Here is a 211423-nt window from a genome sequence, read left to right on the forward strand (position 1 = left end):
CTAACTATTCCTTAATCATTATTGATGTGTTCTCTTTATCATAGGGCAGTGATCTGTGTTGCCAAGCAGTTGGTGAGGGCCGAGTTTTAATCTAATTCTAGCACGAACCATTCTTCAACTGACAGTATCTTTAGCCTTCATGTCCCAGAAATGCAAGTAAATGAGAAAATGGCCAGTGCTCTGTTAAGATGTGGTGATATCCTGTATCATAGGCTAGGCAGGTTTGCAACTGTTAAAGAAGCCATGGACAGTTTGTGGGATTGGGAATACGTAGAAATCTGTTCTTTGTTCTGGTCAATTACACTGAGCCTGTGCTGAGGATGCGTCCTGGGCACGTGTGAGAAAATAATTGCTTATCGGTGCTCTCCACCTGGATGTGGCTCTTCTTTTGCTCACTTTATTGCTGCTTCTCTGTAGATGAAAATCAGACCGCAGATGATTGTACATGAAAAACTTCTATGGCTGTTTCAGGGCACGACATCTCCCTTCACATTTGGACTGCTAAAAGGAAGACATGCAGAAAGTTTCCACTCCTACATTGCCTTCTTATCACAAAAGACAAATATAGCCTGGGGAAAGCATTCCGAGACAGGCTACTTACAACCACAAGAAAGAATTGGGAATGATTTCAAATAGGAAGGGAAACTTGATTCTGGGAATTGTGCCCTGTGTAGATGGTCATGACATGCTTGTAAGTGATATCAAGTAGGAAGGCAAAGCATTTGTGCCCACATGCAGCTGACCAGGTGCCTACTGGGGAGCCATGGACTCGGCTGAGAGGTACCTGGCACTGTATGAGTATCATAGAATGGCCTGGGTTGGAAAGGATCTTAATAGATCACCTAGTTTCAACCCCCCTGCTCTGGGCAGGGTTACCAACCACTACAGCAGGCTGCCCAGAGCCACATCCAGCCTGGCTTCGAATGCCTCAAGGGATGAGGCATGCACAGCCTCTGGGCAACCTGTTCCGGTGCCTCACCACCCTCTGAGTGAAAAACTTCCTCCTAATTTCTAACCTAAATCTCCCCTGTCTTACTTGAAAACCCTTCCCCTTTGGCCTATCGCTACCAACACATGTAAACAGGCATTCCCCCTCCAGTCTATACACTCTCTTCAAGTATTGGAAGGCCGCAATGAGGTCTCCCCGGAGTCTTCTCCAAGCCAAAAATGCCCAGTTCCTTCCACCTTTCTTCATAGGAGTCACAGAATCACAGAATTATAGGGGTTGGAAGGGACCTCAAGAGATGATCAGATCCAGCCCCACTGCCACAGCAGGTTCCCTAGAGCAGGTTGCCCAGACAGGAGAAGGTAGGTGTCCAGGCGTCCAGAGAAGGAGACTCCACAGCCTCCCTGGGCAGCTTGTCCCAGTGCTCCATCACTCTCACCACGAAGAAGTTCTTTCTCAAGTTGGTGCGGAACTTCCTGGGCTCCATCTTGTGGCCATTTCCCCTTGTCCTGTCCCCGCAAACCACTGAAAAGAGGTTGGCCAAACCCCTCTGTCTCCCATACCTCATGTATTATTTATTCACATTGATGAGATCCCCTCTCAGTCTTCTCTTCTCCAGGCTGCACAGCCCCAGGTCTCTCAGCCTTTCCTCACAGGGAAGATGCTCCAGGCCCCGTATCAGCTTTGTGGCCCTCTGCTGGACTCTTTCCAGGAGATCCCTGTCTTTCTTGTACCGGGGAGCCCAGAACTGGACACAGGACTCCAGGTGAGGCCCTACCAGGGCAGAGTAGAGGGAGAGGATCACCTCCCTTGACCTGCTGGCCACACTCCTTTTAATGTATGCCAGGATCCCACTGGCCCTCTTGGCCATCAGGGCATACTGCTGGCTCATGGCCAACCCATTGTCCACGAGAACCCCCAGGTCCTTCTCCTCAGAGCTCCTCTCCAGCAGGTCATCCCCCAGCCTGAGGGTGGACACTATTCCCTCATCAAGGTCGTCAATGAAGATGTTGAACAAGACCAGACCCAGCACCGACCCCTGGGGAACACTGCCAGTCACAGGCCTCCAGCCAGACTCTGCTCTTCTGATCACCACCCTCTGAGCTCGGCCAGTCAGCCAGTTCCCAGCCCACCTCACTGTCCACTCCTCTTTTCCACACTTTCTCAGCTTTGCTAGCAGCATGTCAAGGGAGACAGCACCAAAAACCTTGCTGAAGTCAAGGCAGATGACATCCACTGCTCTCCCCCCATCTACCCAGCTGGTGATGCCATCACAGAAGGCATCAAGGTTGGTCGAGCCCAACTTCCCCTTGGTGAATCCATGCTGACCACTCCTCATAACCTTCTTCTCTCCCAATTGCTTGGAGACGGCATCCAGAACAAGCTGCTCCAACACCTTTCCAGGGACAGAGGTGAGACTGACTGGCCTGTAGTTTCCCGGATCCTCCTTCTTGCCCTTTTTGAAGACGGGAGTGACATTGACTATCCTGCAGTCCTCAGGCACCTCTCCTGTTCTCCAGGACCTTTCAAAGATGATAGAGAAAGGTTTGGCTATCACCTCTGCCAGCTCCCTCAGCACATGTGGATGCATCCCCTCAGGGCCAATGGATCTGTGTGCATTGACCCCACTCAGATTCTCCCAAACCACTCCCTCGTCAAGCAGGGGGGAGCCCTCCATTTCCCAGACTCTTTCTCTTCCCTCCAGGGTCCAGGAGTCCTGGGAGGTAGTCTCTGAAGCAAAGACTGAAGCAAAGAAAGCATTCGATATCTCCACCTTCTCAGCATCCCCCGTTACCAGGACACCCCCCTCATTCAGCAGGGGACCCACATTATCCCTAGTCTTCCTTTTACTGTTTGCATACTTAAAACTTTATTATCCTTTATCTCCTTTGTCAGCTTCATCTCCAGGTGGGCTTTCCTTGTCACATCCCTGCAGACCCTAACAACGCTCCTATACTCCTCCCAAGGGGACAGGCCCTTTTTCCACATTTCATAGACCTTCTTCTTCCTTTTGATCTTCTCGATGAGCTCCTTGCTCATCCACGCAGGTCTCCTGCCCTCCTTCCCCAATTTCCTACTCTGAGGGATGCACCGACCCTGAGCATGGAAGAAGGGTTGTTTAAATGTAGCCCAGCTCTCACAAGCACCCTTGCCTTCTAGCAGTCTAGCCCATGAGATACCCCCAAGTAGGTCCTGGAAGAGGTCAAAGTTGGCTCTCTGAAAGCCCAGGGTAGCAATCCTACTTTTTGCCTTACTCTTCCACCAAATTCCATCTTGAACTCCACCATCTCATGGTCGCTGCATCCCAAGCTGCCCCCAACCTTCACACCCTAAGAAGCCCATCCCTGTTGGTAACAACAAGGTCCAGAAGCACCCCCCACCTCGTTGGCTCCTCCACCACTTGTGTCAGAAAATTATCTTCAATGCATTGTAGGAACTGTTAGGAGAGGTGCTGCAGCCCTCTGATCATCCTCTGGACCTGTTCCAAGAGTTTCCAGAATTACAGCACAGAGTTTTGTTGCAGACCCCATCATTAGTTAGAAGCTCCAAAATTAAAATTTTCAAGGAGCAACCCTGTGAGGAGTCAGTTGTTTGCTGTATGGAGATACCTATATTGTTGCTTTAATTTCTTGTTGACTCCTATTAAGCATCCTGCCATTTTTCTTTCCCTGTGGTCCTCACACGGTTCCCATTTTTGGGCATGTTGAGCTGCTTTTTTCTAGTGGTTTGTGGGTTTTTTTTGGTGCAGTTCAAGTGGAGCTCTGCTGCAATGTTGGTGTTTAATTCTCGAATGAACTAATCGTCTTCTCAGGAACTCTAGGGGGCCACTGAACATGTCTGTCAGATGGCAGTTCATTTTCCTGCCACACAAGGACAAATCCTAGGTGTTGACTACTTTTTTTTTTTCTAGTTCAGTGGCTGGACTGCTTAACGGAGTCAGTGGGAGTTAATGTGAAAAGAAAATGTTCGTTTTTCCATAGAAAAATGTCAAATCCCAGGTGGGGAGGGAAATGTTACTGAATGAAAAAATTCATTTATTTCATTCCCTCAAAAACAAATCAAAACAGAGCACTCTATATTTAGATTCTTTTCCTCTTTGTTTTGGCAAAAAAAAAAAAAAATAGTGATTGAATGTGACCCGAATATACAAATAGTTTTAGCTCCCTTGATGCTGCATGTTTTTTGCCCAATTTTAGTATTGTTAGCGTACACTGATTTAAGGGTTTGATATTCAGGTTTTTTATAAATTTGTGGGCAGGATCTATAGACATTTAATGGCAAAAATTATTTTTTTCCTGCTGTTGAGGGCAGAAAGTAGTACAAAGTTTCATTAACAGAGGAAAGTTTTGAAGCTATCATTTTTTCAAAGTTATCTTTTTTTCTTTGCCAAAAAAACACTTGATCCTCTCAAAAGAGTGAGAGCATGAAGATTCCCTACCCAGAGCACAGACCTCTGGCTTTGATCTAGCATCTGGGTTTGATGGCTGAGCCTGTGGAACCATTTGGCATAAGTGAGGACACCCAGGACTTTGCTGCCCCATAACACTGACACAGAGCACAGTTAATTCCATGCAAAGCCTTCAAACCTATGGGTGTAGGTACAGTGCTTTGCTATGTGTAATCAAAATGTATTGCTCCAAGAAATAATGAGCTTTGGTTTAAAATCATAGAATGATAAAGGTTGTAAAAGACCTTCAGGATCATCTGGTCCAACCATCACCCTACTACCAATGTCAACCACTAAACCATGGTCCTAAGAAATACGTCCAACCTTGCCTTGAATACCTCCAGGGACGGTGATGCCACCACCTCACTGGGCAACCCGTCCCGATGCCCGACCGCTCTTTCTAAGATATGTCTCCTAATTTCCAACCTAAACCACCCTTGGCAGAACTTGAGGCCGTTCCCTCTTGTCTTGTCAATAGTTATCTGTGAGAAGAGGCCAACCCCCAGCTCCCCACACCTTCCTTTCAGGCAGTTGTAGAGAGCAATAAGGACTGCCCTGAGCCTCCTCTTCTCCAGACTAAAAAAAAAACAGCTCCCTCAGCTGCTCCTCATAGGACTTGTGTTCCAAGGGCCCTTCACCAGCTTCGTAGCCCTTCTCTGGGCACACAAAATCTTCATGGAAAAAATGCAAAACAATAGGAAAGATTCTTATTAGCTTGGGAGTTAAATTACTAACTAAAAAGTAATTTTTTTTTTTTTTTTTTTTGTATTGTTCAACTCCCTCGAGCCTCTTAAAATACAAAATGTAGTCTGCATGTGTGCTGAACTGAAGAGGAAGGCTTTCTGAAATGTGACTTGTAGGCCCTTGGCAATTAATTAGCGGTATGATAAAACACAGCGGGGAATAAAGTCTTGGCTTTACAGGATCAAGCTTTTCTGTGCATACTTGTGATTTATTTAAACAAATCCACAGCGGGATTTGTTGCTGTTTTAAGAGCTAGAATAAATGCCGTATTGCAGCATATTCAAAAGGAACGGTGCAAAACCTCATTAAACTGCAATGCAACCCTTTTTCTTTTCATTATTTTCTCATACATTTGTCAAATAGCCGCACAAGAGCAATTCCAAACCCAAGTCTGAATCAATAGGTCTAAGTTTTTCTCTGATCGTTGTGTCAGTTTGACTGGATAAATCTAGGATAACCTGGGCCAGTTCCCAGGTGGTAGATAAACAAAACTACTAACTACAACTTGAGTGTGCGTAACAAAAAAAAAAAAATGTTTTCTAGTCTAAAAAGTAAAGAGGGGAACTTCATTTTGTTTTCTAAAATCTTTAAGAAACAATTTAAAATTTCAGAGTAGTTTCTGGGTTTGGAAGATTAACACCGCTTATGTATTTATTTGTCACTGCATGTGATTCTTGTCGTATAAGCAGGCAAAAAAAAAATCTTTTATATACAAGCATCACAAAGGTGCTTAACTAAATCAGTAACTAAAATAACATTTACTAAAGAATACCACATCAGAGCCAATACGTGAGTTGTTTATTGGCATGAGATACTTCACAGCACTAAACTTATTCTCCTGAGGAAAACACAACACTTGTATTACAAGCACAATACGGGGACAACTAAAAATATTAACTGCTCAAACGCTGGAAAATAAGTTACAATGTGATCAATGAGACCATGTGGAAATTCTACACTTACATCAGATTCAGTATTTTTCAGCTCAACTTAAAATATTTTCAAGTGTTGAGCACCAACCAAGCTAACTGAAGCTGAGGTACTTGGTTACCCTCCAAAAAAAGTACAGGAAGAATCAGAGCTGTAGGTGGAGTAACGAAGTGGGCAGGTAAAAGGAAAAGCAAACCTTTTATTGAAAATGTTGGCTTTATTTTTGGAATGAGAAGTGGATGACCGTGGTAGAGAAAAAATATGTGTAGCTACAGCTACAAGATGCTGGAAGAGTATCGAAGATCTTGTGTATGTTGTATTGCAATAATAGAGTATGGGTTCCTAAATAATTGGTAAAGAAAATGGCATCCTGTGAAGATCAGATGGAGAGAAGTAGCGTTAACTGTCCTTACCATGTAGAAGATTGGAAACAAAATGAATGTTTGAGTCAGTAATATGCACACCACTGGTTTTGGTGATGTAACAAGTGGGCGCAGGAGAGTACCCATTCAGTAATTTAAATGGAACTTCATGGCATACGCGTAAAAATAAGCTGTTATAAAACACGTAGCTGAGTATTTCCCTAACGTCTGAAGCTCGTTGTCCAAAAACGCTTATGTTTTGTTTTCATTCTGAGATAGATCTGCTTACTCATACATTCTTTCTTCATTTTTAATGACGGCCAGCAATTAAAAATTAATAAGGTTTATTTAGGGAAAAACAACTGTTTCTGTGAACTTCTGCACTATTACTATTATGCCAATACACTATTTTTAATAGCAGTACCTTAGACAATTTTTACAATTTCATTTGCTTTGTTAAATGGTGTCTTCTATGAAATAATAGAATGGAGTTCTTTGTTCCACAAGAATAACATAACAGTTTTCTCTGAAGGCAATTTTTTCTATTTTTTTCCCCCTCTTAACCTTTCCAAATGCCTTTGTGAAAGGGATTATTAGTTTCATCCTATCCATGTAAATCATTTTTCTTCTCTATTTCTAAGAGCATAATTTAATAGCAAACAGAAGTCATAGATCAGTACATCTTGCTTAGCAGATTCTGAATTGACAATAAGGACCTTCTGTAATTAGTTTTTTCTGAGTAAGATTTCCTCTTGATACTTGGTCCCATTTAGGCCTTTGAAACACACAGGAAACTAAAACTTTGCCGCCTGATGCTGAACTTCTATGCCTAACTAACTAATTTCAAATATGGACTCAGAACTTTCAAAAGTTGTTTTGTTTTGTTTTGTGTGTGTGTGTGTATCTGTTTCTAGATGCAAACAAAAGCAAAAGACTGCACAATGTTCTGAAATTGTAAAGCACAATTTTTAGGGATAGACCACTTCTGCTACATAGCACTGTTGACAAAGAGAGGTCATTGCAAACCAGCTGAATAAGAGAAGCAAAAAACAAATGACAAAGGTAGGAAAGAAAAAGGAAAACTTTCTCTCCAATGAGTATTCTCATTTGATAAAAACAAGTATCAATTTAATGGTTGAAAACTATTAACTTATAAATTCTAAAGTGTCGATAATTAGCTGGAAAAAAAAAAAAAAAAAAAAAAAAAAAAAAAAAAAAAAACAATACCTGTCTGCATCTTGCACACAAATTCAAATTCCAGGGCAAGCATAAAACCATATTTTTCCTTTAATTGAAAATATTGCCGTGTCTGTCTGGAATTCAAATAATCAAGGTGTTTCCAAAGTATTTCCAGACACCTACTGAATATGCTGGTTGCTGCCAAGATCTAACTTGATTTCTCATTTCTAATAGATGTGTTGAAACCATGAAGTAGAAAACTGACTTATTGTAGTGTTGTAATAGGCAGAAATGCGGGGAAAGGTCTAATGGGATTTTTTAGAAAAATAAGGTTGCATTTGCAATGTGCATGGCAACACTGTAGGCCTATGGTCTAGGTTTGGATTTCTCATAAATACAGTTGTCTACCTCTGGGTCTCTTGTTCCTTTGCCTTTTCTGTCCTTGGAGAAATACTTCTGCTCACACTGAGCTTCATAAAATTGCAACTTTAAGAAGCAACCCATTGCTTTGTAACCTGCTCCAAGGCTCAATGGACATGGGACTGAGAAAGATACTTGGGCTAAGTAGATTCAGTCACAGAATCATAGAATAGCCTGGGTTGGAAAGGACCTTAAAGATCATCTAGTTTCAACCCCCCTGCTCTGGGCAGGGTTACCAACCACTACAGCAGGCTGCCCAGAGCCACATCCAGCCTGGCCTCGAATTGCCTCCAGGGACAGGGCATGCACAGCCTCTCTGGGCAATCTGTTTGCCTCACCACCCTCTGAGTGAAAACTTCCTCCTAATTTCTAACCTAAATCTCCCCTGTCTTACTTGAAAACCCTTCCCCCTTGTCCTATCACTACCAAAACACGTAAACAGGCATTCCCCCTCCAGTTTATACGCTCCCTTCAAGTACTGGGAGGCCACAATGAGGTCTCCCCGAAGCTTTCTCTTCTTCAGCTAAACAAGCCCAGTTCCCTCTACCTTTCTTATAGGAGAGGTGCTCCAGCCCTCTGATCATCTTAGTGGCCCTCCTCTGGACCTGTTTCAAGAGCTCCACATCCTTCTTGTGCTGGGGTCCCCAGGCCTGCACACAGTATTCCAGACGGGGTCTCACAAGAGCAGAGTAGAGGAGGACAATCCCCTCCCTCTGCCTGCTGGCCACCCCTTCTTAAATGCACCCAGGACATAGGTGGCCTTCCAGGCTGCAAGTCCTTCTCCACAGGGCTGCTCTTAAGTTCCTCTCCCAGTCTATATAAATACCTGGGATTGCCCCAGCTCAAGTGCAACACTTTGCACTTGGCCTTGCTGAACCTCATGAGGTTCTCATGGGCCCACTCCTCCAGCCTGTCCAGGTCCCTCTGGATGGTGTCCCTTCCCTCTATTGTATTGACTGCACCTCCCAGCTTGGTGCCATCTGCAAACTTGCAGAGAGTGCATTCAATTCCGTTGTCTGTGTCATTGATAAAGATGTTGAAGAGCACCAGTCCCAAGAGCGAGCCCTGAGGGACACCACTTGTGACAGGCTTCCACCCAGACATAGAACCGTTGACCACAACACTTTCCGACCAATTCTTTATCCAACCAATTCTTTATCCACCTAACAGTCTGAATCCATACCTTTCCATACCAAAATATACCAAATCCATACCAAAACAGTTCAAATCCATACCTTTCCAATGCATAGAGAAGAATTCAGCGAGGGACTATATCAAAGGCTTTGCTCAAGTCCAGGTAAATGATACCCATCACCCTTCTTTTGTTCAATGATGCCATCACTCCATCATAGGAGGCCAACAGATTGGTTAGGCAAGATCTGCCTTTGGTGAAGCCGTGCTGGTTGTCTCGGATCACCTCTTTATCTCATGCATGTCTTAATATGTCTTCCGGGAGGACGTACTCCATGATCTTCCTATGCACAGAGGTGAGGCTCATTGGCCTGTAGTTCCCCTTTCTCCCCTTCTTAAAAATGGGAGTGATGTTTCCCTTTTTCCAGTCACTGGGGACTTCACCTGACAGCCATGATTTTTCAAATATGATGGAGAGTGGCTCAGCAACCACATCAGCCATCTCGCTCAGCACCCCAGGATGCATATACCATGTTGCCTCATGGACTTATACACATCCAGTTTCCTTAGGCAGTCCCAGACTTGTTCCACTGTCACAGTGGGATGGAATCCACTCCTCTCACCCTGTCCTCAAGGTTCAGGGTCCTGCCAGACATAGGAAACTTGACCACCAGTGAAGACTGAGGCAAAGCATTTACTGAGTACCTCAGCTTTTTCCATGTCTGAGGAAGCCAATTCTCCCTCTGTTTAAGCTGCAGGTCCTTGCTCAGCCATGCCTGTCGCCTGCCTCCTCTGCTTGATTTCTTCTGCTGGAGGATGGAGAGCTCTTCTGCTTTCAGAAGGGCTGCCAGCTCTCTTCCATTCCTATGCCCTTAAGGACAGGTTCCCAGTCCATTGACACCACAGGCAATCATATATAAACTTTTCAAAAAAAAAAAAAAAAAAAAAAAAACTCTTAGAAGTAATTTCTGAAGTCAGTGAATTGTTCTTTCACTATTTGTGAGTCCAAAAGTAATTGGCACTTGATGCTATAGTGAGCAAAAACAGTATTAGTCCAAATTCACCGTTCTTAGATTTCACTGTTGTTAGAGCAGGCAAAAAATGGAGGTACTCCTTTTGTGTTTTGTTTGTTTGTTTGCTTTTTTTTTTTTTTTTTATGTGTGCACATCAGTGTTTGTTGCTAAAAATTTTCAGTTTACCAATTTCAGTTTACCAAAAGTTTTGATTTTTGTCACTGTTGTTGTTGTGGTTTTTTGTTTGTTTGTTTGTTTGTTTTTGTTTGTTTGTTTTTGTTTTTTTTTTTTGTTTTGTTTTTCCCAGTATTTCATAATACTTAACTGTAATCCAAGACTCTTCCCCATTTCATCGATCACCTGTCTGCTCAGGTTGCCAACACATTTCTGATGCCGTTAGTTCTTCAGTTGGTGCGCGTCTGTTGTAGGACCTGGATTTGAGACCATTAAATACTTAACTACCATACTAATTACTTAATCTATGCTGCATTTGAAATCCATTTCAAATTCCAAGCTATAGAGTCTCCTCGTGGTTTGTTGTTCAAGAAATACGTTTTTAAAATATTGTTACTGACACCTTGCAGTAAAGGAAGATGACCTCAAGGTTCAGACAGAGTGCAGAGGCTATGGATCTGAGTTCTGTTCCTGCATTCCTTTGGAGACTTTGGCAAACCATTCTGTTTCTGTGTTTAGCTCTCCAGCCCCAAGTAAAGGTGATGATGAGTCGTCCCCCCAGATCTAACCCCATTATTTCAGCCTAGAGTGTAAACTGTCAAGAGAAACTATTTGTTTCTCTGTAATACAGAGCCCTTGCATTGCTTAGGGCCTTAGGAAATACTAAAATACACATAATTTAAAAACTATCTGCACGTAAACTGCACATGCTGTTTCATTTATTAAATAACTGTTAGTATAACAGAGATAAGCTTCACCAGAAGCTGAGATATAGAATGGGTTTCATCCAAAACTTAAAATAATTATAGTCTTTCCAGTGTGGGTGCAACTTTGTTTGAAATGATTTAAAAATACATGTACACATTATTTGGCTTGGGATTTGGCTTTTAATTATTATTCTTAATCAAAATGCTGTAGCCCAAAAAGACCCTATATGCTGCATGCAGACAATTATTTTTTCTTCCCTTTTGTCTGACAGCAAGATCAATAAAACCAACATGATGAAAATACAGTAATTTTTAGGTCTATTAATGGAGCTGTCTGTCTTAGACATCAGATGGTCTATCTTTTCTGTTGAGCATTCACAGCTAGATCATTAAAAGAAAGACAAGGAAACTGTATGTTCCCTAAAGGAAAATGTTTACATTTATGGGGTCATTTCCCTAAGAGCATAATGTTGATGTTGAGCCAACATGTAGCTTTTGCATTCTGAAGAATTAGGCCTGGATATATGGGCATTTATCTACCCGAGGGTGTTGAGGGAGCTGGTGGATGTGATTGATGAGCAGCTTTCTGTCATCTATCAGCAGTCATGGTCATCTGGAGAGGTCCCAGATGACTGGAGACTTGCCAATGTAATGCCCATCTATAAGAAGGGTCGTAAGGAGGACCTGGGGAACTACAGGCCTATCAGCGTGACCTCAGTGCCAGGAAAGGTGATGGAACAGGTCATCTTCAATGCAATCACACAGCATGTGAGGGACAACCTGGGGGTCAGGGCCAGTCAGCATGGGTTCATAAAAGGCAAGTCCTGCCTGATCAACCTCATCTCCTTCTACGACCAGGTGACCCCCCGGTGGATGAGGGAAAGGCTGTTGATGTAGTCTACCTAGAATTCAGCAAGGCCTTTGACATGGTCTCTCACAGTATTCTCCTGGGGAAGCTGCAGGCCCATGGCTTGGACAGTTACGCTCTTTGCTGGGTTTAAAACTCTCTGGCAGCCAGGCTCAGAGAGGCCAAGTGCCGGGTCCTGCACCTGGGGTGCAATAACCCCAAGCAGAGCTACAGGCTGGGAGATGAGTGGTTGGAGAGCTGCCAGGCAGAGAAGGACCTGGGAGTGATGGTGGATAGTCGGCTGAATATGAGCCAGCAGTGTGCTCAGGTGGCCAAGAAGGCCAACAGCATCCTGGCTTGCATAAGAAACAGTGTGGCCAGCAGGGCTAGGGAGGTGATCGTCCCCCTGTACTCGGCTCTGGTGAGGCCGCACCTCAAGTACTGTGTTCAGTTTTGGGCCCCTCGCTACAAGAAGGACATGGAGGTGCTTGAGCGGGTGCAGAGAAGGGCGACGAAGCTGGTGAGGGGCCTGGAGAACAAGTCCTACGAGGAGCGGCTGAGGGAGCTGGGCTTGTTCAGCCTGAAGAAGAGGAGGCTCAGGGGCGACCTTATTGCTCTCTATGGGTACCTCAAGGGAGGCTGTAGCGAGGTGGGGGTTGGTTTGTTCTCCCACGTGCCTGGTGACAGGACGAGGGGGAATGGGCTTAAGTTGTGCCAGGGGAGTTTTAGATTAAATCTTAGGAAGAACTTCTTTACCAAAAGGGTTGTTAGACATTGGAACAGGCTGCCCAGGGAAGTGGTGGAGTCACCATCCCTGGAAGTCTTTAAAAGACGTTTAGATGTAGAGCTTAGGGATATGGTTTAGTGGGGACTGCTAGCGTTAGGTCAGAGTTTGGACTCGATGATCTTGAGGTCTCTTCCAACCTAGAAATTCTGTGGTTCTGTGATTCTGTAACAGAGTGAAATCCAGCCGGTGACCAGTCACCAGTGGTGTTCCCCAGGGGTCGGTGTTGGGGCCCACCCTCTGTAATATCTTTACTGATGATTTTGATGAGGGAATTGAGTGCACCTTCAGTAAATTTGCAGACGACACCAAGTTGAGGGGAAGTGTCAATCTGCTGGAGGGTAGGAAGGCCCTGCAGAGGGACCTGGCCAGGTTGGATCGATGGGCACAGGCCAACTGGATGAGGTTCAACATGGCTAAGTGCCAGGTCCTGTACTCTGGTCACAACAACCCCATGTAACGTGACAGGCTCGGAGCAGAGTGGCTCAAAAGCTGTGCAGTAGAAAAGGATCTGGGGGTGTTGGTCAATGGCCACCTGAACCTGAGCTGTCAGCATGTCCTGGTGCCCAAGAAGGCCAACAGCATCCTGGCTTGTGTCAGGAATAATGTAGCCAGCAGGACCAGGGAGGTGATCGTCCCCCTGTACTCTGCTTTGGTGTGAGGCCACACCTCGAGTACTGTGTTCAGCTTTGGGCCCCTCACTATAAGGACATCGAGGCCCTGGATTGTGTCCAGAGAAGGGCTGTGAAGCTGGTGAAGGGCCTGGAGCACAAGTCCTGTGAGGGGAGGCTGAGGGAGCTGGGGGTGTTCAGCCTGGAGATCTCAGATCTCGGCGTCCTCCGAGCCCTCCCAGGCGAGGAGGGGCGATGGCGGCGGGGCGGGGCCGGGGCGGGCCGGGCCGTGAGGGCAGGGCCGGGCTGGGGCCGCTCGGCGGCCGCCGCCAGGTGCGGGCAGAGCCGCGGCCGGGCAGCCCCCGCCGGCCCCGGCTGGATGTGCGCGGAGGCGGCGCTGGGCTGCGCGCAGGGTCCCGCCATGGCCCTGGCTTTCTGCGGCGACGAGGGCAACTCCACCGCCTACAACGTGGACCACGGCGTGCTCAACAACGGCTGCTTCGTGGACGCGCTCAACGTGGTGCCGCACGTCTTCCTGCTCTTCATCACCTTCCCCATCCTCTTCATCGGTGAGTGCTGAAACGGCGCAGGGTGAATCTTCAGCAGGGGCCGGGGGAGAGCGAGGAGATGCTCGGCAAATCCCCGCTGCGGCTCCCGGGGAGGAGGAGGAGCGGGGCTGAGGGAGGCTGCCCGGCTGCTGGGGCTCGCTGCCTGCAGTGGGTTCGGCTTGGGAGCCCGAAACTGGGGCTGCCGGTAGGTGGCCCCGTGGTTTAATGCATCCTTCAGCTGCCTGTGGGCTTCGCCCAGCCCGTGCCACAGCTTAACGGGGGGTGGAGGAATTTAAGGTTGTCCCCTGGTTCGTTGGCTTTGCTCCGTGTGGCAGCGAAGCAGCAGGGACACGGCTCTGAAAGGATGTAACAGCGCAGTCCTGTCAGCTGCAGCACGCTACTTTGTGTCAATTGTGTTGTAAGGACAGCTCTCGCTAATTTTCTTTTCCCTTTTAGGATGGGGAAGTCAGAGTTCCAAGGTGCACATCCATCACAGCACGTGGCTGCATTTCCCCGGCCACAACCTCCGCTGGATACTAACTTTTATCCTCTTGTTTGTGCTGGTGTGTGAGATCGCAGAGGGCATAGTGTCTGATGGGTGAGTGCATGTCTGCTTCCCAATATTACTGAGCGTTTCAAAATGATTTCAGTCTGGGTATTGTTTCCTTGTTTAAATTGCCATCTAGACTATATTCCTTGTGGCTATAAACATGTATTCTGTATTTCTGGTGATTAACCTACTGACCTTGTATCAAAAATTCCACAGACCTTGCCAAGTACGCACAATTGACCTTAATCATTTTTAGTTCAGCTTAATGACAATATCTTTCCAAAGAGTAATCAGAGTTAAATCCTAACAACTCAAGCAGATGGTGACATTTTCATGATACGTTTCATGTCCAAGGACCCAGTCCCACAGTCCTTACTCAGGCAGAACTCCCACGTGCACAGTAGGTCATGACATTTCCCTGCAAGTTCAGCTCTGCCCCTCTTACAAAAAGGAGTAGATTTGATGGGTATCATCGTCTCACCTGATAGTTTCATCTGAGGTACCATTGATGTTTGTGCAGTACACCTAGTCTGTAATTTCAAGCCGGGCAGCTCACAGTTTTGATGGAAAAGATTTGGCTACCCAAGAATTAAAATGTGTTAGAGCCTTCAATGGATCTGGTCAGTACTGATGGTGGCTTGATTTGAGTTATAAAGTTGAAGCTTTTCATTATATAGAACAAAATCTCTCTGTTAAGCCACCTATATTACAAGTATCCACCAACCAGTGTGAGAGGCACTGCAGAATTCTGTCGTAGAGCCTGATATCATTATTATAACTTATCTTAAATATATATAAATAGAATGTTTCTCAGTGCCAGGTTTTTAAGAGTTTTTCTCATGCTTATTTGGGATTATCAGGGTGTGGGAGGCTCAAAGCAGCATCTCCTGCCTTGAGTTTTCTGTTTTATTTTGTTCTTTAGCAAACTCTCACATTGTGTTTATTTGCTATTTAAATTGGCTCAGAACACTGCTGTTAAGTGTCACCTGACAAGAATCAAAGCTCCTAGCTATACAGGGGGAGTGCCAACCCACAATTGTGCCTCCTGAGCACTCAGCAGGCTAGCAAGTGCAGCAGTGGATAAAAACAGGTTTTGAGACTCGCCAGCTTTCTAAGACCAAAATGTGTCATGTTGGTAAGACCTTTTGACAGTGACTGGTTGTCAAAGTCTTTTGCACCTCTGCAAAAGTCTTTTTGCAGGAATACATGCAGTCTGCTGCAGATAAGCTCATACAGGGGAACTCTAGCAACTTAATTCTTGTCTGTGAAATAAATTTAAAACTAAACCAAAACAACAACAGCAAAACACCTCCCACTCCTGCAGTGTTACCTTCTGAAGCCTAGGGTGTCTGAGCTGTTCTTGTTACTTGTTTTTGCCTGCCAAAAATTCAACCCTGTTGTACAAAAAAAAAAAAAACAGTCATTACTAGGAATTCAGAGACTGGAGAGTCTTTTCTCATTTTTCTGTATCCTCGTTGAGTCAATCCTTACTGTTAATAAGAGGAGTTAAGTGTTTATGCCACAGGTTGTCAGCATGGCTCCAGCCAACTGTGTGGAATTCACTCTAGTGTTCACGTGAGGAAGGTCTTCCCTTTCCTAGGTACAGACACAGGAGGTGGCCCTTCTGAGCTCCAGTGGATTTGATGTTTGGGATATTCAGCTGTAAGTCAGGTGAAGTGCTGTGATGGTCTCCAGCTCCCTGACTGCACAGCCCATTTTATCTTTACAGGCTACACAGAAGCAGCTTTTGCTGCAGCACGAGCTTAGCCAGGGATGCTAATTTATTTTCCATCAGGCTCAGAGGACAAGGTGTGAATTTCCCCAGGTGTTTGTGCCCTACAGACTTCCTCTTGGTGCTTCTTCTCACTGAGATGGATGGGAGATGGAAGAAATTTTACCTCTTGACAGCACAAGACACTCTCTTAATTTTGTGAAAGGTGGAAAATGGGAGGAGGGAAGAGGAAGAAAGCATGATTTTTATCCCCCAAACTTTATTTCTTGCCTAATCCAACAACACTGGCAAAGAGTACCCCCAAAGGGCTTAGTTGGAAAGGTCCCATCTATTGCTTCCTGGAAAAAAATGTCAGAGGTTTTGCTTTATAGGATAAAACTTCAAGGTATATGATTTTTGTTGTAGGTTTTATTTGTTGGCTAGTAGTTACTGAAAACAGAACTCACTGTAAGTTCCTTGCTGTTGTGCTGTTTTTTCCCTAAACTGGAAAAAGAAAAACATTTTCACCAAATGTTTCTATAGAAAATCTTGAGCTCTGCTGTTGGTTGTGTTATCTATGTGTTTTGATGGACAGCTCCCAAACTAGTTTAGCTGAAATTAACTTTCCTCATTTTGGAGCTGAGCTGCTTATTCTAATTTAAACAATGTTCCAGTTGATTTCAGTAGGAAATAAGAGTATACACTTTTCATTTTTAGCACAGGGAAAGAATTCAATATTTAAGGAGGTGATTTAAGAGCTTAAATCCCATTGAAAATTGGAGAACTTTACTTCCCTAAAACATTTTAGAAAATCCGATCTCAGTGCTGCATACAGCAAAAAAAATCATAAATTAAAAGGGAGACATTTAAGTAGCAAATACTTGCTTTCAATTGATGTTAACTTTTTTTTCTTCTTTAAGGGTTTCGGAATCCCGTCATTTACACCTGTACATGCCAGCTGGGATGGCATTCTTGGCAGCCATCACATCTGTTGTCTATTACCACAATATCGAAACATCCAATTTCCCAAAGTTATTGATTGGTACGTTTTGCAACTTACTAGACGTGGAAGTGTGACTGTGGTGGTGTTGTGCGTGTCTTCGTTCTGTGACAGCTCACTGCGGTCTCGGCACTAACTTGTATGGGGAAAAGCTACATCTGTGTGTTGGCCTGCTAGTTGCCGTGACCAGACTCAGTTCTGAATAATAATGGAGATTTCCTGAAGCCGCTCATTATTTACAGTGCTTCTAGCTTCTTATAGAGTGGTCTGATTTTGTTGATAACGAATAACACAGCTACAAGAAAAACAGATTTCTATGCAGGTGTAGCAACTTCTGTGGTTTCTCATTGGAGACTTTTTTTCCTTGCACTTTTCTCTTAAGTAGCATCCTTTTTGTCTTTTATGACCAAGTGGGGTTATACAGTCGCGTTTTGATTAGTCAGCAGAGCCCATTTAATGCCTTATCAAAGCTTTAGATGTTACATTTCAGGGAAGCCTTGCTAGCATGTTACAGTTAAGTACAGAAAACAAGCAGGGTTTGCTGTTGTGTTTTGTGGTGTTTTTTTGTTTGTTTGTTTCAGATGTATAATGCAGTGTTTAATAATTTAGTGTCGCATTCCTGCTGTTAGATCACTGCGAAGAGTAGCACAAATGTAGAGTTGGTAGTTGATTACCCCTTTTTACATAATCTCTTCCCTTTGGAGATCTCTCTTGTGATAATTCTGTTCTTTGTTTAGAGTGCTGATGCTGGATGAGCTCTGGACAAGGTTGGAATAATAATCAGATATACCAATGAATACTAACACTCAGGTGTTATTGGTGCTATGTAACTATGGTACGAAAGTTAATCGTTAGGAATTTTCATTTTGCAAGAATTTCCAAGGAATAGACTCCTTTAGAAAATCTAATCTTAGTAGTTTACTCTTAGGCAAAAAAAAAAATCTAACTACACTATTTACTATTTAGTTAATCTGATTTGAAATTTAATCCAGGGTCCTCATAAAATGAGGGTCTTTTTTTTTTTTTTGCTTTTCTTTTCACTGTCATTTGTTTGTGAGAATACTGAACAAGCATATTTTTAAGTCTCCATTGTCTTTTCTGGACTGTACAAATTTTTGTTATGTAACCCTGAGGATCACCATCTTTCAGTGTTAATTGCAACTACTTTGTGTTGACAGTTGAGACCAGGCAATGACAACTTTATATAAATTAGTTCAGAATGAGATAGTTTCAATTATACTCGGCTATTAACTGACTCAAGCGCAGCTTAGCCCTGAAGTAGCTTTCTCATAGAGCCTAATATGAATAAAGTAAATGGAAATCATGAGGAAAAGTTTAAGGAAACTGAAAGAGGTTTCTTCCTTGGTAAAATGTTGCAGAGATCTAATATTCCACACCCACACAGAAAATGACCTGGTGTGGCATCTGCTGCTGCTTCAAGCATTAGTGAAGTTCCACCTAATTGCAGGGCATCATGTGCCTCAGCTGGAGGACTGATGCCTACAGCTGCAGATGGTAGCAGTATAAAGCAGCAGGCTCGCTGGAAGCGGCATAAAACCAAGGCTCTTTGACAAACAAGCCTCATCCAAAAATTACTAAATTCAGTGGAGAAACTCTTCATTGATGCAGTGCAGAAGGTCCTCAAAGGTCTGTTCAGTAACTTTAGCCAGTATAAAGTTTCTGATCCCGTGAAACTTTTGTATTTTTTGTTTGGTTTTGAAGTCTTTTTCACTCTCTGTCTTAAAGAAATCAAGACCATTTGTAACTCTTCATAAACAAGCAAGGGACAGATACCATAACAACTTTGGGGATTAGAACGTTCCTTTGGGGTATGTGCGAAAAGGGCGCGAAGTTCCTATGCTGATCCCACCTTGCAACTTTATGCCCAGGCTGTTGGCTATATTGAAGTAGTCATTCTCGTTATCTCATATCAGAAAACTTGTCAAGGTTTAGAGTTATGCTTTGAAGTGAATGATTGAGTCCAGGATCCCAACTGAGTGTCCATTCCAACTACTGGAACACTGTTGATATGATCTGAGTCAGGTTTTCTCTGTATGGTTTTGAACTATGAAATAACAACGGGACTGAGTTTTTAAGCTGACAGGGATAGTAGTGTGGGAACACTACTTTTTTTTTTCTTTTTTTTTTTTTTTACCAATTTTAATTAGAGCACTGACTCAACATTCATGACGGTAATCTAGTTTTCTAATTTAAATGCAACTTAGTATTATAGTGAATTCCTTTGGAATCTGTTTAAAGTGGAACTTTATGTTATAACGGTCAGTGCACAAAATTTTTCTCTGAACATACACAAAGATTAGTTAGCAAATCCCATGTGTGATTTTCCACATCTTGGGCTTAATCCAATAAAGATATAAAACAGTGAGTTCTACATTGCCAGATTTTCGGCAATCTGGCCCCCGGGTGAGAACCTTCAAACGGGTGATGTGGGTTGAGGTCACTTACAGAGTCCAAGAAAAAGCAAGGTCCTTTAGGCTGCAGACATCTCTAATAGATCCAACTTGATGAAATAAACTGAAGTATACCCCGTGTGCTGATCTCTAGGTAGCGTGGGTCAGTGGAAGTTGTCAGTGACAATTTTTAGGAACTCTCAGCCCATACGCATGCATCAGTGAGATGATAAAAACCCAGCTTAAAAGAAAGTGGTGCCATACGTATATTTTTGGAGGAACCTTATCTTGAAGAGCCTGTGAACATTCACCACGTTGGGTTGTATGTACCTACAGTTGAAACAGAGAAGGTAGGTAGGGCCAAATGCTTTTAGGAGGTAGGACAGTGGGAGATCTGTTGTCACCCAAGGATGTTGCATTTGGCACCTTCCAACACTGATTAGACAAGTAGTCATTTCTAAATGAATTCTCTAATCAAAACCCTTGGTCATACAGACGCTTATTTAAATTCCAAATAGGGGAATGGATCTGCTAGTTCTTACTTCTTCATCCAAGAGCTCTACGTTGGAATCACTTGGCCTGATTGGTTTTTAGGTATCCTCTGCTGGTGCAAATTTTTAGCATTTGTACAAGTAATACCCAACAGGAACTCCAGTACTGTTCCTTTTACTGTCCTCATTTAAGTGAGAGTTTTGCAACAGATTTCCATAGAAACAGAATTAGAAGACCCCCCGCAACCCAAATCCCATGAGGACTGTCCATGCTGAATTTGGTTTGGCTTGGAAAGGGTAGCCCTGCTCTACATCCCCACAGGGCTTTCTAGGGTACCTTAGAGTAGCTGGAACACCACACATCATTTGAGGCTGTGCAGGCTGTTGACAGTTATCCAAATTTGTAATCCAGACTTGTAAATGCTAGTGTCTTGGCTGAAGACTTTCCCTGGTGTTGCAGCAAGACACTGAGAAAGCATATCGATGTTTTTCTTGGCAGCTGGAGCACATTCCAGCTGTAGCGCCATGGCAAATACAGCAGCAACAAAAAATTCATGTGAAAGAGCATAACCCTATAAGCTATTTCCTTAAGAACTGGGAACGTGAGGTGGCTTACAGTGTGGTGGATGACATGGAATGCGTTCCCAATCACCAGAGCTTGCTGCAGGGATAATTTATCTATAACTGACAGTAGCACGAGCACTTCTAGGCCTCTACTGAACTTCTTGTCTAAGAGTACTGCATTCAGCTCTAGGACCTCGAACATAAGGAGAACATGGACCTGTTGGACCTCGTGGACCAGAGGAGGGCCACGAGGATGATCAGAGGGCTGGAGCACCTCTCCTGTGATGACAGGCTGGCAGAGTTAATGTTCAGCCTGGAGAAGAGAAGACTGCAGGGAGACCTATTGCAATCATAAATAAAGGGGACCTTCAAGAAATCTGGGGAGGGACTCTTTGTCACGGGGTGTAGTGACAGGAGAAGGGGTAGATGGCTTTAAACTAAAAGGGTATATTTAGAGTACTTATAAGGAAAAAAATTCTTCACTCAGAGGGTGGTGAGGCCCTGGAAGAGCCTGCCCAGAGAAGCTGTGGATGCCCCATCCTCAGAAGTGCTCAAGGCCAGGCTGGATGGGGCTTTGCGCAGCCTGGTCTGGTTGAAGTTGTTCCTGGCCATGGCAGGGGGGTTGGAAGTAGATGGTCTTTAAGATTCCTTCCAACCCAAACCACTCTAGGAGGAACTATAAAAAGGTAGAATTTTAAGAACGTGACTTCTTCCTTTTGCTTTTGTATCTGCATTATAAATTGCATATATGGAGGTTTTGTGGTACAATAGAAATGAAGAGCAGCAGTAGTTTGGAGAAGATATTTGTATGTCTGTTCCTGCATACACACCAGAGGTCTGTAGGGGGAATAAGGTCGATTTTCCCTCAAGCCAAATTTGCAGCGATCTTGTAGTGTTAACCCAGTTTGAATCGAAGAACATCATTCAGACCCACCTTCCCTTGCGAGACAGCTCCCTCCCATGAACTCATCATGTGGATGCGTGTTTACAGCAGATGGAAATTTCCTTCAGCAGACAGCACTTTGTGAAACTTACCAAAGATCACCGAATCTAATGGGAAAGGAATTTGGAACAAACATTGTCTTAATGTTTTTGTGTCGGCAGAATTGAATTAGGCTTCTGTTTTGACAAGAGAAAGGCCACTCTAGTTCTATATATTCATGTTGCATTCTTTTTGAATGACTATTTAATAAATATCACTATTGTATATTTGTGCAACTGTGGAGCTGATTGACTTTTTTTTTTTTTTCCCCCTCCTTACAGCATTGTTATTCTACTGGACTTTAGCTTTCATAACTAAAACCATCAAATTTGTAAAGTTCTGTGATAATGGGGTTGGATTTTCTCAGCTTCGATTTTGCCTCACGGGACTCCTGGTTGTTCTATACGGAATGCTACTAGCTGTAGAAATAAATGTCATCAGAGTGAGGGTAAGTTAGTACTGTAAGTCCCTGTCCTTTTTTTCATCTTACTGGGTACTTAGTATGAAATTCATCTCTAAAGGAGAGGGAGAAAATCCAACTAGAAATATATTTGAGAATTAAAGATTAACCCAATTTTCTTAGGTCATAACTTAAGAATGTCAGACTCCACTGTAGGTAAATTAAGATGAATTACATGTGTTTTTAAATGTCTGTTATGATTCACAGTTTCAGTCATCAGAAATTAGTGTTTCTGAAGCAAGGAAAGACTGGGTGAAAGTAATCATCTGCTCAAAGAGAGAGTCTTAGACACAAATAGCATCTCTCATTTTCCAGGAGACAATCACAGTAACTGATTTACTGGAGCAAATAGGATTGCTCTCTAGCCTCCCAGCTATGTACAATTCTGCCTCTACAGTGCCTTTAGTCATAATCCAGACTGAGAGGTGGCTTTGGAACCTGCTGGATGGATAATTGTCCAAGTTCTTGCCTTCACCTGTCCCTTGCTTAATTGTGTGTGTAAATTAAACTTAGTCTCAGGAGGGAAAGAATTTTTTCCATGTAAACCTTATTGCTCCTTTCTTGATAGTTTTTGTGATTTTTGTGTGTGTTTGTGCCAGTATGTTTATTTGGTAACTTAGGACAAAAATAGGGCTAATAGCAGCTTTTTTTTTTTTTTTTTTTTTTTTTTTTTTGCTATAATACTTTTGAAATAAGTGCAGTAAAAGCCTCAGTGCTGGAAGTTCAGTATTTGTCTCATAAATGAAGAACAGTGGATTGTCTTGTGGGAAAAGTGAAACAAATACAGCATCCCAGAGAACTGCTCATAAACCTCCTTGTAATAAAACTGCAAAATTAAATGAGGTTAGACCATTGTGGAGTTATAAGCCACAAAGAAGAATAAAAAAGCTCAGTGCCTACTGTCATCTTTCTTATTTTCTCTTTGTTTGGATTTAATTCTTCAAGGATGTCTTTGGTGCATAAAATAAAATAGCCAGAAGTATGGATTTTTTTCCTGCATCTTGTGTCTGTGCCAGACTTAGGAGACACAGGCTTGTTGCTTCAGCTGCTGCTGTAAGGGACTGGGATGAGTGGAGAGCTGGCCACTGCTGTGACAGGTGGGAGAAGAGGCAGAGTTGGGGGAAAAAGTAAAAGAAAATAAAGGGGAAGGCCTCTATGCAGCAGAAATGGAAGACATTGGCCTCAGCTTTTTTTTCATAAATCAGACTGATTTATGTGACTCTGAGTACCAGCTCTGCTTTCTCCTTTCCGTCCGTTGTTCCTCTAAATGTTTGTTCCCAAACACATCACTGTTTTTCCTAGGATATGAGAACTATTTCTCCAGTTATGGCTGGAGGGAAGATAGCATTGAAGTATATCCAGAAATCTTACTAATATCAGTATGGTTTAGGTACAGTCATGAGTAGACATTGAGTGAAGTATGTGACTGAGCCTCACCTCTGTGCCCAGCAAGATCAGGGAATAGATTGTGGATGAGGCATTGAGCAACCTGGTCTAGTAGGTGGTGCCCTTGCAGTGGGGTTGGAACTATAGGTGATCTTTAAGCCCCTTTCCAACCCAAACTGGTCTCTGATTTTATGTCCTGTGTCGTGCTGTCTGGCACAGAACAGAACAAGAGGCAGGGTCAGTACTATGCAACACGTAAGGTGATTTATTTTTTTTTCCTGAAGTATAAAAGTTTGTGCCCTTATACAAAATGATATTAAACGTTTAGGATTATGTATTTTTATGCTGGATGCTTCTTATGCCCCAGTACCTCAGGAAACTGGATTGCTGTATTAGTCAAATTTGAATGCTGAAATTCCTTGAGTACTTCTGAGAAAGCAGTTCTCAATTCATTGATTATCTGCTGTGTCCTTATCTCTTATCTATACTTTGCGGACTTATTTTCTACATGTTTAGTGTGATTCTTTTGGGGGATTTTTCTGAATTTCAGAGATATGTTTTCTTCAAAAGTCCTAAAGAAGTTAAACCTCCTGAGGATCTCCAGGACCTTGGTGTTCGATTCCTACAGCCGTTTGTGAACCTGTTGTCCAAAGGAACATATTGGTGGATGAATACATTCATCAAGACTGCCCATAAAAAACCAATAGACTTGAAAACCATAGGCAAGCTTCCCATTGCCATGAGAGCTCTGACCAATTATATTCGCCTTAATGAGGCTTTTGAAGCACAGAAGGTATGCAAAGCATGGAATTGTGTCACTCTGATTTCTCACTATTTACATTTTTCATTGCTTCTTTACGCTATGAGCATGATATAAAATTGAGCAAGCAGATATGTGAACCAAGTAACCAGTAACAGAGTTTTCCACAAAGAGACCAAACCATTTTACAAATAATGAATTTTCTCTAAGCATGCAGATCAAACACATTACTAGTTAAAGGCATGTAAAATCCATATGGTCTCTATTATGATGTGGAAAGTAATTACGGACTGTACTCACTAAACACCATTATCATTCTTCCTAATAAGACCCTGGAACCATTCAATTACGGAGTCAATATTAATGAGGTCTCGCAGGACTATTTTTCAATGTTATTTCAGTTACAGTTTGTCCGTAAGAGTATTCAAGGTCTGAAACTACTTCAGCTCAGATTCTGCTTAGTTTTCAGGTGGGAAGTTAGTGAGAAGCCTTTTGCAGCCTATCTAAAAGAGTATAACTTTTCAGTCTCCGTGTTCAAAAGAAAACAAAATCCGTCAGTTCCCTTCCTTTTTTTTTTTTCTTGTTCCCCCAGCAAACCACCAACAACACAGGTAACTTGATCCCTACTAAGGATAGGAAAGAAGTAACAGTTTCTTCTTGTGAAATGGAGGAGAGTACAAACTAATGCTTTGTTCTGACTCTATAAAAACAAATGGAAGAAAAATTGTAGTTCCTGAGTTCTAGCTCAAAGATTGCAATTACTGTCAATGAACTAAAGCAAGGGAAAAATAATTTCTCATACCTGCAGTTTATACATAATATAATCCTTTTACTGTATCTGCTTTTTGTATTTTGGACAGAACAAAAGGTCACCATCTCCACAAGGATCCAGATCAATTTGGCGTGCTCTTTGCTGTGCTTTTGGAAGACCCTTACTTCTCAGCAGCACGTTCCGTATTCTTGCTGACTTGCTTGGATTTGCTGGTCCCCTCTGCATCTCTGGGATTGTTCACAATGTTAGGAAAGGAAATAACACCATCCGCCCACAGGTACTGTCTGTACTGGGTCTGGCTGAGACAGAGTTAACTTTCCCCACAGCAGCTCCTATAGTGCTGTGCTTGGCACTTGTAGCTAGAACAGCATTGATATCACACTAATAATAGACATTGAGCAGTGCTGCCATAGTGGCAAGATTAACTGTTTTCTCCTCTTGCTTCCACATGCCCTTATCTCAACCCATGAGCCTTTTTTCATCATTTTTTCCCCTCTGTTCTTTTGAGGAGGGGGAGTGAGAATGATCTGGTAGAGCTTAGTTGTCTGTATGAAACCACCACACTGTCAAAATGCTGTTACAAAAGGAGTCAAAAGAAGCAGTACTAAAACTATGTATTATCTTTCCTCAGTAAAGAAAGCAACTGCAATGTATTTTTGAATGCTGGAAGAGATAGCACGTGTGTCACCTACTGCTGACAGTCATACCTGGGTGATGAACAAAATGTGTTACCTACACATCTGGTCAGGCTTGCGGTTATTCAGGAATATAACCTTGTTCAAGGTAGTGGTGAAACATGTTCAGGATCTTACTGGTATCATAAGTAGTTTAGGTACAGCTGTGACTAGAGATTTAATCAAGTATGTGAGTAAGTGCTTTTCAAAAAAGGAAAAGTGTATTTTTAAGAGGCTTGGCTTTTCATTTCCAGAAATGAGGGATGTCCAAGAGGATTAAAGCAGGCTTTTATTATCATGATACTGATTTAGCCTGGACAAAGAATTTCCACTTGTGTCTCTGGGCAGATTGATTTCAAAAGATCAACTGAAACAATTATTATAAAAGTGCTATTTAATTGAAGGCTCCACAAGAAACTTCTTGATTAATAACAAATTAAAAGCATTTTTAAAAAAAGTTCAGGAAGCCTCTTCTCAAAAGGTAAAGTCACTCAGGCCTCGTTTTTATGAGAATTATCACTTTATTTTTGCAACTCACTTATTGTTTGATGTAAGATTGATCTCTGAAGTCTGTTGACACTAGTGGAAAGATGCCCATTCACCCAGGTACACTTTGGATGAGGTCCATTGAAGTAAATATTGAAAGGTGTTGAATACATTGCAGAAAAATTAACAAAAGCTTCAAGCTGAAATGAATTATTTATACATTTTGCAATCTTTATCCTAATATTTGGAGACTTCAATATAGCAAGTAGATCTTATGGAAACTAGTTAAAGCAGGAAATTAAAAAAAAAAAAAAAAAAAAAAAGACTATGTAGGCTAGAGGCTACACTGTGGCAAAGTACTACGGAAACTTTTGAGCTGCTTCTTAATAATTTGTTTGGAGTGCTTATTGTTTCAAATGAATTTGTACCAAATCTCTACTAACAGATTACCCTGTTAAATTTTTCTGTTGAAGCATCAGCTAGTGTTCCCCTGTTAGAAATGCTCAGGGCTGGTCCAGATAGGCCCTGAAAGGAGTCTCATCCTGCCCTGACATTGCCACCATGTCTAGCTAAGTGGTAGCCTCATGGTTGTTGTAATTGATACCATTTGGGGATCGCTTAACAGTATTTGGTGGTGGTGACAGTCCCTGAGTGACAGTTAAGGGTGTATTTTCCTTTGGATAGGAGGACTCTGGAAAGGCATTTTCTTCTGTTTTGACCTGACTTACATACAACATTTTTCTGTTAAAAGGCTAATACAATTTTATACCTGAAAGGCTTTGTTGAATTAGATGAAATATCTTTCTGTAATTTGCAGAGGCTTTCTATTTGAACGGTTTGTAAATCAAGTGGAGAGAAGTCATAATGAATTTGTATCTCTCAAACAGAAATTCTGTCTATGAAACTGAAGGCAAAGAGATAAATCATAAGATATATTTGTTCTATTCTTCGGGTCCTTTGTGACAAATAAAAACTGTCATGGAGCTGGAACTCTGAGATCATGTGGGTGTCGCAGGCAGTATTAACTGCTTTAGTTAGTGCCACAATTAGTCAGAGCACGACAGCATCTTAAATTCTGTCACTCTCTTCATGTATATTTATAACTCCAGTATCAATATTTATGGCCACCCCTGGAACATTCCCATGGCATGAATTTCTCTGTGTCAACCACTTCACACCGAAGAAGAGACTGACAGAATGATTACATTTTGCTGGTAACATCTTCCATGTGTTAGGACTGGTCATTTTAGCATTAGGTATCTGCTGACATAACAGATTCAAATGATACAACAAACCTGCAGAATCATCTGAAAAGCTCTAGAAGGCATAGGTCCCAGTGTATCAACACTTTAGACTGTGGGAATGAAGTGTCTGTAAGTATTTATAATAGTGGCCTTCACTCAGCCGTTTACTGGCTAGAGCCTGCTGGTACTTTAAGAAGTGATATTGTCCTGAAGTCATCAGGAAGGTGGGATACTGAATGTCCCCAAAACCATTTTTTTGAAAACAAAATGTAGTTCCATCAACTTCTCATGTTTTTTATCTTCTGTTTGGAAGGTTCAGTAGATGTTCTGTTATCTCCTTATGTTTGCTGCAAGTGTGCTTAGCTTGTTCTTGTAGCCTAGTCACAAAATGTTCATTGATTTTGTAAACTATAATGGCCTAATACTGTGTGTGAAACTTTGTAGATGTCTTGGGGAAATGTGTCCCTGTCTGTGTGATGCTTATGTGTATATGTGCCAGTCGTCATTTTCTTTCAAGCTGTATACTAGGATAACAAGTTCGTTTCAATTTTCATCCCTGCTCCTCTATTGTGTAATGTTTTAGTGTGAATCAGCACTGCACCAAAATCTCACTGCTAGAAGAACATGTTTTGTCAAAATCTGATCATATAAAAAATGTTTTTTTTTAGTATACAGTAAAAAAAAAAAAAAAAAAAAGCAGTATTAGCTGAAGTAATTAGCAGTACTAGCTACATGTATATGTAGGACAGCATTAAAATTGTGCTGGGTTAGTCTCTGCCCTTGATACAATACTACGCTTACTACTACACTTACTAACATGACAGCAAAGAGAGAGGATATCTTTGACAGTCTTCCAGTGTTGCAGTGATATATGTTGTCCTTATGTTGTACGCCACTCTCCTCGATGAGCCTGTGTTGAATTATAAAGAAATCCCAGTGAAGGACAACTGAAATAATAGTTGGCCTGAGAAAGGGTGACTCAGAGGAGAGATTCTCACTGTTGAAAGTTAAGATATGATGTGGCCCCAGGCATAAATTTACATCATGAATGCAAATGATGTCGTGTTAATCCCTAATGTCCTTTTTTTTTTTTTCCCCAAAACTCTTGACTTTGCAGTTATATTTTATTTTGTCTTTCAGTATCTACATGCTGCACAAGAAACAACAGGTGGCTTTTGAAATTGTGCAGTATACAGCCATCAAGATGCCTCCTAATGTAAATAGGAAGCATTTGCATGAAGAAAGACAGAAATGCAGTCATAATTACTTGCTTTATTTTGTGTACAGCCTTGGTCTGAATCTCAGCAGTTTGTAACAAGTAGCACATAACCAGGAAAATAGATACTACACACATCTGTGCTGCGTAATAGAAGCCCTTTAATAACTTTTTAGTTTCTCCAGTGTTATAAGAGTTGACTGCAGTTCATTTTGAAGTGCCCAGATGTTTATGGAGAGGGACTGCTTGGTGTCCATGGATGATCTCCTGTGCACCTCAGCAGGCCGTTAAGGTGATGTGGAGACAGGTCAGAGTAGTTTCTTCTTATGAGAAGTGATATTCTTGTGTGAGGTGGGAGACACCATCAGGAAATGTGTGCTGATTGTGTTCTTTAAAGTGTGCACTCTTCTCGCAGAGGAAAAACAAGGGATCTTTCTAAAAACTGTTTTGTTTATTATCTCATTTACTTGTTGCAAAGGCAAGCATACATTTCTCTTCTTTTAAGACTGTCAATTACCGTACTGTTGTCAAGGGGATAGATAGTGTCCGTCTTGCAGCAATGGCAGCAGCCATCACGAATGTCAAAAGATGGAGTAAAAAGACATGGAAAAAGTACCCTAAAGCTCTGTCTTCTGAGGAAGATGAAGTGATCTGTTGTGTTACCACTGCAAAGAGAACTTGCCCTTCCTCCTTTCACGTTTGTCATTTGCCCTGCACCCATTCCCTCCTTTGATTTAGCTCTGGCACCCACCAGACACTTGTGGTCTGACTTGGCCCATTAAACTAAAAGCTAGCAGTGCATGCTTTTTTGTTGTGTTGTTTTGTTTTGTTTTTCTGGACTGATTTTCTTGTCAGTAATCTGAATTGGCTCTGGGATAGATCCAATAAGCTCCCAAGCTAGCAAACAGTAAGCAACAGAAGTATGCAGCCTGGAGCAACCCAGGTACAGTTAAGGGTAAGGAGAAGCCCATTTCTCTTTTAGCTGGCTCACCTCATCTTGCAAAACCACAACTTTAAAAACTAGGTTTAGCCTCTGTATTAATTTGTCATGTGGGATTTCTATAAAGAGTCGATAGCAAGGTCGGTTCTGATAAAATGTACAGGCAGTGAGTGTTTGTGAAATGTGATCTATTAAATGTTATAGCAGTCTTAAAACATTCAACAGCAAAGAAACTGTCTAGGCTAGAAGTGTGCTCAGCAAGAAAGTAAATTGCAAAGAATCCCTCTGAGGGGGAATAGAAAGAGATAGCTTACACCTTTTGCCTTTAATGGCAGCATAAGCAAACAAAGTTTTGAAGGAACCAAGTGGATAAAGGGGAAGGTAGAGACCTTTTTATTTCAGAAGGCTTCCCCAAGTGAGCCAGGCTCTGAACTAATTGTTGCACTGAAGGTGTCTGCTTGTTAAATATAACTTGGAATAAATGCATTGCTGTCCTAGGGAACTATTGACATGCTTCAAAATGCACTCCAGCAATCTCATGAACTTCCTAGGAGGTAAAGACCACAAATAAACCAATGCTGAACAAACCTGTTAGATGCTGCAAACCAAAATAATGTGTGTATTTCCAGAAGAATGGAAGGATGAGTTTTCCACCAAGCTGGGAAGGTCATTTTAGTGTTCTGTATCTTGAGATATAAAAATAAGGAGACAGATTTCCCTGAATGAATGTTAACTAGTCCTTTCTGACAACTGGCAGTGCATGTCATTAGCAAATGATGATACTGAGTTACTCAGTGACCTAGAATTTTGGAAGGATATCAAAAATCCTATAAATGTAATTTCGCATTTAAATGAAGCTTACCGAGTTGGCACATTATATGGCTGTCTCATTGAACTGATAAATGGTGAGGTTTCAGATCACGTTTGGGAGTGTTTTCAAAGTAATAAACTGTGGTTGTCGCTGTTTATTAATTATGCAAAACTGGTAATTAAATTACAATTGCACGTAATTCTAATTTTTCTCTCTCTCTTTTTTTTTTTTTTAGACTAAAATTCTTGGTGTTTTCTTTATTTCATCTCAAGAGTTCCTGTCTAATGCATATGTTTTGGCTGTACTCCTATTTTTTGCCCTTCTGTTGCAAAGGACATTTCTCCAAGCATCATACTATGTTGCTATTGAAACAGGAATCAACTTGAGAGGTGCAATACAGGTAGCCAATATATTAACTATCCAGTTTTTTTACACTCACACGTGTATTTGTGAATATATAACTGTAGTAGTTCAATTGTGTTACAGAAACTGAAAGAGTTCTCCTGAAATAAATTCAATGTAGACATTACCATTAAAGATTGCATTAATGTAGACCTAATTTCTCTTTCATATGAATCTTATTTGATGTTTTTGTAATTACTTACTAATATTTAACTGTACTTTGGACAAAGGATAGGTTGAATTTTGAGTGCCTGGAGTAGTGACTTGTTCTATGGGTCATGCCCTAGAATAACCAGGCACTGAAGAGTTTGTAATTACTGAATGTAAGATTGGTAAAAAGGAGCCTGTAATTCTTCCCCAACCACAAACAGATCAAAGTATGTAGTATACAAAGATCCGTGCCTGAAATAATAATAAATAAGAGAATTAGGTGTTAGGTTATAATGCAGTACTGACAAGTGCACTGGCTGAAATCTATCCTTTGACAGCTTGAAAGCTAGCCTTATGTTAACAGGGTTTACCCCCTGAACTGCATAAATCCTGTGAGAGTCTTGAGATGGCTGGATGCTTCCAACAGCATAATTATTTAATCATCTTTTGATCATACGCTTGGAAACAGTTGTCAGCTGCCAGACTTCTAAATTATGTCCGTTGGTTGACTCTAATAGAGTGAAGTACAAAATTTCTCAAGAAATAAGAATTTGACCTAAGATATACACAGCACAAAACATATCAAGCAGAAGTGCTGCAACTAACTGAAAAATACATGGACCACAGCAACTAGAAAATGGTAAAAGGGGAATTGCAAGAAAATGGTGTTACATTCCCATCAGTTTTGCTTAGGCGAAGCTGTGTGTTCTGTGCACTGTGTATTAGATAGAGGCTCAGTTGTACCATTCAAATCAGAAAATTTCTAGCCATCGTTCTAAGCAGAAGAATTAATGTTAATAGCAGTCTTATACCCAGCATTTGTAGGCAAATTCTTGTTTCCTATTTTTTTTTCAGTTTTCTTTAAACCTTTTACCTGTTTTACCCCCTTGTATACACCTGCACCTTTTCCATGTGCCCAATATGACTTTACGCATCGTGAGGGCTGGTTGATATTTACCAGAAGACCCTTAATCAGGGTGCCTCCTATCAGTTTTCTCATGACTGTAAAGCATTTCTGGGCAGCCTTTTCCCAAACAAGCTGGTAATAGCACCCCTTCATTATTGCATATTGTGTAATTAAGTTATTTTTTTTACATGGTGCCTGTTCTGTACTGAGGTAAGTAATTCAGTATAAAATCAGAGCTGTTAACGTTATTTGCCTGTGAACTAATATTTGCAATGGGACTGGGCTTTCTAGCCAAAATGTAACAACACTCAGCCAGGAATATGGTTTTGAAGTTGGATGAGGCCTAAATCAATTGCCAGAGAAAAATAAAAAGAATTATAATATATTGACTATTAAATATTGAATATAATTATATAATGTTATTTTATTAACACTAGTTACAGCAAGTGCACTCTGTGGCATAAGTTATGGGTATTGTTCTTGGGCCAATTGGGGAATAAAGGTCTCATTCTCTATACTAACAATTTTTGATCCATCTTCCAGACAAAAATATACAACAAAATTATGCAGCTTTCAACTTCAAACATGTCTATGGGGGAGATGACTGCAGGCCAGATCTGTAACCTGGTTGCCATAGACACCAACCAGCTGATGTGGTTCTTTTTCCTCTGCCCTAACCTTTGGGCTATGCCAGTACAGGTAAGGAGACTGAGCGGTGTACCATTTTGTTGTTAATGTGCATAAATCCATAGTGATGGTTTGCTTAAGAATTTTAGGAAAGTAAATATATCAAAGAACTTAAAGAACAGATATAAATATCTAGAAACACATGTAACAAACTTCACATTTTTGACAGAACTCTAGGTATTTAAGATTGTATTACAGTACTGATCTTGACTGCTGCCAAACATAGTTTGCATTTTTAACAGGAATTTGTAGTAGTTCATATTATTCCGGTTCGTTTTGCTTCATTTGCTCAGGGGAGTTAACTGGAATATATTACAATCGTTATCCCAGTAGAAGAGGTAACAGAAACAGTAGTAGATTTAAAGATGTGATCATTTAGAGATGGTCCTTTTGGACCAAGTGGAAGAAGAAAAAACAAAAAGAAAACCCACAACGCAACAACCTGTTTTAATTATTTTCCCTGGATTTGGCTTTTTCCTTAATGAGGAAAATGCAGGGTAAGTGGCAAAACAGGACCTTCTTCGTTGTCAGTGACTGAGTTTTTGAACATGTCATTTTCTTTTGTGTAGCTTCAATCTTTGGAGAGTATTCTCTGCAAAACCAGATAGCGTCCTCTTTTCACCTGGAAGTACTAGACAATGACTTCTTTTTAAACTGTGCTTTTTTAGCCTACAGTTTGCATTCACTCTACATGCGTGAGCTATATATCACTATACCCATTAGAGTAGAAGATTCAGAGATTACAGTCATATTTTTACAAGTCATAGTGTGCCTGCATTTATACAATAAATGCATGTATTTTTCTTCCTTGTGCAGTATTAACTGCATTGGGGCATAGACCACATTTCCTGGAGACACTCATATTTTTTTTTAATACAGCAGTTCAAAACATTTGACTTTCTAGAGCTGAAAGAGGCCGATGAGTATAGCAGTTACCAGCAGATATTTCTCAGAAAGAGATTTGACCTAGGTTTTTAGCAACAGGATGCTTTCCCTGAAATCATGAAGGGAAAAAAAATAAAAGGAACCAGTTTATTTTACAGTGGGGAAGTGGGTGAAAAAAGCAATATTCAAGTAACATATGCTAATATTAATTTCTAATTGCAAAAGAGAAGACAAGTATAATGAAAAGAAACTGATATGAAACGTGGCTACAAGCCGACAGCTTGTTAGTACTAATCTTGTTATCAGGCTATTTTTTGTCCCTTTACTATAAGTGCCATGCAGTAAGAAGTTGGTGAGTTACGTGTATATACTGAAAAAATGCTAGGAGGTATTTAGAGGAGTCCACCCCTTTAAAGGTAATATTTAGTGTCCAGTTATCCCCGGTGCTTTGTATCCCTTGTAAAGATGTTAATAAAACAACCTATATGGGAGGTACCAATGTCATATGGGCTTCTTCCAAGATCACTAGCAGTTCAGTGCAGGGAGAGCTTCAGTGTAACTGAGAATTAAGCCAGTTTCATTGCATATTCTCTAACAACATTTTGCTCTAATGTGCCAGAAGTCGCGGACTCATAAAGATTTCATGACAGTCTTGTGAAAATATGATTATATTCGCATTAAAATTCACCCTGCAATGCTCTTCAGTAGATCAAGACAATCAGTGTCAGAGTACGCTCCTGTTTTGCGGATGGCGTATGCATTGCAAGATACAAATCAATGAGTCATGTTGTTTGCAAAGTTTTCTCCCAAACACATTTCTGCAGCATTCATTCAGTACCCTGTTTCATGAGGCAGTGAAATTACTGGAATTACTGGATACTTCAGAGATGGTAAATAAGTTGAACAAGCTTCAGTATTATTTTAAACAGACTTACAATGGTTTTGTAGCTCATCACCTATTAGTATTTCATCATCTGGTGTGAATTTTGTATTTGTCCTTGACTAGAAGACTTAGTCATTGATCACATTTCTATGCAGTCCAGATAATTTGAATCCCATTTTTGCCGTGACTGGAGTCAATAGGAACTTGATCGTTGCCTTAAGTTACTGTTTGAAGGTTATTGAAATCAATGAAAAGGGGCCCGGGGATGCCTGTGAATTGAAAGATGTCCTTGTTAGGTTTGGCTCAAACCCTGAGAGCAAAATGAGGCACTGTAAAGGCTTTTCCCCTCTCCATTTTATAAACACTTGTGTTTGATTCCATTGTGATAATTTTTTAAAGGTCCGATGTTCTGATGTCTTGGGTTCATTGGCAGGGACAGTGCACAGTGGTAATGAAAGGACATCTGTCAAAACTGGCCGCAAAGCAGTTTGTCTGACAGTATTTGCCATCTTCAATTAAACAAAAAAAAATAAGTCACTAGACAGTAGATTTATTTTTAACAACAAACAGGTATCAGTGAGTTTCTTGTTCCAGATATATTTCTGGCAGATAAGAGCATTTGGGATTTTGATGAAAAGGAAGCAAAATGTTTAATTGCACAGTTGTTTAAAAATACAGTCATTACCTTCTCAGAAATATTAATCTAGAGCCTTCCCATCTGTCAGTTACTGTCCTCTAGCAGTTAGAATATTATCACTTACTGGTTATTCTTGACTGCTGTGTGCATCTGACAAATACGGAATCACTTGCAGAAATGTTTATAGGCTTTGGCAGTTTTCAGATATTTCTATCTGTGTACTTCTGTTGAGAATACATTTTTGTCCCACACATGATGAATGTATTACAAAGGCTTTCCCTTTTCACTATATGAAAGAAGATGCAAATGCGATCATTTATAAGCTATTGAGAACAGAATTTTTATTGCAAAGATTGATCCTTTCAATAGCCAGGATGGAGAAAACTAAAGCCAAGTGCTAGCAAGTCCCTCCAAATCCAGTTGCCAGAGTAGCTTTATCCTTGTTTTTGTGAGAAGCTGAGACAGTTGAAACAGCTAGTGTGTCCCATAATGACCTTGGCAATCAACCAGCAGTGGGGTAGCAGTAAAGCAGAGAGTCACTGTTTCATGTTGACTTTGTGTTTTTGAGCATCTGTTAGCTGCACACTGTTCAGTGCTTTCCTGAATTTTGAGTGCCTGAATTGTCTGCCTGTGGCAAAGCAGTTGGGAATGAATATCTTGATCTGTAAAGACAATTCCTGTTCTGGAGGGGAGCTCTGCCAGGGCTCTCTGGTGGAGGCCTTGCATGTGTTCATTGGCTTTACACATTCATGAATTTCCTAACTTCACATGGAAGCAGATTGCTCACTCACTCGTCACAAAGGGATCTTTAAATTACCATTTAACCTTTGCTCTTACTAGATCTGCGCTGTATGTACAATAGGACTTTGCTTTCATGATGCCGCATATTTCCTAAATAAATACTGTGACTCATTGTAAGAGTCACATTTCGGTTTAGTTCATCTGCAGATAGTCATCAAAAGATTGTTAAGAAAAAATAGCTTTCTCTGTTCTTCTTGAATTCACAAAAATGTTGACATAGAAGTGGGTAAACTATGGACTCTGGTTTTCTTCATGGAAGCATGCAGTTCCCATGAGCATCTGTGGGAATGGGTGACTGCTGAACTTGATGACGGAAGGTAGTGTTTCTGGGAGTGTTATGTGAGTATGCAAATGTAGCAAGAGTAGTAGATAATACTTTAAGGAAATTCTGTAACTTACGTTATTTTTAATTAACTTAAGGGAAAAAATATATGAAATTAGTTTTCTATTGCTGTATCTTGTCTAATTTATTAGCTTATACTATATTTTACATAATAGTGTCAATGCTTTAGGTCATTCAGGAGTCAGATGCTAGAATGGTTAATATCAGTAGTTTCTACATCTTGTTTGCTGCTTATATTCACTCTTTCCACCCAGGCTCTGACCTGCTGTCTAAATTACGTATTCAAAGTCAAAATTTTTTTCTTAAACTGCTTCTCTAGCCTTCATTGATTAACATTCATTGCCTGTCTGGTATTGTGTGTCCTTGAAACAGTTTCTTTCAAGTTTGTTGGTGTTTATTTGAAGTGGAGGTTCTTACTGATATAATTATGATGTTCCTTTTTTTTTCTCCTCCACAATAATGTCATGAAAGTTGAAGAAAGTTAACATTTACAAAATATCAGTTGCATTTCTAATGGTATTTCATATCAATTTTTGTAGTAAGCAAATCTGCGCTTACTACAGTTGGAAATCTGTGGAATTCCAGCGTGTTGTAGACAAGTGTGTTCTGATCAAACTGGGAGAGGTATTTGCTTGTCTTGGTGTAAAAATACTTAAATGTCAAAGAAGGGAATAAAACAAATCAAAGCAAATGCATGCGATGTCATCTGGTCAATGGGGAAGAATATTTAATAGCAGCTGTGGAAGGAGTAGCCCAATGGCTTACCTGGAAGCATCTTAAAAATAAATTTTATTTCGAGTTTTCTTATAAATATACTTCTTTTTAAAATAAAGTTACTTTACTTAGTTGTGGGAGTTGTTATTGAAGGTAAATAGAAGGGTGTATACAAATCTGTATACCCTTGTCTGCTATTCGTCGTCATGGGGACTCCATGAAACAGAAAATCCCAGCTAGCAGTTCTCTAAATCTCTTGCAGTGTGATTCAAGTCACAGAATCCACAAGATGAGGAGGAACACTCTAGGTGTATTTGATCCTTTGACAGAATATCCTGGCTGATCAAACCACACTGTGGCAGTGATGCGGAGCATATGAGGTTTTGGGGTAGGGTTGGCTGCAGTGGTTGTTCTTCAATGTGCTGCACAGTTACCCTGTGATTGCTTTTTGTGGTGCATACACAAAGTGAAGTCATCCCAAGTCTTCCTCTCACTTTTTCTTCCAACAGATAATTGTGGGAGTTCTTCTGCTCTACTATCTTCTAGGAATCAGTGCCTTAATTGGAGCAGCAGTAATCATAGTACTTGCACCTGTTCAGTACTTTGTAGCGACAAAACTCTCACAGGCCCAGAGAAGCACATTGGTAAGTGTCTTCACACTCACACATAATATTAACATCACCTCTGATATTTATGCATTGGCCTGTGTTTAGAATTGAAATGATATAAAAGCCAAATTACAAAGCCAAAAACTGATTCTCAAACGCTTGATGATGCTCAAGAATGTCAAATGAAAGAATGTGTAAACATGATAAGCTTAAGCAGTAAAGATCCAATTTGTCTTGGGGTTTATATTTTTCAGCCAGCTTGTGTTTCCTTAACAGGAAAAAACTTAAGATCTTTCTAACTTGCAAGTGTAAATGGTCAGTAATCATTGACTGAAATGGCCATGTGCAGCCAAATGATGCAGAAATAAATGAGTCATGCAGGGCAGTCTGTCCAAGTAAGTATGAAGTAGGAAAGCTGCATCTGACCTCAGATCGCAGATACGTCACAGATGTGGATATCTATGTAAGTGGCTCATTTAATAACTCTGGACAGTCCTAGCTCTCCCACAGCATGCTGGTGAACTTTGAGGTCCACTAAGTCATGAGCTGTTCCTTGATCCCTCACTTGACTTGTCTGTAACTTGTCAGAATTGCCTGTGGCAGTGCTGAGAAAGTTGCCTTGTCCAGCTGCTCCAAACCTTTTCCTCACGCTCAGCAATTGTTGCACTGCCCAGGAAGCTGTACAAACCTGTAATGATGCTGGACAACAGGATTTGCTTGCTGAAATCTCTTCTTAAATAGATCATGGGTGGCAATGTGAAATTTGTACACCATCCTGGGGGGAAAGTATTGCCTTCACATCAACAGTATACACCCTTCTAGACATTTAGACAGCATTCATCCTTGTAGCATCCAAGCAGACAGTCAGCATCACCTAGAAATTCCTGTAGATGGGAGCAGTGCATTTTGGTTGGACTGTCTCCGCTCTGCAGGAAAGCACAGCACAAAGATCATTGCATTAACCTGAAAACTGGAAGGAGGATCACTTCACCAGTGCTCTATAGTGTCAGAGCCAACTGACCCTGCGCAGTCGAGGCTCCTTATAGGATCCCAGTTTCTTGCTATTGCAGCCTTGCTGCTTTGGAGCCTGATACCATTGCTTCCACATCATCGTGACTGGGGTAGAGCAGTGTGTCCAGTTGTACCTTGTCTGCTTGTTCTGATCTCCTCTGTACATATTGAGTGTGCCTATTGAAAATCACTGTGCTGAGCAATAGAAGTCACGAGAGGCTTCTTTGCAAGTGATCAGAAAGCTGACAGGAATAAAATTTTCGGTATAAGGTACGTGATTTAGAAGGAGGTGATTACAGACCAACTGGCTTTTCACTCAGCCTCCTGCCTTTGCAAGGTGAGATTCACCAAAGAAGTCTAACCCTTGCAAAAAAACATCAAAGCATCTTGAATGGACAGAGCATCTCTCCATAGTAGAGAATACTTGACTGATTACAAAGGGCTGCATGCAATTTTTGTGCGATCCTTACGTTTAAGGGCCAGGTGCTCTTCAACTAAATGTGTATGTAAATGTTGCAGGAGTACTCCAATGAGAGACTGAAGAAAACAAATGAGATGCTCCGAGGCATTAAGCTCCTTAAACTCTATGCTTGGGAACACATCTTTCACAGCAGTGTAGAAGAAACCAGGCAAAAAGAAATGACTAGCCTAAAGTCGTTTGCCCTTTATACCTCCATATCCAGTAAGTCTCCTCCCTCATTCTAATCCACTGTTCAGCTGAAGTGCCACTGCATTATTAGGTGCTAATGAGTTTACCATTTCTCTGTTGCGATTGTTTCAGTTGCTCTAGGCTCTGATTCCATACTCCTCACTTTCCATTTAGTCAGACGCTCCATTTAATTCAGTAGAATTTTGCCTGTATAGGAAATATGCCTAAAAGAGAAGGTCAGATTAATGTTTCATAGTATTAGCTTTCTCAAGAGAAGCTTTTAAGTAACAAGTGTTTTACAGGCTAGCTCCACCCAGCAATCTTCTCCTCTATAACAAAGCACTCAGGAAGAAGCCTTTGCTGATATTTATCTTTTTACCCTCCTCCTGCATTTTGCACCATACTATATATCACAAAATCATGTGATAGAAAATGTCTTTGCGTTGAAGCTCCAACAGATGGTACTTACAACTTATTACTCAAAATTTGGATTTCTTATGAAAACAAGTGATTCTTAAGGCCATTACTATGTACTAGAAAGGAAAATATGACAGTGCTGGCAATTTCATCTTTCCCAAACTAGATTTCTTCCTTTGTCTAATTTCAAGCTGCTTCAAGGCATTTATCTTCCCTTTTAAAAACATCTAAGGCCAGCTGAACTCTGTAATTCAGCAGATCAAATGCAATACCTCTATAGTTTCTATTGTAGTACTTCAGAAATAATTAGTCAAGTCATACTGAAGAACGCTGTTGATATCTTCTACAAGTTACTAATGCACTGGAAACTTTAACAAGAAGTATCAAATGCTATAAGCTACCTGTACAAATACCTTCTAGACTAATAAAGGAGATTTTTCCTTAGAAAAGTAACTTCCAGTCTGGTTAGTACTATTTGATTACATTCACCCAAGAGGTGCGTAGTTGACTTCCTTTCCTGCCAAACAGTCACATGAGTAATGTACTCTGAGGGCAAGATCCTGTACCTGCTGAATTTGACTGAGATTAAGTTGAGGTTTTCATTGACTTCTGAGACCAGATTTTCTCTCTGGGGAACCTGAGCTTTCTGTGCTTGTAGAGTATTTCAGCATAAAAGAGAATTTAGCTGAAGTAGATTATACGTGTATGACAGTAAACTATGTTCTACACCCAGAGCAGGGTACACGGGCTCCTTTTGTTTGCAGGGCTTCACATTGCATTAAATCCTATTTATAGTCAAGGCCACAGGTTCAGCTGTAGGACCGAAGGAGCTGTACAGTCTTATTTGTTTTTTAAATCCTCAGAGTTTCATTTGTAAGAGCTAGGAAAAGGCATATTTATCCTAACTGTACTGAATATTCTGCAAAGAAATAGTGACATGATAAATAAGAAACTGTATTATTCCACACAATTCTGAATACATACTATTTGAAACTATTGAAACATTCAACGTTTACATTTGCATTTTTATTTGTAATATTTACATGTCTGCAAGACACCACAGATTAGTTTTTCAGCTGGGGTAAGCCAGTACTACTTTATCATATGCACATCATTTTGGCTTTTAAACGTTTTCTCTAATGTCAGCCTAGGAGTTCTTTGCACCCTTTTGTCTGTAGCAGAAGATTCACTGGTGCTTACAAACTTGCATGTTAGCAGTTTAGTGTAGAGTTTATAAATACAGGAGAATGTGCTGTTATTATTATCGTAAGGATAAATGGAATGATAGGCATAATCAGCACAATGTGTGCTTGTTGATATAATAGTAAATTTAAGATTTCTTTTTTGTGATTAAGATAATGCCAGAAGGTGACCAAGATTTTGCAGGAAGGCAGACGTCCTAGAAGAGTAAGAAAACAGGAGAACTTTATGTATTTTTAAGTGCCGTTTTGAATGGGCTCTGGAAATCTTTTTAAGTATATTTAGCTATTAGCATGAATGGAAGAATGTGGTTGGATCTGCTTCTATTCATGAGGAACAGATTTGCATTGGATTACAGAAAATATACCTACAAATTTCAGAGCAGTGTTGGCTAGACCACAAGAAAATTCCATTTCAAGACAGCATGAAATTTGGATCTCATGTGCCTCGCCCTTCTGCCTGGATATAGTTTGTAGGTGTATAAATTGTTCATATATACTAAAAGAGCTGTTATAGAAATTAGCCATCATTTTAATGAAATGTACCCATCGGAATCAAAACCGGATTACAAAGTTGATAGTGATAACCTCTTGAGTTTCAACAGCGTATTCTTTAACTGTGGCCAAGAAGACTTTCATTTTTTTTGCAGTTATTATTAAGATTATCTTATGTTCAGCTCTGTAGGTTTATGTGTAAGGGTATATATTCAGGAAAGGCAGAGAAAGCAAGGAATGGTTTTCCTATTTCTGTAAATTTTTGTCTAATCTGTCAGAAAGTAAGGAAATCCAGGCTTTCTCACAGGTTATTGACAGTAGTTACTGTTCTAAATGGTTCACATAGCTTATAGATTTTTTTCTAGTTTTCTATCTGCCTTTTCTAATAACAAAGTACTTTGGACAGAATCTAATTGGGGAAAAAAAAAATTTAGCTGCAAAATCAATCCATTTTAGAAATGATTTTATTATATTAGACATTTCCGTAATTGAAAACAAACAAACAAAAAACTAACTAATAAACCAGAAATTCCAGTGGCTCAGTCAGTGTTTGTTTACTTAAAATAAGATGTCCTTGGATGTGCCTGTGATCTCACATAACAGCAAGATTCAGATCAACTTCTGGGGAGCCACCAACTGACCCATGCTGTCATAACCACAGCAGTCTTTGCCAGCCCTACAGTATGTTTAATCCCTCCAACTTCATCTTTGGAAGGTATAATCTCATACTGCCAGCAGAAGAGCAGGGTCCTTCTCTTGACAAGTTTATCAGCTTTGGGGTTTTCTCTTATTTGATACACACATAAAAGAGAAATCATGTACTGCAGCAGCCTCAAAGGCAAACCACAAATGCAAGGATTTAGTAGAATTAAGAATTCCACAGGTACAGGCAGTGAGTTTTTATTTTCCAATCTTCCTATGCTGTAACTACTTAAAGTTTATATGACGTGCAACAACTCTGCAGGAGAAGCTGCTTTGTATTCCAACACAGAAAAGAACATTTCTCTCAGAAAATTATTAACATTTTTCTAAGGTGGGTAGTAAACTATGAATTTTTAGGCTTTAATACATGTTTGTCATTCATAGAATGGCTCAGGTTGGAAGGAACCTTAAAGGTCCTCTAACTCCAAGCCCCCTGCCATGGGTGGGGATGCCACCCACTAGTCAGGTTGGCCAAGGACCCACCCAGCCTGGGCTTGAACACCTCCAGGATGGGGCATCCACAGCTTCTCTGGGCAACCTGTTCCAGTGCCTCACTACTCTTACAGTGAAGAATTTCCTCCTAATGTCTACTCTAAATCTATCCTCTTTTAGTTTAAGATCATTCACCCTTGTCGTATCATTATATACCCGAGTAAAGAGTCATTCTACATCTTTTCTATAAGACCCCTTTAAGTATTGAAAGGTCACAATGGGGTCTCCTCAGAGCTTTCTCTTCTCCAGGCTGAACACCCCCAGATCTCCCAACCTTAAAAGTTTTCAAAAGGTAAGCTTTTACCTCAGGAACCTATGTATAAATACACCTGTGTTTTCAGTCCCATCCGTCAAGGAATTAGAGCTACACGAAATAACACACCTATTTTATTTATGCTTGAATTGAGCTTACAACTACGCTACAGGATTTATTAATAATAATCTAAATGTAGGAAGAAGGAGTCTCTGACAGTATGTTAAGTTATTTGTGGAGTTTGTGCCCAGAGAAGGATGGTCATACATTCCACTAGAAGTATTTGTGGGCCAAATGATGGCACTCCACTTCAGATGAAGAAACCAGTAAGTGCTTTTCCTGCCTGACCTTTGGCTATATCTGACAGCAAAAGAACAGGCAAAGGTGGTTTGTTTGTTTTAAAAAGTGACTAGTCCCTTTCTTTTCTGTTAAACATGTACTGATCTTTTAATTCTGTCTTATCTATATATTCCGTAGTCTTTCTCTGTATTGTTCACTTCATGGAATAAAATTGAGCAAAGGTCAAAATGAAAGGGTGGATGGTTAGATAATACTCTCACGATGTGACTGAGTGGACAGCGGTGTGGGACAAGACCATGATTCGGGTTCTGAGTCAGGCTTCTACAGGGGTGGCTGTTTATTATTGTATTGTCAGCCCATATTCCTGCCCCATCTCAAAGAGATCCCTGTACACAAATTTTATTTGCTTCCTTCTCCCCCCTCCATCTGTTTAATAAACTTGAAATGCAATAGTGTATGAAGAGCTATTGTAGTGAATCCAGGGCACCGTAACAAATGCTGTTCAAGGTCAGGGAGGAAACTGGCTCGTTGTCTGCATTTTAATAACACAAGGCCCAGCTAAAATCGAAATCAAAGCTCTGTCACACTTAGAGTTAGAACCTGTATCAGTCTCCTGAAGATATTAATAATCTAAGTAGCCAAGCCTGACAAAGCAAGTGTAATTATGCCTAACTAAATGGAATAAACCATCTAATTCAACTCTCTATAGCCTCAGTGTGTAGAAGCGCAAGGTCCTGCACAGGTTTCCAGCTTGAAGTGTGCTCGGAGTTTCAGCCTTCTGAGCTAACGTGCTCAGACTGATACCTAGTTAGCAGCTTGAATTAGCTACCTTAAAACCAGCCTAAATGTGGCTATTTCACAATCTGTTAGGTCCTTCTAACAAAATAAGTCACTTTTGCACAAGGTCAAAAAATAACTTGGTGGAGGCTGATGTGCAAGCCCCTGCAGCTTTGCCCTTACCACAAGCCCATCTTCTGTTCCTGAGCTGAACTGGACTCTAGCTCCATCTCTGTAGATGTGGATCCATTTTCTCTTCTGGAATAAGCAGTCCAAGTTGTCTGCCAGACCTCGTATCAGCTCAGCATTTTTGTCTGCTGTGAGACAGAGACTTGTGAGTGCCCCACGCCTGATCTCTATGTGAGCTGAGCACACTTTAAAATGCATAGGTTGGTCACCTCTTTTAGGGTGCATTGCTGGGTTCTGAGTAACTGAAGAGCAGTTGGGTTTTGAGGTAACTGGAGAATCAAACTGTAGGTATTTAAAAGAATGCTGTGTGTAAATAGTTGTGCATTTTTGCTATGTTAAGCATAGAAAATATCATTATAAGACAGTGTTAGTTAGTAGTATTTTAATCTTTATCTTGGCTGAATGGGAATTGTGTCTAAATGTTCCTACATGTTTTCCTTCACAGTCTTTATGAATGCAGCAATACCAATTGCAGCTGTACTTATAGTAAGTATGGACTTTTCTAAGTAACTTTAATTACAACTATGCTTCCAAGTGTAAGTGATGTGGAAATGAGGAAGAAGAAGGAAGGGATGCAAAGCTCCTGCACGTTTGCAATTCCTCTGGGAGAGAATGGAAAAAGCCTGTCTGCAACCAGTAACAGCAAGGAGTATGAAGCGCTTCTCCAGACTGTTGAGAGAACAAAAATTGCAGTTCTTAAATAAGAGGCATTAAATGAAATGCTTGTGAAATGCAAGGTCTTTATGCATTTTCTTTATGGCTAAATGCTGATGATAACGTCTGTATCTTTGTAGACATTTGTGGTCCACGCTCATCTGACAAGAGAGGCTGACTTCTCCCCATCTGTGGCATTTGCCTCCATCTCCCTGTTTCACATTCTTGTGTCTCCGTTGTTCCTGCTCTCCAGTGTGGTCAGATCCACTGTCAAAGCATTAGTAAGGTGAGAACTGTAAAATGAATGTCTTTGTTCCCATCTCTCTGACTTTTGAAGCTATGGCTATTGTTCCGTCATCCAATTAAAAATTTAGAAATAACATGGCACCTATTTATCAGTGGTTTTTGTAATTTGCTTCCCTAGCTTTTGCCATGTGCATTGCCCTTGGTTGTAGCATGCAGGCTGATTTCTTTGCTGGTGCAGTTGTCACAACCAATGTTTTATGGCCTATGGTTACTGCTTCGTTACGTGGAACAGGCTGAGATGTGCCGGTATCACATGCAATTCATACGTGGTAACAAAAAAGGAGGTGAAAGCTTACTGAAGGTTTCATTTTGTAACTTACCCAAATGTTTCTACCCACGTGAAGCATGTAGAAAGGAAAAAAGATGATCCTAGAAGAACCTGTATTTCAGTGTTCAGCAGTGCTCTCCCACCAACTGTCTATGTGAGAGATGACCTCTTGGTCGAGAGTTAGACTTAAAAAACAAAAACAAAACCAACAACAGAAGCCAAGCCACAATGCTGTAGACACAAAAATTGCAATGTTAAGTGTAGGAGTGAGCTGATGACTAAATGTCTCTTCCAGACTGGATGAATTTTGACTCTCTTATGAGCACATTAGCCTGCGCATTCAAAACCTGAAATAATAACCAGCACTTGAGTCTTTTTTTTGGTAGAACTCATGTTTCACTGGGAGTTTTTCTTTGAATATCAGCAAATCTATGTTTAAAAAAGAAAAAAAAAAAAATCCAATACTTTCCCTATTCAGTGTAACCCTACACAACTGATAAGGAATGAGGAGAGAGTATGGGCTTCTTACTTTATTATACCTCTTTGTGATCTCAAATATAGCTTGTCCAAAGTATGGGGCAGATAGCTGTATTAATTGCCTAGCTTAATTACGTTTGTGTCACTTTGGAGATGTAAAGGAGACTACAGCAGGAAGCTGATATTGCCCTCACTGTTTTAGAAATTCCCTGATGGTGCAGAGTCACAGCTGCATCCTCTCTCCTAACACGTGTGAAACCTGAGAGCATCAGTGGCTGGCAGGAAACGTTTTGCAGGCACCGTGGTGGTCCCTAGAGCCAAGGCAAATTGTCAGGCAAAGATCGCAGCCAGTAATGTGTCTGGGGGCCAATATTGGTAATGGGCATTTATTTTGGCTTGTGTAAGGATTTTTTTGTCAACCAGTTCTGTGCCTGTTAATGCCACAGTATCAATGCTAGAACAATTAGTATCAACCAAGTATTAATTGTTGCTAGCCATGAGTGATTCTGCACTTACTTCCTTGTAAGCAGGCTATTGCCCTGGCATTTGGAAGGCAGGCAGGAGCCCCCAGGTTGAATTTGTGTGACAAAGCTGACACGAGCCCTGTCTTCTCTTAGGAAGGCCAAAGCTCATCTGGAGCTCAATCTGGCTACTGCCGTTAAAGATAACAAAAAACGTTTTTATAAATACATCAACACAAAAAGGAGGACTAAGAAGAATCTCCATCCTTTACTGGATGCGGGGGGAAACTTATTTACAAGAGATGAGGAAAAGGCGGAGGTGCTTAATGCCTTCTTTGCCTCAGTCTTTAGCAGCAATACCGGTTGTTCTCTGGATACCCAGTACCCTGAGCTGGTGGAAGGGGATGGGGAGCAGGATGTGGCCCTCACTATCCACGAAGAACTGGTTGGTGACCTGGTACGGCACTTGGATGTGCACAAGTCGATGCGGCCGGATGGGATCCACCCAAGGGTACTGAGAGAACTGGCAGAGGAGCTGGCCAAGCTGCTTACCATCATTTATCAACAGTCCTGGCGATTGGGGGAGGTCCCAGTTGACTGGCGGCTAGCAAACGTGACGCCCATCTACAAGAAGGGCCGGAGGGCAGACCCGGGAAACTACAGGCCTGTCAGTTTGACCTCAGTGCCAGGGAAGCTCATGGAGCAGATCCTCCTGAGAGTCATCACGCAGCACTTGCAGGGCAAGCAGGCGATCAGGCCCAGTCAGCATGGGTTTATGAAAGGCAGGTCCTGCTTGACAAACCTGATCTCCTTCTATGACAAAGTGACGCGCTGGGTGGATGAGGGAAAGGCTGTGGATGTGGTCTACCTTGACTTCAGCAAGGCTTTTGACACCGTCTCCCACAGCATTCTCCTCAAGAAACTGGCTGCTCTTGGCTTGGACTGGCGCACGCTTCGTTGGGTTAGAAACTGGCTGGATAGCCGGGCCCAAAGAGTCGTGGTGAATGGAGCCAAGTCCAGTTGGAGGCCAGTCACTAGTGGCGTTCCCCAGGGCTCAGTGCTGGGGCCGGTCCGCTTTAATATCTTCATCGATGATCTGGACGAGGGCATCGAGTGCACCCTCAGTAAGTTTGCAGATGACACCAAGCTATGCACGTGTGTCAATCTACTTGAGGGTGGGAAGGCTCTGCAGGAGGATCTGGATAGGCTGCACCGATGGGCTGAGGTCAACTGCATGAAGTTCAACAAGGCCAAGTGCCGGGTCCTGCACCTGGGGCGCAATAACCCCAAGCAGAGCTACAGGCTGGGAGATGAGTGGTTGGAGAGCTGCCAGGCAGAGAAGGACCTGGGAGTGATGGTGGACAGTCGGCTGAATATGAGCCAGCAGTGTGCTCAGGTGGCCAAGAAGGCCAACAGCATCCTGGCTTGCATAAGAAACAGTGTGGCCAGCAGGGCTAGGGAGGTGATTGTCCCCCTGTACTCAGCTCTGGTGAGGCCGCACCTCGAGTACTGTGTTCAGTTTTGGGCCCCTTGCTACAAGAAGGACATCGAGGTGCTTGAGCGGGTGCAGAGAAGGGCGACGAAGCTGGTGAGGGGCCTGGAGAACAAGTCCTACGAGGAGTGGCTGAGGGAGCTGGGCTTGTTCAGCCTGAAGAAGAGGAGGCTCAGGGGCGACCTTATCGCTCTTTACGGATACCTTAAAGGAGGCTGTAGTGAGGTGGGGGTTGGTCTATTCTCCCACGTGCCTGGTGACAGGACGAGGGGGAATGGGCTTAAGTTGTGCCAGGGGAGTTTTAGGTTGGATGTTAGGAAGAACTTCTTTACCAAAAGGGTTGTGAGGCACTGGAACAGGCTGCCCAGGGAAGTGGTGGAGTCACCATCCCTGGAGGTCTTTAAAATACGTTTAGATGTAGAGCTTAGGGATATGGTTTAGTGGGGACTGTTAGCGTTAGGTCAGAGTTTGGACTCGATGATCTTGAGGTCTCTTCCAACCTAGAAATTCTGTGATTCTGTGATTCTTGGCTATCTGTACCTGAGTAGTTCACTTAGTGTTCCAGAGTGCATTGCTCCCAAGTGCTACTGGTGCTGCTCTGCATGGGTCTTCTGCATACCCCAACCTTCGGTGCAGTCCTTCGGAAGCACGCGTCAGATACTTTCAACCTGTGCAAACACGTGCTTGCTTAAATAGCTTGGGAAATGTGAAAAAGCAAACAGATACTAAAAAGCTGTGTTTGTGCTGGTTGAGTACAATTAACGTCATACCTGTTGTTACACCTTGCTGCTAATAACTAGCTGATCAATAGGATCAGATAAAGGTAATCTAACTTTACAAAGCCATAATTGAGCTTTTGTTAGGCTGAGATATTCTAATTGGTTTTAGCAATCGTTCAAGGCATCTTACCCTGTGCTGACAGAAAGGAAGCAGCAAAGTGAAGCAGGAGATGAACCAGAAGTGGAACCCGCATGTAAAAGGATGTTGAGAGTGTGTTACTGGCTTTGCATCTCAGGCACTTCACAATCACTGCTCTGTTAACGTTGGCCAGAATCTCTGATGCCAGCTGCTCATAAAGAGAAGAATCTCTACAAATAAACTTGTCAGTGTCTTTTTATCCATACATATGTGCCCAATTGAAAAGCATCATCATGGATTGCCACTGACACTATTGGAACAATGCTGGGATTCTTTCCAGTGATAGAAGAGACTTAAAGCTTATGTTCTACATAGGGTCACTACAAAATTTCCAAGTTATGTGGTTAGGGTGTTCACTTCTGTGGAGAGAGGGAACTGCTGAAAAGCCTTTATGAAGGTAAGAAATTCTGTTCTCTCTGAAAAGTACTTTTAATATATATTTGTGCTACTGAAAATTTCAGCAGCCAATTGATGTATTTCTTAAATGTGAGGTCTTCAAGGACAAAGACTACAGTGTACAATTTCCCATCAGCAAAGGTCAAGTAGCGAGAGTGGCATTATATATTTTACTGGCTTTAATATGAAACTGCTTTTTCAGTCAGCTGTGCAAATAACTGTGTTTTAATCAATACCTCTAGTGGATGAGTTAAAAATAAGTTCCTCAGTGGAGATATTGGAATTCTGGTGAAAGTGCTGCGTCAGCTAGAGTTCTGCAGAGAACATACTTGTTTTTTAATTATTATTCTGTAAGAGTGTAGAACGGTGTGACACCCTGAAGTGCGAGCTGATGCCTCTAACAAACAGTTCTCTCTCGCAGCTGTAAGTCACTGCATTCCTTCAGTGATAGCTACAGGAGCAGCAATATTGGATTTAAGCAGAGAATTAGGCAGAGTGCTTGCAGGGAAAAGTCTTGGCATTTAGAGTACAGCCACCTTGCTGCACAAATCAAACTATCCTGCGGCTTCATAAAGAGCTGGTCTTGTTTAGGTATGCATGGTGCAAGAATATGTTGGATGTCTTTTCTTCTTCCTTTTCTAGATCCTGGAGCAGATACAGAGAGGGCTTTTGTATCTGATCTTTACAACTTTAGAGCAATTATTCAAATGTCAATGTAGTTTGCCTGTAAAGAAAGTAGGTGCAGCTGCATCCCAATCCCGTGTAGGCAATAGCTAAACCATCATTTGGTCCGTTTAAAGACACTCAAAATGTTCTGTTAAATGTCTGGCTCATTGAACAAAGAAAGTCAAGATCATTCCTAGCCCCATGTTCTAGAGCTTTGTGCAAATAGGTAAGAGTATCTCTGAGGCTTCTCATTTCTTCTTTTAACAGACCTTAACATTAAGAATTTGTGGTCCAACATTGGGCCTGAATTACTTACTCCTCCTCTCATCCCATCCCCAATAGTTACTCCCCTTCTTTATTTGCTTAGATTGTAATTCATTCTCGGCAAATCCACCACCAGTGGATTGACAGAAAACCTGATGAACGAATTCTGCCCCAGGAAGGCCCTTGCTGCCCTCAGTCTCTGCTTACAGTGCTGTGGTCCAAGCACTGCTTTTGCACCAGCAGAGCATCCCGTGAGGCTCACAAAAGAAATTAAATCTCCTTCTGAAGAAGTAATCCCCAGTAGAGGAAAATAAATGCTGATTATTAACTCTTATTTTTTAACTTGCACACAGACAGGTAGGCAGATTGCACTGTGCTGCGGTGGCATAGACTGCCTGTTGCTCTCCAATTAGCCGAAGGCTAAATATTGAAATCAGTTATTTCAGTCATCCTCTATAAATTTATTCTTTAAACTTTTGGGCCTTCCATCACTTTATAGTTTTGAATACGGATAGTTAACTTACTTGCAGCTAATTGAGCCTCTTTGACACTAAGTTCAGTGTTCAATCCACTTTACAAATTTCGTTTGCTTGCCCTGTGAGTAGATTAGACATAAATTTTATAAAGTCCAGTAAAGAGATGAAAGTGATGTTATACTCTGTTAAATATAATAAAAAAGGCACATTATCTCTTAGTTAATTAAATGTTAAACAGCTTAGGAAGATTTTATACATTCTTCTTTGGGGCTGCTGTTAGCATTCCTTTTCTATCTCATGTGTTGAATACTCTTCTGTTAAGGTATGCTCCTTTTTCATGTTATCTCATACACTTCATATTCCTTGTAAAGGATTGATTTCAGCTCATGGCATACAGATTTCTTCAGACTCCTAGTGTTTGTTCAGAAGAAATGGCTGTGCAGTACTTTGGTAACGTAAATGACATTAATTCTACTTCTGCACATCCACTGCACTCCACTTCTTCAAAACCAGCTTTGGCTGGGGCTAGTCTTTGTCACACCAAATACCTGACAAAATCTTGTGTAATTTATCTGGTGGCATCAGAAGAGGAAAGACCTGAGAAGCACTTGCATAAACCATTGAAGAATCATAGTCCTTAGTAGGCAACAGAGCACATTTTGTCAACTTCCATGCAGTAACATCTCATGAAACATTTTCATAGACCTGTAACAAAATGGAAACAGATAAACCACACAGCAGACAATGGCTGAAGTACTTGAAGGGATTCTCTGTAATAAACATTAGAGTGAACAAAAGTTTTGCATTCTGGATTGAGCTGTAATTCTTTTTCCCTCTCAGTGTGCAGAAACTGAGTGAATTCCTGTCAAGTGAAGAGATTGGAGAAGAGCATGATAAATGTCCAGAGCTAAGAAGTGCAGATAATCACAGCAAATACCAGGCAGTGGTAAGTAATAATGTCTAATTGCAGGTGAAGTGGGTAGTCGTTTGTACCCAGAGTAGTTTTTCTGCTTTTCTACTTCCTTCTGATTATTTTATGCAATTGCAAAAACTCATTTCAGTACCCTGTACTACATAGGTGATAACATGATTGCTCATGTTTAGGGCACTTTGCTGGTACCGCCACCACTTACTGTGTATTTTTGTCTTTCTGGTTTTTCACAGCCACTCAAAGTTGTTAACCGCAAGAGGCCTGCCAGGGAGGACTGGAACAATTACAGCTCTCATACGAGAAGACCAATTAATATCACAGAAGCAGATGATTTTTGTGTAAAGGTGATATGAAGGTCACTCTAATAACAGTTACTATGGCTCATTAATAGTCACTTTTGTATTCTGATAGCCGAGTTTCAAATTCAAGAAGCAACTTCTGATGTGAAGCTGTCAGACGCTTGTACCAAAGATTAATCTCACCTTTCTTTCTATGCTTTCCATTCTCAGAACTGCCTGCTGGCCTTTATATTGTGATTAGTTATGTATATCCCTCTAGATTTCACTCAGCAAATTTACACTGGCAATGTTCATATTATTAGCCGTGTTTTCATGACAAGAATTTCCAGCTTATTTGAGGAAAAGTTAAAATTGTCCATGCCAGTTGGAAGGCTGATATTTTTGATTATCTGTAGAAATGGCCAGAAATAATAAAAATCCTGATGGCTGTTATACAGATGATGCTATTTATTTAGGAAGTCTACTATTACATTTGCATTTCTGGCACAAAAATAATTCAGTTTCGTGGGTCTAAGTGGGACAACTGGTTAGTGCTTCCAGGGTTCTTTGGAGGCTGTTGTCTAACATCCTGCTTTAATGCGGGAAAGTGTAAGGAATATTGATGTTGGGTGGGGAGGAGGAATAGACACGTAGATCAAAAGATCAGCCTGGAGTGATGACAAAGGAGGGCCAGAGCAGTAAGCTCTGAGAGGATGGTATTTTTAAGACCTTGAATATCTGAGGACCAGATATAATCTTTGGCTCCATCTGCTGACATCATTGTCACAGGCTGCACTTGGGGCCAGCAATTCTGCAGTTATTGGGTGCTGTCTGTTTGCAGCTTATTGCCCGTGAGGGGGCACTTTTTGAGAGGGGATTCTCTGGCTGGTTTTGTTGATCTAGAGGGAGCAGCGCAATATTTTGTTCTGCTTATTCTTTCAAGTTTGTTTGTTTGTTTGTTTCCAACATAAAGCCATTATTTTATTCTCCAGTGGAAGTTAGCTCCAGGGTAGGATAGAAGTGTCCCATTCCACTCTTTTCTCATGTCAAAAAATGTTGTACCTTATGTTGCTGGAAGGCTTTGAGAGCTTCAGTGCTTCTGAAAAAGTGAGAGAAGAGAATGCTGTATAAATACAGATCTGTAAAACTGTCTCCTCTCCCATTTTTCACAGTATCCAGTGGAAATCTCCAGTTAAAATCCTGAACAGACCTGTGTCTTGTTGGTAGTCTTTTTAAATAAAAAGATGGCTTATATCCAAAGAATACTACATCATCTGAGAATCATTTCAGAAATATAAAGGAAAATATTGTAATAGGCAACAACATGCAATTTTTGAGGACAATTCTGCAAATCAACTCAGAATGCAGACCATATAATTGTGTTATATGCTGCGACGTGTCTAGACTGACATTCAGTGCTTTGCAGAGTGCAAACCGTGGTCCTGTATGTAATTTAGTCATCATTTCACTTATTTTATGTGCCCACCTTATGAATGACAAAACAAACCCTAAAGAGCAACTTTTTCCCCCTTTTCCACGATTATCTTATTGCTATGTTTTCTTGAGTTCAGAGATTGTTGCACAGAATACAGACCTCTAGAAAATTAGTCACTTGAAAACCTGTTTTCTTCACTGAGTAAAGGCTAACTGTTCTGATGCTCACAATAGATGTGTCTTTATACCTTTACTAAAAGAAAAAGAAAGTCAGTCTAACGCTGGTTTTCTGTTTCTTATTTCTCTCCATCTTGGCATAGATCACAAATGGATTTTTCACTTGGACGCCTGAAGGTCCTCCAGCATTGTCCAACATTGATATCCGAATCCCTCAAGGTACAAAATGACATCAGATATAGAGTAAGATCCTTTTTCATGAGCATTTGGAAAATCTGAAGCTTATGTGTGTTCCCCTCTCTTGCAGGTCAGCTAACGATGATTGTAGGACAGGTTGGCTGTGGTAAGTCATCTCTCTTGCTAGCCATACTTGGTGAGATGCAGAAGATCTCTGGCAACATATTCTGGAGCAGGTAGTACTATTTAAAAATTCGAACTTGAGTTGAGTAGTAATGCACAAAAGACCAAAATTCTGTCCTGGGAACCTGGTTTGGGGATCCAGGATTTTATAGGTGCACAGGCAAGAGGAAAAAAACTTACCCTAATAGTAGGAGAGCACATCAGAAAGAACCCCCAGCCAGGCTCAAATGAGCCACCCATTCCTCTTGGTGGAATAGATGCGCATTCGGCACTCCAGCAACGTTACGTGCATGAAATCATGCTTCAGAAACAGAATTAAGTATCTGAAATGTTGTGCTGCTACAGGATGGCATTTCTACTTTAAGGCTTGAGCAGCAAGATTTTGAACAGCACTGTTAAGAGGCACCTCCTCACTAGGAAAGGTCCTTGGCTGTGCCTCTAGATGTGCGCTCCATCTCAGCACAAGTCTAATACGTGAGAAATGGAGAACGTTTTATAAGTGGCAGTGATCTCAGGATATACTCCCTCGGGATCATCCTGCTTTATTTGACAAGAGGGAGATGGTCACGTCCTTCTCTCCTTCCTCAAGGGGACACAGCAGCTGTGCTCCAACAGGCAGATATAGTCTGTACTTCTGTCTAACTTTTGTCCTGGCCATGAAGGGAGGAAAAATGCGACTAAACTCCAACAGCTGTGCTGCTAGGGCTTGCTCTTTTAACCCTTACACTAAATGGCAGATTGTATAATGTATTGCAACTCCTGTACGTATTTTCTGGTAATTGCTGCCATCTCTAGCCCATTGTCTGATCTTTACCTTTTGGGATACAATTATTTGTTGATAAAGCTTGACATAATCTGCTTGAATAATCTGAAATTTATGGGTAATCGGCAATTATTTGTTGGTAAAGCTTGACGAGGTGCAGAAGAATCTAGAAAAAGAATTTTATTTCCAAATGAATGGGAAAGAAGGAATGGCAACAATACAACCCATAGTTACTCTGATGGACAGAGGGGTATTGTCACCTAATGTTTTCTGCACTGATTTTGAAACAATTCTCAAAAAATTCCTTGAATGCTTGTAAAGATATTATTTATATTCAGCCTTCATGGCTAAGTCAGTCACCCAGCTCAGAACTACGCACAGTTTACTAGTACAAGGGAGGAGGGTCCCCCGTTTTATAGGTGGGGGAAATGAAATGTAGGAAGGTGACCCCTGTGGCTTGCGAGAGAGAGAAGAACAGATGCCAAAGTTCTGGAATAGGGAGATGTACCCATTAAAACAAACATCCCTAAACAGAAAATCAGAATATGGCTAGGAACAGTACAGAATCCCTGCAGCCTTATTAAGTGAAGTAATTTCATTTCAGCAAGGCTGCAATTTTTTATAGATGACATAACATGATTAAGAAGTGTAATTTGAATGTCTGATGCTAAACTAAAACAGATGACATGATAGTTCTGATCAGACTGTGTTTTTAAATAGCATTTGTTTAGAAGCATGTGTTTCACAACAGCGTAAAGGTCAGAATGGGTTTTCCTATCTTCTGTGTGTGCCAAAGTATCACAAGGTAAAATTCAGTTCTTATCACATTTGCTTTGCTATCTGTCAGATAAGTATAAAGGGGCTTGCAGCTGAAACAATCTTAGCACTGTAACTGCTAGCTGCTCTGGAACAGATTATTTTTGTCACTTTCCAGAGCTGCTATGATGTGTAGTGGTCTAATCAGAGTGATGGATGTATTCAGTGTAGGCTGCACACCTGTGTTATAAAGCTGCCAGATGAGAGCTCCCTAATTTGATAAGAAAATACTAATGCCTGACCAGGTACATGCAACATTATCCCAGATCCAAGGCAAGTGATTTTATCAAGTAGTGACCAAACCTTGTAGCCTTAGCTCATCCAGTAACATGTATCACCAAAATCAGTAAAATCCTTGTTATGTTTATTTCCTCAGGATGAGATAAATGCTTAGATGTTACAGAATAGTCCCAAATTATTTCATTTCACATTTCCTTCCCCTTCCTTTCCTCCAAGGTCACAGCAATGAATGTGAAGGGTATATCCTGCTGACATGTCACTCAGTGCTCAGGAAATCTGGGTTCTATTCCTGGCCCTTCCCTTGGTCTAATGGATAACCTTGGACAAGTCATTTCCCGCCTCTGTGCTTCCATGCTCTATCAATAAAATAGGATTAGCTGTATATCATCTTTATTTGCTTCCTGTAAAATGGTTTCTTTCAAAACCTTTAAAAATTACAGTAATAATTTGTTACTGGACTAGGAATTGGCTAATTAAAAGTTAGCAGTGGCTCGTTTTTTATTGTATTTAGTTATTTGTATTGTAGTGTGTGCCTAGAAGATCCAACTCAGATTACTGCCCACTTTCCAAAGCAGGCTGAGAGCATCTGTGGCATAAATATTTTATAATACTGCTAGAGATTATAAAAATAGAGAAATCATTATTTACATTCTGAACACATAGTAAATAGTATCGATTTGACTGGTTACTGAGTAAATAGTAGTGTACCCCATGCTGATTTCTTCTGGGTAGTATCACACTTTAAACAGTGCTAGTTCGAGTAGTATAAGATACCAGTCTTTTTGGAGTAAATAGTATCAGAAGGTGGACCTAAGGGAGAAATATTTTGCTCAACGTTATGTCATTTGTTTCTAAACCAAACATATGCACTCAAGTGAATCTGGAGTCCTTATAATGTGAAGGAAGTAGTAGATTCATTAAGGTTGTTCACAGTAGATTTTCTTCCTTCTGTACTCAATGTGGAGTTGACTGTTTCCATCAAATGACAACATATTCAAGTGATCTTGATGCCTAAAAAGTACATAGATTTTTATAAAGATGCATCTGTTGGCGTTTTCAAAAACTTAATTTGATTTTATTTAAATTAATAGCTTTGTTCAGTACTCTAACCTTCAGAGTAAAGGTACTAGTGTGAGCTGGCTCTCATATTCTACAGCGGATTGAATTTAGATACAGTCATTGCTTTACTATGCATTAACTTTTTGGAAGTGTCTCAAGCTGACCTTTTAAACTGTGGGTATAGTTCTCCTGCCTGGGGATTTATGAGCAAGTAGTGCTAGCATAAAGTTAATGAGACTGTTCCCTTTAAAGCATGTGCTCCTCCTCGTTTTGTTTATATCATTCAAGACAGATTTTTCATTCTTTTTCAATGGAAGCGATTTTAGCTTCAGTAATAAGGATGGTCAGTCATCCTGTCAAACAGCTCCGTCTGTGAGCATCTTGGCACATGCTGAAAAGCAGCAAAACCAAAAACTGTTCATCCCTCAGACCTGCCCACGCTTCCTCACACAGACGCAGCTCCAAAGACTAGCGCTGCTACAGCATGCAGCATGCTGAAGTCATCTGATTTGGGTTTCAAACTAACCTGTTATAGGAACAGCAAAGGTGCAGCTACTGTCATGGAAAAAAACAGTATCACACATTATCTGTTGGTTTTACTTGAAAATGTCGTCTTTTTTAATGGAACTCCATTCTTATCACGTTTGAATTTTTCAGGTCTGTTAGCACTTCTAGGAAAGAGTAGAGGTGATTTTATTTGTTGAGTCAAGTTAACAAGTTTATAAGGAAAAAAATCTGCCAAGTTTTTGACTGCTAAAATCAAGGCAATTTCTGAAAAAGGAACAGATGCTGCGCTGCAGCTCTGTGATAAATACTGTTTGCAGTCCGTGCACTAAGTGGAATATAATAGTTTTTCTTTCAGGGGCAGATTGCTTTTGCTTACTTAAGTAAACAATCTTTGCTTTCTGTTTGTGATGCAGCTGTACTTCTGACAGCGAGACGGGGGAAGATGTCAGGTATGGTATTATATGCAATTATTGGGCTTTCTACTAAGTCAATCACAGTAGAATCACAGAATGGTTTGGGTTGGAAGGGACCTTAAAACTCATCCATTTCCAACCCCCTGCCATGGGAAGGGATGCCTTCCATTAGATCACATTGCTCAAAGTCCCATCCAACCTGGCCTTGAACATCTTCAGTGATGGGGCATCCACAGCAACTTTGTGCAAACTGTGCCAGTGCCTCAGATTAAAGACTTTCCTCTTAACATCTAATCTCAGCCTCCCCTCTTTTAGTTTCAAACCATTCCCCCTACTGAAATCAGCAGAGGAAAAAATGTCATCTGGTGGCCTTTTTATTAACTTGATGCTAAAGTGCATGTCTTCTACTGGCCAGAATATTTTCTTGTGAAGCACCAACTATTTTACTGCTTTTTCTTTGGATTTATCATCTCTTCTGTCCTGCTTAGCATGCTTTTCAGATTTGTTACCTGGCTGTCAGACTGAGTCCTGCAAAATTTATGTTCCCATCTGCCTGTAGACAGAGGGACTTTCGTATGCCTAACAGCTAAATCTCATGGTAAAGGGTTCTTGGAAATCTCATAGTTCTTCCTGCATAAGAGAGACTACAGTTCATGGGCTGAGTAAAAGTGAAACTGTTTGAACCCATTAAGGTACAAAAGGAATATGATCAGAATTAGACATTCTCATGAAACTGTTATGAGGATATACAGCAAACAGTAAGATAACATAGAAAAGAGCGTGGTAATCATATTAAAAAAAGAAAGGAAATATCAGACTATATGAAACAATTGCTTGCGTTATCATAGATTCTGGGAGTCCTAGTCATGTTTGTTATATGCACTAGGATAGTGGTTTTGTTGCACTAGCATCCTATAGAATATTTTTGGTGTCCTCAGAATAGAGTATTTTGAGCCAAAATGTTGTGAGGTCTGGAGCATTTTCTCATAGGTGTTGAATACTTGCTGCAGTATTGTTTAAAACACTTGTCAAAACTGGAGCCTTAACTATGCTGGTTTTAGATCAATATCACGTAGTACAGAGCTTCAGCATACTTAGCAGAGCTTTATTTTTGTTACGCAGTTATATTGTTGTATTTTTACTTACAGCAATAATAACCTGTGTTTGTCTTCTGTAGCCCAGAGAAAGAATCTCCTGTTGAGATGGAATTCAGGTATAACTCTTTAAAAACTAGTGTGAATGGTCTTCAAAAGTGCCTGCTTGTAATGAGTTGCTCCTCTTTAGAAGCCAAATGGTTTGTCTCTGTGTACGCAGCTGCCATGAGATCTGGGAGAAGTAAAAACACGCAGGTGACCCTTGCCATTTAATACTGGCAAAAACATATGCTCCTCAATAGTCAGGCATGCCAACATAAGAATGCGTCATTACCTACCATCAGGCTGAAAATAATGGAATCATGTTTTTTGGTTTATGTAGATGCAATAGTAGTATAGGACATGTTTCTCTTGTGTTTGGAGAAAGTCGATTTTGAGTCCTTGTTTGATACTAGAAATTCATGAACTGTGCAAAATAATCATGATAAAACTGTAGTCATCAATCCAGCACACAAAGGAATGGCTTTGCAGTGTACTATTTCCTCCATCATTATAACTTCATTGAAGTGTGTCTGTTTTCCTTTAGAAATTACCAACATTTCAGCCTCGTTGCTAGGTTTATTAAGGCACCAAGATACACACCAGAATGTCCAATTACTAGTCTTTTCTCAATGATCTTGAATACATACTGAGCCTCCTGGACTTACAAAGTGAAATGTGAAGATAGATCAGGAGCTTCAAACAAGCAACCTTAACAATGTTGTCTCTGGTTCTAAATTAATGAACTGGGTTGATCCCATCAAAACACTAATTCTCCAGGGAGCTCAGGGAAGGTTTCCTTGCTTATTCTAAGGTTGGATTTTGCCATCCGTCTCTTTGTGATAATTAAGAGGCTATGGTCATTTTATCATTTGTTATCAAAGGAGAACAATTACAGTCCACTGATAAAAATATGTTTGTTTATGCAGTCCAGAGGTAAGAGACAATTACTTCCACCCGCATAATTAATTCCTTGTAAGTCTTTGTCTGCTAAGCCATTTATTTGCATGACGTCTTCTGAGCGCAAAATCTTAGGTAGATTCATGGCAGGCTTTCAGAGAAAGTGTTGCACGCTCCATTTCAGAATGTTTTGTTCTCTGGACGTTTGACACTGTTTATCGTACTGTTTCAGCAGAAATATTGTTTGGCTGCCTGTTTACTGTACGAAGCACTGTAGATGTGCTGTGTATTTTCCTTATACAATCAAGCACTTGCAAGCTCCCTATTTATGCCAAAATATGACCTGTCTTGATCATCCAATTTGCACCTAAGATTATGCTAGATGGGGTTTACTAAATTCTAAATTTTTAAACAAATTTTGGCAAGTTCATTGCTTGTTCCCAAATTCCTAACAGTAATTAATTCTCACTGATGGCCTAAAAGCAGAATTTTAGCCAAAGTGTGAATGGTGTTCCCAGCCATTGTGCTGGTTCTCAGCAGGGAGTGCATCTTACAGGTAGTACCTGTGTCTTTGCTGAAAGGAAGAACACATTTTACAAACATTTTTAAAACTTTTTCCTCAAAACTTTGCTAATATTTTTCGAAAAAATAAATTAGATGTAACTTTTCAATCACTTTGAGATTTAATAGTAGCAAAAGCACAGTTTCAAGCAATAAAAAAAGACAAGGGAATACATGTTCGTCTTGGAATGCTCAAAGCAATTTTTTCTCAATCACTGAGATGAGAATTTCATACTAATTGAAAAAATGCTTTCCCCCTGGGGCAGAAATGAATGCTCTTTGAATTAGATTTTGAGACTACAGGCTGGGCTGCATAGGGGATTTTTTGTTTGTTTGTTTGTGTTTCGTTCTCCAGTAAGAGAATTTATAAAGCATAATTAAATTCTAATGAGCGATCAGATATTTGAACTTGGAAGCACGCTACCAGGATAGCATAACTGTGTTCTTTCAGGTCATCAAAGAAAATTGGATCCTATAATGGTTTCTAAGCAAACTTGGTGAAAACCTGAAAAAATGAGCAGGGCAAGTGACCTTAACTCCTGATTTAAAAAAAAAAAAAAAAAAAAAAAAAAAAAAAAAAGATAAATAAAGCACCCAGTTTGTTTTGTCAGCTCCTTGTTTGAATTGCATTCTGGTCCAACTAGACAGAGGCTGCTGTAATTAATGGCTGTCTAGCAGACAAAGGCTATGTTTGGGTGAGAGGTCATATCTTTTATTGGATTAGCTGATATAGCTGGAAAGAAACGGGATACACTTTAAGGCATATGATCCCTCTTTTGGCCCGTTTATTTGAGAAACAGTGATATGCCAATGGGTTTGTCCATTTTGCCCAACAGTATCAGTTGCTCTAATTAAAAAATCATGCCTTTCTCCCAGCTCTGCCGTTAGAGGTCCTTGGTAGCAGTGCTTTTGTGGCTATCTATGCTACCTCAGGAGTAGGCAGATACTTCCTAAGTAGCAATAAGAATAATACATATGAAATAAAACATGCATGGGGAGATCCTGTTGGCCATTCTCTGGTAAGCTGTTCCTTTTCATGGTACATGATTGGGGCAATTCCACAAGGGTAAATAGCAAATATTTTTTCCTGTGTTCTGTTTACTTGTCTTCACATAGACATAGAAAAGTATTGTGCATGGAATCCTTCTGACTCAAGTTCTCCTTGTAGTGGGGAAAAGAAATGTGTTTTGGGGGAGACTTGCCTTTGCGTATGTGTGGAGTTGTTATATTTTTTTAAATACCTTAAAATATCTTTTTTAAACACTTCTCCTGAAAGGTGTTGCCTAAGCAGTGATTTTTATTAGTCTATCCAAAAAGAGCTGGGGTTTATTGTTTTCGTCCTGCCATCTGCATTGCTCAAGAAGCAGGTTTATGGAGCTAGCCTCTGCAAAACCCACTTCACAGCAGAAAATGGGGGAACAAACTGAAATTCAAAAGAACCAACTCTTGAGATAGGTGAACAATTGCAGTATTCTGTTCGAAATTGTCCTAAAGAACAGATCAGAAAGGCAGCATTTTTAAAGATTTAGTACAAATTTCTTCCTTTACAAGAAGAATGGTTTCCAATTACCCCTACTGCACTGTTAAGCTGGGAACTCCTGGTTTGTTTGTTTTTCCAGGAAACGAGGATCGGTAGCATATGCATCACAGAAGCCTTGGTTGCTCAACGCAACAGTGGAAGAGAATATCACATTTGAAAGCTCCTTTAACAAACAGAGGTAACAGGTTTCAGCACTGTTATGTGCTTTTCTTTTAGCTAAATAATGGTGTTGCATCCTCCTCCATTCACACGTGGGTCTCCATCTCACTCCGGCATCAAACATAATCCACCTGCTGGAACACAACAGAAGACCCTGACGCCTGGGTGGTCCCCCTTTGACTGTGCTTTTCTTCAAGGACACAAGAGAGAGGGTTGAGACTCACTTGACCTTAAGTGTGGAAGTGTTTTCATTTCCATGTTTGTGCAGCATGCAGTATTTTCTTTTTATCCCAAACTGACAAATTTTAACTTAGAAGAATATTAACGGTGTGAGAGTGGGAATATTGTTCCTTAAGACTTCCACATCTGGTGTATCACGAAGGACTGATGGGTTATCTTTTTATTTGTAATTGACCAAAACCATTCTAAAGGATTCAAAAGTTCTTGCTGGTGTTCCATTCCGTGTCCCCACCCACCACCCTAGAAAGAAGTTGGTTACTGTGTATTCACATCCTACACACATTTTTGTTTGTTTCTGTCGTCCTTGGACATAGAAGCAAGAAAGGCTCTGGGCAGAAAGAAAGTTAAATGCTAAACAATAAAAATTCACTATGGGAGAAGTTGTTCTTGTTTTGCCTGGGTTTAGCTATTAAATGTATTCAGCTGGGAAGCTGACCTAAGATGCTTTTTCTTAGCCGAAATGGTATTTACTTGCCTGCGATTGAAAGAGATCCCATTAGAACAATTAGTGGCTAACAAATACGTTTTCCACTGTGTGATTTTTCCAGCTGGTTAATTTTTGTTCCTTTGCAGGTAGGAAATGTGCTTCTTTAGCAGTATCTGTGTGGATTTTGTGTTACCTTTTTTGTTTCCGCAGGTACAAAGCAGTAATTGATGCTTGTTCCCTCCAGCCTGATATTGACATTCTCCCTCACGGAGACCAAACCCAGATTGGAGAGAGGGTCAGTAAACAACTACGGGCTTCTATTTTTGTTTTAAATATGTAGAGTTTTTTTATTATTTTGTCATGTTCTTAAAATCTTACCGGTTATTTGGCAACAAAGGTAATCTTTTAGCTAAGTGTACGTTTGGGTCATTAGTCTGAAAGCTTGTTGCTTGGTAAACATAGAAACACTGTCATTTATGTGAGATGCCATGATTTAAATGTGCTGCTATCAGAATGTTTGACTAATTCTGCAGACAGTGCATATTTTGGTTTCTTTGTGAATAACCTAAAAATAAATAATTCATCGATTTTTTAGAGCACCTTCATTTTAAAAGTGGCAAATTGTTTAATAAAGAGCAAACCAAGCCTTATCGCGTTGGGGAAACTAGAGCGTGACGAGAAGGGAACCAGAAGTCACAATTCCATAAGCAATGTGCTCTAACACCTGCACACACACACAACCAAACCAAACCAACAGCAACCACCAAGGACACGTTTCCATGAGTAATCTCCACACTGGCTACCATGTTGATTTGCCTTAGTTCTAACAAATTAATTGTGTAGCTAAACAAATGTGGGTTTTGGCAAAAAGGGTAAAGTAGAGGGGTGAGAAAAAGAGGCAGGGAGCAGGGGTGGCAGCCTCTTTAGCAACAGTATTTGCTTATGAGAGCTTAAGGTGCTTGTGAAGCTGCGCCCGGATCATAGGAAGGATGAGTAACTTTTAGCAGGGTGGTAGCAGGACTAAGGGCACAAAACAAGTGCAGTAGCAAGCACATAATGTTCATCTCAGCGTGGCCTGATCTCACAGCTCACAATGACTGGCTATAGTAGCTGTGGTACACATACAGTATACAATGGAACTAATACAGTGTGGTGAAATAGAAGCATAAAATAAAAATAGGTTAGTCAGACTTCAGACTGGAACTTTTGAGTAAAAGGTTAGTTTAGACTGCCTACAGAACATCTATGCTGCCTACACCATTGTGTCACCACAAGCCATTACACATTTCCCACCCCCTGTGATGTATGGAGCTCACAGTCCTCTGGCTTCTCTAACAATTAGTATACTGTGCTCCTAGCTGAATTGCAGGCCTACATTTCTGAAAAAAAAATCTTTTTTTTTTTCCCTAGATAATTCAATCAGAATATGAAAATTTTGTTGATGTTTTTATAATTGATTGATTGTGTGTTTTTTTTCTTGCTTATCTCCAGGGAATTAATCTGTCTGGAGGGCAGCGCCAACGTATCAGTGTAGCAAGAGCACTTTACCAGCAGACAAATGTTGTGTTCTTGGTGAGTAGGTGCCAGTATGCTTATGCTGCAAACAGAAGCACAAGATGTAAGCATTTAGAGTATTTCGTGGGTAACACACACTGAACCTTGTGCTTCACTGAGCTGCGCTAAATGCCCCCTGTTTATTTTATAGCCGTTATTAGCTAGACTGCAGGTAAGAAGAATTCTGCAAATGCTGCAGACAGGTGGATATTATCATATAAATTGAAATGTTGATGCTTTCCCTCTCAGTTTGTTGAAGTTTCTTTTTGAGTCTTGTACTTATTTTTGTTACCAAAAATTAAATGGTCTCAGCAGTATTTATAAAATTCCTAAACTGTCTCAGGCGTAAATTAATGTTGGCCTGTGTCAAAGGTGTTTCCGTTCTGCAACAAACTAAGCTTCCTTCCCACCCTGAACTGCTCTTTGTATATCCTGCCCAAACTTCAATAGAAGTACTAGGGAAAAAGGAATGAGAGCAGTCTCTGAAAGCCTAGTAGGTAGGAAAACAGATGCATCCTACGCAGTCTCTACTAGTGAGCTTGCTGGCTTTCCAATTAGGACTTCCTTCTTAAACCCTGTTTTCAAGGAGCTTTGAATCCAGCTTTTATGACAACCAGACATGAGAGTTACATGGGATTAGTTAGCTGTGCATATTTGAAGTCATACCTAAAAGTCTGGGAGGTTACTTAGATAGAGCTTTCCCTGTAATTGGGCTGATCGTGATGTGATGCTTCACAGGCAGGGCATTTCAGGCAGTGATGAGAACGCAGAGGCAGAGAGCAGCTGGGTGCTGCAAGGGCCAGCATTGGACCCTAACTTGTTTTTTTCCACTGTTACTTTACAACAGAACTTCTGTACAGGACACTCAATAATATCATAGTAGCAGACTCTCTGATGGTTTGACAATACAAAAGCATTTACAAATAAGCTTATTTTTCCAGTTAATCATTCAAAAATAATCAGGAATCCTGTATATTAGTACTTGAAAACATCTAGTTATTTTAAGTCATCATCATTTTGATGATTTCAGTCAAAGAAAGAAGAATTTACCCAAATTCAACTCTACATTTTCAGCAAATACCTGGACAAAAGAAAACAAAAAATGATTTTTAATAAATTCTAGTATTAGCATAACATAACATGAAATACTAATAATAAGTAAATCCTACAGCCATTATCAGTAGTGCAAGCAGAAATTATGTCTTTATAATTTCATATAAATAGGATTAAGTAAAAAAAAAAAAAGAAGTTTCACAAAATGTAGTACAGATTTGTTTATTCCTAAATTAATTGCATATTCATTGCTTTAATAAGATGAGGGTAATATAGGCATAAATGAAGTATCTGAGCAGGATCATCAGAGACCAAGCTTTTTCCTTTTGCGATGCTTTGTTAATAGATTTCAATTATATGGATTAAAAATAATAGTAATAATAAAAAGTAATCAGAAGGAAATATGTATAAAGAAAATAAAAATCTGCTGTTTGTCACTATCCCTGAAGCAGTTTGGGTAATATCAGGGCATGTTGCTCCATTGTCTTCAGTCTAACAGAAATCACATGCTGCAGTTACGTGGGCATTTGAGAGGAGCAGTTCCCAGAAAGGTTCAGGAAATCATGGCATTTACACAGCTAACGTTACTGTATGTCATTGTGCAGTACTTGCTGTGAAAAGGACAGCTCAAGGTCTGTTGATAGGTATCTTAAGAAAACTGCTCCAAAGAACAGTTTTGATCTTTTGATAACCTCTCAAAATTTTCTATATTGATCTAACTGGTTTTACTGGTATTAAAAGCCATAAGATTTCTTAAATCCTATAAATGTTGACTCCAAAAGCTGGCCTGTTTTCCTCATGACAGGATGATCCATTTTCTGCACTGGATATCCACCTGAGTGACCATCTCATGCAAGAAGGGATCCTGAAAATGCTAAGGGAAGACAAGCGCACTGTCGTGCTAGTAACTCACAAGCTGCAGTACTTGCCCCACGCTGACTGGGTAAGAATGCTCTTCCCTTTTTTTTTTTTTTAGGAGGCAGGAGAGTGTCACAAATATGTCTTCTGCTACACACAAGGCTCTCACTTCATCTTTCTACCAAGTGGTAGTTTAGTGAGAAGATGTCTTGGCATAACCCAGGTCTTTTGAAAGTTAGCCAGGAGGGTTGGGGTGCCATAATTTTGGAATTGCCATTTTACAGAACACCTAAACAGGTCTGATTTTCCTCGAACTGATACTTAATAATCTGATGAAAATGGGCCACATTTAAAATACATCAAGTATCCAAAAGCAATTCTTATATTGGAAAACTTTTCATCTCAAAATGGTGAAATGTTGGAGTAACATAACAAACTGCCTCTGGCTGCGATGTTACTATGAAGTTGTCTGCGGTGTCACAGAAAAAGGTGCTCTGATGGTCAGTGAGCTGTTAGGGAAATTCAAGGAAAAAGAGTACTTCCATGCATTTGGTAGCAGTAGATATCAGTAACGACTATTTTCCTTTTTGCATGTTGACAAACTTTTAAGAAATGGTTATTTCTCAGGTGTTTTGTTAGGTTTCTTTGTTGTATGTTGTAGTTTACAGAAAAAAATGAGGGTATGCTTTCTTAACACTTTGCTGTTGCAAATGTCTAAGATGAAGTAAATCAGATAGTATAAGGCTGTTTGGTTTGTTGGATTTATTTTTTTTTAGTTCTTTGGTTCACACTGGCCTTGTACTTACTTCCCCTACAGTTATCTAGCCCATATCAGAGGTTTTCTTGCCCACAAGGATTGATTACTGCAGTTATGCCTCCTAGCAGGGATTCTCTGTCATTTGCAGCTTGCACAGACTATAGCAGCAGTTATTCTGTCTCAAGCAATAACCATATTTCAGCTGCTTTCTGTTCTTCATATTGGCTTGCTGTAAAGTTGCAGATAGACATTAATCTTGCTCTCGTCGTGTTTTTGGTGGGAAGCATTTATCCTTTATGGTGTCTTCTGTGACCTTGTCCCTCAGTTGTACACCTACCTGTAAGAATTACTGCTGTTCTCAACACAGTTCTGCTTTTGCTGTTAGCATCTCTCAGAATAAAGGAATTTTCTGTCTTCTTCCCCTGCATTTCAGGTTCTGGCTCAGCTTCCTCTTTTTTAATTGTCAGCATTCTTTTTTTCAATATGCACAACTGTGGTATTGTGTCAGCATAATCTTTCTCATTTTCTTTTCCAAATGTCAGATTTATTTCTAGGTGCTCTTGTTATGTGAGATACTCAATGGAGAATGTTTGTATCTTCTAACTGGGTTTCAGTAATGTGTTATGAAATAAACTGTTCCAAACAGCTTGTAGGATAGGAAAGGTTTGCATTAATTAAGTTTATAATTAATAATTGCTTATTAAGAGAGAGTTCGGTGTTGTTTTTTTTTTCCAAAGCAAAGGTCTCATTAAGTCTGAGAAAGTTTTACGCAATGTGGTACAGCAGGAATAATTTATTCTGTTTTACTTTAAGGAATTCTAAACAAAAATATAATCTGAAGTATGTGTGACAGCCTTTCTAAAGCTTCATAGAAAAATCCTCAGAAGAATTTAGGGTCCTATTCAATCGGGGGGTTCCTGAATAAACAGACCACAAAAAGATCCATTTGCTTTTCTTCCTTTCCTCTGGTGCAAATTCTCAGCAATAAATGGAATATATTCCTTTTTTTTTTTTTTTTCTTCCATTGAAATTTCTGAGTTTCCAGGGAGAGAGAAAAATAAACACTGTATTAAACATTTTCTAATGATGTCACATGAGTTTACAATCCACACGCCTCATTTTCCAATTCTCCTTGTCAGATCTAAAGTTAAGTTAGTTACATTACGTGTATAATGTGGTTGCACTGATATAAACCTGGAAACCACACCCTTCAGACCTTGTCTTGCATATATAATTATTTTTTTTCAGACTGTGTCTACCATTTATGCTTTTAAAAGCTTTAGGGATTCAAAATCCCTAGCTTTTCCTTATCAAGTCCATGATATCAAACAGACGGTGGAGCCAGCATGCTCATTTCTAATTGCCTGAACAAGGGCAGAATTTATTGCACACAGTGTGTTGCTAAAAGCCTTTTCCTTTTAGGAGGTAAGAGAACTCTAAAATCTTATCTTGCTAATGACTTGTATTTAGAAAGACTAATGCATTCTCCTGTCTGCTGAAGAGGACACCGTTCTTCTTTTTTTTTTTACTTAAAAGCAACCTTCCTTTCAGAAAGTCTGGAGCGCAGGAAGCTTCTGGTTTTGCAGCACCTTAAGTAAAAGGGATAAAGTTGAAAGATAACTATCTGTTTTTAAAAGACTAATTTGTTCGTAGAAGTATTCTTATAAAAGAGAAACTCTGCCCACGCACAACATATCCTTAAAAGAAATAGAGATATATGTGACTCCACAACTTCTGTTTTTAACTTTTTAGATAATTGCAATGAAGGATGGCAACATCCAGAGAGAAGGAACGCTCAAGGACATTCAGAAATCTGAGACTGAGCTTTTTGAGCACTGGAAGACACTAATGAATCGGCAAGACCAAGAGCTGGAGAAGGTTTTTGATGAGCTAGGCAATTAACATTTGTGAAAAAATGTGACAGGTTTTTTTTTAGGTTGAAAACATTAGTCAGGATTGACATTCTGTGTGTGATTTCTAACTTAGTATGAATGTACTATTACTGTTACCATTTTCTTTATCTTTTATTTAGTAAGATAAAATTCCTGCATCTGGACTTCTCACACTTCCTTGATATTTTTGACTCTGGCCTATTCTTATAGTGAAGTCCTATCAAAATATTCCTGTCTAAGGAATATTAAATTGGGCTATTTTAGGGGAAAAGCATTGGTAATGTGTGATAATGACAACTGTTTCTATAAAATACACTTGAATTTATGTTATTAGGTGAAATTTTTCCAGATGTGCTTGTAATAGGCCCTCCAAATCCCAAATCTCTTTAATACTACAACACAAAATTAATTAGATGTTCATCTTAGTTCTTGTAATGCAGGGATATCTGTCCAAGTTAGGAACCCAAGACTCTGAGAGTGCTGGGACTGACAATGTGAAATTAATGTCAGTTATATAATTTACGCCCTTTGGTTTTACATAGAGGTGGGATACCAGTCACTTATGACTGCCCTCTGTAAGATTCTCACTACTTTTAACTGATGTTCTGATTGAAAAGCTTTTTTTACAGTTAGTAATTTTTTGATTAATTCTCTGGTTGAAAGCACACTAGCCCTTCCTTTTTAGGAGACTATAATTGAAAGCAAAACTGTTCTGGAAAGAACGAATCTCCGGAGGACTATGTATTCCCGGGAAGCTCTGCTGAAAGACGATGAAGAAGATGAAGGTAAAAGGCCATTTAGGCCCAGTACCAATTCGTTACTGTTTTATAGTTAAATTATATTAGAATGAATTAACAACTTGTAAACTGGCAAGAGAATTGTTTTTTAGGTGGGCCATGAGTTTACGTCTAGACTACAATGTTTTGAGCATTCAGAAATTGTAGCTTCTGTCAAACTTCTGAGGGTTTTTTATTGTACTTGAACACAATTTGGTAAAAAGAGATGAATTAACATTGAATAATTTATGTTGGTATGTTGGGTGAGCATCAAACCTATCAGTAGCTGAGCACACTTGTTTAAGGTTTTACCTAGAAAAAAAAATGCATTTCTTTAATCAAGTTAACAGTTTTAAACTGAAAAAACATTTTTTTGTGTCTTGTTACCATGTATTACTACTAACTTTAGCAAAATCATATGTGTTTGCCTGAGTAAATAATTTCATTTTAAGCCATTCTTTATCTTTTATTATAACTCATCTTCTGTGGCTGCCACTTGCCAGTTCCAATGAAAAGTCTGTGAGAGTAAATCAGTGAGGTTGTACTTTTTTTTCCGGCATGTTGCAGAAGAAGTAACAGAAAGTGATGATGAAGACAACCTGTCCTCTGTGCTTCATCAGAGAGCAAAGATGCCCTGGAGAGCCTGTGGAAAATACCTCAGTGCAGCAGGAATCCTCCTTCTGCCACTGCTGGTTCTGTCCCAGCTGCTGAAGCACACGGTGATGGTGGCCATTGACTACTGCCTGGCACGATGGACCTCAGACGCCATTTCTGAGGAAAGGGACCCAGAGATGAAAAACTGCTCTCAGTGTGAGGTATGTCAAGTCTCGTTCACCTTTCTTCTGTGACTTAACCAGTGGTGATCTCCCACTGCCAGAATCTACTCCAAGGTTTGTATGCAACACGCTATATTCCACACTGGAGTGGCTTTATTGCTCAAAATCATTTTGAAGGTTAATGCATGTTTGGGAACACAGTGCAATAAAGCTAACAATTAAGTTTTCTTCATTGTTGTTCTTCTGTTCTCCTACGTTTTCATCATTTGACTGATATGCCTAGACCTTGGACTCTAAAGTGATTTTGATATTGCAGCTCTTTTGTCTTTCTCCTGTACTGCAGCATTCTCCCTGCTATTCGAGTTTTGGAATATATGGTAAACCAGATTTTTATGATGAGCACACTATTTTGGTTGTTCTTTGTGTGAATTTCACATGGAACTGATTCTGGTGTTACCTAGCAGGGTACTCTGTATTTACAAAGTAATAGCAGAGGGTTTTTATTAGAACTGGGATTGCTTTGTTTACAGGAAATTAGTGCCTCCAGTAATCTCGCATGAATGTTTGGAGGTTTTTGTTTGATTTCACTGGAATCATTCTTTTCATCTCTAAAAGATGTTTTATTGATGCTGGGTTTGAATATGAAATTAATATTTCAAAATAAAACCTATTGTATTCTATTCTCTTTCAAAGATGAGACCCAACCCCCAAGCTGTAATAAATGCTTCAAAGATGTGTTTTGTTCCTTCAGATGAAATTACCAAAAAAAATCTCAATCTTTTTATAGTATTCTGTGATTTTAAATTTCTAATTTCTCTCATTTTTCATTCAAGCGCTCCCCTCTCTGAAGGATTAACAAATTGTGGTTTAACATGGGTGAAAATCATTGGCAACTTAATTTAGGGAGGATTTGGGGAAGGAAGAAGGATTTACTGCTTGCATTATTTTTCAGTTCTGCATTTGTGTTTTTACAGTAATTTTAAAGCATAATTTACGTTGAATAATTGGTAGTTCTTTCTTTGTTTTTTAGATTTTCAACCATTCTCCTTATTCAAAAATTTTCAGCATTCTCTGTTGTCTTGGAATTGTACTGTGTCTTGTCACATCCATAGCAGTGGAGTGGACCGGCTTGAAAGTCACCAAAAAGCTGCACTCTTCTTTACTAAATAAGATCATTTTGGCACCAATGAGGTACTCCTCTGATTATAATACAAACTGTATTGTAGACATTCTGTATTCCTTAGTTCAAGGCAGTCTTTCTAAGCACCATTTGTAGTATGAAGCGACTCTGAATCACATGTTATAATGCATCACTGATAATCACCAGGTACCAAACTACGGAGCAGTTTTGGAAAATGGTTCCCAGGCTGCTCAAGTTCCTGGACAATAAGTCAAGTGCCCCTCCTGTCTGACTGTGACTTCAGATATTAACTTCCTAGCATCTTTCATTTCTCTTTGCTGTTTTTAATTAAGGAGAAAACACAATTATTGATAAATATGTTGTACAGTTCATATGGAGTGTGCGTCATAATCTTAATCACTGGAAATATTTACTGCCAGGCAATGATTGTGCAAGCCCGTGAAAGATAATGAGCTAGACAAGTGTCATCACAGGCATCAGTAGTGTACGCTGGGATTGCACAGATAGCAGTAAAGGCCTTTGTTGTCCTGCATAAGTTTTATTTCTAATGTTGTCACATTAAAGTTTTAGCTTGATTCAAACTTGCAACTGTTACTGAACATTAGGAAAAAGACCTTCTTATTTTTAAGCTACCAATATTTGACCCAGAATTCCTGAAGGAAGTATAAATATGGAGAATTTTATTGCTTTTTTAAAAACCTTTCTTTTTTTTTTTTTTTTTCAAACTTCAGATTCAGCATAAGCTATTGGACAGTTAACTATAGAGCAATAATGAAGTTTGTATTTTGCATATGCAAATGTAAAGGAAAGGCCTTTTAATGTATTATGCCAGGAGTTGTTCTTATGCATTTCTGTTCCCAGAAAAATGCAGGACTTGCAAATGAATTTTGCTTGTGCTTTTCATGAACTGAAGAGTGTTCAGATTGCAAATCTGAAAGTATTCTGTTCTACGCAAATCACACGATTACAGCTCTTAGGCAGTAAAGGGAGCTGAGGAGATGTTTGCTGTCGTTGGGGTACAGTAAAGACTGCCATTTTATTGGAAACCCATGGTTAACACCGAAAAATAAGTAACTTCACTGATTGATTGATTGTGTCTGTGGCACAGTGCACAGCTTAAAAGAGAGAAAAAGAATATTTTCATGTCAGTATTGTAACCTTTCCCATTCATTGTCTCATTTCAGGTTTTTTGAAACAACACCTCTGGGAAGTATACTGAACAGATTTTCAGCTGATTGTAACACCATTGACCAGGTACTGAATAAACAAATTCAAGCTCCCAAGCTATCTTATTTTTCTCAGTTTGAAAGATTGGATTTTCATTTCTTACACCGTTATTTAAGTGAAGTTTACTGATGATCTGTAATTTTTAATATTATATCAGTTTGCATCACAACTTTCTAGGTTCAGGATGAATTCCTCATCTTTAAATGCACATAATAAGTGGAAAAAACACTTATTTGATTAAGATACCCTGCAGGGGCCTTGCTTAATTTTTTTCAATCTCAGTGAAAAGGGAAGAGAAAGTAGATCAATATTAATATCCCCAAATTAAGAGCATCTACTTTTTTAATGAGTGGGTAAACATATTAATTTGAGACATATGAGAAAATGAAATGAGAAAAAGGTCTGAAATATTAATGAGTAAAATTCTAATTGCCCATATTTACCGCAGACTGCACTGCTTTCCCAAAGCCAGCAGTCAATTCAGAAGCAGACCTGTATGTTTAGTGTTTCAGATCCTTTTTTTTTCCTTGTGTTATTAGGAGACCAGTACATGAAATAACGTTAGTTGATATCTTGATATGTTATGCGTTTATTTCTCTGTGTGCTTCTTTATCTATCTAGCATATCCCTGCTACCCTGGAGTGCTTGAGTCGCTCCACCTTGCTGTGTGTATCTGCTCTTGCTGTAATTTCATACGTCACACCGATGTTTCTCATTGCCCTGGTTCCCCTTGCAATCATGTGTTACTTCATCCAGAAGTACTTCCGAGTCGCATCACGGTAAGGGCACAGACCATTGTCCTTCTGGGAACTGAAACGTCTGCAATGCACAGTTGCAGAATTGCAGTGCTAAGGAACTTTACGTGTATTTTTACATTTGGTCCTGTCAAAGACATGGCCCTGTCTGAATGCAAGCCAAATCCACTGTAGTGAAAACGTGTCATTGTACAAGTGCCTTCTGTCTGCAGCTCTTCAAGCAAACTTTCTGGTAGGCAGGGGCAGGGTCTTCGTCCATGATCAAAGTTTCTTAGATTTCATGGAACACAAAACAAAAAATAACGAAACAAAAAATACAACGTATTCTGTCCTCCCCAAGGGCTGCATGATGGACACATCCAAGGAAATGTGGTGACAGAGCAGAGAACATGGTGTTCCACCTGCCCATCCAGGTGGAAACGGAGGTCTGTAGCGCCAGGGAGAGAGGCTGGAGAATGGAGCATTACCTTACCCTGCTAGCAGTACTGCCCATGGTTCCCAGTGGCTCCTGCATGTAGGAACATCCTCACTTGTTCTTGGAGTCTTTGAGTTTTTAACAAGTTGAAAATTTTCTGACATATCTGTGAGTTTCTCCTCCTATGGTTGTGCTACTCCCCACATGGTAGTGCTCAACATGCCTTTGCAGCAACACTGCATTTTTTCCTTCATCTCTGCATTGATCAAGAGGGAGTCTTTGCAACCAATTCTACTTGCTGCTAGAAGGACTTGAGACCAAACAGAATTTCGCCCAACACGTGCTTCCAGTGATTTGATGGAAAAACATGAAATTGAGAAGCAAGATCAGTGCAGGTTCTTATTTACTGAGTGTGCAAATTCTGTTGTTAGCTCAGTGTGAAGTTGTGCTGTCATTTGAGGACAGAGAAGGAACAGCGAGGAATTTGCATTCTGCCTTCTTCTTAACTGGAGCTGTCCCATTAAATTCATATTCAGCGTAGAACCAGAATCGTGTTTAAATGAATAAAAAACCGAATGTAAGACATAGTAATATAGGAGAAATGAGGGAAGGCGGTGAAGGAAGAGACCTGTTCAGAACTCCAGGGTCATGTGCACTAAAATTTAAACAGAAAAGTCCTCCTGGGGACTTCATTTCCTGCTGAGACCTATAGCACTTTCTTTCAAGGCATCTGAGTGTTACATATATAATTATTGTGCTGATGTTGTTCCCTTTCACTTTCTGAAACTGCTCCAGGAGAATAACTGCACAACAAGACTGATTTTTACAAAATTATTTTCATAACCCTTTCCAGGGATCTGCAGCAGCTGGATGACAGCACTCAGCTACCATTACTCTCCCATTTCTCAGAGACTGTTGAAGGCCTGACCACCATCCGAGCCTTCAGGTATAGTTGTATAAGAAAACATCTATCACCTCACTTTTGAATATCCATCTCTGATGCTGTTCTGCGAGTGTGTAGCTACAAGAATCTGTCATTTGGATCATCTGGAAATCCACAGTCCCAAAAGCACTAGTAATGGAAACTGTGAAACGCCAAGGACCTTTAACACTAAGCATTTTGCATGTAAAGGAGTTACTGTAGAAAAACAAACTGACATGTGTCAGCTGCCCTGCAGTAAATCTCCACACAGTCGCACGCAGCCTGAAAAAAACTTTGTGGGCAAATGTGATTTAAGAAGCTAAATTGGCTTGCAATTACCGCAGCATGCGGTGTGGCAGACCTTGTGTTTGGACAGTTTCCATGGAACAACTAATATGCAGTAACGTGTTATGCCAGAATAATTTGTGTATGGGTCGATGTCCTGGTAAGATAAACTGTGCAGGCTAGCAACTTCAGAAGCTACAGGCACACCTTAAGTTATTTTCCAGGTTGCTAGCTGAAAATGTGGTTGTTTATATCGGTTTTGAAAATATGTGACTCGGAGACACAGTCTTTTATCACCCGTTTTGATTCATTTTTCTGTCTACGTAAGATCACAGGAGCAGCCTACGAATACCCGATGACATGCCTGGGTTGTGGATCTGAGTTACAGAAACGGCAGTCACACTGACACCAGTGGAGTTACCACTGCTGAGCTAACCAGATGCTTTCTTTGCACTAGTGCTATTCTTGTCTTTTCCAGTTGACTCAAATGCAGTCAACTGTCTTCCACACCCATCTCATCTAGATGTCTACACATTCTGCCAGTTAATACTGTTCTCTCTGTGAAACAGGAATGTTTGTTCTTCTTAACCTATAGATCTTATTTTATAATAGAAGTCATGCACAAAGTTATACTATTCTTAAACAATTCTAACTGGGATATCAGGAGCTCAATAAAAGAATAACCAGTGTAAAATCTTGTTTCTTTTTGGCTGAAGATAGCTGCCTAAAGAGTGGTAGAACAGCAAAATTCCAATTTTAATTGCTGTTATTATACATTTAACTTAAGTGCCAACATTATTCTCTAGTTTGTAGCTATGCCTGTGTTCACCTTTAAAGATACTTAATTTATATTTTAATTGTTGCTTTTCTCATTTACCCATATAAGCTTTTACTTTATCAAAAGGATCTTTAGGGTATTACGGCTGTATATTTTCAATTTTTAATATAAGTTATATTTAATGCTATCTAGCTAATATTTTCAGCCATTTGGACCTCTTGATTCTTCCTGTCAGCTTCAGATGAATTCCTCTGTCAAAGAACTGTATTCAGTGCCTCTTTTTTTCTTAAACCCTGCACTAAGCCATGCGTCTGACCCAAACAGCTACGTGCTTTCAGTAGGTTCTGTATTCCATCTGCCTGCCAGCCTCCTGCATCAGCTGGTAACCCAGCTATTTTTAGGACTGTGAAGCTTTTGAGCTGCCTAACATATTAGCAGGAGTGGAGTTCAGACTTGCTAGCTTGAGCATCCCTAAAAATAACACTAATTCAGGAATCTAGTCGTACAGTTAGGAGGTGCCAGTTGTTCCTGAAGTGTCCTTACTCTTGGCAATTCTCCATCCTGCACTTACTCAGAATGCATAAGGGAAGAAATGTACCAAAAAATCCAGAGGGAGATCAGAAAGACAGCTACTGCTGCAGCTATAAATACACCTCACGCAGATGCCCAGGCCTGATTTATAGTTTGCAGGTGCTCTGTGGCACTTCAGAAAGTACTGGTTGGTGCCAAGTAATTGATAAATGTAGATGTGCAAGTTTCTGCACAGACTGGGTTGTATTTGGAGAGACTGGTAATCTGGGGACATTTTCTGAAGAGAAACGCTGATATTTCTGCAGTGCCCCCCCAGCAGTGGTAACTCTGTCTGCACTGCCTTTCCATGTGCATGCTCATGCCTGACTCATAACGCATACCTCGCATCCTTTAGGGCATACCTACATCACGTCACGTCTCATGGTGTGGAGATACCAAAGTTAAACGTGACCGAATGGGTTCTGGAAGCAGTACAGCCATTTCTACATGGTAATTAGTCCTGAGGAAAGGCAGGGATCACTAGCTCTGCACTGGGTGATGCTAGTGCATCACTTTCAGGAGCAACCATTCTACGCTGTGCAAAGACACCAGCACGGTCGGAGCCAGCCCTGGCTTCCCAGAGCCATTTTCTATTGCATACAGCAGACATGTCTGTTCCGTCTTGGCACATAACTGAGTTGTCAACAGCTAAATTATTTCCACAAACTTGCACTTCCTCTTCTGAAAAGGATAAATGATTTATGTCAGAACTTTATTATACTGGACTCAAAAGAAGGATTAAGATACTTTGTAGTGGACAAATCGGAAAGCATCTCTAAGCCGCGTAGTTCATATGAAAACATTGTCACATCTTTCTTTCATACCGGTATACAGGGAGCTGAGTTCATAAATAAGTACTGCTTGCTGCAAGCACAATATCAAAGGATGTAAGTAGGGCAAAGTTTATAGAGAGGTTAGCAAGTTCTTTTAAATTTTCTAATGTAATAGAAGGGGGAAAGGGCAAGCTTCTGGGTGCATAAATTAGGTCTTCAGGCCTTCAAGCTTCTGTTACTACCCTGAAAAAGGTTTATGTGCCGCCCTTCTCCTTTATTATTAGGCATAATTATTGCCACACTTTATTAACATCACATTAATTCACACCTGTACAAATAAATAGGCTCAGCTAAAGGAGTGACTGGTTGACTTGTATGCCTGCCAAGATCTCAGTCTAAATACATGGAGCTGGGAATCACTTTCCTTATCTGTTATGTTCAAGGCAGAATTCATTCATGCAGTTTTTATCATAAGTGGGTGCAGATCCTCTATAATAAACTGTAAACAGAACTTTTTGCCATTAATCTTATGTTGTGTTTTGTGGCTAGCTCATTTGTGAAGAAAAAAAAAAAATGGTTCTTTCCACTCTGTTACTTTTTGTTGCACCGTATGCTTGGCCTTTTGTTTTGCAAAGGGCTCCAGTCATTAGTAAGAAGGACAAACATGTAATTAACACTAGGGCTGCCATTACCAGAGGTACTCTGAGTTTATGCTTTTAAAGTGGTTACAATTTCTAGGCACTACAGTAGTATACGTTTTAAAACCTTAGCTTATATGATAAACTGAGAAGAGGAACTACATTCTGCACGTGCTAATACTTTTCACAAGTACACGCGTGTGTTGCTTCTCTTGTTTTTTGGTTTGATTTTGTTTTATTTGTCTTTCTTACAGTTAGCACGTAGTAAAAGGCAGTTAGAAACTGCCCCCTGTGAATCAGAAGTCCTACACAGAGTTTCATCAGCACAATAACCTCCTTTTACTCCTGAGGGCACTTTACATGTGTCTAATACAAATCTATGAGCAATGTCACTCCGAACTCCTGACAGGCTGACTTAAACCTGTGTCAAACTCCCCAAGAACACGGGCCCCCCAGAATTAAATATTATTTTTCCAATATTCTAAGGCCTGACTATTTTCTGTTGTTTTTGTTTGTTTGTTTTTCTTCTTTCAGGTATGAAGCTAAATTTCGACAAAAGCTTCTTGAATACACAGATTCCAACAACATTGCTTCCCTTTTCCTTACAGCTGCTAATCGATGGCTAGAAGTTCGCATGGCAAGTACTTTTTTTTTTTTGTATACACCGTGAATTGATTTAACTTCATTCCAAGCAATCTGATGAATTTACCCATAGTTATCCAGCCTCATCTGTGTTCTGAGGCTCTACCTTTGCCATAGATAGATGGATATCTGTACTGATCATGTGCCCAAACCATCCAGAAAACTGAATGGAGTATGAATTTTTCCTGTAGCCTGCAGCTGTTCCTCCAAGACAGGAATAATTATTAAAGGTCATATTTCTTCCTTTGTGCATGGAAGAGTGATCAGAGAGTTGCTCTGGCTGTGTTGCCAGCCAGAATGCATTTGTGAGACTGTTAGCCACTGCAGGCCGTTGTGTTGTCAGCCCCCCAGGAACATTTCAACATCGCAGAAGCTCTCTTAATAAGCAGAGGATACAGACAGGTTTTTGCCTGTTTTGGGTCATCTGAAGGATGCTAAACATACTCAGTTGCTCATTTCCTCAGAATGCTTAGAAAAGTGGACTGGCATAAAAAAAATATTTATTAAATATAATTATTTGAAATTCAGTCGAAGAGTTTTATCTTGTAGATGATGACATTTGTACCAGGCTTTGATAGCTACAGGTGCAGTACTGCTGCTAATGGTAATGTGGGCTCTTTTTATGTGCGCTCAGAGTAAGTCACAGTTTGTGTTACTCCACCTCATTTTGGGCTCCATGTTAGCTGATGTCTTTTGCTACTTGAATTCTGCTAGTGAGTATACTCAGATTTTACTAGTCTTACATGTTCAGTCACAGATGATCTGAAGTCTCAAATTCTGTCTCTAATACCTGTGTCACGAAACAGTACAAACATAGAAGAATAACAACTTCCCTCCAACAAAGTTTATTTTCTAGTTTGTTACGTAATTTTACTCAAAGTCTTGTCTATGAGAAGTCAAATCACTAAAGATTTTAATTAAAGTGACAAAAGTCCATCCTTAGCAGACACAATCCAACTAATAGTTACGTGCTGTGCAAGAGCAGCTTGTCTGAATAAATGTGATGGTAGCCACCCAGAAGCAACTGCCGTGCCTCCCAGCAGTTTGTCCTCAGCCACGGAGAGGCTGTGCTCGCAGAGGATCATGTGAGCATTTCTCTCATCTACCACAGGTAACAACAGCAGCATCGTTTCAGCCTTCTCCATGACATACTTAAGATGCCTGTGTTGACTTTGCCAGAAGATTAGGAGTGCTGGTGCAGCTCCTGTGTACAAAAGCATCTCCAAACAGCACAGCTATGTTAAAGGCAATGCAAGTGGATTCACAGGCAGGGTCAGAGGAGTTATGTGGTGTCTTCTGCCTCTGTTTTCAAACTGTGCAATGGGTTGGGGTTTTGGTATGCAAAGTTATGAGAACATTTTGATCATTTGTAGACTTACAGTGATGGAGCTTGTTCATATTCCTTCAGGAGTACATTGGAGCATGTGTGGTACTCATAGCAGCTGTCACTTCTATTACCAGTTGCCTGTATAGAAAACTCTCTTCAGGACTTGTAGGCTTGGGACTAACCTATGCTCTTATGGTAAGAATCTCAGGACCCTTCTTGTTTCTCCCAAACGTTTTTTTGTAATTCTTCAGGGCGCAAAGATGAACAAGAAGATCGAAGGTGTCTGTATATCTATCCATGGGTACTGTAACATCACTGAAACCAAGTGTTAACTTCAATTTCCATTCAGTGGTTGACGTATTTGAGAGTACTCTTTTTCATTTTCTAGATAAAGTATTCACAGAAGCAGTAGTTCAACTATGTCGTCCAAATATTGCCAAGATGCATCATATTTTTATAATGTCTTCCATTGTGAATAACAATATTGTTTCAGTGCATCAGTCGTAATTATGACCAAATACATCATTCCAGACTGTCAAACCTTTTTAGTTACCAAATGATGTCTTTCTGCTTGTCTTTACTGTTTTCTTTCCTCTTTGCTGTTGGTAGGTCTCCATAGTATCAATCTCTCTGTGCTTTGCAGTCAGGAAATGTAACCTGAAGTCATTGCTGTCACCCTGTTGATGTGTACCACGCAGTTCATTCACAACTTCAGCTTACTAAGGCTGAACAAGTGTTCAGGAATATAAGGTGCATGCTGGTCGAATGATGCAAACTGCTAAAAACCTGGAATTTAGGAGTATTTGTTTGCTTTACATCAGGTGTCTAACTATCTGAATTGGATGGTTCGTAACCTGGCTGATATGGAGATCCAGCTGGGTGCAGTGAAAAGAATCCATGGCCTTCTCAAAACAGAAGCTGAAAATTATGAAGGGCTCCTTTGTAAGTGCAGTTTTGTGCAGCATGCAGAGAGCTTGCTGAAATACTAATGATTTTGCAGTCTATTACCATGAATAACTCGGTAAATTACTTAATGAGATGATTCATCATGAGAGGGTGGTTGTGTTTGTTCCCCTGTGCTCCTGGTACAGCTTCCTCACAGATTCCCCAGAACTGGCCGGACAGAGGCGAGATCCAAATCCAGAACCTGAGTGTCCGATATGACAGCAACTTAAAGCCAGTGCTGAAGCATGTCAATGCCCACATTTCGCCAGGACAAAAGGTAAATAACTGAATTGATTTTGAAAAGCTTTATAGACTAGCTTATCATAGAAACCACAGACTTGGGGAAAAAAAAAATAATTAAAAAAAAAAAACAACAACTATGTTTTAATGACTGAATTACAGATTTTTTTTCTCTAAAAGAATGTAGTGCAGTGGAAAGGGATCTGTGGGTTTTTCAGTTTGTTGTGCTTAGGAGTCTGTTACAATGTGAAGTTAGAACTGCACACCACTTCCTAGTATCCCAGCACACTGCTGTCAGCACACAGTGATGAAAGAATTGACAATGACCCCTTATCGTGTTAGATCTACTTTCCATCATTCCCATGTGGCTCCCCTGTAGTTATTCCCATCTTTGCTCTTCTGCCTGGTTGTGTCTCTGTTCTATCAGTTGTTTTCCTCCTCCCTAATCCTGTTTGCCTGTGTCCTTCCTGCTCAGCAAGGCCAACTCCAGATCCTAAGCTTTGCTGGCAGCACTGGCCAGCCCTCCTGCTCCTCTATGTCACTCTCTGCTTGTTTCTGTACATAGGACTGGCCTTGATTTATCCCTAAATGCTCAGACCATTAAAGACAAAGACTGTAATTCGGGATGCTGTTACGGCCAGTACAGTTTGACCGAACTGTCAGGAGTGCGGGATGACCACGTAGATTTGAATAGTGTCTCCATCCTAAATGTCGAATACAAACACTGTCCATTTCCACTCACTTGACGTTCATCTTCTTTCTGTGTCACAGATTGGGATCTGCGGCCGAACAGGCAGTGGAAAATCCTCCTTCTCTCTTGCATTTTTCAGAATGGTTGACACTTTTGAGGGTAAGATTACACTTTTTTGTGTGTGTCAAGCTTAGTTTCTGAAGGTGCGTTGATATTCCTTTCCTGAAGAGCAGCAGCTTTGAAGTGCACTTCTTGAATCGGAGAGATGCTCTCCGGCCTTGTTTAAGTACGGTGTCATCTGTCATCTAACAGCTGTGCTGGATCAATAAAAATTCTCACTCTACATAACAGAAGCAAGAGTTCAGGAGTGACAGGAGACAGCCTTTTGTGCTGCTAAATCACAGCAGTAGGAGCAAAGTACAAAAGGAGAAAAGCGTTCAGGGATAAGCAAGGATCTGCACACAAGGCATAGAGAGGATTCACTGGGTCTGGAAGACTCCTCCACTGGGGATTACAAAGCCAGACAGTTGTACTTGAAGATAAACTTTCAAAGTGCCCAATAGTAATTTGGCTTTCTGAAATGACCGTTTCCCTCAGCAACAAGTCCTTAATCAAAGTAACCTCTTACCTTGTTGTTTGCTACATTTTTATTAATGGTCAAGCAGATAAGTCGTGTGTCCAACCATTCCTTAACATAGTACAGGTCTACCTCACATTCTTCACAGCTGAGTCTTAGTCTTTGGAGAATTGTGCATGCTGCTTAACCAAAGCTTGTTTCATTAGCGAATAAAGGATTTGCAATTCAAGGCCTGTTCCTGCTGTAATGTATTGCAAGCTGAAAGTGAGCCATGTCTTTGCCAGCAGCTGTGTGGCGTGATAAACAGTCCAGCAGACTCTCTATTTTCTTTTGAATAGGAAGAATTATCATTGACGGTATAGATATCGCCAAGCTCCCCTTACAGACGTTGAGATCCAGGCTGTCAATCATTCTCCAAGATCCTATTTTATTCAGCGGAACAATCCGGTAAGCACTGAGCCCTAGCAATAGACAAATAATGACTATCTGCGTCGTCCCATGTCATGACTTTTACAAAACTGCTGATGCAGTTTTGATGATGTTTTATCTTGGAGCCTCTATCCTCTGTTGCTTTTCTAGTCTTTGAGATATTCTTTCATCTATGAGATCAAACGCCTTGTTTATGCTTTACTTTCTTTTTCCACCTCTTCCTTCTTCTTTGAGAAGATGATGCAGTAAAACCCATGGAAAAAAGCTCCATGGTTTCCAATAAATGTCACTCCCTATCTCAGTGTCACTTACCTTAGAAAGGAACAGTACATGTATAATCCTCAGTACAGAGCCGCATCACCTGCAGTTATAGTTTCTATAAGAAAAGTCATTAGAGTTCACTGAAAATGATAGAGGTTTCTGCAGTTTGCTGACTTGAAACTAATACAGATCCCAAGATTATCTCCTGAACTTCCCTGAGTAAAGCATGATTCATTTGTCAGATGACAAGGTGACTGTGTACCTTTGTTTTAATAATTTTCCTATTCAAAAATTTATTTCAGGGCCATCACTGGTTACTCAGAGCACATACAGTAGCAGTAAGCATTAAAAACAGCGTCCCATACCACTGAATCTTTTATTTCTGATTATCATTCTGTATATTAATATGATATGAGATTTACATTCATTGCTATCAATGTGGGGCCCCAGCAAGCACAAATAACATTCATCTGTTCATAAATCCAAGATCTGTTCAGTTGTAGTGAAGACTTGAGTTTCATAAATCATTATGAAGCTTGACTGTTCTGTTTAGCACTTCCTTGTCACTAAGGGGCAAAGGGACACAGTGGATTTAAAAGGAGAGATGGCAGAATGAGAGATGTTAAACGCTGCCCAAGTCTGCTAAATTCAGTGGATTTATACCTGTAAGAGGTGGCACGTCATTAGTGTATGATTCCTGTTATTAGTGGGTTTGTTTCTGCGCACATCAAAAGAAGAAATACACTGCAGAGGTCGATACTAATTAATTTTCTTGAATTGCATCTAACTGTAGGTTTAACTTGGACCCGGAGAAGAAGTGCACTGACAGCATGCTGTGGGAAGCACTGGAAATAGCACAGCTCAAGCATGTGGTGAAAGCGCTACCTGGGGGCCTAGGTAATAAGACTTCCTTCTTGCGAAGATCGCATCTGCTGTTCACAACAGAACAGCGTTTCACACTGCCTAGTTATTAAAAAGGCAGCTGCTGAAGGGAAACCCTCTGAGGTTTATGGGAGGTGACAAAAAGTTCTTGCCTGCAGGCAAAGGCACTAGATCCTTCGAATTCCCTTACCAACTGCACCTGCAGGGCATAATCCTGTTTCTGTTTCAAATTAATGGTAAAATGGTTTTATTTCAGTATGTCTTTGCTATGATTTATTGTGGCTCATGAGTCTGGTGAACTCAGATAAGACGTCAGCAAGTCAGGTGTTATCTAGAATATGTTCTTCTGCATTTTACAATATTCCATTGCATTGAGAGAAATTCAAAGGGGGAACGAAAGTTTAAAGGTATGAATTATTTGGCTATGCAAAAGCAAGCAAAAACTTGCCAATGAAGATGCGCACGGACAAAACCGAAAACCACAGACCCTTAAAATGCTAAGTTAGAAAGCCTGAGAGTAAAGAAATGATGGCTGCCCCTTGGACGGTGATGCAGTGCCCTAGACTGCACGCATCTCAGAGACACTCGCTCTTAAACATCCTTAGCTACTTTGATGTCTAGTAGGTGTAAAGAACATAGAGAGACAGAAGTACTAGTTATTTTGAGCAGTAGATATAAGGAGACAAAACTCGGCCATCAGCAGCTTCAGAGGGTAGGAAATGTTACTTTGAAAATCTTTATGCTGAAGGCGAGAGACATGCTCTGCTCTGATCCATCCCTCTCATCCACACCTCACAAATGATGTTTTTGCTGTGTCCTTTCCAGACGCTATCGTCACAGAAGGGGGTGAAAATTTTAGCCAGGGCCAAAGGCAGCTCTTCTGCTTAGCAAGGGCTTTTGTGCGGAAGACCAGCATCTTCATCATGGACGAAGCCACAGCATCCATTGACATGGCAACGGTGAGTTTGGAATGTTTCCAATTTCTTTTTTTCTTTGAGGGGGAGACAAATGTTAATAGGAAAAGAAAAATGGAGAAGATGATCGTCTGTGCTGTAATACGCTTAGACAATATTTATTGTAGACTTGTTTATAAGTCCAAGTAGTTGTGCATCATTGCGAACTAGTCTAAAGTGCTCTTAAATTCCCAGAGGAAAAAAAAAATATATTTAAAAGTTATTACGGCATTGTTTGCTTTAGGAAAATGAAGCGTGTTATTTTCATTGGCAGTTTGATTTCCTAAAGTAAACAAAGCTTTGGAAGGTCAGCTGCAATGGTCACTGAAGGGTAAACTGGCAAGCAGACAAGTTTGCCCAGCATGGTGGACAGGACAAGTCAGGAAGCTGGAAGTCTTGAAAGCAGGGTCAAAGACATAAACAAAGACATACTGGTTTATTGCATTAATTGCCTGAAATTGCTAGACAGAGGTTAAACCACACAATAATAGCACACTGCCTGGATTTTAGCCAAACAGAACAGTACGTTCTTAGGATTTTTTACTTGGTTATGTTATGAGAAATGTTTCGGTGTTCTTCGTGATGACAGTAGCCTATGAGTGAATAATGTAATTGGAGGGCAGTTATTAAAACAGTTGTGATTTTTAATTCTGTAAAATGTTAGTGTGGTAAATGTCAGCACAGTTGGGAATTACACTGTACACAGCCCAGTTAAAACGTATTTTGAATTTTGATGTAGTAAGGATATGGTTCATCCCTTGGGATATGTGTCTAAAGAACAGATGATAGCAAACCAAGGTGTCTGTGCTAGTGGCGTGTAAGCAGTCTGGTACACAACATGTTTCCTAAACAGGAAGGGATGAGTACTGCTTGAGGGAGAACTACACGTTAAAACTATCATAAAACCTCCTTCGCTGTTAAATATGCCAGGATCAGCACACTCCCATGCTTATCCCTGCCACCCCATGGGATTAGAAGTCCCCAGTGTGCGGGGACACGCCTGGGCTGCCAGCAGAGCGAAGAATGTCCTGCAGAGGTGTCAGCAAGCATGCAGCCTGGCAGCTCCCTGAATTTGTCTTTAATTTCCTACACTGTAAAACTGAGATCAGGACAGTGGGGCTTTGGGAGCCAGAGTGCAGCTCATGACCACACAGCACAATGGCACAGAAGCCCAGAGGCAACGCAGGTGGCAGGAGCAAGCAGGGCTAACTGGAGACCACTGACTTAAGTTCTGACATGGGGTTAATTTGTCATTTCTGCAACAAAGGATGTAATAATCGGTGGTTATTTAAGCCTTCTTCAGAGTATCTGTGTGCCTACCGGGTAACTTCTGTTCTGTGAAAAGCAACAAATGGTTTCCTTTTCGTAGGAGAACATCCTCCAGAAGGTAGTCATGACGGCGTTTGCTGACCGTACTGTGGTTACAATAGCAGTAAGTACAGTCTCTACTGCTGTCCTAATCGAAACAAGACTCAGAAAGGCCCCGTTTGTTCATTCTTGTCAACCCTAACAACTTTGTGAATTTGGCCATTCATCTTTTTTTTTTTTTCATTGCAGTGTTTAAGCTTTCTTTCCCATTCTAAACTACTTTCTTATTTAAAGATACATAACAACAGCTTCCTAAATGTGTTGCTGGGTACTAATTCTGATTACCTGCAAAGGCATACGAGTTTGTGCTCTATTTTCATTTACCCATTTTAGGCTAATTTCTAATATAACGCAACTTTGACTATTGTGAAATACAAGTTTTCTCAAGCTAGATAGAGCAATTTTGTTTCAGTATTTAAACAAATGAAGGAGAATTTTACTGACTTCTAAAAACCACTCCATCCCTGTTGACAGTGACTGAATTTAGGTTTTCATGTTCCTGAAATGATAACACAAAGATCTCAAGTATTTATAAATAAAACTGTTTATTGACCTGAATCAAAGCAGTTGGCTTGACAGATATGTCAGAACTAATACATCTCTTTGTCCTCTATTTTGTAAAAATACACATCTCAGGGAGCTGAAACACAGTAATTTTGCTTCTTACTATTTAAAGATCAAGCATAATGCCAAAAATGTATGGTCAAGAATAGTACAGCATCTTTTCCTTTACACTTAGCAGCTGTCTAACAGAAAACCTGATTTACCTCATGGTATCCATTCATTGTGTCTTTGCAAGAAAAGCAAAGGAATAATAAGCACAACATTTCCTTGTTTCTCTGCATGAAAATACTGAGTTGCACTGCATTTTGCATTTGCGTATCTTTTTGTTTAGGGATGGGCTGAGGAAGTTTTGTTTATTAGCCTTTCATTCTCTTAGTTTTAAACCACACAATTCAAGCAAACAGCGTTTTGGAGCAAAGATGTACAACGTTTATATTTCTAATGGCAATGCAGAAGGTGGCTTTGTATTTGAAATGTTCTTCGGTAGAAACATAATGTGTTGTTTGTGCTTAGGAAGAAAAGTAGTATTGGGTCTATGTCACCATCTGTGTTACTTTACCAGGATGGCAGCACTGATTGTGCCCAGACAAGGGCAGTGAGTATAACAGGAACGTGACATTTCGGTCCCCTCCCCCTGCCTGTGGTCTGGATAAATGTCACGTAAAGACTGCAGCAGCCGTGTGACTTGTAGATGCCATCAGTGATTATTTTATAGAACACCTGGCTAGAAAGCCACAGAAGGAAATGGTAAAGACTTGTTTTGATCCTGGGAGTGCCCCAAATCAGATTGAGAACCTTATGGGTGAAGAGTTATTGTGTAACAGGCACCACAGTGTTCTGAGATTAAATATCCCTGCAGGAGTCATACAGACCAAGAAATGCAGTGCAGTTACACTCACCTTTAAAAAGTGGAATTCTGTAAAATGAGGAGGCTTGCTATAATTTATTTTAAAAAAAGAAAAAAAGGAAGCAAATGATATGATGGGGATCATGAGAATTACTGAAGGATTTTCTTCAAATCTCCTAGAGCCAATGCATGCTTTTTATTAGGAAAGGCTTGAGTAAGGGTAGAAAGAAGCAGATATGGCTAAACAAATAAAGAAGGCTATGAGAAACAAGGAGACATTCCTGTAAAACCTGAACTCCTAGCCAAATGAAGAAAACAGAAATTATCAAAAGCATATTACATAACAGATAACAGTACAGAGCAATTGCAATAAGGCAGGCCAACAAAAAAAAAAAAAAAAAAAGGGGGGGAAAGAAAAGCATATGGAAGCAACTTCCAGCAGGCATTAAAAATGATAGCAAATCCCTTAAGCACATCAGGAGCAAGAAACCCATTGGTTTATAGGGCCATTTGATGTTGGGTGCATGAAAGGAACACACAGGAAAGAGGAAGATATTGCAGAAAAACTAAATGAATTATTTGTAGTATTCACTGTGGAAGAAACTGGGGAGGTTTCTTCCCTATCAAGTAAGTTAATCAAATGGTAGGGCTTACTCGAAAAAGGGTAGAGAACATAAAAAAAAAAAAAAAAAAAAGGAAATGTGAGAGAGGCCTGCAAAACAGTGAGGCAGGAGGGGGCATGACTTTTTTCCAGGCTCTTTTCAGTGGTGCCCAGTGCCAGAACAAGAGGCAAAGGGCAGGAGAGGTTGTCTGCACATAGGAAGCTCCTCCTTACTATGGGGTGGCACGGCAGGGATGTGGATGGAAAATCTTTATGAAAATTCAAGGGGAAACATGGGCAAGGTCTTAGGAGAGACATCCCTTCAGCTTTCCAAATGGACAAACCACTCCAGGCTCAGGAAAACCCTTGATCTAGAAGCACTCTGGGACTGGGAGAGTACTTGAGAGCAGTAACCCATGTGCTTGCCCTGTTCCCACTCCTCCTGGCTGCCTTATATGTGTATTTGAATATCTACACGGATCTTGATCTTCGTATCTGGCTGCAATATTTGCATAGTAAATCAGGATGTTACGCAGGATAAAGTCATCTTAATCAAACTTGATGGGAAGATGAATTTCTGGAAGGCTGTCTTACCCTGAAATGTGCATGTGGTCGGTACACTGAACTGGCATTTTATTTGTTTTCAGCACCGCGTGCACACGATCCTGAATGCAGATTTGGTTATTGTCATGAAGAGAGGGGTTATTTTGGAATACGACAAGCCTGAGGTTCTGCTAGAACGAGAAGACAGTGTATTTGCTTCTTTTGTACAAGCAGATAAGTAGTAAAAATAAGCATTTTAAAGTAAAATTGTATTACCTATTTTCTAAAAGTGTAAAATACCTGTAAATAAATACTATTTCATAATAAAACGGAGGTTTTCCTTTTTTAATAAAATGAGCTGTTTCTCCATCTAAAGTATTAATGAATTATCCATGTACTCTCCTCTTTTGTATAGTACTATTCTTTTTTATTTTGCTGCCAAAGAATCCTGAAATACGGTTATCAGAACCTCACGGATGAAATACGAGAGGATGCACATCAAACAAAAACCTAGCCAGCATGGACTTTCTGTGTAACTCATAAATCTCCCTTGTCATTTTATTACCGTGTTATTTTTTACGCATCGTAGCCCTGCTGTGGATAATGCTTATTACTGACTAATGCAGAAAGAAATTATATACCAAAGGTATTTCTGGAAAGCCTGTATCTCTTTTAATCATATGACGATGTAAAGCTTTAATATCTCAATATAAAGTCTATAAAACTTTTTATTGCAGTTCATTGATACTGCTTGTGTCTCTTGGTCTCTTCTTTAACACCTTTAAGAAATTAATCGCACCCTAATTCCCTTAGTCTTTCTCAGGCTGCCTTGCCTCTCCCCCAGCTGAATCACGTATTGATTCCCAAGGGCCAGACTCCCTCCCACATCGTGAGGAAGGGAAGAGGCCGGAGGCTGTGATAAGGTATCAGCATTTAATGCACACTATTTCCAAAGCGCTGCAGACAACAACAATTCATCTAGAAATTATCCTTCCGAGTCTGGTAAACAAAAGGTATTAAACCTTGTCCTGTAGCTCAGAGCCACGGGGCCTCGACTCATTCTCTCCTAATTTCACGTAATTCACCCACTGGCACACTGTTTCTAGATTCACTGTGATCCTCACCCACATATACTCAAGATAACTTTTAAGCACTGAAATTATCCTAATTTAGCTGGACAACTACTTATTCCCGTCCAATCAATTAACTGTGGCAGTCGTTCTAGGAGTAATTAATGACTAAGCAATGAGAACGTCAGTGACCCAGTGGAAGATTAAAATCAATTTTTCACTGGTATTCTTTTTATAGCATTTTCTTTCACATCCCTTTTTGCCTTCCCCTATTTGAAGAACTCAAAGCATTTGGGGAAAGTACTTTGTGGTGTTGTTTTTTTTTTCTCCTCTCTTTAGCCAGCTAAATTAATTTGAAATCTATTTTTAAGAGTTTAGTTCCTAGAGGCAGACATCTCCATGTTCTCATGGGGTACCTGATATTTTTAATGCGTTACTTCTCTTCTAGCACTGCAGCAGAAAGCAGAGGAGAGAAGAACTGCTGCTGTTTCAGCAGTGTTACCACCTCCCCGGGGGAAACTGTTTAATGATGGGGCTGAGTAGGTCAGGTTGGGCTCGGTGACCTTGAAGGCCTTTTCCAACCCAGATGATTCTGTGATGCTGTCACTTGCACAACACCTAAGGGCATTAAACTCGGGCCAGAGAGCGTTTGACCACCAGGAGAGTGTAGCTCGTGCTACACTCCTGGTTAAAGTGCAGAGGGAGAATATGGTCACGCAGATAAAATGCATAAATGCTTGTCATGGCCAGCTAAAGAGAGGAAAGGGGTAGCTGGAGACATCTGGGAATTGTTTTGCTGAGAAGCTTTAAAGAAAAAAGAGCTGCCCCAGTATCGGTGTATGTTCACCCTGAGACACCAGGCATCTCGTGAAAGCTAGGAAAGGAGAAATTGGACACAGGTGACTGTATCCTTCCAGGGCAGCAGAAGGGCACAGTGAGCGCCAAACAGGTTCCTACTGCAGCCACTGCGTGTGCTGCCTCCTAGCTGCCCAGCCTCATGCAAGTACTCATCCCATAAAGACTCAGGAAATCACCACTCCGCAGGACTTCCCTGGAAAGGGAGCAAAAGACACAGCGCATCGTGATTTTTGGAAGACCATATTAGATCTTGAAGTTATAAAACATGATTGCAAAGCGCAAGTGACTTCGTAATTGGAGGTGGGTTTCCATCGTAAATGGGGCTTACGTTTCATAAGGCATCACTGCAGGACAGCAGGGTATGAGAGTTGGTTGGCAGCCAAAGATTATACATCTATTTCATGGCATCACGCTACCAGATAAATGTGTGAACATAGAGGCCTCTTAGCTGCCACTTGGACAGAAGACATTTTATGTTTCCTCGGTGTATTTTTATCTGTTTATATGGGGCCAAATCCCAGAGAGTTTGTGCTCCCTAACTCCAAAGGCTCAGCGTCTCAACAGTGAGCAGAAGCCAAAAAGATTATTCAGTGGTGGGAGCTGTAAAGTCAGAGAAGGTGGAAGGCTCGCTGCTGTTCCTGAGTCATTAAACCTGCTACTTCGTGTTGGCTGGTCCAGCAGTCCCTGTTGAATCAGGCTTCCACTACACAAACATCTTTTTGTCTTTATCCCCTTGTCTCTCCACAGCCACTTCATCCTGGTGCACTCATTTCTACGGGAGTGCTGTTTTCTTGGAAGGCCAGGAAGCACAGCGTGCCTGCTACGTCAGCCCTCTTCCAGCTCTGCTCATGCCTTCCCCTGCGATTCTGACTGGCCAGCTCTGATCCCTGCTCTGTTTCCCTGCTCGTACAGCGAGGGCATTTGAGAGGCTTAGCTCAGGTTAGGCTAGCACGACATAACCCTTGAAACAAAGGTCTACTTCCACAGGTGCCAAACAAATTTTAAGTTCATAGCTATAGTAATATCTTCTTGGTAGTCTTTAAATTAGGGAAAAGCAGAAGAAAAAAAAAAAGTTTTGAAATGTAAAAACTATTTCATGGGTGGACAAAATGTACCCCGCATGATTCCACACTACAGCCTTCAAGTGTGGGTTTGTTCCTGTGAGCCCAATTTGCTCAGCAGCTCTTAACACAAATATGTTGGCTCACACCAAAGATCTGTCACTTTTCTCCTTTAAGTATCTGTCACTTGATCCACAAAGACAGGGCTTCTTTCTGTTCTGCTTTAGAAATCCTCCAGCAGAAGCCACTTGCTTTACTGTTCTATCTAAGCTAACGACTGCTGAATAGGAAACGGCAAAGGAAAAAAAGGTAAGTGGAAGATGACAGCCCCAATAAAGAACAGAAAGGGAAACATGGAAACACCCTTCTAGCACTATAGAGTTCAGGATTCCTAAAACCAACAGGGTGAACATGTTCATGCAGCACTCCTTGCTGCAGTAGGCTGCACAGGTCATTCCTAGCACCAGCCTAGGAGGCAGTTCACCTTGCTGATACATGTGCTTTAAAACACACTGCCACCTTGATGCGTTTTTTTCATTCTACACTCACGTAGTTGCCGCCCTCTGGAGGAAGAGGTAAAGAATAAGACAACATTGAGAGAAAAGTAAGAAAAAATTTGCAGCAAAGGCATGTCTATTTCCATCTCTGCAATAGAATGACGTGCTGCCAGCAAGTAGTACTACCTGATGGTGCAGAGCCTCTTTCTGATCACTTCAGAAATGCTGGAAATAACTGTGAGCTGCCCTCAGGTGGAGAACTGCACTTTTCAGAAGTAACGTTTCAGATTTCTTTCTAAAAATCTGTGAAAAAAGAAAAAAAAAGCGAAGTACAAAAGATCATTTTAAAGTTAAATTGTATATACAAACCATGTACTTGGAGCATTTAAATTTTAGCCTTTTGTTTTGTTTGGTGCAGGTGGCATATTCACAGCAAGAACACACACAGTGTCTAGCAGAGAAGACAACACAGAGAAGTATCTTTGGGCAAGTTCAGCAGTCTGGCAGCCAGGTTCCAGGACACCTTGTTGTCATTTATCAAAGCAGCAAGAAAGGTGACCCAGAACAAGAGAAAAAGTGGAGTATTGGGAAATCAATCCTGTCAGAAAGAACGTTAGTGTCCAAGGACACGCAACGAGTCATAGCAAATAGTAGTAGTAGAAATAGCCTCAAATAACAGTGAGCAATTAATCATAAGCCCTACGATGCCCGCTTAGAGACCTCAGAATGATTATTTAGAAAATAGTAATTCTGATATCCTAGGCTACAGTTCGCAGCTGATGGTGGTGAAAGTTACTTACAACCTCCTCACCTGGCTGGCTCCAAGGGAAAGGCCACCAGCACACGCAGTTAGAAAGACACAGTATTAAATCCACTAGCACTTAAGAAAAAAAAAAAAAAAATCCAGAATATGCTAGGATGCTTTAGCAAATCTACAGCTTTGGTGCCTAGGCTGAAATAGAAAGAAAATACTTAAATTAGAGCAAGTAAACATGATGCAGAATATTGATATTTAAACAGCGTGACAACAACATCGGAGCGTTATTAGATAAACGATCTTGACCCAAAGATGTATCACGTCAGTCCATCAGCTCTTTGGTTCAGAAAAATCTTTCTTTAGTAGGGCTGACCAGCAGATTTCACGAGCGGGAACGAGCCCTTTAACCCCAGGTCCCTTTAACCATTACACCCCCAGCCTTGGCCCCTTCAGGCAAGTTTCTTCCCACTCCCTGCCTGAACCTCTCATTATCTAGAAGCACACCGCACAACGCATGGGCAAATCGCAGGAATTCCAGACCTTTTGTTTTGTTTTTTTGGTTTTTTTTTTTTTCCTTTCTGAGGCAGATTTCACCTCACAGACCCTCCCCCAACCCCCGTCCCCGCTCAGTTCCCGCTCCCGACCCGCCATCGATCGCAGCGCCCTGAGGCAAATACTGACAGAAACGGCTTTCGGGGGGGGGGGGGCACCGCCATTCCCTGAGGTAAACCTGAGGTAAAACCTTCATGGGGGCGCCCCCGAGGCCGCCACCGGCCGAGCCCGGCCCCACACGCCGAGGTCCCCTCGGCGTGTGGGGCCGGGCTCGGCCGGTGGCGGCCTCGGGGGCGCCGCCTGGCGGCCCCGGTGCCCTCCCCGCTGCGGCGGCGCCGTGCGAGCCCGTTCGTCCCCCGCCCCCGGCGGCTGCGGGAGCGGAGCCGGGACCGGGATCGGGACCGGGGAGGCTCCGAGCGGCGGCTGGGCTGCTGCGGGAGCCATGCTGTCGAGGAAGGGGATCATCCCCGAGGAGTACGTGCTGACCCGGCTGGCCGAGGATGTGCCGGAGCACGCCCGCTACCGAGCCCGGGAGAGGCGGGCGCGCTTCGTGGGGAAGAACGGAGCCTGCAACGTGGCCCACAAGAACATCCGCGAGCAGGGCAGGTTCCTGCAGGACGTCTTCACCACGCTGGTGGACCTCAAGTGGCCGCACACGCTGCTCATCTTCACCATGTCGTTCCTCTGCAGCTGGCTGCTCTTCGGCATGGTCTGGTGGCTCATCGCCTTCGCCCACGGCGACCTGGACCACAGCACCCGGCTGCAGCGGGAGCCGGCGGAGGGGGCGTCGGACGGCTTCGTGCCCTGCGTGACCAGCATCCACTCCTTCACCTCCGCCTTCCTCTTCTCCATCGAGGTGCAGGTGACCATCGGCTTCGGGGGCCGCATGGTGACGGAGGAGTGCCCGGCCGCCATCCTGGTGCTGATCGTGCAGAACATCGTGGGGCTGGTGATCAACGCCATCATGCTGGGCTGCATCTTCATGAAGACCTCGCAGGCGCACCGCCGCGCCGAGACCCTCATCTTCAGCAAGCACGCGGTCATCGCCCTGCGGGAGGGCAAGCTCTGCTTCATGCTGCGGGTGGGCGACCTCCGCAAGAGCATGATCATCAGCGCCACCATCCGCATGCAGGTGGTGAAGAAGACGGCCAGCCTGGAGGGGGAGGTGGTGCCCCTCAACCAGATCGACATCCAGATGGAGAACCCCGTGGGGGGCAACAGCATCTTCCTGGTCTCCCCACTCATCATCTACCACGTGATAGACAAGAACAGCCCCCTCTACGACATCTCCCCGGTGAACCTGCACCACCACGAGGATCTGGAGATCATCGTCATCTTGGAAGGGGTGGTGGAGACCACCGGCATCACCACGCAAGCCAGAACCTCCTACCTGGCAGACGAAATCCTCTGGGGCCAAAGGTTCGTGCCCATAGTGGCGGAGGAAGATGGGCGATACTCCGTGGACTACTCTAAATTTGGCAACACGGTGAAAGTGCCCACCCCTTCGTGCACGGCCAGGCAGCTGGAGGAGGACAGGAGCATTATGGACACCATGCCGTTATCCCCAAAAGGCACCATAAGGAAGAGGTCCGTCAAGCTAAAGCCCAAGTTCACCCTAACCGATGAGCCTTCCTGATGCCTCTTGTGACTGGGAAACTCTGTTAGGGCTTTGTGTCTGAAAGATCTCATAAACTCAAAACACTGAGGTGGCCTCTGTTGCTTTTTTTTAAAATTCAGGTTGGTAGAACAAGGTATGTTCTGGTGTTATTTATTGTGGGATAAATCTAAAGCTAATTATATTTTTTTAAAGGTGCAAGAAGATTTCAAGCAGCACTGTATGAGTAGGAAAATCATGATCTGCAGCTTTAAATTTCAGTTCAGACTGTCATTTTCAGTTGCACGATCATTTTGTATCGATTAATCTGCGGGTAATTACACATTTTCTCAAAAAATAAATGTATATTTATTCTCGGAGATTGCAGTACTTAGGGTCTTGCAGTGTATGTCCTACAGTCGGTAGATTTTAACTGTATTTTTCTAACTTGAACAATCAATATAGCAAAATAAAATAATTAATGAAGTCAGCTGAATTTAAATGACAACAAAAAGGTCAGGCAGTGCCATGTATGACATAAGACCAGATCTAGGAATGATCGTGCTATTACACTCTATGTCTTAAAGAAATTAAGTGCCGGATTTGCTTCATCCATATTGTATTGTATGGAGCCACTCCTCCCACATGCAATATGAAATGTATTTGAATATTTCATTTTGTTTATTTTAAAACCCTTTACACTTCCCGAATAAAACATTCAAGAATACCTTTCTGGACTGTATATTTCTGATAGTAAGCAATGAGTTGCCTTTAAAAAGAGCAGCAGAACTGAGATTAATTATAAATAGGAAAAAATCTGTATTGTAATTGTCTAAAGGGAGAGGAGGAATGTCCCCTCCTTCCACACACCGAGCCACACAGCAATAGGATACCCAGTAAAAAAATTAATCTCTGCTTTAGGTCAGAGTGAATTCTGTTAGATAATCAGGGAATATAAATAGATATTTTAGCTGAAAGGGCAGAGCTGTATGCTGGAATATAGCTGCATTCAGTAGCAAAACAGCTGTGTCCTTTCCCTTCTCTGAAAGAAGCAGAGGTTTTCTGCTTAGGGACAGGAGGGATGTGCAAGACAACGTGGTCACTTCAGGGATGCTGTGTCACAAAAAACTACTGCAGAGGAAATGGTTTCCTCGTTTAACATCCTGACCTCTACACAGCTGGTGCCTGCCGTTGTTTTTAGTTGAATTCAAGAGCAGGTGATCACTGGCAAAGGTAAAGGAGCCGTGTTCAGCCCGTCAGTTCCACTAGGGCAATAGGAGCGATTGCCCTTAACAAACTACAGCAAAAAAAATTAGGTTGGATATTAGGAAGAACTTCTTTACCAAAAGGGTTGTTAGGCATTGGAACGGGCTGCCCTGGGAAGTGGTGGAGTCACCATCCCTGCAGGACTTTAAAAGATGTTTAGATGTAGAGCTCAGTGATGTGGTTTAGTGGAGGACTGGTTAGTGTTAGGTCAGGGGTTGGACTCAGTTATCTTGGAGGCCTCTTCCAACCTAGAGGATTCTGTGATTCTGTGAAATCCTCTATCTGGGGATGTTTGTAACAGCAGCAATTTTATTTCTGTGTTATTAGGGGACAGCAGCAGCCTTAACTACAGTATGCTATTAACAGGGCAAGCTGCCACTCAGGTAAAGAAAGATACTGTCCAAATAAAACCTAAATAAGCTTTACAGACTGATCTAACACCTGGTTACACAAGTTGTGCAGAGATGGTCACCAAATCACCACTGAACTGCATTTATTTCAGTAGTTCCTAGTATCAAATTCTTGTGTGTTAAGCAGTTCATAACACACTCCTGGTTTGTAGGAGCAATAATAAGGATGCTTTTTTAATGCCTCATCAGTGTACAAATATGACAAACGTTCAAAAAAGTCACAAAAATCCTTTCTGACTATAGAATATTTACTGGCTTCTATAATAAAATTAATATTGGGGTAAAATCACAGATTTAAAATGATAAATCACAGTTTTAAAATGATAAAATAGCAGTTATATTGTCAATATTTACCTATTTCAGTTTTATGGAGGCCCGTGTCAGCATTATCGGGCTGCCAGTTAAGTGAAGAAATGTCTGTTTGGTTTCCAAATGCCCAACGTGCTATTCTGTGTACAGCTCTTAAAATGTGCTTTGTGTTTCACAGCAGAAGGGCACTGAAACTAGCATTAGCAAGTAGTTAGCAAGGAAAATGGGGAAAGGCATATTTTACAGTTGTAATAGTAAAAAATCCTTTTTTTAAAAAAAAAAAATAAGGAATTATGCAATGCCTTTGATTACTAAATTTCTTCTCTGAGTCCAACTGACGCATTATTCTCCAGCTTTCCCTTTTTCTGCCTCTGTTCCATCACCCACCCAAGGAGCACTTAAAGTAGAGCTAATTGCTTCTCCTAGACACCTTCGTTCCTCTGAAAGTTGGTTGTTCTTTATCAGCTGTCACAATACTACTGTTCTGTTCTTACAGTAATCATAGATTAAATTTCAGAGTTAGCTTTCCAAGGACTTGAAATCATTGGCTTCTCCTTAATCTCATTAGTGCCTTCTATCAGTGTGTAAGATATATTCGATGTTGTCACCTAAAACCTCTTCAGATCTGGTAGCATTTTAAAGCTCTCTTCAAGATTTGACCTATATGTGAAGCAATTTCAGCAGCACTGCCACGCGACTATTTTCAGGAACTGATGCAAGCCTCCTTTTCCCTGAGGGTGATCTGTGCTACGGAGAGGTAGACAATTTTTGTTCACTGTGAGATGGGAAGGGGAAAGATGGAAGGAAACAGCCTGTATTCGTTGGGCTGGTTTCAGGACTACCTTTTAAGTCACTTCTTTGACAAGAATCTGCCTAATTTTCTGAAGTCTTGCAATAAAAAGGCACCACAATATTATGAAGAAGGCAGGGTTTGTTCTGTTAGCATCACGGTAGCTAATTATCTCAGTCAGTTTGTTGGTGACTTTGAGTCTCAGGATTCTTGCCATTTTAAATTGACAAAAAATTCAGTTCCTTCATCATTTCAATATTCAAAAGTATTTCAGGGGCAGAACAAAGAAGAAAAGGGAATGGCACTTCTTCGTACCCTTCGTTTTGCCATTTACAAAGCATTTGGGAATCTGAACATTTTCTTAAAGTTGCATTTATGCTGACCACCCACAAGCTCTGTAGGAAGTGTTCTGAAGAACACGCTAGCTTTTGACGTGGAAAAACCCTCATTCTTAGCCATGAGTGAATGCTTCATTTTCTGTAGGTGAAGTTCAAAGTGAGTGCTTGTGAATTCACTCTCCTAGACTCACTGGTCCCTTATTTAGGGTTTGGTGAAGCCAACTGTGTCCATAAAAATTGCTTTTCATGTGCTCTGCAGTCTGGAGACTGTTATCAGTTTATACTCACAGTTCACACTGTTTGGTGCATTCAGATTGGAGGCTGATAAGGTGTTTGGATGGACAAAAGGATCACAGCGCTTGTTAATGAGAAATAGAGGCTGAAGAACACTGATGTTATTTTTCGTAGTTTTAACATACTTGCAGTGACTTCTGGTGAGAACATAGCCACTGAGCTTATCAGTTCCATGTTGCATTTCCTAATGAAATGAAGCAACATACGTGTAGGAAATTAGAGGATAACATGGGCTGATTTGCGCTCTTTATCCCCCAAGGCGTGTGATAAATACAGTATCACAGCAGTGCATGTCAGCAGGAAAGCCTCGCTGTAAAACAGATGAAAACCAGAAGCGAACTCAGCAGGCTGCAAACTGAGGCGAAGGAGGGTCAGGGACACAAAGTAAATACACCTGAAATCCAGCAGTGATGTGGTGGGAAGACGGCAGAGACTTAAAAAGTAGATGTGGGAGGCTCATAGAAAGTGTTTAACAAGACCAGGGCTTCCATACCAGGCAACAGGGTCAATGTCAAAATTCAGGCCGGGCACGATGGGCATTGCTCAAGCTGGTGGGTAAATATTGCTGTGTGTCGGGCAAGGTACCAGCCATGCCACAGCCCTTCTGGGAGCAGTGTCAGGAGGGCTTTCTGGTGCCCGATCCTTGTGGTTAGTTACTTATTAACAGTTAATAATATCAAACGAATGAGTAATTAATTGTCCTCTGAAAGTTCAGTTTGTTTCCTCATGTTTTCCTTCCTCTTCCACTCTTCACGTCAGTCACCCCTACTTGATAACGCTTGCAGGCCAGCTGGCACCAATGGCTTTTGAGAAGAAGGTTCAGAAATCTTGCAATCAAAAAGATTGAAGAGAAGAAGATTCAGAAATGCTGCATTTTAGGCTTCCTGGTGACTATTGGCACACACCTTTCCCTCTTCCCGCCCTCAGGATCACACTGGTGTTGCCACTGAAAGGGGAAGAAGGATCAATGCTCTTTGTAGTTCACGTTTCTGTGCTGCCCTGCGTTCATCCAGGGCCAGTGTCTCCAACTCAACAGCCCTGGCCCAAAGCTCCTGGCAGGTAATAGAAAAACAGCGGGTTTTTGGATCAAAGGCTGTCATCTGCTGACCTGCTAAAAGCACGTGCTGCAGCAGCAGGGTGGATTTAGTCAGCACTGCAGGCCTCACTCAAGCAAAGTTGCTGTAGAGGTGAGGAGACCCTTGTGTAAGGAGGCCTTGGGGAAGCTGCAGCAGAGCAGTTGGTGGGACGTGTGCTTGGCGTGGCTGGTGGCTTTCTAGCTGCCTGTAACAAATGACTCAGTGTACTATTTTTGATTCAGCAACAGGAGAAAGATACGTGATACAAACCTCCACACCCCCCCCCAAGAAGAACTATTAAAAGAGCAGAAGACATTCTTGAGAGGCTGAAGATACCGCTGCCTCCATCCTGCTCACAGCCCTGCTCTGTGCACGTGGGGGACAGGACGCTGCGTGTTTTTCTGACTTATGCTGCTATTTTGATGTATAATGTAACTTTAAACAATCAGCACAGGGGAGTGACTCAATTTAAAAGTTTTCTTCCAAATACTAAAACCCCTGCAGCTTAATGTCCCTGACTTACTGAGTTTAAATACTGATTGCAGCTCCATGAGAGGTTTGCTAATCAGCTCCTCTACTGTAGCAGCCCTAAACCAGCAACCCCATATGAACTGGAGTGGAGCCAGAGGCCTCAAAACAGTGGCCCTACAGCAGGAGATCTCCATTTTCCTGTAAGCTGGCAAAGAGAGGGTTGGCACAACTGGATCGCCATTTGCCGAGGCGATCGGCTCCGGGGCAGGCGCGTTCTGCAGCGGAGCGGGGGATCGGGCCAGGCAGGGCTAATTTTGTCCGGCATCGAGCCTACTAGAGGGAGCCGCCAGGACCCGGCAGCCCTCGTGAGGGAGGCTGACGAGGCGAAGGCGGAGCCAGCAGCGCCCCCTCCCCAGCCCTTCAAAAGCAGCCCCTAGGGAGCGCGAGCGACCAGGAGCGCGGCGAACAGGGCGGGCAAACAGGGCGTGGCGCGTCAGAGGGAGTGGCGCGGCAGTTCGCGCAGGCAGGGCGCGCAGGCAGGGCAGAGCGCTCCCCCTACACACAAACAACACCTCGTTAACAACAGCCTAACTAGGCGATAATGGTCGCCACCAGGCACGGCGCGCTCTCCAGAAAGTCGGTACACACCCAGACCGACTACCCGTTAAAAAATGCCGCAGTTCAGGTCACCGGATGCAAGGAGTGTCTGAGCCTGTTGCTGCCATCGGCGGGAGGCAGAGAAACTGCGTGCGTGAGGTGCGAGCAGGTGGATGACCTGGTCCGCATGGTGGCGGAGCTCAAGGAGGAGGTGGAGAGGTTGAGGGCCATCAGGGAGTGTGAGCGGGAGATAGACTTCTGGAGTAACTCCCTGCAGGGCCTCAAGGGGAGGTGCCGAGGTGAGACTCCCCAAATGGGGGCGGACCCCCTGCCCTGTCCCCGTCGGGCAGAGGGAGGGGATCTGGGAGCTGAGGAGGAATGGAAACAGGTCCCTGCTCGACATCGCAGGCGATGCTCTCCCCTTCCGGCCCCGCATTCCCAGGTGCCCTTACGCAACAGGTTTGAGGCCCTAGAGATTGAGAGGCCGGTGTGTGAGGAAGAGGTAGCAAATGTTCCCAGGAGGATGCCTGGAGCGAGGAGGCCGACTCCGCGCCTCAGGACTGCCTCCACCAAAAAAGACAGGAGGGTTATTGTTGTTGGTGACTCGATTCTTAGGGGAACAGAGGGCCCTATTTGTCGGCCGGACCCTACCCGTAGGGAAGTCTGCTGTCTCCCTGGGGCCAGGGTCAGGGACGTTGCCAGGAAGCTTCCTAACCTGGTACGCCCCTCTGACTATTACCCCCTTTTGATAGTCCAGGCGGGCAGTGATAACATCGAAGAGAGAAGCCTCAAGGCTATCAAAAGGGACTTTAGGGGGCTGGGTCGGTTAGTGGATGGAGCGGGAGTGCAGGTGGTGTTTTCGTCCATCCCTATGGTGGCAGGGAGGAGTTCAGAGAGGACACGGAAAGCCCACCTGTTAAACACATGGCTCCGGGGCTGGTGCCAACGCAGAAATCTTGGGTTTTTTGATCATGGGGCACTTTACTCAGCACCTGGCCTGATGGCCGCAGACGGGTCCCTATCTTTTAGAGGAAAAAGGATCCTGGGCCAGGAACTGGCAGGGCTCATTGAGAGGGCTTTAAACTAGGTAGGAAGGGGGATGGGGCTGAGGCTAGCATTGTTGGGGCTGTGCCAGGGGGAACAATGGCAAGGCCGGAGGATAAGGCAATGGCCCAGCTGAAGTGCATCTACACCAATGCACGCAGCATGGGTAACAAACAGGAGGAGCTGGAAGCCATCGTGCGGCAGGCAGGCTACGACTTGGTTGCCATCACGGAGACGTGGTGGGACCAGTCTCATGACTGGAGTGCTGCAATGCCTGGCTATAAGCTCTATAGAAGGGACAGGCAGCATAGAAGGGGTGGTGGTGTGGCTCTCTATATTAGAGAGTCTTTCGAGGCTGTAGAACTCGAGGTTGGGAATGACAAGGTTGAGTCCCTTTGGGTTAGGATCGGCAGGGACAACAAGGCTAGTGTCCTGGTCGGGGTCTGCTATAGACCGCCGAACCAGGATGAGGAGACGGATGAGGAATTCTACAGGCAGCTGACAGAGGTTGCAAAATCATCAGCTCTTGTACTCGTGGGGGACTTCAACTTCCCTGACATATCCTGGAAGCACAACACAGCCCTGAGAAAGCAGTCTAGGAGGTTTCTGGAGAGCGTGGAAGATAGCTTCCTGACGCAGCTGGTTAGTGAGCCTACCAGGGGAGGTGCCCCGCTAGACCTTCTCTTCACAAACAGAGAAGGACTGGTGGAGGACGTGATCGTCGGGAGCTGTCTAGGGCAGAGTGACCACGCAATGGTGGAGTTCACTATTCTTGGCGAGGCCAGGAAGGGGACCAGTAAAACCGCTGTATTGGACTTTCGGAGGGCTGACTTTGAGCTGCTCAGGACACTGGTTGGTGGAGTCCCTTGGGAGGCGGTTCTGAAGGGCAGAGGGGTCCAGGAAGGCTGGGCGCTCTTCAAGAGGGAAGTCTTAATGGCGCAGGAACGGTCTGTTCCCACGTGCCCAAAGACGAGCTGGCGGGGAAGAAGACCGGCCTGGCTCAACAGAGAATTGTGGCTTGATCTTAGGAGGAAAAAGAGGGTTTATAAGCTTTGGAAAAGTGGGCAGGCCACTAAGGAGGACTTTAAAGAAGTAGCGAGGCTGTGCAGGGACAAAATTAGGAAGGCCAAAGCTCATCTGGAGCTCAATCTGGCTACTGCCGTTAAAGATAACAAAAAACGTTTCTATAAATACATCAACACAAAAAGGAGGACTAAGGAGAATCTCCATCCTTTACTGGATGCGGGGGGAAACTTAGTTACAAGAGATGAGGAAAAGGCGGAGGTGCTCAATGCCTTCTTTGCCTCAGTCTTTAGCGGCAATACCGGTTGTTCTCTGGATACTCAGTACCCTGAGCTGGTGGAAGGGGATGGGGAGCAGGATGTGGCCCTCATTATCCATGAAGAACTGGTTGGTGACCTACTACGGCACTTAGATGTGCACAAGTCGATGGGGCCAGATGGGATCCACCCAAGGGTACTGAGGGAACTGGCAGAGGAGCTGGCCAAGCCACTGTCCATCATTTATCAACAGTCCTGGCTATCGGGGGTGGTCCCAATCGACTGGCGGCTAGCAAACGTGACGCCCATCTACAAGAAGGGCCGGAGGGCTGACCCAGGAAACTACAGGCCTGTCAGTTTGACCTCAGTGCCAGGAAAGCTCATGGAGCAGATCCTCCTGAGAGTCATCATGCAGCACTTGCAGGGCAAGCAGGCGATCAGGCCCAGTCAGCATGGCTTTATGAAAGGCAGGTCATGCCTGACGAACCTGATCTCCTTCTATGACAGAGTGACGCGCTGGGTGGATGAGGGAAAGGCTGTGGATGTGGTCTACCTTGACTTCAGCAAGGCTTTTGACACCGTCTCCCACAGCATTCTCCTCAAGAAACTGGCTGCTCTTGGCTTGGACTGGCGCACGCTTCGTTGGGTTAGAAACTGGCTGGATAGCCGGGCCCAAAGAGTCGTGGTGAATGGAGCCAAGTCCAGTTGGAGGCCAGTCACTAGTGGCGTCCCCCAGGGCTCGGTGCTGGGGCCGGTCCTCTTTAATATCTTCATCGATGATCTGGACGAGGGCATCGAGTGCACCCTCAGTAAGTTCGCAGATGACACCAAGTTAGGTGCGTGTGTCGATCTGCTTGAGGGTAGGAAAGCTCTGCAGGAGGATCTGGATAGGCTGGACCGATGGGCTGAGGTCAACTGCATGAAGTTTAACAAGGCCAAGTGCCGGGTCCTGCACCTGGGGCGCAATAACCCCAAGCAGAGCTACAGGCTGGGAGAGGAATGGTTGGGAAGCTGCCAGGCAGAGAAGGACCTGGGAGTGATGGTGGACAGTCGGCTGAATATGAGCCAGCAGTGTGCTCAGGTGGCCAAGAAGGCCAACGGCATCCTGGCTTGTATCAGGAACAGCGTGACCAGCAGGGCTAGGGAGGTGATCGTCCCCCTGTACTCAGCTCTGGTGAGGCCGCACCTCGAGTACTGTGTTCAGTTTTGGGCCCCTCGCTACAAGAAGGACATCGAGGTGCTTGAGCGGGTGCAGAGAAGGGCGACGAAGCTGGTGAGGGGCCTGGAGAACAAGTCCTACGAGGAGCGGCTGAGGGAGCTGGGCTTGTTCAGCCTGGAGAAGAGGAGGCTCAGGGGCGACCTTATCGCTCTTTTTAGGTACCTCAAGGGAGGCTGTAGCGAGGTGGGGGTTGGCCTGTTCTCCCACGTGCCTGGTGACAGGACAAGGGGGAATGGGTTTAAGTTGAGCCAGGGGAGTTTTAGGCTAGATGTTAGGAAGAACTTCTTCACTGAAAGGGTTGTGAGGCATTGGAACAGGCTGCCCAGGGAAGTGGTGGAGTCACCATCCTTGGAAGTCTTCAAAAGACGTTTAGATGTAGAGCTTAGGGATATGGTTTAGTGGAGGGCTGTTAGCGTTAGGTTGGAGGTTGGACTCGATGACCTTGAGGTCTCTTCCAACCTAGAAATTCTGTGATTCTGTGAAATGTTGCTATAATAACCAGTTATTGAGCAGAGCCGAGGCATAGAGAGGGCCACTGACTACCAGTGGTAGCAGTATGAGTCCTTGACTTGAGGAAGTCTCAAATCAGGCTCCCCTGTTACATCCTGAGCCTTTAAATCCAAAAGAGTTTGTCAGGGAGTTCATTAGCACCAGGATTTCCTTCTTGGTGTTGAGCACTATTAAATTGGTGGGAGTATGCAGCTGACCCAAACAGGCCTTGATGGTGTTTTTACTGCTACAGCTGTGCTGTTCCCCAGGGGCTGGGTTAAAAGTTTTCTTCCCATCCAGCAGCTCCTGAGATCTTCTTGCTGTGTCTTGTAAGTAAAAAAAAAAAAAAAAAAAAAAAAAAAAAAAAACTTTTTTTTAATTTATTTTTTTCTAATGTGAGCAAATATGGATATTATACCACTTGTATAAGTCTGTTTGTTGAGGTATTTGAATGCTCATGACCTGGTCTGAGATCTGTTTGTTGAGCTCCTGCCCTCTCCCAGAGAGGCTGGGTAATGGGAACAGTTTTTTCAACGCCTTGCTTTTTTCCTCTGATGTTCTTTTCAGCTGTTGGTAGCTCTATTTTAGCCTTAAAATTTGAGGGGAAAAACTGCCGCTAGGTTAATGCTTCTGTCATAGGATGGGTGGAAAAGACCTGTAAGATGAGTAGGAAGAGCGGTGTGTGAAAGGTGTGGGTTTTGTTAGAGCAGTGTGCCCTAAAAAGAGCTTCCTTTACATAAAATCCTGATAAACTTAGGCCCTAAGGAAATAAAGAAACTGCCCTCTGCAATTAATTCTAATGACGTTTTTGTAGAATGGCAAATGCTCTGCAGAGATACCACTTGCTGAGCACATCAGGGTGGCTTGATTTTGAAGAACCGATGGCTGGCTTCTCCAAGCATGGGGATAGCTCGTGTTTGTTGAGCATTTATCTGGAATTCCAGACAGCAAACAGATGTTTTTCTAAAGGCAATTTCTATCTTTATAAATGTCTCTGTAGCAAGTAGCCATTATTTTCTCCTGATTCTTTTCTGTCAAGTGCTGTCTGGACATCCATAGCTGAAATCTTTACATTGAGAATCTCCCTGCAATGCATCCTTGAACTGATGTATTCAACATGAATTTATATATATGTACAGATCTGTGTGAGCACAATCATGCAGCTTATAAGGCACGTTCTTGTTTTTTATTTATTATTATTCTTGATAAATTCTTATTCCTCGGTTTGATTTTTCTACTTATTTCGTTCATTACTGTATGGACCAACAAAGCATATCACTTCTGCTGTGTTCTTGAATAGCTTAATGGGGGGAAAAAACGAGTTTCAAGGCATGTCGTAGGCCTGTGAGCTGCAGTCAGAACTTGACCAATACGACCATTCAAGATATTTCTGTGGCTCCTTAAACCAGCTACCAAAACCCATGCTGTTTCTGTTCCTGCCAGATATGCAGCGCTGCGGTGTAACACACTCAGCAGCCTTTGGATGTGTAATGACATATGGTATCTCTGAAGTGGTAGATGCTTCTTGGCTAGAAGGACCGGAATTTATGTTTTTCTAATCCCTTTTTTAAGAAAGGGGGGAAGGAGAGGAATAAGAGAACTTGGCGGGGGGGGGGAAAGGCAATCAAGAAAAAAGGAATATGCTATCTTGTCTCTTGTGTCTCTGGTAGTATTTGCCTTGTGAGAAGAAAATCATGCTCTGGACTGATCTTATTGAAATGGCCTTTTTAAACTTTGCTCCATTTTAAAGCTAATACTTGTTCTTTACATGCTCTGTGTGACCCTGATTCGCAATCAGAGATAGTTTATTAGTAGCTTGTTAAGAACCTTTTAAGTGCTCGTACAAAGCAGGAGGAACTGTAATGATTTACAGTAGCAATAGTCTTTTACTGAGCTATCGTAAAGGGAGTTAACGTGTTCATAGAAAAATCTCCAATCACGCTTTAAAAAGTAGTGCCAAATTACCACCAGGCCACAAGATATTGAATAGTAAGTTCTCATTCCCCAGTTTTCAGTCATCACTGTTTTTCACATAGACTCACAGAGAAACTACGCTAAAGTATATTAAATTCAACAGATGTCTACTGACGAAAAACCTGGATGCAGTTCAGAGAATGCCTGCTTAAAGCGGTGTGCTGGCACTTGCAATTCATCCCCTTCCTGAAAGGGCTTAAGTAAAACCAATACCGATAGGCATTCATGGAGAGGTTTGATTTGATCCTTTATGAGCTATAGGGGAAAAGCTCCATCGGTTCATTCCTTGAAGTTTCAGGAGTGGCTCTAGATCATTTGGTACAAACTGTGAGATGGAAAGTTCAATGATTTCCACATTATTATGACATTATAGAAATACTTGAAAATGTGATCTTTTTTAAGGAAGACTCCGATACCTTTAATAACTCTGGGGAGCGCTTCATCCCCTTATCCAACTGCTTTAAAAGAAGTTTAAGGATTTGCAAACTAGAATCTAGATTTAAACCAACCTTTGAAAGATAGCAAATAATAAAACAGCTTACCTGCAAACTTGAGCTTCCTTTGTAGTATTATGTCACTGGATGAATAACCTCTCACCCTAATGTAACAGCTGGATGCCTTTGGAGGGGAGCTGTAGTTTCCTCATATTAAAAAATGCAATCCACTTTCTCTGGTGTAATATTTTGACTTGGTTGGCTTCAGGCAGCTCTGTCCAGTCTTTATATCATATAACTCCAATATTGTTCGGTACAAAATCTGATATGGAAACTTCAAGACAGTCTTATTAACTATGCTTTGTATCGGATTCTTTCTTATCTCTGAGACAACACGAGGCTGCTAAAGTGAGAGAGAGGCTTAGAATATTCCTGGGACACTAAACCAAGAGTGGGTCTTTACAAAAGAAAGAATTGCAAAAGAAAGGATTTTCCTGCTGCTCTTCGAGTCCTCAATACCTCACTGAGATGCTACACGTGCTAAAACTGAGAAATCTTGCCCCTTGTTAAAGGGTGGTTTCTTTTGGGGTGTGTGGGTGTGTCACTCCTCCACCTCAGCAGCAGGAGGAAGAGCAAAGGTATGAATCCTCTGGCAACACAAGCACTCATCTCGGGCAGGCTGTTTCCAGCCTATTGGCCATCACCTCCTCCAACTAAAATATTCTGTTACTTACCTTGCTGTGAAGTCACAGTTAGAGAGCGCCCTATCGTTTAGTGCCAGAGTAGCTGAGAAGTAACCCCAAGACAAGGGTATGGTGCTAACGCGTCTCAAGTATAAAATCTAAAACCAATATTATTTTCTCAATTCTAGAATATTACAGCAGGGTAAGCGTGAAATTAGGTCTTGGACTTGAGAGGGAAAACTGAAACTGTTTCTATGAGATGGGGTATCTCCCAGAAGGCCAACTGGTGGTGGAATGGCTGACTTAAAGATATCAGAACATCAATTTTTGGCTCTTTTACGTGTTTTTGTTTGTTTTTTAATCAGCCGCTTTACCCAAATTTAATAGTGGCAAGTAAACCACTTTGAAATATAGCAATTCCCAGAAATAAAAAAAAAATCCAAGCTTAAATTCAACCGTTGTTTATAGCTGTTCCTTGGAACTTCTGTGAAGTCTCAGTGGCAAAATAACACACCCAGAGAACAGGTCTGCTGGAGCTCGGTATGGACTAATTCAATAGCTACAGCTGAGGTCTTGAATCACGCTTGCACAGTGACTTGTAAGTTATATTCTCCTGTCCCAAATGGTTCTTTGCACCTGAAACAAAATTACTTCCCTTCAAGTTAAATCAAATATAATTCCTTTACAGGGAAAGGACCCAAAGATGTATTATACATACCTGGAAGTCTTAGCAATATCTTTGTGTGTGTGTGTGTGATGGTTTTTTTCAGGGTTTTATGCATTACTTGTACATGACTTTGAAAGCAACTGTTTTTGCCAAGCATAAAAGCTGTAGGAGCTATCTGAAGCACAGATTTTAAGTGGAAACAGCCATCTGAATTGCCTGGTAGCTCCTGGCTGATGTTATCCTTGATTATATCCTCCTCCAGTAACCGCTGGGTTTGAATCACTTCACAAAGACAGGTGTTTTTTGGACTCTGGCTCACTCAGCCTAAGAACAGTATCTGTGGCTTTTAGAAAACCTACATAATCAAAAGAACCAGATACAGTGTTTGCTAGTGCTAGATAAGCAGATAAGAATGTGAAAAGGAGGTCAAACTCATTTATCAAGCTCTTCACAGCCTGGGTGTTTATATATTTGAGTATTTATACAGGAAGCACGTTGCAGTCTCACTGAGGAATACAATAAGCATGAGATGTGATGTTCTTTAGACAGCTTAAATACTAATGGCTAGTCCTCTACATAAGAAAGTGTACGTATAATTCAGTAACTAAACAGCTGGAGGGCTTCTGTAACAAACTGTGTAATTACATGTTTTCCTTGGAAATTCATCTGACTTATGAAATTTGTCAGCTAGTCCTTCTCACGGTCCCCCAAGCAGCTACACCAGCACAACTTAAAAGGTGCTGAATTATGGAGCGTGAGCACTTTCCCTGCAAACAATCTACTTTCTGGTAAAGCATCAGTGTCACGCTATTCAAAATATCTCCTCAAGAAAATACTTCGTAAACTCCAAGAACTATGCCTTTCCCATATTTTGTAAGTTTCTTAAAAACTCTTAAATCCTTTCAAGTCTGGTGAAGGGATCTGGCTCCCTGATTTCAAGGGGAAATACAGATACTGCAGACACTTGAAATTCCCAAGCTAGCTCTAGTTCACAAACTCAATCTGGACCTCCAGCTAGATTTAAATATGCATCTGGATTTTATTTCTTTATTTTTGCATGCATTGGCTTGCAAGTGCAGAGCTGTGTAGGTGTTTCAAATCGGGAGAAAATGTGAATCAGACCTGGGTGGGATGACTTTTTATTTTTTAATGCTTAATTAAGATAGCTTGTGACAAAGCCTGTGAAACTTCACCAGGAGTAGCGCTTTTGCTCTTCCTTAGCATCAGCCATCTTAAAACTCTCTGCGCTTCTATGGATGTAAAGCTGGATGGCCAGGACATAGCCACCTTCTCTGGGGAAGTGGTTTCCAAATGTCTTAAAGAGCATCTACCCAAATGTTTTGCATCCTCTTAGTTTCTGAGGGCCTCTGAGGAAAATGACCAGCTGTTAGAGAATTGAGTGTGTGTGCTATGATGAGCAGGTAGAAAAATTCCTAGTGTTACTCGGAGCTATCCTGTGTGATCACACAGGTACAGTTGTGTATTCGTGTGAGGGTGTCTGAGGTAGAAGAAAGGATTGTCACAACTCTGGGCTGAAGAAGCACCCACCCTTGTCACAGCAAGATAAAAATTTAGGAGTCCTAAAGTGGACCATGGGGCAGGAAAAAAAATAATCTTGTTTTAACACAAGCTGTAGTCCTACCAATTTGTAAATCCAGACAGCTCCTGTCTTCCAGAAATTAAATGATCTCTTCCACATGTACCTGAAACTGAAGTACCTGTGGATCCTTCTGATCTTTTAGCAGAACTGCTGCTGCTCTTTTCAGCATTACATTGCGTGTTACTCAGAAAGAAACCCTGTGCCTTTCTCTCTCAGGAATAACTTTTCATAAAATGACTTACTTGTTTAGGATGAAAGCCCAAAATCTGGAAATTCAAAGCAGCTTCTTCCAAATGCTTCATTTCTACACTTCCTTTGAATGCTACTGTTTTTGGAGTAACTGTAAGGGGATTGAGGGGAAGAAGAAAGCCATTTATTACTAGATGCACATGCTATTACAATGAATAGCAAAGAGAAATAAAGGCTCGGTGTTGTCCCTCTCCACAGGAGCTACCTGCACTCTGCATGCTGCTGGCAGAGCTTGGGAACTGAAGCGAGGTCTAAATCAACAGAAATCTTAAATATCCATAAACACTGTGAAGACAACGTGGCTTATCGGTGAGGAAATGAAGTTGTTACAAGCCAAGGCAAAATCTTCCTAAAAGTTCTCTACTTGCTCAGCGTAATTTTTCTCACTTCGTAACCTGACTGTCCTTGGAAACCTGGAAACCTTAATCCCCCTGAAGTCAGGTGAACGTGGCTAGTAGCTCCTGACTTTGCGTGTCAAGGTCACCTTGCTGCTCTCTATTGTGGCTTCCTTGTTATGGCCGAGTTGCATGGAAATAAGAGTCAGGGAGCCTGTTCCTCTTCACGGGCAGCTGGTGTTTTTGTTGCATTAGTGGTCTGTAGATGTGTGCATATGCTAACTGAATCTTGGATTCATGCAATGATGACATAGGAGTTTTTACATTTAACACTTTCTTAGATGTGAGAACATAGCACAAAATACACGCTAAGACTATAAATAGCACGTGCAATTAAGTTCTTGATAATTTTGTAATGCTCGGTCAGTATGAATAAGTGAACACTTAGAGCAGGTTTTCCTTCTTCCTTGCTAAAAAATGCACAGAGTGCACTTAGATAAATGTAAAACAATTGTAGTTGAAAATGAGCTGCAGTCTTATGTGTACTAAGTAGCACAACACTAACCAGAGACGATTAAACTAGGGGAACAGGAAAACTGATCATAAACAAAAGGCAGGCTTTGATCACAACAGCCTACTCTTTTATCCCAGTTCTTATATTTAACATCATGATTTTACTGGTTGGCTTTGCTGCCCGTTGGTAACTGTTCTTCCATGGGAGCTTCAGAGCCTGAATGAACTAGCTGCCCTAAACTGGCTCTGATACATACAGTTCTGAAGTGCAGAATTCCTGAAGGGAAAAACAAAAGCCAATATGGAGAGGAAAAAAACAAACCTTACCAACTACCTCCAAAGCTGTTCCTTAAGCAGTGTCAGGAGCGACAACGACTTGGCATGTTTACTCCAGCTGTATTTTTGGCAGAAATAGTGCAGCATTGAGTGTTCTTTATATTGCGCTGTCTGATGTGTAGGCTTCTACTCTGGAAGGACTCTGGTTTTTAGCTGTAAATGTAAACAGTATCTTCTCCTGGCTGCTCTCTTGGGGTGTCTAAAACACTAAGTGACTCTCATATTGTTGATATCCAGCTATGGTGTACTGCACTTGGAGATCAAGCACAGCATGGAGATGTCTGTTTTCAGGAAGAACATCATCATCTCCGTGCTCATTCCCGCTTTCAGGGGCTCTTCATCAAGGAAATAGCATATTGTAAGAGATGCATCCTCAGAAAAGGGCAAAACCAAAAGCCCTTTAGAAACGCAGCAGTTCTTATTTGGCTCTTGAGGGATCATTCAGCTCTCAACACCCTATTTTATTATGCCACCAGCCTGCTTTACAGCTTGTTTTTAGGAGTGCTCAGTAATCCTTGTCTTAGACTCCCTCTAGTGAGGAAATGGCGTGCAACTGTAAGCACTGATCATGTGAGAAAGCGTTCTGCTTTCTGACAGATGTTGTGGCACTTCCCCCTGGCACTAAATGCACTGGCAAGGTCTGTGCAGTCTCTGGTATAGATGCAGGCTCAGGAGCTTCACTCATTGCTACTAAAGTACCTGGTGTCTCTGTGTGGCTGTGGAAATATCCATACGTACAGGTTTGCATAGAGTTCTATGCCATGGCTGAATAATTCATCCTCTCCTGCTAGATGGGGTCTGAATTCACACAGCAGGGTTTCCTGGTATGATGCACAGGGTGGAGGGCTGCCTGCATCTCCAGCCTACTTTTTCCAGTGTCATCAGTGTTATGGAGCACAGAAACTGAAGTCCTCCTCTCAATGCTCTGCTGACAACGGTTCTAGGCTAATGGGAAGGTGTGAAACGAGGTATTAGAGAGGAAAATCTTATACCCACTGTCACTTCCTATAACACAGAAATGGCTCACAGGAGTTATCTTCTAGGAATCTGCCTACGGAGCTATTGTGTGTTACAGGAATGCACACCTGAAGGAACAGAAGCTGTTTGAAACAGAGGCTGAACAGCAGGCACTGTGTAGGCATTCAGACTGACAGCCTCTTGAAATGATGGAGAAGGTGCAAAGAGTGGAGAGGTCAGCACTGTAGTGCTGCTCCCTCTCCATATTTGTCACTGAAAAATGTACTAGCTTTAGGAAACTGAGTATTTTTGTGGAGGGAAAAAAGTCCTTTTCGTCATTATTGTTTTACTTTACCACGCAAGCAAGCATGCAGGCTGTTGAACACAACATCAGATAGTGTAATTTCAAAAAGTTACTATTGAACACAAAGGGATTCTGACAAGTATCACTTTTAAGGCATTAAAAACATAGGGGTAACTGTAAATTGGTTTGGTAGTTGCTATCTGTGAATGCGTAAATTATGGGACTCAAGCTAGTTCCCCATTTTGTAGTTGTAGCAAGTTCATTTTTAGAAAACACTTATCATAATTTGGCGACTTACTCTATTTTCAGATGGGACTAACTTAACTGGTATGATACGACTGCCTCTTAATTTCACTAAGTAGCAGATATTGAAAATGCAAACAAAAACGTACCTCTAGGGCCAACCTTGATGATGGTTCCTGGTATCTGCTACCTACTTTTTCCATATATTACAAAAGGACAGTCCTTAGCTCAGAGCTTCACTTCCTTGCAGAATGCCACCCTGCTTTTTTTTAATTATTATTATTATTCAAAATACATTTACAGAATGGAAGTTTCATGTGGTTGCATGTAGCATTGTGTCCCAGGCCTCTCCCCAAAATACACATTGCTACAGCCATTCTGACATCCTGAAATGGCTGACACCTGGCTTTGAAAGCAAAATGTGACAGCAAAGAAAAAAAATCTACAACAAAATCTGCTCCTAAACATTTGAACTTCTCTGGGTTTTCTCTGCAACAAGTCAGATGTGTGAGGTGTTCATAGCTAGAGTTTCTCATGACGTTACAGTTTTACTTGTTGGTTTTGTTTGTATGAATATAGAAAATTGAGCATTTAAATACATAATCAGTGAGTGAATAGATATTGCAGTGACACAGCTGGGACCCGTAAGAACAAAAAGTACTTAACTTCTTTTTTACATCTTTCCAGAAAGGAAAATGTGGGACAAGCAGGAAAGGCAAGTTGTTCACACAGGCAAGATCTAAGCCACCAAAAGACTTTGTACCATTGCCCACAGACCAAAGCCTGCCCAGCCACAGCTGCCTGGCTGGATGTGCTCACCCCCTACACAAACCCTGTAACAGGAAAGGGAAACCATGCACAGTGTCAGCACCTTGAACCACCGCCTGTTTTCCCTTGGGAACAGCGTTGGGACTGTCTCAAGTCCTGCATTGGCAGACTTCCCCAAGCGGGCATGGGGCTGGCACAGCCCCTCCCTGGTCCCCAAACCCTCTTACCCCATAGGAGGAGGCAGGGCAGAGTGCTCCCTGTCCTGGTCACCACCTGCCCAGCAGCAGATGCCCATTTCTCACCCTTTGACAATAAAACATTAGACGTCTGTCACTGCGCTGAGTTTCAGTTTAATCCAGTTAAAAACTAATCAATACAAAGTATTGAGTGGGGCTTTTTTCTACATATATTGCACTGAAAAATATGAATTTGTACACCACTGACTAAATCTTACCCCTTCATCCTCCTAGTGAAATCCCAGCCAAGTACAAAACCAACTCTTTGCATCTTTGTCTTGGAACTGGTGCCTGTATGAAGTTACATTCAGTTTTCTTCTAATCACCTCCTAAATCAAAAGTAGAGTACAGGTGAAAGCGCTGGTGCCCAAGGTATTCCAGTCCCTTGTTTCCGTGATTATAGCTTTCTATTTCCTGACTTCACTGTATTATTTTTTTTAACTTTAAACAGCTCCTGAGAAATCAGTACCATGGCAGAAACATGCTTTAGGTGAATAATACAACACTTTTTAGTCTCTTTCATAAAAGAGAGAACCTAATTAAAAGAAGAAATCATCACTGAAAACAAGACATTTTAAAAAGCATCAAATCAGTTAAACATTTCATGTGTAGGTGTGACTTTAACACACTGCATAACCTCTATGGCAGATGTTCCTTACAGTGAGATAACTCTTAGTTAAACTGTATTTCAGAATGAATCCACAAAACTAGTTTGACTGTATTGTGCTCAACCAGAGACATATTTTAGCTTGGGCCTGAAGAATGATGTCCTTCCTTCACACAGGAGGACTAGATGGGCAGTATCAGGTCAAGCTTGGCTGCTGATAGAGCAGACCTGGTGGACCATCTTCTGAGAGGATGTCCACTCAGCTCTTGCTATCTATGCAGCCCTGTGGAAGAGGTAACAATGCATATGAAACTCTGAATTGGGCAAACAAACATGAAGCTGTAATTTGGGCTCTCATCTCAAAACCATCTAGGCAGCAAAATTAAAGTCTATTCAGTTAGGAGTTAAGTAACATAAGTGCTATTGAGGACTAAGGCGTTGACTTCCACATAATTTTAGGGCAAATAGTTGGAATAGAACTTTTGATTATTGTTAGAGATAAATCCAATCAAGAATTCTAAAGTTTAAAAAATGGACTGCTTCTACTTCTTAAAAAAAAACAAGGAGAAAGACTACATGTTTTGTTAAAATGCAAGCCTATTACTAAAATTAACACTGACAAGAACATTTCTGAACATTTAGGTACCAGACAGCAGTTGAAGGGAAGGTGAGCATTGCTTTATGCTGAATGCACCTCTGTGGTTAGTTGAAATGTAAAACCAGAAACTCACTAACTCATGAAATGACAAATGAAAGCTCTGGCTTTTCGTAAGCAGCTGCTTCAATCACCACCAACACAACACTGCAGCAAGCAGAAGATGAGTTCAGCACCCATGTTACAATGGTTCTGGGCAAAGCTCTCTGGATGTTTCAAAATAAACAGGGTAAGGGGGATATAATGCTCCTCTCCTGTATCAGGGAGAGTCAAGTTTTTAATGATAGAAATGTAACAGATACTATGCTGAAATTGAAGCCTGAGTTGTGGCAAGCACTTGAGAGCATATGCTGCATCACATATAGCCGCCTTCATTTATGAGGCAGTTGTAACATGAAGGAATAATTTGTATGGTAGAAATGTTCTCAGATCAAAGTTTTTAGTCCTTGATTCTCTACAAACGTCTGAGGCTGTATCACTCTTCCTTTGTGAACTTCCATGTGGGACAGGAAGAAAAAACTCCCTTCACCTTTTCCATGATGTTTGAATAACTCACCCTTTTTTTTTCCTTCCTTGCGCTGCTCCTGTCAGGTTACAACCCCAAAGCCAGGGCCCTGCACTGAGAAGCGCTGTAACTATATCTGGGCCTCTTAGCAAACAGATAAAGTTGTTGAAAGGTATTTCAGTCTCCTGGCAAAGACATAATTAAACTGGTATTAGAATTACATGGAAGTAACAAACTGTGGAGATGGTGTTTTGTTTGTTTTTTAAACTAAATTAAAATGTCAACTACTTGCAAATAGAACAACAGCAAAAAAAAAAAAAGGTAAAATCTAATTGCTTGAGTGGTATAAATAAAAGAAATGTGACATAACAATTAAGATGAAACAGATAAAGAAACCTAATCTATTCTAGCAGTGAGTTCTATTCCATTGTGTGAAAATCATGAATGTGCTCAATCCTGATGGAAGCATGAAATGTGTATGGAACATGACTAGCCTCTACCAGTCACAACTCTTCAGTGAAAAACTCCTCAAATGACAATACAAAATGTTAGTAATTGCTGCCCATCTCTTTTGAGTTTGCTTGAAATGTTTGAGTCTCATTCTGAAAGGAACATCTCGTCATAATGTTCATAACACAGGCTTGGCCTCTGCTTCTTTGCTCAAAACCCCAATGATCTCTTTGACCGACGCTTGCTGTTAACAGGAAGGCAATTCAAAGGACGCTTGCTTAAGTGTGTGTACATCAGTTCAAAGCCAGCGTTATACAATCAGAACAATTCACGTTTAAAAAAAGACAGGGTTTATACCTTAGGGTAGTCTCAACAGATAACAAATAAGGACAATCGCATAGCTTTTCAACATTATAGTAAAACCCCCAGGTAAATCAACTTTTACGGTGGTTTTGTAGTGGCATAATGTTTTTTTTGTTGTTTTTTTGTTGGTTTTTGAAAAATTCTGGCTTACAATATGAGGGAGCTATCCTGGTTCAATGCCAAAATCATACAATCTAGTAGCACCCTTGGTTCAGGACGTTTCATAAACTTACATCAGCTAACTGCTTAAAGACTAAGAAGCGTTAATAGTGAGACTCTTAACAAGTCAAAAATTCATGTCTGAGAAGAGCTTCTTGAAGCATATGGTGCATTCTGAAAAAATCTGGTATTATCATAGGAGGTAGGATAATCTGTACAGAAGAAGACAGTGAGTGGTCTTCTGTTTTGCACAATATTTCCATCAACATAAAAAGCTTATTTAATAGCATGCAAAATTTTGAAATCAGCTGGCACCTGATGAAAGAAACAGGGACAAAAGCACTGTCCCGAGAGCCAGTTCAGTATACAACTGCCACACAGAATTAATCTTAACAAGGACGGTTCAGACCAATACACCCAAAGTTGAGTATTTCTTTTGAAGGCTTACAGTGAAATTTTCAGGCTTCTGTAAACATGAAAAATATTCAGTATTCCATGCATTTTTGTGGTGGTTGGATTTTAGAAAGTGCAAGTTTTCTAAAGGTTAGGCGTAAGAAGTTTGATTTTTATTTGGTCTCAAGAAAGTGGTTGGTAGTACTGGAAATGGTAGACCTTCACCTATGGTCTCTGTTTCTCCCTACTTTGCTTCTCAGCATTTCTGGAAGGAGTTTCTACATAAAACAAGACTTAGCTTGATATTCAGCCCAGTTCTTGTTTCTTCTCTGAAAAGATTCTGATTTGTGTCTAAACACACAATGGCAGACATCTCCTTTTTTAAGATAAGAGTGCAACAGCTCTCTTGGCCACAAAAACCTTTAAAATTGTTTCCTCCTCCATTATATCCTCTGAAGGATCCCATTGTTGCCTTTCTCACTGATGGATCAGGAAGAAAATTAGTTTAATTTATGGTTCAAGTCTGATTGATATTTAACCTATAATATTCCTAATGACTTTATAATCTGGGGAAGAAAATGGAATTTGTTTCACTGGAGTTTGTTTCCCTCCCTCCCTACCTTTTACCCTCCCCCCAAAATAATAAAGATGCTATAAAGTTGAGGCACGAGTGGTTAAGGGTGAACTTGATCAGTTCTAGCAGCTGGTTCTTGAACATGTCCTGGTGGTAAAGGCTGATCATCTCCTGCAGGATGTTTTGGTGCATCTCCAACTTTGTGCTCCCCAGCTGTAAAACAAGAATAAAACTACTTACAACTCTTCAATTAAACTGGCCCCGTATGTTGAAAGTATCAAAGAAAATGTTTCTAGTATTGTAACAATCAAATAAAACCTTATTTTTTGTTTGTAAATGGAAGCCAGAATTTTGTATGTGACTTAAAACAAAATCAGATTGAGATCACACAATAGACTGCCAAATTACAATATTCAGTTTACTCTTAAATAGGTAGGTGTTTCTATTTTCTGTAAAGTGCTTATATTTGCATAATGCTTCGGCTTTTGGGAGATTAATTTGTTATTTCTAAAACGTTACATGTTTATGAAACCTTTATTCCCAACGTTGGAAGCTTGGGAAAAAATATAAATGACTTGTTCCTATATTTTACCCATCATGACACTGACAATCCTTACAATTTTCACCTTTTGCCCACCTTGGAATAAGGCTAACTTTCACAGTTTGGATTTCCTTAATTCAGTGAATGTGTACTGACTAGTTCTAAGTCAATGAAAGCTTAGGATACCTAACTAAATGTCTCTGCAAAAAGTTTTTACATAAAATAATACAGGTATTAAGAACAGTATCTGTTACAATACTGCCCTTTTTTTAAGCTTTATCACTATAGTAAGTCCCTGGGCATCTGCTATTACACAGTGAAATGTTAACAAAAGGGAGGCAAGGGGATGAGAGGCTCTCATAACTAAGGGTCATAAATTGAAATTAGCCACAGGCAGCTTTGAAACAAATCAAGATAAAATGGAATTGGTACTCAAGTTCAATTATTTCTTGCTCTGCTCACAAAACTGTGTAACTTAGGGGTAGAATTTCAGGGTATTCAGCCAAGTGAGCTGTAATCACTGAATTTAAGGTTTTAAGTCTCACTGTTGGCCCTGCAGGACCAGTTAAGACCATCCAGTATTCAAAAGGCTGTCTGGATATAACCCAAAGCCTTATGTTTGAGATGACTGTTAATTCCTTGAGCTGTACTTACAATATTAACATATGAACACGGAAGCCAAAAAAATGTTATTTTCAACCTTTCTCAAGGGGGAGGAAAAAGTTAAGGATGCGTACGAAAGCAGAGGATAAGAAGCGTTAAAATATACCTGACCACTTCTTTAGTCATCCATGATTGTATGCAATGATTTATGACTTTATCATCCTCTATAGGTGTTGAAGTAATTGGTTGCTCATGCTATCTAAAACTTGTCATGTCATATTGTGCCCAACTGCAGTTAAATCGACCACAGAAGACAGACAGATTGAAAGCATTTAAATGCTTTTTTTTTTTTTTTCCCTGCAGGCTTAGCCTGGGATTGCAATTCTGGATTACAATCTCAAATTTCAAGAGCTAGCAGAAGAGCAGGCAGCTTTCATCTGGCTGCCTAACCAGATAGCCATGAAATGATAGCTGCATCAACATCAGTTCTTGTGTAAACATCCAAGATCAACAGCAGGGTTGTACAATAGCAGTGGAACTTAAATCACTGTAACTTCCCATTCTTGCGTGCTGTAATATACTTCATTTGAGTGGCATACACAAGGCGAACTACCTTTAACACACCTATTTCTGCACTGGTAATGCAGCTATGGGATATCAGACAGACCTGGTCGTTTTTCGTGTCCCTATTCTCCTCTGCACACTCAAATCTTAGCCTAAAAATAACATTATCTAGGATAACTAACAGGCAAAACACTCCAGTGAACTGCAATCCTTCCTCTCTGTCCATTTTATGCTGTTAATTAAAACTGCTGCAAAGCAGTTTCCCCCTTAAAGACAGTTTAATGAATCTCCCGATGCAGATCATTAAAACTACAGTATACTAAGAGTTTCAACAGAAAATATATTTTCTTAATGACTCATATTGGAGATCTTAAATTTTGTGTGTCTGCATAGAAAGATACATACGGGAATGGAACTTCAGTTCTCCAGCTGGTCCTGCAGGTGGATTTCCTTGCTGTAGTTTCTTTTGTTCCATCTGCTTTACAACCTGGTGAAAAAATACAAAACAGAGTTAAAAACTTCACTCTGACATCATTTTCTCTGATGTGACATAAGTGATTTACACTTCAGAGAAATATGCACAGTCGTCATGTAAAATCTTGGTTAATGGGCAAACTACTGAGGTGCGACACTTGCACTGTTTCACAGAAGGGTTTGGATTAGAAGGGATCTTAAAGATCATCTAAATCCAACCCCTCTGCCATGGGCAGGGATGCCTTCCCCTAGACCAGGCTGCTCAAAGCACCATCCAGCCTGGCCTTAAACACAGGAATGGGGTATCCACAGCTTCTCTGGGTAACCTGTTTAAGGGCCCCACTGTCCTTGTATTAAAGAATTTCTTTGCAATATCTCATCTCAATCTACCCTTTTTTTTCAGTTTAAAACCATTACTCCTCATCCTATCGCTACATGCCCTGACAAAGAGTCCCTTTCCTGCTTTCTTGTGTGCCCCCTTTAGGTACTGGAAGGCCACACTGAGGTCTCCCTGGAGCCTTCTCTTCTCCAGGCTGAACAATCCCAACTCCCTCAGCCCATCTTCATAGCAGAAGCACTCCAGCCCTTTGATTACCTTTGTGGCTCTCCACTGCACTCGTTCTAATACATCCCTGTCCTTCTTGTGCTGGGGGCCTCAGAGCTGGATGCAGTACTACAGGTGGGGTCTCGCAAGAGCAGCTGAGGGGGAGAATCTCCTCCCTTGCCCTGCTGCCAGTGTTGCTTTTGATGCAGCCCAGGATGTGGTTGGCTTCCTGGGCTGCAAGCACACATTGCTGGCTCATGTCAAGCTTCTCCTCAACCAACGACCCCAGGTCCTCCTCCTCAGGGCTGTTCTCATTCCATTCTCTGCCCACAAAGTACTTGTGCTTTGGATTGTCCCAGCCCAGATCCAGGACCTTGCACCTGGCCTTGCTCAACTTCATGAGGCTTGGCACAGGTCTACCTCTCAAGCCTGTCAAGGTCCCCCTGGATAGCATCCTTTCCTTCCTGCCTGAGCAAGTGACTGTTTACCTTTACAGTTTGCTATAATTTGAAATAATAGACTATGATGTGCTGCAGTACCAGTGTTATTTAGAATTCAGCTGAGATTCATACGAGAAATCAATGTAAAGGATGCTCCAGAGCTGGGGATTGTCATTACCTGTTACAGTGTCCGTATAAGTATAAAGAAAAAGGAAAAAAAAAACTGTTCTCCTAAGTGTACCTGCTGAAGCTCTTGTTTCTGAGCCTGAAGCTGGTCATGTTGCCTCTGTAGCTCTTCCTTCTGTTTCTGAAGATCTTCTGCCTTCTTTCTAAGTTCATCTTCCTGCTGAGAAATGTGACTTTCAAATTCCTTCAGCTCATCCTCAGTGAAAAGCTGCTGTTGATCTAGTGTCTGCAAGGAAATACAAACGTGAATACCTAGGCAGGAATGCACATCTATTTTGATTACATTATCACTGAAATTATTAGCTGAGTTGTATAACTTACTGGATGTCACTAAATGACAATGCAAAGGGTTAGTATGCTTACTCAAACAGTAAAAAATTGTTATTTCTCAGCTATTTTCCTCACAAAACTCTACGACATATTTAGAGTTAGGAGAAAAAGATCTTGCTTCCAGCTGAGCTCTAATCCTCCCTCAGAATTGATTCATATCTTGAATGCCCATTTTATGTTTGAAAAAGCAAGTAGAAAATTTTTTAGACTCCACGAGGTGGCGCAAGACTTTCTCTTTGTATGTGAACCACAAAGATTACATCTGCGTTAAATTAGTGTGTTACATTCTGTACATTACATTTTGCTAAGGCATTTAACCACACACGCATACCAAAACAAGACTGAAAAAAGGCAAAGGTCACAGACGTGCCATCTGGTTTCCTGGTTAGAGTGATGGTAATAATGCAGCATGTTGCACTTGGAACACATTCTCATTACCTCCCAACTATCTGGCTCCAAGAATTCTTTCTTCTCTGTAGCTCGCAGGAACTCTTCCAAAGTCACTAGTCGGTCCTTGTTGATGTCAACCTATTAGAAGAAAAAAAAATCATGCTCAACCTAAAGGATGAGTTTTGCTGGAGACAATGCCTAAAATCATTATGTAAATATCTTCACGTTTAAAATCATTATGTAAATACCTTCAAGTACAACCATTTTATTTTTAAACTGTCCGATTTTCAAATGAATGCCTACAACAACTTCTAAAAACTTTCCTCACACTCGCACATGGTTAAAAAAAAAAATGGAAATAAGACTCTTATATTTCCAATCAATTTTGAAGTAAAATATGTGTGGTTGTAGCCCCAGAACTAATAGCAGGATGTCTGACTTTTTTGAGAAAACTGGTTTGTAGCTTTCTGGTAATAATTTTTTTGATTCTGAGTCAGAGTAATCTCCACTGTTGGACAGGATAAAAACAAAAATGTCAGAAACCTTTACGGGAGGAAATTACTCCCTTCACAAATAATAGGAGTCCAGGCTTGCTCCATTCCTCAGCCTTAAGGAATATGGTTGAATAGAGAAAACTACAAGTGGAAAAAATGGTAGATCAAAACATCCTTTTCCCTTTCCTCTGTTTCCTGAGCTTTAAAAAGAGAGAACCAACACTGGTATTCACTGCCATAAGTAATGCTTTTAGTGCTCTGGCCTCTTCTGAAGGGATGAAGGCCAGCCATGTGAAAGAAGATATTGCTTTACTTGTTTTTCCCACAAAATCTTACCCTATTGCTAGGTGTAAGAGCATGTTTAGAGTGTTTGCTGTTTGAGAAAATTCACAAGGAATTTCTATTCTAATTTATCTGCAAAAGATGGAAGCTACAGCACAGTTTTTCCTCTGGAACTTCTTAAATAAAAATAAATCTAATCTGCAAGCATTTACATCAACATCTAGGCACAGGACTTGAGAACTGTAGCTTTGTGAATCCTAGCAACAATAGTTTCATGTCCTTGCACTGTACTTAGACAACCTGTTACATCAGGAGTTCTATTCAGTGTAGCAGGAAAATATCAGATCTGTTAAGTGTTAGTTCATACCTCATTCATTACGTGTTCTCTCATTCTCAGCCTCTCTTCTTCCATTTCAACCATGTCATCCTCTTCATTTTTCGGGTCATAAACTTTTTCTAGCTGAAATTCAAATGTATCAAATATTACTTTGGAGAAAGGGCTGCTCATTCAAATCACTGAGCATGTTTGGAACAGTAGTACGAAACGCTGCTGAAAACATGAGTTCACCATTTTCCAAGTGTCTCTATGGGTATAAATCTCTTTTATGATAGTACTTAAGCAACAAGTAAGCCTGTCGTTATTGCTAAGGATCGAGTTTTCAGTTAATTCATGGGGTCTGTTGTAATTCAGTGCTTCAGACATCACGGTAAAATTGACCTCAGTATGCACAGACATCCTATATTTGACTCAAAGCAGGCAGAGTTTAGAGAACAGGGCAGAAACACTTTTTTTAATTGGAGAATGCCGCTCACACTGTAAGCATTCAGGATATCACAAGACATATTGAGTGCTTAGCTTAATATTCCATTTTTCTTTGTGCACGCTGTCCTTCTGGTGAGTTCATGCTTATTTGCTTCTACTTATTTCTTACCTTTCCTAGCCCTAAGTAGTAAGTCCCCAGACTACTTATTTTTAAATTACAACACTGTAAAATGCTGGGGCATACCGGTCAAAAAGACTGCCATATAGTAGTATTGAAAAGTATTATGGAAGTGTACTATTAGAAATCTGTATTTTCAAATATCACGTCTTCTACAATTTAGAGTAGGTTGAATTTATCACCTTGTATATACCGTGTATAGTATATTTACTCCCTGATTTGTGAAATCTAGAAAAAAATCTTTAGTTAGTTGCAGCTATAATCATGGATCTCTGAATGGGAAGTTGTGGATTTTTTATTTTTCCTGCTATAACATGACAGAACCTACTGAAAAAATTAAGCCAAGGACCTTTTTTCACGCATTGTTCCTGCAGCTCCCATCACTGTAGAATCTCAGTACGTTGCTGCTATGCTGGGAGGCAAAGTACCATTAATACTTGTATTTTTACAGAGAAGGAACCAAGGCCTAAAGACACTAACAGCTTGCCTACTTTATTAGGTGTCCATGTGCTCCAAACTAGCTAGACAGAAGTGAGGTGAAAACCCTGTATCCACTTCTGTAGTGCACAAGTGTCCTTCAATGGATGTATACATCTGATGAGGCAAATGAATTCATTTCAACATTGTCAAAAATTTCAGCCTAAGTATTTAAGTGTGTGACCCTCTTTCTCTCTACAGGCTTATGACTAGCACTGAGCATGCACAGCTACTCAGCTTCAGAACCTCTACCAGGCTACAGCTAGCCAAAGCACATGTGTAGTTCAGCACTGCAAACTCTACAGGTACAGCTGTTCTGCAGATTAATTATGAAATCTCATAATTAGCAGAGAAATACACGAGCAATACATCTCTGGTGTCAGAGTCCTTTCTTTGAACTACTTTATTTTCCCTGCTCATACATTTTTACAGTTGTGTAGAAACATGTAAGGTTCATACATTTCAACCTGAGTATTCTAATTTGTAGTCCAAAGCCCCTATATATACTTGGGGAAAATACAGACATTCTTGCAAGCATTTTTTGAAACAAGTAAAGTTCCTGTACTTTTTTTTTTTTTTTTTTACCTCTTTAGTAAACAGGGCTTCTAATTCTTGCTCATCCAGGAAGCCATCATTGTTGACATCTAAAATAAGAAGTGTTGAAAATACAAAATGAGTATGTACAGAAAGTAATATATCTAATAGTTCTCCGTGGATTTGAATATGTATCACCATACACATCCCATACAGATTAAAAATCACATTTAACAAGATGCTGTTTTCATATGTCAGTTTTTCTCTTCAGGTTTTTATCAGACACTGGCTGAACTGTATTGCTGGTTTTGGATACCTGACTGTTAACCATTGGTTAAATACTGGCACATTCTCCCTAGTTGTTAGATTAGCAAACTGAAATAGGTCACAACAGGACTGCAACCAGTGTAATTGCCAGAAAATATTGCGGAGAACAACTTGTCCCAATTTAACAACTACAACTACAATGGTAAACAGATCCAGGAATAACATAAGTCAGTAGATAAACACTGTTAACCAGCAGGAGGACTCTCAAATGTTGTGCAAAATTTATATAAAGGTGCAGTGCTTAAGAAAAGATCACTAAAGTTTGTTTTGATGAACAATCCAAGAGGAGAATACTTGGCAACAATCCACCTTGTATGCTATGTTCTACTCTGAATAGCTGTATTGTTACTGCTATCTGAAATTGAAAGGGAATGTCTATTTCAAGTAAGGGCTATTATGCAATATTTTTGTTCAATTGCTTCAAAGTTTTTGATACACTCAGCTTTAAGGCAAAAGGTTATTTTACCTACTGCTGTTTTATTAAGACTTGCATAAAAGAGCAAAATTTTTCAAAAAACTACATTTCAAGATCTTTCTAGAAAGAAGGAATAAGGTTTAATATCTAAATATAATAAATATATAAATAAAACAAGATAAAAGGTTAGACTCAAGCTAGACCATTCCTTCAATTAATTTCTCATTGGCATTAGTCGAATTCTTTGTACTGTACCCTTCAGAGTCCAGTGCCAGGCAGGTTCTGCTTAAGGATACTTTATTATGAAGCATTTAACAAGGTCAGAATATAAAGTTACAATTTATATAACCATATTTAAAACAAAACGCCTATTGAGATGCATACTTTTCCCTCCTATTATTTCATTGTTCTAATAGCAGACTGCTCAGAAACGCAGAGCAAGTATCAGGGAACATTTGGAGTTGTGCTTTTTAGGGAAGTCTTGAAACTACTTAAGAGGTTTGGCGCTTCTATGACCATTCCAAAGATAAGGGGTGTCTGGCACTCATCTGCTGAGGTGTTGAGAAAGCAGGTTTTCCCAAACACACCTTTGTGTTTGGGAAAGACTTATTCCTAGAGCACAGTGTGTGAACGTTTTAGTTATTGAGAGATCTGTGAGTACCCAGAATTCCCTGAGCAATTACTTCTGGTTATTTGCTCTCTGCTTTTATGAGTACTTCAAGATTTCATTTTCAGCATTTAGACCCCACAGTAAACTTTCACACAATAACATAGCTATCTTCTCTACACATTTTGGATTCATTCAAATTGCTTGAGTTTTAAGACTTCTTATAATAATACAAACATGCCGGATAAATATCTTCAGCAGAATATAACTGTGACAACATTTGCTAATTAAATTAAACTAAACTTCTTACCATGTAATTTGAAGAATGTTTTGGGGTCGAATTCATTAGGATCTAGTCCATCTGCTTCTTCCCATACCTCTTTCAGTTGATCTTTGCTTCCCTGTGGATTGGTTACAAAGAAAACTATTCAAAAGATGATTAAGTGTAATTTTACTGCCTTAGCTTTGCAATACAGTTTCTCTGAAAGGCTCTTTTTTTTCCCTGACTAGTCATGGTCCAAATAGAATTAATGGAACTTACTTCAATTTCCTTTTTACACAGGTCACATACTTCCTTTAGACAGAAAGGCCCAGGGAAGTGGCAAGAAAGTGCATATTCTGGGGAAAGGAATGCTTGTATAATTAGCCATGGCCACACTGACTTATCTGCAAGCAACAGCTCAAGGGGGCTCAATCGGTTTGCCATTTCTAGAGAAAATGATGCTCTGAGTTAGTTCCTTGCAGGCCAAGTATATCATGAAGGCATTCCTACTGTTTTGAATACCCTTCTTGCCTCTTCCTTGTACATTTTATCTTCTTTGTAAATAATAATTCTGCCAGCAAATAGACTACCTATATAGGGGAAAAAAAAAAAAAAGCAAGTACACATAGTGGGGTTTTGTAATGTTCTCGGTGCTCTTCCCACACTCTGCTCCCACATCAATAAGAAAAAAATCCTGCGAATAAAGAGGATTTCTCCTGTTATTTGCTTCCTGTTATTAGCTTTTTCTTACTGGAAAGGAAAGCTTCCTTACAAATATGTAAGGACAGACTGTAGCCTTACGGGATGGTGAACTTTAGGGTGATCTCCATGTTTTTTTTTCATCTCTTCAAATTTGGATTCTTCTCGCTGCCTCTTTTCTTCATCCAGTGTTTTTAAATACTCTCTCCTCTCGTGTTCTTTCATCATCTCATATTTCTTGAATTCTTCATGGCGGGTTTTATCATAATTCTCCAGGTCACTTGTAGCCTAAAAATATAGATATGTACGCATGATTACGCCACATAATTACATTAACACATTATATAAGATTATGTAAAAACCCTGCATTGTTCAGGTCTAGGGACACAGCTGGTAATATTGCCATTTCCCTATTAAACACAAGGTAGACTAGTCTGTGGTCCCCTTTCACACAACAGTGAAACATAAACATCTCTCTTCACTCCCTCTATTACTTTCACAGCATTTAATTTGCAAAGGTTCAATTGCTTAGACAACTTTTGCATCAAGGTATCCTTTCTCAATTAATAATAAATTAACTCAAGTTAAGTATGTGCTAATTAAGTACAGCTTCAAATAGTATCATTAAGTCCTTGTTTACTGCAGCATAACAACATTCATAGCTTCCCCTAGAACTTAACGAGAGCAGTGCCTCCATTAATAACGGGAGTTACTCTGCAGTAGTTTATTACAGATTAAATCAACAAAGCCATTTATATAGAGAGAAAGGAGTGAGGGGAGAACTTCTGACAAGTACTTGTATGGGATTTAGAGTTGCACTATTTTCAGATAGGTCAAGGTACTAAAGGATGCAAAATTTAGGCTCTTTCTAGTGTAATGTACACTGACAATAGTTTTCAAGTGTGCAATGGAGACAACTGACTTTTCTCTGAAACTGAAAACTGCATATCACCTTTACAAAAAAAAAAAAAAAAAAGTAGTAAAGAAGAAGAAACAATACCAATAAAAAACAGCCCAGAGTAGTTGATGTCTAGCACTTACTGCTTTGATCAGCATATCTAAGTCTTTAGGTTCAAATGTGTCGGGATTCTGATGGTTCAGGTGCTCAAATTGTTTAAGGAGAGCCTGATGGTCTATGCCAGTGTCTGAAAGAACAAGGTACAAATGTAAAACATTAAAATAAGGTTGAAAGCAAACAAGATCAGGAAGTTAAATACATTCACACAGGAGCTTGTGCTTTGTAAGTACCTCAGGCTCCTTGAGGACTGAATAATTTTTTCATTATAAAAGTGTGGCTGCTACCAAGGTTTTTAACTGGTAAAGCTAGATAATAATGCTATCTTAAACAGCGTATATTTTGGTATGTTCTGGGCAACAATGTTGGCAAGCTTTTGCCAGATGTCTTAGTAAAGAATATGTTTTTTTAAAAAATGGAAAATATCATTTTGAACTTGTTATCCCTTGGTAAACTGTTTCTCTCACACTCAGTGCTGTATTTGTATTATCATAAAACAGTACACACTGTCTGGGGCATATTTCAAACATCATTCCTCCCTGGTGAGATCATGTTTTTTCTGAAATATATGCAACTTAGCCTGTTTATGAAACACTTTCTGGAAGTGTAATTTTAAGCTTTTTTTTTTTTTTTTCATTAAAAAAAAAAGCCCCAAAACCTGTTTTCCTTCATTCCTTATAAAGACAGAGAAACAACTCATTCTGTTTGACAGCATTTACTTGCCACAGTACTGTAATATCTAAGAGTTGTCCTTGAATAAAGTCACCCAACCCCTAACGTTCTTGCATCCTGTACTGGTCAGTTCAGCAGATTCTTGGTGCAAATGTTTTAAAATACATCTGGATCAAGACACAACATAGACAGGGCATATGTTCAAGTCTTGTGATTTTTTTTTTTTTTAAACCTGATCCATCTGAGAAGAAAGTTTTTTGTATTTTAACAGATAGAAGGCTAAGATATTACATGGTATTACATGGAGAAGATTTTTGCATAGGTGTGCAGATACTTTTATAAATATTTTATAAATAATCTGAGCATACAGTTATACATGATGTGAAGTAGTCACTGACAGGGCCCACTACAAACTTCATGATATATTTTCCCACTCTTGTTCTTTCACATTAGTAGTCATCTGAGTATTTTGAACTGGTATAATCTGTTCTTGTTCCTTCTAAATGTAAGCTCTGTCATGGCAACAGAATGTATTTATATGCTTGATCTGCTGTAGGAAAAAACTATTTTTCTAAAGCATGCTCTGTTAGTTACTCTTGATTTATGGAAATAGGGCTAGAACTACTTAGTTGATTAAATCACTAAAAAAATAAAGTATACAGTTACTACCAATATAACTAGGTATCATGAGCTGCTGTCAACTAGCTCACCGTGTCAACATGATGTTGCTGGACTGCTTGCTTGCAATAGGAGCACGAGACCAAGCTCTCAGCAGCTAAAAGACCTCCTGAGAATGACAAAGCATGGGGGCTGACAGGTACGTGAGGCAATGCACTGACTCCTGTGGAGGTCTGGTCTGCACTGTCTAGCTACTGGTGGACTGCACTCTCTGCACTAGAACTTCCAGGAAGAGAAAACAAAGGACAGAAAGGTTATCTTGAAGCTCTCAAGTAACTCTGTATCATTATTCATTAATTGTACTACAGCTGCACCAAAAAAAAAAAAAAAAAAAAAAAAACACCACACTGGAAAGGTAGTAGTATTCTAAAAATACCTTCTTTCCCAAATTAATCACACTTTTTTCCTGACATCCCCATAGACACAAATTTGTATACACATACTTTTTTGGCCTATTTACCATCTCTAAATTTGACTCAATGGAATTAGCCTAGAAGACAGATCCTTTTTCTTACAGTAGTTTAGATTGACATATTACCTATTCCATTCAGTGGGATCCCTTCCTCCTACTTGACAGCATTTTTTATGAGCAAGAAAATAATCTGCACAGACAAATTAAGTCCTATTTATTCAAGCTTCATTGTGAAAAACAGTTTTGGATACAAGATCATGCAATCCAGTATGATCTTTATTTAAGGGCAACCAATTATCTTCAAAAAGTAATACCCAATAAGAATCTTAGATTTAGTTCTAGATGAAAACTTTAAAAATTCTTCAGCAATGAAAACAGATAGCGCCTTTTCCCAAACAAACATATATCGATCAGATTCTTGAGAAACCTGTATACTTTATTCTTTAAAAGACATTGCATATGTTCAAGCAATTTCATTAGCAAGTAAAAAAAAAAATAATGTTTTTTCAACCCAAATGTTCTTCTTTCATCCAAAACCTTAAAAAAAATCCTCAAAAACAAGAAAAATCATCTTCTGAATTTAAATGTTTAATGTCTGTTATAAACCTGTAATATAGTTCTTATTGGTGGAAAAAGGATTTAAAAAGAGAAAATGGAAACTTAACGTTAACTGACTACAAAAAAAAAATCATTTTCCACCTTGCAAAAACATTAAACATTCTGTCTTGTATTCTGAAACAGCCTAGCTAGTATATGTTGCTAGTTCTCGGTGAGTGATCTATAAATTGATGTGCTATAAAAAAAAAAAAAAAAAAAAGACTGAGAAAGGATTAGAAGTATCTGAAAAATCCACTGCCAAAATCAAGTTGTTATTTATAAAATAGATGTTTTTTTCTCCAGTTTCCTATCAAGATTTATATTTACTGTCCCCTGGCCTGGTCAGAAAGGACACTCTTACTTTCAGATTATGTTTGTTATGTTGTCAACAAAGAAAGCATAGCTGTTACATTTTGGATACCTGTCCAATGCAACCTCATCTGTTAACCCACCTAGTTAAATTTTGTATTCTTACCTTGAACAGAATCCATTTTAGCTTTAATTAACATTCTTAATCTTGCCACCTCTTGTCGTTTAAGTTCATCCAGCCGTGTTCTCACGTGGTGGCTAACTAAGTCAAGTTCTCTGCTTAGTTTTCCACTCTGTCAAAAAAAAAGTTATCAGTTATCGATAAAAACTAGAAGTAGCCTTCACAATTCCCATTAGAGATAATCAGCAAGACAGCAGACTACTGTCAGTCTTTGCCAATACTGTAGCCCATGCTATTAGAATCTCAAATTCTTTTCAAAGAGCATATTCAATTTTTTTAAGCTTATGGTTGTAGAAAAAGAGAATCCCAGAAGCTTTCTGAGAAGAGAATTTCTAAACATCTTGCTCCCCTAAAGAGCAGAAGTGTGACCGTTCAGCAACTTCATGAGGTATTGTTGCTGCAGTGACAAATTGCTTGATCAAATGTTCTCAAATTGGTTCAAAAGGGCTGTGAGATAAACACACAATGCTGTATTCTCCATACATTTGGTAACAGCTGAAAGACTTGGGAGAAGATACAAGCGCAATGACAGCTGCCAGCATGTACTGCAAGAATATTTATCAGTTTCTGGAAATGGTTAGTAACCTTCACGAGCTGCACTAGATGTAGCACAGAAGAAAGAGTCAAGAACTGCCAACGGCACCATGAGAAATTAAAAGAAATGCAGAAAGCAGTCCTCTCTGTCTGTCACTTCAGACTGTGTCCCACCTGTCCCTTGCAGAATTTCTAGATCAGAAATGGGAAAGTAGAACAACCACCACCTAGAGCTAGAAATTGAAACGCGTAAGACAAAAATGAACTGGAGTTTTGGAGAGAGTGCTATTTGAATTGGCACAGAAGAAAGGACAGCAGTGGAGAATGCCAGAAGTCTGTTATTCTGGAATTTACACACAATGACTTTACCTCTCGTACAACTCCTCAACTTCCCCAGACTTCAAAATCGGACTTTCTTTTAATTCTCTTCCACAGTGTATCACTAATCAATATGACAATATCTTAATCTCAGAAGGCATATAAATCCCTGTCTGAATTAGTGTTCCAAATTGCTCAGCAGGAAAAAGCAAATGACAGTTAGGCTTGCAGAGGTAAATGAACATACATCCTGGATGGAGTCTGAAACTGGATTTTTAGTGGATAGGCAGAAGGCAGAAACCATGCATTCAAGTATAGATTCTGTTTTATACTACGGAATATTCTTGAAGGAATAGAACACCTGCTGTCTCTTTACTAAAGGAAAAGCTCTAGCAAGAGCTGAATATCTCGGTAAATGAAAAATGAGAGGAAATTTAAGCTCACAAAAACTAAGAGGAGTATGAAGGAAAAAAGCAAAGAAAGATTATATCTGTCTTGCACAGTTCATGATTATGGATTTAATTAGACTCACTTAACATTATGTACCTACCTTTATTTCTTCTATGTCAGCAGTCTGGAGTTTTTCCCTGAAATGCTTATCTGTTTCCAAGACATCTATTACTTGCCTGAGATATTCATCATAATAAAGCCCTGTATCCTTCAAAAAAGAAGGTTACAGTTAGAAAAGAAAGAATACGCTACCAAGTATTTTACTTCATTCAAATACAACTATTAAACTAAACTCCAATTCTCAGCTACACAGGGATTAAGCTGTCCTAAATATCTTTCATTTTTCTGATCTGCATCGTTGCCCTATAGCAACTTACTCTTATAATTAATTTGTCAGTAACTGATGACAGAGGAGGAAGATATTTAACAATCCATGTCATATGCAAGCATCTGTCATGTTAATATAGCATTGTTTTCTTTTTTAAACAGTGCAATTAATTCATTACATGATTTCAAGAGCAGTTCAGAATAGTGCCTATTCTTTTCCCTCAGATGCAAAAGAAAATAGAGACTATTTGCTGCATTTCCTAGAAATCTTTTTAGAAAGACAGCCACCCCCAGTCTGCCAGAATCAACGACGAGAAGTTATACTTGGCTTTAATCAGCGTATCTGTCAAAAAATAAGCAGATATTATGTCTGGGAAACATTTAACGTTAGTATGAGATTACTGAACCTGCACAGCTGAGGGCAGATGAACCAGAGCTACAACCAGGACTTAACCTATTAGGTAAACTTTACACTAGGTCAGTTCATCTTCCTGTGGCATGCATTCTCTTTATGCATTTTCCTGTGATGTTGTGGTACAAAAAAAAAACAAAAAAAACCACTCTCAGTAAGGGCAATCCAGTGGAAATAGAACTGCTAGACTCAATTTAATTTTGGAAAAAAAATCTGCTTCAACAAGAGTTTATTTGGCTTTCAGGGAACAACGGTATTGTTCAGTTATTAAAAGCTGATACCGGAGATTTGTTTCTTGGAAAAAAAAAAAAAAAAAAAAAAAAAACCAACAAAAAACTGCAAGTACATTACTGTAGTACATTACAAAGTACTTTAGCAAGTACAAGATCTCCAATGTGTTTTCATTGAAGACGCTTGTAGCACTTATAAACACAGTATGTCTGTTGTTGAAAAAACTTCATACTTGCAAAAGCTAACTGTATTCCCCTGATCAAACATTTTCCTGTTCTATTTGAAGCACTGAACTGGAAACATTGGTGGCTTAGGAAATTCCATTCACTTTGAAAGAAGTCTCTGTGGAAAAATAAGCAGCGCTTCCTGTTGTAAACTGGGGAATTCATTCACTTTGCTACCTCACCTTTAGCAGCTCACAGAAAATAACTAAGAAAAGAGAACAAATTTAAATGGAGCCCCGCTACAGCAGATGGTAGACTGTTTGAAAATATCAGCTAATATTCATTTCTTTCCTGCATATAGCTCCAGTAAAAAACATCTAAATTTCAGGACAGAGGGCTGCTATAACCAGATTACTAACAATTAGTACAAACTACTTAGATTAATTTCATTATACTTACTGGATTTTCTATCTTCTCTCCTTCTACATGGCCTTCTCCTTTGACTTTTGTCTTATCTATGTCTATAGGCACAGCTTCCAAAGCCACTAAGAGACATGACATCAGCAGAATACATTGCTGGGGCAGGAGAGATAGCCTCTTCATCTGAAACGAGACCAAGTCACAAAAATAACATAAGTGATGTTATCATACTGTGCTGATTAGAATTCTTTGACATTCCTACATAGATACCTATAATAACCTACTTCTCACGTGTTCCACTGCTCTCAGGGAATGCTGGAACTCAAAGAATTAGATACAGTGTTAATTGTTGATATGCTTTATTCATAAAAGTAGTATATGAAAGAAGAAAAAAATAAAAGGGAAATATAGAGATAATATTCTCTCTTTTACTGGAGACTAGGCAATAGTTGAAGGTAAAAATACACCTACTTATCCAACTTTTGTTTTCTAGGCTTGAGAATGACAAGGATTCTCTGAAGCTCTTTTATTAATCACATCCTCAGCAAAAAGAACGTAAATGGATTCTGTTCAGTTATAGCACATACCGGTTGCTTTCAATTTAAAAAAAACAACATCTGATCACTACCAGATGGGATGGCAGGAGCTAGTGTTGCTGCCCCATTGAGTGTATTGGATTCAATGTCAGCGCTTGTCAGGTCCCCACTGGAAAGTCAGATCCACTTGGCTTAGGTCGTTCCTAGGGACTTCTAGGGACATGTGAATTGTGGAGATGGGGATCAGCAGTTCAAGATGAGAGCAGTACACAAGTTCTGAGGACTTCTTCCCCTTGCTGCTCAAGAAAACTGATATGTAACGTGTTCAAATGGAACTGAAACTAAGGAATAAGCAAATATGTTGTTCTGCCAACCCTCATATGAGGGATCAGTAACCTCTAACAGAGATTTAGGATGGGCAACTGGAACTGTATCATCTTAAACTACAGTAGTCACAGAGCTTATAGAACAAAAGCACTAATCAGACTGAATGCCACTGGATCTGCTGGCTTTCAGTGGGATTCATGCTTACAGGCAATTTGGGTTTCTTTGAAAATACCAGTCGTTGTAACTTCATGCTGTTATATGTAATTGGAGAGACTGGATGGTACCACAAATTGGTTTTGACATCTATTTGACGTGAGACACTGCTCTGGAAAATAAGGCTATCTACTGCCCATCCAGCAATTTTGTTTCAGGTTGTGCACCAGATGTTTGTATTGTTGCCACGTTGATACAACAGGCAAAAATAAAAATCCACAAGTACCATAAAAAATTAAGAGCAGAGAAGACAAAGTGGATAAACAAAAATGTCTTCATCATCGCAGCTGACTTTACAGACTACTTTGCCTAACACAGGCTTTCCAGTAGCACTTTGAGGAACCCACCTGTTTATGCAGCCTGTGCTATAAAGAATACATTGGAAATACATTTATTAAAATAAAAAATTACCTAGTGAAGACAGAGTTACTGTATTTAGGTATCTTATAGTCCAAGACTATTAAAAAAGTATCAAAACTTACCTCTATAAAAGCAGGTGACTAAGACAAGTCAACCTTTAGATCGTCACAGTGACAGTCCAAACTGACTCACTGAACATGTTACTCTGACATGTACTAGTAAAGAGAAACCAGGCCCCTTGCAAAGTCAGCTGCAGGAGAAAACTGAGCATGATTCTCAAACTCAGCAACTAGAAAGAAGTGATGAGAGGCAGGATGAGAGAAAAATGAGACTCTGTTTTTTGTTCCCCGAAGTACTTTGTTATTAAGAGTTCGTCCGAGGCCCAGCCTGTTATCAACTACCTTCAGCAGTTCCTGACTCTTGATAAACCCGTTCCAAGGTGCCCATCCCTTTCCAGGCATTTTAGAGTAGATCTACTGATGACTGATGCTGACTCAAAGACGGGGTTTCCCCTGCAAGGACCAGAAGCCACCAAGTCAACAGCCAATCACAGTGTGCAGAAGGGGAGCAGTGTCAATTTGGGCACTGCCATCAGCAGTACTTAAAGCACAGCAAAGGTCTTCCTGCCCCGGCCGTGGTGGCCTTGCTCTAGCCTATCGTTACTGCTACTCTTCCTGCTGCTATTTCACAGTTTAAGAGAAATTTAAGTTTTACCAGCTGACTTTAATAATTCAATGGTTCCTATCTTAAAGATAAATGGACAGAGCCATTGTTATGATTTGCATTTGGAAACTAAGTGATTCTAGTAAAAGACACATAGCCCACCAAGATTAAAAGGCAGCAAAACTCTAGTCTGCTTGCATCACAAACAAGAAAACTCATCTTTCCAAATTAACTAAGTTCTAAAGTGATAAAGACATAAACAAACATTTATACTTGTAACACACAGAGAGAACTAACAATAAATGTGGTGCTCCAGAACTGACAAATAATGTAGTTTATAAACAAAGCCAGTATTTGGGAAGAAAACCAAGTAAAAACTTCTCTGAGTAGGAAGCGTTAAAAAAAAAAAACTCTCTCTTAGTGAGAGCTAAAAGAATGAGGTAATGAGCAGGAAAAAGAGCCACCAATGTACTTGTCTGAACAGAACAATCCAACTGGAAAAGACAAGGAGTAGGATGTCTGCCAGCAACCTTGATCTCCCACTAAATTCAATCACAAATTCCTATCAACTCCAGTGGAAAAGAATCGGACATTTGGATCATTAACAGCTACGAGCTTTGAAAGAGAAGTACAAAATGCAGCTTCTAAAGCTTTACATGCTACTTCCAGCCACATTAACGCAAGCAGCAAAGCATGGCATTAGCACACCTATTTTACACAGCTGTCGGGTGATTATAATACATCTACTTTTTCACAAAATTTACTTTTCATTCACCTAACAACTCTTGCCCAGGAAACAGCAGAGTTCTGGTACTGATGTCTCCGTTGCTTTCCTGGCAAAGCAACAAATATGTTTTAAGAAGTTATGCCCGAAGTCTGAAATAGGCAAACACAGTGATAGCAGCGTACAGTGCCTGTATATCTAGAAACTCAGCAGATAAGAAGCAGATGATAAGCACCGTAAATGTTACATTGCGTGTTTGCACTTGCCACACCAGTGTATACCATGATGGGTAAATCCAGACCTGCAGAAAAAGCCTACCTATTCACAAAATCTGCTGCACGCCTGCTGTATCTGATATGGAAGTAATTAAACTTGTGTGAGAAATGGCGCATACATAAAAGATGATTGCAATATTCTCTACAGTCACAGCTATACTATGGCTTCCTATTTTAATGCTGTATTGTTGGAAATGTCAACAATCCTCATAGGAAGTGCTGCTTTAAAAAAAAAAAAAAAGATACAATAACCCATTGATCCAATCCACTAATCCTCGTGTTGTTAAGAATATTCTGAACTCAGTACTAGAATATTATTATATCACAAATATATCTGAAGGAGACAAAGCGCTCCTAGCAGTTTGAGCTAGCTGTCACCTCTGAGTGATATACCTGCACATCATTTAAGTACATAAAGACAGGGGAGTCCTTTCTTCTCACCATGCTTACTTAAATTCTTTTCTTTTGACTCTTGTATTTATTTTTCTCACTTCTCAATGAAGTTTTCCTGCTTCATCCTTTCTACATTTACAAGTTGGCTGATAGAACAGCTTCTTTTTTCAGCTTCTCAGAAAAGACAGCATGCCTCAGCTGTGTGTAGTACAACATTTGCTGACAGAACCTTTTTTTTTTTTTTTTTTTAAAAAATGCTGAAAATACTGTTCAGCTGTTTTATTAAATGAGTCACTGAAATGCTGGGAGATCCTATGTAGTAACACAAAATATGAATGTTCAAGTGAGAAAGAACCACATGCTGTTTTCAATGGAACTAGAGTTTTCTCTCCAGAAATAAGGATGGCACAGAAGCAAAACATATACAGACTGCTCCTACACATGCTTAGCCCTGTCAGAAGCAAAGCCTGAGAAGACAACTGTTTTTTAATTCTAGTGGCAATATATTAAAAAACCTGTGTGCACGCAAATACACATGCATATTTATATAACACCCGTCTCCAAGAAGCTAACATCATTGTTTTAGAAAACTAAATATCAGTGTCTGTAAAGACATGTTACTAACTGAAGAATACCGAGTGTTAGTCTTGTTTTTAAAACTTGGTTGATTTTATCAATCCTTTACAGTAAAGTTGTCCTAGAAAAAAAGATTTCTGAAACTAACATGCAAGCATAAACTTGTATTGAATTCAGTACGTATCAGATAAAAATTCTTATCAGCTTAAAAGGCATATTTGAAATCAAGAAACAGTATAAAACGTAGCTTCCCATACTACAACTTCAGATATGGAACAAATACGACAGCAAACCTGGAATCTCACAAATTCATTTTGGATAAGTGCAAGCAGCAATTTTGTCAGTGCTGGCATAAAAACCAACCTCATTTCAAACATGCTACCACCTGCAACAGAAAGATTGCTTGTAAAAGTCTGCTTTTACTCTAACTTCAAAAGTTGTTTCAGTTATTCTATGTGATCACCCACTAGTACACATTTTGCTCTAGTCAGCAAGAGATGACCATGCTACAGTAAACCTTGATTGCATCAGGACCTCAATAGCCTTTTTTTCCCCTTTGGTAAGAGAACAGAATATGGCTAACAGGTATAAATTTAAATCTAACATAACGGAGCCAGATTTAAAAGTGTTTGGGCACTTAATGGTAGTTGCCTAATGAGATTTATTTCCATCTAATTCACACTGATTTCTACACTTCTAGAAGCACAAATGTACAAAAACATCACAGTCATATTATAAAGAACATAAAGCACAAGAAATGGAATCACAAAAATAGACTATACATTGTCTGAATTACCTATGAGGAAGACAAATATTTACAACTGTTCTAATAGGATGCAATTTCTTTCATTCTTCCAACTGCCAAACCATGTCTACTGCAGAACAAGACCTGTCCTTGTTGAAATTAACGTGAATTTTGCCTGTAATTTGCTTTGATTTGGCTTAAGTAGCTGGCAGTGGTTTCAGCTCCAGATAAGCATAACCCCATCTGGAAGACGTGTCTGGTACGCATCTTACAGGAGGTTCACAGAGATCTCTTCTGCTCACTGAGCAAACGAATGGACGAGAGCACAATAATTTGCTAGGTAAGCACCACTGTTGCAAAGGCTTCAGATCAAGGCAACACTGATACAGGCTTTCAAGTTAACAGTAAGGGATGTTATCTCTCCTTCTTAAAGCACGTTTGTTTAGTCAGTATATCACTATAAGTACGGGTCAATATTTTCACACCTCTGACATTTGAGTCAGTATTATAACATTTTACATTTTTTCTTACCTCAGAGAGCTACCGCTTTCCCTTTCATGGTTACAGGTTAAGTTATGTACACATCACTTGGAGGCAGCTTTTGAAAAAAAACTTTTAAGTATGCTTAAAATGCGTACTTAAGTACACTTTAAGTACGCTTAAAATGCAAGCTTACGTCCAGCACCACTGCCACACAGCCAAATTATGGGAACTTTTTCTGACTCTCATTCAAAAACGAATCTTTTCGTTGTTGTTGCGGAGTTTCTATTTCCTCAGTGGGCTTTTCTGAACACGCCAAAATAACCACCTGCCACCCTGTGTTAAGAGCATGTTAGGAAGAACTTCTTTACTGAAAGGGCTGTTAGGCATTGGAACAGGCTGCCCACGGCAGTGGTGGAGTCACCATCCCTGGAAGTCTTTAAAAGACGTTTAGATGTAGAGCTTAGGGATATGGTTTAGTGGGGACTGTTAGTGTTACGTCAGAGGTTGGACTCGATGATCTTGAGGTCTCTTCCAACCTAGAAATTCTGTGATTCTGTGACTCATCAAGCCACAAGCAAGTTTACACCGGCTGCCTACGCCAGATGCCTGCTCATCTAACTGCTGATGAAGTTTTAAGCAGGCCAGCGGCCGGTATTAGTTTGAAACTTTGCGCTACCTCCCGTTTTAACGTCAGTTAACCCGGTCAGAGGCCAACGAGACTCACACTGCTCCCAGCTGCAGCACGCCGAGTCCCCACGCTGCCCGACAGCCCCACAACAAGCCCCAGGCCGAGCTCGCCCCCGGGAGGCCGCGATGCTGAGCACAGGTCCCCCCCTCCCTGCCCGGGGGCCGTTTCAGGAGGCCGGGGGAAGGAGCCCTCCGCCTCACGCGGCCTGGCGGAGCCGAGGGGAACCGAGGGCCCCTCAGCGGCCCCACCAGGAGCCCCCGGCACAGCCTGAGGGGAGGCGCGGCCGTTGGGCCCGGCCGTTACCTGTGGCCGTTACCTGTGGCCGTTACCCGCGGCCGTTACCCGCCGCCCCTGACAGGAGCTGCCCCGCGCTGAGGCCCCCACCCGCCCCCACTCCCCCCCCGGTACCTTGCAGGAGGCCGGCTGCTTCCGTGGTGACCAGAGGGGATCCCGGGGGGCTCCTCAGGGGCTGCGGGGCGCGGCGAGGCCCGGCACGGCGCGATACGTCGCGACAGAGCGCGATAGAGCGCGACACCGCCAGGCCCGGCGCGGGGTGGCGGCCCGACCGCCCCCGTTGCCATGGGCACAGGTCCCGCCCCCTCGGCGCGCGGCGATTGGCTGGGCCCGACCCCGGCCCGGCCGTCGCGGAGGGCTCCGATTGGACAACGCAATCCGGGGGGGGGGGTGGGAGGGGGAGCAGGAACGTGGCGGCCGGCGCGAGGCGGGAGGCGGGAACGCAGCCGTGGGCGGGGCGGGGCGGCTCATGGCTGCCTCAGGCAGCGCGGGCTGTGGCGTGCCCCGCCGCCCCTTCGTGTTTTTTGTTGTTTTTTTTTAATAATTTCTCACAGCGTTTCATAGAAGTGAGGAAAAATAAACTGTGTAGGGATTCGAGGAGTTCACGAGTGGTTCTTGGTAGCCGCTGGGTTACGCGTGTGGGAGAGGAGCGGGCTGCCAGCTGTAAATCAGGGCGCCTGTGGTGGCAGGGAGCTCCCAAAGCAAGCGGGCTGGTGCTGCTCGCGCCTTCCCCCTCTGCCCAGGAAACACTTACTGCTCCGTGCTATGAAATTACGTTTTCCCACAACGTTTTCCACTTCAGAAACGGTGTCGTGGTTAGTTAATGTCCTTCACTAGCTTGCAGACCTGGGACCTGGAAGCCCTGGACTCGACTGTGCGTGAATTCATGGGAGCAGCTCAGTAATCACAAATAATCACAAGCAGCTTACTGTAAAAATGTAAGCAGCCTTTTTTGATGGCGCAGCTGAAACAAGCACACAATGACACTTAAAAGTCCCGTTGAAAACGTGCCAAAAATCTGTGCAAAAAGAACCCGCAAGCTTGCTGCTCCGTGGTCTGTCCGGGAATACCTCAGTGCTGCGGGAGGAGAGCTTTGATTTCTTGCTTTCTTGCTTAAATATATATAAATATACACACACACACAAAGGTCAAAGGTGCCAACTCCGTGGCAGAGGCCCAGTGTTGTCACCTGCGTGCTGTGGGGAGCGTTTGTGTTACGTGTTCTGGTGCCCTGCCATGGTGTCCCTGAGTGACGTGGAGCTGCTGAGGACGCAGTCGTCCTTGCCTCGTGCAGCTTGGCTGAGTGTCACAGCACAGCTAGGTTTTTATCACACGGCTGCGAGGGCACGGTTTGCCCTTTTGTTTTCTGTGAAATATAATTGTGAGGAAGAAGTAGTCTGTGGCAGGCTTTCTGTGCCCCTTTGTCTACCAAACAGTGTTGTTTTCCCCTGTCCGGCACGATGCCAAGCTCTTTGAGGGCTGATTTAGAATACATGATGGTAAAAATATCGGCGGCCAGGGTGGCCAGGCAATAATCCTATCACTATTGACTTTATCAATATGGGATATGCCATGCCTGAATGCAGGAAAATGCATCTTGGTGTATTCTTTGAGATTAAAATACATTCCTTCACTTCGATGCAGTGACTAAGTTTGTTCTGTTATGCTTTCCTGCTTTATGTCTATTTAGTTTCTTCTTCTGTTACAATTTACAAGATGTCAATGCATTTAAGATCAATTCTACTTTTTCTGGCTTTTGCTTTTTAACCTTTTCTCTTTTTATTTAATTCCTTTGGGTTTGTGGGTGGGTGGGGGGATTTTGGGGGTCTGTTTAGATCTGAGCTCCCCTGGGGTTGGCTACATATCATCTAAAGCTGTTTGATTGCTGTTTTAGGTGGTTTAAGAAATAGCCTTTGGGTGTTTAACCGTTACTTCAGTTTAAGCAGTCAGGAAGCTGCAAGGTCTGAAAACCACTTAGGATTTCGGTATTTCAAGGGAAGTAGTTGATTTAATCTGAAATTGAGAAACTCTGTTCTTTGCTCTGGACATAGCATGGCAGAGCAGGACTGTCTTTGGCTATCATTTTGTTGCGTTTTCCAGTATGGTAGTGAAAATAGGGAGAATTTGAAGAGGACTTCTGTACACAAGAATGCCCTCGATACTTTTTTGGTGTTATTCTTTTACTATATTGTGGAAGGTTATTGATATACTACGACTCCCACTGGTAGAGCATTAGGTAGTGAGATGTCTCTGATGCAGGAGTCCTAACTTCTGCATCCTGAGCCTTGCTCTGCTGTCTCCCTGCTCTGGGAAGTGCAATGACAGATGCTACTTTTGCCATTAACAGCAGAAAGTTTTACTGCTTCAGAGTAAAAGTGTGTAGAAAGGCTAACTTTTTAGCACTAGTTTCTGTTTCAGCCACAAGGTCAGATGGTAACTTCAAGGCTGTCCTGAGTAACTGTTGGTGCTGAGGCTTTTTCTTCCCCACGCAGTTCTGTCCACCACAAGCAGCAGTAGTGACAGAAACTGTATTAAAACCATATCACTTCCCAACTGAACTGGGGAAAAAACACGTAGAAATGAAGGGCTGGGGTAATGCCTGTTCTCCGTGCCTTTCTGCCCGTGGTGGTGGTGTTATTGGGAAAGGCATGTTGAGCTAGCACGGCGTGTGGTTTCCTGTGACGTGTACAAGTACCTGCTAGCCACTGAGCTGCGGCTGCTGAAGGAATTTGCTCTGTTTCACAACAGCAGAGAGTTAAGTGACATAACCACAGGCCCGAAATGGAAATAAAGTAGTGATGGTGAATGTAAGAGTGTCATGGTTAAATGCCTAATTTATCTAGAATGGGGTGGCAGGGGGGGAAGGCAGGGGGAGGATCTGGGCTGTGGGTTTCATGTGAAAGGATGGGTAAAAATGGATTTAATTCACTGGTGAGACTGTGCGGTGGTTCCTGTCTGCTTGAGGAGGCGTTGGTTTCCAAGGGCTTGTATGAGGTTTCTGTTAGCTTAGCGTATGGCCCATGCGTTTTCTTCCTGTGATAAACGTGTGCGTCGAATCTTTCCCAAGTTTGAACAAGTGCAGTTCATGTTCTCAGTGATTAATACTACCCAGGTTTATTTATATGTCTGCGCAGTTGGAAAGTCTGTGTCTAAATGTAGTTATTGGCTTAATTAGTCGATCAGTTATGGCCATATCCTGGCTTTCTGGATGCTTGCTCCGTCCCAGTTACGTATTTTGTTGGGTGTTGGCCCCTGCTGTAACGAGGCTAGACTTTCTCTCAACAAAATCACTTCCTTACATTCAAGCTGTGGTAGGAGTTTCTGACTAATGTGGGTGTAGAGGACTTATGGATTTACGGAGGCGTTCAGCAGGATTCCTAGGTGAAAATTCAGTGACCTTCAGGCTGTTAGTGGGACCTCACGGCTCTAAAAGGGTGCAATTACCGGGCTGTGGGTTTTTGTTTGTAATTGCTCATTCTGTCTTCTCATCAGGGAGAAATATTTGCCTCAAAGTGTGCCAGATCTTCTGTTTTTAACAGATATGCAAGTTGTCTTACCCTAGTAGTTGGTATATAGGTCTGATTTATTAATCCCTGTACAACTGAGGTGAATTTACTGGTGTAAGATACCTCTTTCTGCTGCAGAACTGCAGCAGCATGATATATTAATTTTGGCTACTACAAACCTAATGACATCTAGAGCAAAAGGCTTTGGATAGAGCTAGCCCAAAAGTTGATAAAAGTTGCCCAAAAGTTCTTAAAAGTTGCCCAAAAGCCCACATCATGGCAGCTGTTCTGCACAAAGCTTGAGATCTCAGCTCTCAGTAGGAAAAAAAGCAGAAAGCTTTTGAGGTTCTAGAAACAAGATCTTTCTTTCTTTTTTCTTCTTGCAGGTCCCGTGTTGTTGTAAATCCTGCTGCGTGGAGTGGAGAAGACGTCCATCATAGGTTTGACTATTTCAGGATAGTTTTCACGTTCGGTTTGACAAGGTGACAGGTACTTCAGCTTAGCTGTGCAGCTGCTTTTTCTTCACACACCGTGGCTGTTTCATTTCAGGCTGGAACCTGCTTTAACTCAGGGGTGGAGGGGTTTAACTAGGGTGTATCCTTGGTTTTCTGGGGCTGCCCCAATGCCCCCTCACACATCTGGCAGCACAACCACAGCCGTGGGCTGGGACGTGTGCCTGTCTTGTGACTGGGAGTGCCTGCAGTTTGGTCTCTTGGTGGGTCTGCTTCTGGTCATGTCCTGTGATTAACTGGAACAAAAAAACAGGTGGATTGTTTTGGTTAGCTATTAGATACCTCTTCGACCTGTTCTGGTGGTAGTTATAATTACATTACATATAACAAGAATGTATTTATTGCCTTGCTTGAGGAAAAATTCATTACACTAGTTAATTTAGAGAAGTAGAAATGAAATTTATCTCCTCACACTGACCAAAATGAAATACAATTATGGAATAAAGAAGAGTTATCCTTATTACTGCTATTTATTTTGCAGTAATAGGAACTCTGGGACCTCTTTCTATTACGTGCTGAACAGTTCAGACACTGAACAAGAAACCTCTGTCTGTGCAAGTTGTAAGTCCAAAGCTGTCCTGTCATCTTCTGCCTGGCCTTTCTTGGGCATGTATCTAGTTGGCTTTCTGCTGTAGATTTTGCTGAATGATGCGTTCATTGTTAGACTGATTATCCAAGGTTAAAAATGTTTCTGTGTATTCTCAGGGAAAAGAAAAACGAAATACTGTGAACTTAGGGTTGAAAAGTGTGAGGATAAAGAAATGCTTTCATAATATAAAATTTAATTTACTGATTATAATAAGATGGCTCCTCTAGAATAAAAATAATAATTTTTGACCTGATCAAAGAGGATTCTGTTGCAGTTGGATGTGTTTTATGGAGGTAAACATGCTTAACCAGATGCAGCTTTTAAATTCAACAACTCTTAAATTTAGCAGCCAAATAGCTTAACCTGAAAACAGGAATATATAGGTTACAGTGCAGCAAAACATTCAAGCGTTTGTTTAGATCTAGGACTGCTTTTTTTTTAAATATCTCTTTGTTTCTCTGAAACTTAAAATATATTTTTCAAAACAAGCAAGCCAGTGACTCAGGGCTTACAGTTAGAAATAGGGGGAGGGAGCCTTCTTGGGTAATTTTAGTTTTACATTGACAAAGACGGTTTTCTCTATGTAGAGGAAGCTTTACATGCATGTTTAACAAAATCTGGCAAAAATGCAGGGTATTCTAGAAACAAAGAAGGGAATGTGGTCAGAGAAGCAGGTGCAATCTTGCCGCCTAAATATTTATAGCTGAGGCAAGAGCTATAATGTGTTCTCGAGGAAAGGACAGAGAGAGTTGAGGAAGATAGCTTAGTTTCAAAAAAAAGTTTCACTCTTTAAGGTGGAGGGAAAATCAAATGAATACTGGTACAGCGCATGAGGATAACTTGAGATTGCATCAACATGGGAATGTTGCAAAAAGATGAGGAATGATATCTTGTTTAAGAAGGAGGTAAGGCCTCTTAGCTTGTAAAAGCTCAAATGGGGGAGGCTTGGAAATAACATAAATTGTAAGAGAAACAAGAAGTAAATGGCAGGGTACTGTGGTTGCAGGAACACGTGTGTTGCTTACACCACTTTATGGGGTTCCCATTTCCATCAAGGGATAGACTAAAAAGTAGAAGAAAGGGTTTGTGGTAAAGCATGCATCTCATAACAGTTTCATGTTGAGCAAGAAGCACTATGGTAATAGTCTCATTAAATGTCTCATTAAAAGAAAATCTACTTCTTTATTCATGATACAGTCTTTATTTTATTTCCCAGGTAAATCAGCATTTTATTATGTATTTTTCAAGTCACCTGAGGTTTATATATTGCCTTTCTAGTCATAATGAATATGAGTAACACCTGAAAATCAGGAAAAAGCTGGCATTATTCCAGATATTTATAAGATTGTGGCAGTCATTTAAAAAAAAACAAAACTGTTCTTTAAAATTGTATCTACTTTTTTTCCTGTCATAATTACATGCTTTTAATTATTGTTGTTATTGCAGGAAACATCAGGGCTAAATAGAGGGCTTTATGCTCGTGGTGTTTAGGTTTCTTGTTGTATTTACGTATTTTTAATAAACTTGAACTTAAGGGAGTGCAGTCAGTTGTAGTGTTTCCCAGGAACTTTTATCAGGCTGCTCTGCTTCAATGTTATCATAGGCGATCCCAAAAAGGGTAGAAAATGATGTGAGAAAGCTTGCCAGTGAAAGGGAATTACTTGGTTATAGAATTGAAGGCTGACCTTTACTTCCAGAGCAGCAGAGGCTATCATGATACTCAGCTGGGTGAAAAGCAGCAAGTAATGCATCAATAATGTAAATGATTTGCCTTGAGGAAAAGGCAGTCTTAATGGTTCATCCCAAACAGCAGGCTTCAGACCCACTCTGCTATTCCTCCAGTTGTGGACGCGTAAAAAAAGAAAGTTCTGTGAAAATATCAATGCTCGGAGGTGGCCAAAATAGGAAGTAGCAGAACGGATGGAACTGCCAGGAAAATGAGAGCACAAAATGCCACGAGGATTGGTATGGTGCTGTGTAAAGCCCTTGTGTACCTGCATCCCAGAAAGGCCACCAGATAAACTGGCAGGTTCAGCAGCGTGTGCTGAGCACGGCTGCCTGTGTTTTGCTGGCTTGGCATGTTCCAAGCTGGCTCTTCTAGGAAATTATCCGACCTTACGGGCTGGGTTGCAAGTCAGAGTTAAAATATAAGCTTAACTGCTCTGTGGGGAGAGATGTGGTAGGATCTGATGGGTCCCAGAGTAAAGTTCAGCACACGCTTGTCACTTTCCTGTGTGTTGTGCAAAGTACAGGTCTGCTCCTACGGGTGAAAAGCGCTGTTACCTTGCACCATGAGTTGTACGAGCCAAAGGTCTTCGTTTCCTTTTAGGCTGTTCAATTAGCGGTGCTTAGTTCCCGATGAATTTAATTACAGGCAAAATAATTAGTGCTATTAGCAAAACTTAGTGCTGAAAATACAAAATGCATAGCTGATGAGTTACCAGCTCTGGTAAGAAAATCTCAAGAGGAGGGGGGAGGCACTTGTCAGTGCAAGGAGGTGCAGCTGTGTCAGGAGGTGTGTGAGTACACGAGAGTGTGTGTGACAGCAGGACTACGTGTGCATGAGCAAACAGCCACGTGGGAGGTGTGTGTGAGGGTAGAGTCGTCAGTATGAGTGCGAACTTGTGAGTGTAAGCATGCACGGGTGCGAGCCAACACGCAGGTGGCTGTGCATTTTAATCATATTTTTCAGGAAGTTGAAGATTTAAGTGAGAATTTATCACCTTTTCCTTTTTGTGCTTTGCAGCCGTGCTCGTGGAGAAGTAGCTGTCACTCCCCTGCATCCCCTGTGCAGCCGCAGTCTGTTTTTTCCCCTGCTACCATTCCACGGGGAGTGTGTGGAGACTGAGCCTTCTCATGAAACCATCACAAGAACATTTCTGGTTTGGAGACTGTTTCCCTGATCTTTCTCGACATTCCACGGTGTGAAGCAATCCCTCTTTTGTCCATGCTGCTTCTGGTTACGCTGGAGTGAAACATGCATATTTGTCAGCACTGCTCTACGGATGTCCACAGTATTTACAGGTTTGGAAGTCGGAAATAAAACAAAGGGATACATTGGTGTGCTCGTCAAAACAATCAGACGGGAGGTGTGTGTTTCCTCACACTGGAAAAAAGGAATGGCATTTAGCAAAAAGCCTTACTGGTGTCTTTGTTGGACCCCTATATTATCCTGTTCCTGAAAAACTTGCTGAGGAAATGTGAATGTTACAGTAAGGGGAGGATATGGCTTGTTCCATCCTGCATTGGTTTGGACCCTGGCCATCAGGAAACGTTTTGTCTACATCAGAGATGAAACACTTACTCTTTAGTAGTAGCATGAGCAAGAGGTGCAAATACTCTGGAGCAAGGGCACTTTATGACAGAACAGGAAACCATCCCAGCTCTTCCTTTCTTTGAAGCTTTAAAAGGGGATTTCTGCAAGAGGTGTCAGCGGGAACTTGCATGTTTTGTATTGACCTGTATAAACCCTAGCTAAACATACAGTAGTTTAGAAGTAGTTTCATGCTTTCTGTCACAGGTTGCACTTTATCAACCACAGTTCTTTATTCTTTGTCTTTTTTAATACCGCACTGCAAATATCTTTCCTTACCTCAAAAGCAAAGAAATGTCACAAAAATCAGACTGGGTAAGAACATCTGAAAGAGCGTTGCCTGTAATTTGCTTGTCTCTGCCAAGGTGGGTGTTTAGAAAATGAAAATGCAGACTTGTACCTACTGCAGAGGAATAGACCTAAATCATAATTCAAGACTGTTCTAACGAAGTGAGCTGTCCTGGAGCAGGCCAGTTGCATAGCTTGAGCTTTATTTCAAAAGACAATCTGTACAGCCACGTGCTTTGATGTCTAGCTGTTAATTTTATTGGATATCAGCTTTGGATGGGAAGTTGTAGTTGACCTAAATGGTCTGTTTCTTGAGATGCAAGAAATGTTGGGAGCAAGCACCATGCTGGAAACGAAAACCAGAAGCTTTCATTCTGAAATGGTTGGTACAGCTCGAAAGTGCAAAAACTGCACCGTGACCCACTGCCTTTGTGCTTCCTAGACTCGCTTAGCTGCAAGCTGCTTACCTTTCTGGTGTTTATGCTGGAATAAGAGGTACCTAATGCCATGTACCTCCGTGGGACTTGCTGCAGCTGCTGGAAATGTTTACAGAAAGGTGCAGGTGGGAGGGTTTGTCAGACAGGCTGACCTGTCTGACAAAAATAGATCAGGACAGCAACACTTCTGGGCTTTATTTCACTTTCTCTTGTTTCTCCTGACCTAACTTTCCCAGCATTGCCCTTCCGAATTCAAATGTTCCCCCAACAAAAATGTAAAACGCAACGTAGGAGATGTAAGAGCTTCTGTCAGCGTGTCTGAACGCTCTCCGCAGTTGTTCCTCGTCTCACGAAGCCTCGGTTAGATAATGCCCATTTGGCAGGCTGGTGAGCCGAAGCCAAGGCAAACTGGTTTGCCTAAGCAAACCCTGCCTGTTGTAACAGCGTTATCAAACTCTTTCAGCAAGCCTGCTGCTGCAAGGGTACAGCTTCATCTAGGAAATGGTTCAGGTTCAGTTGTCTCATTAGCAGAGGATGACAAGCCTTTAACAGCAACAATTCCTTTTCTTCTGTTCTTCTCTAGCTTGTCTGAGCCTTTCCTCAAAACTTCTCGTGCAAAGGGACATGTGCAGCCCCTGCCAGCCCCCCCGAGAGACATCCTTCCCCCGGCTACAGCAAAGGGCGTGGGTTCCATATATTGAGTGAAATTGCTGTTTTCCATGCATCAAAATGTTTTGACTTCTGTGTGGCTACAGGTTAGTAGTAACTGCCATCAGATTATTTAATTGTTTGAGGGTTTGCAAAGCCAGTAGAGATACCGGCGCCAGATTTTTGCAAATCCTCTTTCACAGCAACAGCCTAAAGCTTTTATTCCTAGTGCTTAATGATTACAGGGCAGTGTACAGCTTAAGCATGGGTTTCATAAAATAAAAAAGCTTTCAATATAAGCTCCACCTCTGTCGTTGCATCTGTCTGCCTTTTGCCATTAGGCAGGCACGGGGTTTGTCTGTCAAGCCCTTTATTTGCAAAGGTGCAAGCCATGCTCTAGCAGTGCTCTCAGGTTTCCATGTGTGGGCCATTCTGCGTGCACTTCGTTGAGAGCATAAGGCAGCATTCGTTCTCTATTAACGAATTAAATGGTTCCCAATGAGTTGCAGAGTTTGCATTGTTACAAAAGTGCAGTTTGGCCCTTAATGACTTGGCCCAGGTCACTGGCTGCAATGTGAAGTGGTGAAATAACTGCATGCTTGTGTAAGGAGGGGGAAAAAAGGAAAAGAAATACCACGGTGGAAAAATAGGTTTGGTGATTATGCTCAGAAGGGATACCGCCTTGTTAAAAGTAGGACATTTGAAATGAGATTCAAAGGTGATGAGGATTTCTGAAGTCATTTAGGGCTCAAGGGGAGTTGCTGGAAGAGCTGGTGGGGAGTTGGATGCCCGTGCTCTGGTCTCAGCCACATGCTGCCTACCGTGTGGTGTGCTTGTCAGAGGCTGGCTGAACTCTAGGGTTTGCTGCAGATCGCCTGTATGGAGGTGTGGGGTGAAGCCTTGTCAAACTGCATTACGACACGTGCTGTTACAGAAACAGCTTCAGCTTTTTGCTTTACGGTTCTTTACTTTTTTCCTGTGAATCCAAGGCGATAGTAACTTCTGAGACCGCATGTAACTGACTCCAGACTTTCAGGGAATGTTTTAGTTATCTGTGAGATCAACCCTGTTAATTTTGGTGCAAAGAGACAGTGAGGAAAGCTTAATTTCCATTAAAATCAGATTAAAGAAGAATTCTTTAAATGCTTTCGGCAAAAGCCCTCTGCAGCTGTCAGGCTACATTGCCATTTTCCTTTGAAAGCTGTGTGGTGACTGCAGAGTTTATGAATCTGGTATTTAAAATTTTTTTCTAAGTTATACAGTTGAGACCAGGATTAGGTCTGACTATTCCAAAATCTGGAATTTGTGATAGCAATAATTTTAGGAAAGGGAAAAAAAATAATCTTGGCCTTTTAGTGAAAGCTGTGAGAACTTACTGAATACATACTCAAAGGCATCCAAATAATTCTCTAAAAGCCTTGGAAGATGATAGCTGTTGTTTCCTGTATTTGGGGGGGAGGTGAAAAAAGTCCACTTCTGTCTTTTGAAGAAGCTATTAAAGTCTCTTAACCAAAGACAGAGATCAGTGATGATCAGTACTGCATGTTCTTTGCTGCTTTAGGAAGTGTGGTAGTCAGGAACTACATTTATAATACTTCATTGCATGGCTGGCCATTTTATAAGACTAGAGTATTAATCTTTATGCAGGTTTTGAATCTCAGGATATATTTTTTTAAAGAAAAAAAATACTTTTCTCACTTGCACCTTGCAGAATTTAAAAGGCTTTTAATATCAGATAGGAGATAGGCATTTTACTTCAAAATCTAATGACCAAGTTAGGGTCAGATTTGTTTCTAATTATGTGAGACTAGGAAGGACAGGATGACCTTGGTACCAGAGTACGAACAAATAAATAGCTGGAGGAGCTACCTTTTCATTAGTTTGGGATTTAAATAAGTAGTTTCCCACAGGTCAAAGATTCAGCTAGGTACCTCTGGGGGTTGCCAAAATGTTGCAGGTGGAATCATCCATCGATTTTAGTTGAACAAAGCAAAGATAATTTTGTTCTTAGGCTCTGCTTTAAATGAGAGCAGAGAAAAATATCAAATACAAAAATATTATATTCAAAATTAAGATCAGGCTTAATGCTACTGTGATGTGATTCCTGACTTGGGTGAGGAATTTCTGCTCTTCCCAAGGGCTATGCACTATGCTAATGGAAGTAGTATTTATATATATATTTTTTTCCCTGAAATGTTTGGGATTTAGTTAAAATACGTAGTGAAAATTTTTTCCACTTCATAGTGGAAAACTTTTTTTTTTTTTTTTCCACTTTCCAAGCTTTAGAAAGCTTTAAGGAGTCACTAGACCAGTCTGTACTTTCACCACACACAAGCATAAACTTAAATACTTGCTGCACTGCGTCACAGGTAGTGTGTCACCGGCAGAATTAGCCTTTGACACTCCACTGAAGTGCCAGGCTTTCACCCGTATGGTCTTCTGTATCTTTCAGCTACTCTACAGTGAGTTTCTCAAGCAAAGGCCTACTATTTCTTAATATTACATTTATAGTTAGAAAAAAAGTAATGTTCTTAATGTTGATACTACGTGTGCAAATGCTTCAACGCTGCTTGAGCGATGCTTTTAATTAGGGTGAGTGCTGTAATTCGTTATCACCTGATGTGTCACTGCTTCATCGCAGAGGAATGACTGTGGATCCTGAGAAGCTTTGCTGACCAGGCGATTCCTCTGGCACCTTGGAAGGTAAGTGGTGTTCATGATATATTCTGCATACACATGCTTGGGAGCATAAACCTGGCTCTGACAGAACTGCAGGTAGATTTGGTAGGATTCCTCTGGTGGGCGAGGAGTACCCGTGAAGACAGTGTTTGTAACGAGGCCAGAACTGCGTGGTGTACTCCTCCTTCAAGTTTCCCAGGAGGTGTGTATGTGAACACACGCTACTTCTCTCCTCCCACACACGCATGAACTCTGTCTCCAGTTGTTCAGGTGCATCGCAACGTGTATTAATGACGTTAGCTTCTTCTTGTTGGGTGCTGACTGCTGCTGTCTTACCTGAAAAGTCTTCCACTGACCTCGGAGATCACTTTTATTAAAACAATATTCAGCTTTGTCCTCCAGATGTAAAACAATAAAGTAAATAATAAAATAATAAAGTAAATAATAAAATAATAAAGTAAATTGTGAAATAACAAAGTAAATAAGAAATGCAAGCAGTAAGTCCCTTCGAATAACGTGCCAGTACTCTGCTCTTACATACCTGTCGTTCCTAAGCCTGAGATCTTCATTTACCAACTAAAGCATCTTGGCAAGGATTTCAAGCATTTTAAATCAATTCTGCTGCTTCCAGAGCATCCATTAGTTAAAATCTTGAATTTGAATCGTTGACCCTTAACCTGATAACCAGTTTTTCTAATGTCCTCCAGGAAACACATTGTGTGCTTAACTTCCCTTGTGGAAACTACCCAAAAAAATTGTGTACCAGAATACAAGGATTAAGGGCCAAGCCATGATAGTATTAGACTTGCACAGGGGCACGAAAACTGCCTCACTGAATGCATTTGGTTTGAGCATTGCTTCTCAGCATCGTGTACTGTGTGATTATGAACAAACGTATGACATAAGAAATTGTTCCTTTTTCTTCAGGGTGGAATATCTCCATCGACTTGCAACGCTTGGAGACCTGAGAAGTCACGTTACTGGTGAACCCGGGGTCACTACGAGACTACAGGAAGCCTCAGGCGGTTAGCTCATGCTGGAAAGGAATATCAGATTGTGCTGGCAAGGGCTGGGATTGTCCACAGGGCTGCAGGGTTTGGGGCAGCTGGGAGAAGTCCCTGTAGCCTTTTTCTCAACAACCTGATAAAGATCGCTGTGGAAGCCTCATACTGTATAGGATTGCTATGACTGTTTCTGGTTTTGTTTTCTTTTAATCCTTCAATAAAGGGCAATTCCGGTGAGCAGTCAATATGAAGATTTATCATCCTCTGTCTTTAGATGTCTGATTAAGCATGACTTGCTGTGATTGGGATTTCAAGCACCTAATTTGCCAGAAGTCTTCCCAATTACCTCAATTACCTTTACCCAAGGAATGATTGCTATTTCCAGGTACGCATCCTGTTGTCCACAGTTTCTCCCTCGGGTTTTTCTGGCATCGTTCTTACATTAATTGCCCTTACCAATGCATACTGTAGGCTATAAACTATCCCGTGGTGCCTCCCGAACATGTTGCAGCACTGACACACCTTCTGCTTGTGTTTTCTAACTTTTCCACTTCCACTCCATTTGAGTGGAAGCTTCTTTTTATTTAAAGCCTTCAAATGACAAAAATCGTGCATGTCTTCAGTTGAGCACAGTCATTCCTATCCAAAACCATTTCATACGATTTCCTCTCTACGCAAGCAATCTATAAAAAGTTATACGGAAAAGAAAAATTATCACAATATTTACAGTAAAACCAGTAGTAAAATATATTCATTTGTTTATGTTCTTAGGTTTCCTGGTCCAACAGCTCTTCTAGACATAATTTGCTTGAAGAAAATTGGGGTAAATATAAGAATTTTTTTATGAATTTCAAATGTGTGCCCTGTCATGCTATGCCATAGAGATGTTATTTAAATTGTGCAGGGAATACCTAATTCTCTGTGCCAAGATCTGTAATAGTGTTTTGGCTTTTAGTGCCTAAATTCTCGCTTACTGAAACAGGACCTGGGTCCTAAGAAATTAACTGAAGAGAAGATTTTACTTGCACTTGTACCTACTAGTGTTTTTTCTGTGTTTGTTGTTGGTTTTGGTTGTTGGCTGTTTTTGTTTTTTTTTTTCTCTTTTGGTTTGCAAAGGGGAACTTTCTTATGTTTGAGCTTAAATGTAACTCATACGTAGCTGAAACTATTGTGTAGATTTTAAGAGCTATATATAAACCTCACCCAGTGAAAACACATGATCTATTGCATAACAGTGAAACAATAAAAACAACCATGGCCCATTCATCTTTTTCATTCATTACCAACACTGATATCCCATTTTTTCCTGAAAGAACTTCCCAATGAATTATTAATAACAACATACTACTGAATAAACATCTGTAGATGTAAGCAGTAGGTATTTAAGCTTGAATAAACGGAGCAAGCAAAATGAGTATGAATAACAACATTCAAAATTAACAAGAAAAGGCATTGTGAGACTAATGGAGGAAGTTGTAGTGAAAATTCAACTCGGCATGTTTTTGAGGAAATAAGACTTTTGTTTTGGAGTCAAAAAGAACCTGTCTCCCTCTGGTGGTTTTAGGGGGGAAAAAAATGTGTAAAACAAAACAAAACAAAACGAAGAAAACAACAAAGATAAAACTAGCTAAAACTTTGATGCAAATTACCAAAACAACTTAAAACTGTTGCTTTTAAGTAAGTAATAGTCACCTCGAGAACATTAGATCTGTCTGGGTTACTGAAGACTGGTAGATTTGTGTAGCAGTCACTCTCTTAAACCTAATGGATTCTAAGTATATTTTAAAATTATAATTTAAGATTAATTTCAACTGTTTAGCTCCTAAGTCAAACATCACTGAATGCTACAGCTTTCCTGAAAAGCAGCCTAACATTGGAGTCATAAACATAGATGAATAACTTTCAATTCCTGCATAGTCTTAGTGTGTATCACAGTTCAGCTTTTTTCTTTCAAACTGGAGTTCCTAAGCTGCTCCATACGTGTAAGTCACAGGCCATAAGGCCTTTGAGGGCCACATTCCCAAGAATAGCTAGAGCCCCCAGCACAGCTTGCCAGCTATAACAACTGCACGGGGCTTCCTTGAATTGCACAAGCCCTGTGATGTTGAGGCTGGCAGCTTTGGGATGGGTGCTGGGCACCAGCCCCAAATGCATCTGTGGGGTCCCACACTGCTCCAGCAGGCAGCAAGGAGCCCCGATGGAGTGAATTTCACGTTGCAGTCCCCACCCTGATGAACAAATGTTTGGGAATTTCCTCGGAATACATCTTTGGGGATTTCCTGCACAAAGTAAGCACCATATTCTGGTACTTGTCACCGTGTTTGCAAAGAGGTTTTTGTCCTTGGCGTAATGTGCTCCATCTTCCTATTTTCAGAGGAAACATATTTGTCCTGCTAAAATCCCCGTGCAATGAGACTAGCAATATCTCATTCACAAAAAGGATGCTCTAACAATAGGCATCAAGTTTATTGCTTCCAATTAGTACAGGGCGAGTGGCAATTCCAGTAGTTAAATTAAGGCATTCATCTGTTAAATTTGGAAGGCTTACATAAAATGTGTTTCAGGCTGAGAGGAAAACTAAGGCATTTTTTCTTCTAAAAGGTTTTATTTTTATTTTTAACTTCCAGATGTTACCTTCACCAAAACACTTTTTTGTTGTTGCTTTTGGTTGGGTATAGCTGTGCTTTTAATCTGGGTCTATATCAAGCTTTCTTGTACCCTAAGTATTGTTTTAAAAGGCATCTGCCAGCTGCAGTTTATCAGATTGCCAGTTAATCCCAGTATTAGTATGGTTATTTACACAGGGTGATTTGTTTTTCTGCATGTGTTACGTTGGAATTATTTTGTGAAGTTTGAGTCTTAGCGGTACTGAGCACAGCACTTTGTCCAAACATTTAACCAAATTCTCTCATGTTTCTTCTGCCTCTAATTTACAATTTAAATGTCAGTAAAAACACGACTCCATAAAATTATATGGATTTCTCAGAGCTCATCCATCTGCAATACACTTTTTTTTTTTTTTTTCCCCACGAGATGTATTTCTACAAGGTGTTTCCTGAGAACTCCTGGGGCAGCTGCGATGCTTGGTGGCTGTCCCAGCCACCACAGAGAGTAAGGAGGCGGCGAGGCTGCTGAGACACGCACCTCGCGCGCTGCTCTGACAGCAACACGTCAGTGACTTCCTGTGTAAGTCATACTTGGGAGCTGGCGTCATGCTTTCATGCGGTAATGTGTAACTTGTAATCACCCGTTCGTAAGGCAGTCTGCAGGCTATGTCATTGTTCCCTGTATTGACTCCGCTGGAGTCAGCGCCATTCTGCTCCGAAGCTGGGCTTTGATGCCGAGCAGTTCTCTCTCGAAGCAGAACCATTTTGGCTCTCCATTAGTAAAGGCTTGTTGGCATTGGGTATAGAGATGCTGTTTCCAAAAGCTGGGTGGTACTGCTTCTAGACCATACCTGATAATTGGTGTACATTTAATGCGAATGTCACTGAGAAACTATGAAAGCAGAGGCAAGAATATTGTGTTGCAGTTGCTCTTCAGTGCAAGGGGTGAAAGCTAAGGAAGGAATAGCATATTCAGTTTGAATTTAGTGTGATAAAAAGAAACTGACGCCTATTTAACATGAAGTATCTTAAGAATTTTGCAAGAATGACATCACTAAAAAGGGTGGGCTTAAATTATTAAAATCCATGCTAAGTAGCAGGAAAAATTCCTGGCAAGAAGGAAATAATTTCTAAGGGAAAGTCCCAGAAGGTTCTATTTATCATGGGACTTGTGGGCAAGCATGAAAATGTCCTTCTACGATTGTGCATTAATCAGCAAAACGAACCAAATCATCCTTCCTTTCTCAGCTTCTGGTTCACATTTGACCCACTTGTGCTGTCACACATTGACCAATATTATGGTGGTAGTTGGTCAACCAAATAGTCATGGTCTCGTTGGAATTCGGGGGGATGATAGCTGCCTTTTATTCAAGCCAAGCAGATTAACACGCCTTTGTTTAGTGATGGGTGAAATACAGAAAAATGGTTGTCCCACGGGACTAAACCCCGTGGCTGGTGACTAGGAGGTGAAATCCAGGGCGGTTTCCTTTTTGGAGAAGCAAAGCAGCAAACACACCACGGGTTCTGCTGGCCCATCAGTAAGAAAGGCACTCATGCCCTAAAAATTGACCTTCTAAATGTCATTTATTAGAGCCAACACTACACAGAAAGGGCGGATCGTATAATCTCACCTCCCTTTCGAAGGTGGAAAACCTCATTTGTGCAGCAGAATGAGCCCATGTGCAGCATGCTGTGCAGACCCTCCTCATAGGAAAGGGTTTCCCATGTCAGTCTTTATAGGATTTTTCTACAAGAAAGCAACTTTTCAAGGACAGACCACTGCCTAGCAGGAAATCTGCACCTTGGGAGCCAAGCAGATGTCTCCTGTTGGTGGTTTGGTGTTCGCAAAGCGGGATTTTGTGCTCATGGATAGCAAATAGCGGTCTGCTATTAGAAAGCGTTGCTTTCTTTTCTGAAGAACTGACAGCCTGAAACTTCCTCGATGGCTTAAATGGCAGTAAGAACTTCGTTAATCTGCCTAATTAAAGATTCACGGTATGATGCTCCTACAGGAACATCCTTTGAGTTAACACTTCGAAGTGCTGGCCTCGCAAGGGCTTTGCTGGTGCCCGGTCAGGATTTCCCCTACAGCAGACGCTTGGATTTGGAAGCCACAGGGTTTAACTATAATCGCGTGGAAAATCGCAGTCGGGGACGTGCTTGTGACTCGGCCTCATCAATTCCTTTTCGGCTGCGCCTTCTGCTTTAGGCGCTGTTTGGGCACCGTCTGGGGCTCGTCCCCACAGGGGACGAAATGGCGGGGGGGGGGGAGAGAGGGAGGGAGGCGGCCCGGATGTGAGCGCATGGCGGGCGGGAGGGAAGGAGGGAGGAGCGGGGAATGGGGAGGGCCGCAGGGGAGGCAGGCAGGGAGCCGAGCAGGGAGGGAAGGAGCGGAGGAAGGAGCGGAGGGCGGCTGCGAGCCCGGCGGCGGGCGGCAGGAAGCGGAATGGCCGCGGCCGCGGGGCGGCGGCGCTGCGAGGTAGGCGCCGAGTGTGGGGACGGGGCGCAGGGCGCCGCTCCGGGACGGGGCCCCGCGGGGGTCGCGGCTCCCACAGCCTCGGCCTCCGGGGAAGCTCCGGGGAGCCTCCGGGAACCCTGCGGGAACCCTCCGGGGAGCCTCCGGGAAGCCTCCGGGGAAGCCTCCCGGGGAGGTGAAGGCAACGCCGCGGTGCCTCGGGGGGCTGCCGTGGGGAGCCCCCCGCCTTCAGCCGAAAAGCCGAGGGAGACTCGGGCAAATCTCTTGAGAATATGTGGAAGGTGGGAGGGAGCTGTGGAGAGGGTAAAGCCAAGGGGAGAAGGGGAATAAAGCCTTCGGAGGCAAGTGGCCTTGTGCTGAGAAGTCCATAAAGTAACCACAGCCTGTGCCTCTGTGGTGCTGCGCGCCCCTCGGTGAGCTTTCACCTGAAGGTGGCTGTTGGTCTAAAAAAATACACCTCCAAGGTCTCAAAAAGACTCGAAAACTTTCCTTCTTCCTGCTTGTTTATGTAAGTAAACTCCTCCTGCTTGAGCACGGTTGTAGTAATCCTGCTTTGAAGACTTGAAGTTCCTCTTTCCTTGGGGAGCATTGCGTGAGGCCAGCCAGGCTCCTCAGGACAGATGCAGGAGGACACGTTGGTGACCCCGATGCTCTTATTTATTTGTCCCTGCTGTGTAGCTGGAGAGACTTGAATCAGAACTTTGCTGACAAACGTGAAAATGCTGAGATGGTGTTTTCTTGTTGCTGGTTTGTTTTGTTGTGTTAGGTTTTGGTATTGGACCAAACCAGGCTAGAATAGGACTAACTAGAAAAAACTAATCCCATGGAGAGCTTGAATTTGAGCAGAGCAGGGTTGCACGTTGTGTGTTTTAGAAGTCTTGATCAATGTGAAGGGCGTCCTGTGGAAGCTTTAAGAAAGGAAAATGAAATAGCATTAATTGGTAGGGCACCGTGAGGATAACATGAGTAAAATTCGTAACATAGCATGTGTTTGGAGGTCAGCCTTGATGACGTTCAGATAGAGCTCTTCCACTTTTATTTTAAAGCATTGCATCTTAGTGTCTGCAGTTCGTGTAGAAATAACCGCGGGGTGGGTTTGTTTATTTTTTAGAGTAATGCAACAAATTGAAAAATGAATGAGAGCGGTACAAACGTAAATCGCTTGCTTCACAGCAACATAACTGTAAAAACGTTCCTGCGATGGGGACGTGACGTGTAGTTACTTACCAGAAGCAGAGTTCAGTTTTTATCGGCCATGGTCAATAACAGCAGTCATCTCACGGAGCATTCATCCAGCCCTTTGTGCATGGGGAGGCTGCTGGGGTGTCGGTTTCTGCAGAAGAATGCAGAAGCTGTTTCCAGACCGGGCAAGTAAGTGAAGGAGGAAATGTTTCTAAGCATGCCAGTAATGGTGAACCTCATTTATTCTATAAGTGATTTTGAATAAAATGCTTTCCTCAAAGCTCACATTTTTATTTTTTTTTTAAAGTTATGAGAAGTGCTGCTTTGATCTCTGCTTTTCAGTAGAAATGCAGTCTGCAGTTGTTTAGAGTAAATTCAGTTTGTTCCAAGCGGTGGTCACTCAGGAATGCTTTCATTCAGAAATTGAAGTAGAGAGAGAGATGCCTGCGCATATTGTGTACCTCCTAGTTTTTAGGTGCTTGGTGTTAAAATTCTGACGCCCCTTTTGTTGATGCATTTAAAAAAAATTAAAAATGGGACACTCAGGTGGCGTCGAGACTGTCGCTTGTTCTGATCTACAGGTTGGTTAGCACAGGATAACCTGGAAGAAACAACTTAGTCTGCACAGAGGTTGCAGCTGGTAGGTCTCAGTGCTGCTGGTGATGTTAGGAGTTGTCAAAGATGCATCAGGAACAGGTTGGTGATAGCTGATCTGCCCTCCTGCTCAGGTTGGTGACAGTGTTGAGTTACGAGGTAGGTGGTCCGAGCCCGACGTGCAGTTGGATGAATTCCTGGAGGAAGAACCCATCACGGTTGTTAAATATTAGACAAGTTAACTGAGGAATTCCTTCAGCAGCGTATTAGTGGAGACTGGAGGAGGATTTTGAGGAAACGTCATTGCTTGCTTGTCCTGGTTTAACTTTTTTTCACCTATGCCCTTCTGAAACCACCCAGAGACAAGTTAAGGGCGAGGTGAACCTGTGGCCTGACCCAGTGTAGCCGTCCTGTTACTTTTCTACTAGTGCACTGTAGTGGATTTTGTTTATTTCTTAAAAAGCTCTTTGCTTCAAATAACCTCATAAGCATTTTAATATGTAAAGCTAAGAGGTCCGTGTAAACAGTGCATTTGTTTTGTCAGTAATTAACAAGTGTTTAATACTTCCATGCATACCAGGTTGGTGACTGAGAAGCATCTGCTGGTTGTAGCTGAAACCGTGCAAGTTTCCTGCCCAAGGGGAGACTTGTCTGCTGGAGCAAGTGGTAGAAATAATTCGGCTACTGCAGCAGAATTGCATTGGTTAGGCCAGCAGGTTGGTGCTCACACGGTGATGCAGAGGTAAGCCTAGGACAGAGCTGCGGTGACACGGGTTTCTCTCCATCTTCTGTTAATGGTTTTGGTATGTTAAAGGAATATCCTGTGCGCTGATGCAGAGCCAGCGAACAGAATAACAGGATAGGAACTTTGCAGGGGAGTTTTCTCCCTAAATAATAGCTACTGAACTTCGCATCGTGAACTTCCTGCATTTTGCTGCATTTTTGGATGTTTTGTGAAATTAGGAGGATATTTGGAGGGCTTACTTCAGGCATATAAATTAAGAAACTTTTTTTTTTTTTTTTTTTTTTTTTTTTTTTTAACTCTGTGTTGTAAAGCCGTACGTGGCTCTATGGTGTTTGGACATCTTTTTTCAAGTAATTGGATGGCACAAACATTTCTTTCCTCTTTTACCCTGTCCTTCCCACCCCTAGAGACTTTGTGTATTTTTGACGGAAGAGGATATTTGGCTTCTTCACATCACTGCTACGAGGGTTAGTGGAAGTGCTTCTACAGGTGGATGCTGGGGATGGTTTGTCGTGCCCCACTGTGGGCAGGCCTGTGCTTTATGAATTTTTTATGAATTTAATTATGAATTAAACTTTGTGCTGTTGCTGTCTGGGTAGAGCCTGAGCACTCTTCTCATAACTGACCCTATTTGGAGCAGGAGGTTGAGGTAGGGACCATCTGAGGCCAACTGCAATCTGAATTGTTCTGTGCTGCTTTGAAAGTGCTGCTTTGAAGTAAAATTGCTTTGCAAATCGTGGATTACTGAGCGAATTATTCAGGTGGGGAATCCAAGTATTTGGGGCACTGGCATTGCTTAAAAGGAAGCCGTACCTTAAACCAGCAGCTCGTGCTGACTCTGTGTGGAGTATTTTGCATCATGGGTGGGTTTTCAGGTGTGCTTTGAAAAAGAGAGACTGGGAAAAGCGTGTGAAAAATATGGGTGAACTGCAGAAAAAAAGTGCAACTTGGTTGAAAAGCAGAAGAGTCAGTAAGAAGTTTTTAAAAACAAACTTCTGAAAGAAGCAGAGGGAGTGGGTCTGAAAGCATTATTCTGCAAGGAGCAGCATTGCAACAGAACCAAAATTCTTAGCCTTTGTCAAACAATGCTGGTAATAGGCTTGGCTGTGAGGGATGGAAAAAATCTTGGCCAAGTGCATCGGAGTGAAATCGCCTGGGATGCCATCGGTTTCGTTACTGCTTTTTCTGGTATCTGCATTCAGCAAATGCTGCGCAGCAGGAGCGGGATTGCAGGTGTGGTGGTAGGGAGCTGGGAACGAAACAGGGCAAAATACGGAGGTGTAGGAGGTGGTTGTACAGCCAGTGAAAGCAGCGTCATGTTTCTTGTTGATTTGTGCCTTCAGCTGGCTGGCTTTAAGGGCATTTTGAGGTGATTTGAGTATTTATAACGATTCTTCTGGTGATAAATCTTCCACGTCCCGTATCATGAGCTCACGCTGCTGCTGTCTCTAGCCGCAGCACCCACTGTTGGCTGTGTTGGGTGGCACGTTTTTATGCAACTTATGCACAATGATTTAATTCTCTTTAAGGCCTGTAACTCTTTAACAGACAGCTGAAATGGTTGTTGGGTTCAGAACTTGAAGGGAGGAGTGTGACAGCACAGACATTTACGGGAAGCTGGCAGATGTGCTGGACCCAATCTGCAGGTACCTACTGGTGGAGCGGGTTGCAGGGGCTGAGGGTGCAGGCCAGTGGTTTGAGAAGGGGAAGAAAAACTTTGTTTGGGCAGCAGGAAACCCATGCAGGTAGCTACAGCTGCCTGAAATTTGCTGAAATTTGGCTGGACCACTGTGCTGGACTCTTTCTTGGAGCGCTGTCTGGGAAAGTTGATCCAAGATCAAGATTCTGCATTTAGAAAGTTTGCCTTATCGAGAGCCTTTGCACGGTGGTGTGGATGAAAATAGTTTGAAGTCGTGGAGTTCCTAAGTGTTCCTATAAACACTGAAGCAGCTGAGGCTGGGGTTTTTGGGAAACTTGTTGCCAGTACCGAAAGTCCTTGGAGTATTCCTGGAAGTTTCTGGTTCTGGTATTAGAAACACCCTATTCTTATCCAGCTCTCAAAATCAGAAGCTTTGTGATGAAATTGTACTTCCTGGATGTAAATGAGTTTTTAAAATCTCAGCTAAGAGGCGTGGTTGTTGGTCTCAGCACAGCTGGTGAGGTGTTTAGAGGCTCTCCTGGACGACTCGAGTGAAACAGGAAAGTGCTGGGTCAGAGTTCGCACCCGATTAAAATTGTACCTTTATTTAAACTACTGGAAGTGGCTTCAAAAATTCTATAGATACGATCTGAACTGAGATGGATTTGACCTTTCAGTTAGCTGTTGATCTCATCCATGAGGAGGTATCTTCTCATTTGGCTACGAGTGTGTTAAAGAAGCTGTTGAGTGTCAATGGAGAGGTAGCAGGATAGAAGAGCAGCTGAAACACGAACCTTTCGCTGCTTGTGCACACGTTATTGAACAGCTTGCAATCTAAATCTAAAAGTATTTAAAAAGAAAAAAAGGACTTATTGTCTGAAAGGATTGTTGTAGAACTTGCGTGGCTGTCAGCAAATTCTTTACAATTTGTTTGCCATAATTTATTTGTATTTCTTAGCAGGTGTAGCTGCAGTCCATTAAGTTCTTCCAAACTGAAACAGAAAAGGTAAATGAGTGGATTGATGCTGGAAGTATTTTATGACAGCTGCTGTTATATATATATATATATATAATTTATTTATTTATTCTGCAAGAAGATGGGTCTGATTATGTCCTTATTGCTTAGGTTACTTGACCTTTCTAACAAGTAACTTGTTCCCGTACTGTGTGGAGAGTGATGATGTAAAAGGAAGGAGCATAAGCTCAGGACAGGAGTGATAAACCACCTAATAGCAACGTTGTGCTCGGTGCACAGTCCATCACGCAGCTGAAGAATCTGTTTATTTCCTAATTTACAAGGTACCTGGGAATATCTATTTTATTAGATGCATGGAGGGGTAAACAGTCATACCCCAGCTTAATGCATATTCCAGAATTAAAGTATCTGCTTCGTTGGTTGCTGCGTGAATGTGAATTAAAACAAAGCCTTTGTTCTCTCAAGCATTGCTGGGATGATTTCTCTGCTTCTTCTGTCTCTTCTGTTTTCACTTCATGCGTGGTGATGACATTGTCAGGATCTCTTCTCTGCTAGCGTTTTGTCCTAGTTCCTTCCCAGCCTCTTTCTGCCCCCCTCCGAAATGCACACGCTGCCTTGGCAAGCCTGTAAGTAACCCATCTGACTGACTCGACGAAGTATGGGTGCAGTTTTCTCTCTTAGTAGCAAGCTGAATGCACCTGGCAGGGAGGCTTTTGAATGACCAAGTTCCTGTGTGTTTTTTTTTTTTTTTTTCTTGCTAAGGAGTTTTCCTGCTGTGGCAAATGCCTGGCTATGAATTCCTTTCCAGCTGACTAGTACTTTCCATAGTATGTTACTCCTGTCTTATTTTGCAGAAGTTCCCCCTGCTGTCCCACAAAACTGCTACTGTCTCTGGTATGCAGGCAAGATGGGTTAATTTTTAAGTTAGCTGTTATTCAGGATTAGGCAAATGCCTTACATCTATTTATTTATTTATTTATTTTAACAGGGAGTTACTGTGAAAATTGGGCTTGTTTGGAGGAAGCTCTGCCTACAATATGTGAAGGCTTTACTTTATAAGGAGTTTAGGAAATGGTCTGGCATGTTATCATTGCTTCTGTATTTAGTGCTGGAGCTCCAGGGAGTTTTGGAACTGATTTGTGATGGCTATAAAGTGTCTCTTAAGGGTGAATTGCAAGTAGTATGAACTCTGTGCTTGTTTAGCACTAGAACAAATTACAAATAGCTTGCTAAAAACAAACAAACAGAACTTGATTGGCTTTCATTTGCCTTTTTTTTGTTTTTGAGGAGAAAATCGCTGTGCAACTCAGCTGAAGTAGAGGAGAATGTCAATGTGGTCACGAGCAGATGGTGAGATTACCTCTGCTCCAGGTGCTGGGATTTGTCTCTAATGAAGTGGTCCTTGCTTATTAAGGGAGGAAACTGAGTTAGACTTTCTGAGTCTCTCTCCCAGTGAAGTTGTGACATCCCCTATGTCATTCTCATCATTTTCCTTACCAAAAAATCTTTAAATTCCTCATTAGAAAGTCCTGCTTCCTGGTTCATTTTTGTACGTGTGCTGGAGTGGTCCGCAGGTAAATGTTTTCTGTTTTTATGTAAGCCTCTGCAAGTGAGAATCTGCTCTAAAATTAATTTTCATCCCGTTCAGAGGCTTTGATACGAAGGAGATTGTCAGACGCCTGCTGCTTCTTGGCTCTTGTTTATGAAGTTTTGCTGCTGTACCCTTGATAAGCACTGTGCTGTTAAATAAGTTTGCATGGCAATAAACAGGTACATGGCTGAGCAAACGGACATTGCACTCTGAACACATGCACTCAAAACTGCTCCCGAGGAATTGTTGCTTTTAGGGAAGCTCAGCCTGGCGCGAGCCAGAGAAAGGCCTGTGGATTTCTGCTTTCCTGCAGCTGGTGGAAAACTTCCAGCAAATACTGCTCCGAGGTGCCCTGTCTCACTGCAAGAGAGGGATTTGCCTTCAGTCAGGAAGCCGTAAGAAGTCATAAATCAGCTGTTGAGGTTTTTAGACCTCCTTGTAAAGAGATGTTGGAGCAGGCAGTGTTGATCAGGGACCACTAGGGCCAGGCAGGCGTGGTGATGTTACACAAAGTATGGATGCATGTGTTCTGCTGCAAATTTTGGGAAAAGCAAGGCGTGGAGGGGATTGTTTTATTGCTTTCAACCTTCCACTGTAATCCCTCCAGGCGTTCCTAGGTTTTTGGTTTTGTTTTGGGAAGCGTTTGACCCGTTCCTTAAGGATTTCGAAAGAGCATTGTGCCTTTGAAGGTGAGAACCTCTTTTTGCTGAGAACCTCTTTTCTTACCGTGGCTTAAAATAGAGCGTGCAGTAGTTGAGCTGAGAACGATCTTGACTCTAAGGATTACTTCCAGGTTTTTCAGTGCCTCCCAGTTGTTGCAAGCTCCCATGACTTCTCCCAGCGTGGCTCAGGGAGCCCTTTCCCACCTCTGGGATTTGAACCGAAACCTTTGGAGTGTCTGGGGAGATCCTGCTGGTGGTGCAGGTGAAGTTTGCCCTTCTCCTTTTAAGTGTTGGAGAAGTTTACATTTTGTTTTCTGTCTGCCTCTGAATTTACATGGCTGCAAATCCAGAAGTTCAAAGCGAAGCTCATCTTTTTATGGGAAAACGTTAACCGAGACGCCGTGTCATTAGCATTAAAACTAGGCTTGCCTTTATTTTAATGATCCTCAAGTCTAGGGAGCTTTTCTTCTGATCTTTTATCAGGTGATGAATTCACTGTTTAAAACCGGTGTGCAGGATCAGGTCTTGCTAAAACTCTTGCAGTGTTATCAGATGCTTTTAATTTTGAAGTGTTTGAAAGCTGCAGTCTGCTTATCAGGTGGGACAGAGATTTACACACTGGTCTGATTTAGAATTGTCCTGAGGACAAGGCTCGAATAAAGCGATCAAACTCGAGGCTGTACGAGTCTGCCTTGAAAAAATAAAAGCCTGATTCAGATTTCCAGATAACAAGCGATGGTCCTCATCTTCAGATCAGCGCTCCAGGTTTCTCCCGGTGCAGGCGTGCAACCGAACCGAGAGAAATGCAGCACTGCCGAGTGAGCTTGGAAAAGAAATGAGCAGCTACGGGGAGAGTGGGGTTCCCTGTGTGCAGGGCGGGTGTGCTGCAGTCGCTGTGCACCGTGTTTCCCAGCGCCGAGGAATGCGTGTCCGTCTGCAGGCCCGGCGCGCTCAAACACTGCCTTGTTGTGAGGGGGGGAGACGGCCTGGCGAGGAGGGAGATCAAAGCTGTCGAGTTCAGCAGAAAAAGGAGGTTTCCTCCTTCGTCAGGAGCCAAAGCTACTGTTCCTGGGTTTATATATAGCTGCTGTGAAGGCCGTATGGTCTCGGTGTTTTTCTTCTCCTTCAGAAAAACGACTTGCTGGTGCTGCTGCAGTTATCAGGCAGCACCAGAACGCGCTGATAATGTGCTGCCGAGTCGCTGCCCAAAAAGTTCCCAGTAGTCCTACGGGCTGCAGAAACTGCGCTTCGTGCTCCTGCTTCTTGCAAAAGCCAGGTAGGAATAATTGGGGAAACTTCACGAACTGGGAGGCGCAGGGTGGTCCTGCGTCTGGAAGTTGAGCAGAGTGGCTTTAACCCTCCATGAATTTCTTTCTGATGGCACTCGTCGTGGCTTTGATGAACGTCAGGCTGTGCAGCCTCACGTCCCAGAAGGGAATGGAGCTGCTGCCTGCTTCTGCAGTGGGCTTTGTCTGTGTTGGAAATCATCATTTCGTGGAGTGGATGCACACGAGTAGGCTCTTCGAGACTCTCTTCCCCAGGAGTTGAGTTGTGTAGCTCTCAGTTTTTACCTTTGCTGGCCTGTCACTGTTTCAGTGATTAGCATCTGTCTGAAATACACCGAGGAAAGCAGGAACTTGTCAGCACAGATGTTTATTTGACATATGTTGTACACATCGGTCTTAACCATTTGTTCTGTTTGAGCCTTTCAGTGCTCAGCACCAAAATATTCCTCATTTCTAGGGGACATCGCAATGCTTGACCTAGGAGCGTGTTGTAGGCATTACAAATCCAAATGTCTCTCTTGTTTTCGTCACCTTTTTGGTACAGTTTATCTCTAGAGGGTGGTTAGAAATGGTTTTTGAGGGGTTTGGCCTGAATCAGGCGTCACTGAAATGCATGTAAGGCCTTTTGTGAAGGGGTCTGGCCTTCACAGCACAAGCCACTGCAGTCAAGTAGATGAAACAAAAGCTTGGCCAGAGGCCTCAAGAATTTAAGGAATCTGTTAGAAATCTGCGAAGAATCTTGCTGTCTGTGCGGCGGGTCGGCAGCAGTGCAGCGTTGTGGTTGAAGCACGTATCCCTGGCCCGATTCAAGGAGAACAAACTTCTGATGGGTATGAACAGCAAGGGAGTACAAAGGCAGCTTTTATCTGTGTTTTCTGCAAATAATTTATTTGTCTTTTACTCTGTTTGATTTGCGTGTTGCCCGCCTTAAAGCCGTGCTGATTTACATGGAGAGGGCACATCTAGTTCAGCGAAACTGTGTTTTACTGAGGATTGCTGCTTGTGTCAGCCTCCCAGCAGAAACTCATTATTCATGATTTCTGTCTCGCTGCTTGATGTCCCTACGAGCTGTTGCTGGAAGGCAGCTTACCTCGTGGAGGCAACGCTAAGCCCGCTGTGTGTGACAGCTGTAGGATGCAGCAGAAACAAGAAGGAGAGCGAACAAACTTCTTGTGATGATCTGTTGTAAGGTTGTTTTAATGCAGAGGCATAGATACTGTGGTGCGTATGGGGAGTAGTATCGTGGTACCAAGCACCAGGTTGGGCCTGGAGGAGTGTTAGATGGTGTTTTTTTGGAGCTGGCCTTGAGCAAAAGCACCCTTCCAGAGTTTCTTCCCTTACGTAAGTGAATGACTCTTCCTTCAAGGGGCCATTAAAGCAATTACTTAATGAGCAGCTGCACTTAAATAATTTATCTTGCTTGTCCAAGGAATAGCACTTCATAAGTGCTGTTTGCTGGTTGAGGGGGTAAAGAAGAACTCAATTTTCCAAACGAAGTAAGGTCATCGAGCATCGTAACCATGAGCATTGTATTCGTGGTGCAGTGACCAGTTTGCCAATTCTGTTGTTGTGGTACACTGAAATAAACTGGAAGTCCTCCAGATTGTGCTTTGTCTCTACTAGCATCTCATCAACTCCGATTTTTCCGGGATTGAAGCTGGCTAAGGGAACAGAATTGCTTCAGATCTGAAGTCCCTTAGGTACCTGAATACGCCTTTTCCTTGTCTGAGGTTTAGTGGTGCAGAAAGAAACTAAGTAATTCTCTACCTACTGGGAAGAGCTAGTAAGAAAAACAGATGCGTCCTTCAAAATGCTAAGGCTGTGAGCTTAATTGTGTGGCTTCTCTTAACTTGGATCAAAAAATCTGTTCTCTTTCAAGATTTTCTGCTCTAGGTTTCTGAATTACATGTGCAACCTTGTAATTTGGTGGTGTATGGCTTAGTAGTTCTCTGCATATGATTTCTTGCATGGTTTTCTCATGTTTCATTTCCTTTGCAGAGCTGCTGAATCTATTCCGAAGCCAAGGGTAGCCAAGCAGTACGAGGGAAGTGTTGCTTCTTTCGATGGACATCTGCTCTCGCGGTATGGCCCAGATATCCAGCAGCAATGGATTTAAGCAGCGCTCGTCGCCTTCTTTGGCAACTGCGAGGTCAAAAGATGTGGACAAAGAGGAGGCGTTGCAGATGGAAGCTGAGGCATTAGCTAAGATGCAGAAGGAAAGAGGTAACAAGCAAACTTTTCATTCGGTAAGCAGCACCAGGCAAACAGCACAGACACACAACAAGCAGGACCACGACCTCATGGTGTTTCCAGAGTCTGATGCCAAGAGAATGGAAGATAAACTCAGTACCATCGACATAGAGAAGCTCACTCATGCCGAGCTAGAGAAACTGCTGCTGGATGACAGTTTTGAAGCTAGTAAAGCCCCCACGTTACCAGTAACTCCTATTTTGAGCCCATCGCTGTCTTCACAATTTTATCTTGGGCCTGCTGCTCAGCGAGGACAGTGGACGCCTGGGATACCAGCACCTGTGACATGCACTTTACCTCCTATTTACCCCTCAGCTTCTTACACAAAACAGACTGGTGTGTTTCAGAACGGATTCCATCCAAGTATGTCCTCCTATCACTCTAGAGAACCTCTTTATCTTGGTCTTCCAAGGCAGTCACAATACATTTCATATCCATTGGCAGCTACGACACCTTTCCATCCGCAAGGAAGCCTACCTATATACCCTCCAGTGCTTACACCAGAAATGGCAAAAGTGTTTGACAAAATTGCAAGCACCTCGGAGTTTCTGAAAAATGGGAAGTCAAGCACGGACTTAGAAATGACTGCTATAAAGTCTGCAGTTTCCGACCTCCCAGCCTCGGAAAGCTGCAGGGACATCAGTAAATTTGACTGGTTAGATTTGGATCCCCTAAGTAAACCAAAGGTGGACAGTGTGGAGACTTTATATAAGGCAGAGGATGATGGAGAGATGGCTTCAAGTTTGACAGCTGAAGATCCGTGGGACGCTGTGTTGTTGGAAGAAAAGTTGTTAGTAACGTGTCATCTGGAAAGAAAAATTAATGGGAAATCTGCTGGAGCAACAGTTACAAGGAGCCAGTCCTTAAACATGCGAACGACTCAGCTTGCAAAGTTACAGGGCCAAACATCACAGGTGAGCGAATCAGTGTTTTTAGGTAGTGGTATGGTGTTAAATATTAATCACAGTACTTGAAGACACCTTAAGTTCTGTTGTTAAGTATTACTGGGCTTGTGTGTCCAAATAATGTGATGTTACTGACATATGCATATGGATACTCAGAAAATTGAACGTTCCTACTGAACTAAATCCAAAAATAACTGGGATTGTGTGTAATCTTTCCAAATTTACCAGGGAAACTGCTGGTATTCAACGCACTACAGAAAAGAAATAGCCTGTAGAGCAAAGAAGTATTTAAATTACATAAATTCTTAAATTCATGAGTGAATCAGGCAAGGCTACAAAATAAAGACAGGGAGCTAGATGTTGAGAGCTTTCATCTTGAGCAGGGTTTATCTTCATGTTTGAATAGCAGGTTTTCCACCTTATATTTGAAGCTGTGTGGTTTTTTTGTTTGCCTTTTTTTTTTTTTTTTTTTTTTTCCTGTTTTTGGCTTTGACTATACTGCCTTTGTTTTAAAACAGTTCTCTGCTCTCCCACTATGACCTGCAATCTTTCGCAGGACCAGTGTAATTCTCTTTTGTAGGCGTAAATCTTTCCTTTCATGCAGGAATGCTGGAGAGATGGTGACCAAACTTTCTGGATGTGCTGTTGTTGAAGGTGGGATGCCTGATGGGGGCTGTTGGGTCACAAACCCTGTAGCTCTGTGCTGGAAGAGGGAAGGCCTTCTTGGCGTCAGGTTGTTTGCCTTAAGCAGGGCAAAAAGGTCATCTCTGCTCTAGAATCGCAGTCATTTGCATTAAAATTTCAAGATAAAAATGTCAACGCTACCTTTGGTTGTAGCACTCTTCTTTTTTGGACAATGAGCACGTGCAGTTTCTATTTAAATTATATAGCAGTGATAAACAGTCCAGCGATCACAACTTTGTAGGTTGTCTCTTCTGCTAATTTGTGCCCTCAAAAGTACGTCCTACCCTATCCCAGTAAGAGTCCAGTCAGTGGCTGCAGATTACTTCATTTTTCTACATTTTTAAATTCCTGTTTTTGCGATAATTCCACCATAAAATAGGACGTAGCTTTATAAAATATTAGTCACCTCACTAGAAAGTGAGTATGAATACTTGTGGGCATTTTTATTATTTTTTTTGGTAGAGAGAGTGCAGAGGCAGAAGGAGAAGTCTTCAGTGGAAAAGTCTACACCCTGGCAAGGGTGGTGGTGGCAGGAAAAATCCCGTTTGGAGAAACTGGCTGAAAGTGGGGTTGGGAGTAAAAGGTTTGTTTGCCTGGGAGATTTAGGCTTGCAGCTGTTTTGAATCTTACGTATTGTCTTTCTAAGTGTTTTTAGCAGACTGGGGGCAAGCTGGAAAACCAACTGCTGCCAGTCAAGGTCGTTTTCCAAATTGCTCCTTTTATTTCCCACCCCTCCCACCCCAAACTGGGCCATTTCTTCCCCCCAGGAAAAGGAATATCCACCGGGCTGGAGCTTCATGTCTGAATTTCCATTGAGGTGAAATTGCTGGCTGCTGACTTGGAGTATTTCCTGTTTTTCTGGGCTAGCTGTCAGTGTTCTGGCAGAAGTCTAAGACAGCCAGTGGAGAAAGACAAAAAAAAAATAAAAATAAAAATAAACCTTTACTTTTTGTTTTTCTTTCACATTTTTAAAATGATGTGTGTGAAGATCTCAGGTCTAAGTTTGTTTTGTAACTTCTGCCCAGATCGGTGCTTCTGAGGCGCTGTCTGTAGGAGGTAATATCGGAGTGATGGTTGCTGAATGAAATCTTTTTTTCTACCCACTCCATTTCCCATAAATTCTTTCAAGAGTGTAGGATTTAAAAGGGTCTTCCCTGTTCATCAGGTCCAGTCCCATGCTGTTTACAAACATTATCCAGCTCATCAAATTCTCAAACATGTTTTATTTTCCTGCTGCTACTTCTGATTTAAAGGCTGTTCCAAGCCCTCACTGCTTTTTAGTCATCTGATTTTCATCAGAAAGACATTTATAACTAGTTCCTAGCAAATTTTTCTTCTTAACAGAGTGAAACAGCAGCAACTTGAGATGAAGATCCATTTTGGTGTCAAATCAATTGATTTGCCCCTCAATGTGTTATAAGAAATTTCTGACAGCTTTCAGTGCAATCTCCTGTGTGGTAGCTTCTTTCCTGTTTTTTCCTTTTTGAAGGTGGTTTGTGGGAATTTTAATTCTGTGTGTGTACCTTAATGCCTTGTACGGTGGCATGAATAAATTCATCACTGGGAGAAGCATCCTGCTTCATATATTTATTGTGTTTGCTTTATTCATGATGGCATCACATGAGCATATATTGATCCTGTGGTCAGCTAATGTACCTGAATCTTGTTAAGCCAACGTTATGGTATAATATGCCAGTTCTAGTCTGTATTATAATGTTGGCTGGCAAACAAAGCTATAAATTACCAGCAGGGCTGTGTCTGTCTCATGTTTAATGCCAAGCCCCTCAACCTGATCTCTTTCCACCTAACCTGTTGCTTTAGCTTGGCATGTGCATCCTCACTTTTTCCAGTTTAAATAACTTTCCTTCTGATGTAGTATGAAGCTGAGCTCTCTAGATAGCCCCTATTTTTGGCAATTCTCTTGTATTTTAACCCATTTCCTCCAGATACGTATTTCCTTCAAAGTACTTTTTGAAGTCTTGTATCCTAACTGAATCCCTTTTTTCTTGCATCACCTCATAGTTTCACTGCTCCTTTAACCAAATCTACTAGTCAAAATTTCTAGTCATGTATTTTGATTCCATTGTGTACTTAATATCCTAAACCAATAGAAGGATTGCTTCGTATTTGGTAAAGTATCAATGTGTTTGGTATTTGCCCTTTAAATACTTCAGTGCTCATCTCTCTCCTTGCTGAAAGCAGAGGTGTTTTGTCCTAGTGTAGATGTTGTCTTCTCTACCATTCCTCTCCACAGAGCCTTTAAGCTTTATATACTTGGGGGATCTAACTTAATTTGACTTTTGGTCATTTACTGAGTGGTGGGATTTCTTTTGAATGCTAAGGGAAATTGTATTTGCAGGGCACTTCTATTTTTGCAGGCTGTGCTGATAAGAGGCCTCTGTGTCAGGTAGCTATTTGTTTAGCTTGGCCTGAAGTCCTACCTTAGGAGTTATTTCCTGGCTGACTGATAGCTTTTGCACCTCTGAAATTTGCTCGTCTGGAACGTAAAGAAATTCACATCCTGCTGGTAGCCCGAGAACCTAGTCACCCACCTCGGGACTTCAGTGGGCTTTAACAAATTTTGTAGTTTACCAAAGCTTGTCTTCCTGACACTATTTTCCAAGAAAATGATCAAAATCGAGTATTGAAATTTAACTAAAGAAGCAAGTGGGTATTTAATGTTCTTAAAGGTAAGTAGGAGGCCATTCCCAACAAAGCCTGTCTGTGATAACTGCAGATCTTTCTCCTCATCCAGATGTGCCCCTGAGGTGAACTATGGATAACCAAATGAACTTTTTTTTTTTTTTTTCCCTTTGCTCATTATGTTTGAATTTCATTTTTTTAAGGAATCTCTTTGTGTGGTGCTTTTGTACTCTGCTGTTGGGTTGTCAGGTGCTCTGGGTGCTTCCTTGGTATCGCTGAACTTCTCACAGAAAATCTAACGTTTGTAACAGAAAATGCACTGCTTGTATAGCAGCTGCTGGGTTTGGACCTGGGGAGCTTTGTGCTAAGTTCTGCCCAGCAGTTCCCTGGCTCTTTATCGAGGGTGTTTACCTTTGGCTTGGTGTGTTGGCTTCCTGTTTCCTTGTGGGGCTTTTTGTTGTTCTTGTGCGATTGCATAAAGGATACGTGTGCTGGAAACAATAGCACAGGTTTGTCAGCGGTCTTACGCAGTTGGCCAGGAGTTATTTTTGTGTGCTACAACTCATCCATGATGTTAGGACGAAGCTTTCGAAACTTCAGGCCTGCTCCTGGATCTCTTTCCAGGCTTTGTAGCTTTCCCGCTCTTGTCACTTGCCATAGTCCGACCAATGCCCGCTCACGCAGAATTGATCGTTTTGCTCATAAACCCAACATTTCAGCTGGAATAACAAGATGGAAATGCAATTCAGATGACGTATTGGTTGTGTATATTGTCGTGTTTAAGTGAATGCTGTAATACGTAAACGTGAAGTTGTTGAGCAAAACCCAGTCTACGGGTGGTCCAGGCGTGAGGCCTTAGTGAGGCCTTACCTCAGCCTGCCATGACTCCGTCAGGTGCCTGGTACTGTCTAATGAAATGAGATGCTAAGCTCATGGTGTCAGCTTGTAATAAACAACCCATGTACTGGTTAAGTAGTTGTTCAGTATTTCAACTACTTAATTCCCTTCTAGATGTGTTCTAGTTTGCACCTTTGGGAGCTGCTGGTGGCTCGTGGGGCGTAAGGGATTAAAACAGCGCTAATTCGATACCCCTGGATGAGCCCTCAGTTTGTGTTCTGCATGCTGCTTCCCTCCAGGGTATGATTTATCTTTTCCTGCTTTGTAGGAGAAGGCGGTAGTAGTCAGAGCTGGCGTGTAATGGTTCTTTGTGGGGCTCCTTGCTGAAGGCTGAATGGCAGAAATGCAGGAAAAACGTTTGCCTTCCTCATCACGTCCAGCAAAGTGTGGCCAAGTGCCTGTTGTAATTGCTCACTGCTGAGAGCTCAGGAGCTGTTTTGCTTGCAACTTACTCTTAACTAGTATTGATACTGTCACATAAATCAATTTCTTTAAGGAACTCTTTAGTTCAGTGAATCTGTACTTTTCAAGTTGATAATGATGCATTTTTTTCACTATGTAAATAGACAAAACTAATAATAAACCCCAGGTATCTGAAATTCTGTCTGCTACATGTGACTTTGTAGGCTCTAGGAATATGTTAGCAGTTATTTAAACACTGTATTTTCTTTGACTTGCAGAAAGACAATGGGACCACTGGTTTGCTGACAGAAAATGCACTTCTCCAAGAAATTGAAGGGCAGAATCAAGAACTGTCAGCTTTTTCTCAAACAGTTACAAAGTAAGAAATTGCTGAAATTAAATTAACTTTCAGAAGAAGAAAAAGAAGTTAAATAAATCATTATTACTTTTGTGTTGGAAAAATCAAATTCAGTCAGAAGTTTTCAGTTTGACAGGGTCAGTACCAGGTTTTGGGGTTATTTTTGCTTGATGAGGCAGGTTTTTGGTATGTGTTTTTTTTTTTTTTTTTTTCCCTTTGCTTGTTCCAGTTTCTCCGGTTTTTGTCATGGTTTTCAAAAATGCAACAAAATTCTTAAGGTTTTCAGTAGTATGAAGTTTTCTTGAGTGATCCTGTCTCCTTTTTATTCTTTTGGTCCTGTTACCTTCTACAGTTGTAGATTTTCCTCTCATTTTTTTCCTTGTTTTTACAATACTTTTTATTTTTACTCTCAAAATATATATATATTTTTTGTATCTGCATAAATCTTTATATCCCTCTATATTACTGTTTTTCAATATAAGTTATTTGGAAAGAACTCTGTCTTTTTCTTTACTGATACACCTCAGCAAATCCTACAACTCAAACGGCTTTCTAAATCTTAAATACCCATTTTTGATTATTTTTTTTTCTGTTTGGTTGGTTGGTTTGTTTTTTTTGTTTGGTTGGTTTTTTTTGCTTCCACAAGTGAAGCTCTGTAAGAAAAATCTGACAAAAACAAATACGAATCCTAAACATGTTCCTGCTTTGATGGGGTAGTGGAATGTCTTAAATAAGATACCAAGGAAGATAAAAAGCAGTTATCACAGTACTGTCTATTCATTACTAGGTGAACATGTTTTATGTTGTTTGTGTTCTAAAGAACAGCCTTTCCCCTAATTTAAGCCTCTTTATCAAATTCTACGGTTTAATCTGAACTTCTGAGTAGTATTTAGACTTCCACAAATTTAACATGTAAAGAGTTCTTGTGGTCTTTTGTACATGAAAGAAATTAGCCTTTTTTTTTTTTTTTTTTTTTTTTTTTTTAAAACTCAGTTTTAGGCAAAAGTTGTAGATTAGCTTTTTCAAAACTGTTTTAGAGCTAAGCTTCTACAGAATCTGGGTATGTCCTGTAAGTGTTGACCTATTAAGTATTTTAAGCTATATGAAAACCCTACCTAATTAAAAACTATTTTTTTCCCCTCTAACTACTGACACATAATTATTGTGGGCAGTGTTCTGTTGGGAGTAGAAAAATTAAATGTTTTTGCATATACAGTTTAGGTAAGAGCAATAGGCATTCTTTACTGCTTTGGTTTGAGGTTATTATAATGTTCTTTTGCTTTAGTCATAAACCATTGCAATGCTTTATAAACTTTTTCTATTTACAGATTGAGGACCAAGTTTCCATATGCTGATCAGCAAACAAATCCAGGCTTTGTGCTGAGTCCAATCATGCTGCAAAGAAATATAAGTGGGGAGAGTGCCAGTATCAAGGTTTCTATAGAAATCCAAGGATTCCAGCAACCAGTAACTTTTACATGCGATGGTACGTTTCTATTTTCTGAACTGGAATTTGCTTGTAAGGCTCAGAATGGTGGGCTGAGACTACACGCCTTCTACAGGCTTTCAGTTTTTATAATCCCTAGGTCTCAGATGCGTGGATTGTTTGTGGGGAATGTGAAAAAGGTAATTGAAGAAAGAACCTACATGTGGGTCACTGCTTCCATCCATCAGAAGATACTTAGAAGCTGACAAAATTAAACGTTCTTTTAAAAAAGTAAAACAGCCAAACAAGAGCCCAGTTCTATCCAAAACGAGGAATATTAAGACCAGATTTTCTAGGGTTTGATCTAACAAACCAAATTACCGACTTCATGGTAATTTGGGGGGCGGGCAGAGAGGAAATGAGCTGTTAAGTTTCATCAAGTTTGTATTGAAATGTATGCTGGAATAAAGCTATGTTAGGTTATCTGGAAATTCAGACGAATGGCTGTTGGGAAATGAGAATAAACACTGAAATTATACTAGCTACCATGCGAGTTCAGTATGTACTTATGAGCATAAATACTAAAGTAATACTAGCTTGTTGTGCTGCAACTAGCTGGCCAAGTTCCTGGGTAACCAGGCATATTATCTTGGAATGGAACTTGTAGGTTTGCCTTGTACAAAAATTCACATTCTCTGTGCAGTCAACACTGCACGGCCTGTCTGTATTAAGGCTGTAACTCTGGATGCCATCAGCTTCAGGTAGCTCTTGGTGATAACTGATACTGCTAAACAACAACAAAAAAAACCACTGAGGATCCTGCTGAAAAAATAAAATGCCTCCATATAGTGTTTTTAGGGAATATCGAAGCATTTAATATTGTTGGCAGATGATTTAAAGATGATCAGAAAGCAGGTAGGGAAGTGTAGGGAGCATTGTGCACTTAAACCTTCTGTGTTAAAACATACAACTTGATGAATAAGGCCATCTTATTAATAAAATAACACACTTTTCTCGTGTAAAAACTGCAAAGCATGTTGCAAATTAGCTGGTTTTGTACTTTTAGTCAAGTGACTACGCTGTATCATAATAGGATTGATTCATTTCTGGCAGGCTTTAGAATATACCTTTGTTTGCAGTAAAACGTGAAGATTTCAAATGATGAAATTTAGGAGATTATAAAAGCATAAGTCTTCTATGAGTATAAAAATAAATTTAAATAACGAACAGCTACAACTTGTTGGTGAACTATGCTTAAATTCCTTTGCAGTACACCTATATTTAACTTGTAGATGTAATTTCTTTGAACAGTGAGTTCCCCTGTTGAGCTTATAATAATGCAGGCACTTTGCTGGGTGCACGATGACTTGAGTGAAGTGGACATTGGCAGCTATATCCTGAAAGTCTGTGGCCAAGAAGAAGTCTTACAGAAGTAAGCAAACCCTTTTTCATTAATGTTTAACTTCGTACTTTTTCATGGCACAGTTATTGGCAAGTATATTTTTAACGATTAAATGTGTGAGAGCAGAAATCTTCAAAATGTTTTGCACAAAGATCAGAAGTCCATAGAGTTGCTGTGGTATGGAGCAAATTAGGTTCTTAACATCTTCCTAGAAGTCTATTCTAATCTGCCATCTGTTGTGTTGAACAGTTGTTTTTTTCAGATGCAGATTTCTAGATCTTTTCTATAGATGAATGTTATAGTTTTCAGCTGCTCTTTAAATCCCAACAGTCAGGGGGAAAAAAAAATCTGCTGACAATTTCTAAGCTGAAATAATCTGAATTCTTTCAAAACTAATGGCTTGCAAATCCCTATTGGTTTTCTGGATTTGAATATTTGCTTTCAATGTTAACCACAGTAGTTAAGACCTTTAGCAAAAATGTAGCTATCTGTAATGGTATTCTAGAACTTCCACAGAAGTGAAAAACTCTATGAAGAAGTACGATGTGGAGACTGATTTACCATTTTCTTATTGTGAGCCCAACAGGTGGCCTTAAATATTCCACGTCAGATCCCTGAGAAACAGTGAATATTTTTGGTGTAAATAACTATTGCTTTCATTTGTTTAACAGTAAGCACTGTGTAGGAAGCCATGAATATATTCAGAACTGTCGGAAATGGGATACAGAAATTAAACTGCAGCTCGTGACTCACAGCGTAATATGCAGGGGTCTGGCACGAACAGTAAGTACCTCCTAAAATGCAGCAGCAGTATAAACCTTGAAGAGTATGGGAGTTTGTGTCAGAGTCGATGGATCCAGTTTCCCCCCCGTGTCAATGTGTACACCTTTCTTAGGCTACCAGCTAGTTATTTCTTTTTGTCGTTGAGAGACCACTTTGCATCCTTCCCCTGCCGCAGGTATTAGCAATGAGATTTCTAAAACAGTGTTAGGAATTATAGGAAGTTGGGAACTGGACTGAATATCTAATATCTTAACTGCAGGAGGAAGATGACAGAACACCCATACACCTAACCAAACACCTTTACAAAGTAGAAAAACCTTTCAGAGAACCTATTATAAGGTAATAATATTATGTGTTTGGTTTTTTTTTCATTACCAAGTGCGCTGCTGAATTTCTGTCTTGAGGTTATGTTACACTCTTGCAGTGGTGTTCAACGATTATTATTTCTTGCAGGTGTTCTCTTGAAGAGCTTCTTGAAGTCTATCATAAGCAAACTGAAATAGCTCTTAAAAATGAGGTAAGTTCGTTTGAAATTATTGCTGAACCTAAGGTAGCGTGAGAACACTTACAGATAAGATAGTTGGAGGAAATAGATTTTCTTGCCTTGGGGAAACTATAGACCTGAACAAGCTGTCAGAAATTTGGAATCATGGGTTTTTGCATTGCTTTTCAGTTTTCTTTCTAGCTTTTCTTGCAAAGTAATCATTACCTAATCATCGCGACTATCAATGTGTCTCCCAAGTTCTGGAATGCAAAACCTTTTCCTCAAAAATGTTGGAAGAGATTAATTTAGGGAAAAAGGTCTGAATCTTGACTATCAGTTGTTATTCGTGAAGGGTATATTGGTATCATAAAAATTTACACAAGTTAGCAGTAGTGCTTGTGCACAATGGGAGTTAGAGGTGAAGCTTTTTTGGAACAGCGAAGTTGGTTATGCTTCACGTAAGACTATTGAGTTCATTTAAAATACAATGTCAAAATCAGTGGCTATTTCACTGAATCACAAGTAACCTAAAGCAAGTCGATGTGCAATAATTTGGAGTAATTTCCCACATGCAAAAGGTAGCTGAAGATGATGACCTACTTTGCTCATTTCTGGAAGGACTGTCTTTGTTTAACTCCTGAGAGTAATGTAAATTGAAGACTGAAACCTCAGATAGCTTCTATAAGAAGTGTGTTTCTTAAACGGTTTCTGTAAGGAAGAGTCTTAAAATGAGTACCTTGGTGGAAATGAAAAACATCGTGAGGAAGTCTGTTTTATTGCCTTTCCAGGAGTGCAGGTCTCAACAAGCTTTTTTTCTGCTTTTTTTTTTTTTTTGTCTGCTATTTACATATCCCCTTAATACCATTCAGTCATAGGATTTTCTAATGCCTTTGGTGATTCACCACATTTTCAGGGGCAGTTCTGAACACAGTTTTGTTGTAGAATAATGAGATATTAGTGCTCCTTGAGATGGTGGTGTTTTTGTTGCTTTGCTCTTGCAGCTGCCTCAGCTTGGTTGTTTAACTGCAATTTCACAGGCTGAGATGAGGAATGCAAAACATCATGATTCAGATTTAGTTTCTACTCTAACCACGAGGTAGTTCCGAAGGTGGGAGATGGATCTTGTAGGTGATGACTAGGTCCAGATACCAGCAGTTACTGCATTTGATTTTAATACTTCCTGAAGTGAATTTATGTACGTACTCAGTAGCTGAAGCTTGCTAATCAGAGAAGCAGGGTAAAAGTGATCTGCAAATCACTTGTATTTAGCCTTTGATTTCACATCTATGGACATATAAAAATGCAGCAGCTAACTTTTAATGAATTTGAGATCCTGTGAGGAAGATAACAGTGGAGACTTCGCTTGTCATATGCCAAACAGCCATTATCTTCAAAGTGTTAGTTTTCAAAGTAGGCTTAAATATTTGCATTGTTTTCCAACTTTCATGGTTATTTTCAAACCAGGACGAAGTTAATTGTTGCCAGGTAACTGCCAGTCCCATTTTTTAATTCAAATGGCTGCTTTGTTATCCATTTGCAGGAATGTTGGAGGAGAAAGTGTGTGTGTGTGTGGGTGTAAGGAACCAGTTTACGTCTTAAGAAGAGAATATTATACTAACTGCTCAAAAGTGATTGTGGAAGGTCCCTATACCTTAAGCCTTTTAAAAGTAAAGAGATTTCATTCTGAAGACTTTGCTTATATTAAAAGAAAATCTGAGATTCTTTGGATTTAAATTAGGCATTTTTTATTCTCTGAAGAAGAGGAGGAAGGCGATATTAGGAGATTCCAGATAAGTGTACAATCGTGTACAATCTGCCTTCCTTTCCTTCTCCAGGATGGCAGTTTGCCATTGCTTCACCTGTAAGAACTATTTAAGCTTTGTGATATGCAAGGCAACAGTTGGAACAAACATTTTTCAAACAATGTGTTAAAGTGAAGCCAAAAAGAGAAATGTTCCATTATGGAAGTTATACTGTAGCGTATGTATCTTGAATCTACCTGTTTAAGAGGGCTGAAATTGAAAAGCTGCTGCTTTAGCATGATTCCTTCCTCACACTAATTGAGTATTTTTAAACTATGCTTTTTTTAAACATCATGTGGGAATTTGAGCTTAGTATCTCATTAGACAATACTTACCTGCTTAGAACTTAATGGAAAAATGATTGGAAACCATATGTTTCTAGGGACACCATGCTGGAATCTGTACTAGCCCTGGTTTTATGGCACTGGTAACGGAGCTACAAGAAAATTCTCAGTACTGAGACTTCTTGTTTAACCACATTGTTACATCGTTTTATTTAATTGAGAAGTGGGTCTCATAATAAAATTGTCTTGGCAATTCATTCTTAAAAAAAAAAAAAAAAAAAAAAAGTTTAAAGAAACACTGGGTTGAACGATTGTGATCAGCTCAATCTGTTCTTTCATACATTCCTTATTAGAACCAGCATAAAGCAGTGGATCAATTAATTAAGACTGTCAGAAAAATCTGTTCCACATTGGATGGCGTAGAGACTCCTGCAATAACGGAATCAGTAAAGAAGCTAAGGAGGGCTGTTAATCTTCCAAGGACTAAAAACACCGAGGTAAACTTTTAACACTATAAATTGTGTTCTGAGGTATGCTTTCTAACAGCAATGAATATTATTTCATAATCTCCAGTAGCTGCAAATACTGACAACGGTTCAGTCAGGGTTATGTTTTTGTTTGTGTTTTTTATTTATTTTATTTGGTGACTTCAATTTATTTTAACAATTTGCTATTAATGCATTAATCACCTGGTCTTGGAATCCCTTCTTGTTCCAAACAGCAACTTTAACCTAGTTTTAAAGTCACAGCAGATGCTGTTAAATCTGACCAGGGAAACTGACAGCTAGCTCATGCTCTCTGAAATCAATGCAGTTACACTTAGATGAGGAACTCACATGTTGTATATTTTTGTGCAGTATGTATGTGAATAGTAACAACGTTTTAAAACTCTAGCAGTCCATGTTCCTGCATTCCTGAGCATATGGGCAAAAATGAAATTTCTCCAGTAGTGCAGAATGTGATAAAACTGGCTTACCACAAGCAGGTGATTTGAGCAGAATTGGCCTCGCATCACTTTGTCATAAAGTCACTAAAGCAAAAAGTATGCAAATAAAAAAGCGAAGTAGTCTTCTAATGCCATTTCTGCTCTCTTGCTGTCGTATTAGAGAGAGTGGTGATTCCTGTGCTGTTGTTGTTGCTTTTTTTGGCTTCATCAGTGTAGTGATATATTTGGAATACTGAGCTGGAGTTTTGCAAAATGCAGTCTGAATAAATATAGCTGTCACCAGCACTAAAATTCTTGCAGACGAATACATGAAATTGGTGTAAAAGCCTAAGGAAATACAACATGTATTTCTCCAGTGTTTGTTTTTTTGATAGGAGAAAACTGTACAAATAATTAGACTGCATTGTAAAAATAACTTCCACAAGAGATGCTATCCCAGCAGAATTTGAAACAAGTACCTCTTTATCAGTAAAAACCTTCAATTTTCTTGTGATGAAAACTGGCTTGAATGGCAATGTATATGAAGGATTACTTTCAGAAACCTATCAAAACCTCGTGTAAGATACTGTTTGTGTGTGCTTTTTCTTTAGTAATTGGTTTGTGGGTCAATGCAGTGGCCAAAAATGTAAAAGAAAATAGTAGATTCTCAAGTAGAAAATGACATCTGTAGCGCTGTGCCACCAGTGTTGGGCACCTTGCCATCCAAAGGACTTGGATTACTTCAAGTGTGGTGGAGACACAGCAGTTCTTCTGAGGGGGGGAAAAAGATGTGATCCCCTTACCTCACACCTCTAGGTTTATTTTTGTTTATTTTAGCAGAATTTTTTGCCAGTTGAAACTTAATGTTGACAAGGTGCTCAGTTAATGCATGGAAGGTGTAAGGAGAGCTTTCATTCTGCAAGTCGAGGAATTCATTACGTTTTGCTTTTCAATCACCAGCTGAGTTTTCATTAAAAGTTTCAGTTGTATCAAAGTTGGGTTTGGCATGAAATCCTTTCTTATTTGAAGGGAGTAAGTTCCCATAATTGGTTTGTCAGCTGTAGACTGCAGTAGTGTCCTTGCAAGACTAGACATTGCTGTGATACCATATCGTGTTTAGGCTTCCATTTGAGCAGACCAAGAACCAAACACGGCAGATAGGGGCAGTACTGACTCCTCGATTTCCTCAGGTTAACTTTCTTTTTAATTCAGAAAACTTAGGGTAACTATGCCTACAAAGATGCCTTAACAAATACCACAAAACAGCTGTTAGACTTAAATTGTTGGTAGTGGAGCTACCAGCTTCTGCTTTCATCTGCAACAGCCCTGAGTTTCCTCTTTACTCGGGGAAGAGAGAGTATCCTGAGCAATATTCCAATGTAGCTTGTTTTGTTTAAAGTTCACGAGGGATGTCAGGATAGTTGTGACTTGACAAAACGTTTGCTTTTGAACTTAGTGTGTGGTTACTACATGACAGGGAAATTTTGACACTGCCTGTTAGCTCTTGAGGAACTGTAATTAAATAAAAGGTATGGTGCATAAACCCAGATATGGCCCTAATTTAGATGTTTTGTAATTTCTGGAGAAGACAGATTTAAGGGCAATGGCAAATGAGTATAGGCTTCTTGTTACTGAAATTTACTCTAATTTACTGTGTAGGTATCCTTAAAATGTGGCGATGACCCTAGCAAGAGTTCATCTGGTGAGTAAAGTTCTTTAATTTTATTTAAAATTGCTCTAAGGTGGCTATTTTAGGCAGATACACATTAAAGGTAACTTATAAATTAGGTTCACTACAGCCTGAAAGCCCTCTGAAAGTGAGTATAGACCAGTTAACAAGAGCAGTTGAGGCCCTTCTGCAACTCCACATGAATTTGTGTAGCAGCAGTTCAGCAGCAATTTCTCCAAAAGATAAGAGTACGAAGGAAGCATGGACTGCCACGGAGCATCTCCAGTTCACAGTGTTTGCTGCACATGGAATTTTTCCTGGTTGGGTAGCAAAGTAAGTAATTCATTAGTTGTAAAATTCATCCTTTTTTATTTTTTTTATTTTGTGGAGTTACTTTTTGTTTACTTCTTGTTTATTTTTCTTTTCCTTGTTCAGTTATGAAAAATACTACTTGATTTGTTCTCTGACACACAATGGAAAAGATCTGTTCAAACCTGTTCAGTCCAAGAAGGTTGGCACATACAAGAACTTCTTCTACTTGATTAAATGGGATGAACTGTAAGTGATTTTAGAATGCTAACCACCACTCCCTCCACAAAATACTTTGTTTTAGGTAATACCTACCTAGCTGGCTGCTGAGTATGCTAATTGAATCAGCTCTTGCTTCCAAAGTGTTGAAAGAACTGTGTGTGAGACTTGAGAGCAAAATCAGAAATATTATTCTGAATGGTATTTTGCCCTGCGTTTTAAAACTGGGAATGGAAATTCTGGACAGGCGCCCTGTGCTAATTTATTTATAGTATACAACTATAACGAGTTGGGAAGGTCATAGCATTCTTTGTAATGGGAACAGCTTGCACTGCTTAAAGAAGGATGAATAAAGCTTGCTTTTAAGCAGTGCTCAGATTATCTAAATGGGGAGGGAAAGCAGCTGACTTTTATTGACATTAATGCTGAATAGTTTTTTGTTCCAAATATGTCACAACAACTTCGTATCTAATTAATAAATCTAATTGAGGATTGTTTCTATAAAGAGATCAGATGCATAAGTACTTAGAGTATCTGTCTATAGCTTATGAGAATGTCTGGTTCGAGCTACTAAAGTTAAGGCTCTTTTTATGGGGCAGGGGAAAATGGTAGGAAAGGAGGAAGCAGGAGCATGCAGAGAAAGAGGATGGCAGGTGATATCTGAGAGGGGAAAACACTTTTCATTATCTACACACAAGTTACTCTTTTTGACTTCATAGTTACCAGGCAGTCTGCATAACTGAGGTGTCAGATGAGCTCCCATGTTTCCTTATTTCTCTTTCCCTGACTATTTTTAAAGGTCAGAGATGGACTCCAAGGAATACTCCAGAAGTCTACAGTGACAAATTATTTCAGGCCAGGAATGAAAGTTTCAGGTTCTGGAATACATGCCTCCAGAGAGTACTCTGGCCACTTTTTTTGTTTTTTCTGATATTGCAATGAATTAATTGTCAGGTCTTTTGCTGACAAGTGACAGTGTAGTACAGGGAAAGATGTTAAACAGGCTGCTTACAAGGTGCTTAGTACAATTGTGGTCTTTTATATTGTAACTGGCTTAGTAGTGTGCTCTGATACCGCACCAAAATACGATGCAAAAAATTACAGAAAATCACAGAACGCTTTAAGCAGTGAAAACCCTGTAAACAAAAATCAAGTTGTCCAGTGGGGTGTGTGATCTTCAGCTGCTTTCGATGGGATTGCTGGGTTTGTTCTGGTGAATTTAAATTTCAGTAGTTCTTAAGAGGTTAATACGTTGGGATGGGAAACTGTTGTCAGCTGCCTCTTCAGTAAGATCTGAGAGATGAGGAGGCAGCTAACCTGGAATTGTGTGTCCTGGTAGTGAGTAGAGTGGGAAGACTGGTTATGCTGGACTGTGCAGTTCTGAGCAAGGAATGTGATCTAAGAGACGAAGATTAAAGAGGGTTGTTCTACTGCCAATTAAAAAGGGTTGTTCTAAATCTATCTCCAGTACAGAATTGTAACTCTAGTTTTTATAAACTATCGGTGTGGGAGATAGTGGAGTGAAATATAATTGCATGGAAGCATTTGTCCTTCCATGTTAATTGCCTTTTTGAAAGCCAAAGGCAGCAACAGATTATATGGATGACAAGCCTGTAATTTACTAATAATTGTTTTTCCTTCTATGTCTGACTTACTTTAATACTTTTATTTTATAGAATAATTTTCCCCATCCAGATTTCACAACTGCCTTTGGAATCAGTCTTGTGTCTGACTTTGTTTGGAATTCTGAATCAAAGCAGTGGAAGTTCGCCTGATTCAAATAAGCAGAGAAAGGGCCCAGAAATGTTGGGTCAGGTTTCTCTACCTCTTTTTGATTTTAGGCGGTAAGTATCCAAAATACGGGTAAGTTTGTTAATGTGATTTATTCTACATAAAGTTTAGGACACCTAACTACAGAAACCGCTTCTCTGCTGCTGAATGTAGCAGGAAGTAACAAAGGTAAGAATCTTCAACGGTGGTGTTATGGAAATAATGCCTTCAATTAAATTCATGGGGATGACCCATGGTAGTGTAGGCCAAAAGAGATCAAGGGAGCGGCAACAGTTTGTAAGTATGCAGCAGCTGAGGATGTGAGCGCAACACCACCACAAGTGGCCCTTTGAGGAATTAATTCACTGACATTTAGATCTGGATCTGTTGCTGCATAAGTCAGATGCAGTTAAAGTATCTGCAGGTGTCACCATCTGCTGAACTGAAAGCCTCCCTTCTGCACTGAGAGGGCCTGGTCTTGATGGGTGGCATTGCATGAGTTCTGAAAGTGTCTCATGTTGGCTAGAGATAATTCAGTTGGCATTCGTGTATATTTTAGCACATGAAGTGCAGGCAGCCACTTCTCAGCCAATTCATGAGCTATGGTGATAGAGAATGCAATTTGCAAAAGAAAGAATTTGCAGCAAGTGATGGATTCAGCAGGAACAGTGTCTAGTGCAATACAAAAGAGAACGGAATCCTGACAGCAGGTGAATAATGTACTATCCTTCCATGTCACTAGGTAAGGGGGCCTTTTATCTTAACACTGTATTAAGATAGGAAAGAATAACTCTTCATCCACTTCTTTTTGTAGAGCTAAATATGGCAATGGCTCTATCTTGTAACTAAAACACCTTTAATTCAAAGTTTGCAGTATTTCTAAGTACTATTATTCTTTAGAGGCATCTTTGCCTTGGCTGTAAAATAATCAGTGCTGTGTGTTTCTTTAAGTTTACATATACAGCAGCAAAACTGGAGAATTAAATTTGATTAAATATCTTACCTTTTGCATAGATTGATTTTCTTTAATACTCTTAAATTTCTAAGCCCATTAATAGGGTGACAATAAATAAGCCAGCAAGAGAATGGAAATAGTGTTCTAAAACACATGTATCTTTTAAAATACATGTGTAGTTTCTTAGCAGAAATGGCTCATTTTGCCTATTAACCTGTATGAGTAATAGAGATCACAGGGTACTCTGAAGTATCCTTTTGATTCAAAGCTGGGTTTCTTTAAAAAATAAAAACTAAAAATTCTGTTTAATTCTGTTACGCTTCTGGAGTACTTCTAGTTTCAATTGATCTTTCTTCAAATACAGTTGCTGGATCCTGTTAAACTTCTTATATGACTAAGAATGAAAAGCCTACTGTAATGTTCCTCAAATAATGTTCCTGCATTTTCCTGCTCCTTGAAACTTTCATCACTAGGTGATGAATATTCCAAAATGCTAATCATTCTGATGGCGTGTGTTTGGAATGGCTTAAAATACCTTTGCTTGTGGATGAGACAGGAGGCTATAGCAAGTATATTAAACTGGGAAACTATTGAAAAGAACAAGCTGTTCAGTTACACTTTGTGGCATGATCTAGTAATTTTTATTGGCACCGCAAACTCCTAGTTAATCAATATTGACATAAATAAAGAACTGTTCTTTAAAACGTACAAATACTAAACCATTTCTTGAAATACACTGAAAGCTTGGCCGTTGAGCAGTCTTTTGAGAGATGTCATTTTCATTTTTAAAGGTGGACAAAAGTGTGCTGTGCTTAGGATTGCAATGCTTCTTGCTTTATGAAATACCTTAGTTGTGCCTCATTACAGTTGGAAACTACTAACACTGGAAATAAATGGGCAAATATCAATATCGCATGATATGCCCTAGCAGAACCTAGTAATGGGGAAAGTCCAGGCAAGTGATAATTTCTATAATATTCATATGCCTCTATCTTTCTTCTGAGAGGAAAAGGAGGTTCTTGTGTTTGGTTTATTCCTCAGAGGCAGAGGTATTTGTTTTTTCTTTGAGAAGTTGGGAACGCTTAATTTAGCTGGGTCAACCATGTCGGCACCGGATTTTTCCTCTGCCTTTTTCAATAACAGCTGCATGCAGGCATACTAAGGGATTTTAAATATAAAACATGTCCAGTGAAAGTTAAAAATGGAAGTGACACTTGATGGACGCAATCCCCTTTTTTAAGCTGATGTTATTTTAATAACTAATACTCTGTTGAAGTAAACAGATGGTGACACTAACACCTGTACATGCTTTTTCTCCCAGATTGCTAACTTGTGGGACAAAGCTCTTGCAACTCTGGACCTCATCGCATCCAAATCATGCATCAGGGACGGCCAGTAAGAAGGGAAATATGGAAAGAATAGTACTGCAGGTTATATATATGCTTCTGACTTAACCTGACTACATTTTGTGTGAATGTTGTGACTAACTCATACAAGAGTGGTAGTAGATTGTTTTAGGGAGAGTGTAAATCTTTTCATATATGAAAGCCAGCATAGAAAAGCAATTACTATCCTTTGAGGGCAAAGGATGGAAAGCTGTGTTAAATATATTAAACTCAGATACAGAATCACTGTGTTGAAATTGGAGACGTGGGAAATGCCTTAATAATACATGCTATCAGTACTGGGAGAGAAGGCCTTTGAAAAGCAATCTGTAGAAACGTGTGCTGAAAGGGGAGTTGTCTAGACCCAAGTGATAGCAATTCCAGTTTCTTCACAGAACATGAGTGCTTCTCATTCTCAATTCAATGTCCAAATTTTGGTCCCAAGGGGAGGTACTTTGTTAGGCATGGCTTAGAAGTCCCAAAATATGGTTAGAGTTGATGGTTTGGTTGATACCACTGGATATGTTTTTTTAATAGTTCCGTGTTTAGGCTAAGCTCTAAGCATCCTCATTTCACTTCAGAGGAGTACTCCAACACTCCAACTACTGCTTTGTACGTCACCACAGTTGTCCTACGATTAAGGATCACAATTCTGTGGAATAATTGAGATAGGGTGGGCAATATTCTGGAAGCAATGCCTGAAAAGCGTTACGTGTATAGAACTGAAGAGTTTAGATGCCTTAACACTTGATGCTGCTGGAAAGGGGAGCCTCCCGCACAGTTCTTAAGACCTTTTTTTTTTAGGTTGACTTTCCATCCCATGCTTTTGATATTGAATATAAAATTCCTCAGGCTGCAAAGACTACTGTGCAACATTCCATAGAAACGTTAGAGAAACCAATGAGAGAACGTCTCCTCGCCATTCTCTCTAAGGATAACACCATTGGGTATGTTCACCTCTTTGTAGCTATGATCTCTTTGTGCATGACAATTTCGCAGCTAGGCTGTGGAATGTTAATTTATGCTTAAGCTTCTTGAATGTGCTTCTAGTGTATTTTGAAGACCTGTGGAGTTCTAGACGAGATTGAATGAAACCTGCAAAATAATGGTGCTGACTTCATAAATTCACTTGTGTTTTCTGTAGCCAGTGTCATAATATTCTCCTGTTAGAAAATTGCTACTCTGCCTGGCTGTTGTATATGCCTATTCCTGCTTGATATTTCTTCAGTTACAAGGGGCAGTGACAATTTCAGCAGTGGCTGTTTATATGCCATGAAAGCATTTCTGGCAGGCAATCCGAGTCATCTGCACCAAACTAGCATGAACATTTTGGTTTGTTTCAGATTGCACTAAAACCTATTCTTGTCCTCTTAAATTTATAACTTTGAACAACTGTTTCCATAACATTTGAGTCTTGTTTTGCACCTGGTTTAGATTTTTATGGAGGAAATAGCCATTTTACATGTCATTCTATTTTGTGTGCAAGGTTATCTGTACGTATACTATGACCAGTAGCACTGGGGATATGCGGGTGATGTTCTGTAACTTGCATTATGACCTAAAATGCTTTTGTCTGCAGGCTGTCAAAAGAAGATAAAGAATTTTTGTGGGAGAAGAGACATTATTGTCATACTCATACTAATAGCTTACCAAAAATACTGGCTAGTGCCCCTCACTGGGACTGGGCAAGTCTTCCAGAAATATATTCGTTACTTCAGCAGTGGCCTCCTTTATCACCCTTAGCTGCACTGGAACTACTTGATTCAAAGTAAGAAAACAAAATAAAGCTTTGCGTGTGTCACACAAATGACTTTTCTTCAGTAGAAGATAAGCTAAATAAAATTTCTCATACCTAACTTTATTCCGATAGGCTTAACCAAGTCATGTAGTCAAGACCAGCAGTTACGGTTAGGATTCTGAAATCTAATTTGTAACAGAAAGCAAGGTATACAGCAAAGCTGTCGAGACTGAAGTTTTGAGAAGTTGGTATGCTTGTCTTAAACACACCTGTTTGTATCTTACGTAATGCCTTTGAAGCATCTGAAACTTGTAGGCCCTTTATCGAGCTGTTACAGACTTTCTATTGATTCTTTTCTATCTAGCTAATCTTAAAAAAGGAAGTTAAGTCCTACACGAACAGAACAAACTTGATATGGATTTGTGATGACTTTCTAGGTTTGCTGATCAGGAAGTGCGAAATACAGCTATGAATTGGATAGAGACATTAAGTGATGATGAATTAACAGACTTCCTCCCTCAGTTTGTGCAGGTAAGATTTACTGTTTACGCTGAAGTTAGAATTTTTTGCTCTTGAAAATTTGAAGGAGTCCCTGACTACTTGTCATGGAAATGCAACTGCCTACCTCTATACTTAATAACCTTAATTATTGCATCGGGTGGAAAACAGATTAAGTAGGTAGCTGCTCTGTGACTGTCCTCTGGATTTGTAGTGGTTCTGTCAGTGTGCCAGTCATAAAATGTCTTCATCTAGAAGTAAATCTATATCCCATTTATTTCATTTTCTTTGTATTTAGGCACTGAAGTATGAAACTTACCTGGACAGTGCTCTTGTCCAATTTCTTTTGGCACGGGCATTGGGAAGTATCCGAATAGCACACTACCTTTACTGGTAAGATGTTCTCTGTTCCATTGTTCACATATGATAATTATAAGATTACTATTTCCAGAAAAAATGCTGTCTTAATAGCACAGTTCATAACGGTGTTACATCAGATGAAGAGGAGACAAAATCTACATCCTGCTTTTTTCTATGAAGAAACACAGTGCTTCTTTGAGGCGCCAATTTCTTGCCTTTTAAAGCAAGATACTGATTATATGTATATATTATGTACATAAAAAGCATCTGTTCACTAAAATATTTCTATGTTTGACTATTGCACTGTTCACAGTATTTCCTTGATGAAAATTGAATTTAAATCTGTTATTTCAGGCTTCTTAAGGATACGCTCTATGATTCAAAGTTTGGTGTAAGATATGAGCAAATTCTTGGAGCCTTTTTTTCCGTCTGTGGAAAAGGACTGAGGGAAGAGCTGGAGAAGCAGACCAGACTGGTTCAGCTTTTTGGAATGGTAGCAGAAAAAGTCAAGCAAACAAGTGTATCAGGTCGACAGGTGTGTAGATTAAATTTTTAATACGCTTTAAGAAGTTTACCTTCAAAGCAGTCCGGTCAATTACCTTTTTAGTCTAAGTTCAATCAAATGATATACATATAGGAAGACTATGAATCTGTTGCTCTGCATTGTAGCAAGCTAATGACTTAAAGAAATCAATGTCTTTGTCAAATTTGTTGTCAACTGCAGCATGGCTTTGTGTGAGGTGATAAGGTAAGGAAGAGGGATGCTGTCTGTACAGTAAGCTTAGATTTAAATTTAGTTTTAAAGCTATTACTGCTGAAGAGTGATCCCCTTCTGCAAAAGAATGGGATATCTATGTGATAAGAATGTAAGAGTTTACAGTTTGATAGAGTGGGATGCTATTATCTGATTCAGTTAGAAAATTTTAACAAAAAGCGATATTAGTATCGTACTGCTAAGTATATGCAATTTTTTTAGTAGCCAAAACAATTGTTGGAACTTATATTTGGTATTCCTTTGACACTGGGGAGTTAAAGCAGTGGCTATGGTATATTTTGGGATAACTTGGTCCCGAGTTTTCCTGTAGATGCTCCAGTTAGGAGAATATCAGATGAACTTTTTCTCTTTCTCTCTCTCTCTCTGCAGGCTGCTTTACAAAGTGGTATGGAACGTGTGCAGTCATTTTTCTTGAAGAACAAGTGCCGTTTGCCTCTCAATCCCAGTCTTGTGGCAAAAGAACTAAATATTAAGGTACAGCACATTCCTAGTTTCAGAGTCTTTTTGTCACAATGACACATAGGCAAAGCTTTTACAAATAGGAAAATCAAGTTCTTGAAAGCTCTTTGCACTAGGTGGGGAGGGTTTTATTAAAAATATAGATTGAAGGAGGGAGTAAAATTAGCTAAGAAAAGGATAAGGTTATCCTTGTATAAAACCAAGTGAAGGAACTTTTATTTAAAAAGGAAAAAGTAGTAGTTTATTACTACTTCAGACCCTGTCTGCTTTGAGACCAGCAATTCTGGCTGTAGTAAAGTAGAGAAATACTCGAAGTACACGAAAAAAATCTTGTGTGCAGTGGTAATCAAAACAGAAAAGCGAACAATGCTATAAGGTTAAATCAATGAGACACCAAAGTGAAATCAGTGCAGCTACCTTTTACTGGTTATGTCCAAGAGATATATTAAATCAAGGAAGGCAAGCAATAGCTTTATTTCATTATGAAGATCCAATGAACGATAGTGTAGGAGAAGCATTGTGCGTGAGTAGGAACCTAAAGGTCTCTATCGCTGGATTTATTCCTATGTAGAGAGTTCCTTTGCTTTCCTTCTCTATTATATCTATTAATTAAATCAGAAGTATGAACTTGAAAGCAGATAACTGAGAATATAGCAAGAGATGCAAATAACCACTTTTTATAATTCAAATTTAAAATACGATAAAATATTTATTCATATTTTACTCACTTTTCAAAATGTATAAAGCATTACTGTTTTGCACTGTCAGCTTTCATACAAGAACTAAATAAATATCAGCCGAAGAGGTCTTTATTCAAAAGAAGGGTGTATTCCCCACAATCGCAACGTTAGAAATCTGAATTTTCACATTGTGTGTCGTTTGTGCTTGTTGTCAGAATGTCCTGTTTTTCTGTGCTCGTGGGAGTAGTCCTTTTCGAGTATTAACACTAAATCTACTTGTAGGCGTGTTCTTTCTTCAGCTCCAATGCAGTACCACTGAAAGTTGCACTGATAAATGCAGACCCTCTGGGAGAAGAAATTAACGTGATGTTTAAGGTAGGCCTTACGTGTGTGGTGGAGAGAAAAATGTTAATTGATAACTGATACCACTGAAACAGTGATTAATGCATAATGCATTCCTTACTAGAAACGTAAAGCAATTAAAATCTGAAACTTAGTTTTACTGAAAGCATTTTATGTCTCCACTTAACATTTATATTTCCATTCAAGGTTGGAGAAGATCTGCGACAAGATATGTTGGCTTTACAAATGATTAAGATTATGGATAAGATCTGGCTGCAGGAGGGACTGGATCTACGGATGGTTATCTTCAAATGTCTCTCAACTGGAAAAGATCGAGGTGCAAAACCAGATGCTGTTTATAATCTATAATCCAGTTGTGTCTTCCCTCCTGCCTCCCTCTCCCCCCCACACACACCTTTTTGTCATGCTCATAGAGGAAATTTCTACTCAAAGGCAGGCTCAAGAAACGGGGAAAAGCCAAAAGCCTTCTTTACAGGGAACTCCCATACTCAAAAGTAGAGAAGGTTGAATTGTTAGGAATTTCCTGGTGGCTGAGTTGCATTTCAATTTGTTTCTTCTCTCGAGTCCTGAGGCTTATACATTCTGCTATTGATGAACTGTGATACAAATGCATAAATGTAACAATAAAGGCGTAATGCTTCTGGTGTTCGTACTGCAACACAGGAAACTAATGGTGCCTTGGCAGTCCTGATTCTGGAAGTTAGTTATGGTGAAGGAATGTATTCAAGTCCAAACTGACGTTATAAGGTATTTGGAGTCTGCTGAAGTTGAGTCAAGGAGTATTGAAACATGCAAAAAGTAGAAAAATTAAACACTGCATTCATCTTCTAGCCCTCCTGGAATTATTGTGATGTGCTTCTCCAAGTTCCTTGGGAATATGAGGCCTTTGGGTTTGAAACTTAAATCACAGACCTTTAAGATTGCCTTGCACTCTGAACGTGCCTTTTGCTAGTTTAGTTGCTAATTCTCTAGAGGTAGCCAGTAGGAAACATCTTTAAGAGTATGTGTAGAAACATATTTTTTCAGCCAGACCCTAGAACAACATGATGAAAACTCCCAAATAAAGAAAATAGAAATTCAGGTTTGCAAACCTAAGCAAGAAAGTTCAATTTTTGTAAGACTTTGCTTTTTTTTCATCAAGAAACAGATGATATTTCTTCCTACTTTAAGCAATGACTTGATGGCATAGCATGTTACGTTTTTGTTGCTGCTCATATTAGTATTCTTAAAGCACGTGAAGGATTAAAGTGAAAAATAAAAAAGATGTAAGTTGCAGATTTCCCTGTAGTAGCTCTCACCAGGATAGAAATAAAATTACTTTAATCACATCAGTGTTTTCCTTTTATGATCTAGCTATACAAATATTTTTAGTAAATGGTGTCTCCAAAATAAGGCCATATGTAAATCCCACTCTGCCTTATTTCTGAAGCAATAGCCTGGTCTATTTTGACACTCAACAGCCATTAAAAGTTGTTAGATTGTGTCTGAGAAATGTCAGTATCAAAATATTTTCCAGTTACAGACCAATACTAGTTTATGTAGTAGAAACTAAATTACACAGTAATGCTTTCAGTCAGAAAATAATTTGTATGTGTATTGTAGCATCTGAAGCTACTTGTAGTAAAGCAAGGCCAACTTGGATCTCTACACGTGCTTCATGGCATGCCTTGTAAGAAGTCCTTTTTAATTAGAAGTCAGTTTTGAAAGAAGCAAATCTCAACTTATAAAATTCATCACTGTTAAGAGACTTTCTACTAAATGGTGAAAACACGATACAATGTAAGGAGATAATAAATATATTCTGTTCTATTTTACGTGAAGGCATGGTAGAACTCGTTCCTGCTTCAGAAACTCTTAGGAAAATTCAAGTGGAATATGGAGTGACGGGTTCTTTTAAAGACAAACCTCTGGCAGAATGGTTGCGGAAATATAATCCTACCGAGGAAGAATATGAAAAGGTAACTTTTTCAGTGTTCTTCTGAAGATCTTTTAAAAGGGATGTATGAATGCTGTTTTCCCATTAATACTTGTTCTCAATTGACTTTTTTTTCCCTCTCTCCTTCCCAGGCTTCAGAAAACTTCATTTATTCTTGTGCAGGATGCTGTGTAGCTACTTACGTGTTGGGAATTTGTGACCGCCACAATGATAACATAATGCTTCGAAACACAGGGCATATGTTTCACATCGACTTTGGAAAATTTTTGGGTCACGCACAAATGTTTGGTAGCTTTAAAAGGTATTTTCTGTGGCTAAGCAATGTAGAGAATGAAGTGATTTTTTATAGTATATTTTTATAGGCTTTATAAGCATTAACATTTAAATTCCTGATGAGTGATGTTCTCAGTTAGAAGCCAGTATCTTCCACTTTAACCCCTAAGTTTCCAGAATGCATTCAAACTTGCTTGTATAGAATGAATTCTGTGAAGTCTCCAGCTTTTTATTTCCATGTTCTACCTCTGGAACTGTTTTAAGCCAAAGCACATAGGTGTATCTTTCAAATAAAATGCTTATTATGTAAATTTTATCAATGAACGAATAATGGAGTGCCAGAAATGTTACATAATCCAAATACCTCTGAGTGTGGAATGAATGAAAACAGACACTGGCTTCTAAAACAGTAGCAAATGCCAACATTAGAGACAAGAGCGAGCAGCAAGTTTGTCTTTACTACTCCTCTGCATAGGGGAAGATGATTTATATCATCAGTTCAGGTATATTCATTGCGTTTTTATCAGTGTGTTATGGTTTCTAGAAATGAGGGACAAAGGGCACCGTAAGGTAACCTGGCTTCCAAGTATTGCTCTGGGCAATCTGCCAGTCCGGTACCGTGTTAATGTGCTGGGAATCAAAGGTGGCAGGAAGCAGCTGATTCCCAAACCAGAAGAGTAATGTGGTATTAATGGGTTATTTGATACCGAATGCCTGGGGGTGGAGGGAAGCAGGAGACAAAGTGAACGGACCTTATAATCAACATGGAAATCCTGTGCTTTTTGGACAGGGATCGGGCTCCTTTTGTGCTAACGTCAGATATGGCTTATGTCATTAACGGTGGTGAAAAACCGACTATTCGCTTCCAGTTGTTTGTGGATCTCTGTTGTCAAGCTTACAATTCGATAAGGAAACATGCAAACCTCTTCCTTAACCTACTTTCCCTGGTAAGCACTGTATCAAATTCAACTGAAACGTGATAGATCTATGATGTTGGCTCATATTACGTTCTGAGCTTTTCATGGTGCCAGAACTCTTGCACGTCTTTAGAAACCAGAAATATCATATGTACTTCTTGGGCAGGTTTTATGTGGTGAATTTCTTCAGGCTCCTTTTTAACTACTTACCTATTTCCTGAGAATTTAAAGCTTCAGAAATACCAAGCTCTGCTAGGTGCTTTTAACTTAGCAGAGGTAAGACAAGGGAGTAAATGCTGATTGGAAGCGATTGTTTGGCTGTATCTGTTAGCATTTAGCAATTTATTGCAGCTTCACTGAAGTTTGAAGGTCTAAGAGTTTTCATTATTTCCACATGAAATTGTTTACTATATTAAAACTGCAAATGGAATTTCCTACAGATGCTTTCTTCTGGATTACCAGAACTAAGTAGTATTCAGGACTTGAAGTATGTCCAGGATGCTCTCCAGCCCCAAACAACAGATGCAGAAGCCACCATTTTCTTTACAAGGTACTGGATAAGTGAAAGAACTGAAATAACCACCAGCATCATCCTTCTGATGGGAGCTTCCTGCTCTGGTGAAAATTTATTGAGGATGTTCACAAGCATGTCTGTAGAAGTTGAGTTAGTTGCATCGTACAATCGCAGGATGCCAATCAGTGGACCAGTGAACTGCATAAATAAGACCAGTTTCATACACGATTAATGCTTGTGCTAAAATACTTGGCATTTATGGGTAACCTCGTGCAAAAGAATGGTTTGGAAGAGTGAGAGCAAGCAATTCTGTTCTGCTGCTTGAGACTTGAATTTTTAAAGGAATGCATCCAAGTTCCTTAATAGCAGCATGTGTGTTGGGATCCTTGAAACGTGTGCAGTGTAAAGAAGCTTTCCAAAAAGTGCTTCTGTGTGCTGGGGAGGGAAGGATGACACTGCAATATAGCAAGTGGGTGCGTGCATGTAGCGTAACTGAGTTGTTGTTACGTGTTACAAAATGTGTTATTGGAATGTGTTTTAAATACAGGGGGGGGAGAGGGGAACAGACTGCAGTAGTATGCACGTATTTTTTGTATTTTTTAGCTCGTCGGTCAATTTGAATTTAAAAACTCTGTTTCCCTGTCATTAAGAACTTGCTTTTTTATTTTTCTTAAAGACTTAAAATTTGTCTGATTCATTGACAGATCAATTTTGGTGTGTTCTGACATGCGCTTGAGTATTTGAAGCTGTTTTTTTCTTCGGTAGGTTGATTGAATCCAGTCTAGGAAGCGTTGCCACGAAGTTTAATTTTTTCATTCACAACCTGGCTCAGCTGCGTTTCTCAGGCCTGCCATCCAATGATGAACCCATCCTCTCGTTTTCTGCGAAGACGTACTCTCTGAAACAAGACGGCCGGATCAAACAAGTGTCTGTGTTTACGTACCAGAAGAGGTATAATCCAGATAAACATTATGTAAGTATGTAGAATCCCTGTGTAGAGCATAAAGTTAACTTTCCTTGCTTCATGGGAACCCATTTGCTGCTGTTTTGGATTTATGGCCCTTGTTTTGGCTGTTGCTGAACAGCACTTGCCCAGTGTCAAGGCTTTCTCTTTTTTACCCCATCCCGCAGCTGCCTCCTGCAGGGAGTGGGCTTTAGGTGGGCGAGGAGCTGGGAGGGGACACAGCAGCTGCCTGGAGCTGACCAGAGATGTTCCATACCCTGGAATATCGTGCTTAGCTTAAAAAACAAAAGGGGAGAAGAGGGGCTGGGGGGTGGGAGAAGAAGTGGGTGGGAAATCATCTTCCAAGGAGGCTGTTGCTTGGAGACTGGCTGGGTGTGGGTCTGCATATGGGAGGTGGTGAGAAACTGCATTTGCATCACCTCCTGCCTTTCCACCCCGGGGACTGTCTTTTTGTCTCAACCCGTGAGTCTTCGTACTTTGCTTTTATTCTCTCCCCTGTTCGCACAGTTGGAGTGTGGGAGTCAGCAAGCAGCGGTGGGACTGCTTAGCTGCTGGCCAGGCTAAATCCACAGCTCGGTTGCTAGAGTAGAGATCGGTATTTTTGACATCAAAGAATATTCTTCAAAATGAAGGCACGCCTTGAAAAGCATCCAGAAAAAAGCATAAAGGGCAGAAGTAACAGCAAACAATACAATTCAGGATTTTGATAGGCCTGGGTTACACTTTAAGACTTTTATTGGTAATCATACCCCTATGGAGATGTGCAACAGTGTTGTTTCCTTCCTTATTATCGTTATTTCACTGTGGCTGTTTGCTGGCCTAGACTAGTTTAGCCCAAATTACTTTTTCCTCAAATTGATTTTAAAAGTGCCGTGCTAATACGGTTACCTGTATCTGTTTCCAAGTTGCCATTCCAAGCTGTGAATGATTTAATCTCCTAGACACCACCTAGGTAAGTTAGAGTAAAGATAAATAATTCAGAGATGAAGAAAAGCTTTGCAGTGAGTCACTGTATTACAAATGCATATGAATACTCCTGATCTAAGCCAAGGTAGCCTTTTATTTTCCAGGAAATTGCTAAGGTGATGTAATCTGCTTCTGTTAAAAACAAACAAACAAAAACTCCTTTGAATTGGAGGCAGAAGTCATTAGGTTCCTCCATAGTCTGTACCTGTAAATTTTCACAGCAGTTCTGGCTGCATAGGTATATGGCTAGATAAAACCTTGCACTGATCTGTTAAAAGTTCGTTCACTTGCTGTACGGTATGAACTTAGAATGAGGCTTCAAAGGGAGAATGCTGACAGCTGAGCTTTAACTACTTTTATCCCACTGTCAGATGTGGACCTACATTATGGGACAATCACGCGATGTTACTTTGCCTTAGAGTAGGGCTATTAATGCTTCTAACTTTAAAATTCAAACAGTGTTACTGGGAAATGTGTGCAGGAGAAAGATGACCATAGTTGGAGGAGTTAATTGTTAAAATACAACCACACAAAGTCAGTTCTGTAACATTACTCCTACTGTCTCTTTTTTTTCTGTGTTTCTGACAGATATATGTGGTGAGAGTTTTGAGAGAAGGGCAAGCTGAGCCAACGTTTGTTTTCCGAACATTTGATGAGTTCCAGGAGCTCCACAACAAACTTGGCATTCTCTTTCCTCTCTGGAAGTTACCAGGGTATGTTCCTCACTCACTCATCGCTGTTAGAATGAGCAAAATACAATGCACTGTTTAATATAATACAAAGCAGCAAAAAAATGATTCCAACTGGGTGGAGGTAAAGATCGCTTCTCAGCAGTTTTGCCTCCGTTTCAAGCTAAGTAGACCTCAGAGATGGCAATTAAGGGAGCAAATTGTCATCTTGAAGTTTTATGGAGGAGAGCCAGAGGACCAACACGGAATCTGTAGTTTGTGATGTATCACTGGTAACAGTTATCTATAAATGTTTCTTTGCCTTTTTAAAACATCATTACCTATAAGCATACCATGCTTCCACTCACTGTAAAAAGGGATGTTAATGCTTCAGGGTGGAAACTGCAATGACATTTTTACTGTACTAACCTCAAGGAAATTAACTAAAACCTTTATGTTGTTCTTCCCGTACAGCTTTCCTAACAAGATGGTCCTGGGAAGAACACACATAAAAGATGTAGCTGCTAAAAGAAAAGTTGAGCTCAACAGCTACATCCAGAGTCTGATGAACAGTTCTTCAGAGGTGTCAGAAGTGAGTTCAAGTAACTTGAGCAAATCCAATGAAAGCTTTCAAATTTTAGTGCTCGTTACCATTTAATCTAATATGTAACATTTCTTCCAAATCTAGTGTGATCTTGTCTATACGTTTTTCCATCCACTGCTTCGTGATGACAAAGTGGAAGGAATAGACGGAATCGCCAGATCTACAGGTAGGTACTATTTTCAGGGCAGGAGGTGTGATGTTTATAAATTGGGTGACGGTAGTATGACACCTTTTTCATGTGGTTTATAAGGAATCTTTTACAATTAACTGCAGTTTTGACTCCTTGAGAATTTTGTAGAGTTTTCAGACGTGCTTGCGTACAGTTTCTAGGAAATGAGAAAGCATACCAAAAATTGCAACAGTATGTGTCATCACTTAGGCTTGCTTGTGGCTTGAATAAATTATTCAAGTTCTTACTCTAAACTTTCAGGTTGGTTCTTACAAGAGAATGCAAAAATCTTTAAAATAATTGGTAAATAATTAGTGTAAATAATTCATGTAGTACTGATAATGATATGCAAATATTACAAAGGGAATAATTATATTTTTTTTTTTTCAGATGCAAGTCCATCAAGTCCTACCTCAGGCAAAGTGGGAGGAGAAGTGAAGCTGTCCATATCATACAGAAACAGCACTCTGTTCATCATGGTGATGCATATTAAAGATCTGGTAAGTAAGAGGAGATCAGCTCCCTGCCAAAAACTATTCTATTTATTTTTTGTCAGTTACCTTCTTGAATTGGATTGATGTAGAGATGATGGAAGTGTATCTCTTCCTACAAATTCTCCAACTGCTAACCTAAATCAGCTGCTGGTTTTGGCTAGGTTGATGGCTAAGACTAGCAATTTGAAAGTAATCAAATGGGCACGCACTACTTAGTTTTCTAACTTGACTTGGTTTTGGATTGTAGGTTACAGAAGATGGTGCAGATCCAAATCCCTATGTAAAAACTTACTTATTGCCAGACACGCACAAAACATCCAAACGCAAAACCAAAATTTCCCGGAAGACGAGAAACCCAACTTTCAACGAAATGGCAAGTTAAGATTTATGTAACATCTCCCTGTAGTTACAGTCTTCTATTCTAAGCAGTAATTAAAATAACGTCTAAATAAATTTGTGAAGATAAATAAATTTGAAAGGAACTTGTTTCAAAAACTTCACCCTGTTTAAAAAATAATCAGAATAGGTAAATGTACTGTTAAAAATGAAATTTCTGACTCTGACTTTGAGGAGTGATGGAGAGAAGTAAAGGAATCTTAAACGTTGTCTCCCACCCCTGATTCATTGATTCAGGATGAGGAAAAGAATCAGTTCAGAACTTTTGGCATGTAAAAAGTACTTGCATCTGAAAACACCAGTCCTCTTAAACGCTTCAGAGCACAAAATAGAATATGCGTGTGCTTCAGCCTAGTCTCTGAGAAACAGACGTACTGCGTGGTCATAATGTGCAGTTAAAATATCAGTGGCTAGGCAGTCAGAAAAAAGGGAGTAATCAGTGTAATTTCATTTGGATAACCAAAACCTTCTTGACTTCTTACCTTCTAGCTTGTGTACAGTGGATATAGCATGGAGACTCTGAAACAGAGAGAACTTCAGTTAAGTGTGCTCAGCGCGGAATCGTTACGAGAGAACTTCTTCCTGGGTGGAATTACACTCTCTCTAAAGGACTTCAACTTGAGCAAGGAGACTGTTAACTGGTATCGACTAACTGCTGTACCCTATCTATGAACTTTTTCCAGCACCCGAGTAAGAACAGAACAGATGTATTCACTTGTGCTTTGTGCATCTTCCTACTTGAAAACGACTTGTACATCTTAAAACAAGAAACTCTGCATTTCAACAGACATGTTGGACCAACCTTCGTGAAGCCTAATTTGAAGGATTTCTAGAAATCCATTGCTGGAATATTCTTATGCAATGTTATCAAAGCATTATTACAAGTCTTTCTTAAGAGCTGCAGGTAAAGGAAGGTGTTTTTAAACCATCCACAACAGTAAGATGAACAGTTTGACCATGCTGGCTGGTTAAACCATAACTTAATCGATAGGCTTGGGGATATAATGCATTTTTGCTTTATAATTTTTTTTGTAATCCGTTTTATGTCATTCATGGCATAATGCTGGAGGATATCAAAGAAACTATGTACGTTTAGGATTACACTCATGCTATTAACTAAACATCACAGAAGCAGTGACGGGTAAAATTTCTGTGGCTTCACACATGCCTGTAGAAATTAAGGTTGAAGGGCTGGAAAAATTCTTTAGCAATGCATTTATTTCCAGATGCATGCTTCTCAAAGATTTATTGGAGCGAGTGCCAATAATGGAAGTTGTAAATAATGGTGCCTTATAATTCAAATGCTTCTCTTTTACCTCATTCCTGGTATTTAAATATGTATACACGTTAACTTTCTGCTCCTTAAAGAGGGGTGATGTTCTCATATTTGATAACTTGCAGATTCTAGTAGAAGTCTTTTCCTGAGATGTGTTAATTACAGATAAAATCACTTAGACTGATCTTCATAATTAGTGCCACCTAAAATGTTGTACCCCATCTTCTAGCCATGATCTCCAAAGCCAGTGAAGACTGGCGGAAGATGATGCTGTAGGAAATGCATCCAGCTTCTCAGTGTTTTACAACACTGCAAAATTTCTAGAACTTAAATACAGCAGTGATTAAACATGTAACAGATTCGGACACTAAATCAAAGTGGCACTTGCACCTATGTTACTTACCTGTACCTCCATGTAAATGATGGCCTCTAGGTAAAAAGCACAACGGCTGGATATTTGCAGGCCAGAAATAAGCGGCATTAACAGAACTTCTTGAGAGGAATTTGGTTGCACTTTTTTCTCTTTCCATTTGACGGCAACAGTGATTCTCATCCCTGGTAAGAATTCCACTAAAAATATATATATATATATATATATATATATATAATTTCAAGCAGCCTTAGATTTGAAATATACTGTGATAGCAGAGTACAAATACGACTTACAGTCTCCTGTTAATACCACTGGTTACTTAATTAGGTAGTTTCTGCACTACAGCTATAGGGTTCTTGCTCACCTTACTCGGTGTTTAGGGTGATTGTTCTGTCTAGACAAAGCAATAGAGTAAAGTTGCACACTTGAATGGTAAATGTTGAAGCGTGTTTGAGAAAGGGTGACAGGCTCTCAGCGCTGAGTAGGACTGGAATAAAACTTACGATGATGAATGAAGACTCGATGCAGGACACAGGACACTAAAAAGCTTGTTCAGAATCGGATTTTTTTTTTACTCCCCTGCTACTGACCAATCTCCCTCCAGTACAGAAGCAAGAAGTAAACTTGAATCTCTTGGTGCCTAAAATAGTCATGGTCCAATCTCCTAGGAGTTATTACAATTAAGAAACTAAGAATATCTTGAATGTTAGAAACTGGGTTGATGCTAATGGACACTAACACCTTCCAACTCCCAGTTTTAATAAGTATCTTCTGTGTATCCTTCATTTAGTACATAGCCTGTAAATAGTATTCTGTGTAACTGACTAGGTATATTATTTCCTGCTCACTTGATGCTTTTGAGACTTACTCCATTCCATCACTAGAATCACGAGTCACTTAAAAAAAAAAAAAAACAAAAACACAGGAAAGTAGACTACTGTTTTTGTGAAACGTTCCCTTGTGAAATACGCCGACAGCAATACGTACTGCCTTTTTCGCAGTGGGCTCCCGAAAAAAAAAAAAAAAGCAAAAAAAAAAAAAAAAAGCACAGCGTCTTAACAGCACAAAACACGAATAAACCGTAATTTTAAAACGCTTTTTTTTAATCGTCGTGTGCTCTCTGGGGGAGGAGCGGGGTGGGGGGGGGGTGGCCATGACGGGCGGGCGCTGAGGCGGCTTCCGGCGGCCATCGGGCGGGAAGCGCCGCCCCCCCGCGCCGCTCCCTTCTCTTCCGCCGCCGCCATCATGGGTCGCATGCACGCTCCCGGGTGCGGGGCCGGGGTGGCGCTGAGGGGGGACACGGAGGGGCCGTGAGGGGACCGGGGAGGGCCGGTGGGGGGCTGCCGGGTGGTGCTGAGCCTGTGCTGTGCTTCCTCCCGCAGGAAGGGCCTGTCCCAGTCGGCGCTGCCCTACCGCCGCAGCGTGCCCACGGTAAGGAGCCCGCGGCTGAGGCGAGGTGGAGGGGGCCCGGCCCGCCTGGCGCTTGGCTGAGGGGATTTCGCGTGAAATTCAGGCGTATTAGCGCGCTGAAATAAAGCAGCGTGAGCTTAACTCGGCTCCGAGACGGGGGTGGGGGACAGAAGGGTCGGTCTGTGGGGTGTGGAGGGAGCCATGCGCTGAAAAACAGCTCAAAATAGCTCAAAACAGCTCGTCAGGACCGTGAGGCTAGAGCACAGGGAGATAAGCGAACATAAAACACCGTGAAACTGCCTGAAGCGACCTAAAGCTGCTTTTAAAGCGTTTGGGTAACGATTGGGATGCTCAGATGCTACGTTGGCGAAGAACCCTGTGGGCTTTATTTATTTTCTGAGCTGTAATCAACAGCGTTTCCAAATCCATCTTTTCACCGTTTCTGTTTTATAACTTCACGATGTTAAAAAGGCGGGGGGAGGGGGGAAGAAAAACTCCTGGGAGATGTTGTAGCTTGTGGAAGGAGCCGGGATTGCCCAGCTCATGGGTGTTTTTCCTCTAATAACCAGAAAGCAGTGGCTCCATTAGCACAATTTAATGCATAAAAGAATAGAAAAGACAGAGTTTTATCTGGGTAGAGATCAAGTTCTTTCTTGTTCAATTAATTTGTGTACCTCGAGTCTGACTTCCACTGCTCTCTGTAGGTAGCATGGCAGGGAATGGATGGCTGAAGGGTCCTCAGCTTTGCCTTTCTGCCAAAGGCCCAGTTAAAGAATTCCTTCTTTAACTGGCAGCGATTTTCTCTATAAATTCGTATTTATGGGTCAAATCTAGCAGCTAATGATAAAACTCCTGTTTGGAGGCAGCATGGGGTATTTTAAACAGTTTTCCTTTGTTCACCTCTGTCTTTCTCCACCATTTTGACTAGCTATGGACTCACAGAATCTAAATAAGTTTCTGTGTCATTAAAAGTATAATTTCTCAACCGTTTTCTCAAACATTACAAAACGGTTATTTCCATCACACATCATAGGCGTTCATAGATAGTCTGTGCCTCTGTGCTAATCAGCGTTCATCAGTTGTTGTTTGTTTTTTTCCTAATTTTCTTTAGTGGCTGAAACTTACTTCTGATGACGTGAAGGAGCAGATCTACAAGCTTGCAAAGAAAGGCCTGACTCCCTCGCAAATTGGTAAGGTTCATGAATAGCAGCTAAATGTAGGCAAAACACATCTTTCTGACCGTGAAAATGTAACGATTACCTCAACGTGGGTTAAATGTATTAAGAAAACACAGGTTTTCTTTGGTGTGTATGTATTCAGTGTGTGGATACCTCTGGAAGTATGCAGCGTGTTTCTTTCTTGGAAGAAGCATATTTGATTAAGCAGCTGTTTTTTCAGTCAGAAACTGTGAGGTATCTTTTTAATTCTAGAACCTCTTAAGAATATTGGCGCGTGCTGTTGGGAAGCTTAGTTTCTGCAGTTTACCAGATTCTGTTTTGACTTTACTGTTAGCTTTTAGCTTAGAGCTCCTGAGCAGAACGTTCTAATAGAACACGCTTCCTGGCCTCCAGAGGTTTAATCCAAAGTAGTCCCTGAAATCTTTGTTAACCCCAGAGCAAAGGGTGTTTGCAAACCTTGCTTTTGCAAGTTCTGCTGAAGATCTCCATGCAGTATTGTAGCACTTACTGTATTACCTGCCTGTGTGTGATGTGTGGATCAGTTGCCTGTTACGTGCTCTCCGATAGCATTTCAGCTTCTGTGAGTAGGATTTTGCTCACTTTCTGTCTATTGCTGTTCGTGGTTTCTACCAGAAAGGTTTAACCGATATTTAGAGAGAATGTTTTTTTGGATGTCTATTGAAATGGACCTTAAAGTAATAACATCCATTTGGGTAAGGTTTTTCTCTTCAGTGCAGTATGTAAATGTTTGTTTCAGGTGTGATCCTGAGGGATTCTCACGGCGTTGCCCAGGTTCGCTTTGTTACTGGCAACAAAATTTTGAGAATCCTTAAATCAAAGGGACTGGCCCCAGACCTCCCAGAGGATCTTTATCACTTGATCAAGAAAGCTGTTGCTGTTCGCAAGCATCTTGAGAGAAACAGAAAGGTGAGTGCTAATCAAAATAGGAACTCTACTTGCGTTGTTGGTTTTTTTTTTCAAATAATACAGGAGTTCCCTTATCACTTCTTAGAATAGATTCTAAAACTTTATGCAGCCGATCCTAGGCACCTGGGGAGAACCCCTCCGCTGTCCTATACCTTGGTTTGGATCACTTTCAACTCTCACATCTCCTGATTTTTCAGTATCACGTTAAGCAGGGGTTTATGAATTTACCACACGTGATTTTGTTTTCTAGGATAAAGATGCCAAGTTCCGCCTGATTCTGATTGAAAGCAGAATCCATCGTCTGGCTCGCTACTACAAGACGAAGAGGGTGCTGCCACCCAACTGGAAGTAGTAAGTCCTCTATTTTATGTTACTGTTTTCACTGCAGTCTTCTAGGTCTAGTAAGCAATGTGCTGGGTCTGTTATTGAAAGGATCAAGTGCATTGTAATCTGACATACAGGTAAATCAGCCTGCAAAGAACAGGGGTTTTCATATTTAATAACTGATAAACTCATGGAACTCATTGCTGGGTAAAACAACTGCCACAACACTTGGAAAAAGAGAATTGTCTCAACAAGCGAAGCCTCTGTGTACTAGACAACTTTTCTAACACTTTACACAAAGTGCACTCTGTTCTTAGTGAGATACTTTTATAGTTCGTGGTAGTCTGAAAATCTGTTGAGAAATGGCTCCGTAGCTGTGGCAACAAGTGATAGTCATTTGTAGTTGTCGTTTCTCTAGGAAAAAATAGCCAACGTTGCAGAATTCCTGTAGAAGCCTTAGGTAAACTTTTCTTTCTGAAGAGGCTGAAGTGCAGCTAGCCAGGTTATTGAAAATAGGGTTTGGTTCTGCTGTCCTATTTGTATTTTAAGAGGAAGGGCAAAGTCTGTCTTTATCCTATATAGAATTTTAAAAGAAGTTGTGATTAAGCTCAGGGCTGGTAGTTAAAGCTTTGAACTGAAGTAGTGGTTTTTGGCGACTGGTTTGTAATAATTGTCCCTGCAATTAATATTTCTCTCTCTCTCTCCTCTCCTCTTTTTCTCTCTTTTTAGTGAATCATCGACAGCTTCTGCCCTGGTCGCATAAGAGCTGGCTATGACTTACTGAAAGAATAAATTCCCATTGACTACGTTTGTGCTGTCTCTAAGTGGTTGGTGTCTTACAAACATGGGGCAGTTTCAGGAAGCTGGAAGTAAACGAGCAGTGCTCAGACTGAAGCACAAGTGTGGTGGTGGTTTCCACGGTGCTGTCCTACATTTGCAAATCTGAGTAGTGGCTGTTGCTGGTCTGGATTCGCCGTAGAGTTTGTGACTGCTAGAACTTGATTTTGGATCTGGTAGATTCAAGTTAGACAAGTAACCTAGCCATTTTCTTAATATGGTGCCGTTCCTGTGTGTGCCCTGCAGGAAGACCTGGGGAAGGAACCAAAGGCAGGAGGAATAATTGGGAGCTTAAAGGTGGAGAGGAAAGAATTGGGGTGATGGAGGGAAACAAAACTGGAAAGGTAGACGGGATCATCGTAGGTTAATGTGGGTCCATTCCTCTTGAAGAATGGGTGCAGAAAGCTTAAACAGATGTGAAACAGTTCCTGACAGCTGGGGGAAAGAGCGTGCCTCGGTGTGTGTGTCTGCAGAGCTGCACAAACCCTTTCAGGGCTCCTTGCCCCGTGGATGCCAGCAGGAACTCCTTTGTGGAATGCAGCTCCCTGGTCCTGGGGCTCCTGGTGCTTCCCTCTGTAGCAGCACTTGCAATATATTGTTCAGATGTTCTGGGTAACTGCTGGTGTCATTTGTAAGTGATTTTAAGAATCATCTTTGAGGTTTGGGTACATAGAACCATTTAGCACTCCTCAGAGGCCATGGCTTTGCTGAGGCAGTTCCCCTAAACCCGAAGGGCAGTGGCTGCTCTACAGTCACTCTTTCTGGAGTTGTGCCTCCAGGTTCGAGGTAGTTGTGACCCAGGGAGTCAGCTCGCTGCTAAAATGGAGAGGCCAGGCTTTTGTCTTTCATAGGAGAAAATGTTAAATGGAGGTTTTACTGAGCTGTTGTGACAGGTACTTCTTAAGTATTGGTGCACTACTTAACTTTTGCCATATTAGAAAGCATTTAAGTAAATTTAAAATATACATAACATTTTTTTTAGGTGTAGTAACTACTTGCTAAGTTGTAAAAAATGGGGCCCGGTGCCTTTTTGATCCAGTTTTGCAGAATGACAGGTTTCCTGTACTCTGATCATGAAGCTAAGCTTAATCCCATAGCATTTGGGATTAAGACAGTTTTAAAAGACGAGCACTGCACTCCGGCTGAACTCTATGAAGCACTGCTGCCTGGTCCATCTTCAAGTTAGATTGCCAGCGTCCACGCTCTGTCAAGGTAGCTCTTGTTCTTTTTGCATAACTTGAAATTGGTGAGCTGAAGAAGAGATCTCTGCAGCTGACATGGCAATACGGGTCAATCTTCTCCTTGCTGTTCATTAGTGGTAACGGCCAGCATTTAAAAAAAGTCCGTAAGCTTTCAGTCGGGTGTTTTCAAGTGTGAATTTTTGCTTCTGTATTGTTTTAGAAATGAAAGAGGAGGCAGAGCTGGCAGCACACAGAGCGTCATTTTTCACTACAAGGCAGCACAAGGGCAGCTCTCGCAGAGCTTGAAAGCAGGCAGCCTTCCACGAGTCCGAGTATAAACGGCTGTCAGATCCTATTAGTGTAGCAACAGCTTTTCCTAAGAGCCTTTGCTGGGGGTTTTCCTTCAGCGCTCCTGGTGTCTGCCTGCCAGGCTCTTGTAATTATCTCTTAAGTGTTCTGGGATGTAGTTGCAATAAACTATGAGAATAGCAAAAAAAAAACCCAAGTGCTGCGGGTCTTTGGGGTTGAGGTACAGCTAACGCCCTCTGCAGTCACTTCCAGTGCTTGTGAGTGAACCAGCTCTGTGCAAGTAGCTGGAGTACCGGCAGGTGGCACTTGGAAGCACCAGTTTTACAAAGTTTGGTGTTACAAACAGTGCCACCTAGAGATGCGGTGTGAAGGCCAGCAGTCTGCTCGCACCGGTGAGCAGGTTGTGTTTCATGGTGCAAATACACACGGTGCCAGGCGACATCGTGGCCTTGAGGGAATGGCAGGGGGGGGCTTGCGGTGGTGGGTTGTGCCTCCCAGGAGCAGAGGAGAGGGGGAGTACCGTGTAAATGCTGTGCTGGAACATCAGGAGCGAAGTTATAGAGGGACAGATCCTGGTCCTGCAGGAAGATCAAATCCGGGTGTCCAGAATTTGGCATGGGGAGGAGGCCGTCCTGCAGCGTGCCTCCGGAGAGAGGAGCCTGGTGCTGTGGAAACACGAGGTGAGTTTTGAGCTGGGGGCAGGACTGCGCCTGGGTGATGGTGAAACTCGTCCAGGTAGTGTCCTGCCACCCAGCCACACAGCGGGGCTGCCCCAGGACTTGTGCTCCAGCTGCCAACGTGTCACACGGGTCATGGCTGCGGGGGAGGATGGTGGAGCCTCTCCTGCCCCTCTGGGTGAAGGTGCTGTCGTTTCCCTGGGCTGGAGGGATGTAATAGCAGGAATAAACGCAGGTGAAATGCAACGAGCCACCTCTGTCCCGTGGTTAGCTCCAGGCTCCTCTCTGGCCCACTCCTAGGCAGCAGTCTGGGGTGTCCTGTGGGCTCTGGGCCACGCTGCGTTCTTGCTTCCTCTTGTCAAAAAAATTGTCAAAAAACCTGCGTGGTTTCTTTTGGCTTGGCTTGAGTTTCACAAGCTGCGTTTGTTTCAGCCTCGTACCTGGCAGCTTAGCTGAATCTTCACCCGTCTTTGTCTCCTGCTGCCTTTTTGCTCTCCCAGCCAGTAGAAATCTGAGCAATTACGGTCGTCTTCCCTATCCCGGAGTCATTTTTTTTCCTGTGTTGTGGCAGCACTTGCCTCAGAAAGGAGCGCTCTGTTCTCGTGGGCCTTGGCACACGGCTTGCCCAGCTGCCTTTGCCTCTCCAGTGCTGCGAGGCCAGTCCTCAGGAGAAACAGCTTGCTGGGCCGTGGGGCTTGTGGCAGAGGCTGCTTTCCTTTGGCTCGTAAGCAACTGCTTTTGAAGCTTGGCTGCTAAGGCCCCCTGCCCTCTTCCAGAGCTGCTGGTAACTGGCATTATTCGACATTCCCATGAAGGAAAACGAATGGTTTTCCTTCTGAAGCAATCTGTTTCTTCTAGGGGGCATGAAGCTCTTCCCCTCTGTTGCCTTTCTTTGGCCTCAGCCTTTGCCTTTCTTTCAGTTGTTCCAAGTTTCCATGCATCCTCTGTGTTCGCCCTGATAATTCTATAGTTTGTCCTGAAATGGTAAGTCCAGAAAGGTGAGTCTTTATTCCTAGTCTTAAAATAATGTGTGGTTGCCACACACAAATTCTACATTTGTTTTTAGAGAGAGATTGGGAGGTAACTCTTAAGGACGGGGAAGGGTTAACCCTGACAGGAGCTTAAGGGAAAGCTTTGATTTGGCCACATCCAGAGGAGTCACTCAGAGCTAATTAGTTGTTCCTCATTGCGGATTTTGTGACTAGTTTCCTTGTGGATGCAAAAAAATAATAAAAATGTCTTACCTCTGTGACTTTTTCTAATCAATAGTTCTGTTTACAAGTGTGAAAACTAGGCAGCTCTTCTTGTAATAATTTGTTTCAAGTAAGGAAAATTAAATACCAGTTATTCTGGTAAGTCATTACCCCTGCTGGAAATAGATTTCTGAACCTGAAAAGGGAAAAAAAAAATAGTATCATCCAATACAATCATTACAAGAAAAAAATGTAAACGTATGGCTGCACGTATATGTTCTACTTTTTCTGGAAAACAGCTTTTCAAGTGTTTGAGTTTCTGCCTGGGAGATTTTTACAGCTTTCAACCCAAAATCACAGCGTGTGAGTTAATCCCAAATAGCCCGGTGTGGGTGAAACGTATGTTCTGATGCTTCTGTGCGAAGGGCTGTGCGTTAACTTTGTGCCACTGTTTTCAGTGTCACTTAAGTTCATGACAAACAATGTAGTTAAAAAGCAGTGCACGCGTTTCTCCAAGCTCAGGGGCCTGTTTCTCTCCGTGTTCCCACTGAAATAACGAGCAGCAGGGCCCACTGAATTCCCCAAAGGCAGGTTCGGTGCTCCCCCAGCTCTGGGGTAGCTGGTGGTTCTGGTTGAAACCAGTGTTGCTCGTGTTCACGCAGTTGTTTTGTTTCCTTTTCAATGCTAGGATCAAGCTGGTGAAAAAATGCGCTCTGTTGCTGGGAAGTCCCTTCAATGCCCGCACCATTTGCATGACAATCCTCGAGCTCCTACCGTGGCAACAGGAAAGGGCTCAGCACTGGCCGCTGCACAAATGGGACGTCTGTGAATGTCCCTGCCTTGCCTCCCCAGGATTTCTAGACATGCTTGCAGCTGGATAAATGGCTTCCCTCAGTCCTCTCCACCGTCTCCTGCTTTTAGGATAAATTTTCCTTCTGGTTAGAAACCCGTAAGCCTTAATATGATGGGTGTTGCTGACTAGCACAAGTTCCTTCCTGCCACCACGGTGTGTAGTGAAGACATTGATTTAATAACCAGGGCTGCATCGTTCCCAGGGTGAATGTGAGCAGCACAGCAGCGTGTTCTGGGTGTGAGGGTGAGTGGTAGCGCTGTCCTGCAGGATGTGGTCGCTCCAGGAGAAGTTGTGGTGGTTCTGGGAGCCCGCTCAGGACTGAGGACAAAAGGAGGCGAGGTACAGGCTGTTTCATCAACCTGCGAGCTGGAGCTAGTGTGGCAAGTAATTGCGTTGGCTGTGCCTGAGGCAAGTGGTGTTCCTACATTAAAAGATCACCTGAGTTTTCTAGCGAGTGCTGGTTTTACAGGCTGATATTTTATTCCCTTTGAGGCTGCTCGCTCAAGACCCCTTTTCAGGTCAGAATTCTCCTTCTTCAGAGCCAAGAAGGGGCTTTCAAGTTTAGTGCAGCTGTCAGGGATCA

At 41.2% G+C, this 211423-nt stretch overlaps 5 protein-coding genes and 1 long non-coding RNA gene across 9 annotated transcripts; 4 read left to right on the forward strand and 2 right to left on the reverse strand.

Moving 5' to 3' along the window:
* The first annotated feature begins 13640 nt into the window (after window positions 1-13640).
* Window positions 13641-90562, forward strand: ABCC8 (ATP binding cassette subfamily C member 8). The gene is made up of 39 exons (XM_082761601.1): window positions 13641-13865; window positions 14301-14442; window positions 17026-17147; window positions 21835-22001; window positions 23950-24192; window positions 25020-25208; window positions 30538-30702; window positions 32305-32460; window positions 37221-37355; window positions 38850-39012; window positions 44249-44289; window positions 44598-44743; window positions 51022-51127; window positions 51346-51456; window positions 53145-53220; window positions 53309-53414; window positions 57160-57195; window positions 58337-58372; window positions 61373-61471; window positions 62330-62414; window positions 63611-63691; window positions 65532-65669; window positions 68094-68219; window positions 68919-69018; window positions 69577-69824; window positions 70816-70976; window positions 72111-72180; window positions 72775-72932; window positions 74177-74269; window positions 77824-77926; window positions 79340-79453; window positions 80080-80200; window positions 80350-80480; window positions 81215-81293; window positions 82050-82158; window positions 83195-83298; window positions 84109-84242; window positions 85606-85668; window positions 88264-90562. Exons 1-39 carry the CDS (start codon window positions 13676-13678, stop codon window positions 88399-88401), a joined length of 4785 nt encoding a protein of 1594 aa, XP_082617727.1. The 5' UTR covers window positions 13641-13675; the 3' UTR covers window positions 88402-90562.
* Window positions 90563-91662: 1100 nt separating this feature from the next.
* LOC309878411 lies at window positions 91663-92475 on the reverse strand. The gene is made up of 3 exons (XR_014317540.1): window positions 92457-92475; window positions 91832-91948; window positions 91663-91711 (listed from the first exon to the last, which is right to left on the reverse strand). It is a non-coding gene; the product is annotated as an uncharacterized lncRNA (long non-coding RNA).
* An 822-nt stretch (window positions 92476-93297) lies between these two features.
* Window positions 93298-95327, forward strand: KCNJ11 (potassium inwardly rectifying channel subfamily J member 11). The gene has a single exon (XM_082760559.1). It carries the CDS (start codon window positions 93397-93399, stop codon window positions 94588-94590), a length of 1194 nt encoding a protein of 397 aa, XP_082616685.1. The 5' UTR covers window positions 93298-93396; the 3' UTR covers window positions 94591-95327.
* Window positions 95328-113524: 18197 nt separating this feature from the next.
* Window positions 113525-139520, reverse strand: NUCB2 (nucleobindin 2). Its single transcript, XM_082762000.1, has 13 exons — window positions 139358-139520; window positions 133006-133149; window positions 131513-131620; window positions 130096-130222; window positions 127288-127391; window positions 126349-126534; window positions 125596-125686; window positions 123988-124046; window positions 122352-122444; window positions 121257-121346; window positions 120544-120714; window positions 119250-119331; window positions 113525-117349 (listed from the first exon to the last, which is right to left on the reverse strand). Exons 2-13 carry the CDS (start codon window positions 133147-133149, stop codon window positions 117237-117239), a joined length of 1368 nt encoding a protein of 455 aa, XP_082618126.1. The 5' UTR covers window positions 139358-139520; the 3' UTR covers window positions 113525-117236.
* Window positions 139521-151360: 11840 nt separating this feature from the next.
* Window positions 151361-202509, forward strand: PIK3C2A (phosphatidylinositol-4-phosphate 3-kinase catalytic subunit type 2 alpha). 4 transcript variants are annotated; one of them, XM_082761699.1, is made up of 35 exons: window positions 151361-151417; window positions 152143-152604; window positions 152991-153042; window positions 167975-169140; window positions 174036-174136; window positions 175444-175601; window positions 176853-176973; window positions 177615-177726; window positions 177986-178065; window positions 178180-178243; window positions 180650-180793; window positions 182881-182923; window positions 183010-183223; window positions 183326-183448; window positions 185095-185262; window positions 187465-187573; window positions 188333-188475; window positions 189108-189296; window positions 189704-189797; window positions 190063-190157; window positions 190479-190659; window positions 191269-191373; window positions 192321-192413; window positions 192588-192717; window positions 194223-194359; window positions 194469-194638; window positions 195401-195557; window positions 195968-196077; window positions 196807-197014; window positions 198560-198684; window positions 199114-199231; window positions 199328-199409; window positions 199803-199912; window positions 200154-200279; window positions 200792-202509. In XM_082761699.1, the coding sequence occupies exons 4-35, from the start codon at window positions 168040-168042 to the stop codon at window positions 200972-200974; spliced, it is 5094 nt and encodes a 1697-aa protein (XP_082617825.1). In that variant the 5' UTR covers window positions 151361-151417; window positions 152143-152604; window positions 152991-153042; window positions 167975-168039; the 3' UTR covers window positions 200975-202509. The 4 variants fall into 4 exon arrangements, with proteins under 4 accessions (XP_082617825.1, XP_082617824.1, XP_082617827.1 ...); XM_082761698.1 differs by lacking the exons at window positions 151361-151417; window positions 152143-152604; window positions 152991-153042 and adding an exon at window positions 157198-157304; XM_082761701.1 differs by lacking the exons at window positions 151361-151417; window positions 152143-152604; window positions 152991-153042 and adding an exon at window positions 159693-159819.
* Window positions 202510-203134: 625 nt separating this feature from the next.
* On the forward strand, window positions 203135-206598 carry RPS13 (ribosomal protein S13). The gene is made up of 6 exons (XM_082761702.1): window positions 203135-203219; window positions 203334-203382; window positions 204473-204551; window positions 205297-205466; window positions 205717-205817; window positions 206520-206598. The coding sequence occupies exons 1-6, from the start codon at window positions 203197-203199 to the stop codon at window positions 206551-206553; spliced, it is 456 nt and encodes a 151-aa protein (XP_082617828.1). The 5' UTR covers window positions 203135-203196; the 3' UTR covers window positions 206554-206598.
* The last annotated feature ends 4825 nt before the right edge of the window (window positions 206599-211423 follow it).

Source organism: Aythya marila (genome assembly GCF_965140915.1).
Source record: "Aythya marila genome assembly, chromosome: 5".
NCBI lineage: Eukaryota > Metazoa > Chordata > Aves > Anseriformes > Anatidae > Aythya > Aythya marila.

Bases quoted from the DNA above. Each gene is read 5' to 3' on its own strand.
- ABCC8 (XM_082761601.1), top strand. From the start codon at position 13,676: ATGTGCGCGGAGGCGGCGCTGGGCTGCGCGCAGGGTCCCGCCATGGCC. The intron at 44,744-51,021 runs GTGAGAACTGTA...TTTCCCTCTCAG, and splicing joins ACTGTCAAAGCATTAGTAAG to TGTGCAGAAACTGAGTGAAT. The intron at 85,669-88,263 runs GTAAGTACAGTC...ATTTGTTTTCAG, and splicing joins GTACTGTGGTTACAATAGCA to CACCGCGTGCACACGATCCT.
- KCNJ11 (XM_082760559.1), top strand. From the start codon at position 93,397: ATGCTGTCGAGGAAGGGGATCATCCCCGAGGAGTACGTGCTGACCCGG.
- NUCB2 (XM_082762000.1), bottom strand. From the start codon at position 133,149: ATGAAGAGGCTATCTCTCCTGCCCCAGCAATGTATTCTGCTGATGTCA. The intron at 126,535-127,287 runs GTAAGTGCTAGA...CTATATTTTTAG, and splicing joins TAGATATGCTGATCAAAGCA to GCTACAAGTGACCTGGAGAA. The intron at 119,332-120,543 runs GTACACTTAGGA...TTTTTTCACCAG, and splicing joins AGAAACAAGAGCTTCAGCAG to GTTGTAAAGCAGATGGAACA.
- PIK3C2A (XM_082761699.1), top strand. From the start codon at position 168,040: ATGGACATCTGCTCTCGCGGTATGGCCCAGATATCCAGCAGCAATGGA. The intron at 183,449-185,094 runs GTAAGTGATTTT...TTTATTTTATAG, and splicing joins TTGATTAAATGGGATGAACT to AATAATTTTCCCCATCCAGA. The intron at 192,414-192,587 runs GTAGGCCTTACG...TTTCCATTCAAG, and splicing joins AAATTAACGTGATGTTTAAG to GTTGGAGAAGATCTGCGACA.
- RPS13 (XM_082761702.1), top strand. From the start codon at position 203,197: ATGGGTCGCATGCACGCTCCCGG. The intron at 205,467-205,716 runs GTGAGTGCTAAT...TTTGTTTTCTAG, and splicing joins ATCTTGAGAGAAACAGAAAG to GATAAAGATGCCAAGTTCCG. The intron at 205,818-206,519 runs GTAAGTCCTCTA...CTCTCTTTTTAG, and splicing joins CTGCCACCCAACTGGAAGTA to TGAATCATCGACAGCTTCTG.